We start from the raw sequence: 251,964 nt of genomic DNA, 5'->3' as shown, positions 1-251,964 counted from the left end.
ACCTATTTTGCAAATCCAGTAACACAGAGAACTAAAATGCCAAAATTCAAAAAATATAAATTGACCATTGCGATTATTTTCTTATTCAAATTGCAACATCTCTAAATTTTCTTATTCTTGACACTTGCAAAACTTTGGAAAAAATTCATAAAACCCCCCCGTGTTTTAAAAAGTCTGCAAGAAAAACCCCCCCTTTTTAAGAATAGGCTAAAAGCTCCAATATGTTTTGTAAAGCTCAGCTCAATCGCCCCCTCTCCGTTAAATCCAACTAATGGTGTTAATTTATAGAAAATGACCGTGATACCCTTACTTAATATATATTATTTTCTATTTTAATGACCGTTGGATATTTTTTGTTCAAATATTGATCGTTAGATCTAATCAACTAATCTCAATTGTTAGATTTTAAAAAAATAAAAGGTCTAGATTGAACAAATTATTTAACTTATATTCTATATAAATAATTTAAAATTTTTAAAAATATATTATTATTATATATTGAAGAAAAAAAACCTAACTACCTCACCCACCCCTTTACCCCCCTGCTGCGCTCCCATCCCCACCCACTTAACCCCGGCTTCCCCCCCAAAATCTCATCGCCGGCGATGAAATTTTGTTAAAATCATCATATCTCCATAAATATTTTAAGAAATTCAGTGAGGTTGGTCTCGTTAGAATCGTCTTGAAGAGACGATTATGATGGTAGTGGTCTCAGATCAAGATTCAACGAGACGTAGATGAATCAACGGCAAATATGTTCGGCAATCGTTACTTGAGCCCACTCTTTATGATTGATGAAAACTCAAATTAAAGATATGAAAATATTCGTCATGAAGAGAGGATTCTAATGGTACCATTGACCGTCGTAAATTCGTCCGAACAGCGCTGAAAACTTAGAAACAAGTTTCCAGCGAAAAAGGGGCGAAATAACAAATTTTCTTTTTTTTCAAATTTGTAATTAATTTTAATTATATTAATTAAAATATATTTTAGTTAATTATGAATATTTTAAACAATTATAATAATTAAATATTTTTGGATAATTAATAATAATTATAATAATAATTATTGTAATTAAATATATATTTTAATTAATTAAAAATAATTTTAGATTTAATAAGTAACAATTACAAAATTATTTGAATTTAAATATAAAATAATTTAATATTAAATAAATTAAATATAATTTAATGTTTTAATTTAAATTTAATATAGCAATTTAATACTTATTTTTAGGGTTTGAAATGCCAAAAGGAAAGACACAAAATAAGCCAAAAAGCCCTTTGTATACTATATAAACCCATAGAGGGGTATTTTAGTCTAAATTATCGTTAAATATGACCTAAACCGCAGAAAATAACTACCAAACGCAGTAGATGCGCGTTTCCTCCAGTTCCCCTTAGTTGCTAACAGAATGCGGGTTTTTACTGACTAAAAGAAAACAGGAAGGGGATTTTAGCCTATTCTGAAAATAGGGGGGTGTTTTTAGCCTAAAACACAAGGAGATTTCATTCATTTTGTCCCAGAAACTTAGTTTACATTTGCATTCTGACTATTTTCTTTCTTTGCAGTGTTTTGTTCCATAGTGGTGGTGTGCACGGCAGACACTATTATGCGTTCATAAGGCCAACTCTATCCAACCAGTGGTATTGAGTTAGTTATGGAATTTAATCCATAAAAAATTGCATATCTATATTTATAAATGTTCTTTAGCTTTGTATTGTCTTAGAAGCTTAAACTTAACTAGCTTCATTTGACACACTATGTGTGATTTTGGTACACTATTAATTTTTTCTATGAAATAAATTTAATAGAATTAAGGCTTGGCATGTAAATTGCAAACTTTGGAGTTATGGAATGCAATATGGTGATTTCGAAAACAATGGTTTCAGGTATAAATTCCATGATGAACGAGTGACAAAATAAGACATAATAAAGGCTTTAGACGAGCTTTATGGAGGTGAAGAAGAAGTAAGTTCTCCTTTCATCTTTCCAGCTTTTGTTAAAACATGTTGATACTTTCTTACCTTTTCATTTATGTCTTGACAGCATGTAATGACGACGAATCCATATAATGCCCCCCTCAAGTTTACGAGGCAGTCTAATGCCTACATGCTGGTGTACATACGTGAAAGTGACAAGGATAAATACTGTGCGACATTGATGACAGAGATATTTCTCAGCATCTTAAGGTTTGATAAAAAATCAGCTTAGGTCATTTTTGCTTTTATAAAAGAAACTTAGAGGGTATTTGGCTAATTTTAATTGAAACATCTTATGCTTCTAGATCTTATAAGATATTTTAAGATTTTATAGATATTTATTCTTACTTTAAAATAAGTTCTTAAATTATTCGTATAAATATGATGCTTGAGCTTGTATGACATTAGAGTGTTAGACGTAATAAGCTTTTGGATTAATTATATTTTGTCATCCGTACTATGACCGTTTTTACACATTGGCATCTAAATTTTTTTTGTGTCAACTTACTATCTTAATTTTACAAAATTTTACACTTTGCCATTTATAACTATTTCTCAACCAAGTTTTTTATCGAAAAAACATCACACATATGCGCAACATGCAATGTTCTCCAGGCCTAAAATCAATAAAAAGACGATCATATATGGCAAAGTACTAATTTCGCAAAGTTGATATGGTAAGGTGACACAAAAAAAGTTTCAATAGCGAAGTGTAAAAATGGGCGTAGTTCGGATAGCAAAATATAATTTACCCTAGGCTTTTTATATTGTAATAATAACCAAAATAATTCATCGGACTCTTAGAATTAAAATTATACAAATAGATAATTTTGTTTTGGGGGGATATAAATTATATGAAGGTTAAAACTGAAACACTAAAAAAATTGTGAGTGTGTTTTTGTTTTTTGGACGTTATTTGAAGAACTTATAAGATATTTTAAAAACAAGATAGGTGAAGTTAACCTTTTCTTAAAGAGCTTATAAGATCCAAAACATCTTACTTATGAAAGTATAATGATAATTAATATGAAATTGAATGTATAATAATATTTAAATATTTTTACTAATCGATTATTACAAAATATAAAATTTTAAAAACTTCTTACTTATGCTAATTCTACAAAATAGATTACTTTAGTTAGCAAAGATGTGTAAAGATACAAATTAAATTATGTAAATATTTAAACATAACTTGCTAATTTACATATTTCATTAATAAAGTATAAAACATATAAAAATATTCAGTATTTCTTGGAATTTTTCATCACTATAAAGAAGATTATCTTATAAACGTTTTTTGTTCTGAATTAATTATATAACATAATTTTTTAATAATATATATGTAATTGAAAAGAAAATTTTCTAAAAATAAAACCAAACTGATTATGAAATAATTAAGATACTTCTATAGCAATTTAAATTATTATTTTGTTAATTATGTAAAATAAAATAGAAGAACAAGTAGTATTATATCTCAATGTATACAACAACATAAAAAATACTAAATCATTTATTAATCATTACTTTAGTAAATACATAAGTTAAATTATCATATTATTTTATAGAATTCAAAAAATAAGATATTCATTGAACCCAATTCTAATATATTTTACATTATAGTGTATTTATTTAGGGATAATTAGACCGCATTTTCTTCAAATTTGGTATAATTATACATAGATTCTATGTGATTTGAAAAATTACATCTAGTACTTCTGATTTTATTTTCATATAACAAATAGTTCTCACCTTTAGTCAAAATTCACAAAATGTGCTGATATTAGCAAAAAAAAATTGAATGAAACTCCATATTTACCTTTGATTGACTTATTACTGATTTATTGTAAGTCAAATAATTTTTTCTATTTAAACTGCTCCTTCACGCACGCTAATGCAAGGAGATATATCTTCACCCTTATAAGGTTGTTTTGCGAGGAAAAGTTTGTTTGACCTGCAATAAGTAGTAAGTCATTAGGGGGTAAATATAGTTTTCCATTCGAATATCTTTTACTAATATATAAGAAAATTCTGTGAATTTTGACTAGTAGTGGGATTAAGTTATTGGATGAAAATAAAAGATATTGTTACTAAATGTAATTTTTCAAACTACAGACAATTTATATATAATTACGTCAAATTTCAATGAAGGATTGTATAATCATCCCATTTATATAAAATATCTATAAAACTAAAAATATATAAGTATTAAATAAAAGAGAAAACTTGCAGATAGAAATATATGTGGAAGGCGTGATTAGAGTTTGTTGATTGGCTCTGCTTTTGATCTTGATCGGCACCGTTTCCACTTTGGAGTTACTTACATGGGTACTAAATTGAAGACACTTAACATTTTGAATGTTGCCCTAATTTCAGATTGTTCTATGATTGTATATGATTGTAGGTCAGCCATTTAAAGAGGTTATCAAGTAAGAATTCCAATGATGAGTTGCAGTCGTTTTTAGAAGTAGAGCGTGCACAGGTAATTCCAAATATATGCAGTAAATGAGCTTTGAAGGCCTTTCTTTACATAATTGGTCTTATTAAATTTCTGTACTATGATTAAGCATTTGTGCATCGGCCCTCTCCCTGATAAAGAAAGTGATGACATTTTACTGCTCTTTAAGCTTTATGAGAGTGAGTAAGGGGAGTTAAGGTATTTTTCTTGTTCCCTTATTTCCCATGAGGTTCTATGTGGAGTCAATATCTATAGAAAGGACATACACGAGTAACTTCCTGAAGAGTAAAGATAAAAGAATGGTATTGGCCTTTAATCTATTCTCATTTCATACTAGATATGCTGGAAGACTTTTTGTCAAGAGCTATGACAAGCCATCATATATTCTAGAGAAGTTAAATCAACTTGCAGGCTATGCTCCTGATGATGAGATAGAACTCTTTGAGGTTTGTTCCAATATATGAATGGAAGAGATAGTATTTGCTTATTTCTACATCCTAGTAACAATCCTAATAGATTGTTGTTAGCTGCAACTTAAAATGAAACCCACATGCAACTGTTTTCATTAAATGGAGCTATTATTACATCTGTCAAAATGTCATGGAGATGAACATAACTCATGTTAGATGCAATTTCTTTACAAGGACTTAAAAATTTCTATGCATATGGAATATAATTCACATATTCATTTTAAATGGTTTTGTTCTATCTCTGGTTTTGTTGTTCTCAAGTTTCCAATGCTCTTGGAACTCTCTCATCATCTCACCTCTTTCTATCTCTATGCTTTGTGTTCTATCTATATAAATATATATATATATATATTGGTCTTCTATGGTTTTAAAGAGATAGAACAACAACAAAACTAAAATCCCTTTTCGTGAAATACTTTGTGAGAATATTTGTTGAGTGTGAAAGAAACTTCTTAATGGAATTTTGTGTGATTCTAAATGAAGCCTTAGTGGTATCTTTATGGATCTTTGTGTCTTGGTGGCCTTGTGGGTTTTTCGCAGCCATGAGGGTTGCCGGCCGGTGGTGGCGCTTGGGCATTCGATTGCCAGATCTGGTTCCTGTGCCGGTTACATTACTGCTTTCCGTATTGCTATTTTTTTGTTATTCTTTCTTTATTAATTGATCTGAAATTATTGTATAAGGGTTTTCAAATCCACCATTATCTCTGCAGTTGTTGTTTCATTTGGGTTCATCACTTTGTGGAGAAATTTGCAACAGATCTCATCATAATATCTTCCAGGATTCTTTGACATTACTAACTCTTTCTATTTCTCCCTCTCTTGCTCCTTGTTTCTCGTTATCTTAGTGTGATGCCTATGTTTGTGTGATTTATTGCTCTTTGACTTCTCTTTTATGTTCTCTCTCTGCATTTCTCCTCCTTGAAATGGTCCCTTTTATCGCATAGTTGATGGTGTGCCTCATATTGACTATTGTATATGTTAATTACCTGAACAAAGCATAATTAATTACTTTCCAAGCCCGTATTATTTGTTTGACTACAAAAGGTTTTACCTGTTAAAGTATTTTGGTATTTGATGCTATAATTTACTTAAAAAATATACAAAATATAAAATTTGTATATTGTCACCTCCGAGAAACAATGAATCATATCAGAGTATAATATTATCGAGTGATCTCATCATATTATCTTCCATGGTTCTTTAAAATTTTTGCTTTTTCTCTTGAACCTGGTCTTGATTCCCATTATATTAGTGTGCATGTGCGTGTGCATACCTGGAAACTATTACCATTTCTAACATCTATTTCTTTTCAGTGACCCCAAAATAATGGTTCTATGTCTAAAAGTATTCTTTTTCCCTGCAACTACCTTCTTGTTAAAGCAATGATGTGATGCTTCTAACTTTCATCTAATATATCCTGACTTTTTTGGTTTGTTGTTCTGCAGGTTATCCACTTTCGCTCCTTGGAAAGGCCTGAAAAGGTAGAATTTTGTTTACAACTGTGAGTTCAATACAAGACAGACTTTTAATTCTAGAGTGTAATTTCCTATGTGATGATTGGTAATATTGATCCACTTAACGCTGTTATTCAAATTTCACTAATTGTGAAGGTCAAAGCTTGGTTCATATGATGAAGTTGTTAAGAGAGTAGCGAACCAATTTGGAGTCGATGATCCATCCAAACTACGACTTACATCACATAGTATCTACTCTCAGCGACCAAAAGCTCATCCTATAAGATTTCGAGGGGTACAAAACTTGTTAGAGATGTTGCTGCATTACGACCAAGTATGCATTCATACAACTCTAAGTCAGGGTTCATTTGATGAGGGTTTGAAAGTAACAAAGTGCATACATATGCAAGACTTGCAAATTTATTATATATTTAGCAAACATTACAAATCTTATTTGTTTACGATATATAGCTGGAAACTCATAGTATTAGGCTGCCAAAAGAAAGCACTGTTGGTGATGTGCTTGGCATCTCGAGGAGAAGGTAATATAGCTGACAAGTTATTACCGGGAGTGTGCGTGCGTATGTTCCTAGAATTCTAAGATTTACGTTAAACAGGTGAAACTTTCGCTTCCAAATGCAGAGCTCAGGTTGCTGGAAGTATTATCGCACAAGATCTATAAGGTCCTGAATTATTGCATCTTCTTTTTGTTGCATTCATTAGTTTTGTAATATTAATATCAAAATAACATTTTTGTAAACTTTTACATAATAATCCAACTTATATAGTTAAATTCAATTTATTTTACGCTGAAAAATGTTGTATGGGTTGACTACACACAAATTGCACGTGTCGGAGATATGCACTCTGACTTGGAAGTTGAGTCTCAGTACTTGCTAGATTTTTGTATTTTTCCCATGTGGTCTTCACATAGTAAATTGTATATTGTGTTTCCAAATGGATGTCAGAAATTCCTTATGTCCTTCTATGCTTATTTTTTTAAGTTGCTGAGACTCGAAGTTCCGACAGATATATCCTAATAGTGATAAGATCGCAACAACAAATGGCAATCTTTGGACTTTACGAGCCGAGGAGTTCTGTTTCTATCTCTATACATATGTCTGTCTATGTATATAAATGCTTGCATTTTTCAGGTGATACACATAAAGAGATAAAGAGATAGATTGAAGAGCAATTGAAATTGTTTCTGCTATACTGCAGTAATTTTTTTTTATTATATTGTTTTAGTCTTGGCCATTGTGCAGTTCAATCACTATGTTTTGAAGCCTTCAATAACATTAGCAAGTTGTGGTGGTTTAATCAATCTAACATTACATGAAAATATTTTATGCTTGGCTATTAGGACATTATGATGTCATATTTTAAGGTTAGTAGGACTAAAATTTTCTTATGTATAAGAACATGTGAAAGGACAAAGTAACAAATAAAAGTGCATAATTACCTTATCCCGTGAGATTTAATGTCAATATAAATGTTCATTTAGCTTTTGTGATATATGTGTGTTTTTATAAAATGTGAAGTCTGAGGAATTAGATTTATTGAAAGAGATATGTACAGTAGGGGTTTTTTTGTAAGTTTATTTGTTTATTTTTTATTTCGTAAATATAAGTTTCATCAATAAAAAGGTACATGTGTACAGTACAATAGTCAAATATCGATTTATCCCATGTAAGGCCATAGGATATACCATAGTCTATGTAATGCACAAGTACTAATAGAGTGTGATAAATTAGCACTACTGATTCTCTGTCTAACATCGTCCACTATGATGGCAGCGATGGTGCTTAGTGGTCGATCAACATGCTCAAAGCGGTGCAAGTTCCGTTCTCTCCGGATATGATAGACACATGCAGCATGTAGTGCACGGTAGGATAAATTAACAGTGTGTTTCCCTCTTCACTTTCTAGTAGCCTACTCCACGTCTATGGCCCAGCCTCAGTTCGACCATGTGAATCGAACATCCTCTCTCACAGTGATGAGGCATCGCCTGGCATAAAAACATCGAAAAAACAAGTGTGTATGTGTTTCTATTGCTCCTTCATCACAAGGAACACGGGTGCCAAGATAAGACAACTACGGTTTATCTGTCGTGGATAGTTTTCCTAATAGAGCAAGCCACAGTATGAATGTATGTCTATGAATCTTTAGGGAGCCTGAAAGTAGTGAAGTCCTGCCTACCATGGGTCCCGGTGGGTGTAATATATGATATAGCGATGCAATATTGAGACATCCATTCGTATCTCGTCAATGAACACGATCATCGTCTCCATGGATTATGGGCAAATTCTGTACAATCTCCAAACATGTTCGTGATGAGGGCCAGTGCCAATGTCCATCCAGACCCTATTAAGTTTCTTCGAGAGTTCAAGAACAGTGAGTTGCGGGCCACGTGGGAACCTTTGAATAAGTGGTCCGAGGGAGTGCCACGGGTCCTACCACAAATAGAAGGTAGCTCCATCACCCACTTGGTAATCCACCAATGGTCGAATAACGGTGCGTAGGCGAAGGAGTTTTCTCCAACCCCACGAACCTCCATGCTCAGGAATTGTCCAAATGGACCTGTCACGCAAGCACCCATGGTACAACTACTCCACCCATATGGATGTTCTATCACAATGAATCACATCACATAATTTCTTACTCATTAAGGCACGGTTAAGAATAGCAGGGTCTCGTAAGCCCTGTCCTCCCTCTGCAGCTGGCTTACATACATCTCTCCATGCTACCTTTGCATAGCCCCCACTAGTAGCACCTTTCCATAAGAAGGAACACAATCTCTTCTCGATCTCCCTTATAAGACGTATAGGCAGAATGAACGCGGAAACCCAATAGATACTCAAAGCCAAGAGAACAGATTTAAAAATCTGAATCTATCCCGCAAATGATAATGTCGTACCCTCCCAATCATGGATGCGACTGTCAATTTTTTCCAATAGAGGTTGGCAATCCGCTATTGATAGTCTGAAAGAGATTAGAGGAAATCCGAGGTATCGCATCGGTAAATGCCCCTCCTGAAACCTGAGCGATGCTAATAACTGGTCTCTCATCTCGTGTGCCGCTCGTTATAAAATGAGATGGCTCTTTTCCACATTAAGCCGAAGTCCAGATAACTCGGCAACTCGATCCAGACCCCGTTTAACACCCCAGTGGAGTCATTATCAGCTTTACAGAAAAGTAGTAAATCATCGACAAATCCAAGCTGAAATAATTTAGATGGTCCACATTTCCAATGAAAGGAGAATAGCATGTCCAGATCAATCAATTGATGTAAGAGTAAATGAAGTACCTCCATCACTAAGACAAATAGGTCCGGTGACAATGGATGTCCCTATCGTAACCCTCATGACCCTGCGAAGAAACTGTGTGGTTTCCCATTTAGACCAACCGAGAATGAGGGTGATGTGATACACTCCTCCACCAATCGAATGAACTATGCACGGAACCCAAATAGGTGCAGAACTGCTAGGAGGATACCATTCTACCGTGTCATAGGTTTTTTGAATGTCCACTTTAAGTGCACATCGTGGGGGAAGCCGTGCTTGAATATATCCTGTAAATAGTTCCTGTGCTAACATAATATTGTAGCCTATACTACGACCTGGAACTAAAGCCGCCTGATAGGGGCTTATCAATTTATCCAAAGTCAAACTCAATATCTGAATAAGAATTTTTGCAATGATCTTATAGAGGACATTACAGCAAGAAATAGGGCGAAAATCTGTGACCATCATAGGGGACTGTACCTTAGGGATTAATGCTAGAAGCGTGGTGTTCATTTGCTTTAGCATCCTACCTGATGCAAAGAAGTCCAGAGTAGCTGACGTGACTTCTGTTCCCATAATCCGCCAGGCTGCTTTATAAAACCCGGAAGAATATCCGTTAGGTCCCGGTGCCTTGTTGTCTGCAATGTCAAAAATGGCCTGCTTGACTTCATCGACCGTAACTGGTTTGAGGATAAGTTGGGTGTCCTCCTCAGTCAGCACATGTCTCGTTCATGGTCTCAAATACCCAATATTGATTGCCTGTTGTCTTCGTACCCCTCCTAATAGAGCCTGGTAAAAGGAGATAAACTTATAAATAACCGCTCCTGGCTCTATATAGCTATTCCCTTGCTCATCATTGATCTGCAAGATCCTTCGAGCAGTTCTTCTTTGGACTATTTTGCGAAAGAAGACTTTCGAGCACTGGTCCCCTCCCTTCATCCACTACATCATTGCCCGTTGTTGTAGCATGATTTGCTCGAGCTTCACTGCCTTCAAGTATAGCATCCGACAGTAGTGTTCCAGTAAGAGTAATAGTTCGTCTTGTCGATCTATACGCAGTAATGTTTGGGATGTCTCAAGAAAACCTTTTGCTAGTTGAACATTGCGCGAAATGTCACCCTTATTTCTCCTCTGCTGCCTAAAGACAGGCTTTAAAGCCTTCAGCTTCTGTGTAACAGCATACATATGCACGCCTACAATAGCTTGTTGCCAGACATTCTGAACACTAAGGATAAAATCCGGTGAGAGTGTAAGGTAGTTATCAAATCTAAACAATCCCCACTTGACCTTAAAGCCATTTACACATGTTTTTAAATTAATCTGATTATGAGCAACCTCCGATACCGGCTGGGTCTTATGGGTTTGTTTCCACAGATGTCCTGCGGTACAACCGTACGCTACATCTTTCCATGATCACTCCAAGCAGATGATGGTGTCAAAGAATTTTTTTTGGACCTGTGATGAGATCTCAGGACTTTTAGCTTGTGCCATAGCACAATTGTCATCCTCCAAGGTGACATTCAATTTTCTATGATAAGATTCTTGTGGTTTTCCATGTGGAACCTTTCCAATGTCACCATATTATCATAAATCTTGAATGTACGTTTGTTTTGAGATTAAATATTATTCATATTATCTTGGAGGCTACTATCGCTATAGCCATCCAAAATCAACTCCCAATTAATGTGCGTCAAGGGCTCTTCTTCAATCCTCATTCAGGTATTAAATATAGAACCTCAACAGTTTTTTGTTGTCTTGTCGGCGCAGACTCGATATCCATTGTTATGCTAAAAAAGCATATAAAACATCGGCTTCAATGCATCAAACAACATTCCATGCTGCTTAGAGCAAAGACGTACGAGATGTGAAATATCTAAGCTCCACATCAGTCTATCATGACAGAATCTGTATATCATTCCAAATGATCAAAGACGTTTTAATATCTAAAACACGTGGAACACAGTTGAGCTCCCACTGACTTTCTGCCATGTTCTTGACCAAGTCATGGTTTCAAGCAATAAAACCAACATTTTGAAATATTACAATCGGATTTAGAAATCAAAAGAAATTAAAGCCATGTTAGAACAATTAACATAAATAAATTAGAAATTCTATTTAGGGATAAGAAATTTAAATCGAAAACTTACAACGTGAATTGTATCTTAACAATTCTCAGTCCAATTGAAATCGTTAATTTAACTGAATCACAGAACTATTACTTGCCTTGAAGAAAATGTACGCTCCGTATCAGTAGTACACCGGGTTCAACGTAATTTCTCCCAGGATAAGACGGTTACAGTTCTTTCGGTTTAAGCACCATATCGAAGAACACCTCGATCAAACACTCAGAAGCTCGTAATCAGAACTTTATAGCTCAAATCTTTAAAAGAATGATAGAAGCCGAGAGAGAGAGGGAGAGAGATCACAAAAGATGAGAGTTTGTGATGTTGTGTGCTTCAAGTGGGAAGAGGCATTCCTTTATATAGGCATGCCCAAAAGACAGCCATAAAGAAGAACATAATGGCATTTAGTACCCCCCCACCACAAGAAACCAAACAAAATTGAATCATCAATGAAGAAAAATTTGTTGTTACACACATTCAAATTGCAAATTGAAAGTAGCAACAACAATTGAATTTCTTTTCAAAATGCAAATTGAAACTGAGGAGAGTTGAAAGAGAATGGATTCCAAGCTGCTGTACAATCTATGGGTTTCAACCATTTCAACAAAATTGCAACAATCCCCCACAAACTCATAGATTTGAACTCAAGTTTCTGTGGTTTGCTTTCAACAATGGTACCTTCCGATTTCAACCATTCACTTAGTTGGGCGTCTTCAGGGATGCACTGCTAGCATCTCATCTTATAAGACTTGACCCTATTCAGAGATAAACTCTTACTATACTTGCAGTAGCAGCACCTTCCAGAATTTCATGGGACAGACTCCAGATACAAGGTATCAGTCTATTTGGTTATCTGACATATCCTTACGACTAGTTGATACAACATTGAACCTCCTTTGTGGGATCTCCACTAGGAAGGTTGGATTGCCATCGTAGATGTATCAATCATGTGTTTTCAGTCCCATCACCAATCTGGACTTATGACCTTGTGACAGATTCAATCATTTCGTCAAAGGATCAGCCACATTGTCCTTTGTTCCCACAAAGTCAATGCCCATTACTGTCTGACACTAATGCCCTTATAGACTTCAGTCTAACTTGGATGTACCGTTTGGTCTTTTGATTGTATTTACGACTCCTCACCTTTGCCATTATGGTTTGCCTATCACAATGTACAACAATCGATGGAAGAGGCTGACTTAAAAGGGAAAGTTGTGATAACAATTCAAATAGCTATTTTGCCTCTGTACCAGTCATATTTAACGCACATAACTTGGCTTCAAATGTAGACCGGATTATCAAAGTCTGTTTTGCAGACTTTCAGGAGACTGCACCCCCACCTAAGGTAAAAAACATATCCTGAACACCCATACTCCCGGAGTTTTTGGCTATCCAGCTAGCATCACCATATCCCTCAAGAACAACAGGCAATCTGCCATAATTTATGTCCAGTGAGACCGTGCCCTTTAGGTACCTTAATACTCTATCCAAAGTACCCCAATTGATTTTGTTAGGATAACTAGTGTATCTAGCTAGGTTAGAGACAGAAAAAGATATATCTGGTCTCGTGCCATTTTCCAGATACGGTAAGCTCCCAATAATTTGGGAATACCTTAGCTGTGCAACCGGAACACCACTTACATTTGGTGTCTTAGCAATTCTACTGTTTTGATAACCAAATTTCTCAATTATCTTCTCAACATAATGAGATTGAAATATGGCTATTCCATCCGTTGACCGAGTCAACTTGATGCCAAGAATCACATTAGCCTCACCCATATGCTTCATTTCAAACTTATTTTCGAAAATGACTTGATTTTGGTAATAATATGTAGACATGATCCTATTAATAGAATGTCATCCACATACATGCATAGAATTATTATTTTATCTCCTTTAACCTTACAGTATATACATTTATCATTCTCATTTACAGTGAAGTCAAACACAAGAATAGTTTTATCAAACTTTTCGTGCCACTATTTGGGTGCTTGTTTCAGTCCATATAAAGACTTAACAAGTTTACAGACTTTATGCTAGTTGCCATGAGCTACAAACCTCTCAGGCTGATCCATGTATATCTCTTCCTCGAGTTCACCATACAAGAATGTTGTTTTCACATCCATCTAATAAATCGGGAGATTATACAACGAAGCAAGTGCTATCAGCACCTGGATTGTAGTCAATCGAGCCACCGGAGCATAGGTATCGAAATAGTCTATTCTCTTAAAGATCCACTTACACCCAATAGTAGTACACCCCGAAGATAGATCGACTAGCACCCACGTTCCATTGGAAACAATGGAGTCCATCTCACTTTTGACAGCTTCTTTCCACTGCTTGACATCTGAAGAAGCTATAGCATCTTTGAAAGTGATCGGATCATCCTCGATGTCATAAGTGACAAAGTCACTTCCGAAATACTTGATAATCCTTGCTCTCTTACTCCGTCTGGGTTCATCTGGCTCCTCATGAGTCTGATTAGAGCTACTAGGACTAACCCCCACATTCGACATCTTTTCCACATGTTCAGAAATAGATGTGGAGGCAAGTGAATCATCAAGCGAAACATTTGAAGGTATTCCTATTTTTAGAGGAATTACATCTTCCAGAAATGCAGCATGACGAAATTCGACTAATGTGTTGACCTTAATGCCTGGAATTTTTTATTTCATAACCAGAAATCGTAAACTATAACTTGTCTCGACATAGCCTAAGAACACAGCATTGAAAATCTTAGGACCCAATTTCTTTTGTTTGTACTCGGGGACTAGCAATTTTGCTAAGCACCCCCACACTGGAAAGTATTTGAGGCTTAGTTTCCTAGTTTTCCACAGCACGAAAGGAGTACTTGTATTGTGTTTCAGAGGGACTCTATTCAATATGGCAAGCTGTATTCAAAACCTCTCTCCACAAATACTTTGGTAATCCGAAAGTTAGTAGGATCCTGTTAATCATATCTTTGAACTTTCTATTCTTTTGTTTAGTCATTCCATTAGATGAAGGGGAATACGGAGGAGTCTCTTCATGAACATTGCCAAAACTTTGACGATATTCATTGAACTTACTCGACTCATACTCTCCTCCACTATCAGACCTTAGTCTTTTAAGTTTCTTACCAGATTGGGTTTCTGCTTCATTTTTAAACAACATAAATTAATCAAAGGCTTCATCCTAACTAGAATTCCATTCTCATTTTTGGACGTTTCAAGAACTCTCACTAAATATGCACCACCTCGATCCCATCGAGGGGTTTGTCGCCATAACCAGTTTGGTTCTCCACCTCATGTCTAATTTATTGAAACTTTCTAGATGTCCCTAGACTTGTGAACCCTCTACTAGTATTTGCGTATTTAGTAACTTACAGATGTTTATTTTGGATTCTATCCAATAGATCATTTTTTACAAGCATTCTTTGTCCCACAAAGTGCTTTCATGGTTTTTTTCTTATAGATAGGATTCATAAGTTTGTAAACTCAAATCATCTATTGCTAGACTCTTTGAATCTACCAACCTACTCATCCTCATTAGAGGGATATGACCCTACCTCATGCATGCATTCTATGTAAGTTATGTTCTTGACCATTCATTTTTAGTCATTTGTTTCGAGCATGCACAATCTAATTATGTAGTATGACTATTTAATAACTCATCGGAAGAATCTTCTATTGATCAAGCATAATATAATTATGCTTCAAAGCCATAAAACGTACTTTCCAAAAGCAAATTAGACACGTTGTTCATGCTTAACACATAATTACATGTTAATCCTAAAGCCACAAAACAAAACAGGACTCTAATAGCACTAAAAGAATCACTGTGGCCTGAAAATGTGATGGAAGTGTGAAATGAAAGACATTAAAACTGGTTCAAAGGGGTGTTTCCTTTGAAATTCTCGGGCGTTTGATGCTAGTCAAAAGCATAATAATAAACATATAAACATGCTAGACAAGTGGCTAGAGGATGAAACATAAAGCATAGAAACATAACATGAGACTTTACCTTTTTGTTTCTTCAGAAAAGCAACAATGTGCGTTGTTCCCTTTATGTTCTCCCGTTCTATTCACTTGAGAATTCAAACTAGAAGTCCTCTAAGTTGTCCACACAACAAAATAGAAAAGATATAGTTCTTATGTCCACACTCCAAATAAAACACTAGTGTTTAGTGCTTTTGGATTGTTTTATGTTAACTTGAATCAATCCAATATAGAAGAAAAGCAGAATATTTTTGGGGAGAAAATTGAGAGCAAATTCGTGGCTTAGGAGGAGGTTATGCTGGATATTTTTGTAGTTTCTTATATCACATAACATTAAATTCAAAATAAAAATAATACTAAGTTTGCCTCCAAGACAACCTATAAACAACATGCATATAACCTCCAACCATGATGAAATAACTCCTCCATCATGTTCACCATGGTGAGGAGTTTCAACTCCTTCTTAACTTGCTCCAACCACCCTCAAATGGGCTTGGATTTTAAATATGCACTGGGCTTGATTTAATCAAAGTAAATAAATCTCAATCAAAGTTCATTCGCAATAATTAATTAAATTAATTTTAGCCCAACTAACTCCAAGGATTCATTTAATCAAATTAGATAAATCTAAGCCCAAATACTAATTAATTGATCCAATCCATTAATTAAGCAAACCTAATAACTTAATCTAATTAATTAAAAGGTGTTAAGCCCAAAAATTAATTAATTCCTGAGCCATCCATCAAATGAATTATTAAATAAATCATCCATTCATTTATCGAAAATTCCCGTTACCGTGGGTGGTCGTCTAGTAACCGTCCATGGAACTAGAGACTAGGTGAATATTGGCGCGAATATTTAGGCTCCTGAGAACCATACGGGTACAATCCTTCTGTCATTCGTCTTTCGATCTAAGTCTAGGGAATAGAATTGCGCGTTAGTTCCCATCCTGGACTAGATACTATGCTCGATAACTCAGATGTGTTTGCTCTAAGGATTAATGAAGGAAACTATTCCCTACTCAACCAATCATTGTGGCCACAGACTTTAAGAGCACGAACCATCTTAAAGCGCATAGGAGACTCAACTTTCATATACTGACAGGTGACAAATTCTATCTTCGAACCCACCATCCTCACTACATATTCTGATTACACTAAACAAGAGTTGTAATGACCACATCCAAGATACGATCATATTTCGTCAAATCAAATATATAACCATCATATGTATGTGGAACAAAGGACTAATCCCATACTATCGGAGCCAAGAAGATCTAGTCATACCGACCAAGCGTCCAAGGCTTCCATATGACGACTTCCCGAGAGTCAGTTCAGACGGTTGGACAACCTTATCAACCACCCACTAACATTGCATAGACGTCCAACGTCTATTGGCGATGAAACACGACACTCATCTAATGAATATAATTTTAGTGTAAGTGTGACGCCCCAAAAAATTATAATATATAATTGTGGGATTAATTGATAATTTTTTTATAAAATTTAGTTAATTAGTAAATAAATTATGGGCCATAATTGGAATATAATAAAACTTGAACGGATTAAATCGGAGTTTGTTATAATATTTTGGGACAATTTATATTAATTAAAGAAAATTAGAAAGGACGTAATGGGTATTTTGAGAAAAGTTTAATTAAATATATAAAATAATAATAATATTATTATGTATATAATAATATAATATAATATATATATATATATATATATATATATAAAGTGAGGAGAGAGAGGGTTTGAAGTGAGGCGGTGGGGCTCTCCTTTTTACTCTTCATTTCATAACATACACACATATGCACATTAATACACACACTCATACGCACGCAGCAACGCGCACACACATTTCGGAAGAACAGAGGTATGGATTTTGAACTTTAATTTTTATTAATTTATATAATTCTATTATTTAAGTACTCCATTTATTAAATGTTGATTATATTAAGCGATATACTATTTAATCGGAGTACTTTATGGTTTTGATTATTTAAATTAGTGTCGTATTAAATATCTCATTTGATATAAAAATGATATAGTTGGGTAATTGAAATATTAGATTTGTGAGATTTAATTATCGTTAAGCTAATTTGTATAATTCCATCGGAATTGCTAACCAAATACGCAATTATATGTATTATTGTTTAATTAAAGAGTATAATAGCGAGAAATTGATAGAAAATTTATAGAAATATTCCGAGAATTATATTTAATAAATGGTATGTTAATAAAGAGGATTAATGAAGATTTGTACTTCGATAGAAATGGAATATTAAAGAATTATTAAAAATTGTATGAATAATATTTAATATTGTATTTAAAAGAAATTATGATATACTCGATATATTAACTGTATGTGGTATAACTCATTATAGGATACGGGGGTGAGGTGAAAGGACTGACAATTAGCGATTGAGTAGAAAGAAATGTTGTGAGGTTGAGGTAAGTACATAATTAGTATTATCTATATATGTTCTTTTTATTTGTGGTATTACTATTATATGACTTTGTGGTTCATGCTGATATTGTTTTATCTGAAAATATATGCGTGGTGAATGATTTGAATTGATTGATGGCATTGTGTACGTGGAATGAGAAAATGTGTTGAATATCATGTTTGTTGTATGTTGTGTTGTGGGTGTCTGAAAATGAGAATATAATGATATATTGTTTTATGTTACTAGTTGCTTACAAGAATGGTGATATGTGGAAATAAGGGAGTGGTGGAAATTCAATATAATTATGGTGTGAATACCCCTTGATGTGTTGAAAAGCCTATAAGGCGAAAATATGAAAAGAAAATGCTATGTGCGCAATGAAAAGAGCTTTGCTGCGATGCTATGTGCGAAAAGAAAATGTTATGTGCGAAATGACACAGTTATGTGCGAGATTGATGAGCCGGCTGTCAAGGGGATTCACTTAAATTTATATAACGGTGAGATTGAGTTGGTGGGAAAAACACAATATCACCTTCTGGTAAGCAAACTAGGGAAAAATGGAGTTTGGTTGGTTGTCTTATTATGAGATAGTCATGTGGTGTAATAAAGTTGATTATGTTGGAATTAAATTGATTGTATTCCATTCGTGTTGCTTGTTTATCTTGTTTGGGCTATGGTTGACATGCATATATAGATAGGACTGGTTATTTGATTACTGAGTGGCAGGCTCATTCCCCTGCTGACATTTTCTTTCAAGAATAGACTTTGAGGTGTCTGACTATTGAAGAATAGGTCCACGCGCTATACCCAGGCAGGTCGGGCCAGTATGCAGTTTTCTCCTCTTTGTCAGTTAGAGTACAAACCACATTTTGTTTGTACAGAGAGAATATAAGCGTACGGATTACTTGTGACGAATCACCTTGTGGTGTGTGATATGTATATATATATAATGTTGTGGGTTGATAATACCTATTATGACGTTGGGGTTACATATACACATGGATTAAATTATTATGTGCATTTATATATATAAACACAGGGATTACAATAAGTATGACGTTTAGGGTAGGTATAGCCCTTGTAGCAAAGGGGGTGCTACAGTAAGCTTCAGTAGGACTCTCGATGCCCAGTCCCGAGGTCCTCGACTTCGAATATTTTCAAACCCAACCTTTGGCAGTTGGTTTCATGACCGCCATCTAATGTGTAGTCCACCTTTTGCACGGTTGTTAAAGTGGTCTGTCGGCCTCTGTTGTGACGTCAAAGCAGTGCTTGACCTAATATGGTAAGCACAACAGATACGAGTGCTGGAAGATGAATACTTACCATATTCATTAGGACAACATTGGTTAAATAAAGTTTGCTTGAATGGTTCTCAAAACCGCCAATCTAATTGGATTTTGATCACCTATTCCAACAATCTCCCACTTGACCTTAAAGCTAATTACTTATGCTTTCAGATTCATCTTATTATGAGCAATCTGCGATACCGGCTAAGTCTTATGGGTCTACTTTTGTATTGTCCAACCGCTTGCTACATCTTTCTATCATCGCTCCAAGCAGATGATCGTGTCTAAGATTTTTTCTTGCACCTGTGATGAGATCTCGGGCCTATTATCGTGTTCCATAGCCTAGTTGTCATCCTCCAAGGTGATTACTGGCGTGGCTATGTTAGGTAGCCCACCCAACAATTGGGTGTTGTTTTTTGGTCCTTACCATTTTTCAATATAAATTTAATATTGCCATACATTCAATTTTCTATGATAAGATTCCTTGTGCTATTCCATTTGGAACCTTTCCTATGTTACCACTGTTGGAATGGGTGACCAAGAGCCAATTAGATGGCGGTTTTGAGAACCACTCAAGCAATCGTTATTTAAACAATGTTGTCCTGATGAATGTGGCAAGAATTCATCATCAGCACACGTATCTATTGTGCTTACCAAATTATGTCAACCACTGCTTGGACGTCATAAAAGATGGCCACAGACCACTTTAACAACCGTGCAACAGTTTGGCTGTGCATTGGATGGCAATCATGAAACAACCTGTTTAGGGTTGGGTCTGAAATGTTCGAAGTCGAGGACCTTGAGATTGGGCATCGAGAGTCCTACTCAGACTTGCATCCAGAGTTGCATTCATTTGATGAGTGTCGTGTTTGAACGGCGACAGACGTGGAACGCCTATGCGATACTAATGGATCGATTGGCTATGTGTCGAATCGACTGACTGACTCGTAGGGATCGTCATATGAAAGACTTGGAGGTCAGTATGACTTGTGTTCCCAGCTTCAATAGTACGGGAGTAGTCCTCAGACTTGAGGAATCACGGGAGTCACCTGCATGAGATGAGAATCTTAGATTTGTGCGAGAGGTGATCGTGACTCAGACATGGTTATCATAAGTCTTATCTAGTGCAGTTAAAGTATGTAGCGAGGATGATGAGTTCCAAAAAGAGGTTCTATCCCCTGTCAAAACGTGATAGATGTATCTCCCATGCTCTTAGATATGCGTCTACGCTCTATAAATCTATGGCCATAGTCATTGGTCGAATAGGATTAAGAGGTTCCTATATCGAGCAAATTAATCAAAATACGATCTCAAGTATTAAGTATAAACACCAAGTCCAAGATGGGAACTGACGCCTAATTTCATGGCCTCGATTAAGACCGAGAGGCAATAGATGGAAGGACTGTACCTGTATGGACTCGAGAGCCTAAAAGTTCACAAGGATTTTTGCCTAGTCTCTAGTGCCATGGACCGTCGCTAGACTGCCATCCATGGTGACGAGCTTTCTTGATCAAGGGTTGATCAAGAATTATTAATTAAATTGGATTTAATTAATAATGGTGTTGGACACTGGCCCAAGTCTAGCTGAAAGGTGAACCTAAAGAGTCATACATAAATCACAAAAAAGGGACGAGGAATTAATTGAGAATTAATTCCATAAGTAATTGGTTTACTTATATATGAGAGGGATCTATTGGATGGATAAGCCCAAGGATAAATTAATTGGATTAATTTATATTGGGCAAACCCTTATTATTTAATAAATTGGACATATTATTTAATAAAGGGTTATTGGGCTCACATATTTAAATGGATTAGATAAATAATGGACTTAATTAAGTAAGTTTTCATTAAATTGGATTTAGTTAATCGGGTCTTTTATTTCAATTAATTAAATCGGCCGAGGCCCATTAATTAAGTTGGTGGAAATTCTTGAAAAAGAAAATTATTGGCTAACAAATGAAAGAATCGGTATGGCACGGGAATGCAGTGGAAGCGTGAAATAAAATATTATTTAAAACGAATCAAAGGGGTGTTCCCTTTGAAATTTCGGGCGTCCGGTGTTCGTCAAAAGTATAATAATAAATGAAATAAGCATGCTAGAGATGTGATAAAAGGAAAAAATAAAAGTATACAAATACAACATGTAACTTTACCTTTTGTTTCTTAGATGAGCAGCGACGTGCGTTGTTTTCCTTTTCGTTTCTCTTTCGTTCACTCTAGGATCTAAATTAGAGCCCCTTTAATTTGTCCACACCACACTAAGGAAGGGATGTAGTTCTTTTTCTATTGCTAGATAAAACAGAGAACAAGAAGAAAAACAACTCCAAACTAAAACTATTGTTTAGTGCTTTTGAAATGTTTTACGTTCTAACTTGAATCCAATTCAATGTAGAACAAAAAGGAGAACATTTTTGTAGAGAAAAGAGAGCAAATTTCATGGTTTAGGTGTTGGTTATGCATGATATGTATGTGGTTTTGTAGATTACATAGAATTGAATTTAAAATTCAATAACTACCAAGTGTTCCTCCAAGACAACCTATACACACATGTGCATATCACCTTCAACATTCATGAAATAAGCATTCTTTTTTCTTCATCACGGTGAGGAGTTTCAACTCCTTCTTAACTTGCTCCAACCTCCCTCAAATGGGCTTGAACTTCAAGTATGGACCAGGCTTGATTTAATCAAATTAAACTAAGCCCAACCAAAGTTCATTGGATAATAATTAATTAAATTATTTTTAACTTAAATAAGTCCAAAGATTCAATTAATCTAATTAAATAAATCTAAGCCCAAACTCTAATTAATTGATCCAATCAATTAATTAAGCAAAATTAAATAAATTAATTCAATTAATTTAAAAGTGTTAGGCCCAAAATTAATTAATTCAATTAATTAATTCTTGAGTCATCCATCAAATGGACTATTAAACAAATAATCTAATCATTTATATATTCTCCTTGAATTAATTAATCCAATTAAATTAATTTATTTCTTCTCGAATTAATTCCACCAATTCCATAGTCATTTGTGTGTAACTCTTTAGGTTTACCCTCAGCTAGACTTGGGCATTGTGTCCAACATAAATAATTAATTAAATCTAATTTAAATCATTATTTCCAATTAACCATTCGTCAGAAATGCCCATCACCATGGCACTAGAGGCTAGGTGAATGTTGTCGTGAACATTTAGGCTCTTGAGTTCCATACAGGTATGGTCCTTCCGTCGATCATCTTCCAGCCTTAGCCTAGGGCAAGAAATTGGGCGTCGGTTCCCATACTGGACTAGGGAACTATGTTGAATATTTGAGATGCGTTTACTCTATTGATTGACAAAGGAAACCATTTCCTATTCGACCAATCGCTATGACCATAGACTTAGAGAGTCTATGCCATCTCAAAGCACATAGGACATATATCCATCTTATACTGATAGGGGACGGATTCTATCATGAAATCCCCCATCCTCAATACATAATCCGACTGCACTGAACAAGGCTTATAATGATCACAATGAAGATACAATCATCTCCTGCTAGATCCAAGATATAGCCATCATATGCATGTGACTGCCATGATTTCTCAAGTCTAATGACTAATCCTATACTATCGGAGCCGGAAATTCAAATCATACCGATCAAGTGTCTAAGATTTTCATATGACGATTCCTGCGAGTCAGTTCAATCAGCTAACAACCTTGTTAACAAATCCACTAAAATTGAATAGACACTCATCCAATGAATTCAATACTAAGTTAAAGTCTCTATAGGATTCCAGATGCCCAGTTTCGAGGTCTTCGACTTGGAATGTTTCAGACCAACTCTCAAAAGTTGATTTCATAGTTGTCATTCAATGGTAGCCTAACAACATGGGTTATTCAATTGGTCTGTGGGCATCTATTGTAACGTTAAAACACCATTCAAGATAAATAGTAAGCACAACAAACACATGGTGGCACAGATCAATACTTACTAAATTCATCAAGATAATATCACATTCATAAAGATTGCTAAATAGTTTTCAAAATCGCCGATCGAATTGGCTTTCTGCTCACCATTTCTAACAACAAATTCACTTTATTAGTCATCCTTTATTTGGAATAGACATGCTCTAATGCATCAATTCAAGGTATATATTTGTGTATTAGTCATTTAGAATGACTAATGAATACATAACATAATATACAAAATAATTTCTTACACCCTAACTCCGCCTCTGGGCTGCCCCTCTTGAATAAACATTTGATGTGTATTGTTCTCCCTTATTTTCTTCTAACAAAGAGAATTGAGGGATCTCGATTCTAGTGTTGTTGATGCAATTTTAGAGAGTTTCTACATTTAAGTCTTAAATGAACGAATCAAACGAAGGAGGTGCGAAATAAATCAAACAGGTAATGTTGAATTACAATTTTTGCACCTCTCATTTTCATTCAACCAATAGCCCTGTTAATTTTATTATTTTTGTTTATTAATATTAACTACATCGAATGCCCGGGACCACCAAGGGTACACCCTTTGGAATTATTATTTTATTGCGTTTCTGTTCTAATTTACGTATTTTGTTATCGCTGCTTCCGCTTGTGCGTTCATTGGTCGATCAACTTGTACCTCCTGGTGCCTTTCAAGTAGTATCAGAGCCAGGTTCGATGTAGGAGCTATGATTATGTGTGAATAAGCATGATAATATGTTCTTTATTACTTTTGAAGCATGATATATTTTTTGCTCATACTTAAACAATTATGTGAGAAAATTAATTTGTTTCATTTTTGCAATTTTGGATGATTTCAATTATTTTAATAAAATTGATTTTTTTGATAAATTACTTGATTTAATTTTAGATTAGTGTTTGGGAATAAAAAAGAAAATGGCACTGTAGCAGTGTATGCCGACCGGCAGTGCGCAACATAGTGCATAGGAAGGTAGTGCACGCGCAGGCGCATGCGTTCGCACTCGTGATGGTAGGGGAGCCAGCGCGCGTGCGACCGCTTGTGCGGCCGCTGTGCTGTTGGTGCTGACAGCCATTGGTTGGGCTGTTTTTTCGTCGTTTTTTCAAAAAATTGGATTTTGCAATTTCTGCATATTTTTTAAAAATATTAATTACTGCTAATTTAATTTTGGAGAAAATTGGATTGTTTCTAGAATTAAATTGCTTTAATTAATTTGGCTTAATACATGCATGCATGAACGAGGCTTAGTTAATTAATTTGGCTTTATACGTGCATGGCATGAACGAGGCTTAGTTAATTAATTTGGCCTAGCTTCGTGCATTGGATGCATGAGGCTTAATTAATTAATTTCACTTATTTGCATGTATTGGATGCATGGAGCTTAATTTATTATTTTGATTTATTTGAGTGCATTGGATGCACGAGGCTTGATCATCCACTTTAGTTGCAAATTTTAAACTTACTGTTTTCTACATATAATTTTTTGTCGTGATATTGGATATCGCGATATTTTTAGGATGTTTGTTTTCTTGTCTAGAATGATTAATTGTTATTATGTTCTAGAATGAATGTGAATGGAGCCCTACACCGCATGTATGCCTTTTAATTTTTGTTCAGTGGGCCCGTGTACCCTTGTGATTTTATTTTCTCCCTCCTCGTCGTTTTTAGCCTTGGAATAATAAGGCTTGCTATCTCCCTTTCAATGTACTCACCCAACTTTTAATCGGGATTTTCTTTTAAATTGTAATGAGAGTAGTATAGGACATTTTTGGTGAGATTTTTATTTTAAGCAAACCCGTGGAGAAGAATGCCCATAAATAAGGCGGCCCATGGAGATATCACAAGGCCCATCTATATGTTCATGGATAATTTTACTATATAATAGCATCGGGCCACCTTAGACAGACCATCGACTCAGTGAGTCGCATAGGTTGGGCTCGTGATCATCCAATAAAGGTATGCTAGGTTTCATTGCATGCGATGTGTTATTTAAATGCTTTAAATATTTGATATTTATGCATGCAATGTTATATATGTGAAGAGGTCTCGGTCAAATCACTCATAATTAACTCTCACTTGGTTGGACCAAGTTGAAGTGTTAGGGCCCATAAATGGACCTGGATCAAAATGGCTTGATGTGTCCAAGGTTTTTACCCACAATAATGTGGAGAGGAAACTGCCACTACATAATTGTGGTCTCACAAGTCGTGACACATTTGGACTAGAGGTATGCTGCACCATTATTCTGAACATAGGAACACGCTCAATGTATCCCTGTCTCGTGAGTCGTGGGGGCCGACAGTTGAGGTGTGATTTGATTGATGGGTTGAGCCCAGCAATAAACTAATATTAAGCCCATAAATGGATGTGGATCGAAATGGCATTTCTATTGTCCACGCCTTCCATCCATAGCAATATCATGAGAAACCTACCGCTATCCAAGTGTGGTCGCACGAGTCATGGCACATTCTGAATAGTAGGCTAACTGCATTATTGTTATGAACAAAGGACTACGCTCGTTGTTTCCTTGTCTCACGAGTCGTGGGTGGCGACAGTTGAAGTATGATGTGGTTGATGGGTCGGTCTTAACACAGAGTAGCATGATTCTCTTGGAGTCCTCGAAATCATCTGAAGAGGTGAGGAAAATGATCTTTAGAATCTCATGGGATGCGAATGGTATTGGATACCTCCCACGAGGCTTTTGCTATGTGAATCGTATAAGTGGGGCATGGAAAATTCGCTTGTGGATTCCGAGCCCACTAGGAAAGGCTATTCTCGAAACTCCATTTGAGAGTGATGGGCTTTCGAATAAATAGTGGGAGAGTGAAAGACTAAAGACCCAGTCTTTAAGCTTAATCATAATATTACATTCATTCGCTGATTTTTGTTTCATTTTTTATTGTCTGGAAAATATCTAAGTATCCTTCAACCATGATAATGGAGGCTAATAAATTCAATGGCCCGAACTATAATGAACTGTGGCAAAATGTGAGGATTGTCTTAGATTTCAAGAACTAGGGCTATGTCTTGGAGAAGCTACTCCAAACGGCTTTGCCGGAAGGGTCCTCGCCTAAAGAACGTATCACGTTTGAGAAGTGGCTTGAGGACAACCTCAAGATCCTGAGTATCATATTGGCTTCGATGTCCAATTACATCCAAAAGCAGTGTGATAGGTTGGATGATGTTCCTTCGATAATGTTCCGCATGAAGGAAGTTTATGCGGTTCCTGATAGGCATATTAGATATGCCGCCACAAAAGCATTTTTCGGGACTAAGATGGTCTAAGAATCGTCTATTCAAAGTTATGGGGTTAAGATGTTATCCATACAGGAAAAGCTCGAAGACCTTAAAGCTAGGCTTGACAATGACACGTACATTAACGTGATCCTTCAGTGACTTCCTCCGTTCTAAGGTCCATTTATTATTAACTACAACATGAACGGACTTGAGAAGTCTATTCATGAATTGATTCATATGTTGGTCCAATACGGGGCAACAACCCATAAGTTTACACCGTCGGTATTGGTAGGAGAGTCTTCAACCTCCAAATCAAAAGGCAAAAGGGTCGGATACTGGAAGAGGAAGAAAGGCAAGGGGAAAGCCATCGCAACCACTGCTAGCGCTTTGAGCGCCCCCTACTTCTCCCACGGGACTAGGCAAAGGGAAAGGGAAGGTTGGCGGTTCTCGGCGGTCGAAGGCAAACGATGTCTGTAATCATTGCAAGGAAAGGGAGATTGGAAGAGGGAGTGCCCACAACTCCTCTCCAACCATTATTTAAGTGATTATGATAACTAATTCTGCTTCTTAGGTATTGGATATCAGCTATAGAGCTCACACCTGCAATAACTTGCAAATGTTGAAAAGAAGCAAAAAGCTAAGTAAGGATGAGATGATTCTAAAGCTAGGAGATGGGAAGGTCGTCGCTGCGGAAGTCGTGGGATCTCTCGACTTAGCTATTAGTGATCATATTCGGAGAGAATTAAAAGACTGTTATTTTGTACCGAGCATGATCAAGAATATTATTTCCATTCCTATTTTAGAGAATCATTGTTATATGTTTATGACCAATAAAAATGATTTTTTGATGTTTGATAATAACTATCATCTATTTGTTATATTGGTAAATGGTCCTTATATTCTCCAACAATCTAATTGGATTATAACTGCCCAACACTAATGAAAATTAGATAATCATGACAGTTATGGCACGCAAGGCTAGGCCATATCTCTAAAGATAGGATGAGAAAGTTGGTAAAGTAAAAGAGTCTAGAGATAGACGATTTGGACAGCTTACCGACTTGCAAATCCTGTTTGAAAGGGAAAATGACCAAGAAGCCTTTTGTTAGACAAAGTGCACTTGCCAACGGTCTTTTGAATTTGATCCATACTGACGTCTCGGGATCATTAAATACTCCGGCTGGAGGAGAATTCTCGGTCTTCATAACCTTTACCGATGATCACTCACGGTATGGTTATGTTTACCTAATGAGGTACAAGTATGAGGCCTTTGGAAGGTTCAAGGAGTACAGACTTGAAGTCGAGAATCAAACTGGCCATAAAATTAAAGCCCTTCTGTCGGATCGAGGTGGCGAGTATTTACGTGGTGAATTCATTGATTATTTAAAAGAGAATGGAATTCTCTCTCAATGGACTCCTCCTGGATTGCCACAGCTGAATGACGTCGCTGAAAGGAGGAATCGAACCCTATTGGACATGGTTCGATCCATGATAATGTTTACGGAATTTCCCCTTTCCTTCTAGGGTCACGCTCTTGAGACAGCGGCCAAATTACATAACATAGCGCCATCTAAGACGGTGCCCCATATACCATATGAGATATGACATGGCAAGCCTGTGTCCTACAAGTACTTGAGAGTGTGGGGTAGCCCCGCATACGTTAAGAGGCTAGTGGAAGAGAAACTAGACTAGAGGTCTATTCACTGCAGGTTTGTCAGATAATCGAAAGAAACTGTAGCATACTACCTCTATGATCCATCTAAGCAAAAGGTTTTTCTTTGAAGGAATGTTGTGCTCTTGGAAAAGGGTTTTCCTGCGGATAGCCGACGCGATGAGGTGCTACTTGAGGAGACAAGTGACACACCTCAGCAAAACAAAGTAACATCATTTGAGCCTATAGTTCCCACTAATGGTGCTCCAGCCCTCCGTAGGTCGATCAAGAAATCACGACCACCTGATAGGTATGGATTCCTGGGACTGACCAGTCAATTGGATAATGATCTAAGAACGTATGGAGAAGCGATTTCGGTCATTGATTCAGAGAAGTGGCTTGAGGCCATGAAATCTAAAATGGACTCAATGGATTCAAATCAAATTTGGACCCTCGTAGACCCTCCTAAAGGTGTTAAACCTCTTGGATACAAATGGGTCTACAGACGTAAGCTTGAAGCTTGGGGAAAGGTTACAGCCTTGAAAGCTAGGCTTGTGGCAAAAGGATACAGCCATTGACCTAGGGTTGATTTCGAGGAAACCTTTTCGCCCATAGTCATGGGCAGGTCCATTCAGATTCTGCATGCCATAGCAGCATGGTATGACTATGAAATATGGTAGATGATTTCGTTGAGGAAGAAATCTACATGGATGAGTCGGAGGGTATCACTTCTCTTGGAGAAGAATAGAAGGTCTGTCGTCCCCAGAGGTCCATCTATGGCATCAAACAAGCTTCCCGAAGCTGGAACACACATTTTGATGAAGTCATACGGGATTATAATTTCATCAAGAATGAATTTGATCCTTGTGTATAGAAGAAGATCAGTGGGAGCGCGGTTGCATACCTTGTGCTTTATGTAGACAACATCTTGCTCATGGGGAATGATGTTAAGATGTTCGTGATACTAAACCATGATTCTCCACACAATTTTTTCCATGAAGGATATTAGTGAGGCCACTTACATCCTTGGCTTCAAGATCTCTAGGGATGGATCTAGAAGGATTTTAGGGTTGACCGAATCCTAGTATATTGAGAAAGTCTTTAAGAGATTCAGGATGGATAACTGAAAACGAGGATTCCTTCCCATGAGGCATGGGATTAAGAGTCCAAGAAGCAGTCTCCCAAGATTGATGAGGAACATAAAAGGATATCGGACATCCCCTAATCTTCAGCCGTAGGAAGCATTCAGTATGCTGTCTAGTGCATCAGGCCTGATATCGCATATGCTTTGAGCATGATGAGCAGATATTAGGCATGCGCCGGGGTGGCCACCGGAGCGCAGTCAAGACAATACTTAAGCACCTGAAAAGGACTAAAGATATGTTGTTGATTTATGGTAGTGAAAAATTTATATTGGAAGGCTACAACAACGCTAGTTTCCAATCGGATGATGATGATGCCAAGTCTCAATCGGGTTTTGTATTCAAGCTGAATGGTGGTGTGGTTGCTTGGAAAAGTTTCGAGCAGGATACCACAGTAAATTCCACCACGAAAGCTGAATACATATCAGCTTCAGAAACAGCTAAGGAAACGGTTTGGATGAAAAACTACATCCAAGAGTTCGGTGTGGTACCTAGCATTTCTGAGCCCGTAGTTATCTTCAGTGGTAACAATGGGCTGATAGCACAAGCAAAGGAGCCGAGATCTCATCACCATTCCAAACATATTCTTAAATGCTACCACCTGCTTAGAGATATGGTGACCAGAGGTGACGTCAGGATGGACCAAGTCAGCTAAGTAGAAAACACAATGGATCCACTTACTAAGCCGATGTTGCAAATTGCCCATGCTTGGAATCTGAATAAGATGGGTTTGAGGTCGATGGGGTGATTAGCTTAGGTTCAGTGGGAGATTGTTGTAATAGGTGACTTGAAATCCAATTGGACTAACCTACCTGTAAACTATTCTGACAATAACTCGATTATGTATGATATAATTCAATGAATAAAATGATTATTCGCTATTGGCATTTCATTTGTTGTACTCATAACATTTATATTTGCGTTTCTATCAAACATCACAACAAAGCCCATAGACCACCTTGAACCACCGTGCAACAATTGGACTGCGTATTGGATGGAGGTCATGGAACCAACTTTTTAGGGTTGGGTCTGAAATATTTCAAGTCGAGGACAACGAGAATAGGCATCAAAGTGTCCTATGGAGACATGCATTAAGAGTCTCATTCATTTGATGAGTGCCATGTTTCTTCGGCAACAGACGTGGGACGTCTATGTGATCTTAATAGGTCGATTGACTAAGTGACGAATCGACTGAACTGACTCGCGGGGATCGTCATATGGAAGCCTTGGAGACTTGGTCAATATGACTTGAGTCCTTGACTCCGATAGTATGGAAGTAGTCCTCAGACTTAAGCAATCACAACAGTCAGGTGCATGAGATGACTGTATCTTAGATTCGTGCGAGAGGTGATCCTGTCTCAGACATGATCATCATAAGCTTCGTCTAGTGCATTCAAAGTATGTAGCGAGGACGATGAGTTCCAAGAAGAGGATCCATCCCCTATCCAAACGTGACAGAGGTATCTCCTATACACTTGGACATACGTCTACGCTCTATAAAGTTGTGGGCCACAGTCATTGGTCAAATAGGAAGAGGAGGTTTCCATTTTAAGCAATTTGGCGTAACGCGATCTCAAGTATTAAGCATAGACGCCTAGTCTAGGATGGGAACCGATGCCTAAGGCTGGGAGATGGTAGACGGAAGGACTGTACCCGTGGACTCGAGAGCCTAAAAGTTCACATGGATTTTTGACTAGTCTCTAGTGCCACAGACCTTTGCTAAACGGCCACCCATGGTGACGTGCTTTCTTGATCAAAGGTTGATCAAGAATTATTCATTAAACTTAATTAATAATAGTGTTAGACACTAACCCAAGTCTAGCTGAAAGGTGAACCTAAAGAGTCATACACAAATCACCGAGAAGGGACGAGGAATTAATTCAACAAGTAATTAGATTACTTATATATGATCCGGATCCATTGGATGGATAAGCCCAATGATAAATTGATTCGATTAATTTATATTGGGTTTGCCCTTATCATATAATAAGTTGGACTTATTATTTAATAAAAGTCTTATTGTGTTCATATGTTTAATTGAATTAAATATATGATGGGCTTAATTAAGTGGGCTTTAATTAAATTTAATTTAATTAATTGGGCACGGTATTTTAATTAATTAAAATCGGCCCAAGCCCATTAATTAAGTTCGTGAAAATGATTGGAAAATAAAATTATTGACTAACAAAATCATCTTTGGAGAATGCCAAATTGGTCATCCTTTAATTGGAATAACAGATTATTACCTTATGGATGGTTAAATGAGCCTAAACATGTTTTAAGCATCCATTGAAGATATATAGATGTATAATAGTTATTTGGAATAACTAATGAATACATAAAAAAGCAAGAAAATAATTTCCTCTCCCTAATTTTTCCACTTGGTCGAACCCTCCCTCTTCTGCACACTTGGTGTGTTCTTCTCCTCAATTTTTTTCTAGCAAATTGAATTGAGGAATCTCAAGTTCTGGTGTGGTGTGGACGCGACTTTAGAGGGTCTCTACATTGGGGCCTTGCGGGAACGAATCAACGAAGGAAGTTCGACATAAGTCAAGAAAAGGTAATTCTTGATTTATGATTTTTGTTCCTCTCGTTTTTCATTACACCAATAGCCCTATTAATTTCATTATCATTTAATTTTATTAACCACATCGAATGCCCGGGTACTCCAAGGGTACACCCCTTGAAATCATGGTTTCATTGCGATTATATTTTATTTTACGCAATTTATTTTAACCGCTTCCACTTGCGCGTTCCTGGGCGGATCCACTCGCACGTCACGATGCCCTTTCACTCCCCCAACTTTTGATTGGGGTTTTCAATTTTAGTTGTAATTAGTGTAGTTATGAATATGAGGTTTCATTTATTTTGAATAAATGTAAGCTTCCGAGGAGATGAAACCCTAGGCCCATTGGATCACGACGGAAGAGGAGCAAAGAGAAAGGCCCATTAGAATGATAATGGATTACTATTTTGTAATACTTAGTCCACACTCTAGATTAACCATAAACTCACTGCAGGCTCAGTGGGTCACTTAGGATTGGGCTTGTAATCGAACAGGAGCATGCTAGGCTTCTAATGTGGTGTATGTTTTAATATTTGGAGTATGATGCGTTTGGAAAGCATCTGTTTATAATCAATGATTGAAACTGATGCATGCAAAAATGTTATAATGATGAGGTCTCGGTTACAACAAACTTAACTCTTACTTGGATGGTCCATATTAAGTATTAGGCCTAGAAGGGATTAAGATCTAAATGGTTTGTTTAAATCCAAGCCTTCCATCTACAATAATGTGGTGTGGATGCTACTTTCACCTATTCGTGGTCTCACGAGTCGTGGCACATTCTGAATGGGAGAAACCTACACTATTGTTGTTAATGAATGGAATATACTCTTATTTCTATCTCACGAGTCGTGGGGGGTGACAATAGAGATATTCATTGGGTTGATGGTCAGGTCTAACGTTGAGTAGAGTGACTCACTTGGAGTCCTTGGGATCACGTGAAGAGATGAGACAAAATAACTTGGGGATCTCATTGGATGAGAATGATATAGGTTACCACCCATAAAGCCTTTTTTCATGTGAATCGTAAAAGCGGGGCATGGAGAAATGCGTTTGTGGACTCCAAGCCCACTAGGAAATGATTTTCGAAAAATCCCATTTGAGAGTAGTGGGCTTTTTGAAGAAATAGAGGGATGGGTTAATGACTGAAGACCAAGTCTTAAACTTGATATATAATATTATAATAATCAACTAAAATTTCTATTTAGATTTGATGTAGTTGTCTAAGAATCCACTCACTGCAATTCTTGAGACTAATAAATTTAATGGAACGAAATATAATGATTAGTTGCGAAATCTTAGGATTGTCCTAGATTCTGCGAACTAGACCTATATTTTGGATATGTCTCTTCCTCGGGCCTTGCTGGAAGGGTCCACATGCGAAGAACATTTGGCGTTCGAGAAGTGGCATGAGGACAATAGGAAGGTTCACAGTATTGTAATGGCGTTAATGACCAATGACATCCAGAAATAGTACGATAGGCATGATGATGTCCAATCGATAATGCTCCGCATGAGCCAGATTTATGTGGTTCCGGACCGGCATATTAGATATGCTGTCATAAAAGTATTTTTCGGTGCCAAGATAATTGAAGTGTCTTCTGTACAGGAGCATGGGGTTAAGATGCTATCCCTTGTGGAGAAGCTCAAGGACCTCATGCTGATCTTGAAAAAGAGACGTACATTGATGTGATCCTTCAGTCTCTCCTCCCTCCTTTGACCCGTTTATCATGAACTATAACATGAATGGGCTTGACAAAGACCTTCATGAGTTGATAAATATATTGGTCCAGTACGAGGCAATGATTGAAAAGTCTGCGCCATCCGTATAGGTAGGGGAGGAACCAACCTCAGAAGCAAAAATTAAAGGGGCCAGACGTTGAAAGAAAAAGGTAAGACAAAATCAACTATTGGAAGCGCTCAGAGCGTTACTGTTGCCCATCTGGGCATGGGCAAAGGGAAAAGGGAGGCGGTTCGACAATCATAGACTCCAAAAGATGTTTGCATTGACTAAAGACTTGATCGCACTGGGTTACATAATCATATACTATTTTAACATGAATATTATTAGCTAAGTTTATTTAGCCTTATTGCTTTTGCAGTATGGCTTAGCCATTCTTTAGCTTTAAGACTACTTGTCTTAGTATTCTATTCCTTTTTATTTCTGCAAATCATTTGCAGAAATGGGCTTTTAGAGCAAGCGTCCAACACTTGGGAATATGAATAGTAATCATGTTTGGTTAACAAATGCCATGGTTTGGGCCAAAGGGAATTCATGATACTCCTTCTTTAATGACCTTTGGCAATTTATGGCAAACATAATAAGTAAATTTTGACTAATTTTGCTTTATCCTTCTTTCTCATTTGGAATCCGGCACACTTGCCTTTCGCTCTTGAGGTCAAAGCCTCCAAATCCAATACCGACGGTGTAGATTCTTCAATCATTATCTCGTATTGGTCCAACCATTTTATCAACTCATGAAATAGTCTTTTCAAGTTCATTTAGACTTTATGATGAATAGATCGAAGGAGGCATGAAGGGACCTGAAGAATTACGTCAATATACATCTTCTTGAAAGATCAACATTGGGGCATTAGAGCTTCTCCATAGGGGATTCCATCTTAGCCTAATGTTTGCGTACAGACGACCTTCAGTCAACTAGGCTTTAAATATGCTTTCATCACGGCATATCCAATATGCCGGTTGGGTGCCGCATAAATTTGATTTATGTGGAGCATTATTGAGCCAATTGTCTAGCCTGTCATACTGCTCACTAATGATAGAAGTAGGTATGACACTGCGGACCTTGCGATTGTTCTTATGCCGCAAAATTGAACGTCCAAAATTCCTTAAGCAAGGACTCCGTTTGCAAGTCTGATTGAAGTAGCTTTTTCATGACGTAATCCTAGGTTTGAAAATCGAGGACAATGCTTCAATTTTTGCAGTCAATTTTAATCGATAGTGTTCTATTAAATAAATCTCAAAATAAAGAAAAATTAAAAAACGGTAACTTAGACATTCATTCTAAACGTAAAGCAGAACAGTAAGTAGATTTCGTCTTTCCCTTTATGTCCATCACGGTGTTGAATATATTATCAAGCACATTTATCTAATGTCATGACATCAACGCTGTGTTCACTTGTAGATCACAGAAGCTGCTTTTTTCGTTCACTTGTAGGCACTAACATAGCTGGAAGGGAGTGTCAACGGCTGTTCAACTGCAGGATTGATATTTGCAACCCAATCGCGGATCTTCTCTCCTGTCAGAATCAAGCGCGCAACTTTATATTCCACATGATTCTTTGTTAAGGTTTTCTTTTTCCTTTGGTAGGGATAATCCTTAGGGAGAAACTGTCTGTAGCAGTCAAAATAGCATGCCTTCTTACCGTGCTATAGATGGAATGACCATATAGCATCAATATAAACTGAACACCCAATAATACCGACGATACTCCATCCAAACAGCATCCCATAGGCTGGTAGGTCATTCACAGTCCACATCAACGCCGCCCACATAATGAATTCCTTGTCCATGGCATTGTCGTATGTTCGAACACCCACATCCCACAATTATAATAGCTCTTCAACCAGACGCTTTGGATTAGAAGGGCCAAGGACCACCATCGTAATAAACATGTACTCAGAACTTATGCACATACCCAGGGAAAGATTGTATGATGTAAGTATAAGGAGCCAATATGAATAAGTACGACCATACTGCCCGTGCGGTACAAACCTATTTGTGCAAAGGCCTAGCCGAACATTACGTGAGTCTTCAGAAAAATTGGGATACGTTCCGGTCAAACTGATTTCAAACCTCTGTATCAAAAGGATGACACATAGATCAATCCTCCATCTGATGTGTGGCATGCGACGTCATGTGCTCCGCAGTTGCTCTCAAGGCATACAACCTCTGCAGACTGGGAGTAAGCGATAGGTACCTAAGAACGATACACAGTGACTTCTTGCCGCCAATGTCTTGCTCCCATGTCGGCATTTACCTAGTGTCTCCACAAAACTTCCAGCATTCGTCGTCGCTCTAGTACAACATGCAGCGATTCTCACACGCCTCAATCTTTTCAATGTGTAAACCCAAATCCTTTATCAACTTTTTCGTACTGTAGTAATCTCTAGGCATAATGTGACTGGAGGGCAATCTTCTATCAGCCCACTAGAATATTCGATCCTATGATTGCTCGAAAATATGACTATTTGTCTTGATATTCACCAACTCAGCACCAGATGCAAATTCAGATTGGGTACAAACGTTCCATAACGGGTGGTCGGCAACATGCACTACATCATAAAATCGATCTGCCAATCCAGACACATACTCTTAGGGGCCACCATTGTAATAATATGAACTAGGACCAGCATCAGTGGGACAGAACCTCGTACCATCATCAGGCACACCATCAAGATAAGAAAACAATAACTCGGCCCGGCTGCATCAAACACCACTTCTGTGCCCAATCCGTCCATCACCCCAGTGTGAATAATTACCTCCTCATGAGCAGCTGGGGTTTGCTTCATCAGCACTAGAGGGGCAACCACAGCATCAAAGTACTCCTGCACCCTCTCCTCGCCATGCGAAGTCCAATTATCACATTCTAGCGTAAATCCTCGCATACACAAGTGATAACTGACATCGTTGGATGTTCTGAACTTCGTATTTTTGCACTTCCGGCAAGGACAGCTTGTTTTGTCTCCATCCATATGTCCATGCTGACACTTGGCCAATTTTTTGAAAGTCTTAACCCCATCCTCAAGCTCCGGTGTAAGACCAGCCCTCCTTGGGAGGTTCTTATCATACAGGCATCTCCTCAATTGTTGTAACAAAATGATATATCAATGCATATTCACATATAGATATATATTAGAAGTATTTGATACCAATTTGTTATATATGACCTGTAGGAATTGATGGGTAGTGACCCAATCCAAACGAAATCTATTTTTTCTAATGGATAGGCCTAGTTTAAATAATATGCAACTAGTTTTTTAAAATTCATGAGTTCATCCAATTTTAAGCAATAAGAATTTGCCAATAGTTAGTCTGTTGGTCAACATGATAAGTTACATGGTTAATTATTCGGTGCCATGCACATTTTATCTTTGCAAAATGGTTCAAAAAAAAAAAAGAATGAATGTCAATAAATCTTATATCATAGATGTTCCTGAAGAGTTGGAATGCAGCCGATGATATTGTTTTGAATATCTTCGTTATATGTTCTTTTGCAGTATTTAATGAAACAATAAATAGGAGCAAATGCTATTTTAATTTTAAAATAATGTAGTATTTAATGACAATAAGTGAAAAATGGTTGTTTTGATGTTAAAATCGACATGTAATTCTGTATTTAATAAAACAATAAGTGGGAGCAAAATACTATTTTAATATTAAAACCTTACTTATTATGCAGTATTTAATGAAGCAATTAATGTGAGCAAATATTATTTTAATGTTAAAACCTTACTTATAATTCAGTGTTTAATGAAACTTTTTTTGTAGTACATGGAGGAACAAGTAATTCCATGGAAAATCAACCAGTGGAGGATGCTCAATCAGTTAAGATTACGTGGAGGATTAAAGACTTTTCAAGGTTCAGTATGACGAAACTCTATTCCAACACATGTGAACTTGGTGATGTTACATGGTAATTTTCTACCTGCTATATGAATTGAGACATTAATATATAGTTGATGGTTTGTACAAGTTTCGACACTTGTAATAGTATTGAAAATTAATATTTCGTTTTATACATGTCAGGAGGCTGCTCGTTTTTCTAAGGGGGAACAATGTTGATTTTCTATCCATGTATATGGGATTTATTGACTCAGCTAATTTAGCATATGGTTGGAGCAGATATGCACACTTCAGTTTGATTGTTGTTAATCAATTTCATAGCAGCAATTCAATTAGAAAAGGTACTCAAGTACAATTGTAATGTCTAAATGCTTCCATAAATTTGGTCAGATGAGAAGCGATTATCATCCTTTGCAACATATTGATTTTGCTATTCATTATATGGGCTGGAATCTCATCTTTACCCTCATTGATGAAATGTTGAATGTCTAATCATAAGAATTTTCCTTTTATATGTATAGATGAAATTAAGCTTATATGTTGAGCATGTGCCCTTTATATATACTAAGATTTTGTTTCATTTTCGTGGATCTCATAGTATATGTATAATTCTCAAACACGCATTTGTTCTTCCTTCTTCATGTTTTTCCTTTGGATGCTCATTTCATTTTATCTGCTCATCTGCACTTACTTTTTGACCATGTAGAAACAAAACACCAACTTAATGTCGGGAAAGTGATTGGGGTTTCACATCCTTTATGCCACTTAATGACCTTTATGATACAAGTCGAGGTTTTATAGTCAATGAAATCTGTGTGATTGAAGCTGATATTGCTGTCTACCGATCTACGGATCAATATTTATATATTTCTAAAAGGAAAACTAGTTATGTTGGACTTAAGAACCAAGGAGCCACCTGTTATATCAACTCTCTTCTCCATATGTTGTTCCACATTCCCTATTTCAGAAAGGTTAAGGATCTCATTCCAAGGACTATCTGGTTGTATATCATGATTTGTTTTCATGTATGTTTGTTTCTTAGGGAAGTGATGATATCTTTGATTCTTATTCAGGTTGTATACCACATGAAAAATAGTGTTAATGATGAGCCATCTACAAGTATACCTATGGCCCTACAGAGAAGAGGGCGCAAAAAGAGAAAGAACTAAAGAAGAAAAAAAAGCAGAAGCTAATATGTACATGATTGTAAAGGTAAATTATATTGACAGTTGTTCTACATAGTAACAGTTTTACTATTTCATTGTCTCCATTTTAAGCAGATTTTTAATTAGAGAACGATGGTGATGTCTTTAGGTTGTGACTGATCAAGATTTTGCAAGGCAGATTGGAAAGGATATATGTTTTGATTTAGTGGATCATGCGAAAGTTAGAAGTTTTTATGTTCAGAAGCTTAAACTATTTCACACTTTGAAGGTATATAAGTATTTCCAATTGATTAAAGTTAGGTTCTCATAATCTTAAAAAAAAGTTAGAAGTTTTTGTGTTCAGAAGCTTAAACTATTTCACACTTTTAAGGTATATAAGTATTTCCAATTGATTAAAGTTAAGTTCTCATAATCTTAACAATTGTTGCGCCCTTTTATACAGATTGAATTTTCTGTTACAATTCATGCTATAGTTTTTATTCCATAACAGCATACACATCTTAATATAAAGATTACATGATTAATTTCATCTAAGGAAGGATTTTATACACATGTCATGTATACTTGTATGTAATAGAATTTGTAACTACCAACCGCACTAGGAAATTTAATCTTCCTCTATCTCAGAGAAGAACCAATACCAAAAATCAACCTTATTAGTTCATTAAGCTATCAAATGGAACTTTTCTTATAGTAAAATCTACTTGTTATGTATGTAATTGTATTTTTTCCCCTCTGCACATGATTAGCCTGTGTCCAATATCATTTACTCTTATGGGAGTACACTTTTGTTCTTCTTGTGAAGCATGTTCTTTTTTAGTAATTTTAACCATTTAACGTTTTAGTTGTTGTTGTAGTTATTCTTGTTGTTACTTGTACTGTGTCGGGAAAATAGCATGTTTCGTCCAGTACGTTAGTACTTTTAACCATTTAGCTTTCTACTATTCCTTAAATATCCATAATATAATTAAAGTTGTACTATTTCACTTGTACTATGTTGGGAAAATAATTTTTTTTGTATCTTAATTTAGGGTCTTACTACTTTTTGTCCCATTATTTATAGAATTCTCACTTTTGTCCCTGTAACTTATGAAAAGTAACACTTTTGGTCTCATTACACCATTCTGTTAGATATATTAATGAAAACACATGGTCGTTGAGCCTTTACAGTTTTAGTCCCTTGGTTACATGACTCTCACTTTAGGTTGAACTTAAAAATACCGCACTTTTATTCCCATGCACTTAAAAATCATGTAGTTGTTTTCATTGTGTTTTTTGCTTCTCAGGAGATAAAGTTTGAGCCCACAGTCGTGTGCGTATATTGACACGGGACTTACATTTATATTTAACCAGGTATATGAAAATCACAAGCACAAGTATCTTGTCAGGACAAAGATTGTATTTTGATAACTTTCTGGTTTCTTTTATTGCAGCTAGAGAATAGGGACATTTTCTGGTATCAGAAGTCACTGCCTGCTCAAACAAGGAAGCTATTTCGTTGCTCGGATATACCATCTTTCCTTCAATATCATCATAGCCTTCAAGTACATTTTCATAAATATTGTGTTCATATTAATTAGTAATATTTATCTGCATGCATTTGCATCTTAGATAGAATCACTATATTGTAGTTACAAGATATATGTTTCACATGTCATATTTCATTCTTATGTTGATCGTGTTGCTGGATTGTGGGAATATCTTTTCCTAAAGTATCAAACATAATCCATATCGGTCTAACCTGGGCTTTTTCGGCATATAGTTCATTTCGATAGCTCATTAATATTTTTTGAAATTACCTCTTTCACAACTAGTAGTTCTTCATATTTGAGCTTTTCTTTAATGTAAACACATCACTTAGAAGATGTCCAACATATTTTAAATATGTTGGGTGTTTCCTAGTTATTCTCTGACCTTGAACCAAAAAATCTTTTCAATGAGGGTTCATTTGATGAAACTGAAAACCATGTACAAATTTCAACTTTCTTGCAATTTTTTGGTTATTCGAATTTAGAGAAATATGAAACCTCTTGTACTTTTCTCCCTCCGTACCTAGACATGGATGAGCATGCAAGTCAAGCTGGCTTCTTTTTCAAATTCTCTTCTATAGGTTCCCTTTGTAGTGTAATATCATTAGTTTTAGACATCATATAGTAGCTTTGCATTTTACTGAAAACCATATCTCTAGCTGTCTTGATTTTACGCTTATCCAATATCTCGCACCTAGAAAATGAATCTTTATGTTTTTACTTGAATTTTATACTTAAAAATTGCAATAAAAGGGCGAACACAGATGAAACTCGTATTTTCCACATTGGAGCTTGCTATTGCAAGCATCCTATGCTGGAAATCTCTTAAGATGAACAACCCATTTATTACATTGCCATATTAGACATTTGCGTCTTGCTTGCTCTTGAACTTATCTTTTATTTTTCTCTACGTGTTTCTCCTCCTTGAGATAGTCCCTTTTATCACATACTCAGTGATGTGTTGCACATTGACTATTGTATAAGCTAGCTAAAGATAAGGTAGTTAAATTACTTTCCTTGCCCATATTATTTGTTTCATAAAAAAGTTTTACCTATTGAAGTATTTGGATATCTGATGTAATTATTCGCTTAAAATTGTAGAAAATATAAAACGTGTACATTGTCTCTCTAAGAAAGCATGACTCATTCTGGAGTATAATGTTATATTATCCAATGATGTTGTTGGATTTCTTGGCCCATGGCCCACCGCCCCTCCCCCCACATGGATGGCAGCCCACTTGCTACCCAGCCCATTACCTGACTCGACCCTTCTTCTAGTTAACCCTAAATCACTACTTAACCCTATTTTTCCACTATTCAGCCGATGTCTCTTCCTCTCCCTCCTTTCTATCTCTAGTGTTGTTCCTCACAAGCTTCCAATGCTCTTGGAAATCTCTTATCATCTCACCTCTTCCTATCTCTGTTCTCTGTGTTCTATTTGTATATATATATTGGTCTTTTATGGTTTTGAAGAGATAGAACAACAACAAAATTAAAACCCCTATTCGTGCAATACTTTGTGAGAGTATTTGCTGAGTGTGAAAGAAACTTCTTAGTGGAATTTTGAGTGACTCTAAACGAAGCCTAAGTGGTCTCTTTGTGGGTCTTTGTGTCTTGGTGGCTTTGTGGATGTTTTGCAACCATGAGGGTTGCCAGCCGGTGGTGGCGCTTGGGCATTCGGTTGTCGGATCTGACTCCTGAGCCAGTTACTTTACTGCTTTCCATATTGCTATTTTTCTGTTATTCTTTCTTTATTCATTGATCTGAAATTATTTTATAAGGATTTTCAAATCCACAATTATCTCCGTAGTTATTGTGTCATTTGGGTTCGTCACTTTGTGGATAAATCCCCAACAGATCTCATCAAATTATCTTCCACGATTCTTTGAAATTCCTCGCACTTTCTATTTCTCCCTCTCTTGCTCCTTGTTTATCGTTATCTTAGTGTGATGCCTATGTTTGTGTGCTTTATTGCTCTTCGAATTCTCTTTTATTTTCTCTCTTTGCATTTCTCCTCCTTGAAATGGTCCCCTTTTGTCACATAGTCGATGTTGTGCCTCATATTTACTATTGTATACGTTAATTGCCTGAGCATATTTAACTACTTTCCTAGCCCGTATTATTTGTTTCACTACAAAAGGTTTTACCTATTGAAGTATTTTGGTATTTGATGCTATTATTTGCTTAAAAATATACAAAATATAAAATTTATAGATTGTCACCTCCGAGAAACAATGAATCATATCGGAGTATAATATTATCGAGTGATCTCATCATATTATCTTCCACGACTCATTAAAATTTTTGCTCTTTCTCTTGCACCTGGTCTTGATTCCCATTATCTTAGTGTGTATGTGCCTGTGCATACCTGGATACTATTAGTTACTCAATGTACCCCATTTATAACATCTACTTCCTTTCAGTGACCCCAAAATAATGGTTCTAAGACTAAAAGTATTCTTTTTCCCCGTAACTACCTTCTTGCTAAAGCAATGATGTGATGCTTCTAACTTTTATCTAATATATCCTGACTTTTTTAGTTTGTTGTTCTGCAGGTTATCCACTTTCGCTCCTTGGAAACGCCTGAAAATGATGAATTTTGTTTACAACTGTGAGTTCAATAGAAAACAAACTTTTAATTCTAGAGTGTGATTTCCTATGTTATGATTGGTAATATTGATCCGCTTAACCCTGCTATTCAAATTTCATTAATTGTGAAGGTCAAAGCTTGATTCATATGATGAAGTTGTTAAGAGAGTAGCGAACCAACTCGGAGTCGATGATTCCAAACTACGGCTTACATCACATAATATCTACTCTTAGCAACCAAAAGCTCATCCTATAAGATATCGAGGAGTAGAAAACTTGTTAGAGATGCTATTGCATTACGACAAAGCACGCATTCATACAACTCTAAGTCGGGGTTCATTTGATGAGGGTGTTAAACATACAAAGCATTACTTTCTTGTTTAGCTTTCTGATATTCTGTACTTTGAAGTAGTGGATATACCTCGGCCAGAATTGCAAGAGTTGAGAATCCTCAAACTAGCTTTCAGCTATGCGTTAAACTCTAAAGTGAGTATTGATTCATAATTGGACTTTATGCTCCTATACAAGTGCATACATATGCAAGACTTGCAAATTTATTATATATTTAGCAAACATTAAATATCTTATTTGTTTTCCATATATAGCTGGAAACTCACATTATTAGGCTGCCAAAAGAAAGCATTGCGGGTGATGTGCTTGAGCATCTCAAGGAGAAGGTAATATAGCTAACAAGTTGTTACCGGGAGTGTGCGTGTGTGTGTTCCTAGAATTCTAAGATTTGTGTCATAACATAGGGTTATATGATTTTTAACTGTTGCAATGTTTACATTAAACAGGTGAAACTTTCTCGTCCAAATGCGAGCTCAGGTTGCTGGAAGTATTCTTGCACAAGATTTATGAGGTCTTGAATTATTGCATCGTCTTTTATTTTCATTCATTAGTTTCCTAATATTAATATCAAAATAATATTCTTCTAAACTTTTACTTAATGATCCAACTTAAATAGTTAAGTTCAATTACGCCGAAAAATCTTGTATGGTTTGGCTACACACAAATTGCACGCGTCAGAGATATGCACTCCAACTTGGAAGTTGGTCTGAGTACTTCCTAGGTTTTTGTATTTTGCCCATGTGGTCTTCACTTAGTAAATTGTATATTATGTTTCCAAATGGATGTTAGAAATTCCTTATGTCTAGCCTTCTATGCTTATTTTTTAAAGTTGCTGAAACGCTAAGTTTCTACAGATATATCCTAATAATGATAAGATCACAACAAGAACTGACAATCGCTGGACTTTACGAGCAGAGGAGGTATGTTTCTATCTCTATACATATGTGTGTCTATGTATATAAATGCTTGCATTTTTCAGGTGATACACATAACAAAAAATATCTTGCTAATTGCTTTCCATGTTAGTATTGTGTCTTTGATAGGCTACGATACATTTTCCTTTAAAGTTGGCTTCCCCATATGTTCATCTTTAATAACAACAATTTCTTCACTTTTATAATTTCTCATTGCAGATTCCAGAGGAAGAAAAATTTCTTGGCCCAAGTAAATGTTTGATTCATGTGTGTCACTTCATGAGGATGCTCAAAACCAGACGGTAGTATTTTCAGTTCGTTACTTCATAGTTTTCCTCAGATATTTGTACTCATTCTACCTCTATAATTCAAATACAAGTGCATCTCTTTCATTTTCTTACTTTCAATTCTTATATATTTATTTTGCTCCTGGCAGCAAATTAAAACTCTTGGCGAGCCATTTTTATTGATGATCAATGATGGTGAAACTTTCTCTCGTGTCAAGGTTCGTGTGCAGAACAAGTTGCAAGTACGAGATGAGGAATTTTCAAAGGTATTACAGCCCGAGCCTAATTGTTACAATCACTTTAAATGAAAATGATGGTATGATGCTTATGTGGTTAGGCATGTTACAACTTCTACTTTCTGCTTGAATCTTCTCGATTTTATGCAGTGGAGATTTGCTCTTGTGTTGCATAGTCAAGCAGAATAATTGTAGGACTAAGATACTTTGTTCGACCATTTCCAGGTGTCACTCACTCTCTCACACAGACACACTCTATGACAATATTTATATGCAAATGTGCTTAAATTTCATAAGATGCTTTGACTCTACAGAGAAGCAGTATTTGTGTTTATTGGGAGCAATATCTTGGACTGGACACGTTAACAATACCCTTAGAAGGCTCCTGCAGCAAATCAGGGAATCTATACCTTGTTTTATTTTCTTTTTTTTTTCTTAATAAATTTTATTTTGTTGCTCGATGTTGATAATCTTACCAAAAGTTTTGCAGAAAACCTAACACTATATTTGGTTTCATTTTTCACTTGTTTTGATGTGTTTTATAGAGATAGAGAGAGAAAATAACAATACATACATATGTTTGGTTTTGTTTAATAGGAGAGAAAAACTATTGTTCATTGTCAAATCATGTCTCTTTTATATATATTGATATATATGTATGAGTATGTATATAATTTTTTTAGTTGTAGGGCCTTTAATTAGTGTAGACTTATTTTGACAAAAAACAAATGAGATACTATTTCAAAACTTCTCAAAAAACTACCAAAACTTTCAAAACAAATCAAGGCAAACATTGTCCATATTTTGGCCCATCTCGAAAATGAAGCAAAATTGAAACCAAATATTATGTAAAAATTTCATTTCATGCTATATGTCCTTTTAGTTATCTACTGAACAAATAAGTCGATTGTTGTATTATGAGCCCTGACCTTTATGTGCAAAACGAAAACTTAATATGGCATGCTATAGAACACAAGACGTACCTTAGTTGCTCTAAAAACAAAAACAAGGCAAGCAACGTACTAAGTTTACGAATTCATGACATATTTGTTTTATATCTGCATTTGCAGTGATATGTTTGTGTTTTCTATAAGAATAGTTCTAAATAAGATCTGCAATGACCTCTTCTTCTCAGTATCGCACCTCACATAACAAGCCTTTGAGGATTTACAATTAGGAGTGTGGCTGCTAGTCGGGTCCTTACATAGCTAGATCTTGAAAAATCATAAGTAAAACATAGGAAAAAATGCAAGCAACCACTTGTGATATCGCAAATGAGCAAATTACCCCCTAAAAAAATAGCGATTTGTCTGACCATAATTTTTCTATCCTTTATTCTGAATTCGTTAATTCAGAATGAACCAAATCTCCCCAAGTAGGATTCGAACCTACGACCAATCGATTAATAGCCGACCGCTCTACCACTGAGCTATTGAGGAACAACGAGAGATTAGATCTCATAGAGTTCAATTCTCGTTCTCAACCCATGACCAATATGAGCTCGAACCCTCCTTCGTAACTCTCGGAACTTCTTCGTAGTGGCTCCCTTCCATGCCTCATTTCAGAGGGAACCTCAAAGTGACTCTATTTCATTATATTCCATCAAAGAAATTAAGCCCTGAGATTGTTGATGCAGTGTTCTTAGGCTATGTGGAGACAAGTTATGCTTTGAGATTTATGATCATTAAATTAGAAATTTCAGGCATTAACGTCAACACAATAGTCGAATTTTCTAATCCTACTTTAATGGAAGATATATTTTCTACTATTGCGGGAATACCTCAAACTGTTTCCTTAGACGACTCACTTGCCTCCACTTCTATTCCGGATCATGCAGAAAACATGACAAATATAGGGGTAAATCCTAGTAGTTCTAGTTTGACGCATGAAGAGTTAGATACACCTAGAAGGAGTAAGAAGGATTGTCAAGAATTTTGGAAGTGATTTTGTGACTTGCAATATCGAGGAGGATCCTGTAACCTACAAAGATGTTATAACTTCTTCCAAAGTCAAATAGTGGAAGGAATCTGTTGAAAGCGAGACAAGCTACTTTGTATCTAATGGGACATGGCTATTAGTCGATCTCCTTCCAGGGTGTAACAGGGTCAGGTGTAAGTGGATTTTCAAAAAGAAATAGAAACCTAATGAAATTGTTGATAAGTTAAGGCCAGATTGGTGGCCAACGGATTTAAGCAAAAGGAGGGAGTAAATTATTTTGATACATATTCTCTAATACCTCGATTGACTACTATTCGATTGCTTGTAGCACTTGCTTCGATGTATAATCTTCTGATTCACCAGATGAATGTGAAAATAGCCTTTCTGTATGGTGAACTCGATGATGAAATGTACAAGGATCAGCTTAAGAGATTTGTAGCTCATGGTAACGAGAACAAAATTTGTAAACTTGTTAAGTCACTCTATAGACTAAAAACAAGCATCTAAACAATGAGGAAACTACTCTATCGTTTGGCTTCACTAATGAGAATGACAAGTGTATATACTGTAAGGTTAAAGAGGATAATATTATCATTCTGTACCTGTACGTAGATGACATTCTGTTAATAGGATCTAATTTAGATATTATCACCAATTTCAAATCATTCTTGAAACATAAGTTTCAAATGAAGGATATAGTTGATTAGATCAATTAATGATATAGCCATTTCTCCATCAGAAGTTATCATATTAGTGAAGCCAACCCTATATGTTTGCCAACCCTCAGATTATCATATTAGTCTGTTGAGTCCATAGATAAATAACTATATATTTCATTTAATGACTATTTTTATTAACAACTTTTCTTACTAATTAGATATTATTAATTAAAAAAAGATTTATTTAGTAAAATGTTAACCGAATAATTAATGCAATTGATTTACTATATTATATTTGCCTAATCATGACTAAACTAGCTATTTCGATTAATTAACAATAATAAAATTAATTAATCGACTAATCATTATCTAATGAATAAATAAAATAATTTAACTAGCTAACAACAAAAAAAAACATAAATAATTTAAACTAATCATTAATTATTAACTAGCAAGTAGTTAAATCAATTAAAGAAAGATAGTAATTAATTAATTGCCATAAAAAAAGATGAAGGAAATGAAACGGACAGCTCTTCCCAAAACTAATATTTCCATATGTTATTCTATTTATATGCCTACATATATATATATATATATGTATAGCTACATCCTATTATTATATTTACGAGTGGCAAACGCTCGCAAGTGGCTCGATTTTGATCTTGAATTCGAGCTCAATTGCCTCATCAACTCGGGATCTTTTTCTATATTTTTTGATTTTTTATTTTTAAAATTTTTATATATTTAATTTCATATTCAATAATTTATCAATTTTATACTCAAAATTGACATATATAATACATTTTATTTAAATAAATTATGAAACTTTTATTTATACATTTAATCTATATTCAGAAATAAATATATTCAACAGTTTAGTAAATTATAATATTTTTTATAAAATAATTATTCAATATGACACATATAAACTTTATGTGATATTTTAATATATACTTATATTGTGTTATACTTTTTTGAAATTGATAAGTGATTCACTTATGATTTTTTTTATTTATTTCTGAGTTTTATATTTCAATCAAGATACATACTATGCATTATGAAATTATTTATTCTTATAAATTTATGTCGACATTTAGTGATTCTTATGAATTAATCTAAAAATAATGATAATAATAAGAATAATGGTGGTTGAGCAATTTTAATTATTTCAATTATTACTTTATTGTATATATATAATGAGATCAAAAAGTTTAATCAACAATTACAATATCATAAAATTCGGGCAACCGATTAATGTCAAATTTAATATATAGAAGACTGTATACACTAGATCATATCCAATGATATGATTTAAAATCACATGGCCTAACTGAACGATACATCACTTTGAATTATTATTTTTATGTTTCGAGTATGAAATCTCGACATTCGTATATCCAATAAGTCCAAAATTTTATCAAATATTTTTTTTCTCTAAGTTTGATAATATCTAACGGTTTGATCTGCATTTTGATGGTCCAATTAAACCATGTTGTTCAACAATGTAACAGGATAGTTACATCAATGTAATATTTATGCGTTAAAAAAACGCATGGGTCCAATTGATATGGACTATGCTCAATGCTTGGGCCGAACGATTGCCAATTCTGAAGGGTGGAGCTATAAAAAGGCGTTAGCTCTCCAACGCCCAAGTTAGTATTAGATTTAGGAGAAAAATAATCTTAAGAAATAAAATGTAAGGAAAAATCGTATTAGAGTAAGCGATTTCTTGAGAGAAATCATGATGATAGTACAATTTGAATCAAGAATAGAAAGTGGTTTTCTAGATTCTAGAGAGTGTCCCTCTTGGTGGACGGAAAATGTCCCTTTTGATGGACTGAAGGTGTCCGTCTTGGTAAACGGAAGGTGGCATTCTTGTTGGGGGACTGAGGAAGACGTCCCTGTTGGAGGACTGAAGAATACGTCCCTGTTCGAGGACTAAAGAAGACGTTCCTCTTGGTAGACGGAAGGTGTCCCTCTTGAGGAATGCTGAAATGAGAAATTGAAATGAAAATAAGGATTTCGTGAATAAATATGAAAAACGCACGATTTGAGAGCTGCAGCAAAATAGCAAGACAGTTTGCAGTTTCTTGAAGAGGGGCTACAGGTATCTATGTCGAGGGGTACTGCTTGTATTTATAGAGAAGGAGTCCCTATTCGCACGAACTTTGGAGTGACCTCCCTTTTTGAGAAAGAAGGAAAAAATCCAGGGATAAGGCATGATTTTATCTCCCTTGACTTGAGCGGCACGTCTTTGGTTGGAGGAGGACTCCTTTTATATACGAACTCTTGTTCTACGAGGAGTCCTTTTAGGTCAAGGAGTCCAACTTCTTGAGGGTGCCTCCCTTCCTCCCGGTCTGGGCTTGGAAGGTAGGCCTCATACCAGGCCTCCTTATTTGGTCGTTCTTAGTGTACAGGGCTTCCCTTTTAGGTTGAGCCTGGTAATTTTCAGTGGGCCATTCTCATCATGGATTGGTGGGCTTGGCTTGGCTTTCGATCTCTTAATGGGCATAATTAGAGGAGATGCCTTCAACCTCCTTTCATGAGATTTCTAAGATATTTTGTTTCACCTTTTTACATGATACTGAGGACTTCAAGAGAATAATGCTACTTGGTGTGAAGCCCGATCCATCCACCAAATCACACCTCAATTGTCAGCCCCCATGACTCGTGAGACAGGAAAATAATGAGCGTGTTCCTTTGTTCATAACAAAAGAGCAACTTGCCTCTATTCCCAGATGTGCCACGACTCGTGAGACCACATTTGGATAGCGGTAGCTTCCTCATCACATTGTTATGGATGGAAGACTTGGATAGATCGAAAAACTAGTTAGACCTAAGTCCATTAAGGGCCTATTATTTACTTAGTGTCAAGCTCAACCCATCAACCAAATCACACCTCAACTATCGCCCCTACGACTCATGAGACAGGGAAACAATGAGCAAGTTCTTTTATTCACAATAATGGTGCAGCCTGACTCAATTCAAAATATGTCATGACTAGTGAGGCCACACTTTGGTAGTGATAACTTCCTCACCACATTATTGTAGATGGAAACCCTGGACAGAGCAAACCATTTTAATCCAAGTCCATTTTGGGAACTAAAACATTAACTTGGTCCAACCAAGTGAGTTAAATTTGAGTGTTGGTCGAGACCTAAACACATTAATATTTTGCAACCATAAATATCCAATATTTAAAAGCACTTAAATAAACACATCATGCAAAAGAACCTAGCACACTCCCTGTTGGATGATCACGAGCCCAACCAATTAGAATAGGTGACCTAAAAGCCAATTGGATTGGCCTTTATGTTATCTGTTCTAGTAATTTTTGTGTAATTGTAACATTATTTATGAATAAAGTGAGTATTTATTGTTTGAGAATTGTATTTGTTGTACTCACTAATTATGTTTATATGCTTAACATCACAATAAAACCACAAACCAAATTGTACAACCTATGTAGTTGGGCTGCGCATTTGATGGTGGCCATGAAACTAATTTCTGATGGTTAGGTTTGGAACATTCCAAGTCAAGGGTTTCGAGACTCGGCATCAAGACTCCTGTTGAGACTTGCACTAAAATTGCATTCATTGGATTAATGTTGTGTTCCATCAGGGTTGTCAAGCCGACTGAACTGACTTGCGAAAATCGTCATATGGAAGCGTTGGAGGCTTGATTAGTATGATTAGATCTTCTTGGCTCCGATAGTATGGGATTAGTCCTCGAACAGAGGAACCAAGGCAGTTGCATACATATGATTGATGTATATTGGATCTGACGAAGGATGACCTTATCTTGGATGAGATCATTACAATTCTTGTTTAGTGCAATTGGAATATGTAATGAGGACGGTGGTTCCCAAGATAGAATCTATTACCTTTCAGTATATGACAGTCAAGCCTCCTATGCGCTTCGAGCTCTTAAAGTCTTTGGCCACAGGGATTAGTTGAGTAGGGAATGGTTTTCTATGTCAACTAATAGAGCAAATACATCTCGAGTTATCGAGCAAGTTTGTTAAGGATAACAGATGATGGAAGGACCGGTTTGGTATGGTATTGTGAGCCTAAATATTCATACCAACATTCATCTAGTCTCAGCTGCCATGGATCGTTCCTAGATGGCCACCCATGGTGACGGAAATTTTCGATTAATGATTAATTGAAAATAAATTAATTAAATTGGATTTAATTAATGATTGTGTTGGACACGACCCCAAGTCTAGTTGATAGTGAACCTATAGAGTCACACATAAATCATTATGGAATTAGTCGAATTAATTTGGAATTAATTTGAGAAGAAATAAAGTAATTTAATTGGGTCACATTCATTTGATGGATGGCTCAAGAATTAATTAATTGTATTAATTAAATTTTGCGCTTAACACCTTTAAATTAATTAGATTAATTTACTAGGTTTGGCTTAAGTAATTGATTGGATCAATTAATTAGTTTTTGAGCTTAGATATATTTAATTGGATTATTAAGTAAATTTTTCAACTTAATTGGGCTAAAATTAATTCAATTAATTATTGTCCAATGGAATTAAATCAAGCTCGGTGCATATTTCAAGTCTAAGTCCATTTGAGGGAGGTTGGACCAGGTTATGAAAGAGTTAAAACTCCTCACCATGATGAACATGATGGAGCGATTATTTTATCATGGTTGGAGGTTATATGCATATATGGTTGTAAAGGTTGTCTTGGAGGCAAACTTGGTAGTTATTGAATTTTGAATTCAATTGTATGTGATATACAAAACTATATACATATCCAACATTACCTACCTCCTAAGCCACGAAATTTGCTCTCTTTTTCCCTCTAAAATATTCTCCTTTTGTTATATACTGAATTGAACTAAAGTTAGAACATAAAATAATCCAAAAGTACTAAACAATAGTGTTTGTTTAGAGTTGTTTTTCTTCTTGTTTTTGGTTCTATCTATCAAGAGAAAAACAACTATATCTATTCCATTTTGTGGTATGGACAACTTAGAGGAATTCTAGTTTGATTTTTCAAGTGAAACGGAGCGGGAGAACGTAAAGGGAACAACACACATTGCTGCTCATCTGTACAAACAAAAAGGTAAAGTCTCATGTGTTGTTTCTATGCTTTTTATTTCATCCTCTAGCCGCTTGTCCAGCATATTTATATGTTTGCTATTATACTTTTGAAAAATACCGAACGCCTGAAATTTCGAAGGGAGCATGCCTTTGAACCGATTTAAATTTTTTATTTCACGCTTTCATCGCATTCCCAGGCCATACCGCTTTTTTTCAGTGGTATTAGAGCCCAGTTTGGTATTATGGCTTTAGGATTAACATGTTATTATGTATTGGGCATGAATAACGTGCTTAATTTGCTTTTGGAAAGCATGTTTTATAGCTTTGAGGCATTATTATATATTTAAAAAATATGTATATTTTGCTTTTAGATTATGGATATCTATGCATTTTTTTAAAATTAAAAAATGGAGTGCTACAACTATTGCTGCCTGCCGGCCAATCATTGGCCACCCTGCAGAGAGCGCGCGCGGCCCCTACCTGCACACACGCGAGCACGGCCGGAAGTAGATGGTTGTCTGCTATTTTAACGGCTAGGCCGTTATTCTTTGAAAATTTAATTTTCCACATTTCTGCTAATTTTTGACAAATTTTGATTTTTTGTTAAATTAGATTTTTCTGAAATTAAATTGTGCCTTAAATTAATTGGAAATGTTTTCCAAACAAACAAACAAAAATTGTACATCGGATGTATGGATGATATTCATTTTTTTATTTGCATTATTAGAATGTTATTTTCTGCATTTAATTATGTTTTATTTTTCTATTTGATATTGGATATCAATTGTTAAATATATGGATTGTGTTTATTTGTTTAGCATGTTTATATTTGATACAAATGTGCTAATTATTGGTTTTTTGATAAACAATTGGGATGATAACAAAGCCCATTGGCCGAATGTATGGTTTACTTTTATGTTGGGTGACGCCAACGTGCCTCTTTGTTTTAATTCCTTCTTTCGTTTTTAGCCTTGGAATAATAAGGCTTGCTTCTCCCTCCTTTTGTACTCCCTAACTTTTGATTGGGGTTTTTATTTTCAGTTGTAACAAGTATAGTTAGGAATATGAGGTTTTATTTATTTTGAATAAATATAAGCTTCCGAGGAGATGAAGGCCTAGGTTTGTTGGACGGAGTTCACGACAGAAGAAGAAGGAAGACCCATTAGAATGATAATGGGTTACTATTTTGTAATAGTTAGGCTACACCCTATATTGACCATATACTCAATGGAGGTTTAGTGGGTCACTTAGAATTGGGCTTGTGATAATTCAACAGGGACGTGCTAGGCTTGTTTTTGCATGTGGTAAATGTTTTAAGTTTTGATGTATGATGTGTTTGGAATGTGTTTATACTCAATCATTAAAATTTTATCATGCAAAATGTTATAATGCTGAGGTCTCGGTCAGACAAACTTGAACTCTCACTTGGATGGTGCAAGTAAATGTTAGACCCAAAATAGAATTAAATCAAATGGTTTGATAATTCCAAGCCTTCCATCCACGATAATGTAGTATGGATGCTACTTCTACCATTTTGTGCTCTCACGTGTCGTGGCACATTTGGAATAGAAGAAAGCTACACTATTATTGTGAACAAATGGAATATGCTCATGTTTCTCTATCTCACGAATCATATGGGGCAACAGTTGAGATATTCATTTGGTTGATGGGTGAGGCCTGACACTGAGTAATGTGATTCGCTTGGAGTCCTCGAGATACGTGAAAAGGGGAGGCAAAAGTATATTGGGGATCTCATTGAATGAGAAAGGTAATGATTACCTCCCACAAAACCTTTTTCCTTGTGAAGCGAAAAAGCGTGACATGGAGAATTGTGTTTGTGGATCCCAAACCCACTAGGAAATAGTTTTTCAAATCCCCAGTTGAGAGTGGTGGGATATTGAAGAAATAGTAGGAGAGGTTAATGACTAACTACCAAGTCTTAACTTGTATTTAATGTTATAATCAATTTGCTAATTTCTGCTTTATATTTTGAAAGTTGATGTCTAAGAATCCGTTAACCATGATTTTTGAGACAAATAAATTTAATGGAATGAACTATAATGATTGGCCTAGAAATCTAAGGAATGTCCTCGGTGTTTGTCAAAAGAATAATAACAAATAAATAAACATGCTAGACAAGTGGCTTAGAGGATGAAACAAAAAGCATAGAAACAGAACATGAAACTTTACCTTTTATTTCTATAGTTGAGCAGCAACGTGCATTGTTCCCTTTACGTTCCCCCCTTCACTTTAGAATCCAAATTAGAACACCCCTAATTTTTCCACGCCACACTAAGAATTAGATATAGTTCTTTTTCTATTGCTAAATAGAACAAAAAACAAGAAGAAAAAAAATTCCAAACTAACACTATTTATTAGTGCTTTCGAAATATTTTATGTTCTAAATTTAATCCAAATTCAATATAGAACAAAAAGGAGAACATTTTTGGAGAGCAAAGAGAGCAACTTTCTTGGCTTAGGTGCTGGTTATACATGATATGTGTGTAGTTTTGTATATTACATACAACTGAATTCAAAATTCACTAACTATTAAGTTTGCCTCTAAGGCAACCTATACACACACATGCATATAACCTTCAACTATGATAAAATAGCCACTCAATTATCTTCATCATGGTGAGGAGTTTCAACTCCTTCTTAACTTGCTCCAACCTCCCTCAAATGATCTTGGACTTTAAGTATGGACCGGACTTGATTTAATCAAATTAAATTAAGTCCAACCAAAGTCCACTGGATAATAATTATTTAAATTAATTTTAGCCCATCTAAGTCCAAAGATTCATTTAATCTGATTAAATAAATCTAAGCCCAAACTCTAATTAATTGATTCAATCAATTATTTAAGACAAACCAAATAAATTAATCCAATAAAATTAAAGGTATTAAGCCCAAAATTAATTAATTCATGAGTCATCCATCAAATAGATTATTAAATGAATGATCCAATCATTTATATATATTCTCCTTGAATTAATTTAATTTGATTAAATTAATTTATTTTTTCTTGAATTAATTCTAAATTAATTCCACCAATTCCATAGTGATTTATTTATGACTCTTTAGGTCACTCTCAACTAGACTTGGGCATTGTGTTAAACATAAATAATTAATTAAATCTAATTTAATTAATTATTTTCAATTAACCATTAATCAGAAGTGCCCGTTATCATGGGTGGTCGTCTAGAAACGGTCCATGGCACTAGAGACTAGGTGAATGTTGGTGTGAACATTTATACTCTCAAGTTCCATACAGGTACGGTCCTTCCGTCGACCATCTCCCCGCCTTAGACTAGGGCATAGAATTTGCCGTAGGTTCCCATCCTGGACTAGGCAACTATGCTGAATACTTGAGATGCGCTTACTCTATTGATTAATAAAGGAAATCATTTTCTATTCGACCAATCACTATAGCCATAAACTTAGAGTGTCTAAGCCATCTCAAAGCGCATAGGAGATATATTCATCATATACTGATAGGGGACAGATTCTATCTTGAAATCCACCATCCTCAATATATAATCCAGCTACACTAGAAATGGTTTATAATGACGACATCGAAGGCGCAATCATCTCTCGCCAGATCTAAGATATAGCCATCATATGTATACAACTGGTATGATTCCTTAAGTCCAAGGACTAACCATGTACTATTGGAGCTGGGAATTCAAGTCACATCGACCAAGCCTCCTAGGCTTCCATATGATGATTCTTGCAAGTCAAATCAATCAGTTAACAACATTGTCAATTAATCCACTAAAATTGCATAGGCATCCCATGTCTGTCGCTGATGAAATACGACACTCATCTAATGAACGCAATACTTAGTGCAAGTCTCTATAGGACTCTTGATGCCCAGTCACAAGATTCCCGACTTGGAACGTTTCAGATCAATCCTCAAAAGGTGGTTTATGGCTGCCATCCAATGCGCAACCAAACTACATGGGTTATTCAATTGGTCCGTGGGCATTTGTTGTGACGTTAAAATCCTATTCACCATAAATAGTAAGCACAACAAACACATGGTGCCATAGATAAATGCTTGATACAATCATTAAGATAATATCACATTCGTAAAGATTGCTAAATGATTTCGAGAAGCCCCAATCCAAGTGGCTTTCCTGGTCACCATTTCTAACGAAGGAAAGGTGGGTTCTAAGTCAATAAATGCAAATGAAGTCTGTATGCATTGCCGAGAAAAGGACCATTAGAAGAGGTAGTGCCCCAAGCTCCTTTCCAGTGCAGGTATATTTATTGTTAAGGTTAACATGATAACTAACTCTGCTTCTTGGGTATTAGATACCGGCTATAGAGCTCACAGCTGCACTGATTTGCTGGAGCAGAAAAGAAGCAGAAAGCTAAGTAGAGACGACGTGGTCCTGAAGCTTGTTGATGGCAAGGTTGTTCCTACTAAAGCTGTAGGGAGAGTCTACTTAGTTGTTAGTGATCATGTTAGGATAGAATGATTTCTTCATGACTGCTCAAAATAAATGTAAAAGAAAAAATGAAGAAAACACGCAGATTTGGCATGCAAGGCTAGGTCACATCTCTCACGATAGGATTAAAAGGTTGGTAGGCTCAAAAAGTTTAGAGATAGATGATTTGGGTCACCTACCAGCCTGTAAGTCTTATCTAAAAGAGAAGATGACCAAGACGTTTGTGGGCCACTAAATACACAAGCCAGAGGTGGTGACTATTTAAGAGGGGAATTCATAGATTACCTAAAAGAGAATGAAATTCTCTCAGTGGACCCCTCTTGGAATGTGACAACTTAACGATGTTTCTGAAAGGAGGAATTGAACCTTGTTGGACATGGTTTGGTCCATGATGAATTTTACCGAACTATCCTTATTCTTCTGGGGATATGCTCTTGACACGACAATCAAGTTGTTGAACATGGCGCCTTCTAAAACCATGGCCCAAACTCCGTATCAGATATTGTACGGCAAGCCTGCGTCCTACAAGTACTTGAAGTGTGGGGTAGACCTGCATACATTTAGAGCCTAGTGGGAGACAAACTGGACTCGAGGTCTAGTTTGTGCAGGTGCGTGGTTATCCTAAGGAAACTGGGGTACTATTTCTATGATACCTCCGAACAACAAGTTATTGTCTCGTGAAATGCAGTGTTCTTGAAAAAAGATTTTTCAGTGGATACCCAACGTGAGGAATAACTCCTTGAAGAATCTAGTGAGGCAACACCTCAATGGATGTAGTGACATCATCTACACCTATAGTTCCCACTAATGATATTCCTGTCCTCCGAAAGTCTGTCAGATTGTCCCAACAACCTGAGAGGTAGGGATTTTTATGTTTGACTGGTCAATTTGATGTCGGACATTTATTCAGAAAAATGAATTGTGGCCATGAAACCCGAGATGCACTCTATAAGTTCAAATAATGTTTGGACTTTGGTAGACTCACCCAAGGGTGTTAAACCTGTTGGTTGTAAATGGGTCTACAAACATAAGCTTGGAGCTGACGGGGAGGTTATTACCATTAAGGCCAGGCTTGTGGCGAAAAGGTATACTCAACGACCTGGGTCGATTTTGAGGAAACCTATTCGCCCATAGCAATGGTCAAGTCCATTCAGATTATGCTTGCCATAGCTGCATGTTATGACTATGAAATATGGCAGATGGACGTGAAAACAACTTTCCTTAATGGTTTTGTTGAGGAAGACATCTATATGGATCAACCCGAATCCATAGTTGAGGCTTTTGACTCTATCTGACGGTTTCACATCTGTTGGAGAAGAGCCGAAGGTTTTCCATCTACAAAGGTCCATCTATGGTCTCAAACAAGCTTCCCGAAGTTGGAATATCCATTTTGATGAGGTCGTACAGGATTATGATTTCATCAAGAACGATGTTGAGCATTGTGTATACAACAAGGTCAGTGGGAGCTCAATTGCGTTCCTCGTGCTCTACGCGGACGACATCCTGCTCATTGGGAGTGATGTTAAGATGTTAGGCGACACTAAAGTATGATTGTCCACACAATTCTCCATGAAGGATTTGGTTGAGGCTTCCTACATCTTAGGGATCAAGATTATCTGGAATAGATCTAAAAGAATGTTAGGAATTACCCAAACCTCGTATGTTGAGAAAGACTTCAAGATATTCAAGATGAAAAACTCTAAACGAGGATTCCTTCCTATGAGGCATGGGGTTAAGCTGTCCAAGAAACAGTTTCCTAAGACTGATGAGGAATTTAGATTTATTATAGTTATTAAATAAGCTGTCCAAGAAGCAGTCACAAGACCAGATGTCATTTTTGCTTTGAGCATAACAAGCAAATATCAGGCATGTCGGGTGAGGCTCACTGGACTGCAATCAAGAACATACTTCAATACCTGAGAAGGACTAAAGATACGTTCTTGGTTTACGGTGGTGGAGAGTTAATTCTGGAAGGCTACAATGACAATAGCTTCCACTCTGATGAGGATGATGCCAAGTCTCAATTAGGGTATGTATTCAGGCTGAATGGTGGTGTAGTCGCATGGAAAAGGTCCAAACAAGATACCACAGTGGATTCCAGCACTGAACCTGAGTACATAGCGCCTTCAAAAGCAACTAAGAAGGCAGTTTAGATGAAAAAACTCTATCCAAGATTTGGGTGTAGTGCCTAGCATTGCCGACCCAGTGCTTATCTTCGGTGATAACAACGGGGCTATAACGCAAGCGGAGGAACCGAGATCTCATCACAGATCCAAGAACATTCTTAGACATTACCATCTACTTAGGGAGATGGAGGGAAGAGGTGACGTTCGGATGGACCAAGTCATATCAGCAGAAAATATAGCATATCCATTGACCAAGCCAGTGTCGCAGATTGCTAAATTCTCAGCATCTTGAAAGACAGGTTCGAGGATAATAAGTGATTGGCTTTAGAGTCAAGTGGGAGTTTGTTAGGATAAGTGACCAAAAAATCAATTAGATTGATCTTTATGTAATATATTCTGACAATTTTGGTGTAATTGTAACATTGTTTAAGAATAAAGTGAGTGTTCATTATTTGGTAGTTGTATTTATTGTGCTCACGAATTTTGTTTATTTACATAACTGAAAAGCACCGCTACGTGTGAGTGGATCAGTCCGGGAATGCGCAAGCGGAAGCGGTTAAAATAAATTGCGTAAAATAAAATGAAATTGCAACGAAATCATAAATTCCAAGGGGTGTACCCTTGGAGTTCCCCTTCGTTCGATGTAGTTAATAAAGCTAAACGACAATAAAATTAATGGGGCTATTGGTATAGTAAAAAATGGGAGGAACAAAAAATCGTAAATCAAGAATTACCTTTTTCTTAATTAATTCAAACCTTCTCCGTTTGATTTGTTCACCCAAGGCGTCAACGTAGAGATCCTCTAAAGTCGCATCCACACCACACCGGAACTTGGGATTCCTCATTTCAATTTGATAGAAAAGAATTAAGGAGAAGAATACACCAAGTGTGCACAAGAGGGGGGGTTTGGCCGAGTGGAATGAATAGGGGGAAGAAGAAATTATTTTCTTTATTTATTATGTATGCATTACTTATTCCAAATAACTAATATATATATATATATATATATATATATATACCTTGAATGGATGCATTAAATATGTCTAGGTTCATTTAATCATCCAAAAGGTAATAATCCTTTATTCCAAATAAAGGATGACTAACATGGCATTTTTCAAAAATAATTTTGTTAGTCAATAATTTTCTTTTTCAATTATTTCCACCAACTTAATTAATGAGCTTGGGCCGATTTTAATTAATTAAAATACCAGCCCCAAATAATTATATACAATTTAATTAAAGCCCACTTAATTAAGTCCTTTCCTATGTCGAGCAATTTGGCATAACGCGATCTCAAGTAGTAAGCATAGACACCTAGTCTAGAATGGGAGCCTACACCAAATTCCATGCCCTAAAATAATGCCGGGAGATGATAGATGGAAGGACGATACCCGTATGGACTCGAGAGCCTAAAAGTTCACATGGATATTCGCCTAGTCTCTAGTCCTATGGACTGTTGCTAGACGACCATCCATGGTGATGGGCTTTCTTAATCAAGGGTTGATCAAGAATTATTAAATAAATTAGATTTAATTAATAATAATGTTTGACACTAGCCCAAGCCTAGCTGAAAGGTGAACCTAAAGAGACACACAAATTACCAAGAAGGAATAAGGAATTAATTCAATAAGTAATTGCATTACTTACAAATAACAGAGATCCATTGGATGCAGCCCAAGGATAAATTACTAGGATTAATTTATATTGGGCTTGCCTTTATTATTTAATAAGTCAAACATATAAATTAATAAAGGCTTATTGGGCTCATGTATTTAATTGAGTTAAATATATGATGAACTTAATTAGGTAGATTTTAATTAAATTAGATTTAATTAAAATTAATTGGGCCTTGTATTTTTATCTTAATAAAATCGACCAAAAACACCCTAAACTAAGCTTGTTGAAAAATTGCCTAGCAATTATCAGTTTGGAAAGTGCTATGTTAGCCATTCTTTATTTGGTATAAAGAATATATTACCTTTTGGATTGTAGAATGAACCTCGACACATTTCAGTACATTCATACAAGGTATATATATTAGTTATTTGGAATAACTAATAACATAACTCAACACAAACACTAAGTTCCTACCCTAGAGCTCCAAATCGGCCTCTCCCTGTTTCTACATAGTTGGTGTGATCTTTTCTCCCTTATTCATTTTCAGCAAATTGAATTAAGAGATTCCATATTCCGGTGTGGTGTAGACGTGTCTTTAGAGAGCTTCAACGAAAGAAAGTTCGAAGTAAATAAGGCAAAGGTAATTCTTGATTTACGTTTCTTGCATCTTCTAGTTTTAATTTTACCATAAGCACTGTTTTAGTTTATTGTTTACTTAATTAACTACATCGAATGCCAAGGAACTCCAAGTGTACACCCTTCGAAGCATGATTTATTTAATTTGATTTTTAATTTGTTAATTTTTATTTACGGCTTTCGCTTGCGCATTCTCGGGCCTATCCACTCGGATTTTTGTTGCTTTCAAGTGGTATCACTGCTCGGTTCGATGTGAATAAGCATTATAACGTGATTTTATTGCTTTTGAAGCATGTTATTCATTTTGCCTACTCTTGTATAATTATATGAGAAAATTAACTTTTACAATTTTTGTAATTTTTTGGATGATTTAAGTATTTTAAGAAAATTAAATTTTCCGGTAAAATATTTACTTTTATTTTTAGTATAACGTGTAGAAATAAAAGAATATTTTACTGTTTCTTCCGTATTCCATTTTTTGCTAGGCCGTTTTTTACCGTTTCTTCCGAAAAATTGGATTTTATAATTTTTCCGGTCCTCCTTCTTTTGTTCGTAATGGCCCAGAGGCTATCAAAGCGCGAGCACCGTCACCCGCAACTCGTGTGTCTTATTTCGTTCTTGTCCTAAAAAAATGGCCAAGTCCCAAATCAAAACTGGCCCGGCGCCCGACCCCCACAGGGCGAGTGTGCGCGCGCCCCCACAGGACGTGTGCCCGACGAGCATGCGCGCGCCGCACCACTTCCCGCCACCATAGGAAAGGAATGGTGCCGTGCGTGATACAACGAAAACCTAACACGTCTCGTCCGCGTCCGTCGTCAGCGGCCGTTGCCTTGCTCGTCGTCCGCATCCCTGAAAATGATCCCGACAGCCCAGTGAAAACGGCCGTCATCCTTGGCTCCCGGCCCTGAACGTCGGCAGTCAATGACCTAATGTGCGGCAAGCGTCTACCGCAGGTCGGAAAGACATGCCCACGTTGGCGGGGCTGCCAGCGAGTTAGCCCGACTAATGCCATCCGCTTGTTCGCACGTCTGGGTCTTCCGAAAAATTGGATTTTCTATTTTCTTAAAGATATTTATTTTTTCTAATTTAATTTTGGATAATATTAGATTTTCTCTAAATTAAATTGCTTTAATTAATTTGGTTGGATGCATGAAACTCTGTGATCCTTTTAAATTGTAAATATTAAACTTGTTGTTTTCTGCATATAATTGTTTGTCGTGATATTGGATATCATGTTATTTTTCTTGGGATGTTCATTTTTTTTTTATCTAGCATGATTAATTGTGATTATGTGGTAGTTGAATGTTAGTGGATGATCACGGAGCCTTAGACTGCATGTATGGCTTTTTATTTTTTTGGGTGGGTCTGTGTACCCTTGTGATTTATTTTCTCCTCTCTCTCTTTTTATGCCTTGGAACAATAAGGCTTGCTCTCATCCCCCTTATGTACTCCCCCGGTTTTGATCAGGATTTCTTGTTTCAATTGTAATGATAGTAACATTGGTTTTCGGTGAGGTTTTATAATTTCTATGTAAAGGCAAGCCTATGGAGATGAAGGCCCGCGAAGAAGGAAGGAGTTTGAAGGCCCATTTATATGTTGATGGGTAAATCACTATTGTAATAGCATAGGGTCACCTTAGATAGTCCTTAGACTCAGTGAGTCACATAGGTTGGGCTCTTGATCATCCAACAGGGGTTGCTAGGTTTCATTGCATGCGATGCGTTTACTTAATGCATTAAATATTTTATATTTGTGCATGCAATGTTAATATGTGATGAGGTCTCGGTCTAAAAACTCAATATTAACTCTCACTTGGTTGGACCAAGTCAAATATTAGGCCTATAATGGACTTCGATCCAAATGGTTTTGATCCGTCCAAGCCTTCCATCCACAGCAATGTGGTGAGGAAGCTACCGATAGCTAAGTGTGGTCTCATGAGTCATGATACATTTAGGATAGAGGAAAGCTGCACCATTATTGTGAACAAAGGAACATGTTCACCGTTTTCCTGTCTCACGAGTCGTGGGGGACGACGAATGAAATGTAATTTGGTAAATGGGTGGGGCCTAACATCGAGTAACATGATTCACTTGGAGTCTCGGAATCATGTGAATAGGTGAGGTAAAGGATCTTGGGAATCTCATGGAATGAAAATGGTATTGGATACCTCCCACGAGGCCTTTGGCATTTGAATCGTAAAAGTGGGGCATGGCAAATTCGCTTGTGGATCCTAAGCTTACTAGGAAATATTACTCCTGAAACCCAACTTGAGAGTGGTGGACTTTCGTATAAATAGTGGGAGAGTGGTGGGCTTTCGTATAAACCAAGTCTTTAAGCTTAATTCATAATATTTTGGTAAATGTAAATTTCATTAAGTAGAGGGGGTACATAAGTACAGTACAACAAGCATCAATTAGGTAGATTCCTCGAAAAACCAAGGAATCCTCCATAAACGATAAAATGTGCATCTGCTAACAGCATAAGGCAGTTGAACAGTAAGAATCCTCTATCGCACATCGTCAAGAATAAGTATACCCAAAGTCCGTGAATCACGATGGCTCCCATAAAAAAGTCGAAGATTACGCTCACGCTAGATGTGATAAATCAAGGAACCAAGTAAGGCATGATAGGACGCATATATCATGTGCTTGCCCCTCCATCTGCTAGGCCACGAGCGGTTAGGCCAAGGGAAGCGAAGTGTGAGTTGAATCACCTGAAACAACTGTCTCTGTCAGCCATGTATTCATAAGGCTAGGAACATTTGGAAACTGTCGAATAAATGGGCCTAACTCATGACAAGGATCCTGCCATAAATAGAACATAGCCCCATCTCCAATAACATACTCAACAAACGGTCGAATGAGGGGCCGAAGATGGAGGAGATTTCGCCAGCCCCATGAACCCCTTCGATTTGATACCATCCAGATAGAAATATCTCACAGTCTCATGTAATAGATCCAATCTACCCAGTCATATGCCCTATTACACCGAATAACTTGCCACAGTTTAACTCCCATAAGAGCACGGTTGAGAGCAGTGATGTCTTGGTTGCCTTGACCACCTTCATTAATAGGTCGACATACACAATCCCAAGCAACCTTCGCATTTTTACGGAAGTTGAATCCTTCATAGGAAAGCCCTCAGTCGCTTTTCTACCTCCCGAGTGACACCCTTAGGCAAAATAAAAGCAGAAGTCCAATATACACCAAGAGCAGTAAGAATAGATTTAATAAATTGTACTCGTCCAGCATATGATAAAAACGTACCTTTCCAACCCTTGATACGCTGATCAAGTTTGTCAAGCAGGAGTATACAATGCAAAAGAGTAAGTCACAACGATATAAGGGGGAGTCCCAAATACTTCATCGGTATCTGTCCCTCCTAATCAGAAGCTGATCATGAGAGAATCATGTGACTTTTTTGTACATTAACGCGAAGGCCCTTAATTTATAATATTTCAATCATTTGCTGATTATTATTTAATTTTTTATTTTCTAGAAAATATCTAAGAACCCTTTAACCATGATAATGTAGACTAACAAATTCAATGTCACGAACTACAACGATTAGCTGCGAAATATGAGCGAAATATCACCTTGATCCCATCGAGGGGTTTCTCTCCATAACAAGTTTGGTTCTCCACCTCAAGTCTAATTTGTCCAAACTTTCTATAAGTTCTTGAACTTGTGAACCCTCTACTTGCATTTGTGTATTTAGTAACTTACAGATGTCCATTTTGGATCCAATCCAATAGATCATTTTATAAAGCATTCTTTGTCCCACAAAGTGCTTTCACGGCTTTCTTCCTTCTCGAAAAGGATCCACAAGTTTGTAAACTCAAATCATCTATTGTTAGACTCTTTGAATCTCCCAACCTACTCATCCTATCTCGAGGGATATGGCCCTAGCTCATGCATGCCACTCTCTGTAAGTTATGTTCTACCGTTTTAGTCATTTGTTTTGAGCATGCATACTCCAATTATGCAGTACGATAATAACTCAGCGACCCAAAAGAATCTTTTATTGATCAAGTTTTGTAGTCTAATTTGTCCAACAGTTGACTAACGACTTCATCACGTTGAGTTACATTATCGTATACTATTTTGACATGAATACTATTAGCTAAGTCTATTTAGTCTTATTGTTTTTCTAGTAATGGCCTAGCTATTCCTTAGCTTTAAGACTACTTCACTTAGCGTTCTATTCCCTTTCATTTCTACCAATCATTTGTGGAAATGCGTTTCAAGAGCAAGTGTCCAACACTTGGAAATAAGAATAGTAATCATGTTTTCTCAACAAATTCCATAGTTGGGTGAAGGGGAGTTCACGACACTCCCTCTTCTAATGCCTTTTAGCAATGTTTTCTCCTACCCTCGCCCATCAAGGCGACAGTAGCGCTGAAAATGCTTGCAATGTCAGACTTAGCTTCATCCTTCTTTCTCATTTGGCGTATGTCTCCCTTGCCTTGCGCTCTTGAGGTTGAAGCCTCCAAATTTAATACCGACAGTGCAGATTCTTCAATCGCTGCCTCGTATTGGTTCAACCATTTTATCAACTCATGAAACGGTCTTCTTAAGCCCATTTAGAGTTTGTGATAAACAGGTCGAAGGAGGGATGAGGGGACCGAAGGATTACGTCAATGCACATCTGCTTTAAAGATCATCATTGGGGTCTCAGAGCTTCTCCACAAGGGATTGCATCTTAGTCCAATGTTTGTTGACATACGACGTCCAGTCATCTAGGTTTCAAAAAATACTTTGGCTCGCATTGGTATGGACCAAAATTGTTAAAAAGTAGAAAGCGGACCTATTTTGCAAGTCTAGTAAGATAAAGAACTAATATGCCAAAATTCAAAAAATATAGGACAAAAAATTTTTTCCAGTGAAAATTGACCATTGGGATTATTTTCTTATTCAAATTGCAATATCTCTAAATTTTCTTATTCTTCACACTTGCAAAACTTTCGGTTACATTTTCATTCTGACTATTTTCATTATTTGCAGTGTTTTGGTCCATAGTGGTGGTGTGCACGGCAGATACTATGATGTTGTCATAAGGCCAACTCTATCCATCCAGTGGTATTGAGTTAGTTATGGAATTTAATCCATAAAAAATTGCAATTGTATATTTTTAAATGTTCATTAGCTTCGTATAGTCTGAGAAGCTTAAACTTAACGAGCTTCATTTACACACTAAGTTTTTATTAGGTCATTAACTAATGCTTTTTAGGAAAAAATTGATTCACGTCCTACAAGTTAGCCTCTTTGCGATTTTTGTACACTATTAAATTTTTTATGAAATAAATTTAATAGAATTAAGGCTTGGCATGCAAATTCCAAACTTTTTGGGGTTATGGAATGCAATATGGTGATTTCGAAAACAATGGGACCAGATATTGCCAAAGACTAACTTGTGAGATGTAAGGAAAAATTGTATCTTTGGTCCCATATGTTAGGGCCTTTTTCACTTTAGTCCCATTTATTACGATTTTCTTACATTGTATCCCATAAGTTGAAAATTTTCTAAATTTTAGTCCTTTAGTACATTTTTCGTCCAATAATTAGTGGAACCCTCATAGTCCCCCTTAAAAACCTTCTAACAGCTCCATTAATTATTGGACAAAAAAGTATGATGAGGACTAAAAATGAGAAAATTTTGAACTTATGGGTTGCAATGTGAGAGAATCACAACAAATGGGACTATTTGTAAAAGGCCCAAACATATGGGACCAAAAATGCTATTTTCTCGAGACGTAAAAATGTAAATTTTCTGCTTTTAGCAATAGATTATATGTAGATCTCTCGTTGCAAACTACATAAAGAAAATCATTCTGAATGGTTTCAGGTATAGGTTCGACAATGAATGAGTGACAAAAGAAGACATAATAAAGGCTTTAAACGAACTTTATGGAGGTAAAGAAGAAGTAATTTTTCCTACTTTTATTAAAACTTGTTGATACTTTCTGACCTTTTCATTTATGTCTTGACATCATGTAATGACGACAAATCTAGATAATGCCCTCTTCAAGTTTATGAGGCAGTCTAATGCCTATATGTTGGTGTACATACGTGAAAGTGACAAGGATAAAACACTGTGCGACATTGATGACAGAGATATTTCTCAGCATCTTAAGGTTTGATAAAAAATCAGCTCAAGTCATTTTTACTTTTATAAAAGTAACTTAGAGGGTGTTTGGTTAAGTTTAATTGAAACATCTTATGCTTCTAGATCTTATAAGATATTTTAAGATTTTATAGATATTTATTCATATTTTAAAAATAGGTTCTTAAATTATTTGGATAAATATGATGCTTGAGCTTGTATGACATTACAGTGTTAGGCATAATAAGCTTTTGGATTAATTATATCTTGTCATCTGCATTATGACCGATTTTATACATTGGCATCTAAATTTTTTTTGTGTCAACTTACCATCTTAATTTTTCAAAATTTTACACTCTGCTATTTATAACTATTTCTCAACCAAATTTTTTATCGAAAAAACATCATATGCAGTGCGCATGTGATGTTTAAGGAGTTATGTGATGTGATATTTTTCACATATGCACAACATGCAATGTTCTTCTGCCATAAAATCAATAAAAGGACGATCACACATGGCAAAGTACTAATTCCGCTAAGTTGATATGGTAAGTTGATACAAAAAAAATTCAATGGAGTTTTATGGATTACATGTAGATCTCTCGTTCCAAACTATATAAAGAAAATCATTCTGAATGGTTTCAGGTATAAACTCGATGATGAACGAGTGACAAAAGAAAACATAATAAAGGCTTTAGACGAGCTTTATGGAGTTAAAGAAGAAGTAAGTTTTGCTTTTATTTTTCCTACTTTTGTTAAAACTTGTTAATACTTTCTTACCTTTTCATTTTTGTCTTGACAGCATGTAATGACAAGAAATCCAGATAATGCCCCCCTCAAGTTTACGAGGCAGTCTAATGCCTATATGTTGGTGTACATACATGATAGTGACAAGGATAAACACTGTGCGACATTGATGACAAAGATATTTCTCAGCATCTTAAGGTTTGATAAAACAATAGCTCAAGTCATTTTTACTTTTATAAAAGAAACTTAGAGGGTGTTTGGCTAAGTTTAATTGAAACATCTTATGCTTCTAGGTCTTATAGGATATTTTAAGATTTTATAGATAATTATTCTTATTTTAAAAATAAGTTATTAAATTATTTGGATAAATATGATGCTTGAGGTTGTATGACATTACAGTATTAGACATAAAGCTTTTCGATTAATTATATTTTGTGATCCGCACTATGACCGCTCTTATACATTGGCATCTAAATTTTTTTCAGTCAAGTTGCCATCTTAACTTTACAAAATTTTACACTTTGTCATTTATAACTATTTCTCAACCAAGTTTTTATCGAAAAAATATCATGTCATATTTTTCACATATGCACAACATGCAATGTTCTTGCGGCATAAAATCAATAAAAGGACGATCAAATCTGGCAAAGTACTAATTTCAAAAAGATGATATGGTAAGTTGACACAAAAAAAAAATTCTATAGCGTAGCGTTGTTGTTGTTATTCTTGTTGTTACTTGTACTATGTTGGGAAAATAACATGTTTCGTCTAGGAAGTTAGTAATTTTAACTATTTAACATTCCACTATTCCTTAAATATCCATAATGTAATTAAAGTTGTACTATGTCACTTGTATTATGTTGGAAAAATGATATTTTTCGTATTGTAATTTAGGATTTTTCTACTTTTTGTCCCATTGGTTATGGAATTTTCACTTTTGTTCCTGTAACTTATGAAAAACACTTCTGGTCTCATTACACCTTTCTGTTAGATATTTTAATGAAAACACGTGGTCGTTAGGCCTTTACACATTTGATCCCTTGGTTACAAGACTCTCACTTTAGTCTAAAAGTGCTATGTTTTGAAAGTTAGTAACCAAAAGTGATAGTCCCTTAGCCAATGGGACCAAAAGTGGACGGCTTTATTTTATCGGAAGAAAAATGTTATTTTTCCATACTTGTACTATGTTCGTATACGCTAAAATAGAAGATGATTGACAGGAAGAGATTGCCAGAGAATTTCTTGCACCAATGTACTTCCAGCATTTCTGGCTATGGGGAAAGCGCCAAAATAAAACTCATCATCCTAATCGGCCATTGACACTCCTAGAGGAGTCCTACACTGTAAACATCTTATGCTTCTTAATTATATTTGTTATCACTTTTGCCACATCATTATGCAGTTTTTCCTGATTGTGTTCACATTGGATTTTGTACTCCTGTTGCATCTTCTATTTAGTTTCACATATATATTTTGACGTGTATAAAATATTTTCCCTAGATAAAATTAATAACATAATCTTTATACACGTGATATGTATTTGTGAAACAAAATAGAAGATGCAACAAGAATTATAATAGAAAATGTAGTTCGAGTCGTGTTGGGTAGTATATAGCATTGGCTTCTTGTTTTCTATTTTGTTTTAGGTAATTGTTAGGGTATGAGTTCAACAAAATTTTAAGATTCAAACTCAAGTTCGGGCTCGACATAACTTGAAAAGGAAAAACTAAGTTTGAACTCAATATTATTTATTAAGAAAATTTAAAATTTTGATTGGGAAGATAACTCTAAAACATTAATGTATTTAAGAATATTTATTGAACATATTACACAAATAAAATAAAGATTTACCTTATGTTTAATCATAAAAATATTTTTATATATATACATTTTTTTTAATCAAAAGTAGTTAATAAATTATGAAAGTATAATGGCATTTAATATGAAATTGAATGTATAATAATATTTAAATATTTTTACTAATTGATTAATAGAAAATATAAAACTTTAAAACTTCTTACTTATGCTAATTATACAAAATAGATTATTTTAGTTAGCAAAGATGTGTAATTATACAAATTAAATTATGTAAATGTTTATACATAACTAGCTAATTTACATATTTCATTGATAAAGTATAAAACATATAAAAAATATTCAGTATTTCTTGGATTTTTTCATTACTATAAAGAAGATTATCTACAAATGTTTTTTGTTCTGAATTAATTATATAACAAAATTATTTAATAATATAAATATATATGTAATTGAAAAAAAAAATTTCTAAATATAAAACCATACCGATTTTGAAATAATTAAGATACTGCTATAGCAAATTAAATTATTATTTTGTTAATTATGTAAAATAAAATAGAAGAACAAGTAGTATTATATCTCAATGTAGAGAACAACATAAAAATACTAAATCATTTATTAATCATACTTTAGTAAATATATAAGTTAAATTATCAGATTATTTAATAGAATTAAAAAAATAAGATATTCATTGAACGCAATTCTAATATATTTTACATTATAGTATTAAATATGTATTTATTTAGGGATAATTGGACCGCCTTTTCTTTAAGTTTGATATAATTATACGTAGACTTTATGTGATTTGAAAAATTACATGTAGTACTTCTGATTTTATTATCATCTAACAAATAGTTCTTTCCGTTAGTTAAAATTCACAAAATGTGCTGATATTAGAAGAACAAAATTGAATAAAAATCCAGATTTATCTTTGATTGACTTATTACTGAAGTATTGTAGGACAAATAATTTTTTTCTATTTAAACTGGTCTTATACATCTTCACACACACTAATGCATGTGAGGAGGTATATCTTCACCCTTATAAAGGTTTTTTGCTAGGAAAAATTTGTTTAACCTGCAGTAAGTAGTAAGTCATTCGCGGATAAATATAGTTTTCCATTTCAATATCTTTTACTAATATATAAGAAAATTCTATGAATTTTGACTAATAGAGGGATTCAATTATTGAATGAAAATAAAAGATATTATTACTAAATATAATTTTTCAAACTACTAACAATTTATGTATAATTACATCAAATTTTAATGAAGGATTGTATAATCATCCCATTTATATGAAATGTCTGTAAAACTAAAAATATATAAGTATTAAAAAAAAAGAGAAAACTTGCAGATAGAAACATATGTGGAAGGCATGATTAGAGTTTGTTGATTGACTTTGCTTTTCATCTTGATCGACACCGTTTCCACTTTGGAGTTACTTACATGGGTACTAAATTGAAGAAACTTAACAATTTGAATGTCAGCCATATGATTGTATGAACATTAGGTCAGCCATTTAAAGAGCTTATCAAGTAACAATCCCAATGATGACAAATGGAGCGTGCAGAGGTAACTCATGATAATTCCAAATGTATGCCGTAAATGAGCTTTGGAGGCCTTTCTTTACATCATTGGTGTTATTAAATTTTTATACTATGATTAAGAATTTACGCGCCGGCCCTCTCCCTGATAAAGAAAGTGATGACATTTTACTGTTCTTTATGCTTTATGAGCCTGAGAAAGGGGAGTTAAGGTATTTTTCTTGTTGTCTTGTTTCCCATGAGGTTCTATGTGGAGAAAATATCTATAGAAAAGATAGACACGAGTAATTCCCTGAAAAGTAAAGATAAAAGAATGGTGTTGGCCTTTAATCTACTCTCATTTCATACCAGATATGCTGGAAGACTTTTTGTCGAGAGCTATGACAAGTCATCCGATATTCTAGAGAAGTTAAATCAACTTGCAGGCTATGCTCCTGATGAAGAGATAGAATTCTTCGAGGTTTGTTCCAATATATAAATGTAAGAGACAGTATTTGCTTATTTTTACATCTTGGTAACAATCCTAATAGATTGTTGTTAGCTGCAACTTAAAATGAAACCCACATGCAACTGTTTTCATTAAATGTAGCTATTATTGCATCTGTCAAATGTCATGGAGATGAACATAACGCATGTTACATGCAATTTCTTTACAAGGACTTAAAAATTGCTATGCATATGGAATACAATGCACATATCCATTTTAAATGGTGAAGATATCTTTCATAAAATGCACAAATACCGTTTAAATGTTGAAGATATCTTTCACAAAATGCCCAAATACATTTTAAATGGTGAAGATATCTTGTGTTTTTTGCTTCTCAAGAGATAAAGTTTGAGCCCACAATCATGTGTGCGTACATTGACACGGGACTTACATTTATATCCAACCAGGTATATGAAATCACAAGCACAAGTATCTTGCCAGAACAAAGATTGTATTTTGATAACTTTCTAATTTTTTTTTATTACAGCTAGAGAATGGGGACATTGTCTGGTATCAAAAGTCACTGCCTGCTCAAACAAGGAAGCTATTTCGTTGCTCGGATATTCCATCTTTCTTTGAATACCAGCATAGCCTTCAAGTACATTTTCGTAAATATTGTGTTCATATTAATTAGTAATATTTATCTATATGCATTTGCATCTTAGGTAGAATCACTATATTGTAGTTACAAGATATATGTTTCACAAGTCATATTTCATTCTTATGTTGATCGTGTGCTGGATTGTGGGAATATCTTTTCCTAAAGTATCAAACATAATCCATATTGGTCTATCTTGGACATTTTCAGCATATAATTCATTTCGATAGCTCATTATTGTTTTTCGAAATTGCCTCATGCATAACTAGCAGTTCTTCATATTTGAACTTTCCTTTAATGTAAACACATCAGTCAGAAGATTTCCACCAATCCTCATCTTCTGTTCCCCCTGGTTGCTTGTTGTTGAATTGCATATCGAGGAAGACAAACAAGGCAAAAACGATTTTCGAGGAAGAGGAGTTCTTCATTTCTGTAGGCTGTCTTTATAAATTTTTTGTTACAATAAAAATGATGATTCTCCTGACTTATATATATACCGTCCACGTAAGTTAACTGCCAATGTAACAAACTAACCATATGGGCAATGAGCTGGCCCAATTACAATTCGAATAAATGACAAGGCAGGTTTCCCAAATCCAATTACAAACAAAATAAAGAAGACGTGTTTCCCAAATCCAATTTAATTAAAACGTCTCATCCAGCATCCAAAATGCCAATGTCTGCGTCTACTTCTTCAAGCTACTGCTGTTGCTGGTTTAGCTGTTGTTGCTGCTCAGATTTCTGCTGCAAATGGAGATGATCAACTTCAACAGCCCCCCCACAAGTGGGACGGGGATCGAGAGACACCAGGCCAAACCTAGAGGTAAATACATCAGCCAATTGCATAAAACCAGGAACAAAGGAAGGAAAAATAAAACCTTCCTTGAAGGCATTTCGAACGAGATGACAATCTTATTCGATGTGCTTTGTACGCTCGTGAAGGACTAGGTTAGCTAGAATATGTAACGCGGCCTTATTATCACAAAACAAATAAATAGGCAGTGAGATAGGAATGTTGAAATCAGAGAGAATGTATGATATCCAACGAACTTCACAAACAGTCGAAGCCAAACTCTTATATTCAGACTCAGCAGTGGAACGAGAAACGGTGGACTACTTCTTGGTTTTCCACGACACCAATGCATCACTGAGGAAGATATAGTATCTTGTGAGCCAAGGAATTACTAGCTGGAAAATACAGACCTTTGGAGAGAGATCCCTTGAGATAACGAACCACATGCAATGCTGCCTTCTAATGCAAGTCACAAGATTGATTTAGGTACGACTAAGTTTCTGTACTGAGTAGGAAATATTCGATAGCGTGAAGCCAAGATAAAGTAATCGGCCAACCAATCTTCAATAAGAATCAGGACGCGAGAAAATGGGACCAGAGCTAGCAGCCAGCTTCAAACCAGAGGGAAATGGACTAGACACAGACTTTGATGGAGGCAACCAGTGTCCTTGATAATGTCCATCGCATATTTCGTCTGTGCCACATAAAGACCTAAAGCACTACGGGCGATTTCAAGTCCGAGAAAGTAGCTCGCATCTCCCATGTCTTTAATAGTGAACAATTTGTGAAGTTATCGCTTAACCTGATCAATATCATCAAGAGAGGGACCTGTAATGAGAATTTCTCAACGTCCTACTTGGCTGAACGATTTTATTTGCTCTACTCAACACTCATCCTCACTTCTTACACACACCTCCGCATACAAATCGTCTACATAGACGAGTAAAGCCATAAGACTCGAGCATGAAGGCTTGACAAATAAGCAGTGATCGTGGACAGATTGAGCAAATCCATAAGCAACAAGCTTGAAAGTGAACTCTGCATTCCACTGGCGCGAAGCCTGCTTTAGGCTGTATAAAGGTCGATGTAATTTGCACCCCAAGTTGGGAGGAACATCATATCCTTTAGGGGGCAACATGAATATGTCTTCCTCAAGATAACCTTGTAGAAATGCGTTGTTACTGTATAACTACTGAATAGGCCAAGCATAAGCATAATTGCGTAGAAATGCATTGTTAATGTCTAACTGTTGAATTGGTCATTCAAATTTAGAGAAATATGAAACCTCTCGTACTTTCCTCCCTCCGTACCTAGACATGGATGAGCATGCAAGTTAAGCTGACTTCTTTCTCAACCTTCCTCCCTCCAAACATAAACATGGGAGAGCATGCACATCATGCTCACTACTTTTTCAGTTTCTTCCCTCCGGAGTTAGACGCGATTGAGCATGTACATCACACTTACACCATCTAGACCTAGATGCGGATTGCCATGCAAGACAACCTCACTTTTTTCTCACCTTCCTCCCCCTGAACTTAGATGCGGATGAGCATGCACGTCACACTTACTCCATGTCTTCCTCCCTCAAAACCTAGATGTGGATGAGCATTTGCGACAAGCTTAGGTTCCTCCCTCCAGACCTAGATCCGGATAAGCATTTACGTCAAGCTCAATTCATGTCTTCCTCTCTCCCGACGTAGATGCGGATGCGCATTTATGTCAAAATTCATGTCTTCCTCCATCTGGACCTAGGTGCAGATGAGCATGCATGTGCGTACTTCTTCTAAGCTTGAGAGTATATCCTACTAGATGTTGTCCTTGTTATTCTTTCAAATAGTTAATTCTCACTCAAATTCTCTTCTATAGGTTCCATTTGTAGTGTAATGTCAATAGTTATTTATAATTTTTTAGACTTCATATAGTAGCTTTGCATTTAACTGAAAACCATATCTCTAGCTGTCTCGAGTTTATTCTTATCCAATATCTCGCACCTAGAAAATGAATTGTTATGTTTTTACTTGAATTTTATACTTAAAAATAGCAATAAGACGACTAACATAGATGAGACTCGTATTGCCACAATGGAACTTGCTATTGCAAGCACCCTATGCTGCAAATCTCTTAAGATGTACAACCCATTTATTGCAGTGCCATATTAGACATTTGCGTTCTTGTTTGCTCTCGAACTTATCTTTTATTTTTCTCTATGTGTTCTCCTCCTTGAGATAGTCCATTTTATCACATGCTCAGTGATGTCCTGCATATTGACTATTGTATAAGCAACCTAAAGATAGCGTAGTTAAATTACTTTCCTAGCCCATATTATCTGTTTCATAAAAAAGTTTTACCTATTGAAGTATTTGGATATCTGATGCAATTATTCGCTTAAAATTATAGAAAATACAAAACATGTACATTGTCTCTTCGAGAAAGCATGATTCATTCTGGAGTATAATGTTATATTATTCAATGATGTTGTTGGAGTTTTTGGCCCATGCCCCCCCCCCCCAAAAATGGGATGGCAGCCCACCTGCTGCCCGGCCCATTACCTGACCCAACCCTTCTTCTACTTAACTCTATTCTTCCACTATTCAGCAGATGTCTCTTCCTCTCCCTCCTTTCTATCTCTTGTTTTGTTCCTCTCAAGTTTCCAATGCTCTTGAAAATCTCTCATCATCTCACCTCTTTCTATCTCTATTCTCTGTGTTCTATATGTGTATATATATAGGTCTTCTATGGTTTTAAAGAGATAGAACAACAGCAAAAGTAAAACCCCTTTTCCTTAAATACTTTGTCAGAATATTTGCTGAGTGTGAAAGAAACTTCTTAGTGGAATTTTGAGTGATTCTAAATGAAGCTGTGGTCTATTTGTGGATCTTTGTGTCATGGTGGCTTTGTGGTTTTTTGCAGCCATGAGGGTTGTAGGCCGGTGTTGGCGCTTGGGCATTCGGTTGCCAGATCTGGCTCCTGAGCCGGTTACTTTACTGCTTTTCGTATAGCTATTTTTCTTTTATTCTTTCTTTATTCATTGATCTGAAATTATTGTAGTTATTCATGTGGAATTTTGAGTGATTCTAAAGGTTTTCAAATCCACCATTATCTCTGTAATTATTGTTTTATTTGAGTCCATCACTTTGTGGATAAATTCCCAACAGATCTCATCATATTATCTTTCATGATTCTTTGAAATCCTTGCTCTTTCTATTTCTCCCTCTTTTGCTCCTTGTTTCTCGTTATCTTAGTGTTATGCCTATGTTAGTGTGCTTTATTGCTCTTCGACTTCTCTTTTATTTTCTCTGTTTCCATTTCTCCTCCTCGAAATGGTCCCTTTTATCACATAGTCGATGTTGTGCCTCATATTGATTATTGTATATGTTAATTGCCTGAACAAAGCATAATTAATTACTTTCCTAGCCTGTATTATTTGTTTCACTACAAAAGGTTTTACCTATTGAAGTATTTTGGTATTTGATGCTATTATTTGCTTAAAAATATATAAAATATAAAATTTGTACATTGTCACTTCCGAGGAAGAATGAATCATATCGGAGTATAATATTATCGAGTGATATCATCATATTATCTTCCACGACTCTTTAAAAGTTTTGCTCTTTCTCTTGCACCTGGTCTTGATTCCGTTATCTTAGTGTGCATGTGCGTGTGCATACCTGGACACTATTAGTTACTCAATTTACACCATCTACAACATCAATTTCCTTTCAGTGACCCCAAAATAATGGTTCTAAGTCTAAAAGTATTCTTTTTCCCCATAACTACCTTCTTGTTAAAGCAATGATGTGATGCTTGTAACTTTCATCTAATATATCCTGACTTTTTTGGTTTGTAATTCTGCAGGTTATCCACTTTCGCTCCTTGGGAAGGCCCGAAAAAGATGAATTTTGTTTACAAGTATGAGTTCAATATGACAGACTTTTAATTCTAGAGTGTAATTTCCTATGTTATGATTGGTAATATTGATCCACTTAACGCTCCTAGACAAATTTCACTAATTGTGAAGGTCAAAGCTTGATTCATATGATGATGTTGTTAAGAGAGCAGCAAACCAACTCGCAGTCGATGATCCGTCCAAACTACGGCTTATATTACACAATATCTATTCTCAGAGACCAAAAGCTGATCCTATAACATATCGAGGAGTAGAAACTTGTTAGAGATGCTGCTGCATTACGACCAAGTACGCATTCATACAACTCTAAGTCGGGGTTCATTTGATCTGAAATTATTGTATACGAGTTTTCAAATCTACCATTATCTTTGTAGTTATTGTTTTATTTGGGTTCATCACTTTGTGGATAAATTCCCAACAGATCTCATCATATTATCTTCCATGATTCTTTGAAATTCCTCGCTCTTTCTATTTCTCCCTCTCTTGCTCTTTGTTTCTCGTTATCTTAGTGTGATGCCTATGTTTGTGTTCTTTATTGCTCTTCGACTTCTCTTTTATTTTCACTCTTGCATTTCTCCTCCTTGAAATGGTCCCTTTTATCACATAGACGATGTCCTGCCTCATATTGATTATTGTATATGTTAATTGCCTGAACAAAGCATAATTAATTACTTTCCTAGCCTGTATTATTTGTTTCACTACAAAAGGTTTTACCTATTGAAGTATTTTTGTTTTTGATGCTATTATTTGCTTAAAAATATATAAAATATAAAATTTGTACATTGTCACCTCCGAGGAAGAATGAATCATATCGGAATATAATATTATCGAGTGATATCATCATATTATCTTCCACGACTCTTTAAAAGTTTTGCTCTTTCTCTTGCACCTGGTCTTGATTCCATTATCTTAGTGTGCATGTGCGTGTGCATACCTGGACACTATTAGTTACTCAGTTTACACCATTTACAACATCAATTTCCTTTCAGTGACCCCAAAATAATGGTTCTAAGTCTAAAAGTATTCTTTTTCCCCATAACTACCTTCTTGTTAAAGCAATGATGTGATGCTTGTAACTTTCATCTAATATATCCTGACTTTTTTGGTTTGTAATTCTGCAGGTTATCCACTTTCGCTCCTTGGGAAGGCCCGAAAAAGATGAATTTTGTTTACAAGTATGAGTTCAATAAGACAGACTTTTAATTCTAGAGTGTAATTTCCTATGTTATGATTGGTAATATTGATCCACTTAACGCTCCTAGACAAATTTCACTAATTGTGAAGGTCAAAGCTTGATTCATATGATGATGTTGTTAAGAGAGCAGCAAACCAACTCGCAGTCGATGATCCGTCCAAACTACGGCTTATATTACACAATATCTATTCTCAGAGACCAAAAGCTGATCCTATAACATATCGAGGAGTAGAAACTTGTTAGAGATGCTGCTGCATTACGACCAAGTACGCATTCATACAACTCTAAGTCGGGGTTCATTTGATCTGAAATTATTGTATACGAGTTTTCAAATCTACCATTATCTTTGTAGTTATTGTTTTATTTGGGTTCATCACTTTGTGGATAAATTCCCAACAGATCTCATCATATTATCTTCCATGATTCTTTGAAATTCCTCGCTCTTTCTATTTCTCCCTCTCTTGCTCTTTGTTTCTCGTTATCTTAGTGTGATGCCTATGTTTGTGTTCTTTATTGCTCTTCGACTTCTCTTTTATTTTCACTCTTGCATTTCTCCTCCTTGAAATGGTCCCTTTTATCACATAGACGATGTTCTGCCTCATATTGATTATTGTATATGTTAATTGCCTGAACAAAGCATAATTAATTACTTTCCTAGCCTGTATTATTTGTTTCACTACAAAAGGTTTTACCTATTGAAGTATTTTTGTTTTTGATGCTATTATTTGCTTAAAAATATATAAAATATAAAATTTGTACATTGTCACCTCCGAGGAAGAATGAATCATATCGGAATATAATATTATCGAGTGATATCATCATATTATCTTCCACGACTCTTTAAAAGTTTTGCTCTTTCTCTTGCACCTGGTCTTGATTCCATTATCTTAGTGTGCATGTGCGTGTGCATACCTGGACACTATTAGTTACTCAATTTACACCATTTACAACATCAATTTCCTTTCAGTGACCCCAAAATAATGGTTCTAAGTCTAAAAGTATTCTTTTTCCCCATAACTACCTTCTTGTTAAAGCAATGATGTGATGCTTGTAACTTTCATCTAATATATCCTGACGTTTTTGGTTTGTAATTATGCAGGTTATCCACTTTCGCTCCTTGGGAAGGCCCGAAAAAGATGAATTTTGTTTACAAGTATGAGTTCAATAAGACAGACTTTTAATTCTAGAGTGTAATTTCCTATGTTATGATTGGTAATATTGATCCACTTAACGCTCCTAGACAAATTTCACTAATTGTGAAGGTCAAAGCTTGATTCATATGATGATGTTGTTAAGAGAGCAGCAAACCAACTCGCAGTCGATGATCCGTCCAAACTACGGCTTATATTACACAATATCTATTCTCAGAGACCAAAAGCTGATCCTATAACATATCGAGGAGTAGAAGCTTGTTAGAGATGCTGCTGCATTACGACCAAGTACGCATTCATACAACTCTAAGTCGGGGTTCATTTGATCTGAAATTATTGTATACGAGTTTTCAAATCTACCATTATCTTTGTAGTTATTGTTTTATTTGGGTTCATCACTTTGTGGATAAATTCCCAACAGATCTCATCATATTATCTTCCATGATTCTTTGAAATTCCTCGCTCTTTCTATTTCTCCCTCTCTTGCTCTTTGTTTCTCGTTATCTTAGTGTGATGCCTATGTTTGTGTTCTTTATTGCTCTTCGACTTCTCTTTTATTTTCACTCTTGCATTTCTCCTCCTTGAAATGGTCCCTTTTATCACATAGACGATGTCCTGCCTCATATTGATTATTGTATATGTTAATTGCCTGAACAAAGCATAATTAATTACTTTCCTAGCCTGTATTATTTGTTTCACTACAAAAGGTTTTACCTATTGAAGTATTTTTGTTTTTGATGCTATTATTTGCTTAAAAATATATAAAATATAAAATTTGTACATTGTCACCTCCGAGGAAGAATGAATCATATCGGAATATAATATTATCGAGTGATATCATCATATTATCTTCCACGACTCTTTAAAAGTTTTGCTCTTTCTCTTGCACCTGGTCTTGATTCCATTATCTTAGTGTGCATGTGCGTGTGCATACCTGGACACTATTAGTTACTCAATTTACACCATTTACAACATCAATTTCCTTTCAGTGACCCCAAAATAATGGTTCTAAGTCTAAAAGTATTCTTTTTCCCCATAACTACCTTCTTGTTAAAGCAATGATGTGATGCTTGTAACTTTCATCTAATATATCCTGACGTTTTTGGTTTGTAATTATGCAGGTTATCCACTTTCGCTCCTTGGGAAGGCCCGAAAAAGATGAATTTTGTTTACAAGTATGAGTTCAATAAGACAGACTTTTAATTCTAGAGTGTAATTTCCTATGTTATGATTGGTAATATTGATCCACTTAACGCTCCTAGACAAATTTCACTAATTGTGAAGGTCAAAGCTTGATTCATATGATGATGTTGTTAAGAGAGCAGCAAACCAACTCGCAGTCGATGATCCGTCCAAACTACGGCTTATATTACACAATATCTATTCTCAGAGACCAAAAGCTGATCCTATAACATATCGAGGAGTAGAAGCTTGTTAGAGATGCTGCTGCATTACGACCAAGTACGCATTCATACAACTCTAAGTCGGGGTTCATTTGATCTGAAATTATTGTATACGAGTTTTCAAATCTACCATTATCTTTGTAGTTATTGTTTTATTTGGGTTCATCACTTTGTGGATAAATTCCCAACAGATCTCATCATATTATCTTCCATGATTCTTTGAAATTCCTCGCTCTTTCTATTTCTCCCTCTCTTGCTCTTTGTTTCTCGTTATCTTAGTGTGATGCCTATGTTTGTGTTCTTTATTGCTCTTCGACTTCTCTTTTATTTTCACTCTTGCATTTCTCCTCCTTGAAATGGTCCCTTTTATCACATAGACGATGTCCTGCCTCATATTGATTATTGTATATGTTAATTGCCTGAACAAAGCATAATTAATTACTTTCCTAGCCTGTATTATTTGTTTCACTACAAAAGGTTTTACCTATTGAAGTATTTTTGTTTTTGATGCTATTATTTGCTTAAAAATATATAAAATATAAAATTTGTACATTGTCACCTCCGAGGAAGAATGAATCATATCGGAATATAATATTATCGAGTGATATCATCATATTATCTTCCACGACTCTTTAAAAGTTTTGCTCTTTCTCTTGCACCTGGTCTTGATTCCATTATCTTAGTGTGCATGTGCGTGTGCATACCTGGACACTATTAGTTACTCAATTTACACCATTTACAACATCAATTTCCTTTCAGTGACCCCAAAATAATGGTTCTAAGTCTAAAAGTATTCTTTTTCCCCATAACTACCTTCTTGTTAAAGCAATGATGTGATGCTTGTAACTTTCATCTAATATATCCTGACGTTTTTGGTTTGTAATTATGCAGGTTATCCACTTTCGCTCCTTGGGAAGGCCCGAAAAAGATGAATTTTGTTTACAAGTATGAGTTCAATAAGACAGACTTTTAATTCTAGAGTGTAATTTCCTATGTTATGATTGGTAATATTGATCCACTTAACGCTCCTAGACAAATTTCACTAATTGTGAAGGTCAAAGCTTGATTCATATGATGATGTTGTTAAGAGAGCAGCAAACCAACTCGCAGTCGATGATCCGTCCAAACTACGGCTTATATTACACAATATCTATTCTCAGAGACCAAAAGCTGATCCTATAACATATCGAGGAGTAGAAGCTTGTTAGAGATGCTGCTGCATTACGACCAAGTACGCATTCATACAACTCTAAGTCGGGGTTCATTTGATCTGAAATTATTGTATACGAGTTTTCAAATCTACCATTATCTTTGTAGTTATTGTTTTATTTGGGTTCATCACTTTGTGGATAAATTCCCAACAGATCTCATCATATTATCTTCCATGATTCTTTGAAATTCCTCGCTCTTTCTATTTCTCCCTCTCTTGCTCTTTGTTTCTCGTTATCTTAGTGTGATGCCTATGTTTGTGTTCTTTATTGCTCTTCGACTTCTCTTTTATTTTCACTCTTGCATTTCTCCTCCTTGAAATGGTCCCTTTTATCACATAGACGATGTCCTGCCTCATATTGATTATTGTATATGTTAATTGCCTGAACAAAGCATAATTAATTACTTTCCTAGCCTGTATTATTTGTTTCACTACAAAAGGTTTTACCTATTGAAGTATTTTTGTTTTTGATGCTATTATTTGCTTAAAAATATATAAAATATAAAATTTGTACATTGTCACCTCCGAGGAAGAATGAATCATATCGGAATATAATATTATCGAGTGATATCATCATATTATCTTCCACGACTCTTTAAAAGTTTTGCTCTTTCTCTTGCACCTGGTCTTGATTCCATTATCTTAGTGTGCATGTGCGTGTGCATACCTGGACACTATTAGTTACTCAATTTACACCATTTACAACATCAATTTCCTTTCAGTGACCCCAAAATAATGGTTCTAAGTCTAAAAGTATTCTTTTTCCCCATAACTACCTTCTTGTTAAAGCAATGATGTGATGCTTGTAACTTTCATCTAATATATCCTGACTTTTTTGGTTTGTAATTCTGCAGGTTATCCACTTTCGCTCCTTGGGAAGGCCCGAAAAAGATGAATTTTGTTTACAAGTATGAGTTCAATAAGACAGACTTTTAATTCTAGAGTGTAATTTCCTATGTTATGATTGGTAATATTGATCCACTTAACGCTCCTAGACAAATTTCACTAATTGTGAAGGTCAAAGCTTGATTCATATGATGATGTTGTTAAGAGAGCAGCAAACCAACTCGCAGTCGATGATCCGTCCAAACTACGGCTTATATTACACAATATCTATTCTCAGAGACCAAAAGCTGATCCTATAACATATCGAGGAGTAGAAACTTGTTAGAGATGCTGCTGCATTACGACCAAGTACGCATTCATACAACTCTAAGTCGGGGTTCATTTGATCTGAAATTATTGTATACGAGTTTTCAAATCTACCATTATCTTTGTAGTTATTGTTTTATTTGGGTTCATCACTTTGTGGATAAATTCCCAACAGATCTCATCATATTATCTTCCATGATTCTTTGAAATTCCTCGCTCTTTCTATTTCTCCCTCTCTTGCTCTTTGTTTCTCGTTATCTTAGTGTGATGCCTATGTTTGTGTTCTTTATTGCTCTTCGACTTCTCTTTTATTTTCACTCTTGCATTTCTCCTCCTTGAAATGGTCCCTTTTATCACATAGACGATGTCCTGCCTCATATTGATTATTGTATATGTTAATTGCCTGAACAAAGCATAATTAATTACTTTCCTAGCCTGTATTATTTGTTTCACTACAAAAGGTTTTACCTATTGAAGTATTTTTGTTTTTGATGCTATTATTTGCTTAAAAATATATAAAATATAAAATTTGTACATTGTCACCTCCGAGGAAGAATGAATCATATCGGAATATAATATTATCGAGTGATATCATCATATTATCTTCCACGACTCTTTAAAAGTTTTGCTCTTTCTCTTGCACCTGGTCTTGATTCCATTATCTTAGTGTGCATGTGCGTGTGCATACCTGGACACTATTAGTTACTCAATTTACACCATTTACAACATCAATTTCCTTTCAGTGACCCCAAAATAATGGTTCTAAGTCTAAAAGTATTCTTTTTCCCCATAACTACCTTCTTGTTAAAGCAATGATGTGATGCTTGTAACTTTCATCTAATATATCCTGACTTTTTTGGTTTGTAATTCTGCAGGTTATCCACTTTCGCTCCTTGGGAAGGCCCGAAAAAGATGAATTTTGTTTACAAGTATGAGTTCAATAAGACAGACTTTTAATTCTAGAGTGTAATTTCCTATGTTATGATTGGTAATATTGATCCACTTAACGCTCCTAGACAAATTTCACTAATTGTGAAGGTCAAAGCTTGATTCATATGATGATGTTGTTAAGAGAGCAGCAAACCAACTCGCAGTCGATGATCCGTCCAAACTACGGCTTATATTACACAATATCTATTCTCAGAGACCAAAAGCTGATCCTATAACATATCGAGGAGTAGAAACTTGTTAGAGATGCTGCTGCATTACGACCAAGTACGCATTCATACAACTCTAAGTCGGGGTTCATTTGATCTGAAATTATTGTATACGAGTTTTCAAATCTACCATTATCTTTGTAGTTATTGTTTTATTTGGGTTCATCACTTTGTGGATAAATTCCCAACAGATCTCATCATATTATCTTCCATGATTCTTTGAAATTCCTCGCTCTTTCTATTTCTCCCTCTCTTGCTCTTTGTTTCTCGTTATCTTAGTGTGATGCCTATGTTTGTGTTCTTTATTGCTCTTCGACTTCTCTTTTATTTTCACTCTTGCATTTCTCCTCCTTGAAATGGTCCCTTTTATCACATAGACGATGTCCTGCCTCATATTGATTATTGTATATGTTAATTGCCTGAACAAAGCATAATTAATTACTTTCCTAGCCTGTATTATTTGTTTCACTACAAAAGGTTTTACCTATTGAAGTATTTTTGTTTTTGATGCTATTATTTGCTTAAAAATATATAAAATATAAAATTTGTACATTGTCACCTCCGAGGAAGAATGAATCATATCGGAATATAATATTATCGAGTGATATCATCATATTATCTTCCACGACTCTTTAAAAGTTTTGCTCTTTCTCTTGCACCTGGTCTTGATTCCATTATCTTAGTGTGCATGTGCGTGTGCATACCTGGACACTATTAGTTACTCAATTTACACCATTTACAACATCAATTTCCTTTCAGTGACCCCAAAATAATGGTTCTAAGTCTAAAAGTATTCTTTTTCCCCATAACTACCTTCTTGTTAAAGCAATGATGTGATGCTTGTAACTTTCATCTAATATATCCTGACTTTTTTGGTTTGTAATTCTGCAGGTTATCCACTTTCGCTCCTTGGGAAGGCCCGAAAAAGATGAATTTTGTTTACAAGTATGAGTTCAATAAGACAGACTTTTAATTCTAGAGTGTAATTTCCTATGTTATGATTGGTAATATTGATCCACTTAACGCTCCTAGACAAATTTCACTAATTGTGAAGGTCAAAGCTTGATTCATATGATGATGTTGTTAAGAGAGCAGCAAACCAACTCGCAGTCGATGATCCGTCCAAACTACGGCTTATATTACACAATATCTATTCTCAGAGACCAAAAGCTGATCCTATAACATATCGAGGAGTAGAAACTTGTTAGAGATGCTGCTGCATTACGACCAAGTACGCATTCATACAACTCTAAGTCGGGGTTCATTTGATCTGAAATTATTGTATACGAGTTTTCAAATCTACCATTATCTTTGTAGTTATTGTTTTATTTGGGTTCATCACTTTGTGGATAAATTCCCAACAGATCTCATCATATTATCTTCCATGATTCTTTGAAATTCCTCGCTCTTTCTATTTCTCCCTCTCTTGCTCTTTGTTTCTCGTTATCTTAGTGTGATGCCTATGTTTGTGTTCTTTATTGCTCTTCGACTTCTCTTTTATTTTCACTCTTGCATTTCTCCTCCTTGAAATGGTCCCTTTTATCACATAGACGATGTTCTGCCTCATATTGATTATTGTATATGTTAATTGCCTGAACAAAGCATAATTAATTACTTTCCTAGCCTGTATTATTTGTTTCACTACAAAAGGTTTTACCTATTGAAGTATTTTTGTTTTTGATGCTATTATTTGCTTAAAAATATATAAAATATAAAATTTGTACATTGTCACCTCCGAGGAAGAATGAATCATATCGGAATATAATATTATCGAGTGATATCATCATATTATCTTCCACGACTCTTTAAAAGTTTTGCTCTTTCTCTTGCACCTGGTCTTGATTCCATTATCTTAGTGTGCATGTGCGTGTGCATACCTGGACACTATTAGTTACTCAATTTACACCATTTACAACATCAATTTCCTTTCAGTGACCCCAAAATAATGGTTCTAAGTCTAAAAGTATTCTTTTTCCCCATAACTACCTTCTTGTTAAAGCAATGATGTGATGCTTGTAACTTTCATCTAATATATCCTGACGTTTTTGGTTTGTAATTATGCAGGTTATCCACTTTCGCTCCTTGGGAAGGCCCGAAAAAGATGAATTTTGTTTACAAGTATGAGTTCAATAAGACAGACTTTTAATTCTAGAGTGTAATTTCCTATGTTATGATTGGTAATATTGATCCACTTAACGCTCCTAGACAAATTTCACTAATTGTGAAGGTCAAAGCTTGATTCATATGATGATGTTGTTAAGAGAGCAGCAAACCAACTCGCAGTCGATGATCCGTCCAAACTACGGCTTATATTACACAATATCTATTCTCAGAGACCAAAAGCTGATCCTATAACATATCGAGGAGTAGAAACTTGTTAGAGATGCTGCTGCATTACGACCAAGTACGCATTCATACAACTCTAAGTCGGGGTTCATTTGATCTGAAATTATTGTATACGAGTTTTCAAATCTACCATTATCTTTGTAGTTATTGTTTTATTTGGGTTCATCACTTTGTGGATAAATTCCCAACAGATCTCATCATATTATCTTCCATGATTCTTTGAAATTCCTCGCTCTTTCTATTTCTCCCTCTCTTGCTCTTTGTTTCTCGTTATCTTAGTGTGATGCCTATGTTTGTGTTCTTTATTGCTCTTCGACTTCTCTTTTATTTTCACTCTTGCATTTCTCCTCCTTGAAATGGTCCCTTTTATCACATAGACGATGTTCTGCCTCATATTGATTATTGTATATGTTAATTGCCTGAACAAAGCATAATTAATTACTTTCCTAGCCTGTATTATTTGTTTCACTACAAAAGGTTTTACCTATTGAAGTATTTTTGTTTTTGATGCTATTATTTGCTTAAAAATATATAAAATATAAAATTTGTACATTGTCACCTCCGAGGAAGAATGAATCATATCGGAATATAATATTATCGAGTGATATCATCATATTATCTTCCACGACTCTTTAAAAGTTTTGCTCTTTCTCTTGCACCTGGTCTTGATTCCATTATCTTAGTGTGCATGTGCGTGTGCATACCTGGACACTATTAGTTACTCAAATTTACACCATTTACAACATCAATTTCCTTTCAGTGACCCCAAAATAATGGTTCTAAGTCTAAAAGTATTCTTTTTCCCCATAACTACCTTCTTGTTAAAGCAATGATGTGATGCTTGTAACTTTCATCTAATATATCCTGACTTTTTTGGTTTGTAATTCTGCAGGTTATCCACTTTCGCTCCTTGGGAAGGCCCGAAAAAGATGAATTTTGTTTACAAGTATGAGTTCAATAAGACAGACTTTTAATTCTAGAGTGTAATTTCCTATGTTATGATTGGTAATATTGATCCACTTAACGCTCCTAGACAAATTTCACTAATTGTGAAGGTCAAAGCTTGATTCATATGATGATGTTGTTAAGAGAGCAGCAAACCAACTCGCAGTCGATGATCCGTCCAAACTACGGCTTATATTACACAATATCTATTCTCAGAGACCTAAAGCTGATCCTATAACATATCGAGGAGTAGAAACTTGTTAGAGATGCTGCTGCATTACGACCAAGTACGCATTCATACAACTCTAAGTCGGGGTTCATTTGATCTGAAATTATTGTATACGAGTTTTCAAATCTACCATTATCTTTGTAGTTATTGTTTTATTTGGGTTCATCACTTTGTGGATAAATTCCCAACAGATCTCATCATATTATCTTCCATGATTCTTTGAAATTCCTCGCTCTTTCTATTTCTCCCTCTCTTGCTCTTTGTTTCTCGTTATCTTAGTGTGATGCCTATGTTTGTGTTCTTTATTGCTCTTCGACTTCTCTTTTATTTTCACTCTTGCATTTCTCCTCCTTGAAATGGTCCCTTTTATCACATAGACGATGTTCTGCCTCATATTGATTATTGTATATGTTAATTGCCTGAACAAAGCATAATTAATTACTTTCCTAGCCTGTATTATTTGTTTCACTACAAAAGGTTTTACCTATTGAAGTATTTTTGTTTTTGATGCTATTATTTGCTTAAAAATATATAAAATATAAAATTTGTACATTGTCACCTCCGAGGAAGAATGAATCATATCGGAATATAATATTATCGAGTGATATCATCATATTATCTTCCACGACTCTTTAAAAGTTTTGCTCTTTCTCTTGCACCTGGTCTTGATTCCATTATCTTAGTGTGCATGTGCGTGTGCATACCTGGACACTATTAGTTACTCAAATTTACACCATTTACAACATCAATTTCCTTTCAGTGACCCCAAAATAATGGTTCTAAGTCTAAAAGTATTCTTTTTCCCCATAACTACCTTCTTGTTAAAGCAATGATGTGATGCTTGTAACTTTCATCTAATATATCCTGACTTTTTTGGTTTGTAATTCTGCAGGTTATCCACTTTCGCTCCTTGGGAAGGCCCGAAAAAGATGAATTTTGTTTACAAGTATGAGTTCAATAAGACAGACTTTTAATTCTAGAGTGTAATTTCCTATGTTATGATTGGTAATATTGATCCACTTAACGCTCCTAGACAAATTTCACTAATTGTGAAGGTCAAAGCTTGATTCATATGATGATGTTGTTAAGAGAGCAGCAAACCAACTCGCAGTCGATGATCCGTCCAAACTACGGCTTATATTACACAATATCTATTCTCAGAGACCAAAAGCTGATCCTATAACATATCGAGGAGTAGAAACTTGTTAGAGATGCTGCTGCATTACGACCAAGTATGCATTCATACAACTCTAAGTCGGGGTTCATTTGATCTGAAATTATTGTATACGAGTTTTCAAATCTACCATTATCTTTGTAGTTATTGTTTTATTTGGGTTCATCACTTTGTGGATAAATTCCCAACAGATCTCATCATATTATCTTCCATGATTCTTTGAAATTCCTCGCTCTTTCTATTTCTCCCTCTCTTGCTCTTTGTTTCTCGTTATCTTAGTGTGATGCCTATGTTTGTGTTCTTTATTGCTCTTCGACTTCTCTTTTATTTTCACTCTTGCATTTCTCCTCCTTGAAATGGTCCCTTTTATCACATAGACGATGTTCTGCCTCATATTGATTATTGTATATGTTAATTGCCTGAACAAAGCATAATTAATTACTTTCCTAGCCTGTATTATTTGTTTCACTACAAAAGGTTTTACCTATTGAAGTATTTTTGTTTTTGATGCTATTATTTGCTTAAAAATATATAAAATATAAAATTTGTACATTGTCACCTCCGAGGAAGAATGAATCATATCGGAATATAATATTATCGAGTGATATCATCATATTATCTTCCACGACTCTTTAAAAGTTTTGCTCTTTCTCTTGCACCTGGTCTTGATTCCATTATCTTAGTGTGCATGTGCGTGTGCATACCTGGACACTATTAGTTACTCAATTTACACCATTTACAACATCAATTTCCTTTCAGTGACCCCAAAATAATGGTTCTAAGTCTAAAAGTATTCTTTTTCCCCATAACTACCTTCTTGTTAAAGCAATGATGTGATGCTTGTAACTTTCATCTAATATATCCTGACTTTTTTGGTTTGTAATTCTGCAGGTTATCCACTTTCGCTCCTTGGGAAGGCCCGAAAAAGATGAATTTTATTTACAAGTATGAGTTCAATAAGACAGACTTTTAATTCTAGAGTGTAATTTCCTATGTTATGATTGGTAATATTGATCCACTTAACGCTCCTAGACAAATTTCACTAATTGTGAAGGTCAAAGCTTGATTCATATGATGATGTTGTTAAGAGAGCAGCAAACCAACTCGCAGTCGATGATCCGTCCAAACTACGGCTTATATTACACAATATCTATTCTCAGAGACCAAAAGCTGATCCTATAACATATCGAGGAGTAGAAACTTGTTAGAGATGCTGCTGCATTACGACCAAGTACACATTCATACAACTCTAAGTCGGGGTTCATTTGATCTGAAATTATTGTATACGAGTTTTCAAATCTACCATTATCTTTGTAGTTATTGTTTTATTTGGGTTCATCACTTTGTGGATAAATTCCCAACAGATCTCATCATATTATCTTCCATGATTCTTTGAAATTCCTCGCTCTTTCTATTTCTCCCTCTCTTGCTCTTTGTTTCTCGTTATCTTAGTGTGATGCCTATGTTTGTGTTCTTTATTGCTCTTCGACTTCTCTTTTATTTTCACTCTTGCATTTCTCCTCCTTGAAATGGTCCCTTTTATCACATAGACGATGTTCTGCCTCATATTGATTATTGTATATGTTAATTGCCTGAACAAAGCATAATTAATTACTTTCCTAGCCTGTATTATTTGTTTCACTACAAAAGGTTTTACCTATTGAAGTATTTTGGTATTTGATGCTATTATTTGCTTAAAAATATATAAACTATAAAATTTGTACATTGTCACCTCCGAGGAAGAATGAATCATATCGGAGTATAATATTATCGAGTGATATCATCATATTATCTTCCACGACTCTTTAAAAGTTTTGCTCTTTCTCTTTCACCTGGTCTTGATTCCGTTATCTTAGTGTGCATGTGCGTGTGCATACCTGGACACTATTAGTTACTCAATTTACACCATTTACAACATCAATTTCCTTTCAGTGACCCCAAAATAATGGTTCTAAGTCTAAAAGTATTCTTTTTCCCCATAACTACCTTCTTGTTAAAGCAATGATGTGATGCTTGTAACTTTCATCTAATATATCCTGACTTTTTTGGTTTGTAATTCTGCAGGTTATCCACTTTCGCTCCTTGGGAAGGCCCGAAAAAGATGAATTTTGTTTACAAGTATGAGTTCAATAAGACAGACTTTTAATTCTAGAGTGTAATTTCCTATGTTATGATTGGTAATATTGATCCACTTAACGCTCCTAGACAAATTTCACTAATTGTGAAGGTCAAAGCTTGATTCATATGATGATGTTGTTAAGAGAGCAGCAAACCAACTCGCAGTCGATGATCCGTCCAAACTACGGCTTATATTACACAATATCTATTCTCAGAGACCAAAAGCTGATCCTATAACATATCGAGGAGTAGAAACTTGTTAGAGATGCTACTGCATTACGACCAAGTACGCATTCATACAACTCTAAGTCGGGGTTCATTTGATCTGAAATTATTGTATACGAGTTTTCAAATCTACCATTATCTTTGTAGTTATTGTTTTATTTGGGTTCATCACTTTGTGGATAAATTCCCAACAGATCTCATCATATTATCTTCCATGATTCTTTGAAATTCCTCGCTCTTTCTATTTCTCCCTCTCTTGCTCTTTGTTTCTCGTTATCTTAGTGTGATGCCTATGTTTGTGTTCTTTATTGCTCTTCGACTTCTCTTTTATTTTCACTCTTGCATTTCTCCTCCTTGAAATGGTCCCTTTTATCACATAGACGATGTTCTGCCTCATATTGATTATTGTATATGTTAATTGCCTGAACAAAGCATAATTAATTACTTTCCTAGCCTGTATTATTTGTTTCACTACAAAAGGTTTTACCTATTGAAGTATTTTTGTTTTTGATGCTATTATTTGCTTAAAAATATATAAAATATAAAATTTGTACATTGTCACCTCCGAGGAAGAATGAATCATATCGGAATATAATATTATCGAGTGATATCATCATATTATCTTCCACGACTCTTTAAAAGTTTTGCTCTTTCTCTTGCACCTGGTCTTGATTCCATTATCTTAGTGTGCATGTGCGTGTGCATACCTGGACACTATTAGTTACTCAATTTACACCATTTACAACATCAATTTCCTTTCAGTGACCCCAAAATAATGGTTCTAAGTCTAAAAGTATTCTTTTTCCCCATAACTACCTTCTTGTTAAAGCAATGATGTGATGCTTGTAACTTTCATCTAATATATCCTGACTTTTTTGGTTTGTAATTCTGCAGGTTATCCACTTTCGCTCCTTGGGAAGGCCCGAAAAAGATGAATTTTATTTACAAGTATGAGTTCAATAAGACAGACTTTTAATTCTAGAGTGTAATTTCCTATGTTATGATTGGTAATATTGATCCACTTAACGCTCCTAGACAAATTTCACTAATTGTGAAGGTCAAAGCTTGATTCATATGATGATGTTGTTAAGAGAGCAGCAAACCAACTCGCAGTCGATGATCCGTCCAAACTACGGCTTATATTACACAATATCTATTCTCAGAGACCAAAAGCTGATCCTATAACATATCGAGGAGTAGAAACTTGTTAGAGATGCTGCTGCATTACGACCAAGTACACATTCATACAACTCTAAGTCGGGGTTCATTTGATCTGAAATTATTGTATACGAGTTTTCAAATCTACCATTATCTTTGTAGTTATTGTTTTATTTGGGTTCATCACTTTGTGGATAAATTCCCAACAGATCTCATCATATTATCTTCCATGATTCTTTGAAATTCCTCGCTCTTTCTATTTCTCCCTCTCTTGCTCTTTGTTTCTCGTTATCTTAGTGTGATGCCTATGTTTGTGTTCTTTATTGCTCTTCGACTTCTCTTTTATTTTCACTCTTGCATTTCTCCTCCTTGAAATGGTCCCTTTTATCACATAGACGATGTTCTGCCTCATATTGATTATTGTATATGTTAATTGCCTGAACAAAGCATAATTAATTACTTTCCTAGCCTGTATTATTTGTTTCACTACAAAAGGTTTTACCTATTGAAGTATTTTGGTATTTGATGCTATTATTTGCTTAAAAATATATAAACTATAAAATTTGTACATTGTCACCTCCGAGGAAGAATGAATCATATCGGAGTATAATATTATCGAGTGATATCATCATATTATCTTCCACGACTCTTTAAAAGTTTTGCTCTTTCTCTTTCACCTGGTCTTGATTCCGTTATCTTAGTGTGCATGTGCGTGTGCATACCTGGACACTATTAGTTACTCAATTTACACCATTTACAACATCAATTTCCTTTCAGTGACCCCAAAATAATGGTTCTAAGTCTAAAAGTATTCTTTTTCCCCATAACTACCTTCTTGTTAAAGCAATGATGTGATGCTTGTAACTTTCATCTAATATATCCTGACTTTTTTGGTTTGTAATTCTGCAGGTTATCCACTTTCGCTCCTTGGGAAGGCCCGAAAAAGATGAATTTTGTTTACAAGTATGAGTTCAATAAGACAGACTTTTAATTCTAGAGTGTAATTTCCTATGTTATGATTGGTAATATTGATCCACTTAACGCTCCTAGACAAATTTCACTAATTGTGAAGGTCAAAGCTTGATTCATATGATGATGTTGTTAAGAGAGCAGCAAACCAACTCGCAGTCGATGATCCGTCCAAACTACGGCTTATATTACACAATATCTATTCTCAGAGACCAAAAGCTGATCCTATAACATATCGAGGAGTAGAAACTTGTTAGAGATGCTACTGCATTACGACCAAGTACGCATTCATACAACTCTAAGTCGGGGTTCATTTGATCTGAAATTATTGTATACGAGTTTTCAAATCTACCATTATCTTTGTAGTTATTGTTTTATTTGGGTTCATCACTTTGTGGATAAATTCCCAACAGATCTCATCATATTATCTTCCATGATTCTTTGAAATTCCTCGCTCTTTCTATTTCTCCCTCTCTTGCTCTTTGTTTCTCGTTATCTTAGTGTGATGCCTATGTTTGTGTTCTTTATTGCTCTTCGACTTCTCTTTTATTTTCACTCTTGCATTTCTCCTCCTTGAAATGGTCCCTTTTATCACATAGACGATGTTCTGCCTCATATTGATTATTGTATATGTTAATTGCCTGAACAAAGCATAATTAATTACTTTCCTAGCCTGTATTATTTGTTTCACTACAAAAGGTTTTACCTATTGAAGTATTTTTGTTTTTGATGCTATTATTTGCTTAAAAATATATAAAATATAAAATTTGTACATTGTCACCTCCGAGGAAGAATGAATCATATCGGAATATAATATTATCGAGTGATATCATCATATTATCTTCCACGACTCTTTAAAAGTTTTGCTCTTTCTCTTGCACCTGGTCTTGATTCCATTATCTTAGTGTGCATGTGCGTGTGCATACCTGGACACTATTAGTTACTCAATTTACACCATTTACAACATCAATTTCCTTTCAGTGACCCCAAAATAATGGTTCTAAGTCTAAAAGTATTCTTTTTCCCCATAACTACCTTCTTGTTAAAGCAATGATGTGATGCTTGTAACTTTCATCTAATATATCCTGACTTTTTTGGTTTGTAATTCTGCAGGTTATCCACTTTCGCTCCTTGGGAAGGCCCGAAAAAGATGAATTTTGTTTACAAGTATGAGTTCAATAAGACAGACTTTTAATTCTAGAGTGTAATTTCCTATGTTATGATTGGTAATATTGATCCACTTAACGCTCCTAGACAAATTTCACTAATTGTGAAGGTCAAAGCTTGATTCATATGATGATGTTGTTAAGAGAGCAGCAAACCAACTCGCAGTCGATGATCCGTCCAAACTACGGCTTATATTACACAATATCTATTCTCAGAGACCAAAAGCTGATCCTATAACATATCGAGGAGTAGAAACTTGTTAGAGATGCTGCTGCATTACGACCAAGTACACATTCATACAACTCTAAGTCGGGGTTCATTTGATCTGAAATTATTGTATACGAGTTTTCAAATCTACCATTATCTTTGTAGTTATTGTTTTATTTGGGTTCATCACTTTGTGGATAAATTCCCAACAGATCTCATCATATTATCTTCCATGATTCTTTGAAATTCCTCGCTCTTTCTATTTCTCCCTCTCTTGCTCTTTGTTTCTCGTTATCTTAGTGTGATGCCTATGTTTGTGTTCTTTATTGCTCTTCGACTTCTCTTTTATTTTCACTCTTGCATTTCTCCTCCTTGAAATGGTCCCTTTTATCACATAGACGATGTTCTGCCTCATATTGATTATTGTATATGTTAATTGCCTGAACAAAGCATAATTAATTACTTTCCTAGCCTGTATTATTTGTTTCACTACAAAAGGTTTTACCTATTGAAGTATTTTGGTATTTGATGCTATTATTTGCTTAAAAATATATAAACTATAAAATTTGTACATTGTCACCTCCGAGGAAGAATGAATCATATCGGAGTATAATATTATCGAGTGATATCATCATATTATCTTCCACGACTCTTTAAAAGTTTTGCTCTTTCTCTTTCACCTGGTCTTGATTCCGTTATCTTAGTGTGCATGTGCGTGTGCATACCTGGACACTATTAGTTACTCAATTTACACCATTTACAACATCAATTTCCTTTCAGTGACCCCAAAATAATGGTTCTAAGTCTAAAAGTATTCTTTTTCCCCATAACTACCTTCTTGTTAAAGCAATGATGTGATGCTTGTAACTTTCATCTAATATATCCTGACTTTTTTGGTTTGTAATTCTGCAGGTTATCCACTTTCGCTCCTTGGGAAGGCCCGAAAAAGATGAATTTTGTTTACAAGTATGAGTTCAATAAGACAGACTTTTAATTCTAGAGTGTAATTTCCTATGTTATGATTGGTAATATTGATCCACTTAACGCTCCTAGACAAATTTCACTAATTGTGAAGGTCAAAGCTTGATTCATATGATGATGTTGTTAAGAGAGCAGCAAACCAACTCGCAGTCGATGATCCGTCCAAACTACGGCTTATATTACACAATATCTATTCTCAGAGACCAAAAGCTGATCCTATAACATATCGAGGAGTAGAAACTTGTTAGAGATGCTGCTGCATTACGACCAAGTACGCATTCATACAACTCTAAGTCGGGGTTCATTTGATCTGAAATTATTGTATACGAGTTTTCAAATCTACCATTATCTTTGTAGTTATTGTTTTATTTGGGTTCCTCACTTTGTGGATAAATTCCCAACAGATCTCATCATATTATCTTCCATGATTCTTTGAAATTCCTCGCTCTTTCTATTTCTCCCTCTCTTGCTCTTTGTTTCTCGTTATCTTAGTGTGATGCCTATGTTTGTGTTCTTTATTGCTCTTCGACTTCTCTTTTATTTTCACTCTTGCATTTCTCCTCCTTGAAATGGTCCCTTTTATCACATAGACGATGTTCTGCCTCATATTGATTATTGTATATGTTAATTGCCTGAACAAAGCATAATTAATTACTTTCCTAGCCTGTATTATTTGTTTCACTACAAAAGGTTTTACCTATTGAAGTATTTTTGTTTTTGATGCTATTATTTGCTTAAAAATATATAAAATATAAAATTTGTACATTGTCACCTCCGAGGAAGAATGAATCATATCGGAATATAATATTATCGAGTGATATCATCATATTATCTTCCACGACTCTTTAAAAGTTTTGCTCTTTCTCTTGCACCTGGTCTTGATTCCATTATCTTAGTGTGCATGTGCGTGTGCATACCTGGACACTATTAGTTACTCAAATTTACACCATTTACAACATCAATTTCCTTTCAGTGACCCCAAAATAATGGTTCTAAGTCTAAAAGTATTCTTTTTCCCCATAACTACCTTCTTGTTAAAGCAATGATGTGATGCTTGTAACTTTCATCTAATATATCCTGACTTTTTTGGTTTGTAATTCTGCAGGTTATCCACTTTCGCTCCTTGGGAAGGCCCGAAAAAGATGAATTTTGTTTACAAGTATGAGTTCAATAAGACAGACTTTTAATTCTAGAGTGTAATTTCCTATGTTATGATTGGTAATATTGATCCACTTAACGCTCCTAGACAAATTTCACTAATTGTGAAGGTCAAAGCTTGATTCATATGATGATGTTGTCAAGAGAGCAGCAAACCAACTCGCAGTCGATGATCCGTCCAAACTACGGCTTATATTACACAATATCTATTCTCAGAGACCAAAAGCTGATCCTATAACATATCGAGGAGTAGAAACTTGTTAGAGATGCTGCTGCATTACGACCAAGTACGCATTCATACAACTCTAAGTCGGGGTTCATTTGATCTGAAATTATTGTATACGAGTTTTCAAATCTACCATTATCTTTGTAGTTATTGTTTTATTTGGGTTCATCACTTTGTGGATAAATTCCCAACAGATCTCATCATATTATCTTCCATGATTCTTTGAAATTCCTCGCTCTTTCTATTTCTCCCTCTCTTGCTCTTTGTTTCTCGTTATCTTAGTGTGATGCCTATGTTTGTGTTCTTTATTGCTCTTCGACTTCTCTTTTATTTTCACTCTTGCATTTCTCCTCCTTGAAATGGTCCCTTTTATCACATAGACGATGTTCTGCCTCATATTGATTATTGTATATGTTAATTGCCTGAACAAAGCATAATTAATTACTTTCCTAGCCTGTATTATTTGTTTCACTACAAAAGGTTTTACCTATTGAAGTATTTTTGTTTTTGATGCTATTATTTGCTTAAAAATATATAAAATATAAAATTTGTACATTGTCACCTCCGAGGAAGAATGAATCATATCGGAATATAATATTATCGAGTGATATCATCATATTATCTTCCACGACTCTTTAAAAGTTTTGCTCTTTCTCTTGCACCTGGTCTTGATTCCATTATCTTAGTGTGCATGTGCGTGTGCATACCTGGACACTATTAGTTACTCAATTTACACCATTTACAACATCAATTTCCTTTCAGTGACCCCAAAATAATGGTTCTAAGTCTAAAAGTATTCTTTTTCCCCATAACTACCTTCTTGTTAAAGCAATGATGTGATGCTTGTAACTTTCATCTAATATATCCTGACTTTTTTGGTTTGTAATTCTGCAGGTTATCCACTTTCGCTCCTTGGGAAGGCCCGAAAAAGATGAATTTTGTTTACAAGTATGAGTTCAATAAGACAGACTTTTAATTCTAGAGTGTAATTTCCTATGTTATGATTGGTAATATTGATCCACTTAACGCTCCTAGACAAATTTCACTAATTGTGAAGGTCAAAGCTTGATTCATATGATGATGTTGTTAAGAGAGCAGCAAACCAACTCGCAGTCGATGATCCGTCCAAACTACGGCTTATATTACACAATATCTATTCTCAGAGACCAAAAGCTGATCCTATAACATATCGAGGAGTAGAAACTTGTTAGAGATGCTGCTGCATTACGACCAAGTACACATTCATACAACTCTAAGTCGGGGTTCATTTGATCTGAAATTATTGTATACGAGTTTTCAAATCTACCATTATCTTTGTAGTTATTGTTTTATTTGGGTTCATCACTTTGTGGATAAATTCCCAACAGATCTCATCATATTATCTTCCATGATTCTTTGAAATTCCTCGCTCTTTCTATTTCTCCCTCTCTTGCTCTTTGTTTCTCGTTATCTTAGTGTGATGCCTATGTTTGTGTTCTTTATTGCTCTTCGACTTCTCTTTTATTTTCACTCTTGCATTTCTCCTCCTTGAAATGGTCCCTTTTATCACATAGACGATGTTCTGCCTCATATTGATTATTGTATATGTTAATTGCCTGAACAAAGCATAATTAATTACTTTCCTAGCCTGTATTATTTGTTTCACTACAAAAGGTTTTACCTATTGAAGTATTTTGGTATTTGATGCTATTATTTGCTTAAAAATATATAAACTATAAAATTTGTACATTGTCACCTCCGAGGAAGAATGAATCATATCGGAGTATAATATTATCGAGTGATATCATCATATTATCTTCCACGACTCTTTAAAAGTTTTGCTCTTTCTCTTTCACCTGGTCTTGATTCCGTTATCTTAGTGTGCATGTGCGTGTGCATACCTGGACACTATTAGTTACTCAATTTACACCATTTACAACATCAATTTCCTTTCAGTGACCCCAAAATAATGGTTCTAAGTCTAAAAGTATTCTTTTTCCCCATAACTACCTTCTTGTTAAAGCAATGATGTGATGCTTGTAACTTTCATCTAATATATCCTGACTTTTTTGGTTTGTAATTCTGCAGGTTATCCACTTTCGCTCCTTGGGAAGGCCCGAAAAAGATGAATTTTGTTTACAAGTATGAGTTCAATAAGACAGACTTTTAATTCTAGAGTGTAATTTCCTATGTTATGATTGGTAATATTGATCCACTTAACGCTCCTAGACAAATTTCACTAATTGTGAAGGTCAAAGCTTGATTCATATGATGATGTTGTTAAGAGAGCAGCAAACCAACTCGCAGTCGATGATCCGTCCAAACTACGGCTTATATTACACAATATCTATTCTCAGAGACCAAAAGCTGATCCTATAACATATCGAGGAGTAGAAACTTGTTAGAGATGCTGCTGCATTACGACCAAGTACGCATTCATACAACTCTAAGTCGGGGTTCATTTGATCTGAAATTATTGTATACGAGTTTTCAAATCTACCATTATCTTTGTAGTTATTGTTTTATTTGGGTTCATCACTTTGTGGATAAATTCCCAACAGATCTCATCATATTATCTTCCATGATTCTTTGAAATTCCTCGCTCTTTCTATTTCTCCCTCTCTTGCTCTTTGTTTCTCGTTATCTTAGTGTGATGCCTATGTTTGTGTTCTTTATTGCTCTTCGACTTCTCTTTTATTTTCACTCTTGCATTTCTCCTCCTTGAAATGGTCCCTTTTATCACATAGACGATGTTCTGCCTCATATTGATTATTGTATATGTTAATTGCCTGAACAAAGCATAATTAATTACTTTCCTAGCCTGTATTATTTGTTTCACTACAAAAGGTTTTACCTATTGAAGTATTTTGGTATTTGATGCTATTATTTGCTTAAAAATATATAAACTATAAAATTTGTACATTGTCACCTCCGAGGAAGAATGAATCATATCGGAGTATAATATTATCGAGTGATATCATCATATTATCTTCCACGACTCTTTAAAAGTTTTGCTCTTTCTCTTGCACCTGGTCTTGATTCCGTTATCTTAGTGTGCATGTGCGTGTGCATACCTGGACACTATTAGTTACTCAATTTACACCATTTACAACATCAATTTCCTTTCAGTGACCCCAAAATAATGGTTCTAAGTCTAAAAGTATTCTTTTTCCCCATAACTACCTTCTTGTTAAAGCAATGATGTGATGCTTGTAACTTTCATCTAATATATCCTGACTTTTTTGGTTTGTAATTCTGCAGGTTATCCACTTTCGCTCCTTGGGAAGGCCCGAAAAAGATGAATTTTGTTTACAAGTATGAGTTCAATAAGACAGACTTTTAATTCTAGAGTGTAATTTCCTATGTTATGATTGGTAATATTGATCCACTTAACGCTCCTAGACAAATTTCACTAATTGTGAAGGTCAAAGCTTGATTCATATGATGATGTTGTTAAGAGAGCAGCAAACCAACTCGCAGTCGATGATCCGTCCAAACTACGGCTTATATTACACAATATCTATTCTCAGAGACCAAAAGCTGATCCTATAACATATCGAGGAGTAGAAACTTGTTAGAGATGCTGCTGCATTACGACCAAGTACGCATTCATACAACTCTAAGTCGGGGTTCATTTGATCTGAAATTATTGTATACGAGTTTTCAAATCTACCATTATCTTTGTAGTTATTGTTTTATTTGGGTTCATCACTTTGTGGATAAATTCCCAACAGATCTCATCATATTATCTTCCATGATTCTTTGAAATTCCTCGCTCTTTCTATTTCTCCCTCTCTTGCTCTTTGTTTCTCGTTATCTTAGTGTGATGCCTATGTTTGTGTTCTTTATTGCTCTTCGACTTCTCTTTTATTTTCACTCTTGCATTTCTCCTCCTTGAAATGGTCCCTTTTATCACATAGACGATGTTCTGCCTCATATTGATTATTGTATATGTTAATTGCCTGAACAAAGCATAATTAATTACTTTCCTAGCCTGTATTATTTGTTTCACTACAAAAGGTTTTACCTATTGAAGTATTTTGGTATTTGATGCTATTATTTGCTTAAAAATATATAAACTATAAAATTTGTACATTGTCACCTCCGAGGAAGAATGAATCATATCGGAGTATAATATTATCGAGTGATATCATCATATTATCTTCCACGACTCTTTAAAAGTTTTGCTCTTTCTCTTGCACCTGGTCTTGATTCCGTTATCTTAGTGTGCATGTGCGTGTGCATACCTGGACACTATTAGTTACTCAATTTACACCATTTACAACATCAATTTCCTTTCAGTGACCCCAAAATAATGGTTCTAAGTCTAAAAGTATTCTTTTTCCCCATAACTACCTTCTTGTTAAAGCAATGATGTGATGCTTGTAACTTTCATCTAATATATCCTGACTTTTTTGGTTTGTAATTCTGCAGGTTATCCACTTTCGCTCCTTGGGAAGGCCCGAAAAAGATGAATTTTGTTTACAAGTATGAGTTCAATAAGACAGACTTTTAATTCTAGAGTGTAATTTCCTATGTTATGATTGGTAATATTGATCCACTTAACGCTCCTAGACAAATTTCACTAATTGTGAAGGTCAAAGCTTGATTCATATGATGATGTTGTTAAGAGAGCAGCAAACCAACTCGCAGTCGATGATCCGTCCAAACTACGGCTTATATTACACAATATCTATTCTCAGAGACCAAAAGCTGATCCTATAACATATCGAGGAGTAGAAACTTGTTAGAGATGCTGCTGCATTACGACCAAGTACGCATTCATACAACTCTAAGTCGGGGTTCATTTGATCTGAAATTATTGTATACGAGTTTTCAAATCTACCATTATCTTTGTAGTTATTGTTTTATTTGGGTTCCTCACTTTGTGGATAAATTCCCAACAGATCTCATCATATTATCTTCCATGATTCTTTGAAATTCCTCGCTCTTTCTATTTCTCCCTCTCTTGCTCTTTGTTTCTCGTTATCTTAGTGTGATGCCTATGTTTGTGTTCTTTATTGCTCTTCGACTTCTCTTTTATTTTCACTCTTGCATTTCTCCTCCTTGAAATGGTCCCTTTTATCACATAGACGATGTTCTGCCTCATATTGATTATTGTATATGTTAATTGCCTGAACAAAGCATAATTAATTACTTTCCTAGCCTGTATTATTTGTTTCACTACAAAAGGTTTTACCTATTGAAGTATTTTTGTTTTTGATGCTATTATTTGCTTAAAAATATATAAAATATAAAATTTGTACATTGTCACCTCCGAGGAAGAATGAATCATATCGGAATATAATATTATCGAGTGATATCATCATATTATCTTCCACGACTCTTTAAAAGTTTTGCTCTTTCTCTTGCACCTGGTCTTGATTCCATTATCTTAGTGTGCATGTGCGTGTGCATACCTGGACACTATTAGTTACTCAAATTTACACCATTTACAACATCAATTTCCTTTCAGTGACCCCAAAATAATGGTTCTAAGTCTAAAAGTATTCTTTTTCCCCATAACTACCTTCTTGTTAAAGCAATGATGTGATGCTTGTAACTTTCATCTAATATATCCTGACTTTTTTGGTTTGTAATTCTGCAGGTTATCCACTTTCGCTCCTTGGGAAGGCCCGAAAAAGATGAATTTTGTTTACAAGTATGAGTTCAATAAGACAGACTTTTAATTCTAGAGTGTAATTTCCTATGTTATGATTGGTAATATTGATCCACTTAACGCTCCTAGACAAATTTCACTAATTGTGAAGGTCAAAGCTTGATTCATATGATGATGTTGTCAAGAGAGCAGCAAACCAACTCGCAGTCGATGATCCGTCCAAACTACGGCTTATATTACACAATATCTATTCTCAGAGACCAAAAGCTGATCCTATAACATATCGAGGAGTAGAAACTTGTTAGAGATGCTGCTGCATTACGACCAAGTACGCATTCATACAACTCTAAGTCGGGGTTCATTTGATCTGAAATTATTGTATACGAGTTTTCAAATCTACCATTATCTTTGTAGTTATTGTTTTATTTGGGTTCATCACTTTGTGGATAAATTCCCAACAGATCTCATCATATTATCTTCCATGATTCTTTGAAATTCCTCGCTCTTTCTATTTCTCCCTCTCTTGCTCTTTGTTTCTCGTTATCTTAGTGTGATGCCTATGTTTGTGTTCTTTATTGCTCTTCGACTTCTCTTTTATTTTCACTCTTGCATTTCTCCTCCTTGAAATGGTCCCTTATCTCACATAGACGATGTTCTGCCTCATATTGATTATTGTATATGTTAATTGCCTGAACAAAGCATAATTAATTACTTTCTTAGCCTGTATTATTTGTTTCACTACAAAAGGTTTTACCTATTGAAGTATTTTTGTTTTTGATGCTATTATTTGCTTAAAAATATATAAAATATAAAATTTGTACATTGTCACCTCCGAGGAAGAATGAATCATATCGGAATATAATATTATCGAGTGATATCATCATATTATCTTCCACGACTCTTTAAAAGTTTTGCTCTTTCTCTTGCACCTGGTCTTGATTCCATTATCTTAGTGTGCATGTGCGTGTGCATACCTGGACACTATTAGTTACTCAATTTACACCATTTACAACATCAATTTCCTTTCAGTGACCCCAAAATAATGGTTCTAAGTCTAAAAGTATTCTTTTTCCCCATAACTACCTTCTTGTTAAAGCAATGATGTGATGCTTGTAACTTTCATCTAATATATCCTGACTTTTTTGGTTTGTAATTCTGCAGGTTATCCACTTTCGCTCCTTGGGAAGGCCCGAAAAAGATGAATTTTGTTTACAAGTATGAGTTCAATAAGACAGACTTTTAATTCTAGAGTGTAATTTCCTATGTTATGATTGGTAATATTGATCCACTTAACGCTCCTAGACAAATTTCACTAATTGTGAAGGTCAAAGCTTGATTCATATGATGATGTTGTTAAGAGAGCAGCAAACCAACTCGCAGTCGATGATCCGTCCAAACTACGGCTTATATTACACAATATCTATTCTCAGAGACCAAAAGCTGATCCTATAACATATCGAGGAGTAGAAACTTGTTAGAGATGCTGCTGCATTACGACCAAGTACGCATTCATACAACTCTAAGTCGGGGTTCATTTGATCTGAAATTATTGTATACGAGTTTTCAAATCTACCATTATCTTTGTAGTTATTGTTTTATTTGGGTTCATCACTTTGTGGATAAATTCCCAACAGATCTCATCATATTATCTTCCATGATTCTTTGAAATTCCTCGCTCTTTCTATTTCTCCCTCTCTTGCTCTTTGTTTCTCGTTATCTTAGTGTGATGCCTATGTTTGTGTTCTTTATTGCTCTTCGACTTCTCTTTTATTTTCACTCTTGCATTTCTCCTCCTTGAAATGGTCCCTTTTATCACATAGACGATGTTCTGCCTCATATTGATTATTGTATATGTTAATTGCCTGAACAAAGCATAATTAATTACTTTCCTAGCCTGTATTATTTGTTTCACTACAAAAGGTTTTACCTATTGAAGTATTTTTGTTTTTGATGCTATTATTTGCTTAAAAATATATAAAATATAAAATTTGTACATTGTCACCTCCGAGGAAGAATGAATCATATCGGAATATAATATTATCGAGTGATATCATCATATTATCTTCCACGACTCTTTAAAAGTTTTGCTCTTTCTCTTGCACCTGGTCTTGATTCCATTATCTTAGTGTGCATGTGCGTGTGCATACCTGGACACTATTAGTTACTCAATTTACACCATTTACAACATCAATTTCCTTTCAGTGACCCCAAAATAATGGTTCTAAGTCTAAAAGTATTCTTTTTCCCCATAACTACCTTCTTGTTAAAGCAATGATGTGATGCTTGTAACTTTCATCTAATATATCCTGACTTTTTTGGTTTGTAATTCTGCAGGTTATCCACTTTCGCTCCTTGGGAAGGCCCGAAAAAGATGAATTTTGTTTACAAGTATGAGTTCAATAAGACAGACTTTTAATTCTAGAGTGTAATTTCCTATGTTATGATTGGTAATATTGATCCACTTAACGCTCCTAGACAAATTTCACTAATTGTGAAGGTCAAAGCTTGATTCATATGATGATGTTGTTAAGAGAGCAGCAAACCAACTCGCAGTCGATGATCCGTCCAAACTACGGCTTATATTACACAATATCTATTCTCAGAGACCAAAAGCTGATCCTATAACATATCGAGGAGTAGAAACTTGTTAGAGATGCTGCTGCATTACGACCAAGTACGCATTCATACAACTCTAAGTCGGGGTTCATTTGATCTGAAATTATTGTATACGAGTTTTCAAATCTACCATTATCTTTGTAGTTATTGTTTTATTTGGGTTCATCACTTTGTGGATAAATTCCCAACAGATCTCATCATATTATCTTCCATGATTCTTTGAAATTCCTCGCTCTTTCTATTTCTCCCTCTCTTGCTCTTTGTTTCTCGTTATCTTAGTGTGATGCCTATGTTTGTGTTCTTTATTGCTCTTCGACTTCTCTTTTATTTTCACTCTTGCATTTCTCCTCCTTGAAATGGTCCCTTTTATCACATAGACGATGTTCTGCCTCATATTGATTATTGTATATGTTAATTGCCTGAACAAAGCATAATTAATTACTTTCCTAGCCTGTATTATTTGTTTCACTACAAAAGGTTTTACCTATTGAAGTATTTTTGTTTTTGATGCTATTATTTGCTTAAAAATATATAAAATATAAAATTTGTACATTGTCACCTCCGAGGAAGAATGAATCATATCGGAATATAATATTATCGAGTGATATCATCATATTATCTTCCACGACTCTTTAAAAGTTTTGCTCTTTCTCTTGCACCTGGTCTTGATTCCATTATCTTAGTGTGCATGTGCGTGTGCATACCTGGACACTATTAGTTACTCAATTTACACCATTTACAACATCAATTTCCTTTCAGTGACCCCAAAATAATGGTTCTAAGTCTAAAAGTATTCTTTTTCCCCATAACTACCTTCTTGTTAAAGCAATGATGTGATGCTTGTAACTTTCATCTAATATATCCTGACTTTTTTGGTTTGTAATTCTGCAGGTTATCCACTTTCGCTCCTTGGGAAGGCCCGAAAAAGATGAATTTTGTTTACAAGTATGAGTTCAATAAGACAGACTTTTAATTCTAGAGTGTAATTTCCTATGTTATGATTGGTAATATTGATCCACTTAACGCTCCTAGACAAATTTCACTAATTGTGAAGGTCAAAGCTTGATTCATATGATGATGTTGTTAAGAGAGCAGCAAACCAACTCGCAGTCGATGATCCGTCCAAACTACGGCTTATATTACACAATATCTATTCTCAGAGACCAAAAGCTGATCCTATAACATATCGAGGAGTAGAAACTTGTTAGAGATGCTGCTGCATTACGACCAAGTACGCATTCATACAACTCTAAGTCGGGGTTCATTTGATCTGAAATTATTGTATACGAGTTTTCAAATCTACCATTATCTTTGTAGTTATTGTTTTATTTGGGTTCATCACTTTGTGGATAAATTCCCAACAGATCTCATCATATTATCTTCCATGATTCTTTGAAATTCCTCGCTCTTTCTATTTCTCCCTCTCTTGCTCTTTGTTTCTCGTTATCTTAGTGTGATGCCTATGTTTGTGTTCTTTATTGCTCTTCGACTTCTCTTTTATTTTCACTCTTGCATTTCTCCTCCTTGAAATGGTCCCTTTTATCACATAGACGATGTTCTGCCTCATATTGATTATTGTATATGTTAATTGCCTGAACAAAGCATAATTAATTACTTTCCTAGCCTGTATTATTTGTTTCACTACAAAAGGTTTTACCTATTGAAGTATTTTTGTTTTTGATGCTATTATTTGCTTAAAAATATATAAAATATAAAATTTGTACATTGTCACCTCCGAGGAAGAATGAATCATATCGGAATATAATATTATCGAGTGATATCATCATATTATCTTCCACGACTCTTTAAAAGTTTTGCTCTTTCTCTTGCACCTGGTCTTGATTCCATTATCTTAGTGTGCATGTGCGTGTGCATACCTGGACACTATTAGTTACTCAATTTACACCATTTACAACATCAATTTCCTTTCAGTGACCCCAAAATAATGGTTATAAGTCTAAAAGTATTCTTTTTCCCCATAACTACCTTCTTGTTAAAGCAATGATGTGATGCTTGTAACTTTCATCTAATATATCCTGACTTTTTTGGTTTGTAATTCTGCAGGTTATCCACTTTCGCTCCTTGGGAAGGCCCGAAAAAGATGAATTTTGTTTACAAGTATGAGTTCAATAAGACAGACTTTTAATTCTAGAGTGTAATTTCCTATGTTATGATTGGTAATATTGATCCACTTAACGCTCCTAGACAAATTTCACTAATTGTGAAGGTCAAAGCTTGATTCATATGATGATGTTGTTAAGAGAGCAGCAAACCAACTCGCAGTCGATGATCCGTCCAAACTACGGCTTATATTACACAATATCTATTCTCAGAGACCAAAAGCTGATCCTATAACATATCGAGGAGTAGAAACTTGTTAGAGATGCTGCTGCATTACGACCAAGTACGCATTCATACAACTCTAAGTCGGGGTTCATTTGATCTGAAATTATTGTATACGAGTTTTCAAATCTACCATTATCTTTGTAGTTATTGTTTTATTTCGGTTCATCACTTTGTGGATAAATTCCCAACAGATCTCATCATATTATCTTCCATGATTCTTTGAAATTCCTCGCTCTTTCTATTTCTCCCTCTCTTGCTCTTTGTTTCTCGTTATCTTAGTGTGATGCCTATGTTTGTGTTCTTTATTGCTCTTCGACTTCTCTTTTATTTTCACTCTTGCATTTCTCCTCCTTGAAATGGTCCCTTTTATCACATAGACGATGTTCTGCCTCATATTGATTATTGTATATGTTAATTGCCTGAACAAAGCATAATTAATTACTTTCCTAGCCTGTATTATTTGTTTCACTACAAAAGGTTTTACCTATTGAAGTATTTTTGTTTTTGATGCTATTATTTGCTTAAAAATATATAAAATATAAAATTTGTACATTGTCACCTCCGAGGAAGAATGAATCATATCGGAATATAATATTATCGAGTGATATCATCATATTATCTTCCACGACTCTTTAAAAGTTTTGCTCTTTCTCTTGCACCTGGTCTTGATTCCATTATCTTAGTGTGCATGTGCGTCTGCATACCTGGACACTATTAGTTACTCAATTTACACCATTTACAACATCAATTTCCTTTCAGTGACCCCAAAATAATGGTTCTAAGTCTAAAAGTATTCTTTTTCCCCATAACTACCTTCTTGTTAAAGCAATGATGTGATGCTTGTAACTTTCATCTAATATATCCTGACTTTTTTGGTTTGTAATTCTGCAGGTTATCCACTTTCGCTCCTTGGGAAGGCCCGAAAAAGATGAATTTTGTTTACAAGTATGAGTTCAATAAGACAGACTTTTAATTCTAGAGTGTAATTTCCTATGTTATGATTGGTAATATTGATCCACTTAACGCTCCTAGACAAATTTCACTAATTGTGAAGGTCAAAGCTTGATTCATATGATGATGTTGTTAAGAGAGCAGCAAACCAACTCGCAGTCGATGATCCGTCCAAACTACGGCTTATATTACACAATATCTATTCTCAGAGACCAAAAGCTGATCCTATAACATATCGAGGAGTAGAAACTTGTTAGAGATGCTGCTGCATTACGACCAAGTACGCATTCATACAACTCTAAGTCGGGGTTCATTTGATCTGAAATTATTGTATACGAGTTTTCAAATCTACCATTATCTTTGTAGTTATTGTTTTATTTGGGTTCATCACTTTGTGGATAAATTCCCAACAGATCTCATCATATTATCTTCCATGATTCTTTGAAATTCCTCGCTCTTTCTATTTCTCCCTCTCTTGCTCTTTGTTTCTCGTTATCTTAGTGTGATGCCTATGTTTGTGTTCTTTATTGCTCTTCGACTTCTCTTTTATTTTCACTCTTGCATTTCTCCTCCTTGAAATGGTCCCTTTTATCACATAGACGATGTTCTGCCTCATATTGATTATTGTATATGTTAATTGCCTGAACAAAGCATAATTAATTACTTTCCTAGCCTGTATTATTTGTTTCACTACAAAAGGTTTTACCTATTGAAGTATTTTTGTTTTTGATGCTATTATTTGCTTAAAAATATATAAAATATAAAATTTGTACATTGTCACCTCCGAGGAAGAATGAATCATATCGGAATATAATATTATCGAGTGATATCATCATATTATCTTCCACGACTCTTTAAAAGTTTTGCTCTTTCTCTTGCACCTGGTCTTGATTCCATTATCTTAGTGTGCATGTGCGTGTGCATACCTGGACACTATTAGTTACTCAATTTACACCATTTACAACATCAATTTCCTTTCAGTGACCCCAAAATAATGGTTCTAAGTCTAAAAGTATTCTTTTTCCCCATAACTACCTTCTTGTTAAAGCAATGATGTGATGCTTGTAACTTTCATCTAATATATCCTGACTTTTTTGGTTTGTAATTCTGCAGGTTATCCACTTTCGCTCCTTGGGAAGGCCCGAAAAAGATGAATTTTGTTTACAAGTATGAGCTCAATAAGACAGACTTTTAATTCTAGAGTGTAATTTCCTATGTTATGATTGGTAATATTGATCCACTTAACGCTCCTAGACAAATTTCACTAATTGTGAAGGTCAAAGCTTGATTCATATGATGATGTTGTTAAGAGAGCAGCAAACCAACTCGCAGTCGATGATCCGTCCAAACTACGGCTTATATTACACAATATCTATTCTCAGAGACCAAAAGCTGATCCTATAACATATCGAGGAGTAGAAACTTGTTAGAGATGCTGCTGCATTACGACCAAGTACGCATTCATACAACTCTAAGTCGGGGTTCATTTGATCTGAAATTATTGTATACGAGTTTTCAAATCTACCATTATCTTTGTAGTTATTGTTTTATTTGGGTTCATCACTTTGTGGATAAATTCCCAACAGATCTCATCATATTATCTTCCATGATTCTTTGAAATTCCTCGCTCTTTCTATTTCTCCCTCTCTTGCTCTTTGTTTCTCGTTATCTTAGTGTGATGCCTATGTTTGTGTTCTTTATTGCTCTTCGACTTCTCTTTTATTTTCACTCTTGCATTTCTCCTCCTTGAAATGGTCCCTTTTATCACATAGACGATGTTCTGCCTCATATTGATTATTGTATATGTTAATTGCCTGAACAAAGCATAATTAATTACTTTCCTAGCCTGTATTATTTGTTTCACTACAAAAGGTTTTACCTATTGAAGTATTTTTGTTTTTGATGCTATTATTTGCTTAAAAATATATAAAATATAAAATTTGTACATTGTCACCTCCGAGGAAGAATGAATCATATCGGAATATAATATTATCGAGTGATATCATCATATTATCTTCCACGACTCTTTAAAAGTTTTGCTCTTTCTCTTGCACCTGGTCTTGATTCCATTATCTTAGTGTGCATGTGCGTGTGCATACCTGGACACTATTAGTTACTCAATTTACACCATTTACAACATCAATTTCCTTTCAGTGACCCCAAAATAATGGTTATAAGTCTAAAAGTATTCTTTTTCCCCATAACTACCTTCTTGTTAAAGCAATGATGTGATGCTTGTAACTTTCATCTAATATATCCTGACTTTTTTGGTTTGTAATTCTGCAGGTTATCCACTTTCGCTCCTTGGGAAGGCCCGAAAAAGATGAATTTTGTTTACAAGTATGAGTTCAATAAGACAGACTTTTAATTCTAGAGTGTAATTTCCTATGTTATGATTGGTAATATTGATCCACTTAACGCTCCTAGACAAATTTCACTAATTGTGAAGGTCAAAGCTTGATTCATATGATGATGTTGTTAAGAGAGCAGCAAACCAACTCGCAGTCGATGATCCGTCCAAACTACGGCTTATATTACACAATATCTATTCTCAGAGACCAAAAGCTGATCCTATAACATATCGAGGAGTAGAAACTTGTTAGAGATGCTGCTGCATTACGACCAAGTACGCATTCATACAACTCTAAGTCGGGGTTCATTTGATCTGAAATTATTGTATACGAGTTTTCAAATCTACCATTATCTTTGTAGTTATTGTTTTATTTCGGTTCATCACTTTGTGGATAAATTCCCAACAGATCTCATCATATTATCTTCCATGATTCTTTGAAATTCCTCGCTCTTTCTATTTCTCCCTCTCTTGCTCTTTGTTTCTCGTTATCTTAGTGTGATGCCTATGTTTGTGTTCTTTATTGCTCTTCGACTTCTCTTTTATTTTCACTCTTGCATTTCTCCTCCTTGAAATGGTCCCTTTTATCACATAGACGATGTTCTGCCTCATATTGATTATTGTATATGTTAATTGCCTGAACAAAGCATAATTAATTACTTTCCTAGCCTGTATTATTTGTTTCACTACAAAAGGTTTTACCTATTGAAGTATTTTGGTTTTTGATGCTATTATTTGCTTAAAAATATATAAAATATAAAATTTGTACATTGTCACCTCCGAGGAAGAATGAATCATATCGGAATATAATATTATCGAGTGATATCATCATATGATCTTCCACGACTCTTTAAAAGTTTTTCTCTTTCTCTTGCACCTGGTCTTGATTCCATTATCTTAGTGTGCATGTGCGTGTGCATACCTGGACACTATTAGTTACTCAATTTACACCATTTACAACATCAATTTCCTTTCAGTGACCCCAAAATAATGGTTCTAAGTCTAAAAGTATTCTTTTTCCCCATAACTACCTTCTTGTTAAAGCAATGATGTGATGCTTGTAACTTTCATCTAATATATCCTGACTTTTTTGGTTTGTAATTCTGCAGGTTATCCACTTTCGCTCCTTGGGAAGGCCCGAAAAAGATGAATTTTGTTTACAAGTATGAGCTCAATAAGACAGACTTTTAATTCTAGAGTGTAATTTCCTATGTTATGATTGGTAATATTGATCCACTTAACGCTCCTAGACAAATTTCACTAATTGTGAAGGTCAAAGCTTGATTCATATGATGATGTTGTTAAGAGAGCAGCAAACCAACTCGCAGTCGATGATCCGTCCAAACTACGGCTTATATTACACAATATCTATTCTCAGAGACCAAAAGCTGATCCTATAACATATCGAGGAGTAGAAACTTGTTAGAGATGCTGCTGCATTACGACCAAGTACGCATTCATACAACTCTAAGTCGGGGTTCATTTGATCTGAAATTATTGTATACGAGTTTTCAAATCTACCATTATCTTTGTAGTTATTGTTTTATTTGGGTTCATCACTTTGTGGATAAATTCCCAACAGATCTCATCATATTATCTTCCATGATTCTTTGAAATTCCTCGCTCTTTCTATTTCTCCCTCTCTTGCTCTTTGTTTCTCGTTATCTTAGTGTGATGCCTATGTTTGTGTTCTTTATTGCTCTTCGACTTCTCTTTTATTTTCACTCTTGCATTTCTCCTCCTTGAAATGGTCCCTTTTATCACATAGACGATGTTCTGCCTCATATTGATTATTGTATATGTTAATTGCCTGAACAAAGCATAATTAATTACTTTCCTAGCCTGTATTATTTGTTTCACTACAAAAGGTTTTACCTATTGAAGTATTTTGGTTTTTGATGCTATTATTTGCTTAAAAATATATAAAATATAAAATTTGTACATTGTCACCTCCGAGGAAGAATGAATCATATCGGAATATAATATTATCGAGTGATATCATCATATTATCTTCCACGACTCTTTAAAAGTTTTGCTCTTTCTCTTGCACCTGGTCTTGATTCCATTATCTTAGTGTGCATGTGCGTGTGCATACCTGGACACTATTAGTTACTCAATTTACACCATTTACAACATCAATTTCCTTTCAGTGACCCCAAAATAATGGTTCTAAGTCTAAAAGTATTCTTTTTCCCCATAACTACCTTCTTGTTAAAGCAATGATGTGATGCTTGTAACTTTCATCTAATATATCCTGACTTTTTTGGTTTGTAATTCTGCAGGTTATCCACTTTCGCTCCTTGGGAAGGCCCGAAAAAGATGAATTTTGTTTACAAGTATGAGCTCAATAAGACAGACTTTTAATTCTAGAGTGTAATTTCCTATGTTATGATTGGTAATATTGATCCACTTAACGCTCCTAGACAAATTTCACTAATTGTGAAGGTCAAAGCTTGATTCATATGATGATGTTGTTAAGAGAGCAGCAAACCAACTCGCAGTCGATGATCCGTCCAAACTACGGCTTATATTACACAATATCTATTCTCAGAGACCAAAAGCTGATCCTATAAAATATCGAGGAGTAGAAACTTGTTAGAGATGCTGCTGCATTACGACCAAGTACGCATTCATACAACTCTAAGTCGGGGTTCATTTGATCTGAAATTATTGTATACGAGTTTTCAAATCTACCATTATCTTTGTAGTTATTGTTTTATTTGGGTTCATCACTTTGTGGATAAATTCCCAACAGATCTCATCATATTATCTTCCATGATTCTTTGAAATTCCTCGCTCTTTCTATTTCTCCCTCTCTTGCTCTTTGTTTCTCGTTATCTTAGTGTGATGCCTATGTTTGTGTTCTTTATTGCTCTTCGACTTCTCTTTTATTTTCACTCTTGCATTTCTCCTCCTTGAAATGGTCCCTTTTATCACATAGACGATGTTCTGCCTCATATTGATTATTGTATATGTTAATTGCCTGAACAAAGCATAATTAATTACTTTCCTAGCCTGTATTATTTGTTTCACTACAAAAGGTTTTACCTATTGAAGTATTTTGGTTTTTGATGCTATTATTTGCTTAAAAATATATAAAATATAAAATTTGTACATTGTCACCTCCGAGGAAGAATGAATCATATCGGAATATAATATTATCGAGTGATATCATCATATGATATTCCACGACTCTTTAAAAGTTTTTCTCTTTCTCTTGCACCTGGTCTTGATTCCATTATCTTAGTGTGCATGTGCGTGTGCATACCTGGACACTATTAGTTACTCAATTTACACCATTTACAACATCAATTTCCTTTCAGTGACCCCAAAATAATGGTTCTAAGTCTAAAAGTATTCTTTTTCCCCATAACTACCTTCTTGTTAAAGCAATGATGTGATGCTTGTAACTTTCATCTAATATATCCTGACTTTTTTGGTTTGTAATTCTGCAGGTTATCCACTTTCGCTCCTTGGGAAGGCCCGAAAAAGATGAATTTTGTTTACAAGTATGAGCTCAATAAGACAGACTTTTAATTCTAGAGTGTAATTTCCTATGTTATGATTGGTAATATTGATCCACTTAACGCTCCTAGACAAATTTCACTAATTGTGAAGGTCAAAGCTTGATTCATATGATGATGTTGTTAAGAGAGCAGCAAACCAACTCGCAGTCGATGATCCGTCCAAACTACGGCTTATATTACACAATATCTATTCTCAGAGACCAAAAGCTGATCCTATAACATATCGAGGAGTAGAAACTTGTTAGAGATGCTGCTGCATTACGACCAAGTACGCATTCATACAACTCTAAGTCGGGGTTCATTTGATCTGAAATTATTGTATACGAGTTTTCAAATCTACCATTATCTTTGTAGTTATTGTTTTATTTGGGTTCATCACTTTGTGGATAAATTCCGAACAGATCTCATCATATTATCTTCCATGATTCTTTGAAATTCCTCGCTCTTTCTATTTCTCCCTCTCTTGCTCTTTGTTTCTCGTTATCTTAGTGTGATGCCTATGTTTGTGTTCTTTATTGCTCTTCGACTTCTCTTTTATTTTCACTCTTGCATTTCTCCTCCTTGAAATGGTCCCTTTTATCACATAGACGATGTTCTGCCTCATATTGATTATTGTATATGTTAATTGCCTGAACAAAGCATAATTAATTACTTTCCTAGCCTGTATTATTTGTTTCACTACAAAAGGTTTTACCTATTGAAGTATTTTGGTTTTTGATGCTATTATTTGCTTAAAAATATATAAAATATAAAATTTGTACATTGTCACCTCCGAGGAAGAATGAATCATATCGGAATATAATATTATCGAGTGATATCATCATATTATCTTCCACGACTCTTTAAAAGTTTTGCTCTTTCTCTTGCACCTGGTCTTGATTCCATTATCTTAGTGTGCATGTGCGTGTGCATACCTGGACACTATTAGTTACTCAATTTACACCATTTACAACATCAATTTCCTTTCAGTGACCCCAAAATAATGGTTCTAAGTCTAAAAGTATTCTTTTTCCCCATAACTACCTTCTTGTTAAAGCAATGATGTGATGCTTGTAACTTTCATCTAATATATCCTGACATTTTTGGTTTGTAATTCTGCAGGTTATCCACTTTCGCTCCTTGGGAAGGCCCGAAAAAGATGAATTTTGTTTACAAGTATGAGTTCAAAAAGACAGACTTTTAATTCTAGAGTGTAATTTCCTATGTTATGATTGGTAATATTGATCCACTTAACGCTCCTAGACAAATTTCACTAATTGTGAAGGTCAAAGCTTGATTCATATGATGATGTTGTTAAGAGAGCAGCAAACCAACTCGCAGTCGATGATCCGTCCAAACTACGGCTTATATTACACAATATCTATTCTCAGAGACCAAAAGCTGATCCTATAACATATCGAGGAGTAGAAACTTGTTAGAGATGCTGCTGCATTACGACCAAGTACGCATTCATCAACTCTAAGTCGGGGTTCATTTGATCTGAAATTATTGTATACGAGTTTTCAAATCTACCATTATCTTTGTAGTTATTGTTTTATTTGGGTTCATCACTTTGTGGATAAATTTCCAACAGATCTCATCATATTATCTTCCATGATTCTTTGAAATTCCTCGCTCTTTCTATTTCTCCCTCTCTTGCTCTTTGTTTCTCGTTATCTTAGTGTGATGCCTATGTTTGTGTTCTTTATTGCTCTTCGACTTCTCTTTTATTTTCACTCTTGCATTTCTCCTCCTTGAAATGGTCCCTTTTATCACATAGACGATGTTCTGCCTCATATTGATTATTGTATATGTTAATTGCCTGAACAAAGCATAATTAATTACTTTCCTAGCCTGTATTATTTGTTTCACTACAAAAGGTTTTACCTATTGAAGTATTTTGGTTTTTGATGCTATTATTTGCTTAAAAATATATAAAATATAAAATTTGTACATTGTCACCTCCGAGGAAGAATGAATCATATCGGAATATAATATTATCGAGTGATATCATCATATTATCTTCCACGACTCTTTAAAAGTTTTGCTCTTTCTCTTGCACCTGGTCTTGATTCCATTATCTTAGTGTGCATGTGCGTGTGCATACCTGGACACTATTAGTTACTCAATTTACACCATTTACAACATCAATTTCCTTTCAGTGACCCCAAAATAATGGTTCTAAGTCTAAAAGTATTCTTTTTCCCCATAACTACCTTCTTGTTAAAGCAATGATGTGATGCTTGTAACTTTCATCTAATATATCCTGACTTTTTTGGTTTGTAATTCTGCAGGTTATCCACTTTCGCTCCTTGGGAAGGCCCGAAAAAGATGAATTTTGTTTACAAGTATGAGTTCAATAAGACAGACTTTTAATTCTAGAGTGTAATTTCCTATGTTATGATTGGTAATATTGATCCACTTAACGCTCCTAGACAAATTTCACTAATTGTGAAGGTCAAAGCTTGATTCATATGATGATGTTGTTAAGAGAGCAGCAAACCAACTCGCAGTCGATGATCCGTCCAAACTACGGCTTATATTACACAATATCTATTCTCAGAGACCAAAAGCTGATCCTATAACATATCGAGGAGTAGAAACTTGTTAGAGATGCTGCTGCATTACGACCAAGTACGCATTCATACAACTCTAAGTCGGGGTTCATTTGATCTGAAATTATTGTATACGAGTTTTCAAATCTACCATTATCTTTGTAGTTATTGTTTTATTTGGGTTCCTCACTTTGTGGATAAATTCCCAACAGATCTCATCATATTATCTTCCATGATTCTTTGAAATTCCTCGCTCTTTCTATTTCTCCCTCTCTTGCTCTTTGTTTCTCGTTATCTTAGTGTGATGCCTATGTTTGTGTTCTTTATTGCTCTTCGACTTCTCTTTTATTTTCACTCTTGCATTTCTCCTCCTTGAAATGGTCCCTTTTATCACATAGACGATGTTCTGCCTCATATTGATTATTGTATATGTTAATTGCCTGAACAAAGCATAATTAATTACTTTCCTAGCCTGTATTATTTGTTTCACTACAAAAGGTTTTACCTATTGAAGTATTTTTGTTTTTGATGCTATTATTTGCTTAAAAATATATAAAATATAAAATTTGTACATTGTCACCTCCGAGGAAGAATGAATCATATCGGAATATAATATTATCGAGTGATATCATCATATTATCTTCCACGACTCTTTAAAAGTTTTGCTCTTTCTCTTGCACCTGGTCTTGATTCCATTATCTTAGTGTGCATGTGCGTGTGCATACCTGGACACTATTAGTTACTCAATTTACACCATTTACAACATCAATTTCCTTTCAGTGACCCCAAAATAATGGTTATAAGTCTAAAAGTATTCTTTTTCCCCATAACTACCTTCTTGTTAAAGCAATGATGTGATGCTTGTAACTTTCATCTAATATATCCTGACTTTTTTGGTTTGTAATTCTGCAGGTTATCCACTTTCGCTCCTTGGGAAGGCCCGAAAAAGATGAATTTTGTTTACAAGTATGAGTTCAATAAGACAGACTTTTAATTCTAGAGTGTAATTTCCTATGTTATGATTGGTAATATTGATCCACTTAACGCTCCTAGACAAATTTCACTAATTGTGAAGGTCAAAGCTTGATTCATATGATGATGTTGTTAAGAGAGCAGCAAACCAACTCGCAGTCGATGATCCGTCCAAACTACGGCTTATATTACACAATATCTATTCTCAGAGACCAAAAGCTGATCCTATAACATATCGAGGAGTAGAAACTTGTTAGAGATGCTGCTGCATTACGACCAAGTACGCATTCATACAACTCTAAGTCGGGGTTCATTTGATCTGAAATTATTGTATACGAGTTTTCAAATCTACCATTATCTTTGTAGTTATTGTTTTATTTGGGTTCATCACTTTGTGGATAAATTCCCAACAGATCTCATCATATTATCTTCCATGATTCTTTGAAATTCCTCGCTCTTTCTATTTCTCCCTCTCTTGCTCTTTGTTTCTCGTTATCTTAGTGTGATGCCTATGTTTGTGTTCTTTATTGCTCTTCGACTTCTCTTTTATTTTCACTCTTGCATTTCTCCTCCTTGAAATGGTCCCTTTTATCACATAGACGATGTTCTGCCTCATATTGACTACTGTATACGTTAATTGTCTAAACAAAGCATAATTAATTACTTTCCTAGCCTGTATTATTTGTTTCACTACAAAAGGTTTTACCTATTGAAGTATTTTGACAGACTTTTAATTCTAGAGTGTAATTTCCTATGTTATGATTGGTAATATTGATCCACTTAACGCTCCTAGACAAATTTCACTAATTGTGAAGGTCAAAGCTTGATTCATATGATGATGTTGTTAAGAGAGCAGCAAACCAACTCGCAGTCGATGATCCGTCCAAACTACGGCTTATATTACACAATATCTAATCTCAGAGACCAAAAGCTGATCCTATAACATATCGAGGAGTAGAAACTTGTTAGAGATGCTGCTGCATTACGACCAAGTACGCATTCATACAACTCTAAGTCGGGGTTCATTTGATCTGAAATTATTGTATACGAGTTTTCAAATCTACCATTATCTTTGTAGTTATTGTTTTATTTGGGTTCATCACTTTGTGGATAAATTCCCAACAGATCTCATCATATTATCTTCCATGATTCTTTGAAATTCCTCGCTCTTTCTATTTCTCCCTCTCTTGCTCTTTGTTTCTCGTTATCTTAGTGTGATGCCTATGTTTGTGTTCTTTATTGCTCTTCGACTTCTCTTTTATTTTCACTCTTGCATTTCTCCTCCTTGAAATGGTCCCTTTTATCACATAGACGATGTTCTGCCTCATATTGATTATTGTATATGTTAATTGCCTGAACAAAGCATAATTAATTACTTTCCTAGCCTGTATTATTTGTTTCACTACAAAAGGTTTTACCTATTGAAGTATTTTGGTTTTTGATGCTATTATTTGCTTAAAAATATATAAAATATAAAATTTGTACATTGTCACCGCCGAGGAAGAATGAATCATATCGGAATATAATATTATCGAGTGATATCATCATATTATCTTCCACGACTCTTTAAAAGTTTTGCTCTTTCTCTTGCACCTGGTCTTGATTCCGTTATCTTAGTGTGCATGTGCGTGTGCATACCTGGACACTATTAGTTACTCAATTTACACCATTTACAACATCAATTTCCTTTCAGTGACCCCAAAATAATGGTTCTAAGTCTAAAAGTATTCTTTTTCCCCATAACTACCTTCTTGTTAAAGCAATGATGTGATGCTTGTAACTTTCATCTAATATATCCTGACTTTTTTGGTTTGTAATTCTGCAGGTTATCCACTTTCGCTCCTTGGGAAGGCCCGAAAAAGATGAATTTTGTTTACAAGTATGAGTTCAATAAGACAGACTTTTAATTCTAGAGTGTAATTTCCTATGTTATGATTGGTAATATTGATCCACTTAACGCTCCTAGACAAATTTCACTAATTGTGAAGGTCAAAGCTTGATTCATATGATGATGTTGTTAAGAGAGCAGCAAACCAACTCGCAGTCGATGATCCGTCCAAACTACGGCTTATATTACACAATATCTAATCTCAGAGACCAAAAGCTGATCCTATAACATATCGAGGAGTAGAAACTTGGTAGAGATGCTGCTGCATTACGACCAAGTACGCATTCATACAACTCTAAGTCGGGGTTCATTTGATCTGAAATTATTGTATACGAGTTTTCAAATCTACCATTATCTTTGTAGTTATTGTTTTATTTGGGTTCATCACTTTGTGGATAAATTCCCAACAGATCTCATCATATTATCTTCCATGATTCTTTCAAATTCCTCGCTCTTTCTATTTCTCCCTCTCTTGCTCTTTGTTTCTTGTTATCTTAGTGTGATGCCTATGTTTGTGTTCTTTATTGCTCTTCGACTTCTCTTTTATTTTCACTCTTGCATTTCTCCTCCTTGAAATGGTCCCTTTTATCACATAGACGATGTTCTGCCTCATATTGACTACTGTATACGTTAATTGTCTAAACAAAGCATAATTAATTACTTTCCTAGCCTGTATTATTTGTTTCAATACAAAAGGTTTTACCTATTGAAGTATTTTGGTATTTGATGCTATTATTTGCTTAAAAATATATAAAATATAAAATTTGTACATTGTCACCTCCGAGGAAGAATGAATCGTATCGGAGTATAATATTATCGAGTGATATCATCATATTATCTTCCACGACTCTTTAAAAGTTTTGCTCTTTCTCTTGCACCTGGTCTTGATTCCGTTATCTTAGTGTGCATGTGCGTGTGCATACCTGGACACTATTAGTTACTCAATTTACACCATTTACAACATCAATTTCCTTTCAGTGACCCCAAAATAATGGTTCTAAGTCTAAAAGTATTCTTTTTCCCCATAACTACCTTCTTGTTAAAGCAATGATGTGATGCTTGTAACTTTCATCTAATATATCCTGACTTTTTTGGTTTGTAATTCTGCAGGTTATCCACTTTCGCTCCTTGGGAAGGCCCGAAAAAGATGAATTTTGTTTACAAGTATGAGTTCAATAAGACAGACTTTTAATTCTAGAGTGTAATTTCCTATGTTATGATTGGTAATATTGATCCACTTAACGCTCCTAGACAAATTTCACTAATTGTGAAGGTCAAAGCTTGATTCATATGATGATGTTGTTAAGAGAGCAGCAAACCAACTCGCAGTCGATGATCCGTCCAAACTACGGCTTATATTACACAATATCTAATCTCAGAGACCAAAAGCTGATCCTATAACATATCGAGGAGTAGAAACTTGTTAGAGATGCTGCTGCATTACGACCAAGTACGCATTCATACAACTCTAAGTCGGGGTTCATTTGATCTGAAATTATTGTATACGAGTTTTCAAATCTACCATTATCTTTGTAGTTATTGTTTTATTTGGGTTCATCACTTTGTGGATAAATTCCCAACAGATCTCATCATATTATCTTCCATGATTCTTTGAAATTCCTCGCTCTTTCTATTTCTCCCTCTCTTGCTCTTTGTTTCTCGTTATCTTAGTGTGATGCCTATGTTTGTGTTCTTTATTGCTCTTCGACTTCTCTTTTATTTTCACTCTTGCATTTCTCCTCCTTGAAATGGTCCCTTTTATCACATAGACGATGTTCTGCCTCATATTGATTATTGTATATGTTAATTGCCTGAACAAAGCATAATTAATTACTTTCCTAGCCTGTATTATTTGTTTCACTACAAAAGGTTTTACCTATTGAAGTATTTTGGTTTTTGATGCTATTATTTGCTTAAAAATATATAAAATATAAAATTTGTACATTGTCACCGCCGAGGAAGAATGAATCATATCGGAATATAATATTATCGAGTGATATCATCATATTATCTTCCACGACTCTTTAAAAGTTTTGCTCTTTCTCTTGCACCTGGTCTTGATTCCGTTATCTTAGTGTGCATGTGCGTGTGCATACCTGGACACTATTAGTTACTCAATTTACACCATTTACAACATCAATTTCCTTTCAGTGACCCCAAAATAATGGTTCTAAGTCTAAAAGTATTCTTTTTCCCCATAACTACCTTCTTGTTAAAGCAATGATGTGATGCTTGTAACTTTCATCTAATATATCCTGACTTTTTTGGTTTGTAATTCTGCAGGTTATCCACTTTCGCTCCTTGGGAAGGCCCGAAAAAGATGAATTTTGTTTACAAGTATGAGTTCAATAAGACAGACTTTTAATTCTAGAGTGTAATTTCCTATGTTATGATTGGTAATATTGATCCACTTAACGCTCCTAGACAAATTTCACTAATTGTGAAGGTCAAAGCTTGATTCATATGATGATGTTGTTAAGAGAGCAGCAAACCAACTCGCAGTCGATGATCCGTCCAAACTACGGCTTATATTACACAATATCTAATCTCAGAGACCAAAAGCTGATCCTATAACATATCGAGGAGTAGAAACTTGGTAGAGATGCTGCTGCATTACGACCAAGTACGCATTCATACAACTCTAAGTCGGGGTTCATTTGATCTGAAATTATTGTATACGAGTTTTCAAATCTACCATTATCTTTGTAGTTATTGTTTTATTTGGGTTCATCACTTTGTGGATAAATTCCCAACAGATCTCATCATATTATCTTCCATGATTCTTTCAAATTCCTCGCTCTTTCTATTTCTCCCTCTCTTGCTCTTTGTTTCTTGTTATCTTAGTGTGATGCCTATGTTTGTGTTCTTTATTGCTCTTCGACTTCTCTTTTATTTTCACTCTTGCATTTCTCCTCCTTGAAATGGTCCCTTTTATCACATAGACGATGTTCTGCCTCATATTGACTACTGTATACGTTAATTGTCTAAACAAAGCATAATTAATTACTTTCCTAGCCTGTATTATTTGTTTCAATACAAAAGGTTTTACCTATTGAAGTATTTTGGTATTTGATGCTATTATTTGCTTAAAAATATATAAAATATAAAATTTGTACATTGTCACCTCCGAGGAAGAATGAATCGTATCGGAGTATAATATTATCGAGTGATATCATCATATTATCTTCCACGACTCTTTAAAAGTTTTGCTCTTTCTCTTGCACCTGGTCTTGATTCCGTTATCTTAGTGTGCATGTGCGTGTGCATACCTGGACACTATTAGTTACTCAATTTACACCATTTACAACATCAATTTCCTTTCAGTGACCCCAAAATAATGGTTCTAAGTCTAAAAGTATTCTTTTTCCCCATAACTACCTTCTTGTTAAAGCAATGATGTGATGCTTGTAACTTTCATCTAATATATCCTGACTTTTTTGGTTTGTAATTCTGCAGGTTATCCACTTTCGCTCCTTGGGAAGGCCCGAAAAAGATGAATTTTGTTTACAAGTATGAGTTCAATAAGACAGACTTTTAATTCTAGAGTGTAATTTCCTATGTTATGATTGGTAATATTGATCCACTTAACGCTCCTAGACAAATTTCACTAATTGTGAAGGTCAAAGCTTGATTCATATGATGATGTTGTTAAGAGAGCAGCAAACCAACTCGCAGTCGATGATCCGTCCAAACTACGGCTTATATTACACAATATCTATTCTCAGAGACCAAAAGCTGATCCTATAACATATCGAGGAGTAGAAACTTGTTAGAGATGCTGCTGCATTACGACCAAGTACGCATTCATACAACTCTAAGTCGGGGTTCATTTGATCTGAAATTATTGTATACGAGTTTTCAAATCTACCATTATCTTTGTAGTTATTGTTTTATTTGGGTTCATCACTTTGTGGATAAATTCCCAACAGATCTCATCATATTATCTTCCATGATTCTTTCAAATTCCTCGCTCTTTCTATTTCTCCCTCTCTTGCTCTTTGTTTCTCGTTATCTTAGTGTGATGCCTATGTTTGTGTTCTTTATTGCTCTTCGACTTCTCTTTTATTTTCACTCTTGCATTTCTCCTCCTTGAAATGGTCCCTTTTATCACATAGACGATGTTCTGCCTCATATTGACTACTGTATACGTTAATTGTCTAAACAAAGCATAATTAATTACTTTCCTAGCCTGTATTATTTGTTTCACTACAAAAGGTTTTACCTATTGAAGTATTTTGGTATTTGATGCTATTATTTGCTTAAAAATATATAAAATATAAAATTTGTACATTGTCACCTCCGAGGAAGAATGAATCATATCGGAGTATAATATTATCGAGTGATATCATCATATTATCTTCCACGACTCTTTAAAAGTTTTGCTCTTTCTCTTGCACCTGGTCTTGATTCCGTTATCTTAGTGTGCATGTGCGTGTGCATACCTGGACACTATTAGTTACTCAATTTACACCATTTACAACATCAATTTCCTTTCAGTGACCCCAAAATAATGGTTCTAAGTCTAAAAGTATTCTTTTTCCCCATAACTACCTTCTTGTTAAAGCAATGATGTGATGCTTGTAACTTTCATCTAATATATCCTGACTTTTTTGGTTTGTAATTCTGCAGGTTATCCACTTTCGCTCCTTGGGAAGGCCCGAAAAAGATGAATTTTGTTTACAAGTATGAGTTCAATAAGACAGACTTTTAATTCTAGAGTGTAATTTCCTATGTTATGATTGGTAATATTGATCCACTTAACGCTCCTAGACAAATTTCACTAATTGTGAAGGTCAAAGCTTGATTCATATGATGATGTTGTTGAGAGAGCAGCAAACCAACTCGCAGTCGATGATCCGTCCAAACTACGGCTTATATTACACAATATCTATTCTCAGAGACCAAAAGCTGATCCTATAACATATCGAGGAGTAGAAACTTGTTAGAGATGCTGCTGCATTACGACCAAGTACGCATTCATACAACTCTAAGTCGGGGTTCATTTGATCTGAAATTATTGTATACGAGTTTTCAAATCTACCATTATCTTTGTAGTTATTGTTTTATTTGGGTTCATCACTTTGTGGATAAATTCCCAACAGATCTCATCATATTATCTTCCATTATTCTTTGAAATTCCTCGCTCTTTCTATTTCTCCCTCTCTTGCTCTTTGTTTCTCGTTATCTTAGTGTGATGCCTATGTTTGTGTTCTTTATTGCTCTTCGACTTCTCTTTTATTTTCACTCTTGCATTTCTCCTCCTTGAAATGGTCCCTTTTATCACATAGACGATGTTCTGCCTCATATTGACTACTGTATACGTTAATTGTCTAAACAAAGCATAATTAATTACTTTCCTAGCCTGTATTATTTGTTTCACTACAAAAGGTTTTACCTATTGAAGTATTTTGGTATTTGATGCTATTATTTGCTTAAAAATATATAAAATATAAAATTTGTACATTGTCACCTCCGAGGAAGAATGAATCATATCGGAGTATAATATTATCGAGTGATATCATCATATTATCTTCCACGACTCTTTAAAAGTTTTGCTCTTTCTCTTGCACCTGGTCTTGATTCCGTTATCTTAGTGTGCATGTGCGTGTGCATACCTGGACACTATTAGTTACTCAATTTACACCATTTACAACATTAATTTCCTTTCAGTGACCCCAAAATAATGGTTCTAAGTCTAAAAGTATTCTTTTTCCCCATAACTACCTTCTTGTTAAAGCAATGATGTGATGCTTGTAACTTTCATCTAATATATCCTGACTTTTTTGGTTTGTAATTCTGCAGGTTATCCACTTTCGCTCCTTGGGAAGGCCCGAAAAAGATGAATTTTGTTTACAAGTATGAGTTCAATAAGACAGACTTTTAATTCTAGAGTGTAATTTCCTATGTTATGATTGGTAATATTGATCCACTTAACGCTCCTAGACAAATTTCACTAATTGTGAAGGTCAAAGCTTGATTCATATGATGATGTTGTTAAGAGAGCAGCAAACCAACTCGCAGTCGATGATCCGTCCAAACTACGGCTTATATTACACAATATCTAATCTCAGAGACCAAAAGCTGATCCTATAACATATCGAGGAGTAGAAACTTGTTAGAGATGCTGCTGCATTACGACCAAGTACGCATTCATACAACTCTAAGTCGGGGTTCATTTGATCTGAAATTATTGTATACGAGTTTTCAAATCTACCATTATCTTTGTAGTTATTGTTTTATTTGGGTTCATCACTTTGTGGATAAATTCCCAACAGATCTCATCATATTATCTTCCATGATTCTTTGAAATTCCTCGCTCTTTCTATTTCTCCCTCTCTTGCTCTTTGTTTCTCGTTATCTTAGTGTGATGCCTATGTTTGTGTTCTTTATTGCTCTTCGACTTCTCTTTTATTTTCACTCTTGCATTTCTCCTCCTTGAAATGGTCCCTTTTATCACATAGACGATGTTCTGCCTCATATTGATTATTGTATATGTTAATTGCCTGAACAAAGCATAATTAATTACTTTCCTAGCCTGTATTATTTGTTTCACTACAAAAGGTTTTACCTATTGAAGTATTTTGGTTTTTGATGCTATTATTTGCTTAAAAATATATAAAATATAAAATTTGTACATTGTCACCGCCGAGGAAGAATGAATCATATCGGAATATAATATTATCGAGTGATATCATCATATTATCTTCCACGACTCTTTAAAAGTTTTGCTCTTTCTCTTGCACCTGGTCTTGATTCCGTTATCTTAGTGTGCATGTGCGTGTGCATACCTGGACACTATTAGTTACTCAATTTACACCATTTACAACATCAATTTCCTTTCAGTGACCCCAAAATAATGGTTCTAAGTCTAAAAGTATTCTTTTTCCCCATAACTACCTTCTTGTTAAAGCAATGATGTGATGCTTGTAACTTTCATCTAATATATCCTGACTTTTTTGGTTTGTAATTCTGCAGGTTATCCACTTTCGCTCCTTGGGAAGGCCCGAAAAAGATGAATTTTGTTTACAAGTATGAGTTCAATAAGACAGACTTTTAATTCTAGAGTGTAATTTCCTATGTTATGATTGGTAATATTGATCCACTTAACGCTCCTAGACAAATTTCACTAATTGTGAAGGTCAAAGCTTGATTCATATGATGATGTTGTTAAGAGAGCAGCAAACCAACTCGCAGTCGATGATCCGTCCAAACTACGGCTTATATTACACAATATCTAATCTCAGAGACCAAAAGCTGATCCTATAACATATCGAGGAGTAGAAACTTGTTAGAGATGCTGCTGCATTACGACCAAGTACGCATTCATACAACTCTAAGTCGGGGTTCATTTGATCTGAAATTATTGTATACGAGTTTTCAAATCTACCATTATCTTTGTAGTTATTGTTTTATTTGGGTTCATCACTTTGTGGATAAATTCCCAACAGATCTCATCATATTATCTTCCATGATTCTTTCAAATTCCTCGCTCTTTCTATTTCTCCCTCTCTTGCTCTTTGTTTCTCGTTATCTTAGTGTGATGCCTATGTTTGTGTTCTTTATTGCTCTTCGACTTCTCTTTTATTTTCACTCTTGCATTTCTCCTCCTTGAAATGGTCCCTTTTATCACATAGACGATGTTCTGCCTCATATTGACTACTGTATACGTTAATTGTCTAAACAAAGCATAATTAATTACTTTCCTAGCCTGTATTATTTGTTTCACTACAAAAGGTTTTACCTATTGAAGTATTTTGGTATTTGATGCTATTATTTGCTTAAAAATATATAAAATATAAAATTTGTACATTGTCACCTCCGAGGAAGAATGAATCATATCGGAGTATAATATTATCGAGTGATATCATCATATTATCTTCCACGACTCTTTAAAAGTTTTGCTCTTTCTCTTGCACCTGGTCTTGATTCCGTTATCTTAGTGTGCATGTGCGTGTGCATACCTGGACACTATTAGTTACTCAATTTACACCATTTACAACATCAATTTCCTTTCAGTGACCCCAAAATAATGGTTCTAAGTCTAAAAGTATTCTTTTTCCCCATAACTACCTTCTTGTTAAAGCAATGATGTGATGCTTGTAACTTTCATCTAATATATCCTGACTTTTTTGGTTTGTAATTCTGCAGGTTATCCACTTTCGCTCCTTGGGAAGGCCCGAAAAAGATGAATTTTGTTTACAAGTATGAGTTCAATAAGACAGACTTTTAATTCTAGAGTGTAATTTCCTATGTTATGATTGGTAATATTGATCCACTTAACGCTCCTAGACAAATTTCACTAATTGTGAAGGTCAAATCTTGATTCATATGATGATGTTGTTAAGAGAGCAGCAAACCAACTCGCAGTCGATGATCCGTCCAAACTACGGCTTATATTACACAATATCTATTCTCAGAGACCAAAAGCTGATCCTATAACATATCGAGGAGTAGAAACTTGTTAGAGATGCTGCTGCATTACGACCAAGTACGCATTCATACAACTCTAAGTCGGGGTTCATTTGATCTGAAATTATTGTATACGAGTTTTCAAATCTACCATTATCTTTGTAGTTATTGTTTTATTTGGGTTCATCACTTTGTGGATAAATTCCCAACAGATCTCATCATATTATCTTCCATGATTCTTTGAAATTCCTCGCTCTTTCTATTTCTCCCTCTCTTGCTCTTTGTTTCTCGTTATCTTAGTGTGATGCCTATGTTTGTGTTCTTTATTGCTCTTCGACTTCTCTTTTATTTTCACTCTTGCATTTCTCCTCCTTGAAATGGTCCCTTTTATCACATAGACGATGTTCTGCCTCATATTGACTACTGTATACGTTAATTGTCTAAACAAAGCATAATTAATTACTTTCCTAGCCTGTATTATTTGTTTCACTACAAAAGGTTTTACCTATTGAAGTATTTTGGTATTTGATGCTATTATTTGCTTAAAAATATATAAAATATAAAATTTGTACATTGTCACCTCCGAGGAAGAATGAATCATATCGGAGTATAATATTATCGAGTGATATCATCATATTATCTTCCACGACTCTTTAAAAGTTTTGCTCTTTCTCTTGCACCTGGTCTTGATTCCGTTATCTTAGTGTGCATGTGCGTGTGCATACCTGGACACTATTAGTTACTCAATTTACACCATTTACAACATCAATTTCCTTTCAGTGACCCCAAAATAATGGTTCTAAGTCTAAAAGTATTCTTTTTCCCCATAACTACCTTCTTGTTAAAGCAATGATGTGATGCTTGTAACTTTCATCTAATATATCCTGACTTTTTTGGTTTGTAATTCTGCAGGTTATCCACTTTCGCTCCTTGGGAAGGCCCGAAAAAGATGAATTTTGTTTACAAGTATGAGTTCAATAAGACAGACTTTTAATTCTAGAGTGTAATTTCCTATGTTATGATTGGTAATATTGATCCACTTAACGCTCCTAGACAAATTTCACTAATTGTGAAGGTCAAAGCTTGATTCATATGATGATGTTGTTAAGAGAGCAGCAAACCAACTCGCAGTCGATGATCCGTCCAAACTACGGCTTATATTACACAATATCTATTCTCAGAGACCAAAAGCTGATCCTATAACATATCGAGGAGTAGAAACTTGTTAGAGATGCTGCTGCATTACGACCAAGTACGCATTCATACAACTCTAAGTCGGGGTTCATTTGATCTGAAATTATTGTATACGAGTTTTCAAATCTACCATTATCTTTGTAGTTATTGTTTTATTTGGGTTCATCACTTTGTGGATAAATTCCCAACAGATCTCATCATATTATCTTCCATTATTCTTTGAAATTCCTCGCTCTTTCTATTTCTCCCTCTCTTGCTCTTTGTTTCTCGTTATCTTAGTGTGATGCCTATGTTTGTGTTCTTTATTGCTCTTCGACTTCTCTTTTATTTTCACTCTTGCATTTCTCCTCCTTGAAATGGTCCCTTTTATCACATAGACGATGTTCTGCCTCATATTGACTACTGTATACGTTAATTGTCTAAACAAAGCATAATTAATTACTTTCCTAGCCTGTATTATTTGTTTCACTACAAAAGGTTTTACCTATTGAAGTATTTTGGTATTTGATGCTATTATTTGCTTAAAAATATATAAAATATAAAATTTGTACATTGTCACCTCCGAGGAAGAATGAATCATATCGGAGTATAATATTATCGAGTGATATCATCATATTATCTTCCACGACTCTTTAAAAGTTTTGCTCTTTCTCTTGCACCTGGTCTTGATTCCGTTATCTTAGTGTGCATGTGCGTGTGCATACCTGGACACTATTAGTTACTCAATTTACACCATTTACAACATTAATTTCCTTTCAGTGACCCCAAAATAATGGTTCTAAGTCTAAAAGTATTCTTTTTCCCCATAACTACCTTCTTGTTAAAGCAATGATGTGATGCTTGTAACTTTCATCTAATATATCCTGACTTTTTTGGTTTGTAATTCTGCAGGTTATCCACTTTCGCTCCTTGGGAAGGCCCGAAAAAGATGAATTTTGTTTACAAGTATGAGTTCAATAAGACAGACTTTTAATTCTAGAGTGTAATTTCCTATGTTATGATTGGTAATATTGATCCACTTAACGCTCCTAGACAAATTTCACTAATTGTGAAGGTCAAAGCTTGATTCATATGATGATGTTGTTAAGAGAGCAGCAAACCAACTCGCAGTCGATGATCCGTCCAAACTACGGCTTATATTACACAATATCTATTCTCAGAGACCAAAAGCTGATCCTATAACATATCGAGGAGTAGAAACTTGTTAGAGATGCTGCTGCATTACGACCAAGTACGCATTCATACAACTCTAAGTCGGGGTTCATTTGATCTGAAATTATTGTATACGAGTTTTCAAATCTACCATTATCTTTGTAGTTATTGTTTTATTTGGGTTCATCACTTTGTGGATAAATTCCCAACAGATCTCATCATATTATCTTCCATGATTCTTTGAAATTCCTCGCTCTTTCTATTTCTCCCTCTCTTGCTCTTTGTTTCTCGTTATCTTAGTGTGATGCCTATGTTTGTGTTCTTTATTGCTCTTCGACTTCTCTTTTATTTTCACTCTTGCATTTCTCCTCCTTGAAATGGTCCCTTTTATCACATAGACGATGTTCTGCCTCATATTGATTATTATATATGTTAATTGCCTGAACAAAGCATAATTAATTACTTTCCTAGCCTGTATTATTTATTTCACTACAAAAGGTTTTACCTATTGAAGTATTTTGGTTTTTGATGCTATTATTTGCTTAAAAATATATAAAATATAAAATTTGTACATTGTCACCTCCGAGGAAGAATGAATCATATCGGAATATAATATTATCGAGTGATATCATCATATTATCTTCCACGACTCTTTAAAAGTTTTGCTCTTTCTCTTGCACCTGGTCTTGATTCCATTATCTTAGTGTGCATGTGCGTGTGCATACCTGGACACTATTAGTTACTCAATTTACACCATTTACAACATCAATTTCCTTTCAGTGACCCCAAAATAATGGTTCTAAGTCTAAAAGTATTCTTTTTCCCCATAACTACCTTCTTGTTAAAGCAATGATGTGATGCTTGTAACTTTCATCTAATATATCCTGACTTTTTTGGTTTGTAATTCTGCAGGTTATCCACTTTCGCTCCTTGGGAAGGCCCGAAAAAGATGAATTTTGTTTACAAGTATGAGTTCAATAAGACAGACTTTTAATTCTAGAGTGTAATTTCCTATGTTATGATTGGTAATATTGATCCACTTAATGCTCCTAGACAAATTTCACTAATTGTGAAGGTCAAAGCTTGATTCATATGATGATGTTGTTAAGAGAGCAGCAAACCAACTCGCAGTCGATGATCCGTCCAAACTACGGCTTATATTACACAATATCTATTCTCAGAGACCAAAAGCTGATCCTATAACATATCGAGGAGTAGAAACTTGTTAGAGATGCTGCTGCATTACGACCAAGTACGCATTCATACAACTCTAAGTCGGGGTTCATTTGATCTGAAATTATTGTATACGAGTTTTCAAATCTACCATTATCTTTGTAGTTATTGTTTTATTTGGGTTCATCACTTTGTGGATAAATTCCCAACAGATCTCATCATATTATCTTCCATGATTCTTTGAAATTCCTCGCTCTTTCTATTTCTCCCTCTCTTGCTCTTTGTTTCTCGTTATCTTAGTGTGATGCCTATGTTTGTGTTCTTTATTGCTCTTCGACTTCTCTTTTATTTTCACTCTTGCATTTCTCCTCCTTGAAATGGTCCCTTTTATCACATAGACGATGTTCTGCCTCATATTGACTATTGTATACGTTAATTGTCTAAACAAAGCATAATTAATTACTTTCCTAGCCTGTATTATTTGTTTCACTACAAAAGGTTTTACGTATTGAAGTATTTTGGTATTTGATGCTATTATTTGCTTAAAAATATATAAAATATAAAATCTGTACATTGTCACCTCCGAGGAAGAATGAATCATATCGGAGTATAATATTATCGAGTGATATCATCATATTATCTTCCACGACTCTTTGAAAGTTTTGCTCTTTCTCTTGCACCTGGTCTTGATTCCATTATCTTAGTGTGCATGTGCGTGTGCATACCTGGACACTATTAGTTACTCAATTTACACCATTTACAACATCAATTTCCTTTCAGTGACCCCAAAATAATGGTTCTAAGTCTAAAAGTATTCTTTTTCCCCATAACTACCTTCTTGTTAAAGCAATGATGTGATGCTTGTAACTTTCATCTAATATATCCTGACTTTTTTGGTTTGTAATTCTGCAGGTTATCCACTTTTGCTCCTTGGGAAGGCCCGAAAAAGATGAATTTTGTTTACAAGTATGAGTTCAATAAGACAGACTTTTAATTCTAGAGTGTAATTTCCTATGTTATGATTGGTAATATTGATCCACTTAACGCTCCTAGACAAATTTCACTAATTGTGAAGGTCAAAGCTTGATTCATATGATGATGTTGTTAAGAGAGCAGCAAACCAACTCGCAGTCGATGATCCGTCCAAACTACGGCTTATATTACACAATATCTATTCTCAGAGACCAAAAGCTGATCCTATAACATATCGAGGAGTAGAAACTTGTTAGAGATGCTGCTGCATTACGACCAAGTACGCATTCATACAACTCTAAATCGGGGTTCATTTGATCTGAAATTATTGTATACAAGTTTTCAAATCTACCATTATCTTTGTAGTTATTGTTTTATTTGGGTTCATCACTTTGTGGATAAATTCCCAACAGATCTCATCATATTATCTTCCATGATTCTTTGAAATTCCTCGCTCTTTCTATTTCTCCCTCTCTTGCTCTTTGTTTCTCGTTATCTTGGTGTGATGCCTATGTTTGTGTTCTTTATTGCTCTTCGACTTCTCTTTTATTTTCACTCTTGCATTTCTCCTCCTTGAAATGGTCCCTTTTATCACATAGACGATGTTCTGCCTCATATTGACTATTGTATACGTTAATTGTCTAAACAAAGCATAATTAATTACTTTCCTAGCCTGTATTATTTGTTTCACTACAAAAGGTTTTACCTATTGAATTATTTTGGTATTTGATGCTATTTTGGTATTTGATGCTATAAAATTTGTACATTGTCAACTCCGAGGAAGAATGAATCATATCGGAGTATAATATTATCGAGTGATATCATCATATTATCTTCCACGACTCTTTAAAAGTTTTGCTCTTTCTCTTGCACCTGGTCTTGATTCCATTATCTTAGTGTGCATGTGCGTGTGCATACCTGGACACTATTAGTTACTCAATGTACACCATTTACAACATCAATTTCCTTTCAGTGACCCCAAAATAATGGTTCTAAGTCTAAAAGTATTCTTTTTCCCCATAACTACCTTCTTGTTAAAGCAATGATGTGATGCCTCTAATTTTAATCTAATATATCCTGACTTTTTTGGTTTGTAATTCTACAGGTTATCCACTTTCGCACCTTGGAAAGGACTGAAAAGGATGAATTTTGCCTAAAACTGTGTGTTCAATAAAAGACAAACTTTAAATTCTAGAGTGTAATTTCCAATGTTATGATTGGTAATATTGATCCACTTAACGTTGCTTTTCAAATTTCACTAATTGTGAAGGTCAAAGCTTGATTCTATGATGAAGTTGTTAAGAGAGTAGCAAACCAACTCGCTGTCGATGATCCGACAAAACTATGGCTTACATTACACAATATCTACTCTCAACGACCAAATGCTCATCCTATAACATATCGAGGAGTAGAAAACTTGTTAGAGATGCTGCTGCATTACGACCAAGTACGCATTCATACAACTCTAAGTCGGGGTTCATTTGATCTGAAATTATTGCATAAGGGTTTTCAAATCCCCCATTTTCTCTGTAGTTATTGTATTATTTGGGTTCATCAGTTTGTGGATAAATTCGCAACAGATCTCATCATATTATCTTCCATGATTCTTTAAAATTCCCCGCTTTCTCTATTTCTCCCTCTCTTGCTCGTTGTTTCTCGTTATCTTAGTGTGATGCCTATGTTTGTGTTCTTTTTTGCTCTTCGACTTCTCTTTTACTTTCTCTCTTTGCATTTCTCCTCCTTGAAATGGTCCCTTTTATCACATAGTCGATGTTGTGCCTCATATTGAATATTGTATACGTTAATTGCCTGAAGAAAGCATAATTAATTACTTTCCTAGCCCGTATTATTTGTTTCACTACAAAAGGTTTTACCTATTGAATTATTTTGGTATTTGATGGTATTATTTGCTTAAAAATATACAAAATATAAAATTTGTACATTGTCACCTCCGAGGAAGAATGAATCATATCGGAGTATAATATTATCGAGTGATCTCATCATATTATCTTCCACGACTCTTTAAAATTGTTGCTCTGTCTCTTGCACCTGGTCTTGATTCCCATTATCTTAGTGTGCATGTGTGTGTGCATACCTGGACACTATTAGTTACTCAATGTACCCCATTTATAATATCAATTTCCTGTCAGTGACCCCAAAATAATCGTTCTAAGTCTATAAGTATTTTTTTTCCCCGTAACTACCTTCTTGTTAAAGCAATGATGTGATGCTTCTAACTTTGATCTAATATATCCTGACTTTTTTAGTTTGTAATTCTGCAGGTTATCCACTTTCACTCCTTGGAAAGGCCTGAAAAGAATGAATTTTGTTTACAACTGTGAGTTCAATAAAAGTCAGACTTTTAATTCTAGAGTGTAATTTCCTATGTTATGATTGGTAATATTGATCCACTCAACACTGCTATTCAAATTTTACTAATTGTGAAGGTCAAAGCTCGATTCATATGATGAAGTTGTTAAGAGAGTAGCGAACCAACTCGGAGACGATGATCTGTCCAAACTACAGCTTACATTACAGAATATCTACTCCCAGCGATGAAAAGCTCATCCTATAACATATCGAGGAGTAGAAAACTTGTTAGAGATGTGGCTGCATTACGACCAAGTACCCATTCATACAACTCTAAGTTGCGGTTCATTTGATCTGAAATTATTTTATAAGTGTTTTCAAATCCACCATTATCTCTATAGTTATTGTTTTATTTGGGTTCATCACTTGGTGGATAAATTCCCAACAGATCTCATCATATTATCTTCCATGATTCTAGGAAATTCCCCGCTCTTTCTATGTCTCCCTCTCTTGCTCATTGTTTCTTGTTATCTTAGTGTGATGCCTATGTTTGTGTTCTTTATTGCTCTTCGACTTCTCTTTTATTTTCTCTCTTTGCATTTCTCCTCCTTAAAATGGTCCCTTTTATCACATAGTCGATGTTGTGCCACATATTGACTATTGTATACGTTAATTGTCTGAACAAAGCATAATTAATTACTTTCCTAGCCCGTATTATTTGTTTCACTACAAAAGGTTTTACCTATTTAAGTATTTTGGTATTTGATGCTATTATTTGCTTAATAATAAAAAAAATATAAAATTTGTACATTGTCACCTCTGAGAAACAATGAATCATATCAGAGTATAATATTATCGAGAGATCTTATCATATTATCTTCCACGACATTTTAAAATTTTTGCTCTTCCTCTTGCACCTGGTCTTGATTTCCATTATCTTAGTGTGCATGTGTGTGTGCATATCTGGACACTATTAGTTACTCAATGCACCAATTTATAACATCAATTTCCTTTCAGTGACCCCAAAATAATGGTTCTAATTCTTAAAGTATTCTTTTACCTAGTAACTACCTTCTTGTTAAAGCAATGATGTGATACTTCTAACTTTCATCTAATATATCCTGACTTTTTAGGTTTGTAATTCTGCAGGTTATCCACTTTCGCTCCTTGGAAAGGCCTGAAAAGGATGAATTTTGTTTACAACTATGAGTTCAATAAAAGACAGACTTTTAATTCTAGAGTGTAATTTCCTATGTTATGATTGGTAATATTGATCCACTTAACGTTGCTATTCAAATTTCACTAATTGTGAAGGTCAAAGCTTGATTCATATGATGAAGTTGTTAAGAGAGTAGCGAACCAACTCGCAGTCGATGATCTGATCAATCTACGGCTTACATTACCCAATATCTACTCTCAACGACCAAAAGCTCATCCTATAACATATCGAGAAGTAGAAAACTTGTTAGAAATGCTGCTGCATTACGACGAAGTACGCATTCATGCAACTTTAAGTTGAGGTTTTTTGATCTAAAATTATTGTATAAGGGTTTCCAAATCCACCATTATCTCTGTAGTTATTGTTTTATTTGGGTTCATCACTTTGTGGATAAATTCCCAACAGATCTCATCATATTATCTTCCATGACTCTTTGAAATTCGTCGCTCTTTCTATTTCTCCCTCTCTTGCTCATTGTTTCTCGTTATCTTAGTGTGATGTCTATGTTTGTGTTTTTTATTGCTCTTCAACTTCTCTTTTATTTTCTCTCTTTGCATTTTTCCTCCTCAAAATGGTCCTCTTTATCACATAGTCGATGTTCTGCCTCATATTCACTATTTATACGTTAATTTCCTGAACAAAGCATATTTAATTACTTTCGTAGCCCGTATTATTTGTTTCACTACAAAAGGTTTTACCTATTGAAGTATTTTGGTATTTGATGCTATTATTTGCTTAAAAATATACAAAATATAAAATTTGTACATTGTCACCTCTGAGAAAAACAATGAATCTTATTGGAGTATAATATTATCGAATGATCTCATCATATTATCTTCCACGACGCTTTAAAATTTTTGCTCTTTCTCTTGCACCTGGTCTTGATTCCCATTATTTTAGTGTGCATGCGTGTGTGCGTACCTGGACACTATTAGTTACTCAATGCACCCCCTTTATAACATCAATTTCCTTTCAGTGACCCCAAACTAATGGTTCTAATTCTAAAAGAATTCTTTTACCCCGTAACTACCTTCTTGTTGAAGCAATGATGTCATGCTTTTAACTTTCATCGAATATATTCTGACTTTTTTGGTTTGTAATTCAGCAGGTTATCCACTTTCGCTCATTGGAAAGGCCTGAAAAGGATGAATTTTGTTTACAACTGTGAGTTCAATAAAAGACAGACTTTTAATTCTAGAGTGTAATTTCCTTTGTTATGATTGGTAATATTGATCCACTTAACGCTGCTATTCAAATTTCACTAATTGTGAAGGTCGAAGCTTGATTCAGACTGGGACTGGTGAGGGAGCTGAGAGACGGAGCTGAGGGAGGTGGGAGACTGAGCTGAGAGACTAATCTGGGGGATCTTCCACCTCGCCGCCGACACTTGCGACCGTATCCGCCGCAGCTCCGCCGCCACCGGAATTCTCCGGCGCTTCTCCAGCCACGCGCAATAGATTAAGAACCGCTGTCTAACAATCTATCCAGCTGTGCTGCGCGTGACCAGAACCTGACGCGCCGCCAATCGCCAACTGAAGGTCGCGATTTTCGCCCCTTTTTCGACTCGCCACCGTCTTTCTCAAATCCCGGCGCCGCTCTGACGAGACACCATCCGAAGCTCATACCATATGAATTCCCATCACGAGGCGAACATTTTCCACAAATCGATTTTGGGTTTCATCAACGAGAGAGATTGGGCTTTCTCCTTAACCGTGGAACCTTCCCATCGCCGATTCGTCATCACCGGAGCTCCTCCCGATCGCGGACCACCACTAATCGACTCATCTCCTTCGTGCGAGTCGAACGAGCCATCTCCCAACAATTTCCATCAAGCCATTGCGTCGATCACGAAATCCCTTCTTCTCCGTCCGACGGGAGCTGACTGACGGAGAACAACTGGTAGACTCGCCTTCCCATGGCCGACCAGCCCCTCCAATCAGCTTCCACCAACGGAACCTCGACGCCTATGGAGACCTTGGTAGCCAACTCGGACGAGTCTGGTTCCAATTCTGATGAGTCAACTTATAAATTGTAGAAATAGATCGAGCAGCAGAAATCAACTCCTCTTGTTAAATCATTTGCTGAAGCTGTTACTAATTCGACAGGAAATCGGAGTATCCATCAACATCCCTCCGATCTCAAAAAAATTTTTCTAGCTGATCATAATCCGCAACCACTCGGTATCAAGTCCGTGAACCAAGGCCGACCCACTCTTTCATTCGCAGATACTGAGACGGAGTAGCTCGCGGCCCCCTTTCGATTTTCCCTTGTTGGAAAATTCTCACATGGAGCACCCCCTTACAGTCAAATGCATCAGCTTATTGCTAGATTGGGCATTCAAGGCGCGTTTACAGTCAGCATGATCAACTCCAAACACACTCTTATCTCCCTTTCATGCGAGTCAGACTACTCCCGCCTGTGGCTACGGCGCATTTGGTTTCTTCAAGGCTTCCCAATGAGAATTTTCAAATGGACGCCTACATTTACTCCGACACAAGAATCATCTATCATTCCTATTTGGGTTTGCTTTCCTGAACTCCCTGCTCATTTATTTCGTAAGGAAGCTCTTTTTTCTGGCGCTAGCATGGTTGGTTCACCTTTACAAATTGATGCTTTAACTCTTAACAAGTCTAAACTATCACAAGCCAGAGTCTGTGTGGAAATAGACTTGTTAAAACCTATCATTGAAGAATTTGGCTTGCATATTAATGGTGTAACCATAGTACAGAAAGTTGTTATTGAATATCTACCTGAATATTGTTCTCTGTGCAAGCATGTGGGACATATGGATTCCGATTGTTTTTCGAAAGGTAGTGCCCCTAAACCCCCACCCCGTAATAAGATCAACACTAGGCATTGACAATTTGCAGGAATTGAGACAAAACAAGCCATTGATAGAGGTACAAAGATGACTGTGTCAGTAGGCCATCCTACTGCCGATCAAAATTTGGAAGGAAGCAAAGCACCACTTCCCGCTGAAGAAGCGGAACGTTCAATAGCTGACGAGCCAGAAAAGGGGGACAAAGATCAACAGGAGAATGACAATGTTGAGGAACAGATTCACAGCCATGAAAAACAGCGGAACTTAAAGATGCACAACACAGAATTATTGGACAAGGATTCGAATGCTGAAAGCTAGAGGAAAAGCTAAGAAGACCCTAAAAAGTGGTGACAAAGGTTGCACTTCAACAAAAGCAACAGGAACTAGAATACTTTTAAGAGGAGAATGTAGCAACCAAAAATAAAGAAATAAGTTCTTTTTTTATATGGATATCATTGAGATTCAAGCTACCCAGGAAACTAGTGAAAGTGAAGCCCAAGACACCAAAGAAAGTACTGACATAGAGGAGGTAGTCACACCAATCTACAACAGATTTTAAAGCCTGGATGACAGTGACTCACTTCTAGAGCTTGACACTGAGCTCCAGCCACAAGTACAAGCAAGAGAAAAGGAGATCCATCAAATGGCCAATGACACAGCACTGGAAGCTAACCTCTAGGAGCACATTTTGAAAGACTCTACTATGTCTAACAAGTTAAAGAAAAACAATTCCATGGAAGATAACTCTCTTAAAACAGGCAAAGGTGGAGGCAAAAGAAAAAACAACAAAGGTAACAATACTACTAGGACCCTCCCTAAAAGGTACACCAGGTCTGTTTCCTTTTCCTCTCTGCAATTTTAAATGACCAAATTATGATTTGGAATGTTCATGGTATTGGTAAGATAGATAAACAGAAAATTCTCTTTGACATGCTTTTAACTCATAGACCTCATATTTTGGTTTTGCTGGAACCTTTTATTCACGTGGAAGACGCTTCTTTCATTCATAGGTTTGATTTTCATTCCGTCTTCTCTAACATTTCTAACAAAATTTGGTGTCTTGCTCAGGTTGGTTTTGATGTTCAGGTAGTTCAGAACACTAATCAACTACTTCATGTTAAAATATGTTCTATACTTCTTCAAGAGGACATTTTTTGTAGTTTTGTATATGCCAAATGTTATAGGAATCCCAGGAGAGCCTTGTGGGAAGAGCTTAAAAGACTGCCCCTAAACAAGATACCTTGGATTGTTGGAGGAGATTTCAAGACTATGCTTCATACCCATGAAAATCAAGGAGGCACTATCAGTAGCTTGGGCTCTATTGAGGACTTTAATGATATGGTCATGGATAGTGGATTAACTGATGCAAGATTTGAAGGGGAACCCTTCACGTGGACTTACAAAAGGGTTTGAAGGCGCTTAGATAGAGTCTTATATTCTCAAGAATGGGCTGATTTATTCAATTCCACAAGAGTTTCACATCTCCCCAGAAGATTGTCAGATCACCACCCTATGTTAATTACTGCCACTAGAACAGAGGATAAAGTCCCCTCCTCTTTCAGATTTCAGCATATGTGGATTATGCACCACAACTTCCAAGACATGGTCAAACAATCCTGGGGTGATTGGTCCAGGGATATGGTGCGTGAACGATCACCTAAAGCAGTGGAACAAGGATACTTTTGACAATATCTTCTCTCTGGTGGACCAAGCCAAGGCTGCTGCTAATGAAGCAGAGAAAAAGTTTGATAGGCTGCCTTCCGAAGTCAATTTGACCAACCTAAATAGACAAAATGCTGCTCTGGTCCATGCTCTAAAACTTGAGTCTGTGTTTTGGAGGCAGAAAAGCAACTGCAAATGGCTTGAAGCGGGAGAAAGGAACACCAAATTCATTCACGCCTCTCAAGAAGAAAAGGTTGAAATCCAGAATCTCCAGAGTGATGGACAATCAACAAGAAATCACTTACTCTGCTCAAATTAAGGAATCTGCGGTTCACTTCTTTGCAAGTCTCTTAAGTGATACCTCTACCACCTCTCTTCCTCATGATTTTCCATTTCAATTTCCTCAAATTCATCAAGATGTCCTCTTTAACCGCTGTCAGCCACCCTCCCAAGATGATGTCAAAGAGGTTGTCTTTTCTATTAAGAAAGACAGTGTAGCTGGGCCTGATGGATTCTCTTCAGCATTCTTTCAAGCGTGCTAGAATACTATCGCAGAGGATGTCCATGCAGCTGCCATGGATTTTTTTAGGGGCACCCCTATGCCCAAAAGCTTCTCTACCACATCTATCATTCTTATCCCTAAGAATGACTCACCCTAATCCTGGTCCGAGTTCAGACCTTTTTCCCTCTACAATGTTACCAATAAGATCTTATCCAAGCTTCTTTACACTAAAATCTCCCAAGCTCTTCCTGGCCTCATTTCCCCATCTCAGAGTGGCTTTGTGCCTGGTAGGATCATTGCCGATAATATCCTTCTAGCCCAAGAAATGACACATCATCTTGACATGAGTCATAGCAAAGGGAATCTTATTTTAAAATTGGATATGTCTAAGGCTTATGATAGGGTGAACTGGAAATTTGTCAATGTGATTCTTGAGAAGATGGGTTTCCCTACCAGATTTATTGTCCTCATCAAGCACGCTATTGAACATTGCTGGTTTACCATTCTGGTTAATGGAGAACCATCTGGTTTCTTCAAATCATCTGAAGGCCTTAGAGAAGGTGATCCAATTTCCCCTGCTTTATTCATCCTTGCTAGAGAGGCTCTTTCCAGAGGGCTTAATCACCTTTTCTCTCAAAATCCTAATATGTTCTATAGACGAGCTGTAAAACTAGAGTGTCTCACCTGGCCTATGCGAATGACATCATCATTTTCACCAGATGTGAAGAACACTCTCTGACTAAACTGATGCAATTCCTGGAGCTATATGAGGACCAATCTGGCCAAAAAATCAATCATTCCAAGAGCTTCTTTATCCCTGGTAAGAAGGTCAATAACATTGCCCAGAGAATCAAATGCATTACTGGCTTCAACCTCAAGTGTCTTCCTATCACCTATCTTGGAGCTCCACTGCATAAAGGTCATAAGAAGAAAATTCTTTTTGAAACCCTTATTGACAAAATCAGAAACAGGATCGGTGGATGGGAGCATATCCATCTTTCACAAGGGGGCAGACTTCAACTTATTAAAAGTGTCCTGTCCTCTATGCCTGTTTATCTTCTTCAAGTTTTGAGTCCTCCTATTGGCACCCTGTAGAAACTCGAACTACTATTTGCTAAATTCTTTTGGGGATCCACTATTGACACAGGAAAATTCATTGGACTAAATGGGCTTTCATATGCTATCCTTGTGAAGAAGGGGGCTTGGGTATTAGAAACATTAGGGATACCGTCACAGCCTTTACCCATAAACTCTGGTGGCGGTTGAGACAAAACAATTCTCTATGGGCCAGCTTCACTATCAGTAGATATTGTAAAAAGTCTACTCCTGCCTCTACTAAAGCTAAACCGAAGGACTCTAATATTTGGAGAAGAATTAGTAGCATTAAATCTATCTCTCAGGATAAGATTTTTTGGAGCCTGGGAGCTGGTAATGTATCTTTCTGGTATGATTGGTAGCTCCCTGCTGGCACCCTTCAATCCCAACAGAGCATCCAATACCCTGGTCAATAACTTCTAGAACGACCACACATGGGATATTGGTAAATTGAAGGAGGTTGTTCCTCAGCATATCATAGAGCTTATTTTGCAGATTCCCATTAATCCTCAGCACCAAGATTTTATGTATTGGAAACCATCCCCCTATGGTTCCTTTTCTACCAAATCAGCTCGGGAGATTACTAGAGATCACAAACCTTCCCTTCCCATCTTTAAAAATCTCTGGTCTCCCCTTGTCTGGCCTACTATTTCTATCTTCATTTGCAAACTCCTCCATAACTGGATACCAGTCGACAGCAGACTCAAACAAAAGGGCATCTCTCTGGCTTCTAGATGCGTTTGCTTTTTAAAGGAGGAGACTATCCCTCACCTTTTCCGTCATAAAAAGGTCTCCTTTAAAGTCTGGAGCTTCTTTGCCTCCAAATTTCAACTCAATATTCCAGTCACGGACAATTTTTTCATGATCCTTCAAACCTGGAGAAGTAATATTTCTAATCAGCTTCACATCAGAGATATTCTTCCTACGCTGATCATGTGGAATACTTGGACTTGTAGGAATGCTGCCATATTTGAGGGGGCTCCTTTCAAAGCTAATCGTATTATCTCTCAAACCCTCAATTATCTTCATCTTCTTGGTAAAACCAACCTCATGAGAGCTATACACTGGAAAGGGGACAAATCTGTTGCCTCTCTTTTTAAAATTTCACTTCCCCCTCAGAAGACTTCTTCTAAAATCTCTATTGTTAAGTGGATTAAGCCAGATAGAGGATGGTTCAAATTGAAAACGGATGGGGCCTCAATAGGAAATCCAGGCATTGCAAGAACAGGCGGCATCATCAGAAATCATCTAGGTCAGACCGTCTTTGCATTCCAAGAACATCTTAGCCTCATGTCCAACACAGCAGCAGAACTAAATGCTATATATAGAGGTGTTAAATTGTGCATTGCTAACAACATTAGGAAAATTTGGGTGGAAACAGATGCCAACATCGCCATCAAGCTTATTTCCTCTTCCCCCCAAGGGCCATGGCACCTTCAAAACTTGCTGCAACAAATCAGAGATCTTCTATCCCAAACTGAGTTCAAGATATCACACATCTTTAGAGAGGGTAACCAAGTGGCGAATTATTTTGCTAACCAAGCTTGTTTCAGCCAACATCTCACCATTTTATCTCCTGACAATATCGCTGGTATTCCTAAAGGTTTGATTAGACTTGACGCCTGCTTCTTGCCTGCTATTAGAATTAGAAGTACTAATACATTTAATTTCAGTTAAAATATCTTTTCATGAAATTAGGGGTACTTCATTACTGACTAGTTCTTCGCTTATACTTGTTGTCCTATCTGAGCATTTCTGTGTTGTTTTTGTGATTGTCCCTATATGGGTTCGTTGGAGGTTACTCTTCCATATGGTTGACGTTGGGACCAATATTTCTCTGGTTAGCTTCTTCTCCTTTATCTAGTTGTTAGTTGTTATATCTTTTGCAGGTCTTATAAACCCCTCCCACAGGTTCAAAGGCTGACAGCCATACAGACATGATTTCCACGTTAATACTTATGTTCATTATTTATCCTTTTGGAACATTACACACACTCTGGCTTGGCCTTTTTGTACAGATTTATTTGCAGGTGTTGTGCGATCCACGACGTGGTGGTATAACAAAAACCTTTTTGACTCGCCATAATTTTTCTACGACACCTGTTCGGGTCTTTTGCTGTAAGGGAGTAGTACTCCTTGTTTATTGTTACTCTATTTGTAAGGGAGTAGTACTCCTTGTTTATCGCTTTACTATAAATTCTATGGAGGTAGCCCTCCCTGCTATAACTATTTTGTGCGTTTTAATATAGAAGGACTGGGGACTCAGAAAAGCTCCCCCCACCTTTATGTGGTTTTAGTTTAAAAAAAAAAAAAAGCTTAATTCATATGATGAAGTTGTTAAGAGAGTAGCGAACCAACTCGGAGTCGATGATCTGTCCAAACTACGGCTTACATTACAGAATATCTACTCTCAGCGACCAAAAGCTCATCCTATAACATATCGAGGAGCAGAATACTTGTTAGAGATGCTGCTGCATTACGACCAAGTATGCATTCATGCAACTCTAAGTTGGGGTTTATTTGATTTGAAATTATTGTATAAGGGTTTCCAAATCCACCATTATCTATGTAGTTATTGTTTGATTTGGGTTCATCACTTTGTGGATAAATTCCCAACATGTCTCATCATATTATCTTCCATGATTCTTTGAAATTCCTTGCTCTTTCTATGTCTCCCTCTCTTTCTCCTTGTTTCTAGTTATCTTAGTATGATGCCAATGTTAGTGTGCTTTACTGCACTTCGACTTCTCTTTTATTCTCTCTGTTTCTGTTTTCCCTCCTTGAAATGGTCCCATTTATCACATACTCGATGTTGTGCCTCATATTGACTATTGTATATAATAATTGTTGGAACCAAGCGTAATTAATTACTTTCCTAGCCCGTATTATTTGTTTCACTACAAAAGGTTTTACCTATTGAAGTATTTTGGTATTTGATGCTATTATTTGCTTAAAAATATACAAAATATAAAATTTGTACATTGTCCCCTCCGAGAAACAATGAATCATATCGGAATATAATATTATCGAGTGATCTCATCATATTATCTTCCACGACTCGTTAAAATTTTTGCTCTTGCTCGTGCACATGGTCTTGATTCCCATTATCTTAGTGTGCTTGTGCATGTACATACCTGGACACTGTTAGTTACTCAAGGTACCCCATTTATAACATGAATTTTCGTTCAATGACCCCAAAATAATGGTTCTAAGTCTAAAGGTATTATTTTTCCCCATAACTACCTTCTTGTTAAAGCAATGATGTGATGCTTCTAACTTTCATCTAATATATCCTGACTTTCTTGGTTTGTAATTCTGCAGGTTATCCACTTTCTCTCCTTGGAACGTCCCGAAAAGGATGAATTTTGTTTACAACTGTGAGTTCAATTAAAGATAGGCTTTTAATTCTATTGTGTGGTTTTCTAATTTATGATTGGTAATATTGATCCACTTAACGCTGCTATTCAAATTTCACTAATTGTGAAGGTCAAAGCTTGATTCATATGATGAAGTTGTTAAGAGAGTAGCGAACCAACTCGCAGTCGATGATCCGTCCAAACTACGGCTTACATTACACAATATCTACTATCAGCGGCTAAAACCTCATCCTATAACATATCGAGGAGTAGAAAACTTGTTAGAGATGTTGTTGCATTACGACCAAGTATGCATTCATACAACTCTAGGTCGGGGTTCATTTTATTTGAAGTTATTGTGTAAGGGTTTTCACATCCACCATTATCTCTGTAGTTATTGTTCTATTCGGGTTCAACACATTGTGAATAAATTCCCAACAAATCTCATCATATTATCTTCCATGATTCTTTGAAATTCCTCGGTCTTTCAATTTCTCCCTCTCTTGCTCATTGTTTCTCGTTATCTTAGTGTGATGCCTATGTTTATGTTCTTTATTGCTCATCAACTTCTCTTTTATTTTCTCTCTTTGCATTCCTCCTCCTTGAAATGGTCCCTTTCATCACATAGTCGATATTGTGCCTCATATTGACTTATGTATATGTTAATTTCCTGAACAAAGCATGATTAATTACTTTCCTAGCCCGTATTATTTGTTTCACTACAAAAGGTTTTACCTATTGAAGTATTTTGGTATTTGATGGTATTATTTGCATAAAAATATACAAAATATAAAATTTGTACATTGTCACCTCCAAGAAACAATGAATCATATCGGAGTATAATATTATCGAGTGATCTCATCATATTATCTTCCACGACTCTTTAAAATTTTTGCTCTTTCTCTTGCACCTGGTCTTGATTCCATTATCATAGTGTGCATGTGCGTGTGCATACCTGGACACTATTAGTTACTCAATGTACCCCATTTATAACATCTATTCTCTTTCAGTGACTCCAAAATAATGGTTCTAAGTCTAAAAGTATTGTTTTTCCCCGTAACTACCTTCTTGGAAAAGAATTGATGTGATGCTTCTAACTTTCATCCAATATATCCTAACTTTTTTGGTTCGTAATTCTGCAGGTTATCCACTTTCGCTCCTTGGAAAGGCCTGAAAAGGATAAATTTTGTTTAAAACTATGAGTTCAATAAACGACAGACTTTTAATTCTAGAGTGTAATTTCCTGTTATGATTGGTAATATTGATACACTTAACGCTGCTATTCAAATTTCACTAATTGTGAAGGTCAAAGCTTGATTCATATGATGAATTTGTTAAGAGAGTAGCGAACTAACTCATAGTCGATGATCCGTCTAAACTACGGTGTACATTATACAATATCTACTCTCAGTGACCAAAAGCTCATCCTATAACATCTCGCGGAGTAGAAAACTTGTTAGAAATGTTACTGCATTACGACAAAGTACAGATTCATACACTTCTAAGTCGGGGTTCATTTGATCTGAAATTATTGTATAAGGGTTTTCAAATCCACCATTATCTCTGTAGTTGTTGTTCTATTTGGGTTCATCACTTTGTGGATAAATTCCCAACAGATCTCATCGTATTATATTCCATGATTCTTTGAAATTCCTCGCTCTATTTATTTCTCCCGCTGTTGCTCATTGTTTCTCGTTATCTTAGTGTGATGCCTATGTTTGTGTCCTTTATTGCTCTTCAACTTCTCTTTTATTTTCTCTCTTTGCATTTCTCCTCCTTGAAATGGTCCCTTTTATCACATACTCGATGTTGTGCCTCATATTGACTATTGTATATAATAATTGTCGGAACCAAGCATAATTAATTACTTTCCTAGCCCGTATTATTTGTTTCACTACAAAAGGTTTTACCTATTGAAGTATTTTGGTATTTGATGCTATTATTTGCTTAAAAATATACAAAATATAAAATTTGTACATTGTCACCTCCGAGAAACAATGAATCATATCGGAGTATAATATTATCGAGTGATCTCATCATATTATCTTCCACGACTCGTTAAAATTTTTGCTCTTTCTCGTGCACATGGTCTTGATTCCCATTATCTTAGTGTGCATGTGCGTGTACATACCTGGACACTGTTAGTTACTCAATGTACCCCATTTATAACATGAATTTCCATTCAATGACCCCAAAATAATGGTTCTAAGTCTAAAGGTATTATTTTTCCCCATAATTACCTTCTTGTTAAAGCAATGATGTGATGCCTCTAACTTTCATCTAATATATCCTGACTTTCTTGGTTTGTAATTCTGCAGGTTATCCACTTTCGCTCCTTGGAACGTCCCGAAAAGGATGAATTTTGTTTACAACTGTGAGTTCAATTGAAGATAGGCTTTTAATTCTAGTGTGTGGTTTTCTAAGTTATGATTGGTAATATTGATCCACTTAACGCTGCTATTCAAATTTCACTAATTGTGAAGGTCAAAGCTTGATTCATATGATGAAGTTGTTAAGTGAGTAGCGAACCAACTCGCAGTCGATGATCCGTCCAAACTACGGCATACATTACACAATATCTACTCTCAGCGACCAAAACATCATCCTATAACATATCGAGGAGTAGAAAACTTGTTAGAGATGTTGTTGCATTACGACCAAGTACGCATTCATACAACTCTAAGTCGGGGTTCATTTTATTTGAAATTATTGTGTAAGGGTTTTCACATCCACCATTATCTCTGTAGTTATTGTTCTATTCGAGTTCAACACATTGTGAATAAATTCCCAACAAATCTCATCATATTATCTTCCATGATTCTTTGAAATTCCTCGGTCTTTCAATTTCTCCCTCTCTTGCTCATTGTTTCTCGTTATCTCAGTGTGATGCCTATGTTTATGTTCTTTATTGCTCTTCAACTTCTCTTTTATTTTCTCTCTTTGCATTCCTCCTCCTTAAATGGTCCCTTTTATCACATAGTCGATATTGTGCCTCATATTGACTTATGTATACGTTAATTTCCTGAACAAAGCATGATTAATTACTTTCCTAGCCTGTATTATTTGTTTCACTACAAAAGGTTTTACCTATTGAAGTATTTTGGTATTTGATGGTATTATTTGCTTAAAAATATACAAAATATAAAATTTGTACATTGTCACCTCCAAGAAACAATGAATCATATCGGAGTATAATATTATCGAGTGATCTCATCATATTATCTTCCACGACTCTTTAAATTTTTTGCTCTTTCTCTTGCACCTGGTCTTGATTCCATTATCATAGTGTGCATGTGCGTGTGCATACCTGGACACTATTAGTTACTTAATGTACCCCATTTATAACATCTATTCTCTTTCAGTGACTCCAAAATAATGGTTCTAAGTCTAAAAGTATTGTTTTTCCCCGTAACTACCTTCTTGGAAAAGAATTGATGTGATGCTTCTAACTTTCATCCAATATATCGTAACTTTTTTGGTTCGTAATTCTGCAGGTTATCCACTTTCGCTCCTTGGAAAGGCCTGAAAAGGATAAATTTTGTTTACAACTATGAGTTCAATAAACGACAGACTTTTAATTCTAGAGTGTAATTTCCTGTTATGATTGGTAATATTGATACACTTAACGCTGCTATTCAAATTTCACTAATTGTGAAGGTCAAAGCTTGATTCATATGATGAAGTTGTTAAGAGAGTAGCGAACTAACTCATAGTCGATGATCCGTCTAAACTACGGTGTACATTACACAATATCTACTCTCAGTGACCAAAAGCTCATCCTATAACATCTCGGAGTAGAAAACTTGTTAGAAATGTTACTGCATTACGACAAAGTACGGATTCATACACTTCTAAGTCGGGGCTCATTTGATCTGAAATTATTGTATAAGGGTTTTCAAATCCACCATTATCTCTGTAGTTGTTGTTCTATTTGGGTTCATCACTTTGTGGATAAATTCCCAACAGATCTCATCGTATTATATTCCATGATTCTTTGAAATTCCTCGCTCTATTTATTTCTCCCGCTGTTGCTCATTGTTTCTCGTTATCTTAGTGTGATGCCTATGTTTGTGTTCTTTATTGCTCTTCAACTTCTCTTTTATTTTCTCTCTTTGCATTTCTCCTCCTTGAAATGGTCCCTTTTATCACATACTCGATGTTGTGCCTCATATTGACTATTGTATATAATAATTGTCGGAACCAAGCATAATTAATTACTTTCCTAGCCCGTATTATTTGTTTCACTACAAAAGGTTTTACCTGTTGAAGTATTTTTGTATTTGATGCTATTATTTGCTTAAAAATATACAAAATATAAAATTTGTACATTGTCACCTCCGAGAAACAATGAATCATATCGGAGTATAATATTATCGAGTGATCTCATCATATTATCTTCCACGACTCGTTAAAATTTTTGCTCTTTCTCGTGCACATGGTCTTGATTCCCATTATCTTAGTGTGCATGTGCGTGTACATACCTGGACACTGTTAGTTACTCAATGTACCCCATTTATAACATGAATTTCCGTTCAATGACCCCAAAATAATGGTTCTAAGTCTAAAGGTATTATTTTTCCCCATAATTACCTTCTTGTTAAAGCAATGATGTGATGCTTCTAACTTTCATCTAATATATCCTGACTTTCTTGGTTTGTAATTCTGCAGGTTATCCACTTTCGCTCCTTGGAACGTCCCGAAAAGGATGAATTTTGTTTACAACTGTGAGTTCAATTAAAGATAGGCTTTTAATTCTAGTGTGTGGTTTTCTAAGTTATGATTGGTAATATTGATCCACTTAACGCTGCTATTCAAATTTCACTAATTGAGAAGGTCAAAGCTTGATTCATATGATGAAGTTGTTAAGAGAGTAGCGAACCAACTCGCAGTCGATGATCCATCCAAACTACGGCTTACATTACACAATATCTACTCTCAGCGACCAAAACCTCATCCTATAACATATCGAGGAGTAGAAAACTTGTTAGAGATGTTGTTGCATTACGACCAAGTACGCATTCATACAACTCTAAGTCGGGGTTCATTTTATTTGAAATTATTGTGTAAGGGTTTTCACATCCACCATTATCTCTGTAGTTATTGTTCTATTCGGGTTCAACACATTGTGAATAAATTCCCAACAAATCTCATCATATTATCTTCCATAATTCTTTGAAATTCCTCGGTCTTTCAATTTCTCCCTCTCTTGCTCATTGTTTCTCGTTATCTCAGTGTGATGCCTATGTTTATGTGCTTTATTGCTCTTCAACTTCTCTTTTATTTTCTCTCTTTGCATTCCTCCTCCTTGAAATGGTCCCTTTTATCACATAGTCGATATTATGCCTCATATTGACTTATGTATACGTTGATTTCCTGAACAAAGCATGATTAATTACTTTCCTAGCCTGTATTATTTGTTTCACTACAAAAGGTTTTACCTATTGAAGTATTTTGGTATTTGATGGTATTATTTGCTTAAAAATATACAAAATATAAAATTTGTACATTGTCACCTCCAAGAAACAATGAATCATATCGGAGTATAATATTATCGAGTGATCTCATCATATTATCTTCCACGACTCTTTAAATTTTTTGCTCTTTCTCTTGCACCTGGTCTTGATTCCATTATCATAGTGTGCATGTGCGTGTGCATACCTGGACACTATTAGTTACTCAATGTACCCCATTTATAACATCTATTCCCTTTCAGTGACTCCAAAATAATGGTTCTAAGTCTAAAAGTATTGTTTTTCCCCGTAACTACCTTCTTGGAAAAGAAAATTGATGTGATGCTTCTAACTTTCATCCAATATATCCTAACTTTTTTGGTTCGTAATTCTGCAGGTTATCCACTTTCGCTCCTTGGAAAGGCCTGAAAAGGATAAATTTTGTTTACAACTATGAGTTCAATAAACGACAGACTTTTAATTCTAGAGTGTAATTACCTATGTTATGATTGGTAATATTGATACACTTAACGCTGCTATTCAAATTTCACTAATTGTGAAGGTCAAAGCTTGATTCATATGATGAATTTGTTAAGAGACTAGTGAACTAACTCACAGTCAATGATCCATCTAAACTACGGTGTACATTACACAATATCTACTCTCAACGACCAAAAGCTCATCCTATAACATATCGCGGAGTAGAAAACTTGTTAGAAATGTTACTGCATTACGACCAAGTACGCATTCATACACTTCTAAGTCGGGGTTCATTTGATCCGAAATTATTGTATAAGGGTTTTCAAATCCACCATTATCTCTATAGTTGTTGTTCTATTTGGGTTCATCACTTTGTGGGTAAACTCCCAACAGATCTCATCGTATTATGTTCCATGATTCTTTGAAATTCCTCGCTCTATTTATTTCTCCCGCTGTTGCTCATTGTTTCTCGTTATCTTAGTGTGATGCCTATGTTTGTGTTCTTTATTGCTCTTCAACTTCTCTTTTATTTTCTCTCTTCGCATTTCTCCTCCTTGAAATGGTCCCTTTTATCACTTAGTCGATGTTGTGCCTCATATTGACTGTTGTATACGTTAATTTCCTGAACAAAGTATAATTAATTACTTTCCTAGCCCGTATTATTTGTTTCACTACAAAAGGTTTTACCTATTGAAGTAATTTGGTATTTGATGCTATTATTTGCTTAATAATATGCAAAATATAAAATTTGTACATTGTCACCTCCGAGAAACAATCAATCATATCGGAGTATAATATTATCAAGTGATCTCATCATATTATCTTCCACGACACTTTAAAATTTTTGCTCTTTCTCTTGCACCTGGTCTTGATTCCCATTATCATAGTGTGCATGTGCGTGTGCATACTTGGACACTATTAGTTACTCAATTTACCCCATTTATAACATCTATTTCCTTTCTGTGACCCGAAAATAATGGTTCTAAGTCTAAAAGTATTCTTTTTCCCCGTAACTACCTTCTTGTTAAAGCAATTATGTGATGCTTCTAACTTTCATCTAATATATCCTGACTTTTTTCGTTTGAAATTCTGCAGGTTATCAATTTTCGCTCCTTGGAAGGGCCTGAAAAGAATGAATTTTATTTACAACTATGAGTTCAATAAAAGTTCGACTTTTAATTCTAGAGTGTAATTTCCTATGCTATGAAAATCCACTTAACGCTGCTATTCAAATTTCAGTAATTGTGAAGGTCAACGCATGATTCATATGATGATGTTTTTAAGAGAGTAACGAACCAACTCGGAGTCGATGATCCATCCAAACTATGGCTTACATCACATAATATCTACTCTCAGCGACCAAAAGCTCATCCTATAACATATCGAGGAGTAGAAAACTTGTTAGAGATGCTGCTGCATTACGACCAAGTACGCATTCATACAACTCTATGTCGGGGTTCATTTTCTAAGGGTGTGAAACTAACAAAGCATTACTTTCTTGTTCAGCTTTATGATATTTTGTACTTTGATGTAGTGGATATACCTCTGCCAGAATTGCAAGAGTTGAGAATCCTCAAACTAGCTTCAGCTATGCGGCAAATTCTGAAGTGGGTATTCATTCATAATTGGACTTTATGCTCCTATACAAGTGCATACATATGCAAGACTTGCAAATTTATTATATGTTTAGCAAACATTAAATATATTATTTGTTTTCCATATATAGCTGGAAACTCACAGTATTACGTTGCCAAAAGAAAGAACTGTGGGTGATGTGCTTGAGCATCTCAAGGAGAAGTTAATATAGCTGACAAGTTATTACCGGCAGTGTGCGTGTGTTGTTCCTAGAGTTCTAAGATTTGTCGCATAACATAGCGTTATATGATTTTTAACTGTTACAATGATTACGTTAAACAGGTGAAACTTTCTCGTCTAAATGCAGAGGTCAAGTTGCTGGAAGTATTATCGCACAAGATCTATAAGGTTTTGAATTATTGAATCTTCTTTTTATTTCATTCAATAGTTTCGTAATATTAATATCAAACTAATATTCTTCTGAACTTTTACTTAATAATCCAACCTAAATAGTTAAATTCAATTTATTTTCCGATGAAAAATCTTGTATGGGTTGACTACACACAAATTGGACGTGTCGGAGATATTCACTCTGACATGGAAGTTGAGTCTCAGTACTTGCTAGGTTTTTGTATTTTGCCTGTGTGGTCTTCACTTAGTAAATTGTATATTGTGTTTCCGAATGGATGATAGAAATTCCCTATGTCTAGCCTTCTATGCTTATTTTTTTACGTTGCTGAAACTCCAAGTTCCTACAGATATATCCTAATAGTGATAAGATCGCAGCAATAAATGACAATCGTTGGAGTTTACGAGCAGAGGAGGTATGTTTCTATCTCTATACATATGTGTGTCTATGTATATAAATGCTTTCATTTTTCAGGTGGTACACATAACAAAAAATATCGTGCTAGTTGGTTTTCATGTTAGTACTGTGTCTTTGATAGGCTACGACACTTTTTCCTTTAAAATTGGCTTCCCCATATGTTCATCTTTAATATCAACAATTTCTCCACTTTTATAATTTCTCATTGCAGATTCCAGAGGAAGAGAAATTTCTTGGCCCAAGTTAATGTTTGATTCATGTGTGTCACTTCATGCATGAGGATGCTCAAAATCAGATGGTAGTATTTTTAGTTTGTTACTTCATAGTTTTCCTCAGATATTTGTACCCATTCTACCTCTCTATTTCAACTGCAAGTGCATCTCTTTCATTTTCTTCCTTTTAAATCTTATATATTCATTTTGCATCTGGCAGCGAATTAAAAATCTTGGCGAGCCATTTTTATTGATGATCAATAATGGTGAAACTTTGTCTCGTATCAAGGTTGGTGTACAGAATAAGTTGCAAGTACGAGATGAGCAATTTTCGAAGGTATTCCAGCCCGAGCCTAATTGTTACAATCACTTTAAATGAAGATAATGGTATGATGCTTATGTGGTTAGGCATGCTACAACTTCTACTTTCTGCTTTAATCTTCTCGATTTTATGAGTGCAGATTTGCTTTTGTGTAGCATAGTCAAGTAGAATACTTCGAGGACTCAAATACTTTGTTCGACCATTTTCAGGTCTCAATCACTCACACAGACACACTCTGTGACAATATTTATATGCAAATGCGCTTAAATTTCATAATATATTTTGACTCTATAGAGAAGCAGTATTTGTGTTTCTTGGGAGCAGTATCTTGGCTTGGAACACGTTAACAATACCCCTAGAAGGCTCCTGCAGCAAATCAGGTAATCTATACCTTGTTTTATTTTCAGTTTTTTTTAATAGATTTTATTTTGTTGCTCGATGTTGATAATCTTGTCGAAAGTTTGCAAAAAACCTAACACTATGTTTGGTTTCATTTTTAACTTGTTTTGATGTGTTTTGTGGAGATAGATAGAGAAAAACAAAGACAAATAAGTATGTGTTAGAGATAGTGTGTATGTTTGGATTTGTTTTCGGAGATAATATAAAATAAGTATGGTATATTTGGTGTTGTTTAGTAAGAGACAAAAACCATGTCAAATCATGTCTTTTTTATATATATTTAAATATATGTATGAGTATGTATATAATTTGTTTAGTTGTAGGGCCTATAATTAGTGTAAACTTATTTTGACGAAAAATAAATGAGGCACTATTTCAAAACATCTGAAAACACCACCAAAACTTTCAAAACAAATCAAGGCAAACATTGTGCATGTTTTGGCCCATCTCGGAGATAAATCAAAATTGAAACCAAATATTATGTAAAAATTTCATTTCATGCTACATGTCCTTTTATTTATCTACTGAACAAATAAGTTGATTGCTATATTATGAGCCCTGACCCTTACGTGCAAAAAGAAAATTTAATATGGCATGCTATAGAACACAAGACGTACCTTAGTTGCTCTAAAAACAAAAATAAGGCATGAGAGGTACTGAGTTTACGAATTCATGACATATATTTGTTTTATATCTGCAGTTGCAGTGATATGTCTGTGTTTTCTATAAGAATAGTTCTAACTAAGATCTGCAATAACCTCTTCTTTCCATTATCGCACCTCACATAACAAGCTTTTGAGGATACACAATTAGGAGTGCGGCCGCCAGTGGGGTCCTTACATAGCCAGATCTTGAAAAATCAAAAGTAAAATATAGGGAAAAATGCAAGCAACCCCTTGTAATATCCCAAATGAGTAAATTACCCACTTATGAAAAAACAAATAGCTATTTGACTCGCCATAATTTTTCTAGTACACCTGTTTGTGTCATTTGTTGTAAGGGAGTAGTACTCCTTGTTTAATGTTGCTCTATTTGTAAGGGAGTAGTACTCTTTGTTTATGGCTTTGTTACAAATTCTAGGGAGGTAGCTCTCCCCGCTGTAACTATTTTGTGCATTTTAATATAGAAGGACTGGGACTCCGAAAAGCTCCCCCCAGCTCTAGGTGTTTTATTTAAAACAAAAATAGCGATTTACCTCCCTATAATTTTTAAAATACAACAATTTTCCTCCCTATGTTTTCCAAAATGAAGCAATTTACCCCCCTATATAAGGAGGTAAATTGCTTCATTTTAAAAAGTATAGGGGGGGTAAATTTCTATATTTTTTTCATAGAGGGTAATATGCTCATTTTCAATATCACAGAGGGTGAATTGCATTCACCCATAAAACATTTATCAAAGTTGAGAGTGTAATATACATATTTGTACATATATTGGCGAGCTTCTCTTTATGTAGAGTTTCATGTCGATTCACATGTAATCCAACAGCTTATTGTCGGTGTTCTGGATTTGAACCGTGGATGACCAATCAATTGCTTCAGAATGGACATGAGGATCGTATTCTAGATTTGTTGTATGAGTTGTATATAATACTTGTAATTGTTAATTATACTTGGCTTCTTGTATATTGTTGTTGGGAGATTGGCTATTTTGTTAATTGTATATATAGAAATATATATAGATAGGGAAAAAGATCCGAATAGTCCTTTATTTATGCCTTAAAATCGTTTTGGTCCTTTAACTTTGAAAATATTAGTTTTAGTCCTATATATTTCCCTTTGGCTTAGATTTCGTCCTTCAGCCAATTTGATGACCCTTTTGCCCTTTTCTGGTAATAAAGCATAATAGTCCATTTTAATGCTCTGAAAATGGCCAAACATGCCTCCGGAATAAATTAAGACTCCAAAAATTCGTACCTTTCTTTGACTGCTCTGTTCCCGGGTTTTCCAAGTTCTCTGTTGTACGGACTTCCTCCAACCATACTACCGCAGTAGATCGTTCGCGGGACTTGGCTCCTTTAGTAACAAAACAGCACAGCCCTATTTCGCTTTCTACCTTAGGGCGTAAAAGGGACTCCAATACAGGGACTTAATAGAATTTTGGACAAATCGGTTGAACAGAAACCTTACTTTTAATGAGAAAATATAGAGAATATTACATTGATATTATTCCTCTATTGGAGTAGACAACTATTTAGCCTCTCATAGTGTATAAGACTTGACTTGTTGGGGAAACCCCCATAAACTAAAAGATTAAAAGTCTACAAAAGATTAAAAGGACTCAGTATTCAAATGCTTTGAAGAGTAGAAGAAATTTTCTGATGCTTTCCTTCTGCTTCATTGCATCTCTATTTATAGGCGTCCGTGGACTTCAAATTCGGACTCCAAACTTATTTTTGTGATGACGTCATTGCATTCATCATCTCCTCGTGATTCCCAATTGTTTGCCATAATGGTTTGTCGGTCACATGCTTTCCAGCTGGCTTTCCTGCTTTCCTTACTGTTGGCCTTAGTCGTTTTCTGCCAATAGTCTTATCCTTGCCTTTTAACATTTTTTTTATTTTTAATTATTTTTTGTAAAAATTTTCTGTAATGATTTTTAATTATAAGTAGTCTGGTTCGGGTTTATTTTGTGTGACCCGAATTTTTGTCTCGAACAAGGGCTTTTCTTGTTTTTCACAGCAAGGGCATAAATGATTATGCCATTGCGCAACATGCAATATGTTGCACGTCTTCATCCTAGTTGCTTCAGTCGCTGGTAGCTTATTTTTCCAAATTAACATCACCTTCTTTTCAAATAAGCTTTCTGTGAACTCAGTGCTCTTTCCTGTCATGGAGTTTAAGAGGAATGATCCATTCATTTTGTTTGAGAAAATCTTGAATTGATACTTGACTTTGTCCATCTCTATGAGACAAACTCATAATCCCCAAGCTGTCCTAGTAGAAATACTATCTTCATTAATGGTTGATACCAAGCGAGCTTCTCCTAAGGCAGATTGATCTTGTTGAAAGCTACCATATTTGACATTTGCAGCTTCATAAAATGGAATGCTGGATGAGACCCCTTTCCTGCAATTTCTGGAGCTACTGATACAAATTTTAACTCCAGAACTCGCCTCTCTTTAATTGAGGGTTGTTTTACCATGAATCAAAGACCGCCACACTAATCCACTCCGAAAGTTTGGAAATCTCCGAAAACCTTGGTGACATAGTATAAACTGAAGCTAGAGTTCCAAAATCATACCATTCTCGGACATCTTCTAGTTTCGACCCCTCTATAATCCAGACCCTGTTATATTTTTCGGATGTTTCGATATTGGTCTTGCTTGGGTTCACTCCTTTGCGAGAAATTAATTTTTCCCACATTCACTAACATTCCTGCCAAGTAGAAGAAGATGTCAATTCGCTAGTATTAACCTTAGAGGTGCCTGTCATTGCCCTAAGGCTAATCTCTCCCTCTTTAACCCTAGAGGTGCCGGGTTAACTTGAACCCATAGGAGTTTGCACTTCCTGTGACTCAATTGTTGCCATTTCACCAGAGTCTGGTGATGGCCTTGTGCAATTGGTACATGAATCTGATACTACAGGTCTAGAGCCCTGTACTCTAAAGGTATATTATGCATCATGCTCCCTCAATTCGTGAGTCATCCCCGAAGGTGACGCCTTCCGAATTGGTTCTTGTAAATCGTTCCATAGCGAGGTGGATGCTAATAAGAAACTCCTTATTGTGACTTGTACAGTGTCTAGATCAGCTCTTTGAATTTGTTCGACAACTTTGGGATTAACTGCTAGCTGTCCGAACTTTCTGTCAAGCTCCTCGAGGTTTTCCCGAATGTGCCTGAGTCTCAACATGATGGAGTTTGCTTCAGCTGCCTCCATCTCTCATCAGGAAATCTGCAAGAACATTTTCATGAGATTTTATAACGGCAATATTATAACAATAATATTGGCATTCAGCTTGTCATCTGAAAATACGAGCTTTCTCTATTTTCGATTCTAATTTAGTTTTTAAGAAAGCTTTAAAATTAGTATTATCAACTTTTAAAGTAAAGTTTTTAGCAAGTAAAAGTAAAGGACATTTCTTAAAAGCATTCCAAACCGCAAAGAATTCTTTCTCGTTAATATCCCAAACTTTTGCTTGTTATTCTCAGAACAACCGCCCTGTGTATTTACAAGGTTCTTCCCCTGTAGTTGTCTTCTTCATGAGCACTTCTGCCCATCTGTAATCATTGGCGTCTGTATAGACTACCAATTCATCCTCGTCCTGTGGTATAGCAAGCTTTGGCAGGTTACTACAATCCTGTTTCAGTTCACGAACCCTTTTTGTGCGGATTTCTTCCCATTTCCAATTTGAACTCTCTGTTTCTTTCAAGAGTGGTCGAAAATCCTTTCTGTTTGCAAGATCCTTAATGAAGATACTTGCAAAATTAACAACTCCCAAGAAGCTCTCCAAATGCTTCTTGGCTTTGACTACTTCTGGAAAATTATGAATTTTCTCCATAATATGGTCCTGTAACTCAATCTCTGTTTCGTCAATAAGAATTCCTAGAAATTCAATTTTATTGGCAGCTATAGTAGCCTTCTTTTCAGAATGTACTAAACCTTTTTTATGGCATGCGTCAGAAAATATTTCAAGATGTTTGATATGTTCTTTTATATTTTTAGACGCTATCAATATGTCATCAATATAGACAAACATGAATTAAAAATAATCTTTAAAAAGATTATCAATCTTTCTTTGAAATATCTGGGATGCATTAGCTAAACCCATTGGAAGCACATTTCAAATTTATTGTCCCTGTAGTGTGGAGAATGCAGTAAATTTTTTTGATTCACTCTCCATCCTAATCTGATAAAACCCAGATTTGCAATCGAATTTGGAAAACACTTTTAGCCCTTTAATGCAATCAATTAAGTGTTCTCTACTAAGAATGTAATGACCATCAAATTCTAATATTTTATTAATGCCTTGATAGTTAATAACCAACTGGGGTTTACCTCTCTTAATATCACCATGGTTTCTTACCAGAAATTCAGGGCTACTGTAGGTAGAGACTCCAGGTTCAATGAGTCCAAGACTGATATGCTCTTTGATTATCATCTGCATATCCTTCTTATCCTCCATGTTCATTTGGATAGGTTTGTATCGAACATACTCGTATTTGCATTCATCTTTGACCTTCAGAGTAGCTTCAATCTTGTTCCTATCCCACCATGCTAGAGGGTTTCCACTGAAGTTCCTCTAGATGAGCCTCTTGACATTCTCAAGAGAAAGTCTGCTTTCTTCTTTGATGTCTAGCGATTTCATTTCCAGTAGTGCTTCTTTAAGGTTTAGAATTTCCTCCTCGGATTCCTTATAGAAGCTATCGCTGTCTATGAGTCTATGTTGCCTGAAAGACAAAAGGACCTTACCAAATTTCCTCTTCTCTTGCATTTTTAGATAAGTTAATCTGGCATCAAAATCACCACATTTGCTGCGAAAATTTATTGGCAGTATCCTATTAAATGTCTTTTCTCATCGCAACACCTGTATCTTACTACCACAATTAGTAGTAAAAATTAACAGGTTCCTTTGATTATCCTACATATATCTTGTACATGTTTGAATGAAATTGTTACTTAGCAAGATATTGGCACCTGTATCATGAAAGTAAATAGGAGGTGTTTTTATCCTAAATCAGGGGGATCCATTTAAAAATTAAGTTGATTTACATCCTAATGCATAACTAGCGATCCCTTCCAACTTCTGCAATTTATTTGAAAAAAATATAAGTGTAAAGTTGTTTATCCAAATCGTCCAATTTCAACTATTTTTTTTTTTTGTTTCACTTTTAAATTTTGCTTCAAATACTTTCAACTTTGAACAACTAAACATACAACTTTTTTACAACTATTATTCCCACCAAAGTGGTAGAAACTATATACTTGCTTTTGAACTATAATTAATGTTTCTTTACTTGAGTACCATATTTCTTTAAATGCTTGTCCAACCAGCCTAATTTAGCGTTAACAGATCTCGAAATATTTAGATTGAACACTCTAAAAGAAATATTCTTGATGTCTAGATTGAACATTCATGTTTTTGTTGATTCGGCAAATGTTTATTCTGTGAATTAATTTGTTACATCAAGAAGAAACATGAAAATTTCTAGTTAATCATGAAAACATAAATGTTCTTCTATTTTATTTGATTTCACTAAAGTGTATATTAATATTACTTATTATGTACATAAATTAATTAATTGTGTCATTAAATTTAAATTTTGATGTTTGATATATTACTTTGAGTTAATAAAATTACTCCGAGATCACATTACTTCAATTTTATTATCCAGTAAATGCTATAAGTTTGTTGAACTATATAAATTTTCACTTTTAGAATGATCACGCTTAATTATTTTTTTCAAGATATTTTTTGATATATATAATTTTTGAAAAAATATTAATACAAAATTACATTTATATCTATTATACATACACATGTATTATATATAAAATATATACCATACACATATAAGCAATTTTTTTTTATATATATATAGACATCTGTATTTTCTACCTCGATCTCTAATATGTCTTATATTGGTTATATATATACATATATATATATATATATAAGTGAGGATGATCGATAATTGTTTTTCAATTTTATCAGTCTAACGTTCTTATCCCTAAGACGACATTATATATGACAAGGATAATCTATTCACGTCAAAATTGGATACACATTGCTCTATTTATATATGATATAAATATAAAATATATTAGAGAAAGAACTGCAGAAAATAGCAATATATGTGTGTCAGTGCGTATGTACATATACATTTATATAAAATTATATGCATATACATATAATATTGTTGTACGTAGAACATTTAGTGAGGTATCTGCTATAAGTATATCACTATATTGAATGTTTAAGGTCTATATGCATATAATTTGAGGCTCAAGGTCTCATAGAGAATGAATGTTAAGATTTTGGGTAGCAAAAATTGTACCTGATGCCGGAGAGCCAATACTAGAATTTTACGTACACCCTTCATCTTAAATATGATCTACGCTATACAGTGGCCGCACATACAAAAATTGAAATAGTGACAGACTGTGTCCCAGTAGGCAAAATAAATAATTGTACAATCTCTAAAATAAGCTTCTAATAATACTACTTCAGAAAGTCTCATGGCAAACCTTATATAGTAATTTCATTAGAATGGAGGCGTTTGCAAATTTAGAAGGTCCCTAATGTTGAAGGGAGTGCATCGGTCCGGGAAGCGCCGTGGAAGCGCAAAAAATAAAATAATTACGATTAAAACAAATAATATAATCCCAATAATGTGGTGTACAGTTGATCTCTTACCGAGCGTTCGGTGTAAAATAAAAAACAAGGACCACAGAAAAATATAAGAAAAATGAGAAGCATAAAGTAAATGGAATTTACCCTCGTTGTCCTTCTTGTTCGGCGACAAGCGCTGATTCCTCTCTGCTTCCATTTTTGGATCCGTCCATGGCAAGATCTCGATATGGAGATCCTCCAAAGAATAACACACAACCACTGAAAGGATGTGGTGATTTTGTGCTTGTAAAACCACCACAGAAGCACAAGAATCACTAACGTTATTGATTAACGTTTGATCATTGATTCTGTTTCTATCTCTAAGATCATGAGAGAGTTTTTGGAGAGGGAGAGAGTAAAATTTCATGGGTGAGGTCTGCGTGGAGCTTCTTAGACGGCTAGGGTTGATTTTAAGTGTTTTATATGTGACCTGGTCACACTATACCAAGGAGTCTTGACCTAGCGAGACTCCAACAATCATCTAACACTTTTAAGCCACCTTGTGACTGATTTCGGTGCACCTTAAGGCACCAATTCGTCCACACCACACCCAAGGAGGAGTTAACCTAGCCATGGTCTAACCAAGGCCTAGGGCGGGCATTTTAAACAATCGGGCTTGACTAATTAAAATTAAATCAAGAGCACGTCTTATAGATTTTAAATCAAACCTAGTTTAATTTATAGCCCCCAACATTAAAATATCATTTAATCCAAGTAAAGGATCCAAGCCTTTTATTATCGCTCTTTTAATTTATAAATCCAATTTCTAAATCGGATCAAGCCCAATAAAATTAATCCAATTAATTTTAATGGCTAACTTACAATTCTGTTTAATCCAATTAATTAAATTTCATTCCATTCATCCGATGCAATGGTCTAAATAAACGATCCAATCATTTATTCCCTTCAAAAATTAATTTATTACTCATACTCTTCTGGAATGAATTCCATCCCATTATAGTGGTAGGGTGTGACACTTTAGGTTCACCCTCAGCTAGACTTGGGTGTGTGTGACCAATACAATTAATTAAATCAATTTTAATAAGTTATCTCTAATTATCCCATAATTTGAAATAACCTGTGACCATGGGTGGTCGTCTAGCAACAGTTATGGCACTATAGACTAGGTGAAACATGGCGTAAACATTTATGCTCTTAATTCATACGAGTACGATCCTATTGTCAACCATTTTTCGACCTTAGTCTAGACCATGGAATTGGGTGTCGGTTCCCATTTTTCACTAGGCAACTATGCTTGATATTCGAGACTTGTTTCATCTACTGATCTGATCTAGAAAACCTATCCCTAATCGATCAATAACTTTGGCAAAAGACTTTTAGAGTCTAAATCATCTTAGAGTGCATAGGAGACTCTTTGTCATATACTAACAAGAGACAGATCCTCTCTTGGAATCCACCGTCCTTGCTACGAACTCTGATTGCACTGGATAAGTCTTATAATGACCATGCCTCACGATATGGCCACCGCTCATCATATCCAAGATATAGTCTTAGTATGCACGTGACTACAGTGATTCCTCAAGTCCGAGGACTAATCTCGTACTATCGTAATCGAGAATCCCAGTCATACTGACCAAGCTTTAAGTTCCATATGACAATTTAAGTGAGTCAGTTCAGTCCGCCGACAATCTTGTCAACTAACCTACTAAAACTACACAAATGTCTTATGTCTCCTACCTACGAAACACGGCTGCAGTACTTAGTACAAGTCTCTGTAGGACCTTGAGATCCTCGACTTGGAATGTTTCACACCGACCCTTAGGAGTTGGTTTATAGCTGCCAAAGCTATGCACAACCTAACTCCACGGGTTTCACCTTTCAGTGTGTGGGTATTTCGTTGTGATATTGAAACCCTGTTCTATATCAGTGGTAAGCAAAACGAAACACACTGCCTACTTGATAAACCTACCATATTAATCAATTTAGTATTATTTGATAAAGATTGACGAAGGCAAACAACAAATATTAAAATAGGTGACTTGAAAGCCAATTAGATTGGCATAATTATAATCTATTATGATATTAACTCGATTTTATGTAATACTGTTCAGTGAATAAAAATAAGTATTTGCTATTGGCATTACATTTATTATTCTCATTACATATATTTTTACATTTCTTTTAAGCATCACAACAAAGCCCACAAACCAGTTTAACAATCGTGCAACAGTTGGACTACGCATTGGATGGCAGTCCTGAAACCAACTGCCAAGGGTTGACTATGAAATGTTCCAAGTCGAGGACCTCAAGAATGATCATCGAGTGTCGTATGGAGATTTGTATTAAGAGTCACATTCATTTAATGAGTGTCGTGTTTCATCGATGCAGACATTGGATGTTTATGCGACCTTAATAGGTCGATTGGCTAGGTGTCGAATCGACTGAACTGACGCGCGGGGTCGTCATATGGAAGCCTTGGAGGTTTGATCGGTATGACTCGAATCCCCGGCTCCAATAGTGTGGGAGTAGTCCTCAGACTTGATGAATCATGGCAGTCACGTTCATACGATGACATATCTTGGGTCTGTGCGAGAGGTGACTATGTTACAGACACGATCATCATAAGTCTTAACCAGTGTAGTCAAAGTATGTAGCGAGGATCGTGAATTCAAAGAAGAGGATCCTTCCCCTATTAGTATATGACAGAGGTATCTTCTCTGCACTTGGAGATGTGTTCACGCTCTATAAACTGTGGCCACACTTATTAGTTTAATAGGAAAAATGGTTCCTATGTCGAGCAATTTGACGTAACGCGGTCTCATGTATTAAACATAGACACCTAGTCCAAAATGGGAGCCTACACCAAATTCCATGCCCCAGACTAATGCCGGGAGACGACAGACGGAAGGACGATACCCATATGGACTCGAGAGCCTAAAAGTTCACATGGATATTCGCCTAGTCACATGGTGACGGGTTTTCTTGATCAAGTGTTGATCGAGAATTATTAAATAAATTAGAATTAATTAATAATGGTGTTTGACACTAGCCCAAGCCTAGCTGAAAGGTGACCTAAAGAGACACACAAGTTACCGAGAAGGAACGAGAAATTAATTAAGAATTAATTCAATAAGTAATTTGATTACTTACAAAATAGAGAGATCCATTGGATGGAGCCCAAGGATAAATTATTAGGACTAATTTATATTGGGCTTGCCTTTATTATTTAATATGTTAGACTCATTAATTAAAAAAGGCTTATTGGGCTAGGATTAAATATATGATGAACTTAATTGGGTAGATTTTAATTAAATTGGATTTAATTAAAATTAGTTGGGCCTTGTATTTTTATCTTAATAAAATCGGCCAAACAACCTAATTAAGCTTGTTGAAAAATTGACTAGCCATTATCACTTTTTGAAAGTGATATGTTAGTCATTCTTTATTTGAAATAAAGAATATATTACCTTTTGGATTGTAGAATGAACCTAGATAAATTTTCGTACGTTCATACAAGGTATATATATTAGTTATTTTGAATAACTAATAACATAACACAACACAAAGACTAATTTCCTACTCTAGAGCTCCAAATCGGCCGCTCCCTTCTTCTACACACTTGGTGTGATCTTTTCTCCCTTATTCTTTTCTAGCAAATTGAATTAAGGCATTCCATATTTCAGTAGGCTGTGGACGTGTCTTTATAGGGCTTCTACGTTGAATTCTCGCATGAACAAATCAACGAAAGAAAGTTCGAAGTAAATCAAGCAAAAGTAATCCTTGATTTACGTCTCTTGCATCTTCTAGTTTTAATTTTACTAGAAGCCCTGTTTTAGTTTTTTGTTTATTTAATTAACTAGCTCGAATGCCCGGAAACTCCAAGGGTACACCCTTGGAACCATGAGTTTATTTAATTTGATTTTTAATTTGTGCATTTTTATTTACCGCTTTTGCTTACGCATTCTCGGGCCGATCCACTAGCATTTTTGTTGCTTTCAAGTGCTATCATTGCCCAGTTCGATGTGAATAAGCATGATAACGTGATTTTGTTGCTTTTGAAGGATGTTATTCATTTTTCCTATTCTTGTATAATTATATGAGAAAATTAACTTGTTTAATTTTTGTAATTTTTTGGATAATTTTAGTATTTTAAGAAAATTGGATTTTCTGGTAAAATATTTACTTTTATTTTCAGTTTAATGTGTAGAAATAAAAAAATATTTTTTATGGTACTGCTAGTCGCGTGCGCGCTCGGGTTGGCGCACTACACCCAGGCAATACGGCTGCTAGGCTGCTGCTGTCACTACGACCAACGGCTAGGCCGTTTTTTACCGTTTCTTCCGAAAAATTGGATTTTCTAATTCCTCCATATTTTCTTAAAGTTATTTACTTTTTCTGATTTAATTTTGGATAATATTAGATTTTTTTCTAGAATTAAATTGCTTTAATTAATTTGGTTGGTTTGTGTGCATTGGATGCATGAAACTTTGGCATCCTTTTAAATTGCAAATCTTAAGCTTGTTGTTTTCTGCATATAATTGTTTGTCGTGGTATTGGATATCATGTTGTTTTTCTTGGGATGTTTATTTTTTTTCATCTAGGATGATTAATTGTTATTATGTGGTAGTTGAATGTTAATGGATGATCACGGAGCCTTAGAAAGCATGTATGGCTTTTTATTTTGTTGGGTGGCTTATGTGCCCTTGTGATTTATTTTCTCGTCTCTCTCATTTTATGCCTTGGAATAATAAGGCTTGCTCTCATCCCCCTTATGTACTCCCCCGATTTTTTATCGGGATTTCTTATTTCAATTGTAATGGTAGTAACATTGGTTTTCGGCGAGGTTTTATAATTTCTATATAAAAGCAAGCCTATGGAGATGAAGGCCCACGAAGAAGGAAGGAGTTTGAAGGCCCATTTATATGATGATGGGTAAATCAATAATGTAATAGCATAGGATCACCTTAGACAGTCCTTAGACTCACTGCGGGCTCAGTGAGTCACATAGGTTGGGCTTTTGATCATCCAACAGGGGTTGTTAGGTTTCATTGCATGCGATGCGTTTATTTAATGCTTTAAATATTTGATATTTTTGCATGCAATTTTAATATGTGATGAGGTCTCGGTCTAAAAACACAATATTAACTCTCACTTGGTTGGACCAAGTTAAGTATTAGGCCTATAATGGACTTTGATCGAAATGGTTTTTATCCGTCCAAGCCTTCCATCCACAGGAATGTGGTGAGGAAGCTACCGATACCCAAGTGTGGTCTCATGAGTCATGATACATTTAGGATAGAGGAAAGCTTCACCATTTTTGTGAAGAAAGGAACATGTTCACCGTTTTCCTGTCTCACGAGTCGTGGGGGACGGCGAATGAAATGTGATTTGGTTGATGGGTGGGGCCTAACACCGAGTAATATGATTCGCTTGGAGTCTCGGAATCATGTGAAAAGGTGAGGTAAAGGATCTTAGGAATCTCATGGAATGAGAATGGTATAGGATACCTCCCACGAGGCCTTTGGCATTTGAATCGTAAAAGTGAGGCATGACAAATTCGCTTGTGGATCCTGAGCTTACTAGGAAATGTTATTTCTGAAACCCCACTTGAGAGTGTGGGCTTTCGTATAAATAGTGGGAGAGTAAAAGACTAAAGACCAAGTCTTTAAACTTAATTTATAATATTTTGGTAAATATAAATTTCATTAAGTAAAGCGGGTACATAAGTACGGTACAACAAGCATCAACTAGGTGGATTCCTCGACAAACCAAGAAATCCGCCATAAACGATAAAGTGTGCATGTACTAACAGCATAAGGCAGTTGAACAGTAAGAATCCTCTGTCGCACATCGTCAAGAATAAGTATACCCAAAGTCCGTGAATCACGATGGCTCCCATCAAAACGTCGAAGATTACGCTGACGTTATATGTGGTACATCAAGGAACCAAGTAAGCCATGATAGGACGCATATATCATGTGCTTGCCCCTCTATCTGCTAGCAGCCTACAACACGTCGGTAGGCCATGAGCGGTTCGGCCAAGGGAAGTGAAGTATGAGTCGAATCACCTACAAACAACTTCTCCAATAGGAGCAGTGAAAGAATAAATGGTTGTGATTTTCCACTACACCGTCCGTAAAAAGAGCACAGGAGCTATCCAAGTGAGATAACCAAGGCCTGTCCCTGGTAGAAAGCTTACCAAGTATGGCTAGCCAAGAGTAGTGATGACCATCCTACCTTGGGACTCATGAACTCCTTCGATCTGACACCGTCCAGATAGAAGTATCTCACAGTCTTGTGTGATAGATCCAATCCACCCAGATAGATGCCCTATTGCCCCGAATAACTTGCCACAGTTTAACTCCCATAAAAGCACGGTTGAGGGTAGTGACGTCTTGGTTGCCTTGACCACCTTCATTAATAGGTCGACATACACAATCCCAAGCGACCTTCGCACATCCACGAGAATTTGAATCCTTCCATAGGAAAGCCCTCAGTCGCTTTTCTACCTCCCGAGCGACACCTTTAGGCAAAATAAAAGCATAGGCCCAATATACACCAAGAGCAGTATGAACAGATTTAATAAGTTGTACTCGTCCCGCATATGATAAAAACGTACCTTCCCGCCCCTTGATGCGCTGATCGAGTTTGTCAAGCAGGGGTTTACAATCCGAAAGAGTAAGTCGCAACGATATAAGGGGGAGTCCCAAATGCTTCATTGGTAAGTGTCCCTCCTAATCAGAAGCTGATCATGAGAGAATCATGTGACTCTTTTGTACATTAATGTAAAGGCCCTTAATTCATAATATTACAATCATTTGCTTTATTTAATTTTCTATTTTCTAGAAAATATCTAAGAACCCTTTAACCATGATAATGGAGACTAACAAATTCAATGGCACGAACTACAACGATTTGCTGCAAAATATGAGTATTGTCCTAGATTTTGTGAACCAGGACTATATCTTGGACAAGCTACTGCCAACGGCCTTTCCAAAAGGATCCTCGCTTAAAGAACGTTACGTTCGAGAAGTGGCTTGAGGACAATCGCAAGGTCCGCAGTATCATATTGACTTCGATGTCTAGTGACATCTAAAAGCAATATGATAGACTGGATGTTGTTCTCTCGATAATGCTCCACATGAAGTAAGTTTATGCAGTTCCTAATAGGCACATTATATATGCCGCCACAAAAGTATTCTCCGGGACCAAGATGCCCGAAGGATCGTCTGTACAAAGTCATGGGGTAAAGATGCTATCCCTAGTGGAGAAACTCGAAGACCTCAAAGTTGGGCTTGGCAATGACACGTACATTGACGTGATCCTTCAGTTACTTCCTCTATCCTACAACACGTTTATTATTAACTACAACATGAATGGACTTCAAAAGTCTATTTATCAGTTAATTAATATGTTGTTCCAATATGAGTCGATGACCCTCAAGTCTATATCAGCGGTATTGGTAGGAGAGGCTTCAACCTCCAAAGCGAAAGGCAAGAGGGTCGATTGCTGGAAGAGGAAGAAGGGCAAGGGAAAAGCTGTCAGAACCACTATTTGGAAGCACCACAAAAAATGTGACTGGATCGGCCTGGGAACGCGCAAGCAGAAGCGGTAATATAAACTTACGTAAATTGAAATGAAACATAATAAAACCAGAATTTCAAGGGGTGTGCCCTTCGAGTTCCCGAGCGTTCGATGTAGTTATGCAAATATAACAATAAAATAAATGGGGCTATGGTTGAATGAAAAATGAGAGATACATAAATCATAAATCAAGAATTACCTTTTGATTTGATTTATTTTGAATATCATTTTTTTGACCCATTCATGCAAGGTTTCTACATAGAAGCCCTTCAAAATACACACCAAGTGTGTATACAAGAGGGTCGGCAGAGAGGTGGAGTTAGGGTGTAGGAAATTATTTTGTGTAGTATGTATTTTTTTATATTTATTCCAAATAATTAATACACATATATATACCTTGTATAGATGGATAAAATTATGTCTAGGTTCATTTAACCATCTATAAGATAATAAAATCCTTTATTCAAAATAAATAATGACTAACATGACACTTTCCAAAAGTTAATTTGTTAGTCAATAATTTTCTTTTCTAATCATTTCCATCAACATAATTAAGGGGCTTGGACCGATTTTAATTAATTTCTCGTCCCTTCTCGGTAATTTGTCTGTGACATTTTAGGTTCACCTTTCAACTAGACTTGGGTTAGTGTCAAATACTATTATTAATTAAATTTAATTTAATTAATAATTCTTGATCAACCCTTGATCAGGAAAGCCCATCACCATGGGTGGCCGTCTAGCAACGGTCTATGGAACTAGAGACTAGGCAAATATCCATGTGAATTTTTAGGCTCTCAAGTCCATACGGTTATGGTCCTTCCGTTTACCATCTCCTAGCCTTAGTCTAGGGCATGAAATTGGGTGTCGGTTCCCATTCTATACTAGGCGTCTATGCTTAATACTTGAGATCGCGTTATGCTAAATTGCTCGACATAGTAACCTCTTTTTCCTATTCAATCAATGACTATGGCCTCAACTTTATACAGTTTAGACGCATCTCCAAGTGCATAGGAGATACCTTTGTCACATTTTGACAGGGAACAGATCCTCTTCTAAGGAACTCACCATCCTCACTACATACTTTGACTGAACTAGACAAGGTTTACGATGACCATATTTGAGAAACGATCACCTCTCAAACAAATGTAAGATACAGTCATCGCATGCACGTGACTTTCATGATTCTAAACTCTGAGGACTACTCTCGTACTATCGAAGTCGGGGATTCGAGTATTACCGATCAAGCCTTCAAGGCTTCCTTATAATGATCCCCACGAGTCAGTTCAATCGATTCCATATCTAGCCAATCGACCCACTAAGATCGCATAAACATCCCACATTTGTCGCCAATGAAACACGACACTCATCAAATGAATGTGACTCTTAATGTAAGTCTCAGTAGGACTCCCGATGCCCAGTCTCAAGGCCCTCGACTTGGAACATTTCAAACCCAACCCTTGGCAGTTTGTTTCCCGACCGCCATCCAATCTGCAGTCCAACTGTTGCGTGGTTGTTAAAGTGGTCATTGGGCATCTGTTGTGATGTCAAAGCAGTACTTGACGTAATTTGGTAAGCACAACAGATATGTGTGACGAAGAAGAATACTTACAATATTCGTCAGGAAAATATTGCTTAAATAAAGATTACTTCAATGATTCTCAAAACCACCAATCTAATTGGCTTTTTGTCACCCATCCCAACAATCTCCCACTTGACCTTAAAGCCAATTACTCATGTTTTCATATTAAATTGATTATGAGCAATCTGCGATATCAGCTTGGTCTTATGGGTCTACTTTTTGTTTCTGCCGATTTTCTACAGTCCAACCATACATTACATCTTCCTATCATCACTCAAAGCAGATGATGGTGTCTAAGATTTTTTCCTTGGGCTTGTGATGAGGTCTCAGACCTTTTACCTTGTGCGTAGCCCAGTTGTCATCCTCTAAGGTGACTACTGGTGCAGCTATGCTAGGTAGCGTACCCAACAATTGGGTGCTGTTTTTTGGTCCTAATCGTTTTCCAATTATAACTTTAAAATTTCCATACATTCAATTTTTCATGATAAGGTTCCTTGTGGTATACCACTTGGAACTTTTCCAATACTACCACATTATCATAAATCTCGAATGTACGTTCATTTTGAGATTAAATATTATTCATATGATCTTGGAAGCTACTATCACTATAGCCATCCAGAATATATTCTCCATTAATGTGTGTCAAGAGATCTTCTTCAATCCTTATTCAGGTATCAAAGATAGCCCTTCAACAGCTGTAAGTTGCCTCGTCAGTGCACACTAGATATCTGTTGTTATGCTAAAAAAACATAAACAACATCGCGTTTAGTGTACCGAACAACATTACATGCTGCTTACAGCAAAGACGTAGGGGATGTCAAACATCTAAGCTCCTCATTGATCCACTATGGCTGAATCTCGGATAGCTTATCGCTAGATAGGAATCCAATACCTACTATGGAGAATTTTTTGAACAATGTTCATATTTTAGACTTTCATAGACGTCTTTCTATCATTCGAAATGGTTGAGACATTCTAACATCTAAAACACTTGGAATAGAATTGAGCTCGCACTAAGCTTCCACCTTGTTTTTGACCAAGTCATGTACCTCATGATCTTGTCAAAACAAGTATGTAGGACGCTCAAACCTGGTTTCAACTCCATAGCAAATTTTATGGCTCCACGCCTTTATCCAGATCGATGTCCTACATCGCTTCTCCTTGTTTTGTTTCATAAATTCGTACGTATCGGGTAACCGGAGTTTTCTAATCGTCCTTTGGAGAACTTTAGATATGGTCAATTAAAGTGTCGATTACAAGAGGTGTTTACATTATTCCATAACAAACATATATAAATCAAATCCAAGTCTAATTTTCCTCCCACTAGTCCTTTGACGTGTGCAGGACCATTTCTCATACTCAAGACTTTTGCAGGATATAGGTTTGTCATTCTATATCAAATATGGTGTTTGGATGGCGACTTAAGAAAACACCATGTTGTACAACTTGACAATTTTTTGAAAGTAAATATCCAGCGGCCCAATTAGTTCAGTGAAGCACCGATCGAACCATGTCCAATCAAGGTTCAATTTCTCCCTTACTAGAGACAATTCGACATCGTTTCTTTTGAAGAAATTTCACTGAATAAGCATCACCCTGATTTCACTGAATAAGCATCATTCTCATTTTCGGATGTTTCAAGAACTCCCACTAAATAAGCATCACCTTGATCCCATCGAGGCGTTTGTCTCCATAACTAGTTTGGTTCTCCACCAAAAGTCTAATTTCTCCAAACTTTCTAGAAGTTCTTTAATTTGTGAACCCTCTACTTGAATTTGTGTATTTAGTAAGTTACAGATGTCCATTTTGGATCCAATCCAATAGATCGTTTTTGACAAGCATTCTTTGTCCACAAAGTGCTTTCACGGGTTTCTTCCTTTTCAAAAGGGATCCACAAGTTAGTAAACTCAAATCATCTATTACTAGACTCTTTGAATCTACCAACCTAGTCATCCTATCTAGAGGAATATGGCCCTAGCTCATGCATGTCATTCTCAGGAAGTTATGTTCTTGACCATCCGTTTTAGTCATTTGTTTTGAGTATGCATACTCCAATTATGTAGTACGATAATAACTCAGTAGACACAAAAGAATCTTTTATTGATCAAGTTTTGTAGTCTAATTTGTCCAACAATTGACTAACGACTTCATCATGATGGGTTACATAATCGTATACTATTTTGACATGAATACTATTAGCTAAGTCTATTTAGTCTTATTGTTTTTTTAGTAATGGCCTAGCTATTCCTTAGCTTTAAGACAACTTGCTTAGCGTTCTATTCCCTTTCATTTCGGCAAATTATTTGTGGAAATGCGTTTCGAGAGCAAGTGTCCAACACTTGGGAATAAGAATAGTAATCATGTTTTCTCAACAAATGCCATAGTTGGGTGAAGGGGAGTTCACGAAACTCCCTCTTCTAATGACTTTTGGCAATTTTATGCGAACATCATCAGTAAATTTTTACTGCCAAATCATTATTCCATTTAGCCCAATGTTTGTGTACAGACGACCTCCAGTCATCTAGGTTTCAAAAAATACTTTGGCTCCCATTGGTATGGACCAAAATTGTGAAAAAATAGAAAGCGATAGGACCTATTTTGCAAGTCTAGTAAGATAAAGAACTAATATGGGAAAATCCAAAAAATATAGGACAAAAAATTTGTTCCAGCGAAAATTGACCATTGGGATTATTTTCTTATTCAAATTGCAACATCTCTAAATTTTCTTATTCTTCACACTTGCAAAACTTTAGGTTACATTTTCATTCTTTGCAGTGTTTTGGTCCATAGTGGTGGTGTGCACGGCGGACACTATTATGCTTTCATAAAGCCAACTCTATCCAACCAGTGGTATTGAGTTCGTTATGGAATTTAATCCATAAAAAATTGCATTTCTATATTTGTAAATGTTCTTTAGCTTTGTATAGTCTGAGAAGCTTAAGCTTAACGAGCTTCATTTGACACACTATGTTTGTATTAGGCCATTAACTAATGCTTTTTAGGGAAAAAGTGATTTCACGTCCTACAAGTTAGCCTCTTTGCGATTTTGGTACACTATTAATTTTTTTATAAAATAAATTTAATAGAATTAAGGCTTGGCATGCAAATTGCAAACTTTTTGGAGTTATGGAATGCAATATGGTGATTTCGAAAACAATGGGACAGATATTGCCAAAGACTAACTTGTGAGACGTAAAGAAAAATTACATTTTTGGTCCCATATGTTAGGGCCTTTTTCATGTTAGTCCCATTTATTAGGATTATCTTACATTGTATCCCTTGAATATTTTCTCCATTTTAGTCCTTAAGTATATTTTTCGTCAAATAATTAATGGAACCCTCATAATCCTCCTTAAAAACCTTCTAACAGCTGCATTAATTATTGGACGAAAAAGTATGATGAGGACTAAAAATGTGAAAATTTTGAACTTATGGGTTGCAATGTGGGAGAATCACAACAAATGGGACTATTTGTAAAAGGCCCAAACATATGGGACCAAAAATGCTATTTTCTCAAGACGTAAAAATGCAAGTTTTCTGCTTTTAGCAATAGATTACACGTAGATCTCTCGTTGCAAACTACATAAAGAAAATCATTCTGAATGGTTTCAGGTATAAATTCAATGATGCACGAGTAACAAAAGAAGACATAATAAAGGCTTTAGACGAGGTTTATGGAGGTAAAGAAGAAGTAAGTTTTCCTTTTATTTTTCCTACTTTTGTTAAACCTTGTTGATACTTTCTTACATTTTCATCTATGTCTTGACAGCATGTAATGACGAAAAATCCAAATAATGCCCCCATCAAGTTTACGAGGCAGTCTAATACCTATATGCTGGTGTACATACGTGAAAGTGACAAGGATAAAACATTGTGCGACATTGATGACAGAGATATTTCTCAGCATCTTAAGGTTTGATAAAAAAATCAGCTCAAGTCATTTTTACTTTTATAAAAGAAACTTAGAGGGTGTTTGGCTAAGTTTAATTGAAACATCTTAAGCTTCTAGATCTTATAAGATATTTTAAGATTTTATAGATACTTATTCTTATTTTAAAAATAAGTTCTTAAATTAGTTGGATAAATATGATGCTTGAGCTTGTATGATATTATAGTGTTAGACATAATAAGCTTTTGGATTAATTATATTTTGTCATCCGCACTAAGACCGTTTTTATACATTGGCATCTAAACTTTTTTTGTGTCAACTTACGATCTTAACTTTACAAAATTTTACACTTTCTTATTTATAACTATTTCTCAACCAAGTTTTTTATCAAAAAAACATCACATGCAGTGCGTATTTGATGTTTAAGGGTTATGTGATGTGATATTTTTTCACATATGGACAACATGCAATGTTCTTCGGGCATAAAATCAATAAAAGGACGATCATATATGGAAAAGTACTAATTTCGCAAAGTTGATGTGGTAAGTTGAAACAAAAAAAAAATTCTATAGCGAATTGGAAAAATGGACGTAGTTCGAATAGCAAAATATAATTTACCCTAAGCTTTTTATATTGTAATAATAACCAAAAAATTCATCAAACTCTTAGAATTTAAAATTATACAAATAGATAATTTTGTTTTGGGGGGATGTAAATTATATGAAGGTTAAAATTTAAATACTAACAAAATTATGAGTGTGTTTTTGTTTTTTTGGACATTATTTGAAGAGCTTATAAGATATTTTAAAAACAAGATAGGTGAAGTTAACTTTTTCTTAAAGAGCTTATAAGATCCAAAACATCTTACTTAGGATCTCATGAGCTCTTCAGAAAATGAAAAAACTTACTAGTTGACATTTCTTCTACATAGTTGTAGTTGTTGTTATTCTTGTTGTTACTTGTACTATGTCGGGAAAATAGCATGTTTCGTCCAGTAAGTTTGTAATTTTATTATTTAGCATTCTACTGTTCCTTAAATATCCATAATGTAATTAAAGTTGCACTATGTCACTTGTACTATGTTGGGAAAATAATATTTTTTGAATTGTAATTTAGGGTCTTTCTACTTTTTGTGCCATTGGTTATGAAATTCTCACTTTTGTCCCTTTAACTTATGAAAAGTAACACTTTTGGTCTCATTACACCTTTCTGTTAGATATTTTAACGAAAACACGTGGTCGTTGGGCCTTTATACTTTTGGTCCTTGGTTACATGACTCTCACTTTAGTCTGAACTTAAAAATACAGCAGTTTTGCTCCCATACACTTAACTATCATGTAGTTTTTTTCATTAATTATTTAATAAAAATGTGTCATTAGACTAAAAGTACTATGTTTTGAAAGTTAGTAACCAAAAGTGATAGTCCCATAACCAATGGGACCAAAAGTGGACGGCTTTATTTTATAGGAAGAAAAATGTTATTTCCCATACTTGTACTATGTTCGTATTAGCTAAACTAGAAGATGATTGACAGGAAACGATTGCTAGAGAATTTCTTGCACCAGTGTACTTCATGCATTTCTGGCTATGGGAAAAGCGCAAAAATAAATTCATCGTCCTAATCGGCCATTGACACTCCTAGAGCAGTCCTATACCGTAAACATCTTATGCTTCTTAATTATATTTTTTCTCACTTTTTCCACATCATTATGCGGTTTTTCCTGATTGTGGTCACATTGGATTTTCTACTCCTGTTGCATCTTCTATTTAGTTTCACATATATATTTTGATGTGTATAAAATCTTTTTCCTAGATAAAATTAATAACATAATCTTTATACACGTGATATGTATATGTCAAACAAAATAGAAGATGCAACAAGAATTATAATAGAAAATGTAGTTCGAGTCGTGTTGGGTAATATATAGCATTGGCTTCTTATTTTCTATTTTCTTTTGGGTCATTGTAAGGGTACGAGTTCAACAAATCTTAAGATTCAAACTCAGGTTAGGGCTCGACATAACTTGACACGGAAAAACTATGCTCGAACTCAATGTTATTTATTTAGAAAATTTAAAATTTTGATTGGGAAGATAACTTTAAAACATTAATGTATTTAAGAATATTTATTAAACATATTACACAAACAAAAGAAAGATTTACCTTATGTTTAATCATAAAACTATTTTTATATATATACATTTTTTTTAATCAAAAGTAGTTAATAAATTATGAAAGTGTAATGGCAATTATAAATTATGAAATTGAATGTATAATAACATTTAAATATTTGTACAAAATAGAATGTATAATAACATTTAAATATTATTACAAAATATAAAATTTCAAAAATTTCTTACTTATGCTAATTATACAGAATAGATTAGTTTAGTTAGCAAAGATGTGTTAAGATACAAATTAAATAATGTAAATATTTATACATAACTTGCTAATTTACATATTTCATTTATAAAGTATAAAACATATAAAAAATATACATTATTTCTTGGAATTTTTCGTTACTATAAAAAAGATTAGCTTACAAATGTTTTTTGTTCTGAATTAATTATATAACAAAATTGTTTAATAATATAAATATATATGTAATTGAAAAGATAACTTTCTAAAAATAAAACCAAACTGATTATGAAATAATTGAGATACTGCTATAGCAATTTAAATTATTATTTTGTTAATTGTGTAAAATAAAATAGAAGAACAAGTAGTATTATATCACAATGTATAGAACAACATAAAAAATACTAAATCATTTATTAATCATAACTTTAGTAAATATATAAGTTAAATTATCAGATTAATTTATAGAATTCAAAAAATAAGATATTCAGTGAACGCAATTCTAATATATTTTACATTATACTATTAAATACGTATTTATTTTGGGATAATTAGACCGCCTTTTCTTTAAGCTTGGTATAATTATACATAGACTTTATGTGATTTGTAAAATTACATCTAGTACTTCTGATTTTATTTTCATCTAACAAATAATTTTTTTCGTTAGTCAAAATTCACCAAATGTGCTGATATTAGCAAAACAAAATTGAATGAAAATCAAGATTTGCCTTGGATTGACTTATTACTGATGTATTGTAAGTCAAATAATTGTTTTTCTATTTAAACTGCTCTTATACATCTGCATGCACGCTAATGCATGTGAGGAGGTATATCTTCACCCTTATAAAGGTTGTTTTGTCAAGTAAAAATTGTTTGACCTGCAATAAGTAGTAAGTCATTCGCAGATAAATATAGTTTTCCATTCCAATATCTTTTACTAATATATAAGAAAATTCTATGAATTTTGACTAATAGAGGGATTAAATTTTCGAATTAAAATAAAAGATATTGTCACTAAATGTAATTTTTCAAACTACAGACAGTTTATGTATAATTACATCAAATTTTAATGAATGATTGTATAATCATCCCATTTATATAAGATGTCTATAAAACTAAAAATATATAAGTATTAAGAAAAAAGAGGAAACTTGCAGATAGAAACATATGTGGAAGGCGTGATTAGAGTTTGTTGATTGGCTCTGCTTCTGATTTCATACCAGATATGCTGGAAGACTCTTTGTCAAGAGCTATGACAAGCCATCAGATATTTTAGAGAAGTTAAATCAACTTGCAGGCTATGCTCCTAATGAAGAGATAGAATTCTTCGAGGTTTGTTCCAATATATAAATGGAAGAGATAGTATTTGCTTATTTCTACATCCTGGTAACAAACCGAATAGATTATTGTTAGTTGCAACTTAAAATGAAACCCACATTCAACTGTTTTCATTAAATGGAGCTATAATTGCATCTGTGAAATGCCATGGAGATGAACATAACTCATGTTACATGCAATTTTCTTTACCAGGACTTAAAAATTGCTATCCATATGGAATACAATGCACACATCCATTTTAAATGGTAATGATATCTTTCATAAAATGCATATATACCGTTTAAATGTTGAAGATATCTTTCACAAAATGCCCAAATATATTTTAAAAGGTGAAGATATCTTGTGTTTTTTGCTTCTTAGGGGATAAAGTTTGTGCGCACAGTGATGTGTGCGTACATTAACACGGGACTTACATTTACATCTAACCAGGTATATGAAATCACAAGCACAAGTATCTTGTCAGGACAAAGATTGTATTTTGATAACTTTTCGGTTTCTTTTATTGCAGCTAGAGAATGGGGACATTGTCTGGTATTAAAAGTCACTGCCTGCTCAAACAAGGAAGCTATTTCATTGCCCGGATATTCCATCTTTTCTTGAATACCAGCATAGCCTTCAAGTACCTTTTCATAAATATTGTGTTCATATTATTTAGTAATATTTATCTATATGCATTTGCATCTTAGGTAGAATCACTATATTGTAGTTACAAGATATATGTTTCACATGTCATATTTCATTCTTATGTTGATCGTGTTGCTGGATTGTGGGAATATCTTTTCCTAAAGTATGAAACATAATCCATATTGGACTAACTTGAGAGTACATCAAACATAATCCATATTGGTCCATCTTAGGTATAACTTAAGAGAAAGAGGGAAGATATAGGACATGAGTGAGAGTGAGAAGCTCATTTAAACAAACTATGCTAATATATGTAGCACCTTTGTAAGTGCCATCTGGTATGTGTACATGTATAGGTTGTGCAGGAGTTCTGAATGAGTGAAATAGTTGAAGGTTAGCACAAATATGGTTCGTAGCTCCAGTGTCTATAATCTAATAGTCCAAGTCAATCCTTGAAGGTCCAGAAACATTACCACAAAATTCAATATCATCGTGGCAAGTGAAATTTAATGAGATCTGCCATCATCTCAGTCAATTGCTTAGTATCAGAGGTATCTATAGACGTTAGTTTCTCAGCAATTGCAGCAGCTGCAAAGGATTTGCCACTCACCACCTTCTACCTCTTATCAACCAAAGTTTTGTACCAATCTGGTACACCGTGAATTTGAAAGCAAGTATCCATTGCATGTCCAGTCCTGTGACAATGCGTACAAGTCAAGTTACGTTTGTCTACATAAGGTCTTCTTTTATTCTGGAATCTATCACCTCCATACCTCCTGTTGTCCTTAGATTTGAAATAATAGGCCATGTGCTGAGGAGTTGCAGTCGTCTCTGTGTGTATTTGCCTCTGTTTTTCCACTGTGAAAAGCATGGAAAACACCCGTTCCATAGTAGGCAAAGGATCCCGCACTAATACTTGACTTCTCTCTCTGTCAAAAGTCTCGTGTAACCCCATAAGAAATTGCATTAGTTACATATGTTCATTTCGTTCGCTTTGGTCACTCCACAAGTACAACAACCCCAAATGCACCTTGGATTAGGTGCTAAAACCAGCTGCTCCTTCCAATATTTCTTCAGCTTGGTTATGTTCGCTGTTAAGGACAAATCAAGTTGTGCGATGAATGAAATCTTGCACAGAATTTGATATATCATCAGTCCATTGCTCCTGCCATATCGACCTTATATTTCTAACCAAAGTTATCACAAAGAAGTAACATACATAAAGGATTCAACAATCTGCTTTGAGATAGAATTCCACCGCCAGGAGGTAACAATTAGGTCTACTGGATGCCACTGCTCAAAATTTGTTGATCTTATCGCTAGCGTAGGAAATGTGCCGTCAATGAAGCCAAGCTTCATTCTCATTCCTAGAGCTACATAAACGAGACGACTCCAAGTCAAAAACTTTGAACCATCCAATGGAGAAGAGGATAACGCCAAACTTGAATGTTCCGACAGATTGGATGTATAGTGCCTTGCATTCCAGCTGTTCTGCCACTTTGATTCAAATCTGCCATAGCTCACATGATCAGTGTGGGTAAGTGATGCGTATCCCACAGACCTTCATATAGAAGGCTCTGATACCATGTTAAATTGCATATCGAGGAAGACAAACAAGGCAAATATAATTTTAGAGGAAGAGGAGTTCTTCATTTCTTTAGACTCTCTCTGTAAATTTTCTGTTACAATAAAAACGATGCCTCTCCTAACTTATATATATACCGTCCACTCCTAACTTATATATATACCGTCCACTCCTAACTTATATATATACCGTCCACATAAGCTAACTACCAATGTAACAAACTAACCATAAGGGCAATGAGCTGGCCTAATAACAATTCAAATAAATGACAAGGCAGGCCATATAAGTAACAGAACAAACAAAATAAAGAAGACGTGTTTCCCAAATCCGATTTAATTAAAATGTCTCATCCAGCATCCAAAATGCCAATGTCTACGTCTACTTCCTCAAGTTGCTAATGTTGTTGGTTTATCTGTTGTTGTTGCTCAGATTGCTGCTGCAAATGGAGATTATCAACTTCAACATTTGTTTTGTAGGAATATTTTAAATATGTTGGGTGTTTCCTAGTTATTCTCTGACCTTGAACCAAAAAATCTTTTGAAGGAGGTTTCATTTGATGAGACGGAAAACCATATACTAATTTCAACTGTATTGTAATTTTTTGGTAATTCAAATTTAGAGAAATATGAAACCTCTCGTACTTTCCTCCCTCCGTACCTAGACATGGATGAGCATGCAAGTGAAGCTGACTTCTTTCTCAACCTTCCTCCCACCAAACCTAAGCATGGGAGAGCATGCATATCATTCTCACTACTTTTTTAGTTTCCTCCCTCCGGAGTTAGACGCGAATGAGCATGTACGTCACACTTACACCATCTAGACCTAGACGCGGATTACCATGCAAGACAAGCTCACTTTTTTTCTCACCTTCCTCCCCCTGAACTTAGATGCGGATGAACATGCATGTCACACTTACTCCATGTCTTCCTCCCTCGAAACCTATATGTGGATGAGCATTTACGACAAGCTTAGGTTCCTCCCTCCAGACCTAGATTGGGATAAGCATTTACGTCAAGCTCACTTCATGTCTTCCTCTCTCCTAACGTAGATGCGGATGCGCATTTATGTCAAAACTCACTTTATACGTTCCTCCATCTAGACCTAGGTGCAGATGAGCATGCACGTGCGTACTTCCTTCTAACCTTGAGAGTATATCTTCACTAGATGTTGTTCTTATTTTTCCTTCAAATAGTTAATTCTCACACAAATTCTCTTCTATAGGTTCCCTTTGTAGTGTAATATCATTAGTTATTTATAATTTTTTAGACTTCATATAGTAGCTTTGCATTTGACTGAAAACCATATCTCTAGCTGTCTCAAGTTTATGCTTATCCAATATCTCACGCCTAGAAAATGAATTGTTATGTTTTTACTTGAATTTTATACTTAAAAATAGCAATAAGATGGCTAACATAAATGAGACTCGTATGTGCCAGATTGGAGCATGCTATTGCAAGCACCCTATGCTGCAAATCTCTTAAGATGAAAAACCCATTTATTGCACTGCCATATTAGACATTTGCGTTCTTGCTTGCTCTCGAACTTATCTTTTATTTTTCTCTACGTGTTTCTCCTCCTTGAGATAATCCCTTTTATCACATGCTTAGTGATGTACTGCATATTGACTATTGTATAAGCTACCTAAAGATAGCGTAGTTAAATTACTTTCCTAGCCCATATTATTTATTTCATAAAAAAATTTTACCTATTGAAGTATTTGGATATCTGATGCAATTATTCGCTTAAAATTATAGAAAATATAAAACATGTACATTGTCTCTCCAAGAAAGCATGATTCATTCTGGAGTATAATGTTATATTATCCAAAGATGTTGTTGGAGTTTTTGGCCCATGCCCCCCCCCCCAACTTGGATGGCAACCCACTTACTGCCTGGCCCATTACCTGACTCAACCCTTCTTCTACTTAACCCTATTATTCCACTATTCAGCCGATGCCTCTTCCTCTCCCTCCTTTCTATCTCTGGTTTAGTTCCTATTGAAAATCCCTCATCATCTCACCTCTTTCTATCACTATTCTTTTTGTTGTATCTGTGTGTATATATATTGGTTTCTATGGTTTTAAAGAAATAGAACAACAGCAAATCTAAAACCCCTTTTCGTTAAATACTTTGTCAGAATATTTGTTGAGTGTGGAAGAAACTTATTAGTGGAATTTTGAGTGATTCTAAATGAAGCCTAAGTGGTCTCTTTGTGGATCTTTGTGTCTTGGTGGCTTTGTGGGTTTTTTGCAACCATGAGGGTTGCAGGCCGGTGGTGGCGCTTGGGCATTCGGTTGCAAGATCTGGCTCCTGTGCCGGTTACTTTACTGCTTTCTGTATTGCTATTTCTCTGTTATTCTTTCTTTATTCATTGATCTGAAATTATTGTATAAGGATTTTCAAATCCACCATTATCTTTGTAGTTATTGTTTTATTAGGGTTCATCACTTTGTGGAGAAATTCCCAACAGATCTCATCATATTTTCTTCCATGATTTTTTGAAATTCCTCGCTATTTCTATTTCTCCCTCCCTTGCTCCTTGTTTCTCGTTATCTTAGTGTGATGCCTATGTTTGTGTGCTTTATTGCTCATCGAATTCTCTTTTATTTTCTCTCTTTGCATTTCTCCTCCACGAAATGGTCCCTTTTATCACATAGTTGATGTTGTGCCTCACATTGACTATTGTACACGTTAATTGCCTAAACAGAGCATAATTAATTACTTTCCTAGCCTGTATTATTTGTTTCACTAAAAAAGGTTTTACCTATTGAAGTATTTTGGTATTTGATGCTATTTTCTTAAAAATATACAAAATATAAAATTTGTACATTGTCACCTCCAAGAAACAATGAATCATATTGAAGTATAATATTATCTAGTGATCTCATCATATTATCTTCCACGACTCTTTAAAATTATTGCGCTTTCTCTTGCACCTGGTCTTTAGTCCCATTATCTTAATGTGTATGTGCGTGGGCATACCTGGACACTATTAATTACTCAATGTACCCTATTTATAACATCTATTTTCTTTCAGTGACCCCAAAATAATGGTTCTTAGTCTATAAGTATTCTTTTTCCCCATAACGACCTTATTGTTTAAGCAATGATGTGATGATTCTAACTTTCATCTAATATATCCTGACTTTTTTGGTTTGTAATTCTGCAGGTTATCCACTTTCGCTCCTTTAAAAGGCCTGAAAACGATGAATTTTGTTTACAATTGTGAGTTCAAAAAAAGACAGACTTTAAATCTACAGTCTAATTTCCTAGGTTACGATTGGTAATATTGGTCCACATAACTCTGCTCTTCAAATTTCACTAATTGTGAAGGTCAAAGCATGATTCATATGATGAAGTTGTTAAGAGAGTAGTCAACCAACTCGGAGTGGATGATCCGACCAAACTACGGCTTACAATACACAATATCTACTCTCAGCGTCCAAAAACTCATCCTATAAGATATCGAGGAGTAGAAAACTTGTTAGAGATGCTGCTGCATTACGCCCAAGTACGCATTCATACAACTTTAAGTTGGGGTTCATTTGATCTGAATTATTGTCTAAGGGTTTTCAAATCCACCATTATCTCTGTAGTTATTGTTTTATTTGGGTTCATTACTTTGTGGATAAATTCCCAAACGATCTCATCATATTGTCTTCCATGATTCTTTGAAATTCCTCGCTCTTTCTATTTCTCCATATCTTGCTTCTTGTTTCTCTTTATCTTAGAGTGATGCCTATGTTTGTGTGCATTATTGCTCTTCGACTTTTCTTTTATTTTCTCTCTTTGCATTTCTACTCCTTGAAATGGTTTGTTTTATCACATAGTCAATGTTGTGCCTCATATTGACTATTGTGTACGGTAATTGCCTGAACAAGGCCAAATTAATTACTTTCCTAGCCTGTATTATTTGTTTCACTAAAAAAGGTTTTACCTATTGAAGTATTTTGGTATTTGATGGTATTATTTTCTTAAAAATATACAAAATATAAAATTTGTACATTGTCACCTCCAAGAAACAATGAATCATATTGAAGTATAATATTATCTAGTGATCTCATCATATTATCTTCCACGAATCTTTAAAATTTTTGCTCTTTCTCTTTCACCTGGTCTTTAGTCCCATTATTTTAGTGTGCATGTGCGTGTGCATACTTGGACACTATTAATGACTTAATGTACCCCATTTATAACATCTATTTCCTTTTAGTGACCCCAAAATAATGGTTCTTAGTCTAAAAGTATTCTTTTTCCCCATAACGACCTTATTGTTTAAGCAATGATGTGATGATTCTAACTTTCATCTAATATATCCTGACTTTTTTAGTTTGTTATTCTGCAGGTTATCCACTTTCGCTCCTTTAGAAGGCCTGAAAAGGATGAATTTATTTACAACTGTGAGTTCAATAAAAGACAGACTTTAAATCTAGAGTGTAATTTCCTATGTTACGAATGGTAATATTGGTCCACATAACTCTGCTATTCAAATTTCACTAATTGTGAAGGTCAAAGCTTGATTCTTCCATTTGGGTTCATCACTTTATGGATAAATTCCCAATAGATCTCATCATATTATCTTCCATGATTCTTTGAAATTCCTCGCTCTTTCAATTTCTTCCTCTCTTGGTCCTTGTTTCTCATTATCCTAGTGTGATGCCTATGTTTGTGTGCTTTATTACTCTTCGACTTCTCTTTTATTTTCTCTCTATGAATTTCTCCTCCTTGAAATGGTCCCTTTTATCACATAGTCGATGTTTTGCCTCATATTGACTATTGTATACCCTTAATTGCCTGAACAAAGCATAATTAATTACATTCCTACCTTGTATTATTTGTTTCACTACAAAAGGTTTACCTATTGAAGTATTTTGGTATTTGAAGCTATCATTTGCTTATAAATATACAAAATATAAAATTTGTACATTGTCACCTCCGAGAAACAATGAATCATATCGGAGTATAATATTATCGAGTGATCTCATCGTATTATCTTCCACGACTCTTTAAAATTTTTGCTCTTTCTTTTGCACCTGGTCTTGATTCCTATTATCTTAGTGTGCATGTGCGTGTGCATACCTGGACACTATTAGTTACTCAATGTACCCCATTTAGAACATCTATTTCCTTTCAGTGACCCTAAAATAATGGTTCTAAGTCTAAAAGTATTCTTTTTCCCTTTAACAATCTTCTTGTTAAAGCAATAATGTGATGCTTCTAACTTTCATCTAATATATCGTGACTTTTTTGGTTTCTAATTCTGCAAGTTATCCACTTTCGCTCCTTGGAAATGCCTGAAAAGGATGAATTTTGTTTACAACTGTGAGTTCAATAAAAGACAGACTTTTAATTCTAGAGTGTACTTTCCTATGTTATGATTGGTATATTGATCCACTTAACGCTGATATTCAAATTTCACTAATTGTGAAGGTCAAAGCTTGATTCATACGATGAAGTTGTTAAGAGAGTAGCGAATCAACTCGGAGTCGATGATCCGTCCAAACTACGACTTACATTACCCATTATCTTCTCCCAGCGACCAAAAGCTCATCCTATAAGATATCGAGGAGTAGAAAACTTGTTAGAGATGCTGTTGCATTACGACCAAGTATGCATTCATACAATTCTAAGTCGGGGTTCATTTGATGAGGGTGTGAAACTAACAAAGCATTACTTTCTTGTTCAGCTTTCTGATATTCTGTACTTTGAAGTAGTGGATATACCTCTGCCAGAGTTGCAAGAGTTGAGAATCCTCAAACTAGCTTTTAGCTACGCGGCAAACTCTGAAGTGAGTATTCATTCATAATTGGACTTTAGGCTCCTATACAAGTGCATACATATGCCAGACTTGCAAATTTATTATATATTTAGCAAACATTAAATATCTTATTTGTTTTCCATATATAGCTGGAAACTCACAGTATTAGGCTACCGAAAGAAAGCACTGTGGGTGATGTGCTTGAGCATCTCAAGGAGAAGGTAATATAGCTGACAAGTTATTATCGGGAGTGTGCTTGTGTGTGTTCCTAGAATTCTAAGATTTGTCGCTTAACATAGCATTGTATGATTTTTAACTGTTGCAATGTTTACGTTAAACAGGTAAAACATTCTCGTCCAAATGCAAAGCTCAGGTTGCTGGAAGTATTATCGCACAAGATCTATAAGGTCCTGAATTATTGCATCTTCTTTAGTTTCATTAATTAGTTTCGTAATATTAATATCAAAATAATATTCTTCTAAACTTTTACTTAATAATCCAACTTAAATAGTTAAATTCAATTTATTTTATGCTGAAAAATCTTGTATGGGTTGACTACACACAAATTGAATGTGTCGGAGATATGCACTCTGACAAGGAAGTTGAGTCTCAGTACTTGCTAGGTTTTTGTATTTTGCCCATGTGGTCTTCACTTAGTAAATTGTATATTGTGTTTCCAAATGGATGTTAGAAATTCCTTATGTCTAGCCTTCTATGCTTATTTTTTTAAGTTGCTGAAACTCCAAGTTCCTAGAGATATATCCTAATAGTGATAAGATGGCAGCAGTAAATGACAATCCTTCGACTTTACGAGCAGAGGAGGTCTATTTCTATCTCTATACATATGTGTGTCTATGTATATAAATGCTTCCATTTTTCAGGTGGTACACATAACAAAAACTATCTTGCTAATTGCTTTCCATGTTAGTACTATGTCTTTGATAGGCTACGACACTTTTTCCTTTAAATTTGGCTTCCCCATATGTTCATCTTTAATATCAACAATTTCTCCACTTTTATAATTTCTCATTGCAGATTCCAGAGGAAAAGAAATTTCTTGGCCCAAGTAAATGTTTGATTCATGTGTGTCACTTTATGCATGAAGATGCTCAAAATCAGATGGTAGTATTTTCAGTTTGTTACTTCATAGTTTTCCTCAGATATTTGTACTCGTCCTACCGCTCTATTTCAACTGCAAGTGCATCTCTTTCATTTTCTTCCTTTTAAATCCTACATATATTCATTTTGCTTCTGGCAGCAAATAAAAACTTTTGGCCAGCCATTTTTACTTATGATCAATGATGGTGAAACTTTGTCTCGTATCAAGGTTCGTGTGCAGAACAAGTTGAAAGTACGAGATGAGGAATTTTCAAAGGTATTGCAGCCCGAGCCTAATTGTTACAATCACTTTAAATGAAGAGGATGGTATCATGCTTATGTGGTTACGCATGCCCCAACTTCTACTTTCTGCTTGAATCTTCTCGATTTTATGCAGTGGAGATTTGCTTTTGTCTAGCATAGTCAAGCAGAATGCTTGGAGGACTCAGATACTTTGTTCGACCATTCCCAGATCTCACTCACTCTCTCACGCAGACACAGTCTGCGACAATATTTATATGCAAATGCGCTTAAATTTCATAATATGTTTTGACTCTACAGAGAAGCAGTATTTGTGTTTCTTGTGAGAAATATCTTGGATTGGAACACGTTAACAATACCCCTAGAAGGCTCCTACAGCAAATTAGGTAATCTATACCTTGTTTTATTTTCATTTTTTTTAATAAATTAAATTTTTTTGCTCGATGTTGATAATCTTGGCGAACGTTTTGCAGAAAACCTAACACTATGTTTGCTTTCATTTTTAACTTGTTTTGATGTGTTTTGTGGAGATAGGGAAAGAAAAACAAAGATAAATAAATATGTGTTAGAGATAGTGTGTATGTTTGGATTTGTTTATGGAGATAATATAAAATAAGTATGGTATGTTTGGTGTTGTTTAGTAAGAGACAAAAACTACTGTTCATTGTCAAATCATGTCTCGTTTATATATATTTATATATATGTATGAGTATGTATATAATTTTTTTAGTTGTTGGGCTTGTAATTAGTGTAGACTTATTTTGACAAAAAATAAATGAGGCACTATGTCAAAACATCTCAAAACACCACCAAAACTTTCAAAACAAATCAAGGCAAGTATTGTCCATGTGTTGGCCCATTTCAGAGATGAAGCAAAATTGAAACCAAATATAATGTAAAAATTTCATTTCATGCTACATGTCCTTTTTTTTTTATCTACTGAACGAATAAGTTGATTGCTATATTATGAGCCCTGACCCTTATGCGCAAAAAGAAAACTTAACATGGCATGCTATAGAACACAAGACGTACCTTAGTTTCTCTGAAAACAAAAATAAGGCATGCAACGTACTGAGTCTACAAATTCATGACATATATTTGTTTTATATCTTCAGTTGCTGTGATATGTTTGTGTTTTCTATAAGAATAGTTCTAACTAATATCTGCAATGACCTCTTCTTTTCAGTATCGCACCTCACATAAATGGCCTTTGAGGATATACAATTAGGAGTGTGGCCGCCAGTGGGGTCCTTACATAACCAAATCTTGAAAAATCATAAGTAAAATATAGGAAAAAATGCAAGCAACCCCTTGTCATATCGCAAATGAGCAAATTACCCCCTTATTAAAAAACAAATAGCAATTTGACTCGCCATAATTTTTCTAGTACACCTGTTTGTGTCTTTTGTTATAAGGGAGTAGTACTCCTTGTTTATGGCTTCGTTAGAAATTCTAGGGAGGTAGCTCTCCCCGCTGTAATTATTTTTTGCATTTTAATATAGACGGACTGGGGACTCCGAAAAGCTCCCCCTAGCTCTAGGTGGTTTTTGTTAAAAAAAAAGTAGCGAGTTACCTCCCTGTAATTTTTAAAATACAACAATTTACCTCTCTATGTTTTCCAAAATGAAGCAATTTACCTCCCTATATAAGGAGGTAAATTGCTTCATTTAAAAAAGTATAGGGGGGTAAATTTCTATATTTTTTTCATAGAGGGTAATGTGCTCATTTTCAATATCACAAAGGGTAAATTGCATTCACCCGTAAAACATTTGTAAAAGTTTAGAGTGTAATATACATATTTGTACATATATTGGAGAGCTTCTCTTGATATAGGGTTTCATGTCGATTCACATGTAATCCAACAACATATTGTGGGTGTTCTAGATTTGTGCCATGGATGACCAATCAACTTCTTCAGAATGGACAAAGTGAGGACCGTATTCTAGATTCGTTATATGAGTTGTATATAGTACTTGTAATTGTTAATTATACTTGGCTTCATGTATATTATTGTTGGGAGATTGTCTATTTTTTTAATTGTATATATAGAAGTATATATAGATAGGGAAAAAGATCCGAATAGTCCTTTATTTATGCCTTAAAATAATTTTGGTCCTTTATCTTTGACAATATTAGTTTTAGTCCTATATCTTTCCCTTTTGCTTAGATTCGGTTATTTAGCCAATTTTATGACCCTTTTGCCCTTTTCTGGTAATAAAGCCTAATAGTCCATTTTAATGCTCTAAAAATGGCCCAACATACTTCCGAAATAAATTAAGAGCCCATAAATTCGTACCTTGCTTTGACTGCTTTGTTCCTCGATTTTGCAAGTCCTCGATTTTACGGGCTTCCTCCAACCATACAACCGCATCAAATTGTTCGCTGGCACTTGGACAACCATACAGGGACTTAATAGAATTTTGGACAAATCGGTTGAACAGAAACCTTACTTTTATTGAAAAAATATAGAGAATATTACATAGATATTATTTCTCCGTTGGAGGAGACAACCATTTAGACTCTCATAGTGTAGAGGACTTGACTTGTTGGGGAAACCCCCATAAACTAAAAGATTAAAACTCTACAAAAGATTAAAAGAACTCAATATTCAAATGATTTGAAGAGTACGAGAAGTTTTCGGATCCTTTCCTTCTACTTCATTGTATCTTTATTTATAGGCGTTCGCGGACATCAAATTTGGACTCCAAACTTGTTTTTATGATGATGTCATTGCATTCATCATCTCCTCGTGATTCCCAGCTGTTGGCCATAGTAGTTTGCCGGTCACATACTTTCCAGCTGGCTTTCCTGCTTTGCTGACTGTTGGCCTTTGTCGTTTTCTGCCGATAGTCTTATCCTTGCCTTTTTACATTTTTTATTTTTACTTATTTTTTGTAAAAATTTTCTTTTTCACTTTTCCTGGTTTGGTTCGGGTTCATTTTGTGTGACCCGAATTTTTGTCCCGAACAAGGCCTTTTCTTGTTTTTCATAGCAAGGGCATAAATGATTATGTCATTGCCCAACATGCAACATGTTACACATCTTCATCCTAGTTGCTTCAGCTGCTGGCAACTTATTTTCCCAGATTAACAACCTCTTCTTTTATGTCATGGAGTTTAACAGGAACGATCCATTCATTTTGTTTGAGAAAATCTTGAATGGATACTTGACTTTGTCCATCTCTGTGAGACAGACCTATAATCCCCAAGCTCTCCTAGTAGAGATACTATCTTCATTAATGGCTGATACTAAGGAAACTTCTTCTGAGGCAGATTTGATCTTGTTGAAAGCTACCATATCTAGCCTCTGCAGCTTCATAAAATGGTATGCTGGATGAGACCTCTTTCGTGCAATTTCTGGAGCTACTGATACAAATTTTAACTCCAAAACGTTGCCCCTCTTTAAGTGGGGGTTGTTTTGCCATGAATCAAAGACCACCCTACTAATCCACTCCGGAAGTTTAGAAATCTCCGGAAAGCTTGGCGACATAATATGAACTGAAGCAAGAGCTCTAAAATCATACAATTCTCGGAGATCTTCTGGTTTTGACCCCTCTAACATCCAGACCCTGGTATATTTTCCGGATGTTTCGATAATGGTCTTGCCAGGGTTCACTCCTTTGCGAGAAATTAATTTTTCCACATTCGTTGATATTCCTGGCAAGCTTAAGAAGATATCAATTCATTAGTATTAGCCTTAGAGGTGCCCGTCATTGGCCTAAGGCTAATCTCTCCTACTTAACCCTGGAGGTACCGGGTTGACTTGAACCCACAGGAGTTTGCACTTACTGTGACTCAATAGTTGCCATTTCACCGGAGTCTGGTGATGGTTTTGTGCAATCGGTACTTGAATCCGACGCTACAGGTCTAGAGCCCTCTACTCTTAAGACATATTCTGGGTCATGCTCCCTAAATTCGTGAGTCGTCCGCAAAGGTAACGCCTTCCGTATTGGTTCTCGTAAATCGTTCCATAGCGAGGTGGATGGCAATAAGGAACTCCTTATTGCAACCTAGACAGTGTCTAGATCAGCTCTTTGAATTTGTCCGACAACTTGGGCATTAACAGCTAGCTGTCTTAACTTTCTGTCAAGCTCCTCGAGGTTTTTCCGGAGGTGTCTGAGTCTCAACATGATGGAGTTTGCTTTAGCTGCCTACATCTCTCGTCAGGAATTTTGCAAGAATATTTTTACGAGATTTTATAACGATGATACTATAACAATAATATTGGCATGCAGCTTGCCATCTGATAATACGAGCTTTCTCTATTTTCGATTCTAATTTATTTTTAAGAAAGCATTACTATTAGTATTATCAACTTTTAAAGTAAATTGTTTAGCAAGTAAAAATTAGGGCCATTTCTTAAAAGCATTCCCACCGTAAAGAATTCTTTCTTGTTAATATGCCAAACTTTTGCTTGTTATTCTGAGAACAACCCTCATGTCTATCTACAAGGTTTTTCCCCTCTGTTGTCTTCTTCATGAGCACTTCTGCCCATCTCTAATCATTGGCGTCTGTATAGACTACAAATTCATCCTCATCCTATGGTATAGCAAGCTTTGGCAGGTTAGTGCAATCCTGTTTAAGCTCACGAACCCTTTTTGTGGTGATTTCTTCCCATTTTCACTTTGCACTCTTTATTTCTTTCAAGAGTGGTTGGAAATCCTTTCTGTATCTTGCAAGATCCTTATTAAAGATACTCCCAAGAAGCTCTGCAAATGCTTCTTATCTTTGCGTACGTCTAAAAAATTGCGGATTTTCTCCACAATATGGTCTTGTAACTCAATCCCTATTTCGTCAATAAGAATTCGTAGAAATTAAAATTTATTGGCAGCTATATTCCATTTTATTTCAGAAAGTTCTAAACCTTCTTTATGGCATGCGTCAGAAAATATTTCAAGATGTTTGATATGTTCTTTCATATTTTTAGACGAAATCAATATGTCGTCAATATAGACAAACACGAATTCAAAATAATCTTTAAAAAGACTATCCATCTTTCATTGAAATATCTAGGGTGCATTAGCTAAACACATTGGAATCACATTCCAGATATATTGTCCCTGTAGTGTGAAGAATGTAGTAAATTTCTTTGATTCACTCTCCATCCTAATCTGATAAAACCTAAATTTGCAATCGAATTTGGAAAACACTTTTGCCCCTTTAATGCAATCAATTAAGTATTTTCTACTAGGAATGTAATAACCATCAAGTTCTAATATTTTATTAATGCCTTGATAGTTAATAACCAACTTGGGTTTACCTCTCTTAATCTCACCATGGCTTCTTACCAAATATCCAGGGCTACTACAGGTAGAGACTCCAGGTTCAATGACTCCAAGACTGATATGCTCTTTGATTATCATCTACATATCCTTCTTATCATCCATGTTTATCTGGATAGGTTTGTATCGAACATACTCGTATTTGCATTGATCTTTGTCCTTTAGAGTAGCTTCGATTTGTTCCTATTCCACCATGCTAGAGGGTTTTAACTGAAGTTCCTCTGGATGAGCCGCTTGACATTCTCAAGAGAAAGTCTGCTTTTTTCGCTGATGTCTAGCAATTTCATTTCCAGTAGTGCTTCTTTAAGGTTCAGAATTTCCTCCTCGGATTCCTTATAGAAGCTATTGTTTATAACAATATCGACACCACCTATTCTATGTATTCTAATAGGATCTGGTGTCATTACCATAGCAAATTCTTTGAAAATTTTAGGAATCTCAATATACTCTTTCCTAAAAAATAAATCTGAATGATGTGTATTAGAAAGGGCAGAAACTATTCTATAAGTTATAGAATATGGTATATTACCTTCTTTCATTAGATCTTTTCTTCTGAAATCTCGATGAAGGGTTAAGACTCTACTAAAATCTTGGTCTGCTAGGTTGTATGCAATCCTAGGATGAATGTCAAACATTAATTTTCCTGCATACAAATTACCTATCATTATTCCAAGACAACCATCTCTTAGGTTATTGATTCTTCTATCCATTATTGATAAATGTATTTCTGAATCAATTACTTCCTTAAACGTTGCTTTTATTACTATTTCAATAGTTCCTATGTGGATCCATTTCATAGTAATATCTAGTTCTTCTCAAGCTTACTTAATTCTTCAAGAATTTTTCTTTAGGAATTAGTTGTATTTTCATCACATTACAAGTAAGTTCCATAGGTATAGCAAACTCACCTGAACTTACTTTGTAGATTATGTGATGCTTACTTTGGTCCAGTCCTATCTGGTTCAGGACTTTTCCAATTCCTGCAATCCTAAATCCATCGTTTGGGCTGAGGTTGGAATCTTGTCGCATGATTCTTTCCATGGTTTTATTTGACACCGTCATTCTGGAAAAGAACCCTGATAGGCTTCCGGAAGTTTGTAGCCTATCTCCCTTATTGTAATTATTCTGACTCGGTTGAAGATGCATCTGAATTAGTCTCTATTTCGTCTTCATAGACGCTTTTGTCTAAAGGAAGATCTCCGAATTGGTAGATGGGTACCAAATCGCCATAGTAAAGTACATCTAGAATATCATTCGTGGCTTCAAATTTTCTCAATTCACCATGTTTCTACGGGCAATCGGGAGATATAGGTCCTCTTGCTCCGCAAGTCCAGCAATTGCAATCTTAGAAATTTTCATTGGCTCGGGTACGGGCTCGTTTGAAAGTTCTTCTTGTAGGGGTTGTTCCAGTGGATCTTGCATCTGTTCATCTAGATCCTTGGGATAAAACCCTTGTAGGTCCTGTTCTTTTTGTCCATATTTATATGTTCTAGCTTTGGACTTGGACCACCATGATCTCCATCGGGAAAAGGTTCTTCTGGAACTCCTGTGGTAGGTGTCACTATTTTGCTTCCTCCTTTTCCTCGGCTCGCTTGATTTTTCTATAATTGTCGGAAAATCATTATTATCACAACAAGGAGGAGTTCGTTTGATTTTACCTCTCAGCCTTTTTTCATGCTTTTCTGGATGGATGCTTTTTTCATGCTTTGCGCCACCGAATGTAGCTGTCCTTCAGGTACTTTGTATGGCTGGATCAACATTTCCCTCCATGGACTGCATCTTTTTGTGAAGAACATTAGAGCTGCTACTTCTGTTGCTACTCCACTCTGGAAATACTTGCGGAACCAGTAGATATATTCATCTACTGCGCAAATACATCTTAATTCAAGGCTGAAGAGAGCCTATGAATATTCTCTAGCCTTTTCTGCTCTACTTCATTCAAAGTATCCATCTCCAATGAAGTGTATCTTGATAGGCCTTCCTAGTCGGTCTGCTATCTGGCCTTTCGAATCTCCGACAAGCATGCTGGCTTTGGTATCTTCTGGGGTATTATCCCATCCGATCTTCACAGATTCCTCCAAGCTCAGTTCCATAAGCTTTATGAAGTTTTATTTGTCGAGCTCTAGGGTAGTTGCTGCTATCTTGATGGCGGCAACCCGTTCGTCTATCAATTCTCGGTAATTTAAAAATTGATAATATCCAGGTTCAGTATAGCGCCATATGGATATAAGGGCTGGAGCATGGTCCTCGCACAAGGTGTATTTTTAGGCAATCTTTTTGGATTTCTCCCTGTATTTTCCTTTACCCTGGTTCCCACAAACGTTGGAGTGGCATTAGTGTGGAAATCCGCACTTTCCTTCATCGGTAGATCCTGTGGAGGATCATTAGAACATGTACTTCCTTCCGGCGGTGGTAGTGCTGGAGTAATTTCATTTGTTTGGATATTGACCAAATCCGTAATCCCGAGTTGGGAAAAGGATTCTGCTAATTCTTATAGATCGGATAGATCGACTCTTGTTATCTCCATTATTTTATAATCTGATAGATACGATAATTAGAACCTCTCTGGACTTCAGTTTTGGAATCTCCGTGGCCTTACCTTTTTTATGTAGAAGAAGTACTATTCGGAGGGCGTCCCTGATTCCCTCCTGTCTGGATCTTGATGTCTCAGGGTTTTCCCTTTAGTTTCTTTTCAGATCTGTAATTTCTGCCCTTAGATCTGTAAGGCCTTTGTGTAGATCGGGAAGGATCTTAAGTACCTTGTCCACCTTTTGGCTCAAAGATTCTATTTTCATAGGTATATGGATTAACCTATGTCCATAGTCTTGAACTGTCTTTTGTATCTCCCTCATATCTTGGGAGATCTTTGATGTATCTGACTCGAGTTCGTTCTAATCAGTCATAATTTTTAGAACTGAAATTATGAAGGAATTTACCCGTTCTGCTTCTCCTGGCTGGGATTCTACCATGGACTTTAGTGGAATGTAGACGCCTCACTGCATTTGCTGGTAGTACTTGTCGAACCTCAAAATTTCTTAGCCACTCTTGTTCTTCTTCTAGCGTGAGAAGTTTTGGATCAATCCTCATGGGACTATTGTAACATTTGTCAAGAATTTCTATGAGAAATTCTCTTCTTTGTATTTCCAGAACCTAGAAATATTCCCTGTTTTCAGAGTCTCCTCCATTAGTGGATATATAATATCAAAATGCAATATAATCATATATTTCTTCAATAAACCTATACTCTGATACCATTCTAGGCGAGCATTACTGAAAAAATGTGAAATGAGTGCATATGGACTAAAACTGCCTTTTAAAAGTTGCAAAGGGGTAAAATTGTCCGAAAATATGTCAGAGGACTAAAAGTAAGCAATTTCATAAGTTACTGGACCTAAACAAATATTAGTGATCGGACTAAAATTAAAATTAGGCATACTTAGCGGACTAAAATGACACTTTTCCCTATATAGATAGATAGATATATAAAGAGATAGATTGAAGAGCTATTGAAATTGTTTCTGCTATTTTGCAGTAATTTTTATTTATTATATTATTTTAGTCTTGGCCATTGTGCAGTTCTATCATTATGTTTTGAAGCCTTCAGTAACGTTAGAAAATTGTGGTGGTTTAATCAATATAACATTACATGAAAATATTTTATGCTAGGCTATTAGGACATTGTGATGTCATATTTTAAGGTTAGTAGGACTAAACTTCTCTTATGTATAAGAACATGTGAAAGGACAAATTAACAAATGAAAGTAGATAATTACCTTATCCCCTAAGATTTAATGTTAATATAAATGTTCATTTAGCTTTTGTTTTGTGATATATGTGTGTTTTTATAAAATGTTAAGTCTGCGAAATAGATTTATTGAAAGATATATGTCCAGTAGGGGGTTTTGTGTAAGTTTATTTATTTATTTATTTTTTGGGTAAATGTATGTTTCATTAATAAAAAGTTACATGCGTACAGTACAACAGTCAAATATCGGTGTCTCCCACGACAGGTCATGGGATACGCCATAGTCTATATAATTAAGAAGTAGTAACAGAGTGTGATAAATTAGCACTAATGATTCTCTCTAACGTCGTCCACTATGATTGCAACGATGGTGCTCGGTGGTCGATCAACTTGCTCAAAGCGGCGCAAGTTCCGCTCTCTCTAGATATGATAGACACATGCAGTGAGTAGTGCACGGTAGGATAAACTAACAATATGTTTCTCTCTCCACTTCTAGTAGCCCACTCCACGTCCAAGGCCGAATCTCGGTTCGGTCATGTGAATCGAACATCCTGTCTCACAGCTATGAGGCATCGTCTGGCATAAAAACATCAGAAAAATAAGTATGTATGTGTTTCTATTGCGCCTTCATCGCAAAGAACAAAGTTGTCAATAAGACAACCACGATTTATCTGCCGTGGATAGTTTTCCTAATATAGTTAGCCACAGTATGAATGTATGCCTAGGGATCTTCAGGGAGCCCGAGAGTAGTGAAGTCCAGCCTACTTTGGGTCACGACGGGTGTAATATACGATATGGCAATGAAACAGTGAGACATCCATTCATATCTCGCCAATGAACAAGATCATCGTCTCTATGGCAATGAAACAGTGAGACATCCATTCATATCGCCAATGAACAAGATCATCGTCTCCATGGATTATTAGCAAATTCTGTACAATCTCCAAACATGTCTGTGATGAGGTTCAGTGCCAATGCCCATCCATAATGACCCTATTAAGTTTCTCCGAGAGTCCAAGACCAGTGAGTTGCTGGGCCACATGGGAGCCTTTGAATAAGTGGTCTGAGGGGGTGCTAGAAGTCCTGCCAGAAATAGAACGTAGCTCCATCACCCACTTGGTAATCCACCAATGGTCGAATAACAGTACGTAGGTGAAGAAGTTTTCTCCAACCTCACAACCTCCATGCTCAGGAATTGTCCAAATGGCCGTGTTACGCAAGCGCCCATGGTACAACCATTCCACCCATATGGATGTTCTATCATAATGAATCACATCGCATAATTTCTTACTTATTAGGGCACAGTTAAGAATAGCGATGTCTCTTAAGCCCTGTCCTCCCTCTGCAGCTAGCTTACATACCTCTCTCCATGCTACCTTTGCATAGCCCCCACTAGTACCACATTTCCGTTAGAAGGAGCGCCATCTCTTCTCGATCTCCATTATAACACCTTTAGGTAGAATGAACGCGGAAGCCTAGTAGATACTCAAAGCCATGAGAACGGATTCAATAATCTAAATCCATCCCTCAAATGATAATGTCGTACCCTCCCAACCCTGGATGCGACTATCAATTTTTGCCAATAGAGGTTGGCGATCCGCTATTGATAGTGTGAAAGAGATTAGAGGAAGCCCCAGGTTTCCCATTGGTAAATGCCTCTCCTAAAACCCAAGCGCTGCTAATAACAAGTCTCTCATCCATGTGCCGCTCGTGATAAAATGAGATGGCTCTTTTGCACATTAAGCCGAAGTCCAGATAACTCAGCAAATCGATCCAAACCCCGTTTAAACACCCCAATTGAGGCCATATACGCTTTACAGAAAAGTAGTAAATCATCGCCAAATCCAAGCTAAAATAATTTAAATGGTCCACATTTCCAATGAGAGGAGAATAGCATGTCCTGATCAATAAATTGAAGTAAGAGTAAATGAAGTACCTCCATCACTAAGACAAATAGGTACACTGACAACGGATCTCCCTGTCGTAACCCTCGTGACCCTGCGAAGAAACCGTGTGGTTTTTCATTAAGACCAATTGAGAACGAGGGTGATATGATACACTCCACCCATCGAATGAACTTTGCAGGGAACCCAAATAGGTGCAGAACTGCTAGGAGGAAATTCCATTCTACCGTGTCAAAGGCTTTTCGAATGTTCACTTTAAGCACACATCGTGGGGGAAGCCGTGCTTGATTGTATCTTGTAAATAGTTCCTGTGCTAACATAATATTGTCACCTACACTGCGAACCAGAACAAAAGCTGCCTGACAGGGGCTTATCAATTTATCCAAAGTCAAACTCAATCTCTAAACAAGAATATTCACAATGATCTTATAGACGACATTACACCAAGAAATAGTGCAAAAATTTGTGACCATCATAGGGGAGTGTACCTTAGGGATTAATGCTAGAAGCATGGTGTTCATTTGCTTTAGCATCCTACCTGATGCAAAGAAGTCCAGAATAGCTAACGTGATTTCTGTTCCCACAATCGGCCAGGTTGCTTTGTAAAACCTGAAAGAATATCCATCAGGTCCTGGTGCCTTTTCGTATGCGATGTCAAAAATGGCCTGCTTGACTTCATCGGCTGTAACTGGGTTGAGGAGAAGTTGGGTGTCCTCTGTCAACACATGTCTCGCCATGGTCTCAAGTACCCAATATTAATTACCTGTTGTCTTCGTACCCCTCCTAATAGAGTCTGGTAAAAGGAGATGAGCTCATGAATAACCTCTCCTGGCTCTATATAGGTGTTCCCTTGCTCGTCATTAATCTGCAAGATCCTCCGAGCAGTTCTTCTTTGGGCTATTTTGCGAAAGAAGACTTTCAAGCATTTGTCCCCTCCATTCATCCACTGCATCTTTGCCCGTTGTGGTAGCATGATTTGCTCCAACATCACCGCCTTGGCGTATACCATTCGGCAGCACAGCAGTGTTCCAATAAGAGTAATAGTTCGTCTTGTCGATCCATACTCAGTAATGTTTGGGCTGTCTCAAGAAAACCTTTTGCTAGCTGAACATTGCGCGGAATGTCACCCTTATTTCTCCTCTGCTGCCTGAAGACAGGCTTTAAAGCCTTCAGCTTCCGTGTAACAGCATACATAGGCACGCCTACGATTACATGTTGCCAGACATTCGGCACACTAGAGATAAAATCCGGTGAGAGAGTAAGATAGTTATCAAATCTAAACATACCTCCAAACTGCATCTGTCTATCCCCATTCAATCAAGCGGCGAGTGGTCTGAAGTCCGAAGCAAGAGACTGGTGTAGCATGATGTGGGGAATCGTGTGAGCCATGTATCATTAATAGGCATCCGGTCTAGTCGCTTCCATAGACTACGCGAAGTCGTGCTGTAATTATGCTATGTATACCATTCACCCTGCATGGAAAGTGAATGCAAAGCAGTTGATTGAATACATGCATACAATTCCTCCATGGCCATCTTTATGTCTCCGGAGGTCCCATAGACCTCACTGATATCACGTACCGCATTAAAGCCACCCTCCACTAACCACGGGTCATCCATCGACTTATTACCCAACATATTTAAAGATTCCCATAACTGACGTCGATCAATAACTTCATTAGCACCATAAATAACTGTAATAAACATCGGTTCATTACATGCACATATAATCACACGACAGTGTACAAATTGGGATCCAAGATCAAGCACATTAACATCAATGAAATCATCATGCCATGCTATCCATATACGATTCCTAGTAATCTCATTGTCAACAAACCATTTCCACTGAGGTAAAATAACAGCCTGTATACGATATCCATTATTCACACGTACCCGAGTTTCCAGGATGCCAACAAAATGTAACCTGAACTCAGCCACTAGGTCCTTCAAAGCTAGCAGTTGATCCCTCTTGTTCAGGCTACGAACATTCCAGAATGCAGCATTCAACATGGGTCACCACTAATGGGGCTGTTGATATTAGGACCCCTCGTAGATGCTTCTGCATCATCAATGAAGTTTAATGCGTCAAAGGAATTGAATATGACTACTTCCTTACCCCTTATTTCTTCCCTCCACGTTGGGAAGCTCACGAGCAACTGGCGGCTACAAGGAAGCATCAACCGGTTGCTAGAAGGACCCGTTATTGGATCTGACCTCACGGGAGGCGTCTATGTAATGCTAACCTCCTTATCAACCTACGGGATAGAGGCACTGACTTTAGGAACATAGACCGCTACAGGGCGTTTTAGTGACTTTGCACCTTTGTTCAAAAAGCATTCCTTAGACGAATGCCCCAACCTCATACAACTATTACATTTAGGGGGGAGTCATTTGTACTCCACGTCCACTTTGCATGGTGATTCCCCTCCATCCTTGTCGGGGGTCATAATGATGATGTGTTTAGGCAATTTCGATTTGATATCGAGCATAATGTATACACGAGCGAAATTCAGTCTCGTGCATGCTCTCGTAATAGCATCCAGATACAGTGGCTTCCCTACTACACTAGCCACTGTGCTTAATCCCTCCGTTGTCCAAAACTCAACCGGTTGGTATCTCAATCTGATCCACACTGGGACTTGTGTGTGTTTGAGCTTACGCACTACCATTCCTAGTTGTTATTTCTGGAGCACGATCAGTTGCCCCTAGTATAGCCACAACCCACCTTCTATTACATCTTCCATATCCATAACCATTATAAAGTGGAAGAAAAAGAACCCATTCATCGTGGCAGTTACCTCCCTCAATGAAGGCCAAATAGAAGTCACATACTCTTTCCAGTGATAGAAGTACGAGCGTTTGCCCAAAAAATACCCCACTGCTATTGCTTTCCACGAATGAGACCCATCATGAATTGATTCCAACGTCGGTCATACTATGACTTCACCATTTTTCATTACCAGTGCAACATACGACAAAGCTTTTCCGGAGGAATTATTAAAACTCAAAAGCAATTTTATCATCATAAATTGGGATTTCAGAACTATCAGGCGAAATATTTCCAACAAACAAACCCGTATTACCGGAAGAGATATTAGCCACTATCAGAGTGTGCACCCAAAGTTCGGTCAGTTTCAGTCACCGGAGTTGAAACTGTCACTGGAGCAGAAATAGACCGCCGGGTAGGTTGCAGAAACAGAGATTCTGCAACAGAAATTCTAGCGCCGTTCATTGCCGGCCAGCAAGGCACTATCGCCGTGTGCACATGACCCATCCCCTCATCCATAGCCAGTCGTTTTCTAGACGTTTAAGGAACCCCAAACTCGTCAATCTGCTGCGACTACGACGCTGCAACAGAAATCCCAACACTGTTCGTTGCCGGCAAGATCACCGGCGCCGTGTGTTCCATGTCCTTTTCCAAAGCCGAAGACTTTCTAGACGGTTGAGACATCCCCAACACCCCAGCCTTAATCATCGTCCGCGCTGATACAACAACAGATGTACCCAAAAACTGTTGCACATCTAGGGTTTGCGCTGGTGGCGCTGCCTTCCTCGCCTGCTCCGTATCCGCTGTTGTAACCATATTCCCCGATGCCGGGCCAACAACAGTAGCAGAAGTCGCGCATGTCATCTCCTTCGGTGCAGCAATCGCGAGAACAAGTTCAGGCGAAATTTCATAACCCACTTATGTTTTAGAGTTTCCAATGCCGCTAGAGAAACAACATTGCCATAATCAACAATCTTGTGCGCCAAATTTAATAATTCTGCAATATTAAAGGAGGCACGAATCTCATCCGCTAGCCGCGTTGGTGAAGAGTAGAGACGCCATTGTCGCTGCTTCCCTGGTCGGTACTATTTCATATACATCCAAGAAATCGAGAGCATCCTCTCCCCAATGATCCGCACACTCGGCAACAGGTTCGCCGGCGTCCTCCCCATCGCTGTCAAGTTCACCGTGGAAGAGAGTTGTACAATGTGTTTGTGAAGGTGTGGTAGTGTGTATGAGAGAACAGAGAGTGTTTGGAGAGTCCATCCCATCAAAAAAAAAAATTCTTCTATTTTTGTTGAAAGGGTGTTTATATAAAAATGATTACATTAATATCAAACCACTTTTATTTATTTTCGGCCCATCTCCGAGATAAACCAAAACAGGCCACATGTTTGTGTCGATTTAATTCACCTGGACTGTGTTTATTTCGTTTTTTTTTTTGGGTTTTACCTTATTTCTCAACATCATATACAAAATTCATTTAAGTACATTCTCACGTTTTTCTTCCATCGTCCGTCGTCTTTTGCCGCCATGTTTAAATCGCCATCACTCACATTCTGTGTGCCAACCCGTTCTGCCGGAGATAATGGGGGAACGCGCTCAACCGAAAAAATGTTACCTTGAGCAACCCTTCTTTGTACACAAGCTGATTCTAGAGCTTCAAATCACGGTTTTAAGCACCGCAGCTGTGGCAAAAATCAAGTAGTGGTGGTTGATTTGCTAGGTTTTCTTGTGGTGGTGATGGTATTTTCACCCGTCTTCAACGTATTCCCGATGGAAGTTACGACTGCTACTGACCGGTTTCGTAGCTCTCCTACAACCCAATTTGGGTTAGAAATCGGAGTTTTTCTTACTCTCTGTATTCTTTAGTAGAACTCTCTAATCTAGCAAACAAACACTGAGAGAGAAATATTTGTTAAATTCTATAGTATGGTACAATTTATTAACTCTATTCTACTTTAAATATGGTGTAATTAACTTAAATCTTCACATATTTATAGATATGGTGTAATTAACTTAGATCCATTCTATTTATAAACATACTACAATTAATTTAAATATATACTATTTATTAAAAAATGTCGTCTTAAAATAACTAACTTTGGTTGTGTGCTTTTACTAATTCATGAAAAACTTTATACTATTAAATTATTTAAATAAATTCATTAAATATATTATTGAAGTAGTCTATTTAAATTTAGTAATTCGAATAGAACGTCAAAATAAATTCTTAGCCCGTTATCAATGTGCATGAAATTATTTTTTAAATAATATTTATTATTTATGAAATAAAACATAAATTGAGTATGATTTTGCATGCAAAAAATGTATATACAATAATATATATAGTTCAATCCACTTACAAGTAAAACAATATATATAATTATAAGCGTAAATTATACTTTACCATATGAACTATGTCCATTTTTACACTTTGCCACCGAAACTTATTTTTTGTGTTAATTTACCATCTCAACTTTGCAAAATTTGCACTTTGCCATATATGATCGTCATTGTATTGATCTTTCTGTGGAAAAAATATTACAGACTGTTCATATGTAAATAATATCACATTATATAACCTTTAAGTATCACATGTGCATTTCATGTGTTTTTGTTTTTTACAAAATAAATGGTTGAGAAATATTTATAAATTACAAAGTGCAAAATTTCATAAAGTTAAAATTGCAAGTTGACCCAAAAAAAGGTTTAGATGTCAAAGTATAAAGCAACCATTGTTTTGATATTAAAAATGTAACTAACCCTAATTATAAATTCATATAAAAGAGGCATGATTTGACAATAAACAGTGAATTTTTTCTTTCAAGATACAAAACCAAACTTACAACACCTATTTTACATAACTTATATTAAAATATAAATCCAAACTTACATACTATTTCTAACATATATTTATTTATCTTTATTTTTGTCTCTTTATCTTCCAAAAGAAAACAAAACACTCTAAATATAAAACCAAATATAATGCACATATTTTGTAGCTCTACACACCTTTTTCCTACTGCTCCGCTGCCTCCTCTCGGCCATATCCTCTACTTACACCATTCTACCAAATTCAGTTGTTCCAAATTCAGAGAGAAATCTGCTCTATGACACTGGGTAATCTCCCCCTGTCAATCTATTTTACGAATTTGAAGAGATTGTGGGACAAAATGGCCGAACTGAAGCCAACGCCTCAGTGCACGTGCAACGGGTGTACCTGTGGGACCTGGAAGGCAGTGGAGGACTTAGCTACTTTCACACAGCTGATGCAATTTCTGATGGGGCTCAACAATGTTTTTGAGACTGCACGACATCAATTGCTAGTCATGGAGCCCGTTCCTTCCATTAACAAAGCCTACTCCATCATACAAAGTATGGAGAAGCAGAGAAGGGTCCAGATGGAGATCACAGAGGTTGAAAGCACAACCTTACATATAAGGTAGGAAGCGCGACTTGAGAGGAGGGAACATGACCTGAGAGGAAGAAAATTGATACTGACAAGAGATCACTGCACTGCAAGCATTGTCAGCGAACCGGGCACAATCAGAGCACCTATTTTAAGTTGGATGGGACACCTGACTTGTACAAAGAGCTCACAGATAAAACGAAGAAGGAGGGAAGCGGCAACAGAGGTGTTCCCGTGCAGGTCGCAAATGAGAAGGGCAATCTGCCATAGACGAGCACGAAAGAGGAGCTACTTCACGAGCTGCTTGCATTGATGCGAAATACCATGCAGCCTCCTGCACAAGGCAACCTGGCATAGATTGATGAGTTTGCAGGTATGAATCAAGTTCTTACTATTTTTGCGCATATCTCTTTGTCCTCTTGGATCATAGATATGGGGGCAACTAATCATATATGTGGCAGTACTTGCATTCTTGATAATCTCTCTCCTCTCACTCATCCAACCTTTGTGCACTTACCTGATGGAACTTCTCGATCTATCACTCATACAGGAAGTGTTGTGCTTCACAAAAATCTACCTCTTACAGATGTTTTCTTGGTGCCATCTTTTCAATTCAATCTCCTTTCCGTTCCCAAAATTTGTTCGTCTTTACTGATCTAAGTTGTTTTTCACCCATCTTATTGCCTCTTTCAGGACCAGAAGCCTAAGCACGTCATAGCAGTGGGCAAGCAAGTTAGAAATCTATATCGCTTAAATGAGACATCCTTCGATCCTACTATCATTAGTCGTTTTGTTCACAGTACTTGCTCTGTATTTCACAATAGTGATAGCATTTTGTGGCATAAAAGGTTGGGTGATCCGTCACCCATTGTAATTTAACATATCCATGTTTCTGAAATAAAACATTGTTTGGTTTCTTTTAATCATGATTGCGACATTTGTCCTATGGTAGAGCAACAAAGACTGCCTTTTCTGGTCAGATTTACCAGATCATCTTCCCCTTTTGGACTATCACACATTGACTTGTGAGGGCCTTATCACATTAGCTCGCTCACTGGTTGCCATTATTTCCTCACCCTGGTAGATGACTATTGTAGAGGAATGTGAACCTCTTTTGTTAAATATAAATCACAAACACCTCAAGTCTTATATAACTTCCTCATAATGGTGCGAACTCAGTTCAAAAAATCCATTCAGGTCGTCTGTTCGGACAATAGGACTGAGTTCGTCAATTCTCATTGTTGATGTCTCTTTCGGTCGCATGGTATAATACATTAAACCTCTTATCCATACACACCACGACAGAATGGGGTGGTAGAACATAAGCACAAACATGTCATCATAGTAGCTCGCGCCTTACACTTCCAGTCACACTTACCCAAACACTTTTGTGGAGAATCTGTCCTCACAGCGACCTACCTCATAAACAAACTACCTACACTGATACTCCATTTGAAGTCACCATTTGAGGTCCTCTATAACAAATCCCCTGACCTATCTCAGCTAAAGGTGTTCGGGTGTCTGTGCTATGCAACCAACATTCGACCTCACAAACACTAATTCGATGAGCGAGCCACTAGATGAGTTTTACTTGGATATTGTCACTAAAAAAAGGCATTCAAGGTCTATGACATCGCTAGAAAAACATTGTCCACCTCTAGAGATGTGATTTTCTATGAACACTCATTCTCTTTCCAAAGAAAACCACCTGTTCCTATTTCCAACTGGGATTCCTCCTCCACTCCTGATTTGGGTCGCACTCCAAGTCGTTCTTGCTCCATCTCCCCTGGTCCTCAACTTCCTACATCGATAGCTCCTGTTTCCCCTGGTCAACCTCGTAGGTCGTAGAGAGTCACCTCTAAACCATCTTGGCCTTAGGATTATGTGTGTCATTGTTCTTCAAAATACTTTACTTGCCATCCCACATCCTTTAGTGCTGCACATATACGTTTTGTTGCCAACTTATCTATTTTACAGAAGCCAAAGACTTATCTTCAGGCGTGCAAGGATGCAAACTGGGTGGATGCCATGAACCAGGAGCTTGCGGCCTTGGCTGCTAACAACACTTCGACTTTTGCACCATTGCCTCCCGGGAAGCGACCTATCGGGTCGCGCTGGGTCTACAAATTAAAGTTGAACCCAGATGCATCGCTAGATCGCTACAAGGCCCGCCTTGTTGTCAAAGGTTAAAAGCAGATTGACGGAGTTGACTATTATGATTCTTTTTCTCCTGTTGCCAAATTCGTTACTGTCGAATTTTCTTATCTTTGACAGCCTCCCGCTCATGGCCCCTGTTCCAACTGGATATAAATAATGCCTTCCTTCATGGATTTCTGGATGAGGATGTGTACATGGATCCACTTAAGGCCTTACCTGATGTGCCCCCTGGCTTTGTCTGCATATTGTAGAGGTCTTTATAGGGACTCAAGCAAGCTTCAATGTAGTGGAACCTTGAGCTCTCCAACAAATTGCTGATATCTCTTTCGCTGTTCAACAGCTCAGTCAGTTCCTACAATCACCTTGCACCTCTCACTTTTCTGATGCGCTTCACATCCTTCGATATCTTAAAGGTACATCCCACACTGGTCTCTCCTTCCCTTCCTCTGGTTCGTACTTGTGGTTTGATGTATCCTGGGCGTCGTGCTTGGATTCTCGCCGTTCCATCACTGGTTTTTGTATCTTCCTTGGGTCATCTCTCATCTCGTGGAAGACTAAGAAGCAGGCCACGGTCTCCAGGTCCTCTGCTGAAGCGCAGTATTGTAGCATGGCTTCCACGGTCAGCGAGCTTCGTGCAATCTCCTTCCTACTCTGCAGCCTCGACATTCCTAGTTTGCTCCCGATCCCATTCTGGTGTGACAGCAAGGCTGCCCTTCACATTACGGCCAATCCTGTTTTTCACGAGTGCACCAAACATCTAGAGATCGACTGCCACGTCGTTTGCGATCACTTCACACATGGCTTCATTGCTTCCTCTCACATTCCCAGTTCTGCTCAGGTTGCCGATCTCTTCACTAAATACCTCACTGCTGCAGATTTTGCTCGCTTCCTTCCCAAGCTGGGCCTCTCTTCCTCGGCTCCAGCTTAAGGGGGGGCTGTGAAGAATGTGCAAGTCCTCGAGGTTGCATCGCTGCTCTTCAGGTCGCTTACAACCTTGGCCTGTAGGTCACCAGCTACCTCATTTTTTTTGTCTTTTTTGTACAGTTTTGATCTTTTGTCCTTTTCTGTATTATTAATTTGTTTGTTAGAATTTTTCTGTTCTTCCTAGATTTGGTTGGTTTGTAGTTTGTCACCTAGATTCCTTTCTCTTTTATTTATACACGAGCTTCCATTGTATTTTTCTTAATGATGAATGATGGTTTGTATTTATACTGATTTGAGAATGGAGATTTTTTCTTCTCTCTCGAACTTGAAATGTCTACAAAATTTAACTAATCTATGATGGAATGTTTTAGTCTCTCCTTTCTTGATTACAAAATAGTGCATGCCCAAATCACAGTTTTAGTTCCATAGGATAGTAGTTCAACACTTTATTTTACGAAATTTTTAAAATGCTTATAAAATTTGGAAAACCCGACAAATTTAGTCATATACTTTACAAATTTTTCAAAATGGTCCAAAAATTGAGAAAACATGACACATTTATTCCCACAAATCTCATAAAGAAGAGGATTAAATGTATTGAGTTTTTCCCATTTTGAGACTATTTTCGAAAATTTCATAAAGCAGTAGACTAAATATGCCCGACTTTTTGAATTTTAGGATCATTTTGATATTTATTTAAAATAAAAGACTAAAAGTATTGAATTCCTAACTAAAAATACAATTTTTCCAACAATGCATATATAGGAAAAAAATGCATATAGTGTAAAGTTGTTTATCCAAACAGTCCAATTTCAATTGTTTTTTTTTTTTCACTTTTAAATTTTGCTTCAAATAAATTTTGAACAGCTAAACTTACAACCTTTTTACAACTATTATTCCCAGAAAAACGGTAGAAGGTATATACTTGCTTTTGAACTATAACTAATGTTTCTTTACTTGAGTACCATATTTCTTGAAATGCTTGTCCAACTAGCCTAATTTAGCGTTAAAAGATCTCTAAAGATTTAGATTGAACACTCTAAAAGAAATATTTTGTATTTCCTTCAAGTATTTTTGTTGATTCATCAAATGTTTACTATGTGAATTAATTTGTTACATCAAGAAAAAACATGAAAATTTCTAGTTTATCATAAAACATAAATGTTCTTTTATTTTATTTTATTTTACTAAACTACATATTACTTATTATGTACATATTAATTAATTGTGTCATTAATTTTAAATTTTGATGTTTGATATATTACGTTGAGTTAATAAAATTATTCTGAGATCACATTACTTAAATTTTATTATCCAGTAATACGTTATAAGTTTGTTGAACTATACAAATATTCACTTTTAGAATGATCACTCTTAATTATTTTTTTAAAGATATTTTTTGATATATATAATTTTTGTAAAAATATTAATACGAAATTACATTTATATCTATTATACATACACATGAACAAATCAATGAAAGAAAGTTCGAAGTAAATCAACCAAAGGTAATCCTTGATTTACGTTTCTTGCATCTTATAGTTTTAATTTTATCATAAGCCCTGTTTTAGTTTATTATTAATTTAATTAACTACATCGAATGCCCGGGAACTCCAAGGGTACACCCTTGGAACCATGATTTTATTTAATTTGATTTTTAATTTGTGAATTTGTATTTACCGCTTTCGCTTGCGCATTCTCGGGGTGATCCACTCGCATTTTTATTGATTTCAAGTGGTATCATTGCCCGATTCGATGTGAATAAGCATGATAACGTGATTTTATTGCTTTTGAATCATGTTATTCATTTTGCCTATTCTTGTATAATTATATGAGAAAATTAACTTGTTCAATTTTTTTCATTTTTTGGATGATTTAAGTATTTTAAGAAAATTGAATTTTATAGTAAAATATTTACTTTTATTTTCAGTTTAATGTGTAGAAATAAAAAAATATTTTTTAAGGTACTGTAGTAGTGCACTGCTGACTAGCAGTGCAGAGCGTGCGCTCTCGGGCGAGTGTTGTCACTGCGGTCGACGGCTAGGCCGTTTTTTACCGTTTCTTTTGAAAAATTGGATTTTCTAATTTCTCCATATTTTCTTAAAGATATTTATCTTTTGTGATTTAATTTTGGATAATATTAGATTTTTTTCTATAATTAAATTGCTTTAATTAATTTGGTTGGTTTGCGTGCATTGGATGCATGAAACTTTGTTATCCTTTTAAATTGCAAATATTAAACTTGTTGTTTTCTGCATATAATTGTTTGTCGGGATATTGGATATCATGTTCTTTTTCTTGGGATGTTCATTTTTTTTTATCTAGCATGATTAATTGTTATTATGTGATAGTTGAATGTTAATGGATGATCACGGAGCCTTAGATGGCATTTTATTTTGTTGGGTGGGCCTGTGTGCCCTTGTGATTTATTTTCTCCTTTCTCTCTTTTTATGCCTTGGAATAATAACGCTTTCTCTCACCCCCCCCCCTATGTACTCCCTATGTTTTTTTATCGGGATTTCTTATTTCAATTGTAATGATCGTAACATTGGTTTTCGGTGAGGTTTTATAATTTTTATATAAAAGCAAGCCTATGGAGATGAAGGTCCGCGAAGAAGGAAGGAGTTTGAAGGCCCATTTATATGTTGATGGGTAAATCACTATTGTAATAGCATAGGGTCACCTTAGACAGTCTTTAGACTCACTGCGGGTTCAGTGAGTCACATAGGTTGGGCTCTTGATCATCCAATAGGGGTTGCTAGGTTTCATTGCACGCGATGCGTTTACTTAATGCTTTAAATATTTGATATTTGTTCATGCAATGTTAATATGTGAAGAGGTCTCGGTCTAAAAACTCAATATTAACTCTCATTTGGTTGGACCAAGTTAAATAGGACTATAATGGACTTCGATCGAAATGGTTTTGATCCGTCCAAGCCTTCCATCCATAGCAATGTGGTGAGGAAGCTATCGATACCCAATTGTGGTCTCATTAGTCGTGATACATTTAGGATAGAGGAAAGCTGCACCATTATTGTGAACAAAGGAACATGTTCACCATTTTCCTATCTCACGAGTCGTGGGGGACGGCGAATGAAATGTGATTTGGTTGATGGATGGGGCCTAACACCAAGTAACATGATTCGCTTGGAGTCTTGGAATCATGTGAAAAAGTGAGGTAAGGGATCTTGGAAAACTCATGGAATGAGAATGGTACTGGATACCTCCCACGAGGCCTTTGGCATTTGAATCGTAAAAGTGGAGCATGACAAATTCACTTGTGGATCCTAAGCTTACTAGGAAATGTTATTCGAAACCCCACTTGAGAGTCTTTAAGCTTAATTCATAATATTTCGGTAAATATAAATTTCATTAAGTAAAGGGGGTACATAAGTACAGTACAACAAGCATCAACTAGGTGGATTCCTTGACAAACTAAGGAATCCTCTATAAACGATAAAATGTGCATGTACTAACAGCTTAAGGTAGTTCAACAGTAAGAATCCTCTGTCCCACATCATCAAGAATAAGTGTACCCAAAGTCCGTGAATCACGATGGCTCCCATGAAAACGTCGAAGATTACGGTCACGCTAGATGTGATAAATAAAGGAATGAAGTAAGGCACGATAGGATGCATATATCATGTGCTTTCCCCTCCGTCTGCTAGCAGTCCACAACACGTCGGTAGGCCACGGGCAATTCGGCTATGGGAAGCGAAGTGTGAGTTAAATCACCTGCAAACAACTTCACGAATCGGGCCAGTGCAAGAATAGATGGCGGTGATTTTCCACTGCACCATCCGTAAAAAGAACACAGGAGCTATCCAAATGAGATAACCAAGGTCTGTCCATGGTAGAAAGCTTATCAAGTATGGCTATCCAAAGGACAATGGTATGCCTAGGGATCTTAAAGGGGCCCAAGAGTGGTGAAGACCAACTTACCTTAGGACCCTCAGCCCGGAGCGATAGGAGTACCGTAGCTGTCTAAGTCTGCCACAAAATACGGTCATTACCACCATGAATGTGTGGAAGGGAATGCATAATCTGTTGAATATCCGTGAGCGATCTTAAAGGGTATGCGTGGGATCGCAGGAGTGGCCAACGCCATTGTCCATCCCTAATGCAAGCAACAACTCTGTCTGTCAGCCGTGTATTCGTGAGGCTAGGTCCATTTGAAAACTATCGAATAAATGGGCCTAGCTCACGACAAGGATCCTACCATAAATACAACGTAGCCCCATCTCCAATAACATACTCAACAAACGGTCGAATGAGGGGCCGAAGATGGAGGAGTCTTTGCCAGCCCCATGAACCCCTTCGATCTGACACGTCCAGATAGAAGTATCTCACAGTCTCGTGTGATAGATCCAATCTACCTAGATAGATGCCCTATTACCCTGAATAACTTGCCATAATTTAACTCCCATAAGAGCACGGTTGAGGGCAGTGATGTCTTGGTTGCCTTGACCACCTTCATTAATAGGTCGACATACACAATCCCAAGCGACCTTCACATATCCACGAGAAGTCGAATCCTTTCATAGGAAATCCCTCAGTCGCTTTTTTACCTCCCGAGAGACACCCTTAAACAAAATAAAAGTAGCTGCCCAATATACACCAAGAACAGTAAGAACAGATTTAATAAGTTGTACTCGTCCCGCATATAATAAAATCGTACCTTCCCAACCCTTGATACACTGATCGAGTTTGTCGAGTTGGGGTATACAATCCAAAAGAGTAAGTCGCAACGATATAAGGGGGAGTTCCAAATACTTCATCGGTAAGTGTCCCTCCTAATCAGACGATGATCATGAGAGAATCATTTGACTCCTTTGTACATTAATGTGAAGACCCTTAATTCATAATATTACAATCATCTGCTGTTTTTTATTTAATTTTTTATTTTCTAGAAAATATCTAAGAACCCTTTAACCATGATAACGGAGACTAAGAAATTCAATGGCAGAATTACAACGAGTAGCTGCGAAATATGAGGATTGTCCTATATTTCGTGAACTAGGACTATATCTTGGACAAGCCACTCCCAACGGCCTTGCCAAAATAATCCTCGCCTGAAGAACGTGTCACATTCGAGAAGGGGCTTGAGGACAACCGCAAGGTCCGTAGTATCATATTGGCTTCGATGTCTAATGACATCCAAAAGCAATAAGATAGACTGGATCATGTTCTCTCGATAACGCTCCACATGAAGAAAGTTTATGCAATTCCTAATACGTATATTATATATGCCGCCACAAAAGTATTCTCCGGGACCAAGATGGCCGAAGAATCATCTGTACAAAGTCACGGGGCTAAGATGCTATCCCTAGTGGAGAAGCTCGAAGACCTCAATGTTGGGCTTGACAATGACACGTACATTGAAGTGATCCTTCAGTTGCTTCCTCTGTCCTACGACCCGTTAATTAATATGCTGGTCCAATATGAGGCGATGACCCACAAGTCTATGTCGGCAGTATTGGTAGGAGAGGCTTCAACCTCCAAAGCGAAAGGCAAGAGGGTCGAATGGTGGAAGAGGAAAAATGGCAAGGGAAAAGCTGTCACAACCACTATTTGAAAGCACCGCGAAAAAACGATTGGATTGGCCCGGGAACGCGCAAGCGGAAGCGGTAATATAAAATTACGTAAATTAAAACGAAACTTAATAAAACCAGAATTTCAAGGGTTGTACCCTTGGACTTCCCGAGCATTCGATGTAGTTATGCAAATATAACAATAAAATAAATGGGGCTATGATTGAATGAAAAATGAGAGATACATAAATCGTAAATCAAGAATTACCTTTTGATTTGATTTATTTCGAGTATCCTTTGTTTGACCCATTCACGCAAGGTTTCAACGTAGAAGCCCTTTAAAATTGCGTCTACATCCACAGGAATTTGGGATCCCTGAATCCTCGTTGCAAGAGAAAAATTAGGGAGAAAAAGACACACCAAGTGTGTATACAAGAGGGTCGGCCGAGAGGTGGAGTTAGGGTGCAGGAAATTATAATGTGTATTATGTATTTTTTCATTAGTTATTCCAAATAACTAATAAACATATATATACCTTGTATGAATGCATTAAAATATGTGTAGGTTCATTTAACCATCTATAAGATAATAAAATCCTTTATTCAAAATGAATAATGACTAACATGGCATTTTTGAAAAGTTAATTTGTTAGTCAATAATTTTCTTTTCTAATCATTTCCACCAACTTAATTAAGGGGCTTGGACCGATTGTAATTAATTAAAATACAAGGCACAATAAAATTAAATTCAATTTAATTAAAGCCCACTTACTTAAGTCCATTATATATTTAAATCAATTAAACATATGAGCCCAATAAGTCTTTATTAATTAATAAGTCCAACTTAATAAATAATAAAAGCAAGCCCATCATAAATTAATCCTATTAATTTATTCTTGGGCTTATCCATCTAATGGATCCGTCTTATTTAAAAGTAATCCAATTATTTAAGGAATTAATTCCTCGTCCCTTCTCGGTGATTTGTGTGTGACTTTTTAGGTTCACCTTTCAGCTAGACTTGCGTTAGTGTCCAACACTATTATGAATTAAATTCAATTTAATTAATAATTTTTTATCAACCCTTGATCAAGAAAGCTCATCACCATGGGTGGCCGTGTAGCAACTGTCTTTGGAACTAGAGATTAGACGAATATCGATGTGAATTTTTAGGCTCTCAAGTCCATACAGTTATGGTCCTTCCATTTACCATCTCATGGCCTTAGTCTAGGGCATGAAATTGGGTGCCGGTTCCCATCCTATACTAGGTGTCTATGCTTATTACTTGAGATCGCATTATGTCAAATTGCTCGACATAGTAACCTCTTTTTCCTATTCGATCAACGACTGCAGCCACAGCTTTGTACAGTGTAGACACATCTCCAAGTGCATAGGAAATACCTCTGTCACATTTTGACAGGGAACGGATCCTGTTCTAAGGAACTCATTGTCCTCACTACATACATTGACTGCACTAGACAAGGCTTATGATGACCATATTTGAGACACGATCACTTCTCAAAGAAATCTAAGATACAATCATCGCATGCACGTGACTGTCATGATTCTCATGTATGAGGACTACGCTCTTACTATCAAAGTCGGGGATTCGACTATTACCGACCAAGCCTTTAAGGCTACCTTATAATGATCCCCACGAGTCAATTCAATCGATTCCACACCTTGTCAATCGACCAACTAAGATCGCATAAACATCCCACATTTGTCGCCGATGAAACACGACACTCATCAAATGAATGCGACTCTTAATGCAAGTCTCAGTAGGACTCTCGATGCCCAGTCTCGAGGCCCTCGACTTGGAACATTTCAAACCCAACCCTTGGCAGTTGGTTTCATGACCGCCATCCAATCCGCAGTCCAACTGTTGCGTGGTTGTTAAAGTGGTCAGTGGGGATCTGTTGTGATGTCAAACCAATGCTTGATGTAATTTGGTAAGCACAATAGATACGTGTGCCAAAGAAGAATACCTATCATATTCGTCGGGAAAACATTGCTTAAATAAAGATTACTTCAATAATTCTCAAAACAACCAATTCAATTGGCTTTTGGTCACCCATCCCAGTAATCTCCCACTTGACCTTAAAGCCTATTACTCATGTTTCCATATTAAATTGATTATGAGCAATCTGCGATATCGGCTAGGTCTTATAGGACTACTTTTTGTTTCTGCCTATTTCCTGCGGTCCAACCGCATATTACATCTTCCTATCGTCACTCAAAGCCGATGATGGTGTCTAAGATTTTTTCCTTGGGCTTGTGATGAGATCTCAGGCCTTTTATCTTGTGCGTAGCCCAGTTGTTATCCTCTACGGTGACTAATGGTGCGGCTATGCTAGGTAGCATACCCAACAATCAAGTGTTGTTTTTCAATTATAATTGTTTTCCAAATCATTTGTGAAAATGCATTTCGAGAGCAAGTGTCCAACACTTGGGAATAAGAATAATAATCATGTTTTCTTAACAAATGCCATAGTTGGGTGAAGGGGAGTTCACGACACTCCCTTGTCTAATGACTTTTGGCAATTTTATGCAAACATCATAAGTAAATTTTTACTGCCAAACCATTATTCCATTTTCCTTCTACCCTCGCCCATCAAGGCGACAGGAGCGCTGAAAATGCTTGCAATGGCTGACATAGCTTCATCCTTCTTTGTCATTTGGCGTCTGTCTCCCTTGCCTTTCGATTTTGAGGTTGAAGCCTCCAAATTCAATACTGACGGTGCAGATTCTTCAATCATTATCTCGTATCGGTTCAACTATTTTATCAACTCATGAAATGGTCTTCTTAAGCCCATTTAGAGTTTGTCATAAACAGGTCGAAGGACGGATGAGGGGACCGAAGGATTACGTCAATGTACATCTGCTTTAAAGATCAACATTGGGGTCTCAGAGCTTCTCCACAGGGGTTTGCATCTTAGGCCAATGTTTGGGTACAGACGACCTCCATTCATCTAGGTTTCAAACAATACTTTGGCTCCCACTGGTATGGACCAAATTTGTAATAAAAGTAGAAAGCCATAGGACCTATTTTGCAAGTCCAGTAAGATAAAGATAATGCCAAAATTCAAAAAATATAGGACAAAAAAATTATTCCAGCGAAAATTGACCATTGGGATTATTTTCTTATTCAAATTGCAACATCTCTAAATTTTCTTATTCTTCACACTTGCAAAACTTTAGTTACATTTCATTCTGACTATTTTCATTCTTTGCAATGTTTTGGTCCGTAGTGGTGGGTGCACGCCGGACACTATTATGCTTTCATAAGGCCAACTCTATCCAACCAGTGGTATTGAGTTAGTTATGGAATTTAATCCATAAAAAAATTCATTTCTATATTTGTAAATGTTCTTTAGCTTTGTATAGTCTGAGAGGCTTAAACTTAACTAGCTTCATTTGACACACTATTTTATTATTAGGCCATTAACTAATGCTTTTTAGGAAAAAATTGATTTCACGTCCTATAAGTTAGCCTGTTTGAGATTTTGGTACACTATTAATTTTTTTATGAAATAAATTTAATAGAATTAAGGCTTGGCATGCAAATTGAAAACTTTTTGGAGTTATGGAATGCAATATGGTGATTTCGAAAACAATGGGACAAGATATTGCCAAAGAGTAAATTGTGAGACGTAAGAAAAAATTGCATTTTTGGTCCCATATGTTAGGGCCTTTTTCACTTTAGTCCCATTTATTACGATTTTCTTATATTGTATCCCATAAGTTGAAAATTTTCTCAATTTTAGTCCTTATGTACATTTTTCATCCAATAATTAATGGAACCGTCATAATCCCCCTTAAAAACCTTCTAACAGCTCTATTAATTATTGAACGAAAAAGTATGATGAGGACTAAAAATGAGAAAAGTTTGAAAGGGGACTATTTGTAAAAGGCCCAAACATATAGGACCAAAAATGCTATTTTCTCGAGATGTTAAAATGCAAATTTTCTACTTTTAGCAATAGATTACATGTAGATCTCTCGTTGCAAACTACATAAAGAAAATCATTCTGAATGGTTTCAGGTATAAATTCGACGATGAACGAGTGACAAAAGAAGACATAATAAAGGCTTCAGACGAGCTTTATGGAGGTAAAGAAGAAGTAAGTTTTCCTTTTATTTTTTCTACTTTTCTTAAAACTTGTTGATACTTTCTTACCTTTTCATTTATGTCTTGACAGCATGTAATGACGACAAATCCAGATAATGCCCCCCTCAAGTTTACAGGGCAGTCTAATGCCTATATGCTGGTGTACACACGTGAAAGTGACAAGGATAAAACACTGTGCAACATTGATGACAAAGATATTTCCAGCATCTTAAGGTTTGACAAAAAAATCAGCTCAAGTCATTTTTACTTTTATAAAAGAAACTTAGAGGATGTTTGGCTAAGTTTAATTGAAACATCTTATGCTTCTAGATCTTATAGGATATTTTAAGATTTTATAGATATTTATTCTTATTTTAAAAATAAGTTCTTAAATTATTTGGATAAATATGATGCTTGAGGTTGTATGACATTACAGTGTTAGACATAATAAGCTTTTGGATTACTTATATTTTGTCATCCGCACTATGACCGTTTTATACATTGGCATCTAAAATTTTTTTGTGTCAATTTACCATCTTAACTTTACAAAATTTTACACTTTTCCATTTATAACTATTTCTCAACCAAGTTTTATCGAAAAAACATCACATCCAGTGTGCATGTGATGTTTAAGGGTTATGTGATGTGATATTTTTCATATATGCACAACATGTAATGTTCTTTCGGCATAAAATCAATAAAAGGACGATCATATATGGCAAAGTACCAATTTTGCAAAGTTGATATGGTAAGTTGACACAAAAAATAATTTCTATAGCAAAGTGTAAAAAAGGGTGTAGTTCCAATAGCAAAATATAATTCACCCTAAGCTTTTTATATTGTAATAATAACCTAAAAATTCATCAAACTCTTAGAATTTAAAATTATACAAATAGATAATTTTGTTTTGCCATTATACTTTCATAATTTATAATTTCCATTATACTTTCATAATTTATTAACTACTTTTGATTAAAAAAATGTATATATATAAAAATATTTTTATGATTAAACATAAGGTAAATCTTTCTTTTGTTTGTGTAATATGTTTAATAAATATTCTTAAATACATTAATGTTTTAAAGTTATCTTCCCAATCAAAATTTTAAATCTTCTTAATAAATAACATTGAATACGAACTTAGTTTTTCGTTTTCAAGTTATGTCGAGCCCGAACTTGAGTTTGAGTCTTAAAATTTTGTCGAACTCATACCCTTACAATTACCCAAAAGAAAATAGAAAACAAGATGCCAATGCTATATATTACCCAACACGACTCGAACTACATTTTCTATTATAATTCTTGTTGCATCTTCTATTTTATTTCATATATATATATACATCACGTATATAAAGATTATGTTATTAATTTTATCTTGAAAAAAGATTTTATACACGTCAAAATATATATATGAAACTAAATAGAAGATGCAACAGGAGTAGAAAATCCAATGTGAACACAATCAGGAAAAACCGCATAATGATCTGGCAAAAGTGATAAAAAATATAATTAAGAAGCATAAGATGTTTGCGGTGTAGGACTCCTCTATGAGTGTCAATGGCCGATTAGGACGATGAGTTTATTTTGGCGCTTTCCCCATTGCCAGAAACGCTGGAAGTACACTGGTAGAAGAAATTTTCTGGCAATCTCTTCCTGTCAATCATCTTCTATTTTAGCTTATATGAACATAGTACAAGTATGGGAAAATAACATTTTTCTTCCCATAAAATAAAGCCGTCCACTTTTGGTCCCATTGGCTATGGGACTATCACTTTTGGTTACTAACTTTCAAAACTTAGCACTTTTAGTCTCATGACACATTTTTATTAGATAATTAACAAAAAAAAACTACATGATAGTTAAGTGTTGTGGGAACAAAAGTGCTGTATTTTTAAGTTCAAACTAAAGCGAGAGTCATGTAACCAAAGGACCAAAAGTGTAAAGGCCCAACAACGACGTGATTTTGTTAAAATATCTAACAGAAAGGCGTAATGAGACCAAATGTGTTACTTTTTATAAGCTACAGGGACAAAAGTGAGAATTCCATAACCAATGGGACAAAAAGTAGAAAGACCCTAAATTACGATACAAAAAATATTATTTTCCCAACGTAGTACAAGTGTCATAGTACAACTTTAATTACATTATAGATATTTAAGGAATAGTAGAACGCTAAATGGTTAAAAATACTAACTTACTGGGCGAAACATGCTATTTTCCCGACATAATACAAGTAACAACAACAACAACTATGTAGAAGAAATGTCAATATAATTTACATTTACAAGCATGTACATATTAGCTTCCGCTTTTTTTTTTCTTCTTTAGTTCTTTCTCTTTTTGCTCCCTCTTCAACCTCTCTTACACGAAGAAAAAATTTTACTGCAAAATATATATAAAAAGAATAACAGGGTGTTTGGCTAAGCTTATAAGAACATGATCGAAACATTTTATAAGATGTTTAGAACCCCATAAGCTGTTGAGAACCATTTAATAATATTCTTTTTTCTTTTTGAAGAGCTCATGAGATCCTAGGTAAGATGTTTTGAATCTTATAAGCTCTTTAAGAAAAGGTTAACTTCACCTATCTTGTTTTTAAAATATCTTACATGTTCTTCAAATAATGTCTAAAAAACAAAAACACACTCATAATTTTGTTAGTATTTTAATTTTAACCAAAGATGTGTAAAGATACAAATTAAATTATGTAAATATTTATACATAACTTGTTAATTTACATATTTCATTAATAATGTATAAAACACATAAAAAATATTCAGTATTTCTTGGAATTTTTCATTACTATAAAGAATATTATCTTACATTATGTTTTTTGTTCTGAATTAATTATATAACAAAATTGTTTAATAATATAAATATATATGTAATTGAAAACATAATTTTCTAAAAATAAAATCAAACTGATTATGAAATAATTATGATACTGCTATAGCAATTTAAATTATTATTTTGTTAATTATGTAAAATAAGTAGTATTATATCATAATGTATAGAACAACATAAAAAATACTAAATCATTTATTAATCATAACTTTTGCAAATATATAAGTTAAATTATCAGATTATTTAATAGAATTCAAAAAATAAGACATTCATTGAACGCAATTCTAATATATTTTACATTATAGTATTAAATATGTATTTATTTAGGGATAATTAGACCGCCTTTTCTTTAAGTTCAGTATAATTATACTTAGACTTTATGTGATTTGAAAAATTACATCCAGTACATCTGATTTTATTTTCATCTAATAAATAGTTCTTCCTGTTAGTCAAAATTCACCAAATATGCTGATATTAGCAAAACAAAATTGAATGAAAATCCAAATTTACCTTTGATTGACTTATTACTGAGGTATTGTAGGTCAAATAATTTTTTTCTATTTAAATTGCTCTTATACGTCTTCACGCACGCTAATGCATGTGAGGAGGTATATCTTCACCCTTATAAAGGTTGTTTTGCTAGAAAAAATTTATTTGACCTCCAATAAGGAGTAAGTCATTCGCGGATAAATATAGTTTTCCATTCCAATATCTTTTACTAATATATAAGAATATTCTATAAATTTTGACTAATAGAGGGATTAAATTATTGAATGAAAAAAAAAAGATATTGTTACTAAATATAATTTTTCAAACTACAAACAGTTTATGTATAATTACATCAAATTTTAATGAAGGATTTTATAATCATCCCATTTATATAAAATGTCTATAAAACTAAAATATATAAGTATTAAAAAAAAAGAGAAAACATGCAAGTAGAATCATATGTGGAAGGCGTGATTAGAGTTTGTTGATTGGCTCTGCTTTTGTTCTTGATCGACACCGTTTACACTTCGGACTTACTAATATGGGTACTAAATTGAAGACACTTAACTTTTTGAATCAAAGCCATATGATTGTATGAAACATTTCAGATTGTTATATGATTGTAGGTCAACCATTTAAAAAGGTTATCAAGTAACAATCCCAATGATGACAAATAGAGCGTGCACAGGTAATTCATGATAATTCCAAATGTATTCAGTAAATGAGCTTTGAAGGCCTTTCTTTTCATCATTCGTCTTATTAAATTTTTGTACTATGATTAAGAATTTGCGCGCCATCCCACTCCCTGATAAAGAAAGCGATGACATTTTACTGTTCTTTAAGCTTTATGAGCCTGAGAAAGGGGAGTTAAGGTATTTTTCTTGTTCCCTTGTTTCCCATGAGGTTCTATATGTAGAAAATATCTATAGAAAAGATAGACACGAGTAATTCCCTGAAAAGTAAAGATAAAAGAATGGTATTGGCCTTTAATCTATTCTCATTGCATACCAGATATGTTGGAAGACTTTTTGTCAAGAGCTATGACAAGCCATCAAATATTCTAGAGAAGTTAAATCAACTTGCAGGCTATGCTCCTGATGAAGAGATAGAATTTTTCGAGGTTTGTTCCAATATATAAATGGAAGCGATAGTATTTGCTTATTTCTAAATCTTGGTAACAAACCTAATAGATTGTTGTTAGCTGCAACTTAAAATGAAACCCACATGCAACTGTTTTCATTAAATGGAGCTATTATTGCATCTGTCAAATGTCATGGAGATGAACATAACTCATGTTACATGTAATTTCTTTACAAGGACTTTAAAATTGCTATGCATATGGAATACAATGCACATATCCATTTTAAATGGTGAAGATATCTTTCATAAAATGCATATATACCGTTTAAATGTTGAAGATATCTTTCACAAAATGTCCAAATATATTTTAAACGGTGAAGATATCTTGTGTTTTTTGCTTCTCAGGAGATAAAGTTTCTGCCCACAGTCATGTGTGTGTACATTGACACGGGACTTACATTTACATATAACCAGGTATATGAAATCACATGCACAAGTATTTCTCAGGACAAAGATTGTATTTTGATAACTTTCCGGTTTCTTTTATTGCAGCTAGAGAATGGGGACATTGTTTGGTATTAAAAGTTACTGCCTGCTCAAACTAGGAAGCTATTTCGTTGCCCGGATATTCCATCATTCCTTGAATACCAGCATAGCCTTCAAGTACATTTTCATAAATATTGTGTTCATATTAATTAGTAATATCTATCTATATGCATTTGCACCTTAGGTAGAATCACTATATTGTAGTTACAAGATATATGTTTCACATGTCATATTTCATTCTTATGTTGATCGTGTTGCTAGATTGTAGGAATATCTTTTCCTAAAGTATCAAACATAATACATATTGGTCTAACTTGGACCTTTTCCGCATATAGTTCATTTCGATAGCTCATTAATATTTTTCGAAATTGCCTCTTTCTCAACTAGCAGTTCTTCATATTTGAGCTTTTCTTTAATGTAAACACATCAGTCAGAAGATGTCCAATCCTCTTCTTCTGTTCCACTGGTTGCTTGTTGTTGAATTGCCTATCGAGGAAGACAAACATGGCAAAAACAATTTTAGAGGAAGAGGAGTTCTTCATTTCTGCAGTCTATCTCTGTAAAATTTCTATTATAATAAAAACGATGACTCCCCTGACTTATATATATACCATCCACGTAAGCTAACTACCAATGTAACAAACTAACCATATGGCAATGAGTTGGCCCAATGACAATTCGAATAAATGACAAGGCAGGCCGCATAAGTAACAGAACGAATAAAATAAAGAAGACATGTTTCCCAAATGCGATTTAATTAAAACGTCTCATCCAGTATCCAAAATGCCAATGTCTGCGTCTACTTCCTCAAGCTACTGCTGTTCTTGGTTTAGCTGCTGTTGCTGCTCAGATTGCTGCTGCAAATGGAGATGATCAACTTCAACAGCCCCCCCCCCCACAAGTGGGATGGGGATTGAGAGACACCAGGCCCAACTTGGAGGTAAGAGAAATGAACATCTTCAAGGGCCAAGCCTTCGTAAATACATCAGCCAATCGCATAAAACCAGGAACAAAGGAAGGAGAAATAAAACCATCCTCGAAGGCATTTCGAACGAGATGACAGTCTAATTCGATGTGCTTCGTACGCTCGTGAAAGACTAGGTTAGCTAGAATATGTAACGCGGCCTTATTATCACAAAACAAATCAATAGGCAATGAGATAGGAATGTTGAAATCAGAGAGAATGTATGATATCTAACAAAGTTCACAAACACTGGAAGCCAAACTCCTATATTGAGACTCTGCAGTGGAACGAGAAGCGGTGGACTACTTCTTGGTTTTCCACGACACCAATGCATCACCGAGGAAGATACAATAAGAGAACGCCTAGAGTTCGGGCAAGACGCCCAATCGGCATTACATAATGCATGAAGAGCCAAGGAATTACTAGCTGGAAAATACAGTCCTTTGGAGGGAGAGCCCTTGAGATAACGTACCACATGCAACGATACCTTCCAATGCGAGTCACAAGGTTGATTTATGTACTGATTAAGTTGTTGTACTGAGTAGGAAATATTCGGTCGCGTGTAGCCAAGATAAAGTAATCGGCCAACCAATCTTCGATAAGAATCAGGACGCGAGAAAATGGAACCAGAGCTAGCAGCCAGCTTCAAACCAGAGGGAAATGGACTAGACGCAGTTTTTGCTTGAGCCAACCTAGTGTCCTTGATAGTGTCCATCACATATTTCGCTGTGCCACATAAAGACCTGAAGCACTACAAGCGATTTCATGTCCGAGAAAGTAGCTCGCATCTCCCATGTCTTTAATACTGAACAATTTGCGAAGATACCGCTTAACCTGATCAATATCATCAACAAAGGGACCTGTGATGAGAATATCGTCTACATAGACGAGTAAAGCCCTAAGACTCGAGCATGAAGGCTTCACAAATAAGCAGTGATCATGGACAGATTGAGCGAATCCATAAGCAACAAGCTTCAAAGTGAACACTGCATTCGACTAGCGCGAAGCCTGCTTTAGGCTGTATAAAGATCGCTGTAATTTGCACACCAAGTTGGGTGGAACATCATATCCTTTAAGGGGCAACATGAATAAGTCTTCCTCAAGATAACCGTGTAGAAATGCGTTGTTAATGTCTAACTTCTGAATAGGCCAAGCATGAGCAGCGGCAATGGCAAGAAAACTACGCACAATCACAGACTTCGCCACTGGCGAAAAACTATCTATATAGTCGATGCCCTCAATCTAGTTGACGCTCTTAGCTACCAGGCGTGCTTTGTACCTCTCGAATGATCCATCTGCACGTAGCTTAGTTTTGAAAACCCACTTACAGCCGATGGTGCATTTACCTGGCGGCAAAGGGGCGACTTTCCAGGTATGGTTGGCTTCTAAGGCCTTTAGCTCCGCATCCATGGCCTCTCTCCACTCCTTGTGCTGAACGGCTTCAGAAAAAGAGTTGGGCTCCTGCAAAATAAACAAAGAAGCTACAAATGATTTGTATGCAGAGGTGTGTGTAAGAAACGAGGATGAGTGTTGAGTAGAGCAAATAAAATCGTTCAACCAAGTAGGATGTTAAGAAATTCTAGTAGAACTTCTGGGTAATGGCACTGGAGTAGCGGAAGAAGCTGGAGTAGGCAAAGTTGGCTCAAAAGTAGGAATTGAGGCAGACTCAGTATCAGGAATAGAAACAAAATCATCAGCGGAAGGAGATAACATAGGAAGGGGACATGAATGTGTGCTCTGTGTAACAAGAACAGAGTATGGAAACTCCTTTTCATAGAACTAAACGTCTCTCGACACAATGACACGATTGTTATCTATGTCAAACAATATATATCCTTTTTGGGTCATGGGATATCCCAAGAGAATGCACTTGAAGGCTCTCGGGTGAAATTTACTCCTATGGGGCTCAATATTTGTGGCATAACATAGGCTGCCGAAAATACGAAGATGGTGATATGTGGGAGGATTACCAGTTAGTTTTTCAAAAGGAGTTTTGCATTGAAGAATCTTTGAAGGTGTTCTATTTATCAACTAGGTGGCAGTAAGAATTGAATCGCCCCAGAATTTAAGGGGCAATGGGGCTTGAAGTAACAAAGCTCTAGCTACATCTAGGAGTTATTTGTATTTCCGTTCTGTTCTACCGTTTTGTTGAGGAGTGTAGGCACAAGTGGTATGATGTATAATGCCCATCTCTTGACAAAACAATAGACAATCTTTGTTCAAGAATTCAGAATCATTATCTATTCTAATCACTTTAATATTCCTAGATTGTTGAGTTTTAACCATAGAGAAGGACGAACTTAGGACAGAAATGACTTGGGATTTTTTTTTCCAAGAGGTAAGTCCAAAGAGAATGGGAATTGTCATCTAGGATAGTTAAAATGTAGCTGCAGTTTGAGATTGTATAAGTAGTGTATGATCCCCAAATATCTAAGTGAACCAGATCAAAAGGAGCCTTGGATTGTGATTTACTCAGATTCAAAGAAGTTCTACACTGCTTGGCTTTATGGCAAATATCACATGGATCAATAGGAATAATGGTAGAACAATTAGGTAGTTGAATATGCTTCATTACAAGCAAGGGAATGTGCCCCAATCTATGATGCCAAATTTGAGTGTTAAAGTGAAAATCAGTAGAATTGGAAGAGGTGTTACTGAGTACAGAGGTCGGAGGAATACTGCATGAAATCTGTCTAACAGTGTATAAGTTCCTGGATCTATTTGCCTGAAATAGAGTGGCTTTATTTGCTTGGTCCTTCAAGAGACACTTAGAATCAGTAAATTAAAAAATATAATAAATATCATGACAAAGATGACAGACGGATAATAGGTTCACAGAGAAAGAGGGAAGACATAGGACATGAGTAAAAGTGAGAAGCTCATTTAAACAAGCTATGCCAATATACGTAGCAGCTTTGTAAGTGCCATCTGGTATGTGTATGTGTATAGGTTGTGCAGGAGTTGTGAATGAGTGAAATAGTTGAAGGTTAGCACAAATATGGTTCGTAGCTCCAGTGTTTATAATCCAATAGTCCAAGTCAATCCCTGAAGGTCTAGAAACATTTAATGAGATCTGCCATCATCTCAGTCAATTGATTAGTATCAGAGGTATCTGTAGACGTTGGTTTCTCAGCAATTGCAGCAGCTGCGAAGGACTTGCCACTCACCACCTTTTTCCTCTTATCACCCATGGTTTTGTACCAGTCTGGTACACCGTAAATTTGAAAGCAAGTATCTATTGCATGTCCAGTCTGTGACAATGCGTGTAAGTTATGTTCGATTTGTCTACATAAGGTCTTCTTTTATTCTGGAATCTATCACCTCCATCCCTCTTATTGTCCTTAGATTTGAAATGATAGGACATGTGGTGAGGAGTTGCAGCCGTCTCTATGTGTATTTGCCTCTGTTTTTCCACTGTGAAAAGCATGAAAAACATCCGTTCCATAGTAGGCAAAGGATCCTGCATTAATACTTGACTTCTCTCGTTGTCAAAAGTCTCGTGTAACCCCAAAAGAAATTGCATTAGTTGCATATGTTCATTTCGATCGCTTTGTTCACTCCATAAGTACAACAACCACAAGTGCACCTTGGATTAGGTGCTAAAACCAGCTGCTCCTCCCAATATTTCTTCAGCTTGGTTATGTAGGCTGTTTAGGACAAATCAAGTTGTGCGATGGACGAAATCTCGTGCTGAATTTGATATATCATCGGTCTATTGCTCCTGCCATATCGACCTTGTATTTCTAACCAGAGTTCTTGAGAAGAAGTAACATACATAAAGGATTCAACAATCTCCTTTGAGATAGAATTCCACTGCAAGGAGGTAACCATCAGGTCTACTAGATGCCATTGCTCAAAATTTGTTGATCCTACCGCCAGCCTAGGGAACGTGCCGTCAATGAATCCAAGCTTCATTTTCGTTCCTAGAGCTACATAAACGGCACGATTCCATGTCAGAAAGTTTGAACTATCCAACAGAGAAGAGGATAACGCCAAACTTCAATTTTCTGACAGATGGATGTATAGTGCCTCGCATTCCAGCTGTTCTGCCACTTTTATTCAAATCTGCCATAGCTCACCTAATAAGTGTGGGTAAGTGATGCGTATCCCATAGACCTTCATACAGAAGGCTCTGATACCATGTTTAATTGCATATCGAGGAAGATAAACAGGGCAAAAGTAATTTTGGAGGAAGAGGAGTTCTTCATTTCTGCAGACTGTCTCTGTAAATTTTCTGTTACAATAAAAACGATGACTCTCTTGACTTATATATATATCGTCCACGTAAGCTAACTGCCAATGTAACAAACTAACCCTACGAGCAATGAGCTGGCCCAATGACAATTCGAATAAATGACAAGGCAGGCCACATAAGTAACAGAACAAACCAAATAAAGAAGGCGTGTTTCCCAAATGCGATTTAATTAAAACGTCTCATCCAAAATCCAAAATGCCAATGTCTGCATCTACGTCCTCAAGTTGCTGCTGTTGCCAGTTTAGCTGCTATTGCTACTTAGATTACTGTTGCAAATGGAGATGATCAACTTCAACACTTGTGTTGGAGGAATATTTTAAATGTGTTGGGTGTTTCCTAGTTATTCTCTGACCTTGAACCAAAATATCTTTTGAAGGAGGTTTCTTTTGATGAGACTGAAAGCCATGTACAAATTTCAACTTTTATTGCAATTTTTTGGTTAGTCAAATGTAGAGAAATATGAAACCTCTTGTACTTTCCTCCCTCCGTATCGAGACATGGATGAGCATGCAAGTCAAGCTGACTGCTTTCTCAACCTTCCTCCCTCCAAACCTAAACATGGGAGAGCATGCACATCATGCTCACTACTTTTTCAATTTCCTCCCTCCGGAGTTCGACGCGAATGAGCATGTACGTACCCTTACACCATTTAGACCTAGACGCGGATTACCATGCAAACAAGCTCACTTTTTTCTAACCTTCCTCCCCCTGAACTTAGATGCGGATGAGCATGCACGTCACACTTACTCCATGTCTTCCTCCCTCCAAATCTAGATGTGGATGAGCATTTACAACAAGCTCAGGTTCCTCCCTCCAGACCTAGCTGCGGATAAGCATTTACGTCAAGCTCACTTCGTGTCTTCCTCTCTCCCAATGTAGATGCCGATGCGCATTTATGTCAAAACTCACTTTCTACGTTCCTCCATCTGGACCAATGTGCAGATGAGCATGCACGTGCGTGCTTCCTTCTAACCTTGAGAGTATATCTCTACTAGATGTTGTCCTTGTTATTCTTTCAAATAGTTACTTCCCACTCAAATTCTCTTCTATAGGTTCCCTTTGTAGTGTAATATCAATAGTTATTTATAATTTTTTAGACTTCATATAGTAGCTTTGCATTTGACTGAAAACCATATCTCTAGCTCTCTCGAGTTCATGCTTATCCAATATCTCGCGCCTAGAAAATGAATCATTATATTTTTACTTGAATTTTATACTTAAAAATAGCAATAAGACGGCTAACATAGATGAGACTCGTATTGCAAGCACCCTATGCTGCAAATTTGTTAAGATGAACAACCCATTTATTGCACTGCCATATTAGACATTTGTGTTCTTGCATGCTCTCGAACTTATATTTTATTTTTCTCTACGTGTTTCTCCTCCTTGAGATAGTCCCTTTTATCACATGCTCAGTGATGTGTTGCATATTGATTATTGTATAAGCTACCTAAAGATAGCGTAGTTAAATTACTTTCCTAGCCCATATTATTTGTTTCATAAAAAAGTTTTACCTATTGATGTATTTGGATATCTGATGCAATTATTCATTTAAAATTATAGAAAATATAAAACATGTGCATTGTCTCTCAAAGAAAGCATGATTCATTCTGGAGTATAATGTTATATTATCCAATGATGTTGTTGGATTTTTTGGCCCATGCCCCCCCCCTCAAACTTGGATGGCAGCCCACTTGCTGCCCGGCCCATTACCGGACCCAACCCTTCTTCTACTTAATCGTAAATCTCTACTTAACCCTATTCTTCAACTATTCTGCCGATGCCTCTTCCTCTCCCTCCTTTCTATCATTGTTTTTGTTCCTCTCAAGTTTCCAATGCTCTTGAAAATATCTCATCATCTCACATCTTTCTATCTCTGTTCTATCGGTGTATATATATAATGGTCTTCTATGGTTTTAAAGAGATAGAACAACAACAAAACTAAAACCCCTTTTTGTGAAATACTTTGTCAAAATATTTTATGAGGGTGAAAGAAATTTCTTAGTGGAATTTTTATTGATTTTAAATGAAGCCTAAGTGGTCTCTTTGTGGATCTTTGTGTCTTGGTGGCTTTGTGGGTTTTTTGCAACCATGAGGGTTGCCGGCTGGTGGTGGCGCTTGGGCATTCGGTTGTCAGATCTGGCTCCTGGGCCGGTTACTTTACTGCTTTTCCTATTGCTATTTTTCTGTTATTCTTTCTTTATTCATTGATCTGAAATTATTGTATGAGGGTTTTCAAACCCACCATTATCTTTGTAGTTATTGTTTTATTTGGGTTCATCACTTTATGGATAAATTCCCAACAGATCTCATCATATTATCTTCCATGATTCATTGAAATTCCTCGCTCTTTCTATTTCTCCCTCTCTTGCTCCTTGTTTCTTGTTATCTTAGTGTGATGCCTATGTTTGTGTGCTTTATTGCTCTTCGACTTCTCTTTAATTTTCTATCTTTGCATTTCTCGTCCTTGAAATGGTCCCTTTTATCACATAGTCGATGTTGTGCCTCATATTGACTATTGTATATGTTAATTGCTTGAACAAACCATAATTAATTGCTTTCCTAACCGTATTATTTGTTTCACTGTAAAAGGTTTTGCCTATTGAAGTATTTTGGTATTTGATGCTAATATTTTCTTAAAAATATACAAAATATAAAATTTGTATATTGTCACCTCCGAGAAACAATGAATCATATCGAAGTATAATATTATCGAGTGATCTCATCATATTATCTTCCACGACTATTTAAAATTTTTGCTCTTTCTCTTGCACCTGGTCTTGATTCCCATTATCTTAATGTGCATGTGCGTGTGCATACTTGGACACCATTAGTTACTCAATGTACCCCATTTATAACATCTATTTCCTTTCAATGACCCCAAAATAATGGTTCTAAGTCTAAAAGTATTCTTTTTCCCTGTAACTACCTTCTTGTTAGAGTAATGATGTGATGCATCTAACTTTCATCTAATATATCCTGACTTTTTTGGTTTGTAATTCTACAGGTTATCCACTTTCATCCTATAAGATATCGAGGAGTAGAAAACTTGTTAGAGATGTTGCTGCATTACGACCAAGTACACATTCATACAACTCTAAGTCGGTGTTCATTTGATGAGGGTGTGAAACTAACAAAGCATTACTTTCTTGTTCAGCTTTCTGATATACTTTGAAGTAGTGGATATACCTCTGCCAGAATTGCAAGAGTTGAGAATCCTCAAACTAGCTTTCAGCTATGCGGCAAACTCTGAAGTGAGTATTCATTCATAATTGGACTTTATGCTCCTATACAAGTGCATACATATGCAAAACTTGCAAATTTATTATATATTTAGCAATCATTAAATATCTTATTTGTTTTCCATATATAGCTGGAAACTCACAGTATTAGGCTGCCGAAGGAAAGCACTGTGGGTGATGTCCTTGAGCATCTCAAGGACAAGGTAATATAGCTGACAATTTATTACTGGGAGTGTGCGTGTTTGTGTTCCTAGAATTCTAAGATTTTTCGTATAACGTAGCGTTATATGATTTTTAACTGTTGCAATGTTTATGTTAAACAGGTGAAACTTTCTCGTCCAAATGCAGAGCTAAAGCTGCTGGAAGTATTATCACAAAAGATCTATAAGGTCCTGAATTATTGCATCTTCTTTTTATTTCATTCATTAGTTTCGTAATATTAATAACATAATAATATTCTTCTAAAATTTTACTTAATAATCCAACTTAAATAGTTAAATTCAATTTATTTTACAATGAAAAATCTTGTATGGGTTAGCTACACACAAATTGGACGTGTCGGAGATATGCACTCTGACTTGGAAGTTGAGTCTCAGTACTTGCTAGGTTTTTATATTTTGCCCATGTGGTCTTCACTTAGTAAATTGTATATTGTGTTTCCAAATGGATGTTAGAAGTTCTTTATGTCTAGCCTTCTATGCTTATTTTTTTTAAGTTGCTAAAACTCTAAGTTCCTACAGATATATCCTAACAGTGATAAGATCGCAGCAATAAATGGCAATCGTTGGACTTTACGAGCAGAGGAGGTCTGTTAGAGATAGATATGTGTGTCTATGTATATAAATGCTTTCATTTTTCAGGTGATGCACATAACAAAAAATATCTTGCTAATTTCTTTCCATGTTAGTACTATGTCTTTGACATGCTACGACACTTTTTCCTTTAAAATTGGCTTCCCCATATATTCAACTCTAATATCAACAATTTCTCCACTTTTATAATTTCTCATTGCAGGTTCCAGAGGAAGAGAAATTTCTTGGCCCAAGTAAATGTTTGATTCATGTGTGTCACTTCATGCATGAGGATGCTCAAAACCAGACGGTAGTATTTTCAGTTCATTACTTCATAGTTTTCCTCATATATTTGTACTCGTTTCACCTCTCTATTTCAACTGCAAGTGCATCTCTTTCATTTTCTTCCTTTTAAATCTTATATATTCATTTTGCTTCTGGCAGTGAATTAAAACTCTTGTAGAGCCATTTTTATTGATGATTAATGATGGTGAAACTTTGTCTCGTATCAAGGTTCGTGTGCAGAACAAGTTGCAAGTACGAGATGAGGAATTTTCGAAGGTATTCCAGCCCGAGCCTAATTGTTACAATCCGTTTAAATGAAGATGATGGTATGATGCTTATGTTATTAGGCATGCTACAATTTCTACTTTATGCTTGAATCTTCTCGATTTTATGCAGTGGAGATTTGCTTTTGTGTCGCATAGTCAAGAAGAATACTTGGAGGACTCAGATACTTTGTTCGGCCATTTCCAGGTCTCACTCACTCTCTCACACTGACACACTCTGTGACAATATTTATATGCAGATGCGCTTAAATTTCATAATATGTTTTGACTCTACAAAGAAGCAGTATTTGTGTTTCTTGGGAGCAATATCTTGGACTGGAACACGTTAACAATATCCCTAGAAGGCTTCTGCAGCAAATCAGGTAATCTATACCTGGTTTTATTTTCATTTTTTTTTTAATAAATTCGATTTTGTTGCTAGATGTTGATAATCTTGCCGAAAGTTTTGCAGAAAACCTAACACTATATTTGGTTTCATTTTTAACTTGTTTTGATGTGTTTTGTGGAGATAGAGAGAGAAAAACAAAGATAAATAAGTATGTGTTAGACATAGTGTGTATGTTTGGATTTGTTTTTGGAGATAATATAAAATAAGTATGGTATGTTTGGTGTTGTTTAGTAGGAGACAAAAACTACTGCTCATTGTCAAATCATGTCTTTTTTATATATATTTAGTTGTAGAGCCTATAAGTGTAGACTTATTTTGACAAAAATCAAATCAGACACTATTTGAAAACATCTCAAAACACCACCAAAACTTTTAAAACAAATAAAGGCAAACATTGTCCATGTTTTGGCCTATCTCGGAGATGAAACAAAATTGAAACCAAATATTATGTAAAAATTCCACTTCATGCTACATGTCCTTTTATTTATCTACTGAACAAATAAGTTGATTGCTATATTATGAGCCCTGACCCTTACGTGCAAAAAGAAAACTTAGTTGCTCTAAAAACAAAAAAAAGGCATGCAACGTACTGAGTTTACAGATTCATGACATATATTTGTTTAATATCTGTAGTTGCAGTCATATGTTTGTGTTTTCTATAAGAATAGTTCTAACTAAGATCTGCAATGACCTCTTCTTTTCAGTATCGCACCTCCCATAACAAGCCTTTGAGGATATACAATTAGGAGTGTGGCCGCCAGTGGGGTTCTTACATAGCCAGATCTTGAAAACTCATATGTAAAATATAGGAAAAAATACAAGCAACCCCTTGTGATATCGCAAAACACCCCCTTATGAAAAAACAAATAGCGATTCTCGCCATAGTTTTTCTAGTAAACTTGTTTGTGTCTTTTGTTGTAATGGAGTAGTACTCCTTGCTTAATTTTGCTCTATTTGTAAGGGAGTAGTACTCCTTATTTATGGCTTTGTTAGGAATTCTAGGGAGGTAGCTCTCCCCGCTGTAACAATTTTGTACATTTTAATATAGAAGGACAGAGGACTCCGAAAAGCTCCCCCCAGCTCTAGGTGGTTTTTGTTAAAAAAACAAATAAATAGCGATTTACCTCCCTGTAATTTTTAAAATACAATAATTTACCTCCCTATATTTTTCAAAATGAAGCAATTTACCTCCCTATATAAGGTGGTAAATTGCTTCATTTTAAAAAGTATAGGAGGGTAAATTGCTATATTTTTTTCATAGAGGGTAATGTCTCATTTTCTATATCACAGAGGGTGAATTGCATTCCCCCGTAAAACATTTGTCAAAGTTGAGAATGTAACATACATATTTGTACATATATTGGAGAGCTTCTCTTGATGTAGGGTTTCATGTCGATTCACATGTAATCCAATAGGTTATTGTGGGTGTTCTAGATTTGTGCCATGGATGACCAATCCATTGCTTCAGAATGGACAGTGAGGATCGTATTCTAGATTCTTTATCTGAGTTATATATAGTACTTGTATTTGTTAATTATACATGGCTTCATGTACATTACTGTACGGAGATTGTTCATTTTTTTAATTGTATATATAGAAATATATATAGATAGGGAAAAAGATCCCAATAGTCCTTTATTTATGCCTTAAAATCGTTTGTCCTTAAACTTTGATAATATTAGTTTTAGTCCTATATCTTTCCCTTTTGCTTAGATTCGGTCCTTGAGCCAATTTTATGATCCTTTTTCCCTCCTTTGATAATAAAGCCTAATAGTCCATTTTAATGCTCTAAAAATGGCCCAACATGCTTTCGAAATAAATTAAGACCCCATAAATTCATACCCTACTTTGACCGCTCTGTTTTCGGATTTTCCAAGTCCTCAGTTTTACGAACTTCCTCCAACCATACTACCACAGTAGATCGTTCACAAGCACTTGGCTCCTTAAGTAACAAAACAACACATCCCTATTTCATTTCCTAACTTAGGGCGTAAAAGGGACTTCAATAGAGGAACTTAATAGAATTTTGGACAAACCGGTTGAACAGAAGCGTTACATTTATTGAAGAAATATAGAGAATATTACATAGATATTATTCCTCCGTTAGAGGAGACAACTATTCAGCCTCACATAGTGTAGAGGACTTGACTTGTTAGGGAAACTCCATAAACTAAAAGATTAAAACTCTGCAAAAGATTAAAACGACTCAGTATTCAAATGCTTTGAATAGTAGGAGAAGTTTTCTATTGCTTTTCTTCTGCTTCATTGCATCTTTATTTATAGGCGTTCTCGGACATCAAATTCGGACTCCAAACTTGTTCTTGTGATGACATCATTGCATTCGTCATCTCCTCGTGATTCCCAATTGTTGGCGATAATGATTTGTCGGTCACATGCTTTCCAGCTAGCTTTCTTGCTTTACTGATTGTTGGCCTTTGTCGTTTTCTACCGACAGTCTTATCCTTGCCTTTTTAAATTTTTTTATTTTTACTTCTTTTTTGTAAAAATTTTCTTTTTCCTTTATCCTGGTCTGCTTCGGGTTTAATTTGTGTGACCCGAACTTTGTCCCGAACAAGGGCTTTTCTTGTTTTTCACAGCAAGGGCATAAATGATTATGCCATTGCCCAACCTGCAACATGTTGCACGTCTTCATCTGGATGCTTCATTCGTCGGCAGCTTATTTTCGCAGATTAACATCCTCTTCTTTTCAAATAAGCTTTCTGCGAACTCAATGCTCTTTCTTGTCATCGAGTTTAATAGGAACGATCCATTCATTTTGTTTGAGAAAATCTTGAATGGATACTTGACTTTGTCCATCTCTGTGAGACAGACCCATAATCTCTAAGTTGTCCTAGTAGAGATACTATCTTCATTAATGGTTGATACCAAGGGAGCTTCTCCTGAGACAGATTTGATCTTGTTGAAAACTACCATATCTAGCCTTTGCAGCTTCATAAAATGGAATGCTGGATGAGACCCCTTTCCTACAATTTCTGGAGCTACTGATACAAATTTTAACTCCAAAACATCGCCTCTCTTTAAGTGGGGGTTGTTTTGCCATGAATCAAAGACCGGTCCACTAATCCACTCTGGAAGTTTAGAAATCTCTGGAAAGCTTTGTGACATAGTATGAACTGAAGCAAGAGATCCAAAATCATAACATTCTCGGACATCTTCTGGTTACAATCCCTCTAACATCCAGACCCTGTTATATTTTTCGGATGTTTTGATAATGGTCTTGCCTGGGTTTACTCCTTTACGAGAAATTAATTATTCCCACTTTTGCTGATATTCCTGCCAAGCAGAAAAAGATATCAATTCATTAGTATTAGCCTTAGAGGTGCCTATTATTGGCCTAAGGCTAATCCCTCCCTCCTTAACCCCGGAGGTGCCGGGTTGACTTGAACTCACAGGAGTTTGCACTTCCTGTAACTTAATTGTTGTCATTGCACCAGAGTGTGGTGATGGCCTCGTGCAATCGGTACTTGAATCTGACGCTATAGGTCTAGAGCCCTGTACTCTAAAGGCATGTTTTGGGTCATGCTCCCTCAATTCGTGAGTCATCGCCGAAGGTGACGACTTCCGAATTGGTTCTCGTAAATTGTTCCATAGCAAGATGGATACTAAGAAGGAACTCCTTATTGTGACCTAGAAAGTGTCTAGATCAGCTCTTTGAATTTTTTCGGCAACTTGGGCATTAACCGCTAGTTGTCCGAATTTTTTATCAAGCTCCTCGAGGTTTTCCCGAAGGTGCCTGAGTCTCAACATGATGGAGTTTGCTTCAACTGCCTCCATCTCTCGTCAGGAAATCTGCAAGAACATTTTTATGAGATTTTATAACGACAATATTATAACAATAATATTGGCATTCAACTTTCCATCTGATAATACGAGCTTTCTCTATTTTCGATTCTAATTTATTTTTTAAGAAAGCCTTAACATTAGTATTATTAATTTTAAAGTAAATTATTTAGCAAGTAAAAATAAAGGCATTTCTTAAAAGCATTCCAAAACACAACAAATTCTTTCTCGTTAATATGCCAAACTTTTGCTTGTTATTTTGAGAACAACCCTCCTGTGTATCTACAAGGTTCTTCTCTTGTAGTTGTCTTCTTCATAAGCAGTTCTGCCTATCTGTAATCATTGGCATGTGTATAGACTACCAATTCATCCTCGTCATGTGGTATAGTAAGCTTTTGCAGGTTACTGCAATCCTATTTCAGCTCACGAATCCTTTTTTTAGAATGCAGTAAATTTCTTTGATTCACTCTCCATCCTAATCTAATAAAACCTAAATTTGCAATCGAATTTGGAAAACACTTTTGCCCTTTTAATGCAATCAATTAAGTGTTCTCTACTAGAAATGTAATAACCATCAAATTCTAATATTTTATTAATGCTTTGATAGTTAATAACCAACCTGGGTTTACCTCTCTTAATCTCACCATAGTTTCTTACCACAAATCCAGAACTACTATAGGTAGAGACTCCAGGTTCAATGATTCCAAGACTGATATACACTTTGATTATCATTTGCATATCCTTCTTATCCTCCATGTTCATCTGAATAGGTTTGTATCCAACATACTCGTATTTGCATTCATCTTTAACCTTCAGAGTAGCTTCGATATAGTTCCTATCCCACCATGCCAGAGTGTTTTCACTGAAGTTCTTCTGGATGAGCCTCTTGACATTCTCAAGAGAAAATCTGCTTTCTTTGCTGATGTCTATTGATTTCATTTCCAGTAGTGCTTCTTTTAGGTTCAGAATTTCCTCCTCGTATTCCTTATAGAAGCTATCGCTGTCTATGAGTTTCTGTTGCCTGAAAGGCAAAAGGACCTTACCAAATTTACTCTTATCCTGTATTTTTTAATGAGTTAATCTGGCATCAAAATCAGCACGTTTGCTGTTAAAATTTATTGGCATTATCCTGTTAAATACTTTTCTCTTTGCAACACCTGTATCTCACTATCACAGTTAGTAGTAAAGATTAACAGATTCCTTTGATTATCCTGCATATATCTTGCAAATGTTTGAATGAAATTGTTACATAGCAAGATATCGGCACCTGTATCATGAAAGTAAATAGGAGGTGTGTTTACCCTAAACGAGGGTGATCCAAATGCTCCTCCAATCATTATCTTGGCTTCTCATATTCCTTTATTGAGTATCAGCATTTTTCTTGAAAAATCTCTTCTTGCAATAACGGGTAAGGTTTCCCTTGCTTCCTTAGGGAAAACTCCGGGTTTTGCCGTGCAAATTATTGATCCTGAATCAGTATAAGCTGCAAAATATTCTGTCTTATATTGTTCATACAACATACCAACAGATATGTATATAGAAAAGGGACTTGTCATTCAATCTTTATGGTGAAACCATCAAAACTGAATTTCATTCTGTTACCTTTCCTTCTCCATAGTTTATGGTCTTTGAAGAAACTTAACCCCAAAGTCATGCATCCACTTTCTCGTCCTACAATTCCTGCAACTAGAATTTAATGGCCTACTATTTTTAACATGCCTTCATATTTTCCAATAACATGTTGTTGCGAATGATATAAGTCATCACAAGGAAAAAGTTTTCTTTCTTAGTGATGTCAAATTCTAGGAATCTCGATATACTCTTTCCTAAGAAACATATATGAATGATGTGTATTAGAAAGGGCATAAGCTATTCTATTAGTTATAGAATATGGTCTATTACCTTCTATCTTTAGATCTTTTCTTTTGAAATCTTGATGAAGGGTTAAGACTCTACTAAAATCTTGGTCTGCTAGGTTGTTTGCAATCCTAGAATGAATGTCAAATATTAATTTTCCTGCATACAAATTACCTATCATTGTTCCAGGACAACCGTTTCTTAGGTTATTGATTCTTCTATCCATTATTGATAAATGTATTTCTGAATCAATTCCTTCCTTAAAAGTCGCTTTTATTACTACTTCAATAGTTCCTATGTGGATCCATTTCATAGTAGTAGCTACTTCTTCTCTAAGCTTACTTAATTCTTCAAGAACTTCTTCTTTATGAATTAGTTGCATTTCCATCACATTACCAGTAAATTCCATAGGTATAGCAAACTCACCTGAACTTACTTTGTAGATTATGTGATGCTTCCTTTGGTTCAGTCCTATCTGATTTAGGACTTTCCCAATTCCTAAAATCCTAAATCCATCCTATGGGCTGAGGTTCGAATCTTGTCGCATGGTTCTTTCCATGGTTTTATTTGACACAGTCATTCTGGAAAAGAACCCTGATAGGCTTTCGAAAGTTTGTATCTCATCTCCGTCGTTGTAATTATTCTGACTCTGTTGAAAGATCCATCCGAATCAGTCTCTATTTCCTCCTCATAGACGCTTTCGTTTGAAGGAAGATCTTCGAATTGGTAGAATGGTACCAAATCTCCATAGTAAACTGCATCTAGAATATCATCCGTGACTTCAAATTTTCTCAATTCACCACGTTTCTGCGGGCAGTAGGGAGATATATGTCCTTTTGCTCCGCAAGTCTAGCAATTGCAGTCTGTGAAACTTTCATTAGCTCCGGTATGGGCTGGTTTGAAAATTCTTCTTGTAGGGGTTCTTCCAGTGGATCTTACATCTGTACGTCTAGATCTTTGGGATGAAACCCTTGTAGGTCCTGTTCTTTGTCCAAATTTATATGTTCTAGCTTTGGACTTGCACCAACATGATCTCCGTCAGAAAAAAGTTCTTCTGGAACTCATGGGGGAGGAATCACTATTTTGCTTCCTCCTTTCCCTCTGCTCGCTTGATTCTCCTGTAATAGTTGGAAAATTATTGTTATCACAACAGAGAGGAGTTCGTTTGATTTTACCTCTCAGTCTTTTCATGTTTTTCTAGATGGATGCTTGATAACACCAATCCTTCAGTTTGTCTTTGAGGAAGACATTCTTCACGCCACTAAATCTAGTTGTCCTTCATGTACTTTGTATGACTGATCAACATTTTTCTCCATGGACTGCATGTTTTTGCGAAAAACATTGGAGCTGCTACTGCTGTTGCTACTCCTCTCTGGAAGAAATACTTGCGGAACCAATAGATTTATTCATCTACTGCGCAAATACTTCTTAATTCAAGGGTGAAGAGAGCCTGTTCATATTTTCTAGCCTTTTATGCTCTACTTCCTTCGAAGTATCCATCTCCGATGAAGTGTATCTTAATAGGCCTTCCTAGCCGGTCTGCTATCGCGCCTTTCGAATCTTCGACAAGGATGCTGGCTTTGCTATATTCTGGGGTATTATCCCATCTCATCTTCACAGATCCCTCCAAGCTCAACTCCACAAGCTTTATGAAGTTTTCTTTGTCGAGCTCTAGGGATGTTGCTGCTATCTTGATGGTTGTAACCCATTCGTCTATCAATTTCTCGGTATTTCGGAAATCGATAATATCCAGGTTCAGTATGACGCCATATGGATGTAAGGGCTGGAGCATGGTCCTCGCCCAAGGTGTATTTTCAAGCACACTTTTTGGATTTCCCCTTGATTTTCCTTTAGTCTGGTTCCCACAAACGTTGGAATGGCATTAGCATGGAAATCCATGCTTTCCCTCATCGGTTGATCCTATGGAGGATCATTAGAACATGTACTTCCCTCCGGCAGTGGTAGTGATGGAGTAATTTCATTTGTTTGGATATTGACCAAATCCACAATCCCGAGTTAGGAAAGGATTCTTCCAATTCTTGTAGATCGGATAGATCCGCTCTTGTTACCTCCATTATTTTATAGATCTGATAGATGTGATAATCAGATCCTCTCTGGACATCGGCTTTGGAATGTCTCCCTTTCTGATGTAGAAGAGGTACTATTCCAAGTGCATGATTCGCTCCTCTCTGGATCTTGATGTCTCAGGATTTTCCCTTTGGTTTCTTTTCAGATTTGTAATTTCGGCCCTTAGATCTGTAAGGCCCTTGTGTAGATCGGGAAGGATCTTAAGGACCTGTTCCACCTTTTGGCTCAAAGATTCTATTTTCTAAGGTATATGGATTAACTTATGTCCATAGTCTTGAATTGTCTTTTGTATCTCCCTTAGATATTGGGAGATCTTTGATGTATTTGGCTCGAATTCTTTCCAATAAGTCATAATTTTTACAACTGAAATTATGAAGGAATTTATCCGTTCTGCTTCTCGTGACTGGGGTTCTACCATGCACTTCAGTGGAGTGTAGACGCCTCACTGCATTCCCTAGTAGTACTTGTCGAACCTCAAAATTCCTTAGCCACTCTTATTCCTCTTTCGGCGTGACAAGTTTTGGATCAATCCTCATGGGACCATTGTACCATTTGTCAAGAATTTCCATTAGAAGTTCTCTTCTTTGTATTTCCAGGATCTGGAAATATTCCCTGTTTTAAGAGTAACTCGAACTTTTGTTCGGTTTCATTTTCTCTCGGAGAGTCTCCTCCATTAGTGGATAAATAATATCAAAATACAATATAATCATATATTTCTTCAATAAACCTAGGCTCTGATACCATTCTAGGCGAGCATTACCGAAAAATGTGAAATGAGTGCATATGGACTAAAACTGCCTTTTAAAAGTTGCATAGGGGTAAAATTGTCCGAAATTCTACCAAAGGACTAAAAGTAGCAATTTCATAAGTTACTGGACCTAAACAAATATGGGCATACTTTTCGGACCAAAATTAAAATTAGACATATTTAGCGGACAAAAATGATACTTTTCCCTATATAGATGGATAGATATATAAAGAGATAGATTGAAGAGCTATTGAAATTGTTTCTGCTATTCTGCAGTAATGTTTGTGTATTATATTGTTTTACTCTTGGCCATTGTGCAGTTCTATCACTATGATTTGAAGCCTTCAATAACGTTAGAAAATTGTGGTGGTTTAATCAATATAACATTACATGAAAATATTTTATGCTAGGATATTAGGATATTGTGATGTCATATTCTAAGGTTAGTAGGACTAAAATTCTCTTATGTATACGAACATGTGAAAGGACAAAGTAACAGATATGATAGACACATGCAGCGAGTAGTGCACAGTAGGATAAATTGATGATATGATTCCCTCTCCACTTCCTAGTAGCCCACTCCACGTCTAAGGCCCAGTCTCAGTTTGACCATGTGAGAGTCAAACATCCTGTCACAGCTATGAGGTATCGTCTGTAATAAAAACATCGAAAAAATAAGTGTGCATGTGTTTCTATTGAGCCTTCATCTCAAAGAACATAGGTGCCAGGATAAGACAACCACAGTTTATCTGTCGTGGAAAGTTTCCCTAATATAGCGAGCCACAGTATGAATGTATATCTAGGAATCTTCAAGGAGCCCGAGAGTAGTGAAGTCCAGCCTACCTTGGGTCCCGGCGGGTGTAATATACGATATAGCGGTGCAACAGTGAGACCTCCATTCGTATCTCGCCAATGAACATGATCATCGTCTCCATGGATTATGGGCAAATTCTGTACAATCTCCAAACATGTCCGTGATGAGGTCCAGTGCCAATGCCCATCCACAATGACCCTATTAAGTTTCTCCGATTGTCCAACACCAGTGAGTTGCAGACCACGTGGGAGCCTTTGAATAAGTGGTCCGAGGGGGTGCCACGGGTCCTACCACGAATAGCGGGTAGCTCCATCACCCACTTGGTAATCCACCAATGGTCGAATAATGGTACGTAGGCGAAGGAGTTTTCTCCAACCCCACAAACCTCCATGCTCAGAAATTATCTAAATGGACCTGTCACGCAAGCGCCCATGGTACAACCACTCCACCCATATGGATGTTCTATCACAATGAAGCACATCGCATGATTGCTTACTAATTGAGGCACGGTTAAGAATAGTGATGTCTCTTAAGCCCTGTCCTCCCTCTACAGCTGGCTTACATACATCTCTCCATGCTACCTTTACATAGCCCCCACTAGTAGCACCTTTCCATAACAAGTAGCGCAATCTCTTCTCGATCTCCCTTGTAAGACCTTTAGGTAGAATGAATGCGAAAGTCCAATATATACTCAAATCCATGAGAACGGATTTAATAATCTAAATCCATCCCGCAAATGATAATGTCGTACCCTCCCAACCCTGGATGAAACTATCAATTTTTACAAATAGAGATTGGCAATCCACCATTGATAGTCTGACAGAGATTAGAGGAAGCCCCAAGTATCGCATTGGTAAATGCCCCTCCTGAAACCTAAGCGCTGCTAATAACAAGTCTCTCATCCATTGTGCCGCTCGTGATAAAATGAGATGGCTCTTTTTCACATTAAGCCGAAGTCTAGATAACTCAGCAAATCGATCCAAACCCCATTTAAAAACCCTAATGGAGGCCATATCAGCTTTACAGAAAAGTAATAAATCATCGGCAAATCCAAGCTGAAATAATTTAGATGGTCCACACTTCCAATAAAAGGAGAATAACATGACCTGATCAATCAATTGAAGTAAGAGCAAATGAAGTACCTCGATTACTAAGACAAATAGTTACGGTGACAATGGATCTCCCTGTCGTAACCCTCGTGACCCTACGAAGAAACCGTGTGGTTTCCTATCAAGACCAACCGAGAACGAGGGTGATGTGATACACTCCTCCACCCATCGAATGAACTGTGCAAGGAACCTAAATAGATGCAGAACTACGAGGAAATCTCATTCTACCATGTCATTGGCTTTTCGAATGTCCACTTTAAGCGCACATCGTGGGGGAAGTCGTGCATGATAGTACCCTGAAAACAGTTCTTGTGCTAAATAATATTGTCGCCTATACTACGACCTGGAACAAAAGCCGCCTGCCAGGGGCTTATCAATTTAACCAAAGTCAAACTCAATCTTTGAACAAGAATTTTAGCAATGATCATATAGAGGACATTACAGCAAGAAATAGAGCGAAAATCTGTGACCATCATAGGGGAGTGTACCTTAGCGATTAATGCTAAAAGCATGGTGTTGATTTGCTTTAGCATCCTACCTAATCAAAGAAGACCAGAATAGCTGACGTAACTTCTGTTCCACAATCGGCCAGGTTGCTTTGTAAAATCCAGAAAAATATCCATCAGGTCCCGGTGCCTTGTCGTATGCGATGTCAAAAACGGTCTGCTTGACTTCGTCGGCCGTAACTGGTTTTAGGAGAAGTTGGGTGTCTTCCTCAGTCAGCGCATATCTCGTCCATGGTCTCAAGTACCCAATATTGATTGCCTGTTGTCTTTGTACCCCTCCGAATAGAGCCTGGTAAAAGGAGATAAACTCATGAATAAGCGCTCTTGGTTCTGTATTAGGTGTTTTCTTGCTCGTCATTGATCTGCAAGATCCTCCGAGCAATTCTTCCTTGGACTATTTTGCGAAAGAAGGCTTCCGAGCATTTGTCCCTCCCTTCATCCACTACATCCTTGCCCGATTTGTAGCATGATTTGCTCGAGCTTCACCGCCTTGGTGTATACTATCCGACAGCGGTGTTCCAGTAAGAGTAATAGTTCATCTTGTCGATCCATACTCAGTAATGTTTGGGGTGTCTCAAGAAAACCTTTTGCTAGCTGAACATTGCACGAAATGTCACCCTTATTTCTCCTCTACTGCCTGAAGACAGGCTTTAAATCCTTCAGCTTTCGTGTAATAGCATACATAGGCACGCCTACAATAGCATGTTGCCAGACATTCTGCACACTAGGGATAAAATTTGGTGAGAGAGTAAGGTAGTTATCAAATCTAAACATACCTCCAAGCTGCATCTGTCTATCCCCATTCAATACAAGCGGCGAGTGGTCTGAAGTCTGGGGTAAGAGACTAGTGTAGCACGATGTGGGGAATCGTGTGAGCCATGTATCATTAATAAGCATCCGGTGTAGTTGCTTCCATAGACTACGCGAAGTCGTGCTGCTATTATGCCATGTATACCATTCACCCTGCATGGGAAGTGAATGCAAAGCAGTTGACTGAATACATGCATTAAATTCCTCCATGGCCATCCTTATGTCTCCAGATGTGCCACAGACCTCACTGAGATCACGTACCGCATTAAAGTCACCCCCCACTAACCACAGCTCATCCATCGACTGATTACCCAACATATTTAAAGATTCTCATAACTGACGTTGATCGATAACTTCATTAGCACCATAAATAATATAATAAACACGGTTCATTGCATGCACGAACGTTCCAGAATGCAACTTTCAACATGGGTCACCACTAATGGGGCTACTGATATTAGGACGCCTCGTAGATGCTTTTGCATCATCAATGAAGTTTAATGCGTCAATGGAATTGAATATGACTACTTCCTTACCCTTATTTCTTCCCTCCCCGCTGATTTGCTCGTTGGGATGCTCATGAGCAACTGGCAGCTGCAAGGAAGCATCAACCGGTTGCTAGAAGGACCCGTTATTTGACCTCACAAGAGGCATTCGTGTAATATACCCTCCTTATCAACCTGGGGGATAGAGGTAGTGACTTTAGGAACATAGACCGCTATAGGGGGTTTTAATCACTTTGCACATTTGTTCAACAAGCATTCCTTAGACGAATGCCCCAAGCTCATATAACTATTACAATTTGGGAGGAGCCATTCATACTCCACGTCCACTTTGCATGGCGATTCCCATCCATCCTCGTCCGAGGTGATAATGATGATGTGTTTAGGCAATTTCGATTTGATATCGAGTATAACGCATACACGAGCCACATTCAGTCTCGTGCATGCTCTCATAATAGCATCTGGATACAATGGCTTCCCTACTCCACTAGCTATTGTCCTTAATCCCTCCATTGTCCAAAGCTCAACCGGTTGATGTCTCAATCTGATCCACACTGGGACACGTATGTGTTTGAGCTTATGCATTACCATTCCTGGTTGTCATATCTAGAGCACGATCGGTTGCCCCTAGTATTGCTAGGACGTACCTTCTATTACATCTTCCATATCCATAACCGTGTTAAACATGAAGAAAAAGAACTCATTCATCATGGCAGTTACCTCCCCAATTGAAGGCCAAATAGAAGTCACATACTCTTTCAGGTGATGGAAGTACGGGCGCTTGCCCAAAAAATACCCCACTGCTGTTGCCTTCCACCAACGAGACCCATCATGAATTGATTCCGACGTGGGTCATACTATGACTTCACCATTTTGCATTACCGGAACAACATGCAACAATGTTTTTCAGGAGGAATTATTGAACGTAAAAGTAATTTTATCATCATAAATTGGGATTTCAGAACTAGTACGTAGGGGAATATTTCCAACAAACAAATCCGTATCACCGGACGAGATATTAGCCACTGTCGGATTTGCATGTGTACACCCAAAGTCCGGTCAGTTTCAGTCGCTGAAGTTGAAACTGTCACTGGAGCAGAAATATACGGCCGGGCAGGTTGCAGAAACAGAGATTCTGCAATAGAAATTTCAGCGCCGTTCATCTCCGGCCAGCAAGGCACTGTCGCCGTGTGCACATGACCCATCCCCTTCTCCATAGCCGGTCGTTTTCTAGACGTTTGAGGCAGCCCAAACCAGTCAATCAGCTGAGATTGCAACGCTGCAGCAGAAATCGCAGCACTGTTCGTCGCCGGCAAGATCACCGGCGTCGTGTGTTCCATGTCCTTCTCCAATCGTCGGCGCTGATACAGCAACAAACACTCCCAAAAATGGTTGTGCATCTAGGGTTTGCGCTGGTGGCACCGCCTTCCTCATCAGGTCCATATCCGCTGCAGTAACCATATTCGCCGGCGACGGGCCAACAGCAGCAGCGAAAGTCGCGCAGGTCATCTGCTTCAGTGCAACAATCGCGAGCACAGGTTCAAGTGAAATTTCAGAATCCAAATCCGCCTGATTCTCGAAGACAGCGGAATTCCATCGCACCCGTCGAAAAAGTCGCACTAGCAGAATCCCTTCGGTTGGGAAAACACATAGTGGACGGAGAGGGCCAAACCGCGCTTCCCACTTCTATTTTAGAGTTTCCAGCGCCGCAAGGGAAACAACATCGCCATCATCAACAATCTTCTGTGCCAAATTAAAAAATTCTGCAATACTGAATGAGGCACGAAACTCATCCGCTAGCCGCACTGGTGAAGCAGTAGAGACGCCATTGTTGCTGCTTCCTTGCTCGGTACTATTTTCGCCAAGTGCAGTTCAGACACATCCAAGAAATCGAGACCATCCTCTCCCCAATATCCGCACACTCAACAACAGGTTCACCGGCTTCCTCCCCATCGTCGTCAAGTTCACCATGGAGGAGAGTTGTAGTGTGTGTTTGTCAAGGTGTGGTAGTGTGTGCGAAAGAACAGAGAGTGTTTGGAGAGTCTATTCCATCAAAAAATTTATTTTCTTCTTTTTATTCAGTGTGTGTTTATGTAAATATGATTACATTAATATCACACCACTTTTATTCATTTTCAGCCCATCTCCGAGATAAACCAAAACAGGCCACATGTTTGTGTCGATTTAATTCAACTGGACTGTGTTTATTTTGTTTTGATTTGGGTTTTACCTTGTTTCTCAACATCATATAAAAAATTCATTCAAGTACATTCTCACGTTTTTCTCCCATCATCACTCCTCCCACCGTCCGTCGTCTTTCGCCGCCAGGTTTCAAACCGCCATCGCCCACATTCTGTGCACCAATCCGTTCTCTCGGAGATGGTGGAGCAGCGCGCTCAACCGAAAATATGTTACCTTGAGCATCCCTTCTTTGTGCAGAAGCTGATTCTGGAGCTTCAAATCACGGTTGTAAGCACCGCAGCTGTGGCAAAAATCAAGTAGTGGTGGTTGATTTGCTGGGTTTTCTTGTGGTGGTGGTGGACGTTTCACCCGTCTTCAACGTATTTTCAATGGAAGTTATGACCGCTACTGAGCATTTTCTTAGCTCTCCTACAATCCAATTTGGGTTAGAAATCGGAGTTCTTCTCACTCTCTGCATTCTTTGGTGGAACTCTCTAGTCTAGCAAACAAACACAGAGAAATGTATTTGTTAATTCTATAGTATGGTACAATTTATTACCTCTATTATATTTAAATCTATACATAATTATAGATATGGTGTAATTAATTTAGATCCATTCTATTTACAAACATGCTACAATTAATTTAAATATATACTATTTATTAATAAATGTGGTCTTAAATAACTAACTTTGGTTGTGTGTTTTTACTAATTCGTAAAAAACTTTATAATATTAAATTATTTAAATTAATTCATCAAATATAATATTGAAGTAGTCTATTTAAATTTAGTAATTCGAATAGAACGTCAAATGTGCATAAAATTATTTATTAAATATATACTTGTTATTTATGAAACAAAACATAAATTGAGTATCATTTTTCATACAAAAATATATATATAATAATATATACAGTTCAATCCACCTACAAGTAAACCAATATATATAATTATAAGGGTAAATTATATTTTACCATATGAACTATGTCCATTTTTACATTTGCCATCGAAACTTATTTTTTGTGTTAATTACCATCTCAACTTTGCTATATTTCAACTTTGCCAAATATGATCGTCATTGTATTGATCTTTCTGCGGAAAAAATATTACAGACTGTTCATATCTAAATAATATCATATTATATAACCTTTAAGTATCACATGTGCATTTCATGTGATTTTATTTTTTACAAAAGCAATGGTTGAGAAATAGTTATAAATTACAAAATGTAAAATTTCATAAAGTTAAAATGGTAAGTTGACCCAAAAAAAAGTTTAGATGTCAAAGTGTAAAACAACCATAGTTCTGATATTATAATGTAACTAACCCTAATTATAAATTCATATAAAAGAGACATGATTTGACAATAAACAGTGAATTTTTTCTTCCAAGATAACAAACCGAACTTACGACACCTTTTTTACATAAGTTATATTAAAGTATAAAACCAAACTTACATACTATTTCTAACACATATTTATTTATCTTTATTTTTGTCTCTTTATCTCCCAAAATAAAACAAAACACTCTAAATATAAAACCAAACATAATGCACATATTTTATAGCTCTACACGTTTTTCCCACTGCTTCGCTGCCTCCTCTGGGCCATATCCTCTACTTACACCGTAAATTCTGCAGCTACGCCACTGCAATTATTAGAATTTCCCATTTCTCCAGGCCAGTCTTGAAGAAGCCACAATAAGAAAATTCCAAGAGAAATATGGTTCAAGAATCTCATCCACTTCCAGAAAGTTCCAACACAAAGATTGGTCAGAAATTTATCAAGCATGCATGAAAGTTCCAACAGAAACATTATTCTAAAATCACATCCACCTCCAGATGCAGTGCCAGCTATCCACAGCACAGTTTCTTATCACAATTGTTAGGTGACGGCCGGCGGCAGTGTTCCGCCATTTTTTAGGGTGTCCCATGTGAAGGAGTAGAAGAAGATTGCGAACCTGAAAATTACAGCACCGACACGGTCTAAGTTGTTTTTCCAAATTTTCGCTTAATGTTCAGTTTTCATGTTTGATTCTTCGTTCCCTAATTTTTTAATATATTTATGACGCATCTCTCTATTAACGTGTATATGTTAGATTATTTTATTTGAAACTTATTATGTTCCACAATAGTATTTATTTGCATTGTCAATTGTTTACTTTTAAATAAATTCTAAATTTTGTTTTACGTGTATTTCAGAATATTTGAATATTTTAAGGTTAGCTTCAGCTTATACATTTAAATCAGTAACATTCTTGTTGTTGATTGCATGTATCTATACCTTTATATAATTAGAAATCACCCTATTGGTGTCTTCATATATTGACATGTCAATTTTTAGTTTTAAATATTTTACTAGTTTTTTCCTCTTTTCTTAACTTTCTATTTTCTATCTGTTCTTAACTTCCCATTTTCTCTTCTGAACTTCTACATCTCTTTTTCTTCTCTCATTCTTCTCAGTATTATATCTCATTTTTTTATTTTTTTATATTTAATTAATCTAATTGATATATTTTTACTATAATCATTATTTGTTTAACAAAAATTAAATTAATTGCTCATATATAGTGAGTGTTCCTTATCTGCTCGTTTTACTGAATCTAGGAACCTGCTTTTTCATATACAATTTACGTCAATTTGGTGTTATGGTGTATGAAGAATTGAAATTCATATTGAAAATCTTCCACAAGAAGCTGATTGGGGCGAGAAGAACTGCGGGTGTCTATTTCTCTATTTGAAGTGTTATTGTAGCAACGGACATCAAATTTTTCTTGTTGGTGGAAATTGCTTCTACAAATTGACCTAAACCCAGCAAAAGTAGATAAGTTTTGATATAAGGGCATTCACTGTCCAGTGTTTCATGCAAATGTTCTTTGAAGGTTACGTTTGCTCTAATTCTAGTGTTTGAAACTGAGTGTTGAGTAATTAAAGAGTTGGGCTAATTTCGTTTTCATCTTGATCATAGTTAAAATTTGTGAAGAATGTGCAAGTCCTCGAGGTCGCATCGCTGATCTCCAATAAATAGAATGTAGCCCTATCTCCAATAACATACTCAACAAACAGTCGAATGAGGGGCCGAAGATGGAGAAGTTTTCGCCAGCCCCATGAACCCCTTCGTTCTGACACCGTCCAGATAGAAGTATCTCACAGTCTTGTGTGATAGATCCAATCCACCCAAATACATGCCCTATTGCCCCGAATAACTTGCCACAGTTTAACTCCCATAAGAGCACGGTTGAGGACAGTGATATCTTGGTTGCCTTGACCACCTTCCTTAATATGTCAACATACACAATCCCAAGCGACCTTCGCATATCCACGAGAAGTCGAATCCTTCCATAGGAAAGCCCTCAGTCGCTTTTCTACCTCCCGAGTGACACCCTTAGGCATAATAAAAGCAAAGGCCCAATATACACCAAGAGCAGTAAGAACAGATTTAATAAGTTGTACTTGTCCCGCATATGATAAAAATGTAGCTTCCCAACCCTTGATACGCTGATCGAGTTTGTCAAGCAGGGGTTTACAATCCAAAAGAGTAAGTCGCAAAATACTTCATCGACAAGTGTCCCTCCTAATCAGAAGCTGATTGTGAGAGAATCATGTGACTCTTTTGTACATTAATGAGAATGCCCTTAATTCATAATTTTACAGTCGCTTCCTCTGTCCTACGACCCGTTTATTATTAACTATAACATGAACGGACTTCAGAAGTCTATTCATCCGTTAATTAATATGTTGGTCCAATATGAGGCGATGACCCACAAGTCTATGTTGGTAGTATTGGCAAGAGAGGCTTCAACCTCCAAAGCGAAAGGCAAGAGGGTCGAACGGTGGAAGAGGAAGAAGGCCAAGGGAAAAGCTGTCGCAACCACTATTTGAAAGCACCGTGAAAAATGCGACTGGATCGGTCCGGGAACG

General features: G+C 35.8%; 2 protein-coding genes, 2 long non-coding RNA genes, 1 other non-coding gene and 1 pseudogene across 11 annotated transcripts; 5 read left to right on the top strand and 1 right to left on the bottom strand.

Moving 5' to 3' along the window:
• The first annotated feature begins 17,563 nt into the window (after positions 1 to 17,563).
• LOC105179282 (ubiquitin C-terminal hydrolase 13-like) lies at positions 17,564 to 234,702 on the top strand (annotated as a pseudogene).
• LOC148784420 (uncharacterized) lies at positions 27,759 to 28,901 on the top strand. Its single transcript, XM_088876819.1, has 2 exons — positions 27,759 to 28,151; positions 28,479 to 28,901. The coding sequence occupies exons 1-2, from the start codon at positions 27,759 to 27,761 to the stop codon at positions 28,899 to 28,901; spliced, it is 816 nt and encodes a 271-aa protein (XP_088732945.1).
• On the top strand, positions 41,644 to 45,152 carry LOC105178822 (uncharacterized). 5 transcript variants are annotated; one of them, XR_016063643.1, is made up of 9 exons: positions 41,644 to 42,019; positions 42,870 to 43,389; positions 43,509 to 43,580; positions 43,701 to 43,765; positions 44,109 to 44,174; positions 44,388 to 44,470; positions 44,605 to 44,721; positions 44,842 to 44,916; positions 45,006 to 45,152. It is a non-coding gene; the product is annotated as an uncharacterized LOC105178822 (long non-coding RNA). The 5 variants fall into 5 exon arrangements; XR_016063640.1 differs by having other exon boundaries at positions 42,870 to 42,925; positions 43,035 to 43,389; positions 44,605 to 45,152; XR_016063642.1 differs by having other exon boundaries at positions 44,842 to 45,152.
• TRNAN-AUU (transfer RNA asparagine (anticodon AUU)) lies at positions 46,059 to 46,130 on the bottom strand. Its single transcript has one exon. It is a non-coding gene; the product is annotated as a tRNA-Asn (tRNA).
• Positions 183,429 to 187,114, top strand: LOC148784419 (ubiquitin C-terminal hydrolase 12-like). 3 transcript variants are annotated; one of them, XM_088877090.1, is made up of 5 exons: positions 183,429 to 183,848; positions 184,682 to 184,737; positions 184,846 to 185,023; positions 185,858 to 185,912; positions 186,943 to 187,114. In XM_088877090.1, the coding sequence occupies exons 1-5, from the start codon at positions 183,768 to 183,770 to the stop codon at positions 186,981 to 186,983; spliced, it is 411 nt and encodes a 136-aa protein (XP_088733216.1). In that variant the 5' UTR covers positions 183,429 to 183,767; the 3' UTR covers positions 186,984 to 187,114. The 3 variants fall into 3 exon arrangements, with proteins under 3 accessions (XP_088733216.1, XP_088733215.1, XP_088733214.1); XM_088877089.1 differs by lacking the exon at positions 186,943 to 187,114 and having other exon boundaries at positions 183,429 to 183,830; positions 185,858 to 186,001; XM_088877088.1 differs by lacking the exon at positions 186,943 to 187,114 and having other exon boundaries at positions 185,858 to 186,001.
• Positions 230,423 to 232,043, top strand: LOC148784418 (uncharacterized). Its single transcript, XR_016063644.1, has 4 exons — positions 230,423 to 230,791; positions 231,645 to 231,716; positions 231,795 to 231,891; positions 232,011 to 232,043. It is a non-coding gene; the product is annotated as an uncharacterized LOC148784418 (long non-coding RNA).
• Positions 234,703 to 251,964: the final 17,262 nt, after the last annotated feature.

Source organism: Sesamum indicum, linkage group LG13 (genome assembly GCF_026168435.1).
Source record: "Sesamum indicum cultivar Baizhima isolate 11 linkage group LG13, ASM2616843v1, whole genome shotgun sequence".
Lineage (NCBI taxonomy): Eukaryota > Viridiplantae > Streptophyta > Magnoliopsida > Lamiales > Pedaliaceae > Sesamum > Sesamum indicum.
The sequence above is the reverse complement of the archived record's forward strand: the minus strand, read 5'-3'. Positions and strand labels throughout refer to the sequence as shown.

Bases quoted from the DNA above. Each gene is read 5' to 3' on its own strand.
- LOC148784420 (XM_088876819.1), top strand. From the start codon at position 27,759: ATGACCAAGAAGCCTTTTGTTAGACAAAGTGCACTTGCCAACGGTCTT. The intron at 28,152-28,478 runs GTTCGATCCATG...CTCTTGGAAAAG, and splicing joins ATCGAACCCTATTGGACATG to GGTTTTCCTGCGGATAGCCG.
- LOC148784419 (XM_088877088.1), top strand. From the start codon at position 183,768: ATGAGGGTTGCAGGCCGGTGGTGGCGCTTGGGCATTCGGTTGCAAGAT. The intron at 183,849-184,681 runs GTATTGCTATTT...GTAATTCTGCAG, and splicing joins CGGTTACTTTACTGCTTTCT to GTTATCCACTTTCGCTCCTT. The intron at 184,738-184,845 runs GTGAGTTCAAAA...CTAATTGTGAAG, and splicing joins GATGAATTTTGTTTACAATT to GTCAAAGCATGATTCATATG.